The sequence below is a fragment of the Orcinus orca genome, chromosome 14, assembly GCF_937001465.1.
Source record: "Orcinus orca chromosome 14, mOrcOrc1.1, whole genome shotgun sequence".
Lineage (NCBI taxonomy): Eukaryota > Metazoa > Chordata > Mammalia > Artiodactyla > Delphinidae > Orcinus > Orcinus orca.
This window is the reverse complement of record NC_064572.1, coordinates 40,114,174-40,402,531: the sequence shown is the minus strand read 5'-3', so window position 1 is coordinate 40,402,531 and position 288,358 is coordinate 40,114,174. Positions and strand designations below refer to the sequence as shown.

The 288,358-nt window shown below is 39.8% G+C and overlaps 1 protein-coding gene and 1 long non-coding RNA gene across 9 annotated transcripts; one reads left to right on the top strand and one right to left on the bottom strand.

Annotated features, from left to right (window-relative positions):
* Positions 1-93,279: 93,279 nt before the first annotated feature.
* On the bottom strand, positions 93,280-253,817 carry CCSER2 (coiled-coil serine rich protein 2). Of its 8 annotated transcripts, XM_033433946.2 has the most exons (12): positions 253,680-253,817; positions 217,768-219,223; positions 216,430-216,626; positions 185,289-185,379; positions 177,275-177,437; positions 155,722-155,917; positions 134,216-134,299; positions 128,707-128,793; positions 121,333-121,422; positions 110,274-110,358; positions 104,277-104,316; positions 97,890-98,039 (listed from the first exon to the last, which is right to left on the bottom strand). In XM_033433946.2, exons 2-12 carry the CDS (start codon positions 219,182-219,184, stop codon positions 97,976-97,978), a joined length of 2,514 nt encoding a protein of 837 aa, XP_033289837.1. In that variant the 5' UTR covers positions 219,185-219,223; positions 253,680-253,817; the 3' UTR covers positions 97,890-97,975. The 8 variants fall into 8 exon arrangements, 7 of the variants coding, with proteins under 7 accessions (XP_033289836.1, XP_004273060.1, XP_033289840.1 ...); XM_033433945.2 differs by lacking the exons at positions 104,277-104,316; positions 110,274-110,358 and adding an exon at positions 251,754-251,819 and having other exon boundaries at positions 93,280-98,039; positions 253,680-253,815; XM_049697133.1 differs by lacking the exon at positions 104,277-104,316 and having other exon boundaries at positions 110,226-110,358.
* Positions 253,818-270,850: 17,033 nt separating this feature from the next.
* On the top strand, positions 270,851-284,662 carry LOC125961066 (uncharacterized). Its single transcript, XR_007471386.1, has 3 exons — positions 270,851-278,206; positions 278,826-278,893; positions 283,117-284,662. It is a non-coding gene; the product is annotated as an uncharacterized LOC125961066 (long non-coding RNA).
* Positions 284,663-288,358: the final 3,696 nt, after the last annotated feature.

The following is a 288,358-nucleotide window of genomic DNA, read 5'->3' as shown; positions in this document are numbered from 1 at the left end:
TATCAATAACGACCTTAAATGTAAATGGATTCAATGCTCCACCAAAAGACATAGACAGGCTAAATGGATACAAAAACAAAATCCATATATATGCTGTCTACAAGAGACCCACTTCAGACCTAGGGACACGTACAGACTGAAAGTGAGGAGATGGAAAAAGATATTCCATGCAAATGGAAATCAAAAGAACTCTGGAGTAGCAATTCTCATATCAGACAAAATAGACTTTAAAATAAAGACTATTACAAGAGACAAAGAAGGACACTACATAATGATCAAGGGATCAATCCAAGAGGAAGATATAACAATTGTAAATATTTATGCACCCAACATAGGAGTGCCTCAGTACATAAGGGCAAATGCTAACAGCCATAAAAGGGGAAATCGACAGTAACACAATCATAGTAGGGGACTTTAACACCCCACTTTCATCAATGGACAGATCATCCAAACTGAAAATAAATAAGGAAACACAGACTTTAAATGATACATTAAACAAGATGGACTTACTTGATATTTATAGGACAATCCATTCAAAAACAGCAGAATACACATTCTTCTCAAGTGCTCATGGAACATTCTCCAGGATAGATCATATCTTGGGTCACAAATCAAGCCTCAGTAAATCTAAGAAAATTGAAATCGTATAAAGTAACTTTTCCGACCACAACGCTATGAGACTAGATATCAATTACAGGAAAAAATCTGTAAAAAATTTGAACACATGGAGGCTGAACAATACACTACTAAATAACCAAGAGATCACTGAAGAAATCAAAGAGGAAATCAAAAAATACCTAGAAACAAATGACAATGAATACATGACGAACCAAAACCTATGAGATGCAGCAAAAACAGTTCTAAGAGGGAAGTTTATAGCAATACAATCGTACCTTAAGAAACAAGAAACATCTCAAATAAACAACCTAACCTTACACCTAAAGCAATCAGAGAAAGAAGAACAAAAAGACCCCAAAGTGACCAGAAGAAAGAAATCAAAGATCAGATCAGAAATAAATGAAAAAGAAATAAAGGAAATGATAGTAAAGATCAATAAAACTAAAAGCTACTTCTTTGAGAAGATAAACAAATTTGATAAACCATTAGCTAGACACATCAAGAAAAAAAGGGAGAAGACTCAAATCAATAGAATTAGAAATAAAAAAGTAGAACAACTGACACTGCAGAAATACAAAGGATCATGAGAGATTACTACAAGCAACTATATGCCAATAAAATGGACAACCTGGAACAAATGGGCAAATTCTTAGAAAAGCACAACCTTCTGGGCCTGATCCAGAAAGAAAGAGAAAAATATAAGCAGACCAGTCACAAGCACGGAAATTGAAACTGTGATTCAAAATCTTCCAAAAAAGAATAGCCCAGGACCAGATGGCTTCACAGGCAAATTCTATAAAACATTTGGAGAAGAGCTAACACCTATCTTTCTCAAACTCTTCCAAATTATAGCAGAAGGAGGAACACTTCCAAATATCATTCTACTAGGCCACCATCACCCTGATGCCAAAACCAGACAAAGATGTCACAAAGAAAGAAAACTACAGGCCAATATCACTGATGAACATAGATGCAAAAATCCTCAACAAAATACTAGCAAAGCAATCCAACAGCACATTAAAAGGATCATACACCATGATAAAGTAGGGTTTATCCCAGGAATGCAGGGTTCTTCAATATATATAAATCAATCAATGTGATAAACCATATTAACAAATAGAAGGAGAAAAACCATAGATAATCTCAATAGATGCAGAAAAAGCTTTTGACAAAATTCAACACCCATTTATGATAAAAACTCTCCAGAAAGGGCATAGAGGGAACTTACCTCAACATAAAAAAGGCCATATATGACAAACCCACAGCCAACATTGTTCTAACCGGTGAAAAACTGAAACCATTTCCTCTAAGGTCAGGAAAAAGACAAGGTTGTCCACTATCACCACTATTATTCAACATAGTTTTGAAAGTTTTACCCACAGCAATCAGAGAAGAAAAAGAAATAAGGAATCCAAATCGGAAAAGAAGAAGTAAAGCTGTCACTGTTTGCAGATGACATGACACTATACATAAAGAATCGTAAAGATGCTACCAGAAAACTACTAGAGCTAATCAATGAATTTGGTAAAATAGCAGGATACAAAATTAATGCACAGAATCTCTTGCATTCCTATACACTAATGATAAAAAATCTGAAAGAGAAATTAAGGAAACACTCCCATTTACCATTGCAACAAAAAGAATAAAATATCTAGGAATAAAGCTACCTAAGAAGACAAAAGACCTGTATGCAGAACATTAAAAAACACTGATGAAAGAAATTAAAGATGATAGAAATAGATGGAGAGATATACCACGTTCTTGGATTGGAAGAATCAACATTGTGAAAATGACTCTACTACGCAAAACAATCTTCAGATTCAATGCAATCCCTATCAAACTACCAATGGCATTTTTCACATGCCATTGAAATAGAAAAAAAAATTTCACGATTTGTATGGAAACACAAAAGACCCCGAAGAGCCAAAACAATCTTGAGAGAGAAAACTGGAGCTGGAGGAATCAGGCTCTCTGACTTCAAACAATACTACAAAGCTACAGTAATCAAGACAGTCTGGTACTGGCACAAAAACAGAAATATAGATCAATGGAACAGGATAGAAAGCCCAGAGATTTACCCACACTCATAGGGTCACCTTATTTTTGATAAAGGATGCAAGAATATACAATGGAGAAAAGACAGCCTCTTCAATAAGTGATGCTGGGAAAACTGGACAGCTACATGTGAAAGAATGAAATTAGAACACTCCCTAACACCGTACATAAAATTAAACTCAAAATGTATTAAAGACCTAAATGAAAAGCCAGACACTATAAAACTCTTAGAGGAAAACATAGGCCAAACACTCTATGACAAAAATCACAGCAAGATCCTTTTTGACCCACCTCCTAGAGAAATGGAAATAAAAACAAAAATAAACAAATGGGTCTTAATGAAACTTAAAAGCTTTTGCACAGCAAAGGAAACCATAAACAAGCTGAAAAGACAACCCTCAGAATGAGAGAAAATATTTGCAAATGAAGCAACTAACAAAGGATTAATCTCCAAAATTTACAAGCAGCTCATGAAGCTCAATATCAAAAAAACAAACAGCCCAATCTAAAAATGGGCAGAAGACCTAAATAGACATTTCTCCAAAGAAGATATACAGATTGTCAACAAACACGTGAAAGAATGCTCAACCTCACTAATCATCAGAGAAATGCAAATCAAAACTACAATGAGGTATCACCTCACATCAGTCAGAATGGCCATCATCAAAAAATCTACAGACAATAAATGCTGGAGAGGGTGTGGAGAAAAGGGAACCCTCTTGCACTGTTGGTGGGAATGTAAACTGATACAGCCACTATGGAGAACAGTATGGAGGTTCCTTAAAAAACTAAAAATAGAACTCCCATATGACTCAGCAATCCCACTACTGGTCATATACCCTAAGAAAGCCATAATTCAAAAAGAGTCATGGACCACAATGTCCATTGCAGCTCTATTTACAATAGCGAGGACATGGAAGCAACCTAAGTGTCCATCAACAGATGAATGGATAAAGAAGATGTGGCACATATATACAATGGAATATTACTCAGCCATAAAAAGAAACGAAATTGAATTATTTGTAGTGAGGTGGATGGACCTAGAGTCTGTCATACAGAGTGAAGTAAGTCAGAAAGTGAAAAACAAATACCGTATGCTAACACATATATATGGAATCTAAAAAAAAAAAAAGGTTCTTAAAAACCTAGGTGCAGGACAGGAATAAAGACGCAGATGTAGAGAATGGACTTGAGGACACAGGGATGGGGAAGGGTAAGCTGGACGAAGTGAGAGAGTGGCATGGACATATACACACTACCAAATGTAAAATAGATAGCTAGTGGGAAGCAGCCACATAGCACAGGGAGATCAGCTTGGTGCTTTGTGACCACCTAGAGGGGTGGGATAGGGAGCGTGGGAGGGAGATGCAAGAGGGAGGTGATATGGGGATATATGTACATGTATGGCTGATTCATTTTGTTATAAAGCAGAAAACTAACACATCATTGTAAAGCAATCATACTCCAATAAAGATGTTAAAAAAAACCACCATATTTGAATTTAATATTGCCTTAGAGATTGCAGAAGAGAAAACCAATAAAGACAAGAAAAGTCACAAAATCTTTCCCGTAGTGCAGAGAAGAAGAGCAAAGAAATAAAAAGATGAAAAATACAGATGCTATTAGATGAAGAGCCACATTGACATATGCAATACACTGGAAAGGGACCATAAGACATTGAAAATAAGCAATCATCAGAGATATAATAAAAGAAAACTTTTCTGAACAAAAGCAATACCTTCTGAGAACTCAGATTACAGTTTTTCTCCAAGAGCCAAACATAATCAACAAAAAGGAACAACACATACATATGTCCCAGCAACTTTAAAGATGACAAGAATAAAGAATTCTATGAACATGAAGACAGGGATAAACTGATGGCATAAAAAAGGAATAAAATATCAAGCTAGACTCAGACTTTTCCTTTTAATCACTCCAGATGATTCCCACATCCTTGGCAGAAAACTTGTTTTAAATGTATTGGAGCCAATCTCAATAAAAATCACACTAAGTAAAAGAAAGTAAAGAAACTAAAATATAAAATATTGGTAATGAGCAATGAAATCCCATATGTAGACATCTGTCTAAATATTTGTTGTAAATATGGTTAAGAGAATAAAACAAATGCCAAATTTTATTCGAAAAGAGAATCTAAAAGATAACAAAACTAATAATAATTATCTTAAACATTTTTTAAAGGACATGAAACTTAAGTGAAAGTAAACGTGTGTTTTCCTATGCTAAAGTTGACGAAAAGAAGACATATCTGGGACATCCCTGGAGGCACAATGGTTAAGAATCAGCCTGCCAATGCAGGGGACATGGGTTTGAGCCCTGGCCTGGGAAGATCCCACATGCCGAGGAGCAATTAATCCCGTGTGCCACAACTACTGAGCCCACGTGCCACAACTACTGAAGCCCGTGCACCTAGAGCCCGTGCTTCACAACAAGAGAAGCCACCTCAATGAGAAGCCCGTGCACTGTAACGAAGAGTAGCCCCCACTCTCTGCAACTAGAGAACACCCACGCACAGCAACAAAGACCCAAAGCAGCCAAAAATTAAAATAAAATAAAATTTTTAAAAGAAATATCTAATTCTACATTGCCATTCTGATTTTGAAAGAAAAAAAGTTTATATACCAAATAACATAGCATTAAATATAACATGTGGTGAGGAGCAACAAAACAGACTGAGAAGGCAAAGTTTGGACCATCCATCAGCATTCCACATGACGTTGCATTTGCAGAACAGAGCCTTGAGAAGGGTTGAATATACTTCATTGTTTTTTAAAATCTCCATGACACCTATCCAAAAGTTAGGTTATACATTCAGTGTACGTCAATATTTAGTTTTAATGGCTGCTGTAGTCAAAAAGCTACTTACAAAAGCCCACGGAAACATATAAAAGAATCACACCATTGGCTGCACTCTCTCAATCTACTATGCAAAGGGGTTTTTTGCTAAAATTATGTTAGTAAATTTTCATCATTCCAGCTGTCAATCAGTTATTCATGCCAAATAATTGGAAAGCAATTTGATTTTTTTTTACCAAATTAACTCAAAAACAGTAAAATTCTTTGAACAGTTTTTAAAGCAAGTTACCTTTTTTTTTAATTCCAAGGTTTCTGGGTGTGCATATGTGAAAGATATTATAAGTGACACATATTGTTCTCAACAGCAAAATCATGTAAGCGTGAAACATTCCAGACATGTGTTTTCAAAACGCTCTTTCCTTAGCACAAGTTTCTGTCAAAAAGCAGTTTCTCACTTGTTAAAACATCATCTCTACCTTGAAGGGAGGCATGAAATGGGTTGTTTCTTCAAAATGTCCACTTGGTCACCAAAGGGGAAAAAGTCATCAAATTTGGGATGGTTATCTTTCTGCATGAGAAAAATGTGTTTCACTTTATCTTGAAATTTGACCTTTGACCTTTGAAACCTTTTGCCATGAGACAACCAACTCTCCTCTGTGAGGTAGAAGTAATACCCATGACCATAGCCCTTCTCTCCTGAGTGTGTTACAAAGATTCTCCCTCTTTTTTAAAAAATATGTCACTGATACTTCTGGCTTCAGCTAGATACATTCCCTAATCTACGATGGAGGTAACGGATAAATTTCATGTGTGGTGCAATCCATAACTCACCCTAGGACCCATTTTATTCCAGCAGAAGCAGCTGCTCCATCTGTAACTACACTTATTCAGTTTTCCACTCCACCCCCCTCTATAAAACAGCAGGGTTTTAAAAATTATTGTTAAAGAAGTAATGTACTGTTGGAAAATTATCTTCTCCAGTACATTTAGAGGATGTGTTACAGGGGCTCAACACACTCTCTCTCTCTCACACACACATACACACACACACAACATGCTTTGTGCATTTAATTACTGAAAGATCATCTAGTAAACACGCTAAGTTGAAACGCCTTAGAGACGTGTACTTTTATCCAATTATATACAGAAAACCTCCCATATTGAAGAATTTGTTCTAAAACTTGTCTTTTCAAATATATAACAATGCATTTTACCTATCTTCAAATACTTTTTGCTAATAAAGGATTATACTTTTAGATTGTCATGATATGGGTATAATTTCCATGACTTTTATCATGAAAGGAAGAACAGGTGCATCTCCTATGATGTGTGGCTTTTTGTCATTTACTGTACAAAAAGAAATCTCAAAACAAGTTTTATATTTTTTAATACATTTGAGTTGAATATCTTATGACTTAAATATGACTGGAAAAAATGCAGACACTTGTCTTCAGGTTCTCAACACTTAGTTTCAAATGCCTTGCTATTTTGAGGGCTATACTTAAGCACACTTAGGTGAGACTTGAGTACACCATCACTGCTTTCACCTCTTAGTGTGACTGAGCAAGGCTTATACTTGGAGTAAAAGAAGTGTTGCTCTACCATTTGGTTGGGGCGGGCGGGGGGTTCTTGCTATTGTTTGTGTTTTCATTATTAGAATCATCTTCTATCTAGGGTCATTTTTCAGGAATCTTTATAATCCACTATTTCATTTAGGAGGAATTAGTTTTGTTAAAACTAGAAAATTATCTTTAAATCTACCAAGCTGGGAACAGGTAAACTGCAATGCATCACAATACGTTAATGACTAACAAAAGCAGGATTGAGATGCTATCAATCCTCCTGTTTGGAAATTGTCCACCAATCTTTTAGTAAAACTTACATGTGACACATGGCATGTAACTCTCTGGCATCAGTTATCTATGGCCAGAATAAAGCTGTGTAATAAACAGCCACAAAACCTTAATGGTGTATGACAATAAACACCTATTTCACTCAGAAATCTGAGAGGATCAGCTGATTTGCAGCTGAGCTCACTAACAGTTCTGAGGTCAGCTACAGCTTAGCTAGGAGGCTCTGCTGATCTTGGCTGGGCTTGCTCTCATGTCTGAGAGTTGGCTGACTGTCAGCTGGTTTTGCATGGCCTCTGCTGGGATTAGTGGAGCAGCGTGGCTCTTTTCTACCTCTCATCTTCCAGCAGGCAAGCCTAGGTATATTCTCATGGCAATGGTAGAAGGCAAGAATGAGCAAACCCAATCCCGTAAGCACTTTTCAAGCCTTTGTTTGCATCAGGTTTACTCCCATTCCATTGGGCAAAGTAAGTCATATGGCTGAGCTCTGGGTCAGAGTGGGAGAGTACCAAAAGTGTGGAGGCAGGGAAGGGAAAAGAGTTGGGCTATCATTGTAATCAATCTACTGGAATCAGAGTGACCATATCAAGCATATAGTAAATACTAATACAACTTAATTTGTTTTATTAAAATAAAAATGAATGTTTTATTATTTACTTTCTAAAACCTGTATATCCTCTGAAATATATACAAAGTACTTTTGATACTATTGGCTCTCAGGGGTCTAAATAATTTTAATGATTAAGTAGATGCATTGATTTATTTTTTGCCCTACTGACAATACTTGTCATTTTTAAGACCACAAATTAAATTTCAGTAAATGCTAAAAAGCAAAACCATAGAACAGATACCCTTGCCACAAAAGAAGGAAACAAAAAATTAAGAGCATTCCTTTTAAAAACAAAAAGGAAAGACTTGATCACGTAAAAAATAACATTTCAAAATAATTATATGGTGTCAAAAAGAAATCAAAATCCCAATTATAAACTATTTTTAAATACAACATAATAGAAAAAATTACTACATATAAATATATGTGTGATGTAGCCGAATCTATAATTCAAATTAACTGCTTTAGAAAAGAAGGAATAAAACTATATGAACTATTTGAAGAAATCAAGGGAAAAACACATCTTAAAAATGAAAAAAAAATAGTAAAGATACCAACAGAAAATAATGATTTATAGAACAGAAAATAATAGAACTAACAAAATATTTATAGGGTGAATATTAGAAAGAAGTAAAAAATATGCAATAAAAAGAGAAAGAGAGCTCACATGCACAATATTAGAAATAGTGAGAAAAGGATAAAGAAAGAGAGGCAGGGATTTTTTTTTTAAATAGAGAATTACACTCTTAAAAGTCCATTCATATGGATTTAGAAATCTTAAAGGAATGGGAAATTTTAAAAAGCAAATATAAATCATCAAAACTGACCCAAGACTAAAGGAGAAATTTGAAAAATTTCATAGAGAAAAATCTGAAAACACTGTCAAAGAATTAAGCCCAAAAAAGATCATGGTCACAGATAATTTTCCAGGTGAGTCCCTTCAAATCTCTTAAGCATTACTTCAACTACCTTCTAAATGGCTGAAAAAAGAGTACTAAATAAAGGAAAACTATATATCAATTGAAAATATAAATGCAATTATCTGTGAAATTGAATTCACAATATACTCAAATAAAATATACAACATAACTATATAAAAACTTGTCCATGAATTCAAGGGTTGCTTAATACTTGCAAATCTATTAAAACACTGTGGTACATCAATAAGTTAAAAAACTACATTCTACCTGGACAGAAGCAGAAAAAAATGTATGATTAAATCAAGATCTCATTCATAGTGGTGGGAAAATACTAAGAAAAATTAAAAATTAAAGCATATTTCTCTAATGTGACAAAAATATGTATGCCAGGATAAGAAAAGGCATATTTCTTTATGATTCAATTTAGAGGCATTCTTATTCAATTCAGGAGCAGGAAAAGAATGCTAGCCATGACCACCATTATTTTGCTACTGTCTGGGAATTTCTAATCTGTACAATAAGAAAAAGCAAAAAATAAGAAACTAAAATATCATAGATAACTATATACACATAACATATATATTAAACATACATAAGAATATATAAAATTCATTATTTTCAAAGATCAACAAGAACCAATTAGAACCAGTAAGACATCTCATTAAAGTAAATAATTACAAAATAAATATGCATACAACCAGGAGAAGAACTGATCAATTAATGTGGAAAAATTCACTCATAATAGTAACAAACAATGTAAAACATTTAATATTCAATTAATGAAATGGGAAGAAAATTACTGTTTTCCTGTAAAAATAAAAAAAGCTTGAATATATTTTTTTATTTTATAAAGAGTTATATCACAAATGTACATAAAAATTAAACTCAAAATTTTTTCCTTTTAATGGAATTCTAATCAAAATTAAAATAAAGTTTACATGGCACTCACTAAAATAAATATATTTCATCATAAGAACAAAGGAAGGAAATATCTACTTTGTTAAAGAAGTGTACTATATATTTCCAGCCACATAAATGTGGCACTAAATTAAGAATTAAAAGACATTAATGAGGGGAAAAGATTGACAAACTCAGAAAAAGACCCATGTATTTATACGCACTGCTGATATGATGAGAAGCATTTGAAACCAATGCAAAACAGGAGTTTTATTTAATAAATAATATTGAGACCGAAACCATATACAAGGCCCTGTGTCCCTGTTCTTTGAATTAAATCACTTTCGCTTTAGTCTCCCAGCCCTCCCTTGAGTCTCAAAAGGCTGACTCAAGTTAATGATTGGTGTAAATTAGGTGACCATATGTGCATGGGCTTGTCTCTGGGCTTTCTATCCTGTACCATTGATCTATATTTCTGTTTCTGTGCCAGTACCATACTGTCTTGATTACTGTAGCTTTGTAGTATTGTTTGAAGTTGTAGAGCCTGATTCCTCCAGCTCCGTTTTTCTTTCTCAAGATTGCTTTGGCTATTTGGAGTCTTTTGTGTTTCCATATGAATTGTAAAATTTTTTGTTCTAATTCTGTGAAGCATGCCATTGATAGGAATTGCATTGAATCTGTAGATTGCTTTCGGTAGTACAGTCATTTTCACAATATTGATTCTTCCAATCCAAGAACATGGAAGAACATGGTATATTTCTCCATCTGTTTATGTCATCTTTGATTTCTTTCATCAGTCTTTTATAGGTTTCTGAGTACAAGTCTTTCACCTCCTTAGGTAGGTTTATTCTTAGGTATTTTATTCTTTTTGTTGCAATGGTAAATGGGATTGTTTCCTTAATTTCTCTTTCTGATTTTTCATTGTTAGTGTATAGGAATGCCAGAGATTTCTGTGCATGAATTTTGTATCCTGCAACCTTACCATATTCATTGATTAGTTCTAGTAGTTTTCTGGTGGCATCTTTAGGATCTTCTATGTATAGTATCATGTAATCTGAAAAACAGTGACAGTTTTACTTCTTCTTTTCCAATTTGTATTCCTTTTATTTCTTTTTCTCCTCTGATTGCCATGGCTAGGACTTCCAAAACTATGTTGAATAACAGTGACAAGACTGGACATCCTTGTCTTGTTCCTGATCTTAGCGGAAATACTTTCAGTTTTTCTCCAAAATATACAAACAGCTCATGGAGCTCAATATCAAAGAAAACAAACAATTCAATTAAAAACTGGGCAGAAGACCTAAATAGACATTTCACCAAAGAAGACATACAGATGGCCAAGAGGCACATGAAAAGATGCTCAACATCACTAATTATTAGAGAGATGCAAATCAAAACTACAATGAGGTATCACCTCACACCGGTCAGAATGGCCATTATCAAAAAATCTAGAAACAATAAATGCTGGAAAGTGTGTGGTGAAAAAGGAACCCTCCTGCCCTGTTGGTTGGAATGTAAATTGATACAACCACTATGGAGAACAGTATGGAGGTTCCTTACAAAACTAAAATAGAACTACCATATGACCCAGCAATCCCACTACTGGGCATATACCCTGCAAAAACCATAATTCAAAAAGAGACATGTACTACAATGTTCATTGCAGCTCTATTTACAATAGCCAGGACATGGAAGCAACCTAAGTGTCCATCGACAGATGAATGGATAAAGAAGATGTGGCACATATATACAATGGAATATTACTCAGCCATAAAAGGAAACAAAATTGAGTTATTTGTAGTGAGGTGGATGGACCTAGAGTCTGTTATACAAAATGAAGTCAGAAAGAGAAAAACAAATATCGTATGCTAACACATATATATGGAATCTAAGAGAAAAAAAAATGGTACTGATGAACCTAGTGGCAGGGCAGGAATAAAGACATAGACACAGAGAATGGACTTGAGGACATGGGTGGGGAGGGGGAAGCAGGGACGAAGTGAGAGTAGCATTGACATATATACACTACCGAATGGAAAATAGATAGCCAGTGGGAAGCAGCAGCATAGCACAGGGAGATCAGCTCGGTGCTTTGGTATAACCTGGAGGGGTGGGATAGGGAGGGTGGAAGGGAGGCTCAAGAGGGTGGGGATATGGGGATATATGTATACATATAGCTGATTCACTTTGTTGTACAACAGAAACTAATGCAGTATTGTGAAGCAATTATACTCCAATAAAGATCTATTAAAAACAAAAGTTAAAGGTACAAAAGAAAAAAAGGAGTTAATGATTGGGAAATGTGAAGATGGAGAAACAAAGAAAATCTTTTGGGCCTGGAAACTGGTAACAATTTAGACTACAAATCGGACACATAGCAGAATCCCAGTTCCCTGAAAGATATAAATAAAGGCCTGACACATATGCCTAAGTTGTTTTTACAGGAAGCTGACCCCCACCAGATGAAAACTGATGACCACAAGGACACAGACCCTAGACTGGTTGAAACCAGAAGGCTGATGATGCTTGAAACTTCACCTTGATGTCAGCCAATCCAAGAATTGTGCATGAGCTGATCAGCCCCCTCCCTCACACTGCCTTTAAAACCCCTTCCCTGAAAGCCACTGGGGAGTTCAGGTCTTTTGAGCACAAGCTGCCCATTCTCCTTGCTTGGTGCCCTGCAATAAATGCTGACCCTCCCTTCACCACAACCTGATGTCAGTAGCTTGGCTTTACTGCCCGTGGGCGATCAGACCCAAGTTAGGTTCAGTAGCAATTGTTTAAGCATTTAAAAATAATAAAATTAGATCTTTACCTCATACCACACACTAAAATAATTTCTGAACAGTTAACAAGCTAAATCTAAGAAACTAAACCACTGAAGAAAGTAGCAGTGAATAGCTATCTGATCTCAGAGGTAGGAAGATCTTTGTAATCATGAGAGCAAACGAAGAGTCTGATTGATTTTACTACATTTCAGTAAACTAAACAGATTTTCAAACTTCTGAATATCTAAAAAAAAAATAAACAAAATTAAAAGACTACTGACAAGGGCTTCCCTGGTGGTGCAGTGGTTGGGAGTCCACCTGCCAATGCAGGGGACACGGGTTCGTACCCCGGTCCGGGAAGATCCCACATACCACGGAGAGGCTGGGTCGGTGAGCCATGGCTGCTGCGCCTGCGCGTCCGGAGCCTGTGCTCTGCAATGGGAGAGGCCACAACAGTGAGAGGCCCGCGTACCGGAAAAAAAAAAAAAAAAAAGACTACTGATAAAATGGGAAAAATATGGGTAACCTATACACCAGATCAAGGGTTTGTTTGGTTTTTTGGCCAAAAAAGCAAAACATAAAACAGAAGCAATATTGTAACAAATTCAATAAAAACTTTAAAAAAAATGGTCCACATCAAAATAAAACAAAATAAAATCATGGACAGAAGATTATTTAGTGAGATAAGAAATTCTTCATAATATAATGTTAAATAAGCAAAGCCAACCCATGCATGCAGTGTGATCACCTACTGGTTTATGAAAGAGAGAGACTTAGAAAATAGGCCATAATTTTAATTTTGATGGTAGTTCTTTTTTGTGCATTTCTAGTTTTTACAATGAACATATAATACATTTATAAATCAGAAAGAAAATAATGAATCTTCAAATTTTACTCATTCAACATTTTTAAAAGCACAGTGTTCTCCAAGGTTAACTTTTTAGCAACTCTCCTAAATAATCCATTGTCCCTTCAGATAGATTGAAGTCATCTGTCTGCAATTTTGAAAGCTGACAGCAGCCATTTCAGACCTTCCAGCATTCTTTCTCCCAGATGTAATAGAAAGAGATCATCATGTAAAATAATGGCAGAAAGAAAGTATACAATGGGAGTTTTGATTCACATTTTGAAAGAGAGAATGTAACAAATAGAGTCAAGTGGCAGAAAAATACAAAACACACCAATAAGAAATTTCCCAACTCCACACTGCCAATAGGTCCAGCATATTGTCTGTCTTTAATCTGTTTGGCAGAATATAATGCTGCAAAGAGAAACAGGTAAATCAGGACAAACAGCCATCGTTCCCGGATCCCAGAAGGACCGTGTGCTACCCTTCTTCAGTCTGAGAAAGCTTCCAAGAGACAGGGCCATGGGGTGTGGGGAGCTGCTCCATTCACCCAGCTTCCGATTTTAGATTCCATTCTCCAGGCTGGAAGCAATTAGCGCTCAGAGCAGCACAGCCCCAGTTATCAGGAAACTATTTATCCAGAATCCTCAAGGTCTGAACAGCCCTGAGCCCGACACAGAGACTTGGAGGAGGAGGAGGTAAGGCCGGGTGGGTGGAAGGTGAAGAGGTGAGTATAGCAAAGTCCATGACCATTAAAGTGATGCTGAGCAAAGGAGAGAGTAAAAGGGCTGAGGATCATGCCCACCCGGGGTCTCCCACTGTGAGGGGCAGGCACTGTGCTGGCCCAAATTATCTCATTAAAGCCTCTCAAGGGTTCTGAGCAGTCAAGAGATGAGAGGTGAAGGGATTTACTCAAAGTCACATAACAGGGACTGGTGAGCAGGACTTGAATGCAAATCTGCTTGGCTGCAAAGCCCCTGCTTGTTTCACTGCACTCTCGCTGGGCAGTGGTGTACGTGCAGCCCAGCAGTGAGAAGGGGTGCAGACAGCCTCCCTTTTTAGCAATCTCACTTTCCCTCACCTTTTTTATCCTCCTCCATCTTTGCTTTACTGCAAGAGTCTCATTCCTTCCATACCCGTCCCCCCTTGTCTGGATGGCTATTCCTCATCATCTTCTCTCCATCACCCACTCTTTCTCCAGGCTTGCATCCTCCTCCCACACAGTGGAATCTGCTGACGCCCAGGGTCTAGGTCCCTCTTCCTGACCTTTCTCTTCTGCTCTCCACGTACCCCAACAGCATTCTGAACTATAAATGTGTAGAAGCTCTTGTAACGCCAAACGTTTTCAAGAAAAAAACAGAAAGACCTAAACTCACTCCATAGAATGAACTACATATGCATTTTACTAAATGAAGCAGATTGATGCATGGATATAGCTACAGAAGTAGAGACCATCCAAAAAAAGAAGAGGTAGCAAGATCAAATAAATTTAGGAAACAGAACATACTCAGCTCCTCTTCACCATGCATAAGAGCCTTAGGCTTGGAATAGTCCTCCAGTTAAAGGACCATTTTTTAACTCAAATTTCTTTGAACACAGAAGTCTTTTATGTAGGATGCTTCTAAATGTTTCATAGAATACAAGTAATACAGTAATAACCAAAGAACACAGTTTGAGAAAGGCTGATATTTACTTTACAGAATAGTATAAACCATAGTATGCCAGGAGAGGCTGAGCAACGGGCCTGCTCTGGACATGCTCTCAAATTCCTTTTCTTTGGTTGTCTGGTCTGCCTCTCCCCTTCCCCACCCACCTCGGGGCTGCCCCTGGCCCCCCATCCATGAATGGGCAGGGTAGTTCGGACTCTGCAGACATGGATCCAAGTCCTCCCTGACAAGTCCCTGACAAGTGGGCCAACTTCTCTGGGCATGAGATTCCATGCTGTCAAATCAGCAGCATGCTATCTACATACCTGGCGTAGCCCTGCCCACAGGAATATCCCCTCCTAGACACAAACACTCTGTCTCTCTGTCTCTCTCTGTCTTTGGCTCTGTCTCTCTGTCTCTGTCTCTGTCTCTCTCTCTCTCTCACCCCCACCACCCCGAATGATCTATACTGAATTGGTCTCTTCTCTCTATCAGGGTCGATATACTCACTGCAGAGTCTTCATACCCTGTGTCTAAAATTGCTTCAAATTCAGCCTTGCAAGCACTAACTTCAGCAAATGTAAGTCTATTTCTTGAGCTATTTCCATTTTCCATTTGTTAGTGACAGATGCCTGCAATTACTGGAACTTCAGGAACAACACTTCCTTCCAAACCACCCTGCAAATATCGGAGGCAGAACACCTTCTCTTGGCTGCTACACTGGGATGGAGGATTAGGGAGGTTGACAGTCCTACCTCTGATGTTAGAACAGCTTCCAAGCTGAATTTTCCTGAAAATGTCTTCCTCTCGTGGGATTTTTCTGCACTCAATGACTGTGTCCCCTCTCCCACTCTCAAACCCTCCTTCTCCCCGCCAATTTTTTTTAAAGCTGCACCTCCTGCCTTACTGGGTTTGTTGTGTCATCCTTCGAGGCCAGGTGTCCTGGCACACCTGCCCCAGCTCACAACAGGCCTAGGCAGCAGTCAGTTAGCTTGCAAAGTGCACTAACTCATTTGCAACCCAGATCCAAACAGTTGCCCTTTGATCTTGGAAGATATAACACTGTAAGTAATTACCCAGAGAGACTAGCACTTGGAAATACAATCACATTTTCTTGTTACTTATTAGAACAAGTAAGACCGCATCTGGTTCTTCCATGTTCCTCCAGTCCTGGCATTTTCATTCCTGCATAAATAGCATCACTAAGCTCACCAGCACATGCCAGTCTTGCTCTAGAATGGGAAAATACCTTTTCCTGACAAAAGACTGGTGTTTGAATACCCCAATCAGAAGAAAAGCTCAAGGAGGAGTTCTAGGAACCTACCTGAAGGAGCCCCTGGGACTGTGCCCTCCAACCTGGGCCTCCAAGGTTAGCAGTTTATTGCAAAACAGAATTGAAACAACTCCCCCCGAGGGTTTGTCCCAGCCTCCCAGGTTGGCATGATGGAAGAGCATGGGCTTGGGAGACGGAGATGTGGATGAAAATGTCTGCCCCACTATTTGTTGGCTGTGGGATCCTAAACAAGCCTGGCTCCGGGCAGGAATAGATTTAAAAACGTCTGGGCCTCTTTTCTCCTTCTGAAAGCATTCACAGGTTAGCCAACACATTCAGCCACCACCATAGGAAGTGCCTCTGTCATCATTACAAGGGAAGAAGTTCTTGTCAAAGTGTGGATAAACCTCTGGGCGCTCCACCAAGACCCCAGGAGAGGCATGAAACAGCAGAAAGAGTGTCCTCTTATGGGGTGCTGACCCAACCTCCCTCGAGGGCACCTTCCACTCTGCAGACTGCGAGAACCAGGTCTGGATGAGAGCTTGGACCCGCCTCTAGCTGGCCTTTGCATACAGAAATAAGGCTCCCTCTGACAACAAAGTCACCCTTAGGAGCAGCTTGTGAATTAGTTTTTTCAAGCCCCAAACATCATTCCAATCCATTCCCTCCTCCCCACACCTATTGCCCAGTCTGCAGACTCATCAGTTCTCCTCTGAGCCCCTAGGTAGCTCCTTAACTCCAGCATCACTCCCCTCCAGGAACCATCCCTCAGCTGCCAAGGTCAAGTTTCAAAAATAAGAACCTGGTCAAGCTAACACTGAGGTGCGGGCCCCATCATCTTCCACAGAAATGAATGCAAACATCCTCCCCACGACCTACCCACACTGGTCCCCTTATGTCTTCTCTTGCTGTATTCCATAGTCCACACTCCACACGAGCCGAAATGATAAGTTGAAAAACAGAAGTTAGGTCACGTCATTTCCCATCACACTCAGAAAAGAATTCAGATCAGGGGACCATGTATGCCCTTCCAGCCTACTGCTCCTTTGATGCTCATTGCACTCACGCCCTCCACGTGTCATCCTCCGTCTGTGGGACCTACCCAATTCACTCCAACCTCTGCCCTCATCACTTCCTCAGGCTGGAATCCACTTCTCCAGATCTTGTGCAGCTGACTTCCCTTCTCTCCCTTATCACTCCTCCAAAGAACTTCCTTGACCTCACAGGTTGGAACACTCAGGGAATCAATGCATTTATTGTATTTCTCCCTCCACCAGATGTAAGCTGCATAAGAACAGAAACATGCCTTTCTTGTCTTGATCACCCCGCTATTCCCAACTCTGAGACTAGTACTTGGCACTTTCAATAAAGTTTTATTGAGTAAATGGATGGAAGGATGGTGAATTATGTCACTTCCTTGATTCAAACCAGCCAGTGACGCACTAGGATCCATGGCAGGCAAAGCCCCACAACCGCCCTGCCTACGTCACCACCTCATCCTCCACATTTCCCTAGTTCCCACCTTCTGGTACTTAGGAAACGAATGCCAAGCTTAGAAATAAGACAAAAAAGCTTCTTGTGCCTTTCAATGTCACTCTGACGCACTGCTTAACGAGCCCACCTAAGGATCCCCTGATGTTCTAGGGAAAAGTAATTTTGTTTGACTTATTGTGAAGGTAGATGTTAGCTTCAGAATATTGATAAGTTACAAATCATTTAACTTAGTAGAGATCTAAATGAAGTTTGTCCAATAGAAAAGATACCAAATGTTACAGTTGTACCACCATGTGGAATATTAACCAGTTGGTATCTAACCTAACAATCTTATTTCAGCATTCTTTCTTTCATTGACAACATGTTTCAAGCTCTCATATTGTTCTTTAGACCAGTGTTACCATTCTGCTGGTTCCCCCTTTAATGTGTTAAACCAATCTTTGATACGTGATCACTATATATTCTGGGGTATTTGAGGATATCATGCTTTGCCACTAATTACTAACACTCGACTATTCCATGTTCTTACAGCTCTGCTGTATTTGCTCCTTTTGCTGCTACAACATGCCTTTTCTCAGCCCTGCCCTCTATAGCCCCTGCCCCCAACTCCAAACCCACTTTCCTCCAAGTTGTCCCCTACTAATCAGGCCAAACTCAAATGTCAATTCCTTAAGCCTTTCCTGATGCAGCCAACACACACACAAACATACACACCTCCCTGAAATACATAGCTTTTTCTCAGAAAAAAAAGGAAGAACATGGAGTAGGGTAGGCCCCCTAGGCACGTGCCAAGACTTAGACTAGCATCAATGCCTTTCACCTGTGAAGGGAGTAACCCAGATCCTCCTGGGACATTAGGGACCTGGCAGAAACAGAAATACTTCTGGAAAATCTCCACTCCTCAGAATCCAAGTATATACTCCAAACGATGCATCAGGTGGCGAATTTCTTCCACAGAAGTGCTCAGCTCATACTACTCAGTATAGCAAAGTGGTTGAGTGCGCTGCCTCTGGAGCTGGACTCCCCAGGTTCAAATCTTACTAGCTGTGTGACCTGTGTGACTTTAAACAACTTACTTAACCTCTCTAAGCCACAGTTTTCCCCTCTGTGGAATGGAAATAATAATAATAGTATACCTGTGTCCACATAGACTACTATAAGAATCAAACAGAATACTGTAACTAGAGTGCTTGAAAAATGGGAATGATAATAATACTAAACCTATCCTCATTCTGTTTTAAGAATCAAATGGATTAGTATAGCTAGAGTGCTTAGAAGATCAAGTGGCATTTGAGTGACATGTGAGTGCTTCTATGGTACCATGGTTCTTCTTCCAGATAAGCCTCTTAGGCTCGCTTCTTCCCCAAGTCAGCTAGTGCTGCAGTGATGAGACCTGGGGCACCAGGAATATAACTGAGTAAGTAGAGAGGAGCTACCGCAGCAACGGATATAAGACCGTACGTTCCCACTGCAAACATACTGTAAACAACTGGGAATTCTGAGTACCCAACCCAGTACCTGGCACAGAAGGTATCCAGTAAATGCTGTGTCTTCCCTCGGCCATCTCTGTTCTATCTGTTCCCAATCCCAACCTTTATCTTCCGGGCAAGGAAGAGTTTGAATGCTTTCAATGTTGTGTAGAACACTGATTCAGGGGTCAAGGGCTGTTTCTGATCATTATTCATCTTTTCATTACTGTCATGTATTTTATTGATCTTGCATTGAAATTTTTTTCCAACATTTTAAAATGAGACTCTTGCTTCAGCAGATTCCAGATCCTAACATCTGGTGAATTATAAACAATTGTGTGGGTTTCTTTTTCTTCTTAATTTTAATTTTAAAAATCAATAAGTAGTCTGTGGTGCCTTTAAAAGATATTAAATATCACAATCAACTTGGATTTTATTATGAAGATGACATTTTCCACAGTGTCTACAAAATCACAGGATTTGTGAGATCTTGAAGTATTGGGCTTTCTGGAAAACTTCTCATTATGATCTGGAACAGAACTGGAAGGGCCCATCATTCAGGCCAGCAAAAATTTTACATGAGAACAAGTTCAAGGCAAATTAACAGATTTACTGGAAATGACTTTTTTCCCCATTCAAAATTAAAGTAGCTTTTTTTTTTTTTTTTTTTTTTTTGCGGTACGCGGGCCTCTCACTGTTGGGGCCTCTCCCGTTGCGGAGCACAGGCTCTGGACGCGCAGGCTCGGCGGCCATGGCTCATGGGCCCAGCCGCTCCGCGGCATGTGGGATCTTCCCGGACCGGGGCACGAACCCACGTCCCCTGCATCGGCAGGCAGACTCTCAACCACTGCACCACCAGGGAAGCCCTAAAGCAGCTTTTGAAGAAGCTTTGGAATAATCCTAACTTTACCTACAATTTAATGAATAGCAGAACATCAGAACACAATGCTGCTTTGAGACACTGAAATATTTATATCTAGTCCATGTGAGAAGAAACAATGTGAATCACTCACAGGGGAAATAGTAGAGGCCAAAGGCAGAAGCCACGGCCTTGGAGAGCAGGCAGTCCAAGGGGAGGGGGCAGAGGGGAGGGGGAAAGGAAATGAGAAGTTGGAAGCTTGGAGAAGCATGTATCTCACCTGACTTTTTAAGCCATCAGGGGACAGAGACAGGATGGATCCAGCCCTCCTTGTTTGCTGCCCTGCACCCTTCCCATTTTTCCACATTAGAGGTAAAACCTCAGAAGCTCCATCATCCTCTACCAGTACAGATGTTGCTCCAGGTAGCCCCCTTGGGCTGACTGACTTCCACATAGGAGGCAGCATGAGACCACTCACTAGCCTGCCCGTGTCCATGCCTTCCCCGTGACAGAGTTCCACCCTCACCCTGTAGTTCACTTTCCTCCAAATCAAGTCCGCAGCTCAGGAAGAGCGTTTGTCTAACCCTGTCAGTTCCTCTGAGCACCCAGCTCTGCCAGCACCAGAAAGGCGTGAAGTCACGGCCTGGCGATTCCTTGGTAGCTGAGACAACACTGACATCTGGTGGTCTGGAATTCTGCCTGCCCCAAGCATCACAGGACAAAGCCACCCCCAAGCCCACCAGGAGGAGACTTTCCCAGCCCTACAGGTAGGAGTGGATCAGTCCTGTGGGGACCCTGCGTGCAGGGGGCTCAAGGTCCAGCAGGACACCCAAGTAACCAACATACACTGGATGATACAGTCTGTGATCAGACCTGCCATGCACATGGGTTCCGACCCAGTCAGCAAATAATCAGTGTGCAATACTGTGGGCAGCTCCAGAACCAGGTGGTAGTAAAAGGCATGCAGGCAATTACAATCCAGTGAGCAAAGTGCCAATTAAGGTATGTATGATATCTGTGAGAGCTCAGAGGAGGGAGGGGCAAACAGCCTGAGAATGAGGTAAGACTTTAGAAGTAACACTGGGTCAGAATCTCCAAGAATACTTTGGAGCCATCACAGAAGCAGGTGAGGAACGAACAAGTTAGAATTTCTGACCTTGCAGAATAAATTCAACTTAGAGATGGGGTACTAAGCTAGGGAGATGACTTTACAAGTGTGGAGGGGTTAGGCACGTGGTTTGGGGAGAGGCAAGAGTAGGGGGCACAGATAGGGAAAGGATAGAAGACAAGTCTGGATAGAGAAAGTTTCAAATGCCAGAATGAAGAGCTCAAACTGTATTCAATTGCCGGGAATCACATAATAAAGTTGTATTTAAGAAGAAATAACCTGGCATGGAAGGAATAGAAGACAAGTCTGGATACAGAAAACCTCGCATGCCAGAATGAAGAGTTCAAACTGTATTCAGTTGCTGGGAATCACATAACAAGTTGTATTTAAGAAGAAATGATCCTACAAAGATAAAGCATGAACTATATGCATAAAAAAACACCTGGAAAGATATTCACCATAGTGTCAGCAGCAGTTATCTCTAGGGCAGCAGACTACATGTGCTTACTTGTGTCCTTTTTTTCTTTTTTTTTCTGCATATCTAATTTTTCAGTTTTAATGAATTTTTATTACCTTTGTAATGAAAGAAATAACAACGCAAGTTATTATATGAAGTATATGAATGGTGGAATTTGGAAGCTGCCCACTGGCTCATGCTGTGATGGTCAGTTTCATCCATGAGGAAGGGGGTAGGACAGGGGACCATATAAGATTCAGGATCAGAGACCAGCATCTGTCACACTGGAGGAACCTTGGGTACCTACCCAAACTCATACTTCAGACAGGGAAGCAAGGTCTGCTGAAGGGACAGTGGCTCGCACGAGGACACACAGCCCTCCCGGACCTCAGGATTCAAGCTCAGCTCCTGCTTTCCACTCAGTACCCCTACGTCCACCCCTTGTTGCTCACCACCTCTTATAACCTGTGGCCAGAAGCTCACCATGCACAGCAAGGACCCACAGCTCTACAAGGCCTCACTGGTAGCAGGTGGGCCCAGGCAGTGTTGGCAGGTCTGCCTTTCCACAGGCCAAGGTCAAGTTCCCTCTATCACATTAAGACATGCTGTAAAGCTCAACTTGAAACAAGAAACAACAGAATATCAGGACTTTCATATGATTGCGCCCAACAGTTCTAAAAATGGGGTGCTGGGAGCCATGGAAGTCCCTATGGCCCTTTCAGTGGGTCTGTGAAGTCAAAACTATTTTCACAGTAACATTAAAGTACAACTTGGCTTCTGCACTCTTGTTTCTTGCATGAACATACAGAGGACTTTTCCAGAGGTGACCTGATGTGCAATGTCGCAGCAGATTGGATGGAGCTCCTGAAGTCGCTGTTGAATGATGAAAAGGCAAGTGCAAACTTTATTCTACTGAATCTATTCAACTGAATGCAAAGGCAGAGATGAGAACCCAGCTGTCTCCCGTCCAGCTAGACATTAAAGAAAGTTGCGAAAATATAAAACCATGCCACTCTTCTCATTATTTATTCTAATTTTAGAAAATATAGTTACTTTTAAGTGTTAGGTTTACAGTTTGTTGTTTTATTTGAATGAGTTCATAAATACGTAAATTTAAAATTTATCTTTTATAATTTATAATATTGTAAATATTGCCTGATATAACCCACACAAACAAAAAGTCTTTGGAATCTCCATTAATTTTTAAGAGTGTGAAGAGGTCCTAAGACAAAAATTCAGAACCTCTAATTGGACTTTCCAACTTATCATCCTGTGCCCCTCCCTGCACTGACACCAGCAGCTGCCCGTGCCCCCCACCTACAGGGGACAGTCCTTCTCTCTTATCCCTTGTGTTCTCAGATGGACACCTAGCACATTTCCTACCAGATGCATCTCTCTACCAGATGCATATCTCCTCTCTCTCTCTCTCTCTCTCTCTCTCTCTCTCTCTCCCCCTACCTCGCCACTTCACCCCAAGCTGTGCCCTTGGCCTCAGGCAGGGTTGGGCTGACAGTGTTCTGGGCACAGAGTGGCTTTCTTCCCTCTCTCCTGCTTTCCTGCCACCAGTTGCAGCCCTAGAGCCTGCATCCTGTAAGCTACCTGTCTTCCTTCCTTCCAAATGCTTCTAAAACAGCACTTCTCTCCAGAGGTTGGCCCCCAAACCTCTTTAAGGGGATCACAGACCAAGGAACCTGAGAGAATGAAGCTTACACCTGCCTCTTCATCATTCAGCCATCGTTTCAGGAACCCCAGCTCCATGCCAGCTGCTGAGAATTGGAAGACGAGAAAGACATGTCCCTCAGCCTGCTCACAGTTTACAGGGAAATGAAGACGGAGCTAGCAGCTGTGTCTTAGGAAAGCCGAGAAATGTTTCCCAGAAGATATAACATTTGACATGGGTTATACAAAATGAGGAGGTGTGTATCAGTTGAAGAACTGAAGATGTTTTCCTGGTGAGAGAAGAGTCCTTTCACAGTCAAACAAATGTTAAAACGTGCAGCATGTTTAGGGAGCTGAACAGATCGATGTGGGTAGACTACGGTGTGCATGTATGTGTGTGCATGTGAATATGCATGAGTGTTATGTGTGCATATGTTGTGTGCATGTGTGTGCAGCTCTATGTGCATGTGTGCACATGTGCCTGAGGGCATGCATGCGTATGTATGTATGACTGTGGGTATGTGCCTTGTGTGCACGTGTGTGCATGTGTCCACATGTGTGTTTGTGTGTGAACATGGTGATAGCGAGGGAGGTGCATCTCTTGGGAGAGAGAGGAGGAAGTGGGAGGGAAGGGAACTGTGCTAGACACCTTACACATGGTCTCTATTTAGTCCTTGCAGCAGCCTTGCCATATGGCTGTCATGGTACCCATCCTACAGAGAGGATTAGTGAATCGCCCAAGGACAAACGAGTAACAGGTGATGAAGCTATAATTCAGGCCAAACCTCTAACCAGCCCCAACCATAGGGACCTGAGACTCGAGTACTGGAAAGTCTGGAAGCCCAGCTCTTTCACGTGCCCACCTCTCAAGTGGAATCTCACTGAGTCCCTGAATGCCCGACATTCCGCTGAGAAAACCTCACTGGACGGAGCTTATTTCCCAGAGAGTTCCTCCAGCCTCTGCAGGGCAACTCTACACCTCTGCCACTGAGGCAGAAGCTAACGCTTTTTTACAAAGCTTTTCTTGCAATTTAGAGAGCCAACAGGGCAACAAAAACTAGGATTTGAGTCTTTTGGAATGGCCCATTGGGAAATAAAGTAGGAGGTTTGAGGAAGTTGGCAAGGACCATCAAATCCTCTCCGCCGGACTGGGCCTCTGAGTACTCGCCTTAGCTCCGCACAGAAACGTCCTGGCTCTGCCGGGCTCACTGACCTGGGCTCTCCTGTCCTGCCTCCTGGTAAATCTGCTCACTAAACAGTAGTGACTCGAACTCCGTGCATCAGCTAAATGAAAAAGGGGACTCCTCCTTCTATCAGGTACCAGGACACTACATTCTCTCACTTAAGCCATGCCAGTTTGCTATAGGCTACACTATATTTCTATATCATGTTGTAGAGTAAAATTGTACATCACATATTACATATTTTATCATTTATCATATATTTAATATATATTTTATATATGTAATACACAATTATTTAATTATGTATTAAATATATAGTTAATGAAATACATATTAATTTACATATTTAATATAATTAATAAAACTAAACATTTTCTGTGTTTAATACATAAATACATAAATATGAAATGTTATGTATCCCATGTGGCTTATTACATGTTTTATTTTTAGTACAATCATTTGAATCTGTTATTTATCACCCCATTTTCAGACAAGAAAACTGAAGCCCAGCAGGCTTTGATAACTTGCGTAAAGTCCTGCTATTAGGAAGTGACAAACGGAATGCAAACCTACATCTTCCTGAAACTAGAATCGTGCCTTTTTCTCTGCCGCAGCTCTCTGGACGGGTCTCATGCTCAGTCACAACTAGAATGTGACCAGAGGCAGCCTGGACCCCATGGTCTCACCTCCAGCCTCCTCTGCTCCCTGTGCACCAAGGCTGACTCAGCCGGGTCCAGCCACCACCATCCCTTCGCAGCCTGAGGGTGGTGGCAGCCCTATGGACATGCTTGTGTGTGGTGTGTGTGTGTGTGTGCCTCTGTGTGTGTGTGTGTGTGTGTGTGTGTGTGTGTGTGTGTGTGTGTGTGTGAGTGCCTGCTGTCAGGCATTGTGCTGATTGTAGGCAGTGGCTTTCATTTTTTTTTAAATCCGTGTATTTTTATCTGATAATGAGAAATCTTGTGGACATACTTTTAAAGTCCTGGCCTGAAATCATTCAGCAAAGTATGGCTCATCCAGAAATACAATATTACAGAGCCCTTAAAAAGTGTGTTTACAAAGTGTTTTTGTGGCCATGGAAATAAATGCTCACATGTAAAGCTAATAATAAAAACAATAACAGATTCATATTCATAGCATGAGATCAACAACGCAAAAAAAAATTCATAGAGGAAAAGCCAAATAGGAAGGTCACCTAACGCTAACAGCGGTTATTTCTGGATGATGGGCTTACGGGTGCCTGTTTCTTCTTCTTTTGACTTTTCTGTATTTCACAATCTTCCACAACAGACACGCATCGCTTTGCAATGCAGTGTGTGGGATGGGGGCAGGGAGGGTATTTAGAACCTGACTTGCCTTGAAAACTGTGTGACGCCCCTTTCCCGTGCACTTCAAAGCACCCAGGGCTGGAGTGCGGTTCCCCATCTGGAGAGCCTGCCAGAGCCTCTCAGCGGGAGCTCCACGCCCCTGCGTGGGCCTGTGGTTTGATGTCTCTGCCCTCCTGTTCTCCCTTCTCGCTTCACCTGAATTTCCCTGAAGAAGGCACAGGCTGCAGCCTGAATTCAATCTTCCCTCCCCAGCCAGCCCACATCGCTCAGCTCTGCAGCCACCAAACCAGACACCAGGCCTGACTGCTGGGTAAAATGAGCCTGCCCCACAACAGACCTCATCCCTGGGGGCCTCGGAGAACCCCCCTAGCCCTGTATGGGCAAGTGTACAGCCCTCTCAGAGGACAGGGCCCAGAAAGGCACCCAGGAAGCCCTGTGCCCCCTCCCTCTTTGTCCATCGCTGTCCCCCAGGACCACATATGGGACACTAGCAACTCACTTCTTCCTCCCACAAGCATTTAATCTGTGCTTACTACAGGGGAAGCTGAGCAACCCCCTGCTTGGAGGAGGTCAAGTTCCACTGGGGGACAGACACATAACAACACATTGGATGAGTGGAGGGATCTGCACCACGTTCAGTGGGGTGGCAGTGGGTGGAACAGACCCTGTGCCTGGGAAAGGCTGCCCGGGAGCAGTTGTGTCTGAGCCAGATTCCTGAAAGATGAGAAGTGATTGGTTAGAAGAGAGATGGGTCGGAATTTTGTGCAATGCAAACAGTGTGGGCAAAGGAGCAGACACAAAATCAGAGTGTTTGAGATCTCCGGCGGGAAGTAAGATGGTTAAGATGGGAACTGAAATGGTACCAGCCCCGTCTGCAGTGCCAAGGAGATGGGAGTCTCTCCTTTTGGCAAACGGAGCCAGTTGGGTCCGTAAGCGGAGGAGCTATCACGGTGACAGCACAGGAGAAAAAACTGAAGGCAGAACAGCCACGGGAGTTGCAGTGGATTTTTTGTCTGCCCAGCCCCCTAGGACCTTAATGGAAATCTACCATAGAGTAAGAATCACATATTTGTTCTGCCCTGGTCCAGACATGAGCAGTGACAGAAATGGGGTACATTTCAGACCCTTTCACAGTCTCAGCTCTGCTGGGGAAACTGACCTGAGCTGGCCAGGGAGTGCCACGCCTGGGAACTTGGCACTGGGAACCAGAGACGCTTAATCTCATCTCCTTTGGGGGCCCTGGTCTATGACTATGAACCTGAGAGAAGCTGGTGGTGGTCTTATTTGACACCAGATAGAGCATAGCGGGAACTATTCTGCAAAAAATGAAGCAAACAATACAGGAGAAACAGAGGAGAGAGGTCACGATGGAAAGCTGTCTGGGCTCTGCACTGCCCAGTCTCTGGTCCCATTTCTGAGGCCCAACTTCAGCTCTGTCCTTCCTCTGCATTCCATGGAGTTGGAAGGAGAGTCTGATTTTTTTTTTTTTTTTTTTTTTTGGTTAACATTGCAAGTTGAATCTCTGTTACTTGTAACCAAAAAGTCCTAATAATGTTTTATTTAAAATCTTCAGCAGGGTAGTGGAGCTGGAGAGAACAAGGGTTATTTGGGAACTACTTAGATTATGAAGTCAACCAGACAGGCAACTGGCTGATTTGTCAACTAGCCAAGGTCAATTACTTACAGACAGACCCCCTTGCATAGCCTCCAAAAGCATCTATGGGCTTCAAAAAGAGAATGCATCGGCTCTATCTAGAAACCACCCATCTGCAAGCAGATGGCAGGGCAGCTCAGTAAAAACAAGCAGGGCAGGGCTTCCCTGGTGGCGCAGTGGTTGAGAGTCCGCCTGCAGATGCAGGGGACACGGGTTCGTGCCCCGGTCCAGATGGATCCCACATGCCGCGGAGCAGCTGGGCCCGTGAGCCATGGCCGCTGAGCCTGCGCGTCTGGAGCCTGTGCTCCGCAACGGGAGGGGTCACAACAGTGAGAGGCCCGCGTACCGCAAAAACAAACAAAAAAAAAAAACCAAGCAGGGCATCCTCTACATAAAATGACGGAGGGTCCCGGTCATCTACTAAGCACTTTGGTCCCTACAGCCACTTAGAGGATGGTTGAGTAACTAGTACTGTAGAACCTCTCCAGACTGAGGTTTCTGAGGCCTGGAGCTAAATGGCATCACTACCCTTGTGGGGAAGCAAGTTGCCTGTAGCAAGCTAATGAGAATTCAGGCACCACCGCTGCCAGGGACAGAGGAAAGACGGCAGAAGCTCCAGGGCAGGATGGAGTCCCAGGGCTGGTCTGAAGACATCCAGCCTCCTCCCACTCCTCCTATGTTTGTAAATGTCACTCAGAAGACATTGATCCCTTCAGTTAGAAACCTCTGTACTCACACTTCATGTGCCAAGTTCAGTAGCTTCACCTTGCAGCTTGGGAAGTTTTCCATCTTAAAAAAAAGTCTTGCCCAGACTTTTCATCTGATCCAGATTTCAGTGCAGCAGTATACTGGCTGGCCTCATTTAACAGAACAAGAAGAGGGCTCAGCCAGGCTTCAGCTTGGCACAATTTATTATGGGCATCTTCTGGAAACAGGCTCCAAACTAAAGTAAAGGTGTAGCTTTCCCAGGTAGATGGAGTTCAGCCAATTCTGACCCAAATTTGCATCCCAGGTACGCTGGGTGAACAGGGAGGACGTGTGCAGCCTGGAGGGCACTGGGAGAAACCCATTTCTTCTCTGCAAAGCTTGGCCATCGTCCCCAAGTCCCTTCATCCCCTGGGGTTCTGCCCAGGGCGCAGCCAACTTTGTCCATTTCAGCCAAGACGAAGGCCTACCTCCACTCACAGAATCAGATCACAGGGTTGCAGCAGACGTTTCTCCTTTTGATACATCCCAAAGATTCAGGTAATATTTAAGCATTAAATGTCCTTCTTCCCTAAGATGAAAAGTCTTGCTTCCATTGTTGCAGAATGGAAGAGAAAAAACTTCTTATTTTCTCCCCTCTCTGGTTTCAGAAGGATTAAGCTATGAGGCCAATTCTGCTGGTTTGTACACAAATTCCCTCCCTGCCTGGGCCCCCAAACCCTTTTCTAATGACTGCCCTGAAGCCGTTTTACAGACGCAGCCTCAAAGCTCAGAGCAGATGTGAGACACTGGAGGCGGCCACACAGCTGCCAAGTCTGCAGAGCGGGAGGCGGCGCTGTCGACTCCGTGAAGGCTGCCTCTGCGACCCACCAAACTGTCCATCTTAGGTCCCCCGTGCGGGGTGTCAAAGCCCCTCGGGGGGGCTGTCAGCTGCAAACAGGCAGGTTCTTTTCATCTCCTCTGACGAAGCCACTGTCCTCTGTGCCCTCACCGAACGTTTACTGAACACTTAGTATGTACCAGATGCCCTCGTCATTCCAACTTTAATGACATTGTTTCTTTTGCCACTCCAAAGAGGCCAAGAGTTTTCAGGACTCCAGTCTCTCTGCCCTTCTAACACCTCCAGTGAAGAATGCCACACCAGGAACGGGTATACATGGTGAATACCATGTCCAGCTTTGTCCAGAGGCAGCCAAATGGTTGGCTTTGCGGGGTCAGCCACAACCAGCCAAGAAAGAGATGTCGGGGACTGTGGCTGCACCTGGAGATGGACTCAAAGCAAGTTGCCTGCTGGAAGCCCAGCTTCCTCTCCAGCACCAGGGCTGGCTTCTCCTTCTACAAGCTCAGGAGACCCCAAGAAGATGTACTGCAGCTCCTCTAGCTCTCCAGGTGCTACACAGCCTCTCCCTTGCCCACTGCTGGTCCCAGCCCCAGACCTGGGAGACCTACACCTGAAGGGCAGACAGAGCCTGCCAGGGAGAGGGAGGCCAAGACGCTGAGATCGCTCGCCACCTCCACGGGGTCCCCTCTATCTCTCTGCCTTCCTCCAAGGCACCCCGGGGAGGGGCCAGTCCCTCTCCCTGTGATGCTGGAGCAAAGGACCCCATGGAGCAAGGGCACCACTCACCCCAGGAACACGAGGCCTGGAAGGAGCAGCCGGCCACTGAGAGCCAGGCTGAGGGAGACGCTGAGCAGGTGACAATGAGGCCGGCCTCTCCAGGGCCCCGGAGGAGGCAAATTCTAGGTGGGCCAATCCCACAGAGCCTCTTCAAACCAAGTTTTTAAATGTATTCAACACCGTAGAATAAGAAAGCAAAACAGATTTTCTGTTATGTTTCCTTCTGTTCCGAAGAAGAGGTTACTTTTACCTAGAGAACATTACGTAACATTTTAACAAATTCAGAACTGTCTCTCAATTCTCAATTTTTCTGCACCTTTCTCAAAAGGATTAGTTACACTCACAGGAGATGAAGATAACTTACAAGGAAACAGTTATAAAATCTGGTTGAAGATATATTTTTTATATATATATATATATATATATATATATATAGAGAGAGAGAGAGAGAGAGAGAGAGAGAGAGAGGGAGATAAATATATATATTTCTCTGGCATTTACCTCAGCAAAATATTCCGTCATCTGTAGCGCTTGTTCTCTCCTTGGATGTTTATTTGTTTGTGGGGATGTGCAAGTTTCTGCACCAGACACCTTCTTGAATTTAAAAATTAGAGAAACAATAACTGCCTTCTTCCTGGTAGTGATGCATTCTTAGGTCTCAGGATTTCAGCCGACACTGCCTGCCAGCTTCAGGGGGCTACCTGCTCCCTGGTCTCAGGCTGAGAGGTGTGGCCTATGGTTGCGGCATTCAGTTTGCGTGTGTGCATGGCATAGAACTTACACAGGAGACGGGTCAGCGCTGGAAGACCAAGGGGGCAGGAGACAGAGATATTCTGGTGTGTGTGTGTGTGTGTCTGCTGTGTGTAGTGTGTGTGGTATGTGGTGTTTGTGTGTTGTGTGTAGTGTATGTGTATATGGGGGGTATAGTGTGTGGTATGTATGTGGTGTTATAGAGTGTGTTTAGTGTGTATGGTGTGTGTCCATGTAGTATGTGTGTGTGTGTGGTTTGTATGGTGTGTATGTATGTAGCATGTGTGTGTGATATGTGTATAATGTGTATAGTGTGTATGCTGTGTACGGGGTGTGTGTGCGTGTGGTGTGGATGGTGTGTATGCAGTGTGTGTGCATGTGGTGTGTATGGTGTGTGTAGTTTCTCCCCCTGCCCCCCACACCTGTGTGCTCTCTAGTCTGAGAGCAATGGGGCTAACAGCCCATCAGGCTGCATGTGGAGAGATGCTGTGTGGCACACCGTATTCCCATCAGCTCCCCTGAGCAAGCAGCCCCTTGTAGCTGGTGTCCTGGGAGCAGCCTGGCCAGCGCGGGTCTCCCTGTCTGGTGGGCACCACTCCTGGGCAGAGACCTCGACTGAGGCTGGGCTCAGAGGACAGTGGGGCAGCCTGTGGAGCGAGGCACCCAGCAAGCCTTCCTAGAGCTCTGAGGGGTGCATGGTGGTGCCCTAGAGGAAAGGTCCCCATTCTCTTGGATCAAGTTTCCACACAGAAGCCTGTGAGTCTTGGTGCCCACGCTTCCATGGGACCGGGGCGTCTCTCAAGGGTAAAGCCAGTTCCACTCTCCTGGGGACACAGGGGAGGGCTGCAGACTACAGACAGACAGCTGTGTCTCAGCTTCTCAGGCTCCTGTGAAGAGCAGCGTGCACTGCACTTCCTGGTTCTGGTCCACCTACCCTCACGGGGGTCCGCACACTATCTCCACTCAACCCCCCTTCTGGATCCCAATGCCTGCTGGTCTGTTTTCCCCCCACGCACTCCTTTGCGGCAGTGGCTGTGAGAGATGAATCCATCTACAAATAGAGAGAGGCAGCGTTCATCACGGTGGCATGTCCTGCAGTGTTCTCAGCCCCAGAGATTCCCCATACCTCTAGGCAAAAGAATGGCCTGTCAGAATACAGAACTGTCTTCCAAGGCCTCCCCACTGAGCTTCATGGAAGGGTAAGAGGTCCTCAGAGGGAGCCAAGGCTGGGGGCACAGCAGCCTTTCCATGGGATGACCTGCCTTAACCTATCTATAATCTTTCCCTCTCCCAAATTCCGTTCAGCCTGATGGAATGCAACAGAATTCAACGATCAGCCAATCAAGCAGGGACCTCTGGTATATGACCTGAGCCAGGTCTGTGGTAAGATGGAGCTAAAGGCTGAGGACCAGTGCAGGAAGGAAGTCACCATAGGTGTCCTGGCCACGGAGAGTCCAAGAGCAGGACCTGCCCTTGGGCGGGGGCTGGCCAGCCTTCACCTCAGTCTGTCCTGAAAACCAAATAAGCCTTCGCCCAATGCACTGGGGAGAGCGCGCAAATAAAGTAGGAGCCGGCGATCAGGTTCTGGGCAGGAGTGGGGGCCAGTGTGCAATCACACCACCCCTCTCAGACAAGCGTGATGAAACCCCGGGTGGACAGGCCACCCTACCACTGAGACCATCAGGATTGAAAACCCTCCCCACACTGAGGAGCTGATTACAGAGAACTAAGTCTAGAGGCAGAGAAGGCTGGGCTCGGGCTAAAAACATTTGATAAAATGGCAGTGGCAGAATAGAGGTTGTGGGAGTATGGATCTCCACTATGAAGGTATTTCATCATTGCCATATGTTAGAAAATTGTTATAATAAAATGTTGGGAGGGTGGGGGGACATTTTCTCCTGCAGAGGACAAGGGAATAGAGGGTGACAGTAGCTCATATGAACATCCGTGCGTCCTCAGCCCCTGCTCTATGGCTCCCACCACCAACCCACCAGCTCCTGGTCCTCAGAGCCCCTCCCGGCAAGCTTAGCTGTCTAATGGGTGCAGTTTTCTCCCTCCCAGCCCTGTGATTCCACAGCCACCATGGTAACTAGACTCCTGCAAGACTATCATATATTCTGAAATTGTGTCCCTGATTTTGTCATTAAAATGTTATTCTTTATGTTAAGTGATGAAGATAACAGATAGTCTTTTTTTTTTAATGCTTACATTTGGTAAAATAAAAGGTTGGGTTGGTATCTAAAATTCTTTTTAGAAATAGAACTGACCTGTGAAAACCAGATCTGGGGACTGCAAATGCAGGGGAGCGTGTGGACTTGGATTCCTACAGGCATGGCCAGAAGCCCAGGGTCACTGCCCACTGGCTGCTAGCTTATTCACTTCCAGGGAGCAGTGGGGAGGCCTTGGTTTCCACACCCTTCGAAGCATAAAACTTAATTGGATCTTGATTTTTTTAAAAAAAGACATTTGGGGAAAACTGGGGACATTTGAGTATAGACTGGGTTTTAAATTATATTGGGGTATTATTAATTTTCTCAGGTGTAAAAGTAGTATAGTGGCTCCGTGGGAGAAGTTTCTTATTTTTAGGAGATATACGCTGAAGTACTTAGAGGTGAAGATTAATGATGCCTGCAATTTCCTGTGAGATGGTTCAGAGGGGAGAAAAAGAAGCAAATTCGGCAAAACGTTAAAAATTGTTGAACCCAGATGAGAGATACATAGGTCTTCACTATGCTAATGCTCTTAAATTCTCTATCGTTTAAACGTTGGCATAATAAAAAGTTAGCGGGGAAGGCTTTAAAAACACCCCATTTGCTGATTTTGGGGGCAGATTAAGTAAAACGATATACCAGGGAAATTCGTTTGAGAACAAGGAACAGAAGGGCAAACCTGTGACCCAGCCAGTCACCATTCTCAGGACTCAGGAGCTCCGTCCTTCGCCCACCAAAACAAGATGGCAGCAGAAGAAGGCCTTGGTGAAATCCTGCTCAAGAGATTTATCTCCCTTTAGGATACTCTTAATTTTCAACCCCACCGGTAAGCTCACAAGTGTGTTTCTGGGATCCCAAGATATATACATTTTATGTAACTCTGGGGCTGGTTACATGGCCAAGAAGTCCAAGAAATAACAAAGGACTTCTAAACCAATTATGAGAGGGGCAGATAGGCAGAGAAGAAGAAGAGGGAGAAGAGGAAGAGGAGGAGGAAAGGGGGAAGAAGGAGAGAAAAGCCCCTGAGTAGATCCCTGGTCATTGGTCACTGGGAGGTTTTCCAAAGCCTGGATAATCAGACCAGGGGCAGAATAAAAAATGTCTGCTCCCTTAGCTTCACTACCAACTTTGTTTATTGCTAATCCTTCTTGTTAATGCTCTTAAGTCTCAGCATCTGTTTCTACCTTTATGAAAGCCTATACATCCTCTTTCAGAATGATCTATTTGGGGTCCTTGACCATTCATTGAGCTGAGTGCATGCCCAGGTCTGGAATCAACACATCAGATGGATGACAGACTGACCTCCAGATGGCCAGAGGTGGGGGTGACCCTGGGCCTCAGGGAGATCTGAGGGTCCCAAGTGGGGAACCAGGCAGGTGCTGAAGACAGTGCATTTCTTGCCATCTGATGCTCTGGTCCATCCCCAAATAGGAAAGCTCTGATCTTAAACCCAACTTGGCAAAACTGAGGAGAGGATCAAGGGAAAGCAGTCCCAGAGCACTTGTGACACCTGCTGTCCTCAGAGGTCCTTAAAAGGGTCCTTTGTACCCGAGAGGGAAGCTAAGCCCAGTGGTGGGCTCCTGCAGCAGTCTCTAACTAAAGACCAGGAAGTAAGCATGAGGACCAAACTGCCTTGGACAGAGCCTCTGGCAACAGCCCATGACTCCCCTCTAGACTGATATTAAGTTTCTTGTTCTTGGTCTAAGACCAAAGCCAAGAACCACTCCAAAGGGACCTACCAATGGAAGTAAAGAGTAAAAATTCCCACTGAGATGGTGGAAGCATAGTTCCCTGGATCCTGGACTCTTCCATAAACTCTGAGAGGGGTCTGAGAGCCCATCTCATTTCCTTTATATTCTCAGCCAGCATACAGGTAGGGGTCTCTGAGCAAATTAAATCTGATTTAGAGAAATAAAGGAACATGGCATGTCACATATTCTGTTGCTGTGGATTGACTGTCATGACAGGTCAAAACTCCCTGGCTGAATGCTTACAGCTCTCCGTGATCAGATCTCAACCTGCATTTCTAGTCTAACCTACCCCTCCACTGCCTAACATCTATCATATACCATGTTTAAACATACCCTGTGTTTTCTCACGCTTTTGTCTTTACAAATTCATTTCCCCTACAAGGAATGTACTTCATCCCTTTACCATCTGTTGAAATTCTCCCCAGTCTTCAAACTCATAGGGTACCTATTTTAAGACACACAACTGGATCTTATATCCAGACAGAAGTGATCTCTCCCTTGTTTGTATCGTACCCACATCTACGTTTGCTTCTACCCCTGTGACATTTATCATGGTCTGTCTCAGTATAGAGAACTGCCCACTTGTCCCCATTTCCCTACCAGATTGAAAACTTGTTGAGGAAAGTATTAGCATGAATTTTATTCTATATGAACTGTCAGTGCCTAGGGCAGTGTCCTGCACAACACAGATTCATAGTAAATCTTGTCCAATGCATTAATGAATGTATCAGTGAGTGAACAAATAGAAGTTGGGTGGATGCATGGATGGATAGGATGGTCTGACAGTCCTATATATGAGGTAAAAATGGAGCTTAGCTTTACATGGCCCTAACTTAGTGTCCAAAAGACCTCCCTATGCAAGTGTGAAGCCCAGGATTGGGAATACCTTACGTCTGATGATGGGGCCGCAGGGTAGGGGGGTACCGAACAAATATTTCTGCTCTTTGAGTTTGAGAAGACATGGGTTCGACTTCATTTCTCAGTTCCTATGTAGATGGGCCTCTGATTTTTTGCCCAGGAAGGCTGGGTGAAGATAAAACTTCCTTCCTACAAGAGGGACAAATAAGGCATGCAGACCCAGGCAGCCACATTGTCAGTCCTTTAGCCACTGTCCTGCACCCAGAGGAAAGGGAGCCTGGAACACAAGCCACAATTTAAGTGGCTTTCTTGCAGAATGTGGTCTTTCTACACAGCCCGTGATGTGATGCCACCAAATTCATTGAGTCTCTAGCAAGGAAAGGTAGCAGAGAAACTTATCAGATTTCATCTTGGAAATTCCACCAAGCCCCTGGAGCTGGGCATCCCCCGGGTTCGTAGCATTATTGCTTTAATGAAAAACATATCAAGAGCAATATCATTGTGTGTCATATGGTTCTATTCAACTTCAGCAGAGGGAGGGAAGGTAAAGGGGAGGGAGGAAGATAACTGAGCCAGAGAGAGGAGGCTGAGAGAAGAGATGGAAGAGGAGGGAAGGGACAGAAAAGAAGATGGCCTCAAACCAAGGAACAGAGGAGGAAGAATTCACCTCTCAGACCTGCCAGGCATGTTTAGGGATGGAGGGGTAAGATCAATGATTCTTCATCTGACTCTTCCAGAGCAAGGTTAGTATGCTTTGGGTGGGATCACAGGTGGGAACTATTTATTCAATAAATGTATTATTTTTATTCAATAATTCAGGTGGTGATCGAGATGAGGAAGAAACTCACATCTGCTGAGTGTGCAACTGTACTGTTCCACTGACTCACTGAATTCTCAGGACCTTGTGAAGTAGGTACTACATTCCTGTTTATGGATGAGGAAGTGGGACTGATCCAGGGTCCTCCAGCCAGTAAGCAGCAGTGTCAGAATCCATCTTCATTCTATTCCACCCCAAACACCACACTGACAAACCAGTGCCACCTCCACAGCTCATTATGTCCTAACTCACAAAGTAGACTTGATGTGTATTACATAATGCCTTTTAAGACGCAAACTTTGCAGATTTTTATATTAAAAATAAGAATGATATTTTGAAACTATTAAATGATATCACGTTCAGAAAATAGAAGTGCAAGTCTTGCCCAAGTCCAAGGATCCTGATGACCCAGATAATGACAACAGAAAACAGGAACCAAAATCTCACTCTGTTATTGGCAGGGACAGTGCCAAGAATCCACAGGGCAGAGATTTAATAAATTTAGTTCCAACATTTGGCTTAAGATTGAGCCCAAGACAGTCCTTCAATTCTATTCTATGTCACAAAACAAATCTTGTTACCTTATCATTGTCTGGTCACCACGTGGAGCTATGATGAGGATCCTCCAGCAGTAGTTAGTGATTTGAAAGAGGGTTACCTGAAAATACCAAAGGGGATTTTCCCACTCCATGTATAACCCCATGACCATCAATGAATAATGACCCTGCCCCCTAGTAAACCAGGCAAAATCGATGTCTTTCTTCTTCCTCCCTCAAAGAAAACCTAAGAAGGTTGTGAATAGAGAGAAAGCCTTGGCACATGGGGAGGTAACGGCGTGTTTCCGGCCCCACTTTACTATTCAGCTATTTTAATAGCATGAAAAATGGACCCAAAGACACATGGCACATGTATAAATGGGAATGGCCCCCAGAGAGGCAACAAGAGGCAGTTTCGGTAGGAAAAAACTGGCAATGTGAAACAAATAGTGTGTCTGTATAGGGGTAGAAAGGGGTTCATCCTATTTATCCTATCCCTGAGGGAGGCATAAGTTCACCTCCCTTGGGTGAAAACAAGGGGCAAAAGATAGATTGAGGCAGCCAACCTATCATCATCATGAATAACCTATACTCATTAGGGTTACCAGTAGCATGAGCCCTCCAGCTCCCAGGACAGAGCTTCTTTGTGTAGTAGAACTGACAGGTGGGACAATTAGATTCAGAAACACTCAGGGACCTGTGACACACCCAGCAGGAAAAAACAGACAGGAAGTGCCCAAGAGTTTTCAGTATCTCAGGTCCACTGAACTCCTTCTCCTTTATCCTCAAATCAAACTTGTCCACATACATAATGGAGTCATTATACTCTCCACAGTCTCCTCTCAAATTGCAAACCAGTTCCTCTCACTCTTGTGATGGCCAGAAAGTTAAAAACCCAGCCTCTGTTGTGTGCATTGTGGGAAAAAGCAAAAGATGATGTCATTATGATCATACATTTAGAAAGACACTTGCAACAGTAATTGGGAAGCAAGAGAAATCCCAGGTGAAAACCTGGGATTTTCAGCATAAGAGAAAGGAGACACAGATATAAAATTGATATGGTTAAGTAGAAATTCAACAATCCTGAATTAGAACTGGAAGTAGCAATATGAATCCATGATGCATTTTATTTAAAAACAAATACGCATTTCCTAGCTATGTTTACTAAAAAGGTCTAGAAACAATAACCAACCCAATAGCAATGAGCGTTCCTAGCATTCACATGGTGGTCTCCAAATCCCATGAAAGGGAGCCAGAATTCCAAGGGAGAAATGTGGATTCCAGATCATGACATGAACAAGATGAGTCTGTTACATCTTGTTAAATTAGAAAGTAAGAAAGCGATCAGGACTTCCCTGGTGATTCAGTGGTTAGGTCTCCGCGCTTCCAATGCAGGGGGCACAGGTTCCATCCCTGGTTGGGAAGAAACTAAGACCCCACATGCTGCATGGCACGGCAAAAAAAAAAAAAAAAAGCTATCAGTTACGTCCACAGGACTCAGAGCCAGTTTGAACAGACTGATCTTCCAGGAAAAGAAGGAACAATCTGGGCATCAATAAGGATAAAAGCTATGATGGACTGACACATATTAGATACGTTTCAATCCATAAGTTCCATAATGATGCTCAACAGAAGGAAAAAAAACTACATTGGACACCTTTGGAGAATGTTCTGGAATCAGCTCACTGGTTTTTTTCGTTTGTTTTTTTGCGGTACGCGGGCCTCTCACTGTTGTGGCCTCTCCCGCTGCGGAGCACAGGCTCCGGACGCGCAGGCTCAGCGACCATGGCTCACGGGCCCAGCCGCTCCGCGGCGTGTGGGATCCTCCCGGACCGGGGCACAAACCCGTGTCCCCTGCATCGGCAGGCGGACTCTCAACCACTGTGCCACCAGGGAAGCCCCCAGCTCATTGTTTTGAAACCTTATAAGTAAAGGGGAAGAATTAAGCCTATTTCTCTTTCCTATACAACCAGATTTCCAGGTAATCCAATAGTCAATGAAGCGAGGTTTTTCTTTGTAAATGTTTTCCAACTTATAAATGAAGAAAAATGATAAAAATAGAATGACACTGTGGTGCTATTTCTAATGAATTAACAATCCTAAGCTGATCTTCGTGGCTGCTAATCATGAAAATGAACAACCAGACACTCCATGGCTCCTAATGGAAGTCACAACACCACCTAGGAAGTAAGTGGTACCAACAAATGTCCCCTGAATCTGGGCATGCCACTAGATCTATCTGCAGGCAATGCAAGAGACAAGGAACATGTAATCAATCCTGAGGATGCTACCAACCAAACTGACTGTGGGAAACTTTACAGGAGAGACACCAACAACAAAATAGAGAGGCTTAAAAGACACTAATCTCAAAATGTGGACCTTATTTGGATCCTCATTCCAATAACCTATTTAAAAGTTTAATATTTATCAATATTAAACAGGGAAGTTTATACACTGACTGGATATTGATGTTGAAAGAATTATTAAATTCTTAGACGTAATAACTATGTTTGGGTTATTTTGTTAATGTCCACATCACTTGTAAGGGATTTGCTTCAAAAGAATTCTGAAAAAGAAGAAACAAGGTTGGCCATGGCTGGTAATTATAATAGCTAAGTGATGAATCTACAGAGAATATGAGTTTCTCTTCTCTACTTTTGTGTAATTATTAAATTGTTCATAACAACAAGTTTTAAAAAATGAAAAGAGAGTTTCTTCCACTTTTTCATGCCTGTCTTACTTATTGTATCATTGACCTAGGTATATTTTTCTGATTCAGCTGAATTAGTACATTCTAATTCTACGCCTATGAAAAAGGATAATACACAAAATATTTCTAAACACAAATATCTGATAAGATAAATTTCCCAATCATATTACCTAAGCTAAAAATGTCTTACTTAATTTTCTTACTTAAATTTCTTTTTTGATTAGCATCTCTCATCACCTCCTTCCCAACATCTGCTGCAGGTGTCTTTCTAAACATGTGATCTAAACATAAAAGGAACCAACTGCTGAGTAGCTCCCCAACTCATCTCCCGTCAATATCCCCAATACAGAGTCACTACAACTGGAAGTTTATCAGCGCTTCACTAAATAAAAGTGATGGATAATCACCAGTCAGAAATAGGAGGAAGAGGAGCTGGTGGTGGTATATGGCCTTTGCTCTCCAGCTGACCTGTCTCTACACTCTGTTCCTTGGGCGGATTATTTCATCTCAGTGACCCCTTCATAGAGTTTTCATAGAGAATCAGATAATGCATATAAATATTAAAAAGAGGTCCAGGGACTTCACTGGTAGCGCAGTGGTTAAGAATCCACCTGCCAATGCAGGGGACCCAGGTTCGAGCCCCAGTCTGGGAAGATTCCCCATGCCGTGGAGCAGCTAAGCCTGTGCGCCACAACTACTGAGCCTGTGCTCTGGAGCCCGCGTGCCACAACTACTGAGCCTGCACTCTAGAGCCCGCGAGCCACAACTACTGAGCCCACGTGCCATAACTACTGAAGCCCGTGTGCCTAGAGCCCGTGCTCCGCAATGAGAAGCCACCACAATGAGAAGACTGCGCACCACAACGAAGAGTAGCCCCCGCTTGCTGCAACTAGAGAAAGGCCCGTGCGCAGCAACAAAGACCCAACGCAGCCAAAATTCAATCAATCAATCAATAAACTTATTAAGAAAAAATGAAAATAAGAAATAAAAAGAGGTCCAGACATAGAAAAAGTGCCCAAAGTAGGCAAGATTCTTTCCCACTGAAAATGGAGGCCAAAAAAGACAATGGGAACCCAGTGGTGGTTAAAAAGAGGGCCCAGAGGAGTCAAAGGAGCCCAGAGACAGTGTTCAAGGTGCAGGTACAAAGGCCAGGGTGACAGAAGAAGAAAGCTAGTTGGGATACAGTCAAGTATCGACTACAGGAAATCTTAGTGGACCCACAAAGTAGGTCACCACGTCCCAGGAGATGGGGAGGCCACTGTGAGATGGTGTCCACATGGGGAATATAGGGCCACTGCTCATTCCTGATCTGCTGTCTCCACACACCTGCCCCTCACCTTATAACTGCCAGCTGGCACCCACCCCATGCTGCTCAGCTCCCGGCCAGCTCAGCCTCTCCAGTGTGGCCCGTCCTTTGGTCTTCCTGCCTGTGTCACTTGTAGACTCCAACTGGTAGTCTTCCCTGGCACAACTTCTTTGTGCCTAATAATCTTATCCATGGGTCTCAGGCAACAAAAAAAAGGCTTAGATAATATATTCAAATGATCCATGAAATCAGATTTTGAGGATCAAAAGCTACAGGCCTCTGCCATCCACACTGAGTAGGGGTCCTTGCCACACATGCACAAACGGGGATTCCCAGTCCAGACAGCTCCCTCCTCCCTCAGCAGGAGCCCCTCCCCTGCCTTAGGACCTATTTGCATGAATTGGCACCCAAGTTTCCAGGCAAAAGAGGCAAGTAGAGATAAATGAAGGTTTGCTTGATGTCTTTTTCTAACTAACCCTGAAGGGACAAAGTGACCACAAGCAAAAGCTGAGAGTTCCTTCAATGAGCACCCATGAGGTTCCAGACACAGGCTGGGCTGCCTGAGGCCCAGGTGGAAAGGTGGCATAGAATGTAGGCTCCATTTCTTCCCGACACGTGACCCACTTTGATTCAGGAAGGCTGAGGCATATGCAGCACTGTGCAGCCCTATTTGAAGAGCACTCAGAGACAAAGTCCAGGGAGGAGAGGCCGTGGTGAGGGGCTTCACTCAAGCGACAGCAGGAAAGGACCCAGCAAGGAGACCAGAGCAGAAGAAAATGAGAGGACAGGTTGTAATCCCATCTGACATTCCCCCAGGGACCCCAAGATGTCTAAGCGCAATTGGGAGGCTGAGATCCTGCCTTTGCCGTGGAAATAATCAGCCACCAGCATTCAGACTAGTAATACTGCCGCTATCTTTTTGTACTTACATGCTGACGGTCCCAGGGCACTCAAATCACACACACATGTGGCCTGAACACCTGTGCAGGGAGATTCAAAGAAAGGGGGCCTTGTCTCAGGCACTTAGGACACAGCTCCTTGCAGGAAGGACAGGGTTTATATTTGACCAGGAAGACCAGCTCTAACCATACACAATAGCCCACGATCTAAGGTACAGTGAATACCAAAGAAAGCAAGAAATTTGAAATTCAGAAAAGCTGAACGTCAGTGTGTGCTGAGAGCTCTGAGAAGGCATCTCAAAAAAACTATGTTTGTTCTTTCCCTGAATATTTATTTATGGAGCAGCTCCCAGGAGCGAGCCAGGCATTGCTCCCATCTCTGGGAACCAGAGAGAAGTCAGGGTTGCCCTCAAGAGGCTCAGAGCCTTGCAGGGTAGCGGGCTGAGGCGCTGTGACAATCTCTCTGCAGGTCCATAAGGGAGGGAGCTGTGGGAGCACAGAAGGGGACTACTCATGTCACCCAGGCGGGAGGGAGGCACGAAGCCTTCTGGAGGCGACGACTGCTCCAAGCTTAAAGCAAAGGAGCAGCACTAGTCCAGGCAGGGGGACAGAAGCAGCAAAGCCCCTGAGCTGTGATGGTTTGTCCATGGAAGGTCTGTGGGGTAGGAAGTAAAGGAGGGAGCCAGACCCCAAGGGTCTTTGAGCCCTGATAAGGCAGAAAGTATCAGAAATGCCAGTGGGACTCGTGGCTCTGGGGAAAAGAGAGAATGAATGAGGTTCGTCAGTCAGAGGAAGGAACCAAAGCATCAGGAGTGAGAAGGCTCATCCTGGCAGCCTCCGCCCGGCTGTCGCCTTCTCCTGGGCTCCTTCTCCTCCTCTGCTAAGCAGGAGCCACCCTGACCCTCCCCCTCCTCACCCCAGACACAAGGACCCAGTGAACTGCGGTCTGTAGAGTCCTGAGCCTAGTTCCAAGCGCTGTACAAGCACTGGAGCAGCTCTGCTGTGAGCTCCCAGAGCCAACCCGGTACATCCCAGACAGCGGCACACAAACAACGAACCCGCTTAATAACCATGCACTCAGAATTGTATCCAAGGGTGCCCGGCTCCTCTCTTCTAGGTAGAAACCAAGTCTAGCTGATTTATTTTAAGTGAGAGTTACACAAGTCATCACCAAGTATGGATTTAAGCTTTAAGAATTAATGAAAGGGAAAAATTGTGAATGTGCCCAAACCACGATCCAAATGAAGCTTTGTCCTTGAACAAGCATAATTTAGGACTGTCACCTGTGGGCCTGGTAATGAAAAGGAGACTTTATCCAATCCCTTCTCCAAATACTAAAAACTGATTTTTGACCAAGGTCAATCTAGTGTTCTGGATCATTAACTCCAGAGAATAAATCATTTTTCGATGCAGTAAGACTGGTTTCTGGGGGTTTGCTGTTTCAGGCGGCTGGTAATGCAGAACTGAGAGACTCTTTCAGCCTGAAGCAGCTCTGGGGAGGACAAAGGGGCCCCCCTTTTCTGATTCTATGGGCTTCCTTTCAGGCATCTGAATTCCAACTAGACCTGCGTGCTTTCAAAACAATCCCATTTTAGCCTTCTCCTCCGGAGGCCTGAATTCCAGCTTTTCCTTCAGGAATGCCCTCTGCCCATCCGCACTCTGGGTCACATCAGCAGCTGCTGACCCATGGGGCCCTGGTTGGACCAACCTGACTTGGACAGCGGAGCAGGAGAAAGTGGGTGTCCCCCAAGGCCGAGATCCGTGGCGCTCATTCAGAATCCGAATGAGCCATAAGCAAACTTCATTATTATCAGTAAGAAGTAGGAACTGTAAGACATTCAGGAAAAAACACATTCTTCTCCCTCAGGAGTGAGCACACGATGATATTCGCCTGATTCTTATTCTGGGTGACAAAGGTGTCTCTTCCCAGCACGGGGACAGGAAGCTAGCACTTTTCAAAGGATCAGCAAGTGACAGATGTAGTTCCAGGACCAGCAGCACTTCTGGCTTCCCCTCAGCGGCCCGAGCTCCTCCTCTGTTCTCAGCCCACTATCCTGCCCCCTGCCTGTCAGGACAAGGAGTTGGGGTGGGGGTGGGGGGTACTGTGTTCAGGCCTCAGGCAGGACTTTCCCCAAACCCTGCATCCTCACCACCACAGGCAAGCGGAACGCCCTTGCATCTTACCCTCCTCTTCCCACCCAAAGGGCGGAACAACCCACATTTCCTACTCCTTAGACCTCTGAGTCTCCTGGTCCAGCCTTACAGTCAGATTCGACACACAGAGAAAAACTGCTTTATCCTAAGGGAAGTCACCGGAGGAGGCATTTAAAAAACACTACCCTCTTTTCATTTAAATTGTCTTCAGTCATGTTCTTTTACTTGTAATGATCCTTAATGAGTATAGGACTGGACAAGACATTCCTGTTTGGACCTTTCCAAGGACAGCTTTTGGGGCCTCTGCCTTCTGAAAACACAAGGATTATGGGGGTGGGGGAGGATTAAGGGCAGTGGAGGGAGGGGTTCAACCTTTGATTCCATCTGCCCAGTGACCTCCAGGGCAGAGGGGTCCCTAAGCACAGAAAGGAGGGCTTCTGGGCTGGCCTGCTGCTCGACCCCTTCTCAGGTGAGTAGAAAAGTCAGGGGACCTGGCCCTCTGGGGTTGGCTGCACTTTGACACGTGAGCCTCTTTCCACTTCCTGCACCCTGATCCCTGGAGGGCAGGGTCTGTCCTAGATGTCAGGTGCCGGACCGAGACTGACACCTTTCCCACCTGCCCAGTCCTCCCTGTCTAGCTTTCACCCTGTTCCTCATGAGCCAAGCCACTCATTGTCATGGACTCTGCAGAGATCACAGCACTGGGCACCGCGTCCCTCCACGGCTGGGAGGAGAGCACCATCTGGCCAAGCAAGGCCTGAACCCCCCACAGTGAGAAAGATACTGTCATTAGAAAGCTCACCCCTCCCACCACCTGAAGCCCCAGTTCACTGCCCAGGCCTGCTCACTCCACCCCCGGCTCTAGGGCCTCCCATGGCCATGCCATCCCTGGTCACCGAGGCCTCAGCAAGCTCACACTGTCAGGATGCAGTGCTCCTGATTACCCTTAGATCCATGTAAATACCACTCCCCAACAGATCTAAAAGGACACCACCAAAAGCTTCTTGCCTTCATTCTGGCCTCAGCTATTTGTGGCTTGAGAACCCAGGAAGCAGCGTCCTCAGGTCCATCGGCACCACTGCCCACCCCCAGCCGTCAGTCGCCCCCTGCAGGGGCTCTGCGCTTCCTCTTGGTGGAATCACTGTGGCTGGGTAGGTAGAATCCACTTCTGCAAATCCCAGAGGCTTGCGCTGGGGGAGGGGAGAGGAGGGACACTGAATGAGCAGGGGTGCCCATCTAGGACAGCAGGGAGGGAGCTGCCGTTGTGGGAACACTGGGGTCCTGCACATTTGCTCCCTCGAGGCAAGCAAGGTCTGAGGCTGACTTCCCTGCAGACGCATCTCTGCATCTCCATCTGGGATTGGAGTCTTTGATTGAGTTTAATATCTGGATTCAAAAATGCATTACCATTTATAAAGTCATCTTTAATAATTTCATACCACAATCTTCAAAATTTAATAAGCCCTCCAGAGATAATTAATAAAAACGTGACCTAACTTAAAAGTAAAAGGTAGTGGTAGAATATCTTCAGATATTAAAAGGCTGTTCCCAGGCATCCAGTCCTGTGATCCTTTTCCCACCTTTCTGGGAACCTTGGCTTTTTCCCAGCACTGCCCTCAGCGGGAGGAGGAGGGAGAGATTCAGACCAGAACAAAGAGTTAAATTCTCACCTTTGAGCTCAATTCCAAGAGCTGGGTGCTTAAAAGGGAACTGATTCTCCTTTGAATTTCAAAGGATGGATTTGAGCTGGATAATGTGGAACCACAGCTCTGAGAATGCAGCCTGGAGTTAAAGTCCCAGAGTGGAGGAGGTGAATGTGGGGAAGGAAACAGGAAAAGACAAAGAAGCATCTCCCTGCTGAGATGGGGCTGGGGGTCATCAACAGGATTTGGAAGTGGTGACACCAAGAATGGGGCATTGCCTGCGTCCCTTTGAAGGGACTGACAGAGCTGAGTTTTGTGGAGGGGAACCTGAAAGCAGAGGGTGGGAGACTGCCCCGATTCCTGCTGAAATTCTGGAATATTATCACCTAGATGCTTTACAGCAATGTGGGACACCTAGAGAATAGAGCTGGTGGCACAGCATGTTTAGCTAACGTATTTGTCAAGATTCTTGGTTTAAAACAAAGAAATCAATTCTGGCTAAATAATCAGAAAAGACATTTATCAGCCGGGTATCAGAGCGTCCCCAGAATGGACATAAGGGACACGGAACATGCAGCCTTGGTTGGGCAGTGGAGACCTCTGGCCTTTGGCCTCTGCCCTTGCAGATGCCACAGCTGAGTGTCTGAAGCTGGTGCAGCTCATGCTCTCTGCTGGCTGCATGAAGCTGGCCCATGTCCTTCTGTAGGTGATGCCATCATTCTTGCACTGCTGACCCTCTGAGACTCAGCCATGCCCACCCTTGTCCCCAGCCCACTCCTCACTCACTGGGAGGACCATGCCTCACCCCACAGTGACCTCTGGCAGGCACACTGTCTCAGAATCCCTGGGTAATGTCTGCATCCCTCTCCAAGAGGTACAGAAATTGTTGTGGATTTTCTCTAGGCTCTGCGAGAGATGAGACAGGCTGGGGTAGGTGGGCAGAGGCTGACTCAGGCCCTCTCTGGTTCCAGAAAATATTTATCACTTTGGCTTTCCAAAACCCAAACATCTTTCCTATGTGGGGGAATCCCAAGACAGAAAGGAAGCAGCTCTATCTCTGAAGCCATGGAGTGGGAGAACAGGTGGCAGATACTCCCTCTCCCCACCTGCCAGCCCATGGGGTAGACATGTGACCTGAGTATGGCCAATCGGGCGCTACCACCAGGTCTTGGCTCCTGAGTGACGCAAGAGCTCAGGGTCAGGTAGCTGGTTTCCATGGTGGCAGAGATGGGATGAAGTCCAGCAGTCTGGGGGCAGCAATGCCCATGGTCAGGTGAATAGGGCTCAGCTGTCAGCCGTCCATGTCTATGAAGAGACAGCCCCGTGATGGTGTCTTGCTGCACCCTCCTGTACCCTTCTCAGTATTTGCCTGAGCCCTGTCCTGCAGCCTTGCCCCAAAGCCAGGACAACACAGAAACAGACACTAAGAACTTATTTCTCCCCAGAGGTGAGGACAGGAGGAGGGCAAAGGGTCAGTTCTGAATTTGGCTGAGTATTTAACCAAATCTACAATGTCTTAAACCAGAAGAAACTGCATTACTAAGATTAAAGTTAGTTGGTTGGTATGTGGTGAGAGGGGTGGTCCTGCCTTCATTGAAAATGAGGTCTCCTGAGCATGTTCGGTTCAGTGATACAAAAAATGAGATTGTTTTATGTCTGGTGTAGATAGTGAGATTAAGTGTAAAGAGCCTCCAAGCAGTGATCTAGAAAGAAATCACTGCATATCTGATCACAGTGGGTGGCCATGAGTGGGTCCAGGGGGAACAGGAACTCAGCCATGGGAGGGGACTGGCCCACAGGCCTGGAGCCCTGACACAGGAGCAGAAGGCATCACTTGCTGCTGATGGGGCATGGAGCCAGACCAACCCCTCTCTATTTTCTTGAGCTTTCCTGTCTTTTCCAACACCCTTGGAGTTTTCCCTTTTACCCAGAATTGCACTCTCTTCCCTGCCCTTGGATGATGCTGCCTTTGGCACTGTGCCCTTGGACCACTGTCCTTAGTGCCCTGTATCACACCACTGCTGTACCCACCACCAACCCAGGGGCCAGGCATCTGCCCTGAAATGTGGGTCTCGCCTGCCTGAAGACTTGGTCAGACATGGGGACACCATCTCAGGAGTGATAAAGGCAAGGAATGGAGCTGATGAAGGAAAGACCACAAGACAATGGCAGGAGCCCCCATAGAGCCCAACAGGTGTCTCTGACTCAGGAAAGAGTGCGGGAACCTGGAAGTAGAAGAAAAGAGGGCCAAATGGCCTCCATGGACCCCTCACTAGACTCCCCACTCACCAGCAGACAGGAAAAGGGGAGGTGGGGCTGTGAACCAGATACCCTTCTACTTGAGAGATACATTTCCTGATGGTTCAGCAGAAGATGTGGCTCAGAAAGAAAGACAACTGGACCATCTAGCTAGAACTCAGGGGTGGAGATGATTTCAGTAGCTCTTAACTGATGTTCCCGAATCCCCAGGTGAACAGCACATGTCTGAGGACGAGGAGACAGGGCAGGACGACAGTGTTCTCCCCACTCACAACCATACCCGACAGCCTGCTCCTCACTCCTGGGCAGACACCAGCAGCTGAAGGTGACAAGTGCAGTCCCTCTAACCGCCCCATTGGAGCCCACGCCTGCCCTTCCATCATAAAGGAGCAAAACCTACTGTTGAGTGACAGTCTCCCCATTGCCTGAGAATTAGTGGTTAGGGGCCCCACTAAAAACACATCCTAGGGCTTCCCTGGTGGCGCAGTGGTTGAGAATCTGCCTGCCAATGCAGGGGACACGGGTTCGAGCCCTGGTCTGGGAGGATCCCACATGCCGCGGAGCAACTAGGCCCGTGAGCCACAACTACTGAGCCTGCGCGTCTGGAGCCTGTGCTCCACAACAAGAGAGGCCGCGATAGTGAGAGGCCCGTGCACCGCGATGAAGAGTGGCCCCCGCTCACCGCAACTAGAGAAAGCCCTCGCACAGAAACGAAGACCCAACACAGCAATAATTAATTAATTAATTAATAAACTCCTACCCCCAACATATTCTTTAAAAAAAAAACACATCTTAGCTTCCAAGAAGGTGAGACGTAAATCAAGGCTGAGATTGAAGGTGTAAATTTGGATTAAATTTTAATAGCCAAAAGAGACCTGAAAGTTACAGAATCTTACCAAGATACTGTGAAGGATGGGAAAGAGATTCAACAGGGTGTGGATAAAAAAAATGACTGGGGAAAAATAAAACTGCTCATGTTTACACCCCTCTGGGTTGAGCATCCTCAACCAGCCAGTTACAGGGAGACTTCAGCTCAGTCACCCACCCCTTGAAGCTCCAGACAAACTGGTAGAGAGAATTTGCTCCCATGTCATCATTTTCTTAGGGAACTGAAACCATATACACCTGGCCTTTCTTTTCCCATCTTCTGTGAAGGAGCAGGAGATGGAAAGAGGTGAGAAGAGAAAGAGAAGTCACATGATGTTGGGTTTAGTGCTTCCCATACATTATTTTCCTTATCCAGGCAACCCATTCAACAGGTAGCAAAACTGAGCCTCCAGGAAGTGAAGCAACGAGCCCAGGTGATCTTAAATTTACACGCAGTTGTGTCTGATGCAAGTCACACTCCTTCCTCTATGTGACAAATAGTATGAGATGACACCGTCCCTGCCTAAAAACAAACCACTTTCGTCTTTCTCCTATTTTCCCCAATTCATACCACTCTGCACAGGCCTCTTCCCCCTGTTCCCTCCCCCAGGGCCTGGCTTTGTCATCATCAACGATGCATTTCCTGATATTTTCCTGGATATTGGGAATGACGCCAAACATCTGAGCCCCCCGCCCCCCTCCATGAGAAGGTGGCTGTGAAGACATGTTTTTCATGAATCACAATCCTGAACTCACTGGACGTTGCCTTTAGCACTTGAAAATATGCCAACTAAGAAGAAGGTGACGTTTCTTCCCTATAAAATGCCACTCTATTTTTACAGGTTCAGCTCCCCATGCTTGGTCAACCAGCCTGGATACTGTGGGTCCCAGAGGGAATTTCTGCTAGGATTACTAGGTCAGACTAAAAACAGCTCATTTCTCTCCCCAGACTGCCTCCTGCCCAGTCTGCCGGGGCTCAGCTGATGGAGGAGCTGGGTTTTGTTCACTCATTCATCCCCTCAGTCATCCACTGGACCAGTCTTTGCTGAGCACGAGGTGGGGGGTAGGTAGTGAGCCCTGGAGCTCAGGCAGGGGAGATGCTGGCGAGAGTTGGCCAGCAGCCCACGGGGGCCACGGGGAGCTCTGAAGGCACAGCAGGAGGAGGCCAGACTCAAATCCAGGAGGCCAGGAAGGCCCTGAGGAGGTGGCACATCGACCGGGATTGGCTGGACTGATGTTTGCTGGCTAAGAAAGAGTCTGCGTGTGCCTGGCGCTTGAGGGGTGGTGGGAGTGAGACATGCACCGGGGTGGACTGGGTTCAAGGTCAAACGTGGTTTCTCCTGCTTCTGGAAAAGATGCAGTAACAGGGACTGGATTTAGCCTCCTGCCTTGAAACAACAACAAAAACATTAAATGTATGAAATAATGGTTTTCAAGACACTGGATCTCTGGCCATGAAGAACGGTGATCCTTGAGAGATGGGAAACCGACACGGTCAGCTTCCTGCCTTGAGAGAGCGTCAGGGGAGGCAGGGAGGGCCCACACAGGGCCCCGGGCTCCATGAGTTGAGGAGACAGCAGTGAGAGTCCAGTGAGACCAAGGCGGCCAGAGTTCACAGGACACAGTGGGGATGAGGACAGAAAGACACACGGAGGGAAACCCGGAGATGTGCAGCCCATCCCCTCGGGTACTTAGCAGTGTGTGTGTGTGTGTGTGTGTGTGTGTGCGCGCGCGCGTGCATGTAAACCACCTGAACCTTGCGTGGGAGACACCTTCAAGTATTAGAGTGATCAGCACCCAACAGGGCCAGAAATAGCATCCATTCCCACAGGCCAGACTGGAAAACCAAAATCATGAAATGTGGGTCCCACTGACAAGGGTCTCTGACTTCAACCCCAGGTGTGAAATCTTCATAAGCCCATCAGACACGAACCTGCCTCTCAGTGTCCTGTGGTGCTTCTGGGTGGGCGGGCGTCACACTCCTGTCTTCACTGTCCCCACCCAGTGGCACTCCTCCTGGGCGGCCCTGGGCTCATGGCCATGAAGTAGACCTCACCTGTCTTGGCTGAAGCTGCAGCTCCTGTGGCCACCCCACTGCAGACCTGTGATGCTTTCATTTCATTTCTAATCACTGCACTCACTGCAGTGTCCTGACATGTCAGCTTTGGATGTTCTCTTTCCCGGCCAGGGAGGACTAGTGTGTCTTTTCTTACAGCTCTTTCATTTGGCTCAGTTTTAGGTGATTTGACACCTCCTCTCCTTAGCAACTTGGAGGACCTTCTGGGGACTGGCCAGGAAGCAACAGATGTGATACTGATTGAAACACTGTCACTCCACACTGCCCCTGTACAGCGTTCACCCTCTTCCCCACAGTGCACACTGCCCAAAAGGCCATCAGGAGGAGAAAAGGGTGAGAAGAAGGGAGACAAGGACGAGGAGGAGGAGGAGAAGCATCAGATGCTTTGCCAGGCTCTGCCCCCTTCAGAAGGGGACTGCTGCCACACTGCCACCCATGTGGCTGGCCTGGAAGACAGTGGAAAAGGGCAGTCCTTGCAGCTGCCAGAGCTTTAAGAGGTACAACTATTGTGAGTCTGCCTGAAAGGTAACATGAAAATGCACAAAAGTCCAGTTCACAGAGTCTTCAGAAACCACCAGCCATTTCTATTCACACTGCAGCATTGCCCTCGGATTTCCATTAATTTTTTTCCCCAACTGAAGCCAAGGAGAGTGTTCTGGTCATTGTCACTGGAGAACAAGCCCATAGACAATAGCTTAAAGTGTCTTCTGTTGCATGGAACACTTCAAGGACACAAAACATTAACTGTAGGAAATGAAATGAGGAAAGTGTACACAGAGGGAAGGAAGAGAAATAACTAACCGTTACTGAATACCTTCTCCCCAGTCCTTTCATTACCTGACTAGACGCACCGAGTGTACCTTCAACAGTTCCAGCAGATCTCAGTAGTTATTAATAAGACAGTTCTCCAGGTACTGGGTGTGTTTGGCTCTTGTCTCCGGCACCTTGCATTGTCGATCTCCAGGTTAAACACGTATTCCCCTGGTTGCCGTTCTCTGCTCCTTCCAGCTTGCTGACAACTGTAGCCCCAGTACTTTCACTGGATGGGTGCTAAGGGACTCCTCACGCTTCTCTTCCCAAGTATACTTCTCTTTATTCAATGTGCTCTGCCCATCCTCATGGCTCCAACACTTCACTCAAGTGTATTGGTTTATTTTATCTCATCTCTAACATTTCATTTTCATTTCTTCCATAGTTTCTCAGAATTCTTCCTTGTGGGAAAAGGAGTTTTTCACCTCTTGAACTATTTAAGCCCTTGGGTAAGGAAACATTCTCAAAATACATGATATTATTTGATTAAACTCTCAGAAACATAGCATTGATATAAATGCTTATACATCCTCAATTTTTTTTAAGTAGAAGAAATTTATTACTAACTAATAAATTAGTTTCAATTATTTTTGACATACTCAAACACAGGCTACCTCCACCTCATATCTTCAACTGTGTGTGTGTGTACACATATATATGCTATTATGATATATATCAGTTTAATTGAGATATAATTCACATTGCATAAAATTCATCCCTTTAAAGAGTACTATTCAGTGGAGTTTAGTATATTCACAGTTGTGCAGCCCCCTTATCAACAATATCTGCGTTAGAATATTCTCATCACCCCAAAAGAGAAACCCCATTCCCGTTAGCAGTCACTCCCCCTCAACCTCTAGTAAACACTAACCTATGCTCTGTTTCAATGGATTTGCCTGTTCTGAATACGCCATGCAAATGGAATCATATAATATACGGTCTTTTGTGACTGTATTCTGTTGCTTAGAATAATGTTTTCAAGGTTCATCTATGTTGCAGCATGTATCCATACTTCATTCTTTTCTATTGCTGAATAATACTCCATTTTAATAGATATACTACATTTTGTTTACCCATTCATCAACTGATGGACATTGGGTTGTTTCTGCTTTGGGGATGTTATGAATAATGCTGCTACAAACATTCACGTACAAGGTTTTGTGTGGACATGTTTTTATTTCTTTTGAGTATATACAGTTGGCTCTCCATATCCATGGGATCCATACCTGTGGATTCAACCAACCATGGATCAAAAATGTTTTTTTTAATTCCAGAAAGTTCCAAAAAGCAAAACTTGAATTTGCAGCACACCAGGAACTATTTATGTAACACACTGTATTAGGTATTGTAAGTAATCTAGAGATGATTTAAAGTATACAGGAGGATATGCAGATTGTACATAGGAGTGGAACTCATGGGTCATATGGTAGCTCCATGTTTAACTTTTTGAGAAACTTTCAAAGTGTTTTCTAAAGTGGCTGCACCACTTTACACTCTCACGAGCAATATATGAGAGTTCCAATTTTTCCACATCCTCATGAACACTTGTTATTATTGGTCCTTTTGATTATAGCCATCCTAGTGGGTGAGAAGTAGCATTTCATTTCAGTTTTGATTTGCATTTCCTTAACTACTAATGGTATTGAGCATCTCTTCACGTGCTTATTGGCCATCTGCATATCTTCTTTGGAGAAATACCTAGTAAAATATTTTACCCATTTTTTAATTGGGTTATCTTTTAACTATTAAGCTGTAAAAGTCCTTTTTATGTTCTGAATGCAAGTCCCTTATCAGAGATATGATTTGCATGTATTTTCTCCCATGCTGTGGGTTGTCTTTTCACTTTCTGGATAATGTGATTTGAAGCATAAAAGTTTTTAATTTCGATGAACTCTAATTTATCTATTTTCCTTTGTTGCTTGCATACTATATCTAATAAACCATTGCCTGACCCAAGTTCATGAAGATTTACTCCTATGTTTTAATCTAAGAGTTTTGCAATTTCTCTTACATTTAGGTCTATAGTCTAATTTAATATGTATGTGGTGTGAGGTAGGGGGTTCAATTTTCATTTTTTGCATGTGGATATCCAGTTCTCTCAGAAATATTTGTTGAAAAGACTTTCCCCCATTGAATTGTTTTTTGTTTTGTTTTGGTTTTGTTTTTAGAAAATATCTTTTTTTTTTTTTTTTTTGGCTGCATTGGGTCTTCGTTGTTGCATGACTTTCTCTAGTTGCAGTGAGCAGGGGTACTACTCTTCATTGCAGTGCATGGGCTTCTCATTGAGGTGGCTTCCCTTGTTGCAGAGCACGGGACCTAGGCATGCAGGCTTCAGTAGTTGTGGCACGCAGGCTCAGTAGTTGTGGCTCGCGGGCTCTAGAGCACAGGCTCCGTAGTTGTGGCGCACGGGCTTAGTTGCTCTGCAGCATGTGGGATCTTCCCGGACCAGGGCTCGAACCCATGTCCCCTGCAATGGCAGGTGGATTCTCAACCACTGAGCCACCAGGGAAGCCCTCCCTCATTGAATTGTTAAAAACACCTCCCTTGTAGAGTTCTTAGTTGGAATCACTGAGCTAATTTGTTTTGTCTGGTAAAAAGTAGGCACTTGAAAAATATTAGCTGATATTATTAATTGCCAGGCTCATACCTCTGCATAGAGCTCTAGAAAATACATAAATAAACAAGATGGCCTGCTTTCAAAGAGCTCTCCCTCTACTAGAAAAGACAGAAATGGACACAGATAAATTGCAAAAAATAATATGATCCATGACACAGAGGTTTACAGGTGAAAGCTGCTGTAGGAACACAGAGACTAGATCTTGGGAAAGTCAGGGAAGATTTCACAGAAAGAAAGAGGTAGGACATTCCAGCTGGAGAGGACACCCTATGCAAAGTCAAAGAGGCATGGAATAGCAGCAGTGTTTTAGGAAAAGGAAAAACGTACAGTGTGGCTCCAGTTTTAGATCTAAAGAGAAGGATGGTGAGAGATGAGGATGAAGGGGGAAGTAAAGGTCAGTAGATGGAGGGTCTTGTGAAAAGTTAGAAAATAATTCTGTTTGCAGTGAATAGCGCTCAAGGGACAATCATGATCAGTGTTGTGCTTGAGGAAGATAGCTTGGAACTCTGGCAGCCCTGTGAAAGGTCTATGGGGGAGAAGTTAGTAGAAGGAAGGGGAAGAACAGAAGGGAATTGTTTCCATGTTAGGGTGGGTCCTCTACCAAGGTGGAAGAGAAATTCTGGGAAGTAGCACTTAAGGCCCCAAGCCCTCTTCTTCCAGAATCCTCAGCCACAAGGGCCCCAAATGGGATGCTACTCTTCTGCATAGATCCCTGACAGCCTTGGAGAGAAAGGCAAAAGAGAATAATCATTTATTAAGCACCTTCTGTATCCTAGGTACTCACTCTTGGAGGCATCATTTGCTTGTAAGGAAAAGAATCCAGTTGAGCTAACCCTAGCAAAATGGAGAATCTATTCGAAAATTCAGGTGAAGCTCACAGAATTAAAAGGGAGAAGATGCACCTTGGACAGCGTACCAATATTATAAACCTTGACAATTAAATTAATAAAAGGATAGAAAATCACCACTAGAACACCACAGTAATAAATGCTTACAAGCAAGACCCAATGATGCATGCTAAAAATTAGTGGGCAAATTTTCAGGAGAAACAAGGATATTTGCATAGCCTCAAAGTATCTCCACCAAACCATTGCTATGGTGGTTTTAACATATGTCCAGAAATTCTTTGGTACTCCTCCCTCTTGAATGTGGGCTGGACTTAGTGACTCAATTCCAAAGAGCAGAATATGAAAAGGCAGAAATAGCGACTTTACACTGGAGAAAACTGACAGACATCAACCTAACTGAGCAGTCAAGGTTAAATCACCAGTAATAAGTCATTTTGATGTTATGTACCCACCCCGATATGATATGACAGGAAGGGCACTGCTTCCTTCACTCTCTTGTATTCGTAACCCCAGACTATTCATGAGAAAATATCGGACAAACCAAAATTCAGGGACATTCTACAAAATACTTGACCAGTAAGAAGTGTCAAGGTCACGTAAATCAAGGAAAACACAAAAATAGTCACTAATCAGAGGAGACTAAGGAGATATGAGAACTAAATGCAAAGTGAGCTCTCGTATTGGATCCTGGAACAGGAAAAGGATGTTAGTGGGAAAACTGCGGAAATGCAAATGAAGTCTGTACTTTAGGTGACAGGGTGACCAACCATCCCAGTTTGCCAGGACTGAAGGGGCCCCTTGGGCATGGGACTTTCAATTTAAAAAATCAGAATAGCCCTGGTTTGTCTGGGACTGGGGCCTTCCTCGCACAGGAGGCTTTCAGTGCTAAAACCAGGGAAGTCTCAGAAAAACCTGGATGAGTTGGTTACCAAGTTCATTTCTTAATTTTGACGAGTGTCTCCTGGTTATGTAAATGGTAACATCAGGGGTAGCTGGTGGAGGGTATACAAGAACACTCTGTACCACCCTTCCAACTCTTCGGTAAACCTAAAATTATTTCAAAATAAAAAGGTTAAAATAAAACAATAGAACTAATAAAATAGTGGGGAGGAGGCAAGAGGTAAAAGGAAGTATAATTATCCTAATAGCCTCTCTTTTCATGGCAAAAAGTTGATAGATACAGTCAAGGATCAGGAGGGAATCAGAAATGGAAAAGTCTAGAACTAGACTCCCCTGCGTATCCAGGCTACAGCGGCAGGTCTCATTCCTCTCTCAGCCCTTCATCTCCCAGCAGCCCTACTGCAGCCTTCTTTCTCCCCAGCCTTCTCCCTCTGCACACATGGGCGCCCCAGCTCTTCATGACACCTCCTCCCAGCACTCAGGACTGCAGAGGCAGAGTCTCTGAGTCCTATGCAAATTCCATGTTGAACAAATCTGGGTCTTGCGCCCACCACTGATTCAATCAGTTATAGGCAGGGGTGTAGGGGACATAGCCCACCACCCCTCTATCAGCAGAGAAGGTGAGTGATAGGCAAGCAAAGGGGTCACCAGATCACTAATGCTTATGGTGGGGTGAAGCGAAAAAATCCAGATAATACTGAAGAATACATAATGTCACTGAGCACCTTGGTGTTGCCTCCAGACAAACAAACAAAACTGTTTGGGTTTGGTTTTATTTTTTTTTAAAGGTGCATATTCATTCCTGCTCAAAGCAAAGACCAAAGGCTGCCATGGCCTCCTGCCTGCATCACATACACACAGACCCTCATGAAAGACCCCGTTGGTCTCCTCCTCTCCAGCCTCAGCCACCTTCTCTTTGCTCCCTGTCGGCATGAGAGGGGTGGCCTCCTCCTTCATTTTCTCTCCAGTCTTACCATTGTGATATACATTCTGTACTTGCCTCACTTGGGCTTGCCCTTTTGAATCTTAAGAGCCTGTTTTTGGGAAACAAATAGTTGAAATTTGCCTATTCCTTGCACTTTTTATTCCTATTCATCTTACTCATCCTGAAGACCACGTGAGGGTCTTGCCTGACCAGAGGTGAGAATCAGGAAATGTATCCAAAGAAATGGCAGGAAGAAGCAGTAAGCATATGTTATTACTGTGCACACCAAATGTGTACCGGAAAAAATAAAAAGTGTAATGTGAGAAAAACCTGCAACAGACCTATATATTTTAAGTGTGTTTAGAGGTGGTTCCATCTTGGAGAGGGTAAATAAATATATCATGTAACCCCCAGTTATTCGTCCTAAAAGACATAAAAGATCTTTGCCTCTTTTCCTTAATTTTGTTCTTTTCTTTCACAACCAAATTCACAGTCAGCTGGTTCAAGTCCAGTGAGTATCTGATTCAGGTAAGAGATTTATTACTTTTGGCACGCCTAACGATTTCCACCTTTGATTCTATTGGTTTAAATTTATGAAACCTACACCTCTTATCTGCACTTTCATTTTTTCCCATCTTCCCCTCATTTTTATAAAAGAGGGACAAAATGCTGAAGTAGCTGCATAAAGGCACACTGCTGTGTAGACAAAGAAGGTGTGCTGTGGCCAAAACTGGACTGTTGGCCAGTGGGCAGTGCCACCAGCACCAGCTGAAAGGGTGATTTACCGGCTGATGGGCAAACGTGTAAGTTCAAAAATGCAAGGTTTTATCCCTTTCTTAAATGCTCTATTAGAAATGTTTAAATGTTTACTTTAAAAGTTGTATGTGCTCATTGTAAAAAGATGGACAATCGAGTTGTATGAAGAAAAATGTAACTCTCTCACTCTCCCACATGCCCTTTCACCCCCAGTGCCATTGCTGGAGATAATCAATGTTAATTGCTTGGTGTGTTTCTTTCCACATCTTTCTCTATACAAACAGAAATGTATACAAACATATGCAGGCAAACGTTATTTTATGCTTCGTTGTATTATTTTGCATCTCAATGGATTCATATTATGGACATTATCTTGCAAGCTATTTAGTCAACAGTATACAATGGACCACCTTCTAGACCTCTGCATAGAGCTCTAGTTAGTATTACCTTATGCATAATGTTTCATATCATGAATTTATCAAAATTTATTTAACCATTCCCCAAGATGAAACTTCAGATTAGTTCCAGTTTTTTGACACCAAATTTTCTCATATGTTTAGAGAAAAAAAAATAGCCCTGTTACTTCTGTAAGAGAAAGATAGCTAAAATTGGATTTATTTACTAAGTCAAAGGATTTGTATGTTATTTATATTATTAATCACCATATTACTTTCCCCAAAGTTACAGAAATTCACACTCCAACCAGCAATGTTTAAAAGTGTTTACTTCCCACTGTTAGGGTGTGTTATCAAGTACTTTAACATTTGCCAATTTGATGAGTGAAGAATGGTATCTTGTTTTCATTTGCATTTACCTGCTTCATTAGTAAGATTAAGCATCTCTCCAAATGTTAATTGGCTAATTCTGTGAATTACCTGTTCATATCCTTTGCCTGTTTTTCTGTTGAGTTATTTGTCTTTTTCTCACTGTATTAGTTTTCTATTGCTGCCATAACAAATTACCACAAACTTGGTAGCTTAAATAACGCAAACTTATTTTACAGTTATGAGGTAGAAGTGAGAAATGGTTCTCACTGGGCTAAAATTAAGGCGTTGGCCAGATTATGTTCCTATCCGGAGGTTCTAGGAGAGAATCTGTTTCTCTCTCCGGCTTCTAGAGGCAACTCACATTTCTTGGCTTATGGCCCCTTCCTCCATCTTCAAAATCAACAATAACCATCCAAGTCCTTCTCACGCTGCCATCTCTCTGGTTCTCTGCAACCAGGAAAGGTTCTTTTGCTTTTAAGGATGCATTAGATCAAGCCCACCTGGATGATCCAGGCATAGCTTTCCATCTCAAGGTTCATTAATCACATCTGCAAAGCCCTTTTGTCACCTAAAGCAACCTATTCATCGGTTCAGGGGATTAGGGTGGGGGTATCTTTGTGGTCCATGAGTCTGCCTACTACCCTTAACAATGTATGGAAGTAATTTTTTAAAGAGGGTATTTGCCCATTGTCAGCACAAATGTTGCACACATTCTTTAACCCTACCATTTGTTTTTTTATATTGTTTATGTCTCTGCTCTCTTCAGACTTGGAAATAACTTTCTGATTCACCCACCTTAATGTTGTATAATTATTGTGAGGTAAGCAATAGTCTTCTGCAGTTTCCTGAGTCAAGCAGAAGCAGCCTGAAGAACCAGAATGATACCCTCACCAGATCTCTCATGGTAAAGTTAGAGTAATAATTGGAATGGACCCTTAGAATGGGGTCATTTGAGTAGATCTGGATGAAACCGAACACCTCAAATTGCCAAATCCTTCTAAGTCATCCTTTGCCAAGAGAAGTCTCCCCTCGCTCCTCAGGGATGAGTGCATAGTTCTGCCTTGCTTAAAGAGCTTTGCCCTTACCTGGGGTCAAGAGGATTAACTGCAAGAGGAGTCTCATTCTCCTTAAGATCCACACCTCCACTACCACCACTCCCTCTTGCCTGAAGACCCATTACCAGGATCAGATCCCAGCATAACTCAGGGGCATGAGTCTAAATATGGCACAAAGTGGAGCTCTGCTGGTTTCAAGCTCGTAATTACTAAAGGAGAAATTATTCCACCGGAGACACTGGGAGTTAAGATTCCCACAGCTCCTCATGCTATTAAACCAGCAAGCAACAAAGGGGACTAACTATACAGACTGGGTTACCTGATCCTGATTATCAAGGAGAAATAGGATTGCTGCTTCCCAATGGAAACAAGGAGGAGAATTCTGAAATAGTGGAATGATATATGCAAAGTACTAACTGACAGCTAAGAATGTTATACCAGCATAAAAATCCTTTATGTCCTTCACAGTAAAGACAAAATACAGACATTTTTTCAGATAATCAAAAACTAAACAGATCTACATCAGATGAAACACTAAAGAAAGTTCTTCAAGCAGAAGAAAAATAATTCTAAATGGAAGCACGGATTTCCAGAAAAAAAAAAAAAAACAAAGAGAATTAGAAAGGATATACAGTGTACATACATATAGACAGACAGATCTAAATGAATACTGACTGTATGAAACAACAATAATAATGACATCATGTGAGGCTTAAGAATATACATGCAATTAAGATACATGAGGAAAACAGTAAAAAAGGCAAGAAAAACATTAAGCTAAAGTATCCTAAAGCCCTTGAATTACTGAGAAATGAAAGATAATTTATTAGAGTTTAAAAAATTAAGGATGCCTACTGTAATGTCTAAGATAACCATTTAAAAAACAGTAAAAGAATATAAAAGCCATCAAACTAATAAAGAAGGGAACAAATTTAAACCACTTGATGAATCTATAAGAAAGCAAGAAAACATAGGGAAAGGAACATAGAACTGCTGAAACCAATAGAAAAAAGCCATTAGGATGACAGATTTAAACCCATATCAACAATTATATTAAAAATAAATAAGTTAAATATTCTTTAACTTATTAAAAGGTAAAGGTTATCATGGGGTAAAGGTTCTCATGGGGATTCAAAGGTAAAGGTTATCATGGGGATTAAAAATCAATTACCAGGGGGCTTCCCTGCGGTGCAGTGGTTGAGAGTCCGCCTGCCGATGCAGGGGACGCGGGTTCGTGCCCCGGTCCAGGAAGATCCCACATGCTGCGGAGTGGCTGGGCCCGTGAGCCATGGCCGCTGAGCCTGCGTGTCCGGAGCCTGTGCTCTACAACGGGAGAGGCCACAACGGTGAGAGGCCCGTGTACAGCAAAAAAAAAAATCAGTTCACTATATGCTTCTTGTAAGAGGCATACCCCCAATATATGGATATAGAAAGGATGAAAGTAAAAGATAGAAAAGAAAATGCACCATACAAACACTATCAGAAAGCTGATAGCTATAGTAATACCAGACAAAATAAACTTTAGGGACAACACATTATAAGTGGTAATGTGGGATATTTAATAACGATAAAAGAGTGAACAATCAGTAAAACTGGAAAAAGTCTAAAATTGTATGCACCTAATGGCATAGATTCAAAATACATAATTCAGGAATTGACAAACCTAAAAGGAAAAAAATTAAATGAATCCACAATTATAGTGGGAAAGGTTTTAATATACATCTCTTTATAACTGAAAGAGTAAGTAGACAAAAATCCAGAAAAAGAGAGTATTTAAACTTATGTAGCACAATTTAGCTAACTGACATATATAAAACACTATATCCCAAACTACATACACCATTATTTTCAAGGGCACATAGAAAATTTGCCAACATCAACCATATACTACTGTTCATAAAGCAAATATCAACAAATTTTAAGAGATTAAAATTTCACGGAGTATAACCTTTGACTATAATGGAAGTAAACTAGAAATGAGTAACAAAAATAACTAGAAATCTCTCAAATGTTTAGAAATTAAGCAGGGCACTTCTAAACAGTACCTAGTGAAAGAAAAAGTTACAATGGAAATTAGAAAATATTTGGAGCTGAATGGCAGTGAAACATGGCATGTCAAAATGTATGAAATTCAGTTAAAACTGTAAATAGAAGAAAATGTTTACTATTAAATGTACTCATGAGAAAGGATGAAATGCCAAAGACAAGGATCTAAACATCCATCTTAAGTTAGGAAAAGAATAGTAAATCAAGCTCAAAGTGAAAGAAAATAATAAAGAACAGAAATTAATAAAATAGAAAACAAATGTAGAACAGAGAAAATTCAAGAGAACCAAAGTTCAAAAACAAAGCTTGCTTCTTGAAAGCTTTAATGAAATTTATAAATCCCTAAGAAAACTAATCATGGGGGGCAAAGGGAAGGTACAAGAAATCAGTATCAAGAATGAAAAAGGGAAATGACTACATATCTGCCAGGCGTTAAAAAGAAAATAAGTAGAAATAATGAACAACCTTTGGACAATAAATTTAAATATTTAGGTGAAAAGGATAAATATCTAAGAAAACACCCCCAAAATAGGAAATATGAATTGTACTATGCATTTTAAAGAAATTAAATCCATAACTAAAAATATTCCCTCAAAGAAAACTTCAGGCCCAGACAGCTGCACTGGTGACCTCTTCCAAATATTTAAAGAGAAATAATGCCAGTCACACCCAAACTCTTCCAGAAAACAGCAAATAGGAAACACTTCCCTACATGTTGCTCTATGTAGCAAGTACAACCTTTGATTACAAAATCTGACAGTCTTTATAAGAAAGGAAATCACAAGTTAATCTCTCTTATAAACACAGAATCAAAATTCATACAAATCGCAGAGCGGCTGGGCCCGTGAGCCATGGCTGCTGAGCCTGCACATCCGGAGCCTGTGTTCCGCAATGGGAGAGGCCACAACAGTGAGAGGCCCGCGTACTGCAAAAATAAATAAATAAATACATACATTTAGCAAAGTCACTGGATACATGATCAACCCACAAAAAGTAGTTGTAGTTTTACATTCCAATGAGCAAGTAGATAAGGAAATTTTAAAATACTCCAATTATAGTATGGTAAAAAATAAACCTGAAAATAAATTTAACAAAGAAGGTACAAGAACTCTAGTTTTCGCAGAAAACTACAAAATACTGGGAGAAATTGAAGATCACCTAAATAAATGGAGGGATATACCATATTCATGGACTCTACCAAAATTTCAGCAGGATTTTCTAATTCAGCTTGGAAGTTGGCAAGACAATTTTAAAATTTATATAGAAATGCAAAGGGCCAAGAAAAGTGAAGAATCTCTTGAAGAAGAACCAGATGGAATAATAAGAGCTACTCAGTGTAAAGACGTAGAAAGCCAAAATAATTAAGGCAGTAATTAAATTAATGGAACAGAATATGGAGTCCAGAAACAGGCAATCCAATATGACTCCTTGGTTTCTAACACAGGTAACTTTGTATAGCACAGGGAAAAATAATGTTCTTTTAATCAACCTGGTGTTGGGTCAATTCGATAAACATTTGGAAAAGTTGAATCTTGACCTCTATACCATCAACAAAAATTAAACATATGTGGATTGTACACTTAAATAAAAACAATAAAACTTCTAGAAGATAATATGGGGAAACTTCTTCATTATCTTGGTGTAAAGAATCATTTCTTAAACAGGACCCAAAAGGCACTAACTTTAAAGGAAACAACTGCTAAGTTGAACCTGATTAAAATTGAGAACTCTTGTTCTCCAAAAGATACTATTAAGAGAATCAAAAACAGGTCAGAGGATGAGAGAAGAACTTCTGCAATATACATATGTGAGTAACAACAGACTTGAATCTAGAATATATAAAGATCTACTACAAGCAAATAAAAATAATACACCACAATAGAAAAATGGGAAAGACTCCTGAATGGGCACACAAAAGTATGGAAAAATGCCCAATAGACATATGGAAATGTATTCAATTTCATTAGTCATCAAGCAATTGTATATTAAAACCACAATGAAATATGATTTCACACCCACCAGAATAGCTAAACTTAAAGAGATGAGTAATACCAAGAACTGTCAAATATAGCAATTGGAACTCTCATATTTGTTTAAATAAATTATGATTCAACAGATCGACACAATGGAATACCACTCAGTTTTTTTAAAAGAACGTGGTATTTATATGTGCTTACATAGAAAGAACTCCAATGCATGTTTTTAAATGAAGAGTAAAAGGAAGAACAGTATATTACATCATATGTATTTTTAAAAGAAAGGATACAAACATGTATATATATTTACATGTATTAATATAATTACATAAACATTTTTGAGTTAAGAACATATATCTGGGACCAGAGAGAGCTAGATGTGAAGACAACTTCTGACTCTTGTTAGCTCTGTGACCTTGTGCAAACTTCTTAATATCTCTGAGCCTCGGTTCTTTGTTAAATGGAAATAAAAATGGCAACTCCTTTATGGAGTTGCTCACATGATTAATGCACACAAGTGCTTAGCATAGTTCTAGGACACAGTAAATGCTCAATATATTCAGCTAAAATTATTTCATTTTACCATTATGGGCACATAATAGATTTTTTTTTTTTCTTACTCAATAAATGAGCCTACATTCAGGGAACCTGGGGTTCCTAGCATAGCCTGTTGTGCTGGGGCTGTCCCCAGGCCTCTGCCAATTCTGTTTTGCTCCTCATAGAAGGTCTGGGGCTGTAGAGGGTCCCTCCCCACAGTCCTGCCTACTGCCTTGGGCCCAGGTCAATTCTGAGCTTCTGCCTGTCCCATTCTTAGCAGTGGCTGGGTCTGGCAACCTTCTAAGCATGCCCCCAGAACAGAGGACCACTACTGGCTTAATCACCAATCCTACCACCACCCAGAGGCACAGCCTCTTTGACCCTGATCCCCAGCCCCAGGTTCCCCGGCCCCAGCCCTAGCTGAGATGCAGAGGCAGACCAGAGGCCACCATCAGTCCCTTGTTTTCTATGGATGGATGGATGGCCTCTCCCAATTAGCCACATTCTCACTTCAGTCTCAGGCTAAGGTCATATTGGGGAAGAAAATAGACTGATTCACTGAAAATCAGTTTGCCAAAGCCAATCTGTAAATGACTGAGTAATAAATTTTTGAGAATTAATTTTTGTTTTAGTTTCATCATAGCTTTCTTGCAGCCATTTAACCACAGAGCAACCTGCCCAGGTCAACTGCATATGGAATCCTTGTATGTTTCACTGTTCAAAAGCTGTTATTTAACTGCAAACGGATAGACTTTCCCTTCATCTCATGGTTCCTAGCTTCTTTATTTTTAAGGATCTTTGCCTAACCCTTGCCTTTGCTTATGCGTCTTCTCTACATGTGCTTCTTGCTCCGACAGCAAAACATCTACAGCCACCACTCCTAAACGAGGTTGAGGGTTTGACAGTTTTCAGTAAACTGGTCATTCAGTGATTTAATGATTCAGCAAATTTATTTTCAGCAAATTAACTTTTGGTGAATTGGCTTTTGGCAAATTAGCCATTCAATAAGTTAGTTTTCATCAAATTGACCTAGTTCCATCAGCAATCTAAGTTCCCAAGTGATATTTTACAGTAAAATGCCAACTGGTAGCGAAGAAAGAGTCACATTTTTCTTACACTGTAAGAGAACTAGGACTCACTAACTGTTAATCAGACTGCATGCCAATATGCGAGTATAAACACACAAACACACACACACAAATATGTTCTTAACAAAGCATGACAGATAGCCTCATCCAGCAGAGGGCAGACAGCAGAAGCAAGAAGAACTACAATTCTGCAGCCTGTGGAACAAAAACCGCATTCACAGAAAGATAAACAAAATGAAAGGCAGAGGACTTTGTACCAGATGAAGGAAAAAGATAAAACCCCAGAAAAGCAACTAAATGACGTGGAGATAGGCAACCTTCCAGAAAAACAATTCAGAATAATGATAGTGAAGATGATCCAGGACCTCGGAAAAAGAATGGAGGCAAAGATCGAGAAGATGCAAGAAATGTTTAACAAAGATCTAGAAAAATTAAAGAACAAACAAGCAGAGATGAACAATAAATTAACTGAAATGAAAAATACACTAGAAGGAATCAACAGCAGAATAACTGAGGCAGAAGAACGGATAAGTGACCTGGAAGACAGAATGGTGGAATTCACTGCCATGGAACAGAATAAAGAAAAAAGAATGAAAAGAAATGAAGACAGCCTAAGAGACCTCTGGGACAACATTAAACGCAATAACATTTGCATTATAGGGGTCCCAGAAGGAGAAGAGAGAGAGAAAGGACCTGTGAAAATATTTGAAGACATTATAGTTGAAAACTTCCCTAACATGGGAAAGGAAATAGCCACCCAGGTCCAGGAAGCACAGAGAGTCCCATACAGGATAAACCCAAGGAGAAACACGCCGAGACACACAGTAATCAAATTGGCAAAAATTAAAGACAAAGAAAAATTACTGAAAGCAGCAAGGGAAAAACGACAAATAACACACAAGGGAACTCCCATAAGGTTAAGAGCTGATTTCTCAGCAGAAACTCTACAAGTCAGAAGGGAGTGGCATGACATATTTAAAGTGATGAAAGGGAAGAACCTACAGCCAAGATTACTCTACCCGGCAAGGATCTCATTCACATTTGATGGAGAAATCAAAAGCTTTACAGACAAGCAAAAGCTAAGAGAATTCAGCACCACCAAACCAGCTCTACAACAAATGCTAAAGGAACTTCTCTAAGTGGGAAACACAAGAGAAGAAAAGGACCTACAAAAACAAACCCATAACAATTAAGAAAATGGTAACAGGAATATACATATTGATAATTACCTTAAACATGAATGGATTAAATGCTCCAACCAAAAGACACAGGCTTGTGTAATGGATACAAAAACAAGACCCATATATATGCTGTCTACAAAAGACCCACTTCAGACCCAGGGACACATACCGACTGCAAGTGAGCATATGGAAAAAGATATTCCATGCAAATGGAAATCAAAAGAAAGTGGAGTAGCAATACCCATATCAGATAAAATAGACTTTAAAGTAAAGAATGTTACAAGAGACAAGGAAGGACACTACATAATGATCAAGGGATCAATCCAAGAAAAAGATATAACAATTATAAATATATATGCACCTAACATAGGAGCACCTCAATACATAAGGCAACTGCTAACAGCTATAAAAGAGGAAATTGACAGTAACACAATAATAGTGGGGGACTTTAACACCTCACTTACACCAATGGACAGATCATCCAAACAGAAAATTAATAAGGAAACAAGCTTTAAATGACACAATAGACCAGTTAGATTTAATTGATATTTACAGGACAGCAGATTAAACTTTCTTATCAAGTGCCCGTGGACATTCTCCATGATAGATCACATCTTGGGTCACAAATCAAGCCTCAGTAAGTTTAAGAAAATTGAAATCATATCAAGCATATTTTCTGACCACAACGCTATGAGATTAGAAATCAATTACAGGGAAAAAAATGTAAAAAACACTAACACATAGAGGCTAAACAGTATGTTACTAAATAACCAAGAGATCACTGAAGAAATCAAAGAGGAAACCAAAAAATACCTAGAGACAGTGACAATGAAAACACAATGATCCAAAACCTATGGGATGCAGCAAAAGCAGTTCTAAGAGGGAAGTTTATAGCAATACAAGCCTTCCTCAAGAAACAACAAAAATCTCAAATAAACAATCTAACCTTACACCTAAAAGAACCAGAGAAAGAAGAAAAAACAAAACCCAAAGTTAGTAGAAGGAAACAAATCATAAAGATCAAGCAGAAATAAATGAAAGAGAAACAAAGAAAACAATAGCAAAGATCAATAAAACTAAAAGCTGGTTCTTTGAGAAGATAAACGAAATTGATAAACCTTTAGCCAGATTCATCAAGAAAAAGAGGGAGAGGACTCAAATCAATAAAGTTAGAAACGAAAAAGGAAAAGTTACAACAGACATTGCAGAAATACAAAGCATCCTAAGAGACTACTACAAGGAACACTATGCCAATAAAATGGACAACCTGGAAGAAATGGACAAATTCTCAGAAAGGTATAACCTTCCAAGACTGAACCAGGAAGAAATAGAAAATATGAACAGACCAATTACAAGTAATGAAATTGAAACTGTGATTAAAAATCTTCCAACAAACGAAAGTCCAGGACCAGATGGCTCCACAGGTGAATTCTATGAAATTCTATCACCTATTATTCTATCACCTATTTAGAGAAGAGCTAACACCCATCCTTCTCAAACTCTTCCAAAAAAATTGCAGAAGAAGGAACATTCCCAAACTCATTATATGAGGCCACCATAACCCTGATACCAAAACCAGACAAAGATACTGCAAAAAACGAAAATTACAGACCAATTATCACTGATGAATAGAGATGCAAAAATCCTCAACAAAATACTAGCAAACAGAAGCCAACAACACATTAAAATGATCATACACCACAATCAAGTGGGATTTACCCCAGGGATTCAAGGATTCTTCAATATACATAAATCAATCAATGTGATATACCATATTAACAAATTGAAGGATAAAAACCATATGATCATCTCAATAGATGCAGAAAAAGCTTTGGACAAAATTCAACACCCATTTATGATAAAAACTCTCCAGAAAGTGGGCATGGAGGGAACCTACCTCAACATAATAAAGGCCATATATGACAAACCCACAGCAAACATCATTCTCAATGGTGAAAAACTGAAAGCATTTCCTCTAAGATCAGAAACAAGACAAGATGTCCACTCTCACTACTATTATTCAACATAGTTTTGGAAGTCCTAGCCATGGCAATCACAGAAGAAAAAGAAATAAAAGGAATACAAATTGGAAAAGAAGAAGAAAAACTGTCACTGTTTGCAGATGCCATGATACTATACACAGAGAATCCTAAAGATGCCACCAGAAAACTACTAAAGCTAATCAATGAATCTGGTAAAGTTGCAGGATACAAAATTAATGCACACAAAGCTCTTGCATTCCTATACACTAACAATGAAAGATCGGAAAGAGAAATTAAGGAAACAATCCCATTCACTATTGCAACAAAAAGAATAAAATACCTAGGAATAAACCTACCTATGGAGGTAAAAGACCTGTACTCAGAAAAGTATAAGACACTGATGAAAGAAATCAAAGATGATGCAGACAGATGGAGAGATATACCATGTTCTTGGATTGGAAGAATCAATATTGTGAAAATGACTATACTACCCAAAGCAATCTACAGATTCAATGCAATCTCTATCAAATTACCAGTGGCATTTTTTACAGAAATAGAACAAAAAAAAAAATCTTAAAATTTGTAAGGAGACACAAAAGACCCAGAATAGCTAAAGCAGTCTTGAGAGAAAGAAACAGAGCTGGAGGAATCAGACACCCTGACTTCAGACTATACTACAAAGCTACAGTAATCAAGACAACATGGTACTGGCCCAGAAACAGAAATACAGATCAATGGAACAGGATAGAAAGCCCAGAGATAAACCCTCGCACCTATGGTCAACTAACCTGTAACAAAGGAGGCAAGGATATACAATGGAGAAAAGACAGCCTCTTCAATAAGTGGTGCTGGGAAAACTGGACAGCTACATGTAAAAGAATGAAATTAGAACACTCCCTAACACCATACACAAAAATAAACTCAAAATGGATTAGAGACCTAAATGTAAGACTGGACACTATAAAACTCTTAGAGGAAAACATAGGAAGAACACTCTTTGATATAAATCACAGCAAGATCTGTTTTGATCCACCTCCTAGAGTAATGGAAATAAAAACAAAAATAAACAAATAGGACCTAATGAAACTTAAAAGCTTTTGCAAAGCAAAGGAAACTACAAACAAGATGAAAAGACAACCCTCAGAATGGGAGAAAATATTTGCAAACGAATCAACAGACAAAGGATTAATCTCCAAAATATATAAACACCTCATGCAGCTCAATATTAAAAAAACAAACAACCCAATCCAAAAATGGACAGAAGACCTAAATAGACATTTCTCCAAAGAAGACATACAGATGGCCAAGAAGCACATGAAAAGCTGCTCAACACCACTAATTATTAGAGAAATGCAAATCAAAACTACAATGAGGTATCACCTCACACCAGTTAGAATGGGCATCATCAGAAAACCTACAAACCACAAATGCTGGAGAGGGTGTGGAGAAAAGGGAACCCTCTTGCACTGTTGGTGGGAATGTAAATTGATACAGCCACTATGGAGAACAGTATAGAGGTTCCTTAAAAAACTAAAAATAGAATTACCATATGACCCAGCAATCCCACTACTGGGCATATACCCAGAGAAAACCATAATTCAAAGAGACACATGCACCCCAATGTTCACTGTGGCACTATTTACAATAGCCAGGTCATGGAAGCAACCTAAATGCCCATCGACAGAAGAATGGATAAAGAAGATGTGGTACATATATACAATGGAATATTAGTCAGCCATAAAAAGGACGAAATTGGGTCATTTGTAGAGACGTGGATGGATCTAGAGATTGTCATACAGAGTAAAGTCAGTCAGAAAGAGGAAACAAATATTGTATATTAACGCATATATGTGGAACCTAGAAAAATGGTGCGTTGAACCAGTTTGCAGGGCAGAAATCGCGACACAGATGTAGAGAACAAACATGGACACCAAGGGGGGAAAGTGGCAGGGGGTGGTGGTGATGGTGGGATGAATTGGGAGATTTTGATTGACATATATACACTAATATATGTATAAAATAGATAACTAAGAAGAACCTGATGTATAAGAAATAAATTAAATTAAATTAAAAAAAAAAACATATGCCATGCAGTTGCCACGTACAGCAGCCAGAGTCTATTTGAACTGATCCAGCAGCCCTCAAGAGAAAGGAGGTTAAGAAGATGGAATGAGGCCACTTGGCATGCTGCCATCTGGAAACAAGGGACTGTGGAAGCCTGAATACACTCAAGAGTTGGTTACTGAATAAGAGCAAGTTCAATGGCTTCACCCTAGACGAATGGGTCTGATGATTACAACAGGCAATGTATTATACATTGGGCCCTTAAAAGCACAGGCATCATCCTAAGTCATTCCATTAACTCTAGAAGGTAATTATTGTCAATTATCCCCACAACACAGATGAGAAAACCAAACAACAGAGAAGTGAAGTAACTGGTTCAATGTCACACAGCTCATGAGTGGCAGAACCAGGGTTTAAATCCCGAGCCCAAGCCCCTCTGCTTCTCTGGTAGTTGTCAAAGCTGGGTCTCAGCTAAGATGGAGCATTAGGAAAGACCGTATCCGGGCCACAATGCAACAGAGTGGAACAAAACCATAGCCCAGGAGTAGGAATAGGGGAGCACAAGGAAAAGAGAGGAGAGAGAAAAAGAGGAACTAAAACATGCTGAGCGCCTCCTCTGTGCTAAGAATTTGGCCAGCACTTTTCTCCCAATGGTCTTGACACTGAGGCAATGTCCCTGTTGCACCGAGAAGGAAAATGAGGTCCAGAGAAAACAGCCGAACTGCTCAGGGCTCACAGCTTTGAAGTGGTGGAGCCAGGCTTAGCATTCAAATAGGTCTGACTGTAAAGCCCACAGAAATTGGACTCAAAATTGGGGCTGAGTGGGCTGAGAAGGAAAGACAGAAAATGGGAAGATGGCTGCATGTGAGGCAGGCAAAGCCTGGTTCCAGCAGGAGAACCATCTCTTTTCCCAGAGGCAATATTTGAAGAAAACTCAAGGCCAGAAAGCAATCACTTGGCTCTCAGAAGTGTTTCTGAATGAGAGGAAGGGTGTTCTGGATACAGCCCCTGCCGCCGGAGGCCACCAGGCACTCACAGCCCTTTTATAAGCCCCCTCCCGGCCGTCAAGCACAGAGTTCACCGTCCACGGAGCCATTTAATTTGGCAGGGCAAACACTGGTGATCAGTCAGAACGCTTATCAAATGTCAATTAGAGCTCTGCCGTAATTGATGTCTACTTAACAGCCTGTTGTCCGATGCCAATTAAATGCCTAAACAATCCATCCCATTTTATTGTACCAGCAAGACAGTGATTGTACATTTCTCAGTCAGTAACTTTGGAGTTAATTTTATCATGAGCCTTTCGGAATATGGAAACCCAGAGAGGACTCTTAGGCAGATATTTAATTGATACGCTGCTTTGATACTGCTAAAGTCTTTCTGATGTTCACTACCTTCCCCGGGAAATCAAATTATTCCTTTCTGTAAAGGTCAGACTCCACTCTTGGTATTGGTGCCATGCTTGGGTAAACACGTGTGACAGCAAGGAGCTGGGCAGGTGAGGAGGGAAGGGAGGCAAGCACAGAGGGACTTGGCTTCCCTCCCTCCCTGCCCAGCCTGGATCTCTCTGGGAAGGGACTTGGGAACTGCCCGGGACTCAGCAGAATATGGGCTCTGGAGCAGCCAGGAGTGGGGGGGTGTGCAAGGCTGAGTCTCGGGCCCTGCACGTAGAGGACATACTATGCACGTTTCTCAGTTTGGTTTGGAGAGGGACCTTACCACTCGGCTATCTGCATCCCATGGAACAGTACAATGGCTACGTGGGAATCTGAGGCCAGATTCTTTATCTGTGGAGCAGCCAGAAGGCTGAGCAGAGCCCACCTGGCCTGTGAGAGGAAGTGGGTAAGGTGCACGTCCAGAGGTATGAGAGACAAGGCCTCAATCTGGGCCATGGGAAGATGTGCCAGTTATTCCAGTGCCTTTCAGCTCTACAGGCAAAGGACGAGCTCTTTCAGACACCATGGAAGGAGTGGGAGGTGAGCAGACATGACCACTGCAGGTAACCCCAGTTCTGGTCAGTGTGACTGTCAGTCAAGGAAAACTCTTGGCAAAGCCTGAGTGACATGGAGAAGGAAACAGGAGGGAGTGGAAGGCCGTATGGGATGGCTTCCTGTCTGACGTGATGCAAGGACACAGGAGATCATGCAAGCAGTACAATGCCTGGCATGTGCAGTGTGTAAGCAGCCAGTAACTGGACACTCTCACTCCCTGTCTTCGTGGGCACTGTGGCCCTCCCGGTAGATGCCTCACCAGCTCCCCCTCCCCAGGCCCCATGGCGGGGTTCTCAGTCTTGGCTGCATGTCACACTCATCTGAGAGGTGAAGAACTACCTGTGCCCTGATATAGAATTAGAATTTCGGGGAATGGGGTCCAGGTTTTAATATGTGCTGGAAGCTATCACCACTCTCACCTCCACCTAAATAGTCTAATAGGCAGCTAGGTCTGAGGACCACTGACCTATGTCTGTGGTTTCCAGTGCAGCCTAAAACATTAGAATCACCTGGGGAGCTTTAAAAAAAAAAAAAAGAATCCCAGCTTCTGGGCCCTACTCACAGGGTCTGCTCATACACAGCTCCTCTGACAAGGGCGGGGTACCCCACCAGTCACCACCACTGAAGTCGCTGATGGGGACCTGTTATATAAATGAGCCAAAGATGGCCTCTGTGTGCTGGCCTCCACATTGTTTTATTTCTTCATTGCAAGCTAAGACCCCTTAGCTCAAAAGCCTGCCAATGCTAAATTCAAATTTTTACACATCCAATTATTGTTAATATAGTCCAAACAAGCACCTTTTAGCCATTTAGAGAATGACTGCTTTGCAGACCACTTCACCCAGCAGCTGTTACCTACTGACAGGATGGGGCTTTGCAGTCACAAGGCCCCAAGCTGCTAAGAGACCTCACCAGATACATAAGCCCCCTCTCACTTCCCTTCTCTCCTGGGGAGTTCCCTTGCCCTCCTCCCCTTGAGTAGCAACCCTGAGCTGCCATGCCTTCTGGCCAGGCTCCTGCTACAATGGACTCCTTTCCCCCACACGCAACCCTGTCCGAGCATCACCCAACAAAGCTTACTGTGTGTTACTGCCTCTTGTGGTCGTATCTTTTTCTTTAATCAGCCCCCCCAAACCCTCACACCCATACAGGACTGCAACCTCCTGAGAAGAAAGGGCAAGTGTGGACCCAGCGACCCACACCCATCAGGAGCAGTGGCCTTTCACGACAGGCCACGGAAGTGGGGATGGGCCCAAGACCCCTCTATTGAGAGGCGCTAGAGGTAAGGAACAATGCAGGCTGGTCCAGTGGGAACTGGAAATGCACTCTAGAAAACTCCCCTGGAACCTGGAGCTTATTTTTGTGCGTGGAGTGAAGCCAAGGTTTAACTGCTCTGGTTTTCCAAATATTCTGGCAGAGGTTGCAACACCATCAACTAGATAATCATTGTTCCGCTATTTTGATATGCCCTTTTTATTATGACCAAAATTCTAATATTACTTGAATATATTTCTGCATTTTAATATCATCCATTAATATATCCATTTCTGGACCAGTACCATATTCTTTCAATTACTGTCCCTTTATGATAGGTTTTATTATATGAAGGAAGTTTAATTCGTGGAAATTTTTCATCTCAGGATTTTCTTGGCTGTTCTATGTTCATGATTTTAGATGAACTTTAAGAATAATTTGATTAAGTGTTTAAAAAATAAAATAAGACCCTGATGATATTTTAACTGAACTGCAATTCTATATAGACAAACTCGGGGAGAACTGCCATCTCTGGAGTGTTGGGTGTTCTGGTCTTTTCATTCATTTACTGAATAAATTATTAGTGAGCTCTCCTATGTGCCAGGTGTACTGAAGGTGCTGGGACACTGTCAGCTATGATCCCTGCCCTCTCAAAGCTTATTCTGAACTTTATTTACTTAAAGAATCATTCACACATAGATGAGAGTTGAACTGTGGCTGCAAGTGTGTCTTCGCTAATAAAGACATGATTAGGACTCAGGACTCCAGTCCCCACTTCTCCCAGGGTGAGTGCTGGAACACAGGGCCAGCCCTCACTATCTCCGTGGAACACCCAGGCGCTGCCCTCCCTCAAGTGTGTGTCCAAATGTAGAGAGCCTGGGAGCCTGCTGAATGACTCAGCACAGGAGCAAGATGGGAAAAAATTGGAAATAAAATGTCTAGATGTGAGTCTTGAGGATCGTTGCTAATGGGTTCACCTTGGGAAGAGGATTGAGAGCCTAGCTCATTTCTTACTGCCCCGAAGGACCTTAGGGAGGTCTTGGGAGGAACTGTTGTCAACTGTTGTCAGGAAGACCCAGAGACTCTTTGCTTTGTGGAGGGTGGAGTTGAGAAGGGTCACTGGACTGGGCAGCCTCCCTGACCCCTTCTTCTGGCCTCTGGGAGGCTGTGATGTCCTCAGTCCTCACCGGGTGGGTCAGCTGCTCCTGCTAAGTCCCTTCCCCAGCTTCTCCTCCCCACCCCACTCCCCAAGAGGCTTTCTTTAAAGCACAGCCTTGGACCCTTGGCTCAAATCCCTTCTCAGGGTCTCAACTTCCACCCTCCTGCCCTAACTGGCCATCGCTAACTTTCTGTTCACTCAGATTCTAGCCCAGGGAGACCCATCTCCTCCATCCCAGTCGTACAGTTGGGCTGGCTTCTCTGCTTCCCCTGGTTCACCTCCTCACTCTCCGGCAAACATTCGCCAGAGGCAGCCTGGGTCTGGCCCTGAGGGAGATGCAGGGATGCAGGGACACACTGATGGATAAGACATGGTGTGTACAGCAGACGAAGGAGTCAGCTCCAGGACACAGAGCGACAAACAAGCCACTAGGAAAACCGACAGCTCACAGAAGGGAAAATTTGAATGACCAACAAACATATGAAAAGAGGTTGAGGGCTTCCTTGGTGGCACAATGGTTATGAATCCACCTGGCCAACGCAGGAGACACGGGTTCTAGCCCTGGTCTGGGAAGATCCCACATGCCATGGAGCAACTAAGCCTACACGCCACAACTACTGAGCCTGTGCTCTAGAGCTCTCGAGCCACAACTACTGAGCCCACACGCCTAGAGCCCATGCTCCACAACAAGAGAAGCCACCACCATGAGAAGCCCATGCACCACAGTGAAGAGTAGCCCCGGTTCACCGCAACTAGAGAAAGCCTGCGCACAACAACAAAGACCCAGCACAGCCAAAAATAATAAATAAATAAATTTTTTTAAAAAAGAGAGAGAGAAAAGACAAAAGGTTGAGCCTCAACAGTCATGGGGCAAGGAGAATGAAACAAAACTTCCTTCTCTTCTACGCAGAGTAACAAACATTGAAAAGTCTCCTAACAGTCAGTGTTGGTGAGGTTTGAGGGTTTCTCAGAACTGAAATCCCTTGGGGGCATGTGAGCAGGTACAACACCCTGGTGAGAACTCAGTCAAGTTTATTAAAGGTGAGGATGCATGGACTCTACATACTTATGAGCCAACAATTCTACCACTGGGTTATCTGCTGATACCTTCCTGCCTGTGATCTCAGGAGACACATGCAAGAACATTCCCTGTAGCACATTTATAACATTGAAAAATCAAAAACAGAGCCATTCATTGGGAGGAGAAAAAGGATAAGTAAACTACAGTTTATTCTTAAAATCAAAAGCCCTCCATTATGGTACAAATGAGCAAAACATATTTACATAAATCAACATGGATAATTCTCAAGAGCATAATGTTGAACAGAGATTCCATCCAACTGCAGGAGCCTGGGAGCGGAAGGAAAGGGAACGGGGGAATCGGGGCTTTGGTGGTATTTTTTAATATCTATTTCTTCAAAGAGAAAGCTAAAACAAATGTGGCAAGCTGTTGTTATCTATCAAATCTGGGTTTTGAATACATATTTGTAATTTTCTGTAGTTTTCTAATGTTCCGTAATAAAAAATTTAAAAGAATATTTTATAACACAGTCCTTAAGGAACTTCCAGGCTCCTGGGGACATGAGACAAGAAGGCAGCTGTTAAAACCGATAAAGAAAGAGCCAGCACAGAGAGCCTGAGCACAGACAAATGCCTGGGAAAACCTGGGGGACGCATCACAGAACAGGTGACACTATCTGGGTCCTGAGGGATACACAGGAGTTTTTCTAGCTGGACGGCAGGGGTGGCTGGGCACCTCAGGCACATGCACATGCAAAGCATAAGCATGGGACAATCACGATGTTTGGAGGACCTGGACTGGTCTGAGGAGGCTGTAGAGGGGGGCAGAGGCCTATCCAGGAAAGGTTCTGTCATCACACTCAGTACTCTGGCCTCATCCTGCGGGAGTGAGAACCACTGGGGTAGTGAAAGAGGAGTGGCATGCTGAGGTTTTGTGTTCCACAAAAATGTCTCAGACAGTAATGATTCCGGATGGAGGAAAGAAAAATGGGGGCTCAAAATAAGGCATCAGCAATGCAGGCAGAAAAGGGGATGGACCTAAGAGCTATATGGGTGGGAATCCCATATTTGCGGGACCCATGCTGATTTGCCTTCCTAAAACATCCCAGTGGGCTCTGGGCTGGACCCTGCTTCATCCCGCCTGCCTCCCCGTCATCAAGCATTGTCAGTGAGAATGAATCACCAGACTCAGGCAAGGATGCAGGACCATCATTTGGGGACCATGTGATTCAGGTGGAGTCCACGGCCCAGGGCTGGCCAACCGGAGCACTGCATTTCGACTGGCACGCTGGTTGTTTTAGGGATGGGCACACGGGCCAGAGTCAAAGGTAGGCAATGACACGTTCCTGGATGCCCTAGAAAGGGACTGTCCCTCTTTCCCCAGAGCCTGCCAGGATGTGGCTGCACTGCCAGGGGCAAGGGTCTAACCACGACGGGGAGCCTGAAACAAGACCCAACATGGGAGAGAATGGAGTGCAAAGCAGGAAAAACAAGAAATGGCACTCTTATGGCGTCCTTTAAGCCCAAATCAAGCCACATCGAATCCCTTCTGCTTAAGCCAGTTTGGATCTAGTTTTCTGTCATCTACTTGAGTCAATCCCATGGCTTCACCCCTGGCCCAGCATGGAGTCAGCTGCCCTGTCTTCAATGTCAGGTCCCTTCCTTGGCCCCTTAGACTGTGGTCTGTCTCCTCCCAGGCCTGCTGGGGCCCAGGCCGACCACCTGAGGTTTGCATCCCATAAGATCCCTGGGGTCATCCCCAGGAACACCTGCACTAGGCCTAAAGGAGCAAATGCCTGATGTAAGAACAGAGCAATTGCTGGAAGGACTCTGGGGAGGGGGCTCAGAGGGCCACAAACACCCTCTTCTCCAGGAAACACAAAAGTCATACACTGCTCGTTCATCCTCCTTATTGAAATGGGGCCTTCCACCTTGGCTACATTGCAACAGGCATATTTAACATCACCCCTTTCAATCTGTGACAGCCATTTCTGCATTCTCGCCATCGCCATTAACATAGAAAGAGCTCTATAATGACTCCAAGCCTTACCGAGCATCCTTTCCATTTATCTCATTATAAATAAAACTATCTTGTTATTTGGGTAAACTAGAAAAAGAAACGTTCTGTGTCAGATGTCACGGGGCAACTGCTTCTTGTTATTTCATCATATCGAAAGGAGTTGGAGCGGCTGCTGAAAATCTGCTCCCATTTTTGAGTTTCAGAGAAGAAGCTTGGACATCAAACCCAGTGGATCCTATGGGGCCCCTGCGTTTTCTGACAACTCTCTGGTATTTTCTGTCTTTGCACAAAGCAATGCCCAGGAAGACATGGGGCATCCTTCCTTTGGGGGGAAGGATGATGATCACCCTTGGGCTCTTCTACTTCTCCCCCCACTTTCTACTCATTCTCCAATTTTCTCTCTTCTACACCATCCTGTTCGACTGCTGAGTCAGGTAGGCGGGGACTGTGGCCAAGAGGGCAGCATGCCTGTGGGGCTCCCTCTGGGCTTGGGCTCGGCCTCCTTGGAACACTGGCAGTTTCTTGCCGGACTTGCCTCTGCCCTACCATCCTCCATGGAGCCCTGTGGGGTCACGTGGAAAACCTGGGCTTGGAGTCAGGAGGGTCTGGGTTTGACCATACCCGCTCACCCTGCCTGGCAGCTGACACGGGCAACAACACTCATAGTCGCTGAGCTGCTGAGGATTAGGGGCGATGGTGCATGTGGATGGGGTACCGGGGAGGCATAATGTCATGTTGGGTGAGAGATGATGTCTAGCAGTTCGGGTTTTTACTAGTTGAAACGTCAAACAGTGGAGAAGACCTTTGTTTTTTTTGTTGTTGGGTTTTTTTTGCGGTACGCGGGCCTCTCACTGTTGTGGCCTCTCCCGCTGCGGAGCACAGGCTCCGGACGCGCAAGCTCAGCGGCCATGCCTCACGGGCCCAGCCGCTCCGCGGCATGTGGGATCTTCCCGGACCGGGGCACGAACCCATATCCCCTGCATCGGCAGGCGGACTCTCAACCACTGCGCCACCAGAGAAGCCCCGAGAAGGCCTTTGTTTAAGACCCAGCCCAACTAACGCCTCAGGACACACCCCTCCGGAGCACCTGTGTACCCCTCCTCAGGACCCAGGCAGTGGAAGAGGCCTGGTGGTTGGGATGAAGGGGAGGAGAAGCTGAGATGGTGGTGGGGCCGGTGAGAGCGGTGGGCACAGGGCCGCCTGATCCTGGCTGGGCCTGGGACCCCTCAGGTGAGGCCGAGGAGGACAGAAGGTGCCCTGAGGCCGGACGCCACTCTCCTCCAGCTTCCCCCAGCAAAGTCACGCGCGACCCGCGGCGAGGGAAGGGGGGAGGGGAAGAGCTTCCCCAGGCACCCCACGGAAGCATTCACCCAAAGCGAACTGCATTTTAGTGAAAAGTCACAGACTTACCTCAGGTTGTCACAGTGTCGCTCTCTAGTGGAAACGGGGGCTGTGAGCCATGCAGAATTGTGTCGTAGAGAAATAACACGACTATTTTGATACACCCAAGTCCGTGACGGTCAAATTCACGTCTGCCACGTGCTGGGAAGGAACTCAAGCAGCAGAGTCGACGGGTGTGCCCGGGCTGACCACTGACTGCACAGAGGGTGGTCGGGGCACCGCTCGGAAGGGCACTACAGGCAAAGACCGGAACGTCCAGGGCTCCTCCGGCCCATGTGCGCAGGCGCTGCGGGGTCGGAAAATGAGAGCTGAACGGTCTGCAAGGGAAAGACCCACAGCACCAGAATAGCGAAAAGTGGGAATAAGCTCATCAGTGGAGCCTGGGCATTGGAGCTGCTCCATCACGGACCGGCGCGTGTGCCGCAGGGACCTACTGAGCCAGGCGGGAAGGGAAAAGGCCTATGGGTACGTGGGTGGCGGACTTCCGGCGCGGAGGAGGGGCTTGGGGAGGGAGACACGCGGTGACCACTGCCCCGCCCACTCCTCCCATCCTCCCTGCCGCCCAGATGCGCAGCCTCCCAGGTGCTGACAGCGTTTGGGGCCTCAGGGGCCTGTGAGAGGGAGGCCCAGCCCCTCCACCTGAGGGGGAGTCGAGCATAGAGTTTGTGAGCTCTGCCGGCCAATCCTGGGAACGGCACGGCTCAGCCTAGAATGGACGTTGGAGGCGGGCGACATATAGAGGCCCAGACAGGAACTGACACCTGGAAAGCCAGACCTGGAAGCCAAGGGCACAGAACAGAGGGCCCAACCTCCTTTGCCCTAGGAGATCGATCAGGAGCCCACGGGCTCTCCACGTGGCTCCCCACAGAACAGGCCTGGAGTACAGAGGGAGCAGCACTTTGGAGTCATTTGGACCTGAGTTCGAATCTCAGCTCACCGCTTCCAGCCATGTGATGTGGATTAAGTATTTTTTCCTCCCTGAGCCTTAGTTTCCTCCTCTGTAAAATGGGGATAATAACACCAGTCTATAGATATGGTCTCTGCCATACAAGTCACTCTGTGACAGCCCCTTGCACCCCTTCTCCCAGAAGCAGCCCTCTTCTGGCTAGTCACAGTCAGCAGTTCCCGGATGGCCCAATCAGAGCCCTCCCTTGGGATTCCCACACTGAGGCTGGAAAGCCACAATGCCCAAGGGCCAGGGAAGAAGCCCAGAAGTAGCTGTGTGAAATTGAGATGCCCCAGGGCCAAGTGCACAGCCCTGCAGGAACGTAGCATCAATCTGCAGGTCGTCAGAGGTCATCTGCAGATTGGCTATAGGCTACAGATGCGGAGGCAGGCAGAGACCTAGGGAGGGTGTCTGGTCCCCCAACGGATGACCAGCCTTCCAGGTTTTCCCAGGACTTAAGGGACCTCTCAGGTGGTGAGACTTTCAGTCCTAGAGCCAGGCCAAATCAGGACAAGATTTTCAACTTCTGGCAGTCAGCAGAGGACTCTGCCAGGACCTGGGCTCTGGAATCTAATCACACAGAGATAGGCACTTGTGCACATACGGCTGGGGCATCTGCCTGCCAAGCAGACAATGAGAACCATGTTGGCTGGGAGACCTGACTTCCAGGGCCACCGTGGGCTGACCCCTCGCAGACCCATCCACAGGAGACCTTATGAGTTCCCGAAGCAGGACGCTGGGGACACACATGCGTCGGGAGCCTTGCAGCTGCCTCCTCAGCACATTAACTGGCAGAATTTCTAATGATTTTAAATAAAACACTTTATGAAGGTCAAATTCCACATTTTTGCCCGCTGCTATCTAAAGTTTTAAATTCCACGTTATCATACAGTCAAATATATTACAACTGTAACCAGCTACTCGTCTAGAGGACGTTCACCTTTTTGTCGATTTTCTTGTTTCCATGTCCCTGGCCTTGTATTTACAGGAAATGCTGTCTCTGGAGCCTTTGAAAATATGACCCATCATTTTTCTACAGATGCCAATGCTGAGGACTCTGGGGGGCCCAAAATATGCACCCCATCTGCACCAGGGCTTGAAAACTTGCTTCTCCAGCCCCTGCAGCCTCGGGTCAGAGGGTGGGGTCACTTGGTTAACTGCACGTCCCTCAGGGATTAAGTGAAAAGGCATCTTCTCAGTGAGGCCTGCTCTAGCCTCCCAATCAAAAACAGAATCACACACACACCCTCACACAAGCTCCTCCTCTCCTGTCCTTTTTTTCTCTAGCACACATCACCATTTAAAGGTCCATGTATCTTCTTTTCTGTCTTTCCCACCAGAATGTAAGTTTCATGAAGGTAGGGATTTGTGTCTTTTTTCTCCATACTGGTACATCCCTAACACCTTGAACTGGGGCAGACATAGAGCAAACACCTTAAAAATATTTGTTGAATAAAGAACTCCAGACTTTCACATAAAACATGGAAGAATCCCCCGGGAGTTATAAGACACCCCCCCTGGACCTTCACAAGTGGAATTCTGCACCATGGGTCAGCCGTTACTCTGGGCGTAGACCTGCCCTAGGTGTCTTACAAGAAACCATTTCACCCCAGCAGTGGTGGAAGGTGTAGGTGGTGTTAGACAAGGATGCTGAGCTCAGATAGCAAACCTGAGAAGCTGCCAGCTACTAGGAGAGCAGGGATTCAACCCTTGGGTGAGTCTAGGTCCTGGAACCTGCAGTGGTTAAGGTCAGACCCCACAGCTCTGTAACCCCTACAGTTGGATAGCTGTGGGCAAGTTCCTTAAGCTGACCATGCTTCCTTTTTCTCACCTGTAAAACCAGGACCATGAGCACCTATGTCCCTGAGCGAGGGTGGGATTAAATGAGGTACCACGTGAGGCTTGGAGTGCTGGGCCTGTAGTGAGTGCCGGGCGCTGGAGCCGCTACTGCGCAGGCCCCAGCCCCTCTGTCACCGGGTCTGTACCTGGGCAGGGCCCCGTCATCCCAAGCTCTCCTTTGAGAGGCTGGAGGCTGATTCCCTCTATCACTCAGGACAGGACTGAAGGTCAGGAACCCCTGCTTCAGCTGTCAACTTTATGGCCAGCCCAATTCTCTCATCGTGCAGGCTCCCCAGCTGGGGGCAAAGCCTGGGGCCCTGTGAAACACAGACAGAGAAACAGACCCATGCCCGGAGGCGGTGAGGAGGAGAGAAGCGGGGACCGCAGAGGGTTCCTGATGGAGACCCCAGCCTGCCTGTTGTTCCTAGGCCTCCGCGGCGCCCTGTCTCCGGCTCTGCTGCCCACTCTACCGCCAGGACGAACCCCCAGCACAGACCCCCGTCAATCTCCCCTGCACTTGAGAAGTACTAATTGAGCCCTGTTAACATTTTCCATCTCTCAACAACCCTGCAGGGAAAAGCTACTGTTACCGTTCCCGGACGATGGGCGGGAACCCAGGCTGCACCAGCGGTCCCCGCCCGGGCGTCCTTGGAAACGAAGTCGGAGAAGACCTCCAGGCGCAGCGGCGTCCCCCTTAGATACTCAAGGGATATCCCGCCCTGAAACAGACGTACAAGGAGGGGGCCCAGGGGCCCTGCGACCCTAACAGGAGTCGTCCTCGGTCCCCGGCCTGGCTGCCTTTCTCCGTACTCTCCCGACCCAGACCCAGCCGCTGCTCCGGAACGGGAGCCGCGCGCCCCCGTGTGGCCATTTCTGGGAACGCAGGTCATGGAACCTGGCCACCCCAGGTCAGAACCGGCTGGGAAAATGCCCTGGGGAGGAAGCACCACCCGGGGGGGGCGGGGGGGGGGGGGGCAGGAGGAGAAAGAGGGGAGGAGGTCCCTGCAGCACTTCCACAGGCCTTACTCAAATCGGAAGACACTTGATAGAACAGGACCTCCTAAGATAGCCACCCCCTGAGGAGCATCCTCTTCTCTTCCTCTTGGGGGCTTAAGAAGCACCTACTGGCCCAGGGTCTTGGCCCTCCCATGAGAACTTTAGCCTGAGCTGGGTGCAAGGCCCCTCCAGGGCTGCCCTAAAGATGTGGGACAGAACAAAAGAAGTGGCCCAGAGTAACAGGCAGCAAGACTAGCACTGCTCACTCAGCTTCATCCCTGCAGTCATTCAGCAGGACTGATGGAGTGCCCTCCAAGAGCCAGCCACCTTCCTGGCACCAAAGCTGTGTCCTCTACAGGCTACTAGAGTCTTTAGATCTATCCCCCAAATTCAGACTTACCAGAGAGCCAAGGCCCCACAGTGAATCCTGTGCACCTCAGCAAGAGGCTTCTCATCATTCCCCACCCTCCTTCCAGCCCCAGGTGGAGACCTCCTGCACATCTGGCTCCCCTAATGTGGAAACTCATACTTAAGGAGGAGTTACTGTGTGGGAGGCACACACACCCCTCCGATAACTCCGGTGGGCACTGGTCCTACCTAACCTTATCTAAGATGGAGTATGCCCTTAAATGCATTAGGAGTAGACCGGAAAGTTTGAAGAAGGCCATCCAGGCAAGTTGCCATCACATTTTGGCCAGTCTGCCCAGGGTACATGGAAGAGGTTGATGCCATCTTTTGGATTTTGCCAGAGATTCCTGTTGTCCTCCAACAGCACTCTAAGGAAATTTTGCTTCATTTAGTCATTATGCAGAGCATGGCACACTGGGATCTGTTGACATTCACTTGACGTGACTGTGAGGGTTTGTTACTGATTGGGTAGTCAGAGAAAAGCCACTGAAACTTCTGGGAAATTGACTCAATATTGTAACACATTATGTTGAAAAAAATGGAATCACAATAATGATGAGCTCAGTTATGTGATTGGAGACTTGTGGTACCTTCATTGTTGAAAGTGTGTGTACTTGTATGCACTTGGGATTTTTTATAGTTTACAAAAACGTTATGCTCTCATCTCCCTGACTCTAGCCTTTTCAAAACCCAGAGGAAATCTGCAGAGATTGGCCTCTTAAAGCCATAACCAATGCAAAAGCAAATCAGAGTGTGCCTTAGAGGGTGGAGTCTAAACCCTGGCCCCTGGACCTAGACCCTGAAGATGATTCACCAATATACACCTGGAAACTGAAGAATATTTTACAAAGGAGAGACCTACTTCAGGTACATGGGGTTGTTCATTTTGGACTTCAGAAAAATAGACCTGCTTTCTGCTTCTTCCTCTCCCGCTGTTGGCAAAACACCCCCCCCCCCATCCCAGGACTATTTACACACATATAGAGAACCAGATGTCCCAACTGACAGAGCAAAGTTGTTTGAGACTACTGAATATTTTAGTCAAATTCTCCAACTCGAACCCAGCTTTGGCATGGTTCGTATCAGGGTCTTGCAAATCCCCTCTGGAGCCAGCCTGTATTTGGAAGACAAAGACAAGTATTCTTCTCTTGATAGCACAGAAGATTCTTAAGAGTCCTGGGCATCACAGGGCAACCACACTGCCAAGTCCACCTGCTCTCTGGTAGGAGCCAGGAAGAGGAGGGTAAATGGTCTGGACCAGCACTAACAGAAATGCAATGCTAGCCACATATGTGATTTTAAATTTATTTAAGGACACATTTAAAAATTGTAAAAGAAATAAATGAAATTAATTTTAATGACATATTTTATTAAACCCAATATGAAAAAATTTATTCCAGATGTAATGAGTATAAAAATTATTAGTGAGATATTCTATATGATATCCGGATTTTATACTTACAGGACATCTCAATTCAGACTAGCCACATTTCAAGAGCTCAGTAGCAATGTGTGGCTCACAGCCACTTTACTGGACTGTTCAGGTCTAAAGTTCATTTCTGCGAGTTCACGACACAACTGAGCACCATCATTGTCATTCTCCAAAGTCCAAACCAGGATGTCAGGTCCTCAGTGCTGCTTCTGAAATATAACTGGGCCAAAAGTACCAAACCTGTGGGCATGGGGGCCTGTAAGATCTAGTGCATAGGAGATTGGTTCAAGATGGCAGAGTAGAAGGATGTGCTCTCACTCCCTCTTGTGGAAGCACCAGAATCACAACTAACTGCTGAACAATCATCAACAGGAAGACACTGGAACTCACCAAAAAAGATACCCCACATCCAAAGACAAAGGAGAAGCCACAATGAGATGGTAGGAGGGGCACAATCACAATAAAATTAAACCCCATAACTGCTGGGTGGGTGACTCACAAACTGGAGAACAATTATACCACAGAAGTCCACGCACTGGAGTGAAGGTTATGAGCCCCACATCAGGCTTCCGAACCTGGGGGTCCAGAAATGGGAGGAGGAATTCCTAGAGAATCAGACTTTGAAGGCTAGTGGGATTTGATTGCAGGACTTCGACAGGACTGGAGGAAACAGAGACTCGACTCTTGGAGGGCACACACAAAGTAGTGTGCACATTGGGACCCAGGGGAAGGAGCAGTGACCCCATAGGAGACCAAACCAGACCTACCTGCTAGTGTTGGAGGGTTTCCTGCAGAGGCAGAGGGTGGCTCTGTCTCACTGTGAGGGCAAGGTCACTGGCAGCAGAAGTTCTGGGAGGTACTCCTTTGCATGAGCCCTCCTAGAGTCTGCCATTAGCCCCACCAAAGAGCCCCAGAAGGCTCCAGGGTTGGGTCGCCTCAGGCCAAACAACCAACAAGGAGGGAACCCAGCCCCCATCAGCAGACAAGTGGATTAAAGTTTTACTGAGCTCTGCCAACCAGAGCAATACCCAGCTCTACCCACCACCAGTCCCTCCCATCAGGAAAATTGCACAAGCCTCTTAGATAGCCTCATCCACCAGAAGGCAGACAGCAGAAGCAAGAACTACAATCCTGCAGCCTGTGGAACAAAAACCACATTCACAGAAAGATAGACAACATGAACAGGCAGAGGACTATGTACCAGATGAAGGAACAAGATAAAACCCCAGAAAAACAACTAAATGAAGTGGAGAGAGGCACCCTTCCAGAAAAAGAATTCAGAATAACGACAATGAAGATGATCCAGGACCTCAGAAAAAGAATGGAGGCAAAGATCAAGAAGATGCAAGAAATGTTTAACAAAGACCTAGAAAAATTAAAGAACAAACAAACAGAGATGAACAATACAATAACTGAAATGAAAAATACTAGAAGGAATCAATAGCAGAATAACTGAGGCAGAAGAACGGGTAAGTAACCTTGAAGACAGAATGATGGAATTCACTGCTGCAGAACAGAATAAAGAAAAAAGAATGAAAAGAAATGAAGACAGCCTAAGAGACTTCTAGAAAAACATTAAACGCAACAACACTCGCATTATAGGGGTCCCAGAAGGAGAAGAGAGAAAGGACCCATGAAAATATTTGAAGACATTATAGTTGAAAACTTCCCTAACATGGGAAAGAAAATAGCCACCCAAGTCCAGGAAGCGCAGAGAGTCCCATACAGGATAAACTCAAGGTGAAACACACTGAGACACATACTAATCAAATTGGCAAAAATTAAAGACAAAGAAAAATTTTTGAAAGCAGCAAGGGAAAAATGACAAATAACATACAAGGGAACATCCATAAGGATAACAGGTGATTTCTCAGCAGAAACTCTACAAGCCAGAAGGGAGTGGCATTACATATTTAAAGTGATGAAAGGGAAGAACCTACAACCAAGATTACTCTACCCGGCAAGGATCTCATTCACATTTGATGGAGAAATCAAAAGCTTTACAGACAAGCAAAAGCTAAGAGAATTCAGCACCACCAAACCAGCTCTACAACAAATGCTAAAGCAACTTCTCTAAGGGGAAAACACAAGAGAAGAAAAGGACCTACAAAAACAAACCCAAAAAAATCAAGAAAATGGTCATAGGAACACACATATCGATAATTACCTTAAACATGAATGGATTAAATGCTTCAACCGAAACACACAGGCTCGCTGAATGGATACAAAAACATGACCCATATATATGCTGTCTAAAAGAGACCCACTTCAAACCTAGGGACACATACAGACTGAAAGTGAGAGGATGGAAAAAGATATTCCATGCAAATGGAAATCGAAATAAAGCTGGAGTAGCAATACTCATATCAGATAAAATAGACTTTAAAATAAAGAATGTTACAAGAGACAAGGAAGGACACTACATAATGATGAAGGGATCAATTCAAGAAAAATATATAACAATTATAAATATATATGCACCAAACATAGCAGCACCTCAATACATAAGGCAACTGCTAACAGCTATAAAAGAGGAAATTTACAGTAACACAATAATAGTGGGGGGCTATAACACCTCACTTACACCAATGGACAGATCATCCAAACAGAAAATTAAAATGGAAACACAAGCTTTAAATGACACAATAGACCAGATAGATTTAATTGATATTTATAGGACATTCCATCCAAAAACAGCAGATTACACTTTCTTCTCAAGTGCCCATGGAACATTCTCCAGGATAGATCACATCTGGGGTCACAAATCAAGCCTCGGAAATTTAAGAAAATTAAAATCATATCAAGCATATTTTCTGACCACAATGCTATGAGATTAGAAATCAATTACAAGGAAAAAAACATAAAAAACACAAATACATGGAGGCTAAACAATACGTTACTAAATAAGCAATGGATCACTGAAGAAATCAAAGAGGAAATCAAAGAATACCTAGAGACAAATGACAATGAAAACACGATGATCCAAAACCTATGGGATGCAGCAAAAGCAGTTCTAAGAGGGAAGTTTATAGCAATACAAGCCTACCTCAAGAAACAACAAAAATCTCAAATAAACAATCTAACCTTACACCTAAAAGAACCAGAGAAAGAAGAACAAACAAAACCCAAAGTTAGCAGAAGGAAACAAATCATAAAGATCAGAGCAGAAATAAATGAAATATAAACAAATCAATAGCCAAGATCAATAAAACTAAAAGCTGGTTCTTTGAGAAAATAAACAAAATTGATAAACCGTTAGCCAGACTCAACAAGAAAAAGAGAGAGAGGACTCAAATCAATAAAATTAGAAATGAAAAAGAAGAAGTTACAACGAACACTGCAGAAATACAAAGCATCCTAAGAGACTACTACAAGCAACTCTATGCCAATAAAATAGACAACCTGGAAGAAATGGACAAATTCTTAGAAAGGTATAACCTTCCAAGACTGAACCAGGAAGAAATAGAAAATATGAACAGACCAATCACAAGTAATGAAATTGAAACTGTGATTAAAAATCTTCCACAAATAAAAGTCCAGGATTAGATGGTCTCACAGGTGAATTCTATCAAACTTTTAGAGAAGAGCTAATACCCATCCTTCTCAAACTCTTCCAAAAAATTGCAGAGGAAGGAACACTCCCAAACTCATTCCATGGGGCCACCATCATGCTGACACCAAAACCAGACAAAGATACTACAAAAAAAGAAAATTAGAGGCCAATTATCACTGATGAATATAGATGCAAAAATCCTCAACAAAATACTAGCAAACAGAAGCCAACAACACATTAAAAGGATCATACACCATGATCAAGTGGGATTTATCCCAGGGAGCAAGGATTCTTCAATATATGCAAATCAATCAATGTGATACACCATATGAACAAATTGAAGAATAAAAACTATATGATCATCTCAATAGATGCAGAAAAAGCTTTGGACAAAATTCGACACCAATTTATGATAAAAACTCTGCAGAAAGTGGGCATAGAGGGAACCTACCTCAACATAATAAAGGCCATATATGACAAAGCCACAGCAAACATCATTCTCAATGGTGAAAAGCTGAAAGCATTTCCTCTAAGATCAGGAAGAAGACAAGGATGTCCACTCTCGCCACTATTATTCAACATAGTTTTGGAAGTCCTAGCCATGGCAATCAGAGAAGAAAAAGAAATAAAAGGAATACAAATTGGAAAAGGAGAAGTAAAACTGTCACTGTTTGCAGATGACATGATACTATACACAGAGAATCCTAAAGATGCCACTGGAAAACTACTAGAGCTAATCAATGAATTCAGTAGAGTTTCAGGATACAAAATTAATGCACAGAAATCTCTTGCATTCCTATACACTAACGATGAAAAATCTGAAAGAGAAATTAAGGAAACACTCCCATTTACCACTGTAACAAAAAGAATAAAATACCTATGATTAAACCTACCTAGGGAGACAAAGGACTTGTATGCAGAAAACTGTAAGACACTGATGAAAAAATTAAAGATGACACAAATAGATGGAGAGATATACCATGTTCTTGGATTGGAAGAATCAATATTGTGAAAATGACTATACTACCCAAAGCAATCTACAGGTTCAATGCAATCCCTGTCAAATTACCAATGGCATTTTTTACAGAACTAGAACAAAAAATCTTAAAATTTGTATGGAGACACTAAAGATCCCGAATAGCCAAAGCAGTCTTGAGAGAAAGAAACGGAGCTGGAGGAATCAAACTCCCTGACTTCAGACTATACTACAAAGCTACAGTAATCAAGACAATATTTTACTGGCACAAAAACAGAAATATAGATCAAGGGAACAGGATAGAAAGCCCAGAGATAAGCCCACACACCTATGGTCAACTAATCTCTGACAAAGTAGGCAAGGATATACAATGGAGAAAAGACAGCCTCTTCAATAAGTGGTGCTGGGAAAACTGGACAGCTACATGTAAAAGAATGAAATTAGAACACTCCCTAACACCATACACAAAAATAAACTCAAAATGGATTAGAGACCTAAATGTAAGACTGGACACTGTAAAACTCTTAGAGTAAAACATAGGCAGAACACTCTTTGATATAAATCACAGCAAGATCTGTTTTGATCCACCTCCTAGAGTAATGGAAATAAAAACAAAAATAAACAAATGGGACCTAATGAAACTTAAAAGCTTTTGCAAAGCAAAGGAAACTACAAACAAGACGAAAAGACAACCCTCAGAATGGGAGAAAATATTTGCAAATGAATCAATGGACAAAGGATTAATCTCCAAAATATATAAACACCTCATGCAGCTCAATATTAAAAAAACAAAAAACCAATCCAAAAATGGGCAGAAGGCCTAAATAGACATTTCTCCAAAGAAGACATACAGATGGCCAAGAAGCACATGAAAAGCTACTCAACATCACTAATTATTAGAGAAATGCAAATCAAAACTACAATGAGATATCACCTCACACCAGTTAGAATGGGCATCATCAGAAAATCTACAAACCACAAATGCTGGAGAGGGTATGGAGAAAAGGGAACCCTCTTGCACTGTTGGTGGGAACGTAAATTGATACAGCCACTATGGAGAACAGTATGGAGGTCCCTTAAAAAACTAAAGATAGAATTACCATATGACCCAGCAATCCCACTACTGGGCATATACCCAGAGAAAACTATAATTCAAAAAGACACATGCACCCCAGTGTTCATTGCAGCACTATTTACAATAGCCAGGTCATGGAAGCAACCTAAATGCCCATCGACAGACGAATGGATAAGATGATGTGGTACATACATACAATGGAATATTACTCAGCCATAAAAAGGAACGAAATTGGGTCATTTGTAGAGATGTGGATGAATCTAGAGACTGTCATACAGAGTGAAGTAAGTCAGAAAGAGAAAAACAAATATCGTATATTAACGCATATATGTGTAACCTAAAAAAATGGTACAGATGAACCAGTTTGCAGGGCAGAAATTGAGACACAGACGTAGAGAACAAATGTATGTACACCAAGGGGGGAAAGCGGCGGGGGTGGGGGTGGGGGGGTGTGATGAATTGGGAGATTGGGATCGACAAGTATACACTGATGTGTATAAAATTGATGACTAATAAGAACCTGCTGTATAAAAAAATAAATAAAATTAAATTTTAAAAAAAAGATCTAGTGGATAGTTTGCTAAAGCCTTCACAGGGCATTCCCATCCCAGGAGTGACTGCCTGCGGAGAGTAGGAGGTTGAGTCAGGGCTCCTATATAAACAGGCACACCTGTTCTATTGAGACTCTATGCTGGCTTTTCCAGGTAAATGAATGTCCACACTGAGGGAACCTCCAGCATTTTTAGTGCTGTTGTTGTTGAATTGCTAATGAAGTCCAAGACCAGTAAATCTCTTGTGATGTACTGATCTACTTTTTTTCTGGCAGTGATAAAAATGGAACACATATAAGTTCCCCTCTTTGCCTTGGCTGCCAGGAAACTCAGAACCAAGTCTGCTCTCAGTTAAAAGATATTGCCTCCACCATTACCATGTAGTTGTTGTCCCTTCACTCTTATTTTAATGCTTTGGGGATTTTGCAGGGTTTCTGTCTTCTGAAATATTAAGCAGCTTTGAAGTCTTTTGGAAACGGGTAAGGCAATGTACGTGTAAGGATGTTTCCAAATTTTACCACTAGATGGCAGCATAATTCAATAAAAATGTATTGGCTTCAGTCCCACACACCCGCCCCCCCGAACCAATTCTGCTAGTTAAATAAGTGTGTGACTTTGGGCAAGTGACTTTTAACACCCTGTGTCTCAGTTTTATCACATGAGAAAGGAAGGGCTGTTGTGAAAATGAACTGAGATGAAATATACCTTGGGAAGCGGTAATGGCCTTGTGATTAAATTGCATGGACCCTGAACCAGATGGCCTCGTTTCCAATTCTATTGTGACACTTAATAGCTGTGAAATTTTAGGCAGCTTATTTAACTTCTCTGAGCCTTACCTTCCTCTCTGTAAAACGGAGATACTGCTGCCTGCTTCATAGGATTGTTGCTAGAATTAAAAGAGTAGCACAGGGCTTCCCTGGTGGCGCAGTGGTTGAGAGTCCGCCTGCCGATGCAGGGCACGCGGGTTCGTGCCCCGGTCCGGTAGGATTCCACGTGCCGCGGAGCGGCTGGGGCCCGTTAGCCATGGCCGCTGAGCCTGCGCGTCCGGAGCCTGTACTCCGCAGCGGGAGAGGACAACAGTGAGAGGCCCGCGTTCCGCAGAAAGAAAAAAAAAAAAGGGTAGCACAGAGTGCTTAGAATGATGACTGGCACGCATAGGACACCAAGGGTTATTAGCTATCATGACTGTAATGGACACATACAATACGTACCAGAGTACTTGTCACAGCGCTTTTTTATAAACTAAGGTTTGTGTTACTATGCCTGTTAGTATCTAAGATGTTTGAAATGGGACCTCCATTTGGCCCACAGCCTCTTCTGTGTGTGAGGCTGTAAGATTGACTGCTGGCCCTGCTTCTGTAACACGACACTGCTATAACCCTATTAACAGGACACTGTGAATTAAAACTGCTACCTCAGTGGCTGGGCCCCTGGAAGCAAGACATCTATGGGCTGAAGTCAGCAAGGGAAGGCGGCTTAAGATAGCTGAGAAACCTCAAAACTAAATCTTGACCAAATCACCTATGGAAGAGAATGCAGAATACTTAAGACTATCCAGTACAGCTAAGAAAGGCGTTCTTGAATAAAATCAGATTATAAAAGGCCAGGTTTTCAAAGGGAAATAAAGAACTGTAACCAAGAAAGGTAACACAGAAGCAAAGATGAGAATAGTGCAAGGGAATTAAAGCCCAGAATGAAATGAAAGGAGTGGAGTTTTACTGTTATCCCAACAAGATGATGAACTGGATGAGAGGGTATTAAAAACCACCTGTGGGTTCTTCAGCTCCAGGAGGCAGAGACCACGCAACCTTCCTCTCTGCCCACCCAGCAGCCAGTACAGTGATGGCATACGTAAGATACCCAGCAAAATTACTTAAACCCGATCATCACAAGAAGTTAGAACTTCTACTTGTTTTCTCTGTTGGGGAAGAAAAAGATTTTCAGAATGGAAAATGTGGGGAAAAAACATAATGGGAAACAAATGACTGCACTTGATGAAAGACTAAAAAGGAAAAATTTTGAGTTAATTTAAGAGAATACTTGCTAACAACTCAGAGGGCCTTAAAACTGATATAGGTGTCTTAAGACATGGTAAATGCCATTATCACATTTATTACTAATAAAATTTCATTCACTCTTTTCCTGGCATTTATGGAACCATTTTCGGTAATAATGTGATATATCACTGAAGCAACTTCAAATATCCTATTATATAAAGTCTATCACATATAGCTAAACTGGAAAATAAAATAAATTATAAATTCCCTATTCCTTTTACTCAGTCAGGGCTGGAAGTGTGGTGTGTATGCTGAAGGGAGTGTGTGAAATGATACAGAGTTTGAAAAAAAATCAACGAAATGAATATTTTAGATCTTTGTGGAAAAAAAGTTATGAGAGAAAGTACACTGTGGACGTCAGTGTTGAGAAGGACAAGGAAACTTTTATAATTATGAACTTTATTTTTATTTACTATGCCAACATTTTCAGGAAAGAGACTTTACATCCAGTTTTTATAATTCATTTTACAAGCAAATTCTAATATACAGTATTTACTCTGAACTGTTTTTTTAAATCGGTGGGAAAAACAATACTGCAGACATTAAAGATCGTGGTGTTTCTGATTTTAGTCAGCAGTGACTTAAGAGATTTTAAATTCTTAGGGTCAGTATTATTTTGTTACGGCAATGCTTTACCAAGGAGAAAGTGGGTAGCTTTCCCCCAACAAAGTTAAAACATATGATGTATCTTTAACAGCATAGTTGTAGATTGGTGCTCACCATCATAATCATTTACCCAAACATACTCTTTCAAATTGCTGCAGCAGAAAAATTGAAGGGAGGTGTGGAAAGAAAATTTTAAAATATAATTCAGGCATCAGAATTAAGAAAACAGCAAGGCCATCATCCCCAAGGAAAAACATCAGGTATCTGTATTACAGCTATAATTAATGTTCAAATGTGTGCATAAGCATGCAAACATAACCACCCCAACTAATTCATAAACACGAAAACTATTATGTAAGATTGAGAGTAAACTGAAACTATGCTGCAGTCTTACTGCTCTTCACTGCAAGCCTATTTGATGATTCCAAATTGCATCCTCAGTGCCCTAGAGGCCAGGAAACCATCATGACAACTCTGCTCAGAAATGAAGAGTGCATCTCTGTGTCTGTTACACCATCCATGCTACAGGAAGATTTAGAAGTGACAGCTCTAGGGGGACCATGTTCTCTCTGATGCATCTGAGTAAAATACTTAAGGGGACAATGAAACATTCAAAGAACTTAGTGCTTTAATGGAAAAAGTGACATGCTTAGAATACAACTGTGAAAGGCTGTACTTCGAACAGCAACAATTATAGAGAAATTCATTTCAACAAAGAAAGCCACACCCAATAGGAGGCATTTCGATATTTCAGGCACAACTCCAAGCAATTAAGCTCATTTAAAGTGCAAATCTGATATTTTCTTTCATATTCAGATTTTTACTTGTTAAAATACTTAGTAAAGTTCCCTAACATCTATATAAATACGATGAACAGTAGTCTATAGGCCTGAAAATATTGCACAAATTAAAATGAGACTCCAAAAGAAAAATGCTAGAGGGTCTCAGTTATTAGAAACATTCTAAATGATATTACTATACAATCCTTTAATGCCTTAAAATCATCTGCACCTGTACTGATTAACTCCTTAGCCAAGCTGTCTTTAAGGAATTTTATATGCACCCCATTAACAGCCAAATGTATAATTCTACATACTCTATTTCCTCTTTCACCAATGTGAAACTTAACCAATGCCCATAAGACTTCTTCCTTGGGATTTAGAATTCATACACTGCCACCATCTTCACCAAAATCACAAGAACCAAGGAAAAGAGTGATCTGAGTTCCTGTGCAGGGGGATTTGGCACAGAGTTGACTTACAGAAGCACTAAAGAGAGATCGAGCCAAATGTGAGTGAGCTCTGATTATTCTGACTTAACATTTCTGACTTAACATTTACTAAGGAGCAGACTAGCATAATATTCTTGCAGTTTTTAACGAAAACTGCAGGCAAATACTTTGTTGTTTCATGCAAGCATTCTAGATTTTTTCTCTTAAATGTAATAGTATGCTTCATAATTATATTAATGAGCCTTCTGCCAAGACTCAGGCTCAACAAAGGTACAGAGAAATTGAACTGATGGATTAATATTTCTGCAAATTCATCAGGGATAAAAAACAGAGCAGGAAAAGGATTAGAATAAACATACTGCAGGAGTCAACATTTTTAATAAAGACATTTCCCTCAGACTAGGGGGTTAAAAATAAAGTAAAAATTTAAAAATTTTCCCCTAAAGATAAAGGCCTACTTGTTAATAATGTTTCACAAGAGTTTATATAATTTCTAAATAAACCAAGACCTACTAATCAGTATGTTTTACTTTAGGGAAACACCCCATTTGCAATATCTGAGATCAGTTTTCTTTCTCCTTCAAAATAAAAACCACATGTACCCACTTACAGCTTCAGCTATTACTGCTTGTCCCTATGAAGAAAAAAGAGGCTTCCTGATATGTCTGATCGCTTAGCATAGTAACAGTATCTAGACTATGTGAAAAACTTTCTCAACTTTAGTGCTTCTCTGGCAGAAGTGCTGTCAGATGAGAGTATGATACTAGATTTGTGTTGCTCACCTCTTACCAAATCCAAGAATCGCTGATATCTGGTGAATGGCAAATTCATTCGAATGGTTCCTTATAGGTAAGGGAAGACTGCATCAAATGGTAGTAAACACCTCTTTTCAAATTTCCGCTAGAGTACTTGCTGTGTTGTTCCTCTAAAATGGGGCGATGTACATTTTTTTAAAGGGATTCCTAGGAATCTGAGTGACTGATTTTTTGGCCATAAACCCTTTTGATAAATTTTTGGTCAGCTGATCACAACAAAGATTGACGTTGTAAATACTATCTGTGTGAAAGACATTAATTCTAACAAAAGCAGCAACAGTTGAACAGCCTAGAGATGCCATGATTTGGGAGAACAGGAGGGCAAATTTACTGAACCACCTGACAAGCGGCCTGCAGCATAATTAGGTTAATGCATATGGTCCCTTGGCAGTTCCACAGCTACCTTCTTAGCACATTAAAATAAATAAACATATTGCCATTGAAATATCTTTTAATACCTTTTAATAAAACATAATTTCCCCTTTCTAATTTTATTTTTCTTCCCAAATCTACTTTCAAGAAATTGTCATTCAAACATACACCAACATAAAAGGGAAACCTGGAAAACTCAAAAAAACACAGCTATTATGAATTCCGGTTTTCTCAAGATAGTCTTACTTAAATTTATAATTATACTCAAAATACTTTAACTTGCTTTGCTATAGAAAATAGTTTTAAATCCCTATATACGGGATATTTATATCCCATCAAAGTTCTGTGCAAACATTTCAAGTCCATTATTCCAGTCTTCGGATATTAGCAGAAAGTCAATAAATATAAACATTGCAATAAAGACTTAATTTAAAATATATACTGTGGAACCTCAAAACAGCTATCATGGATCCATAAGTCGATAGGGTTCAAAATGGAATTACCAGCAAAACTCTAGCACCAACATATGTTACAAATGAATACATCTTTACGTCAGGTTTCAAGATGTATCCTCACTCGAGCTTTCCAAAATTTATTCAGTAATAAAAACAAACACAAATGGTGTGTGTGTGTGTGTGTAAAACAAGATGTTAAAGCAACATATAATTGGTTTATATACATAATATGAAACATTTTTAGCCAGGGGAATTTGTCTGGTAAATAAATACTGAGACTATAGCAAAGAAAAATAAAACTTACATAAACTTCCCAATAAAAGCCTGATCTCCTGTATTCATCACAGAGCTTTTGCATAGACCTTTTAAATATACAAATCACTGGCCAGAACTCTACGTACAGACTACCATCTTCCATTATCACCAAATCTTTAGTTATAATAGTAACCATATTCACAGGAGGGATGAGTGAAAAAGGGTGAGGCTGTGACAACCACAATTAATACAGACCTTAAAAGGACTAAATCAGCAAAGCACATTTGTTGCTTGCTAAGTGGAATATTATGAATTTTCTGATGTGCAGAGGGATGGATAACATGATTAGAGCCTTCTGTAGACCTCTGAATGGGTAAGCAAACTTTTGTGTTTACCTGAGACAAATATGCTCAAATACTATGTACTTCAACCAGGATATAAAATGGAAGAGCCAAACTAGTAGAAGCTTCCACATTTTAATTTTTAGATTTGCAAGCTTTCAATGGAACCTCCATCACAGTAGCAAACTGCACATAAAGCTATTACAGACTGTTTTTTAAAAAAACAAATTGGCAGGTGATGGCTATGCTTAATGTATCTTTGGTTTAGGAAGACGAGAATATTGATTAGAGGCCAAACAATCCCCAGAATTCAAATTGTCATTAGGATTCTGCATGATTTCTTTTCTTCTTGTTAGTGGCCTTGGGATGCTTGTCTTGGCCTGGAAGTTTTGAGGCTCTAGTCGGGGGCTGCTTATTTGTTTTTGTTTGAAAGAGCCAGCAGGGGGGCGGAGCTTAGATGCTTTTGGATTTGGATTATTTGCAAGATTTGTTTGACTAGATGTTGGCTGGAGTTTTGCAGAATTACATGGTGTGATTATTGGTGACTTCTTACAAGTGGGATTCCCACTTGGACACGTTTCAGGAACTGGAGGAGGTACCACAGAATTCAAGATGGATGGCTTAAAAAGCTTCGAGGACTTGGGCTGAGATGTGTAGCCCTCTGGTGAAGACTGATTTCTTCCAGCTCTCTTAACCTGGTCTACTATACTTGACTGGGGAAGTGTCTGAAGAGAAGTGGTTACAAATTGCATGTCACTAATTTGATTATTTGCCAAATGATAAGGCTCTTGAGCATTTATGGTCATGTTCAAGTCTGCTTCAGAAGGTGTACTCTTCACCACATCCTTAGTGAATTGTGGGCTTGATGAAAAAGGCCGGTCTCCCAGACCACTGCTGCTTTCTTGTTGCAAGCCGTGTGTAAAGCTTTCATCCAGAGGTGCAACACCCTGATGTATGCCCTGGATTATGCACTCACTGTGGGCCTCGGTATGTTGTGGCTTTGCTAGTTTTCCCTGGGCGTGGTCTGTGGGTCTGGGAAGGCTGCTGGAAGGCTGTAGTACTTGAGGCTATTAGAATTAAAAACAACATTAGCAACAATTCATTTTAGAAATAACACCCAGAATTAATATAAGTTCCAATTAGGCTGTGTTGGTACTTATTATGTTTTAATATGAGAAGCATGTGGGGGTTTTTCAATTAAAACATAAATTGCAATATTCAAGTAATTCATGAGACACATACAAGAGTGATGATGCAAACAAAAAATGGTACAGGCAGTAAACACTAAACAAGATCCAAAATCAAACAGGAGAAAAGAAAAATATTAAAGTACTGATTTACTGTAAAAAATGATTCCTACCTTAATTGATTCATTAATTATTTAAAACTTTATCTATAAGACAGCTTGACAGAATGATAGCAACTATGACCTTCAGATCTTATTACCCATTTTAAAGGCTTATTTTTTAAGGGAAGATCTATACCACTTCAATACACTTCATCAGAGGAAGCATTAACTTCAAAGTGTCAGGTGCTGTACCTCTATCGAGAATTAAAATTACCAGCAGATAAACAATTTAGAATGAAGATTATGTTCTCAGTTGATGTGAAATTCTAATTACTTAAAAAAAAATAGGTCAACATCTTTAGCTAATGTTAACCTACCTTTAATATTCTTACTGAAAAGTTTCAGAATAAAATGTTTTCACAGCTTATTTGTTCTGTCTCACTGCCATTTGAGGGATCAACCAAGGTTCTCTTATGGCTGATATATGAAAAACAGATTTACCTTCCCCAAGAGCAAATGTCCATTAATAAAACTAAAAATAACCAGCCTTTTGAATGATGTCTGAGATTAAAACGGATTTCAAGTTGCCTGTAACTTGAACTAAAGCTCAGAAGCCTACAAAAGTAAAGTTCTTACGGCTCACATGCCTTGCACACACTTCTCTGGAGCTTACTGTGTGATTATATTCTATACAAATCAGAGGAAACATACAACTTCCATTACTTTGGGGCATTCAGTAAAGAAATATGAATCTTAAAGTTATCTTTCAATGGCCCAAACAGTTAAAAGTTTATGGGGCAGAGCCTATTGGTCATATCATGATACAGGAATAGTTGCTCTAAATGTTTAAACACACACACACACACACACACACACACACACTCATATATACGTTCTATTAAATAATGTGGGCTGAAAATGCCAAAAAATTTGGCAAAGGGCTTTGAAACATGAATGTTTTTAAAAGACCATATTTTACTAATAATTTTTTTACTATGCTAATCCACAAACAAATCTACACAGTATCTCTAATTTCCCCAAAAGAAAGGGTGAATCTATTTATGTTGCATCACTTGTATTTTGCTCCTTTTTTCACCTCCTTGACCAGCACTGGACGATGGCTACCAGAGTCAGAAATCAGGGATTAGATTATGGAGGGGTTACAAGTTACTGAGCACAAAGGTCACCAATTCATGGAGGGATGGTTGGTCGTGATGGCATGGGGTCGACTTGCTACTTATAATAATAATAAACATCAGGAAAATGACTACTCAAAGTTAATCCATGCAGAATATGTTACATTAAACTTTTATCTTAGAATATTTAAAATAAATAAGTCATCTCAGTTTTTGCTTCAAGATAAATGTCCTAGTTAAAGTCACTGGGCATTTTCACAATATATCACCATAGAGATGATTTAGAGGTACTAAAATCATCAAGGAATTTATTCAAGACTCTCCTTGGGATTCCCTAGAAAAAACTGGCCATGCCAAAGTGATATATTCTTTAGAAAGATCAGTAAAAATATAAAGCAGGGCCCTATTAAGCAAACCAAAATCTACCTAAGGGAAAAAAAAAAAGCAACCAAGGAGGAGAAAAGTGCAACATTAAACGGTTAATTGAATGGGGATCTGTTTTCCCTTTTTACCTCTTTTCACCTTTAAAAACAATAAGATAGTCTACTCTCGAATTAAAAATCTTAAAACAATTTAAGACCTTTGAAAATATCAGTGACAATCTAAATAAATGATTTTATTGTAATATGTCTATTGCCCATAAGGAAAAAAATGGTATAAATATGCACTACCAGCTCAAAGCATACAGGTATAATTTTCTAAGTAAGATTAAACTGATTATTAAGACAATCAAGCCTCCAGAAAAGGGGCACTATGAACTGTAGATAAATTATCCATGCGCATTGTTCTGATTACTTATATTACCCAAATGACCACTGCTTACCAGAGAACTAAATGGAAATACAGCAGAGTGTCATGTCAGAAAGATGTTCTGCTTGTATTAAAGGCAATAAAGCTCAATAACAAATACTAAAGAACTAGAAAATAATCAGGTTTTTAAAAAATAATAAAATTTTGAGTCTTTTAACTGAGAGGAGTTAGACTAACCAATTATACAAAAAGTGTCCATACTATCATTTAATTACATTAAATAAATCAGTGGTTTCTAAATGCTGAATAATATAGATTTTATATTTTTATTAAAAGTTTATTTTAAATAAAAATTTAATTTCCCTATCCCAAAATAAACGTCTTATTTTAGTACTTATTTGAAAACTAGTTTGTAAATCAATTCTGCTACTTGATCTTCTGTCTCTAGAAGAAGATCAAGAAATGACTATAGTGAGGACCAAGGAAAGGCTTACTCCTGATTTGTGGAAGACTGTAAAACTGGTTACCCACTAAAGACTGGGTTGTCATTAATTACCTGTTGACAAGTAGAACAACAAGTTGCCTCTTAACATCTAGCAAGCAAAAGCAAAGATGTGTTTGGACAGCTTGCTGCTTGCGGTACAATCCCCCAAATTCTAAACTCTCAGCTGTATATTAACAATTCATCTTGCCCACGTTTACTACTGCACTACCACAGGTGTTTTCAGAATGCATTTTAAATATAAAAAGAAAAATCCCATGTAATCAGGGATAATAAGATCAATAGGAAGGAATATCAAAACCATTCATTCATTTAAAAAGTGTCTGATATATCATGCACTGTAGTAGGTGTAGGAAAATATGAACCTGAACACAATGCTGTTCCTGTGGTTGAGAGGCCTCATAAGAAAGAGTCAGGTAGACAAATGATGAGACCATGTCTCAAGCATAACAAAATGTAGAAGCAAGAAGAAAATATATGCCTGATTAGAGAGGTCACAGAAGGCATCCAAGAATTGCAAACATCTGAACAGAGTTTTAAGATGAGTAGGAGTTTGCCAAGAAGACAAGAAGGGAAGAACATTCAGGGTAAAGGGCCAGTACATGCAAAACACAAAGGCAAAAAAAAAGAACATGATTATGTTCTAGTAACTTCAAATTGTTTGAATTGGCAAGCACAATGTTGGTAGGAAAGTGTAGGCAAGGGCCAACTCATAAAGGAACTCGCTTCAGGCCAAATAGTTCTGACTCTGTACAGTAGATGATGGGAGACATTGATGAATTTTAAGCAGAGGAATTGTAAGACCCAATGTGTATTTTAGAATGTCACTCTGGTGGGATCGGTGAGGAATGTAACAGTAGGGGATGAGACTGTTAAGCATAACACCCAGGTAGTACGCCATTGCTAACAGCCCAAGTGATAAATTATAAGGGTTTAAAATTAGGATATAGGAAAAGAAACTGGAAATGATTGAAAGAGTTTTGAAGGAGATAGAGAAATTTAAGATGAGTTCAGGTTTCCAGCTTCGAAGATGAAAGACGAGGTATTGCCCTGTATCAAAAAAAGACCTCTGGGGAAGTTGCCCACCAGCCCATTCATTACATAGCTTCAGCCGCCCACAAGACTCAGAGGGCAAAACGAATTCCCCCACTACTGCAGGGACCTCTGGAAACTCTCTGTAGTCACACATTCGTAGAGCTTTAGTACTCCATCCTTGCAACTTGTAGAAAGCTTGGTTACTAAAGCTTAAAAATGTGGATCCATTCCTAGACTGAAAGAACTCAGGGCTTCTAACTGGACTCAGCAACTTCAAGTCTTACTTTAGTAGTTAAATACATACACTTCAGCACACTATTCTGAGACTTCTCAGATGCAATGGCTACAGATGTTAAGGTCAAGAGTGCCAGCAATAGGCACTACTGGGTAATTATGCAAGGACTTGATAGGCATCTTCAATGATAACCTTAAATGTCTTTCTGTGCTGCTTACAAAGATAAGCAGAGACTATGCGCTTCTTAAGGCACGTACCACGCTTTATTCATTTTTTGTTGTTGTAGTTGGTATCCTCAGTATTTGGCACACAGCAGGGATTAAATATGTATTTACTAGATAATAAATAAATAAATGAGTATTGGTAAGTGGTATATTCCAGCACGGCTTCTTTGGTAACAGACTAGCAAAATGATACTCCCCTATTAGGTCAATGATGCAGCACTAATTTAAACGAGTCTTAATAACTGATGGAAAAGAAATCTTATAATTAAAAAAATGTTTTCTCTAAATAAGTTTGGGGTCAGCTTAATGATTCATGTTTAGAAGCATAGCATGAAGGATTCATTACATGTTAGCTTGAACACAGCACCTCCCATTATGACCTGCACCTCCCATAATGATCCACCAGCTACGCCAGAGATGTTTTTTAGTTGGGAGACTCGACATTTCTGGATGAAATATGTTAGGGAAACTGTCTTAACAAGCATTCAACTATTTTCCATTTCTAATTCTAATAATTAAAAATGATTATAACTGTAAAACACTTAGGATAGAACCTCCCAGAGCACATCAAAATTGCTCAGTAAATGTCACTCACGACTATGAAAAGGTGTGAAAATGATTAATTCAAGCCATTGTCCTTTTGTAACTACATCTTGGGGGGGCGGGGAAGCAACTTCTATAATAGTATTATAATAAACTAGTTGCTACAGATTGCAAGGTTTCTAGGCTCCAAATACATATCTCAATAATGTCAGTCATATCTAAATGTTTTAAATCCACAGGAGGCATATCTGATATGACACAGAAGTCAAGATTCCTCAAGTGTCCTCCTGGAGATAAACTAGAGCTAGGACATGCAAGGCACTTTAACGTTTAGAGAAAATTTACATGTGGCTACATGAAGGAGCTAGTACAACACAGTATTGAATCACTGAGCTTTGGAAGTCAGACTGATCTGGGTTTGAGTTCTGGCTCTATCTCTATCAGTGAGATATTGGGTAAATTATCTTACTACTCTGAGATGGAATTTTGTAACTTGTAAAATGAGGATAATAGTGCCTACACCTCATTGAATTGTTGTAAATCACAAATGATAACATGCATATAAAGTGCTTAGTATTATGCCTGACACATTACATATACTTGAGAAATATTATACTCTAGACTGTAAAAGAAGGGTTTCCCTTCTTTCCAATGGTAGACAACCAAACTCTATGCTCACATGCATAATCTCTAATTATCACAAGACCTTAGGTGGAAGGTACTATCTTCTTTTTGTAAACGAGTAAACTGAGGTTAAATGAAATTAAGTAGAATCTCCAAATTCACAGACTTTAGTAAATGGCAAAGCCAGAATTTGAACTGACAGAGAATTTAAAATGCAGCACTAAAATTTTATTATTCTTTGATATTTGGGTTAAGTCCAATGAGTTCACAGACTTTCAGAATATGCAATATAGCCAGATGATTGTTTTAAAAACTCAAAAAGACAGATTCAATACCAACATTCAGGTATTAACTTTCCTAGATAATGTCCTATTTCCTTCTTAGCTGATCTGTCCTACAGAGGATAACTCTCAGACACCAAATTCAAGCCACATGGTGAAGCAGTATTTCCAGGGAAAAATGGTTCCAAGAGACCCACTGGAGGAAATATACTGAACACAAGGAAATGCAAATTAGCACTCATCACAAAAACTCTTCACCTTCACCATTTCATAGCACTTCAAAGATTTCTAGCATTAACATAAGAAAAAATAGTCATATCTGTAAACATACAAAGGAAGTTTCTGTAAACATTCTTGTTCTAAAGTCACCAATAGTAAGACAGCAGCTAGAAATATCAAGTCCTGATGGAGTAAAAATATGTCAAAGTGTGTAAGGTAGAAAACAGAAAATGTTCATAAAAACGCTATTGCATAACAGACACAGGAATGACCTAATATTATTTTCTTGATATATACAAGTTTATTATCGTTATTAAATACATTTCAAAGGTTAAAAGGAAGATGGTAATGGAGCCATTTATAACATGCCTGTAACTTCATGCAGGCTCTGACATGCATCATGCAAACTGGGGGGGAAAAGTTACAATGAAGAAGGTGGTAGGAAAAAATCTGAAATTGTACTGTACCACGCTTTGTCAGAGAAGTAATGGACTAACTTCTCAACTCCTTGCCAATGGCATAATGGGAGAGCAGAGACAAGAAAAAGACAGGACAGTGGTGTCAGAGACCACATACAACACCAAGGAATTGCCATGACTGGGTAGCAGCCAACAGTATTTGCTTTTCTTTTGTTGTATTTTTCTAGGACTTATTATTTTAATATATTTCTATAAAATGAAAACATATTCTTAATAGATTTATACTTTCTTGCTGAAGTGGTTTGCAAGTTAATACAAATATTCATATCCACAGAACAGTGTATATAATCTTCTTACCCTTAAAAGGAATCACTTGAAGAATCTTACCAAATAAAATACTGAAAAGAATTTTGACACAATTAATATTCATACTCCAAAGATCTAAAAAGGTTTGGCTGCATGTAATCCCTTATAAAGGAAGTAGAAATTATTTTTAATAATTTCAGTCTTGCATATTATAAATACAACTGAATGTTTACTTTTAACTGCTGCTGCATTAAAGACCAATAAAAGAATAATCTGATTTTCATGTATGTCTTAAATATAATGTTCTACATTATAAGCAAGGCTCCCCACATCACTATAGAGATGGAAGACAGGACTGGATCCCTAGTATAACTAGATTCAAAGAATTCTGGTCTATAATTCACATGACCCCAATCAAAGCTTCCAAGGATTCCTGAGGACCAGGAATGCTCTCATTCCCTAGATCTCAGAATAGTGCCTCTAGATCTCAGAGAACTTAGGGAAGATATATGACTGATAAATATAAATTATAAATAAGCAATTTCTGAAATAAGTTCAATGACTTTTCTAAGTTGATCAGTTAACTGCTTTTAAAAACTATCAACACAACACTGTAAAGCAACTATACTCCAATACAAATTAATTAAAAATATAAAAACTATGGACGTGAATAATAGTGACTTAAGTAAGTATTTACTGCACAGGCATAATTAGTGTGAGATGCTTAATTTTCATGAGTCTGTATCTCTAAGACAAAGAATCCATCAGCATCTACCCCTGGGATGGAGAACAGTTCAGGGAAAAAGAAAAAACTAAACTAAATAACATCATAATAGTACAATTCCACTGCTGTGACCAATACGCATGGTATATTTATCCAGAGTAGGATACTGCAGGCACTATGATATGGCAACAAATACAGCTAATAAGACAATCCCACAATCTGCAGAGCAGGCTATAAAAGGCTTATACAGATAACAGCAATTGCTTTGTTTCTCATAATTGCAAGGTGTTGAGAAAGAAACTAACCCATGCCTACGTTTATGGGACGGCCTCCTGGACCATGAGTTTGATGCACATTTCTAGTCAATTAACCAATGACTAATCTGCACTTGAATTAACTGCAAATATGGACACAGTGCCATATTCTATATCAACCACACTTTTAAAAAAATAGCTTACTGTAAAATCAAATTGTTCAGTTTTTACGGAGTTACTCTTTTCGACTTCATCAAAAATATTTTATTTTTATGAAAAGTCACTCTCAGAGCTAAATTCTGATTAAAGCACTGACTGATGCTATCTTTACATGTACAATTGATTACAGTCACATGGTGAAGCCAATCGGATTGAGCCACGTTAATGTATACCTTATGAACATGTTTGACAGTTCAACAATACACATCAAGCATCTCTAAAAAGCACACATCCTTTAAGAACCATCCTTCTAGTGCTGACACTGATCTAAACACAAGAATAAACTGCACTATAATAGTATCTCTGTTTAATAGGGGAAAATGGAAACAACATCAATGTCAAACAACAGGAAAACATTAAATAAATGATATCATAGTCACATGATAATGTATTATCATGTAGCCATTAAAATGTTTTCAAGAAATATTTACTATATAAAAAATGCTCATATAATACTATCTGAAAAAAAGCAAAACAAAAAATTGGGAAAAAAATATGAGAGTATCATATGTCCTAACAGAAAGTACTGTTTCATGAATCTTTAATCTGAATATTAAATATACACACGTGTGTCTTGGGTTGTAAATATATAGTTTCATTCAGTAAATATATACTGGGTTATGATGTAAAATGAATTTGTCAAAAAAGGTTTGTGAAACAACCCCTGAAGGTTGTAAGAGGAGGAGGAAAATATAAGGCAATATAATTGCCATTCTTAATATAATTCTGGTGAATACAATTAGTGATTATTGTAATATAAATTTAGAAATCAGGCAGCACTGCATCAAGAAACTGCTGGGCTGGATTGGGAGTTTGGGATTACCAATGCAAACTATTATATATAGGATGGATAAACAACAAGGTCCTACTGTATAGCACTGGGAACTATATTCAATATCCTGTGATAAACCATAATAAAAGAGAATATGAAAAAGAATATATGTATGTATAACTGAGTCACTTTGCTGTACAGCAGAAACTAAATACAACATTGTAAATCAACTATACTTCAATAAAATTTTTTAAAAAAGAAACTGCTGGGCTTAATATGGCTATTAAGACATAAACATGTATTTGTTACTTTTGTTGCTTAAAAACAACTTTTTTCTTCCAATTTAAGTTACTGTATGTGGAAGCTAAAGGAAGTTAAGATTTCTAAATTCTTTCAAGAAAGGTGTTAAACAGCGAATTTTAAGTCTCTTTAGGCATGATAAGAAATAGGTATTATTCCAAGATATACTTTTTGAAAAGTCAGGTATTCCTGAAAGCACATGCTCTGGCAAGAAATGTTATTTGAGATTACCATTAAGGCTGTTACTTGCCAAAAGTAATTATTTTTATTAAATTTTCATACTGTGAGGTAGGTTATATATATATCATTCCTAATTTTACACAGTTGGAAATTAGAAAGACTAAACCAATGCCAGTTAAGTCAGTTGGACAAAAGCTGAAGTGCCTACTGACAGCAGGAAGACCTTTGAATGTTTAAATGTAGATATTTTCTGCTAACCTAGGGAAAATTTAATTTGAAACTGGGAGATAAGCATCATCAAGCTGAGACTAGTAATACACCTGAGAAAAGGAATGTAAGTCAAAATTTCCTGAGAAAGTAAAAAAAAAAAGAAAAAAGACCAGGATTTTCCTTTTATCTCCATTTTTTTAGAGTTATTCTTAAATTCACCAAGAACATCCTTGGCCACTGCAGCTTTCTGGAGTTACCAGAGCTAAATAGTCCCTGTAAACATTAGTTATTTCACTCTCTGCAATATCTACAACAGGCTATCTCTTTATGCCTGTTTTATTAGGTCCACTACTCTTACACATTTTAAAAAACAAAAACAGACTACCTTACTGAAGACTAATAGCCAAGCTTACCTGGCTTCTGCATTTACAAAAAAAGGCAGTTCGCTTAAGTTGATGTTCAAGAGGGCATCAGAAAGAACTTATTATTGAAACACGATAATGTAGGAGAACTCTCTCAACTATATACCATCACTTACAGAATTAACCTCTCAAAAATTAAAATCAGCACTAGAAATCACAAACTGACTAAATGTGGAGACAAATATTGTTTCACTGAATACATAGCAGTTTAGTGCAGGAAATGGGGACACCTATTCCAAAACTCTCTGGAAAACTACTGGATTTACTCCCATAATGTCATATCCTTCTCCTTCTCTATATTTTATCATTATAAAATAATAATCATTATTATTTTACACTCTTTTATATTATTTTTTTATACTCCTTCAGGCGTTCTCAGGGTAAATTTAAAAGTGTAGTAGTTTAAACATATTTCCTTTAAAGGAACCTTCAAAGCTCAATAAGAGCTGTCAAAAAGCTGTGAACAGGGCTTCCCTGGTGGCGCAGTGGTTGAGAGTCAGCCTGCCAATGCAGGGGATGAGGGTTCGTGCCCCGGTCTGGGAAGACCCCACATGCCGCGGAGCGGCTAGGCCTGTGAGCCATGCTGCTGAGCCTGCACGTCCGGAGCCTGTGCTCTGCAACGGGAGAGGCCACAACAGTGAGAGGCCCACGTACCGCAAAAAAAAAAAAAAAAAAAAAAAAAAAAGCTGTGAATAAGTCCTCTAGTTAGCACTTTGCACAAACAGAGTTCTACAAGTCTCAATGATCAAGTCTCAGGGCCAGTTCTCTTAGCTGCATAAGCCATGAGAACTTACCCAGGAAAAGACTCCAATGTATATACCTTCTCCTAGGTGGCCAATACATCCAAACTCTGGAGAACCAAACTTTCTTTTTGCTAACTTGGAGATGCAGAGAAAGCAGGTTTGACCTAGAAAAGCTAGAAAGACAGTTCTTGATAGTAGTGCTGAAGGACAGACGGTGCTGCTTCGTAGTTGGAAATGAAAAAAATACCTCTGAACCCAAAGGAGAAAGAAGCATTTGGAAATGGAGAGCCAACGATTCAGGTGAGGGATAAGTAATTTCTAAAGCTATACTAATGAGAAACTAGTGAAATGGGTGCTTCTGGGAAACATGTTTTAAAAATAAATCTAAACTATTTGTAATACTGAATAATTAACCTTAAACTCCAATTCCATATTACATGTAGCTGAGAAGGAGAATAGGGGAGAAGAACAGTGGAGAAAAAGAACAGGGACTATAAGGGGGCTTCAGAAAAGTTAAGGTAGGTGCGTAATTTACCTCAATCTGAGGTAAATCTGTCAACCATGCAGTATACTGGCTACAGTTTAAGAATACATTATCATTTGTTGTAATTGCCCTTTGAAATTCAGATTAGTTCACTAGCAATTTAGTATAATTCTTTATGTGCTAGCCATCTTCAAATAGAGAAGAAAGCAACCTAATTGAAGCAAAGGAAGTAAAAAGGAGGATTTACAAAGGTGGTAGGAGATGGGAAAGGAGGAAAAGGGAGGAACGCTTTCACCCAACAAATTAACTTGCTAGTAAATAATCTTGATATAAAAGCCTATGCAAACTCTATTCCATTGTTCTTTAAAAAGTGCAAAAGGGAAGGAAAGGCATAATGGTCAAAAAATAAACTTCAAACCTTGTCTCAAATTCATGTTGATACTTTATAATTGACTAATTCAAGAAATAAAGTTTTATTTGAATAAATCACATTTTAAAATTTTAACTGCTTAAAATTTCCCCCTTTTGGACCTTTGATACTTCACATGACTTTGATAAGAATAATTTATGAAAAAATTGATATGAATCACAAATCAGGGCAAATCTATGGAGAAGGCATAAAAAGTGACTCTGACAACATTTATATCTTTTTCATTAACATTAGATTTTTTGGGGTGACTTTTCAAAAAAGATAAAATATAACCAACTTACCAGTTATATACTTAAGTACATAATACAAAATAATAAACGCTGTTTTGGAAAGCAGATTTAATGTAAACAAAGATTTTTTTTGAAGTCAAACAATTACTAAATCATTAGAAATGTTAGTAAACCATGCATATTCAAAAGCCATTTCTTCTGTACTGTAAAGCAGCTGATAAATTACAAAGACATATTAGTTATTAAAAAACACTCTTAAAAATGATTTAAAAGATTTTTGTATTAGATGACAGTGAAACACAATCAACACCTTTTGATTAGAAAATATTTAAAGAAATGTGCAATGGTCTAGTAAGCCTGCTCCCTAAACAATATGCATCTGTCCATTATACTACTGCAGATAGTGTATACATTTTTAACATGACTAGATTTAAAAAATTTTTATTCATATATCTCAAGGTCATGAAAATAGAAAATATATTAAAGACAGATGCATGTCAGTAGGTATAGGGTCACTGGCAATAGGTTTAAACGGCATTAGAATGACATTAACTTCAGACAGCTTTCCTAAGGCTCTAAGGAGAAAAGTCTATTTACATGCAGTCAAAGGAAGTATTAATTAAGAGAAGAGAGCCCAGGGAGTGCTGGTTTAGCGTGTGCCTGCAGGTCACTCTGGAGGGAGAGGAGGTGCTGGGGAGGGATAGTCATGCAGAAGGGGAATACCATGAATGGGAAGCCAGAGCAGGATAGGAGTGAGAGACACAGACTCACTCTGTCTGCGGTGCGGTGGAACAGTCCGTGGGATGCCTTGGAAGGAGCCCTGCCAAGGAGAGAAGGAGGGGGCAGAATACCCACCCTGTGCAGAGAGAGATGGGGGTAGGGAGGTATAATAAAAAAGGGAACCAAAAAATAGAGAAACCACAGTCATACTTTAAAAAAAAATAACAGTGTTAATGAGAAGACAGATTTCATTTTTTTAAATACAGGCAGCCCAAATTACTAAAAATACATCATAATCCAAAACTAGTTATTTTTCATATGTTAAGAAAAAAATTATTTTCCTCTAATATTTGTAGTTAATGCATATGAAATAATATATTTTTTCTGGCATACAATTACATTTATCATCATGTATCTCTTTTTAAAGTAGCAGATTCCAGTTTTTTTGCAAAAAATGAAAGCATTTAAAAGGGGAGATAGACTTTAAGAGTTAAACACACAGAAACTGCATCAATAATAAATTAGGCATTAAAAAATTATCATACAAAATTTTTTTCTTTTTTAACTCATAGGTTTTCAAAGGATTAGCAGCTAAAATAAAGAACATTAGCTGAAGATAGCAGAACCAACACAGCATTCAAAAGACTTAGGATGTTGTAAGAGTGAGTACTATATCAAGAATGTGACATACAGGCCACAGGTTACACATGCAAACTTTTTAATTTTATTAACTTGTGGCTTCTTAGCTTTACTTATTTTGATCAGATTATCAGAACTGGAAAACAACAGAAATGTCATTTACTTCTATTTCCTCACATTCCAGGTAAAACTGGGTCTTCAAGAGAGAATTTGTTCACACAAATAGAACCAGATTGGGTCTCATGTCTCTCTGTTCCTAGCCTCCTCACTGATGAGACATATCCACACATAAAACTATAGAAACACTCATGATAGCATCAAGAAAAATGAGCTTGTAAATCATCATCACACGCAGCTCAATTTGCAAAATAAAGTATGCATAATTTTTCACAGCAATTAATCTGATATAGAAATGATGTACTAGAAGATTACTAATGTATTTTACTGATGTTTAGATATTTAGGGAACACTGATCCAAATAAAAAACTTATGTCCACTCCTGTATCAACATTCCTTGTCTCAGGTTCAGTATAATCAGACACATTTAAATTTAAGAATAATCCTACATTGCTCACTACAAAACAAAAACCAAAGAAAGATCCATTTTCTATGTTGATTAAGGAAACAAATAGCTACAAGAAATTAAATAAAATTAATGATCTTCAGAGTATCCTAGTAAATAAAGATCTTGTCTTTTGAAATTATTGTAACTTCTCCACTAATTTAGCCATGGGTGTTTGTGAAAACAGATTACGAAATATTTAATAGGGTGATGACCCCAGGTGCTCTCCATAGATATTACCTGATACAACTCGATTTTGCTGTTTCAGAGATGTTTTGCTCCAAAACCTTTACACAAAGCAAGTCCTCAGCCAAGAAGGGGCATGTACTTTTCTCCCTATGGGTTTCACCAGGCAGGACCAGCTTCTACTCACTGCACTGGGTAAAGAAACTTTCAGATAGGGATTTTGTAAATAAACTAAACCAGCAGTCAGAGATTCCTTCTCAAAGAAATAACGTCTCCCTGAGGGTTTATGGAAATAGTACCCACTGGGGATCAGGGAACTGTGTTTTTCCTTGGATCTTCTAAGAGCCTATAACCTTGAGAAAGCCACTGATCTTCTCTGAGTCTCAGTCTCTTCATTTGTAAGATGCAGGATTGGAATGTGCTACAGACTAAGTCATTTGTGCTCCCGCCCCCAAGTTTCATATGTTGAAACCTACTGCCCCAGTGTGATGGTTTGGAGGTGGGCCTTTGGGTAGTGATTAGCTCATGAGGGTGGAGCCCTCACGAATAGGATTAGTGCCTTGTGAAAGAAATCCCAGAAAGCCCCCTCACCCCTTCCACCATGTTGAGGACACAGGGAAAAGACGGCTGTTTATAAACCAGGAAGCAGGCTAGTGCCTTGATCTTGGAATTTGCAGCCTCCAGAACTGTAAGAAATAAATTTCTGTTGTTTATAAGCCAGTCTGTGGTATTGTTATAGGTGCCTGAACGAACTAAGATAGAATGGTTCATCTCTAAGAAACGTCTCACTTTTAGTTGTAATTCAGTTGGCTCACACACCCCCAACTCCAGAGTCACTGTTATCCTTTAATTTTATAACTCTATTTATACGGCACTTAAAACAATCAACTGTATTAAATTGTCTCTCATGATAAATCATTAGTTCTTTAAAATAATTTAAGTGAAAGTATCTGTAAAAATACCTAGAACCTGTCAGGAGTTTAAAACATGTTAAATGTCCCACATTCCCTGCCTAACCGTCCCCAGCAAACGGGAGACTCTGTTTACTGATTCAAACTGAATTAAATTAAGTTATTGTGTTTACCTAGAGATGAAGATATAACATTTGACAGGCCTGGACACACACTGCAAGCACCTAAAAATCTTAAAAAACAAATACAATGATACCCATTCTTTACTCCCCCAAGACAAACAAATCAATGAGATATCAACTACACACCTACCAGAATGGCTAAAATTTAAAAAATAATAATGACAACACTAAGCGCTAGTGAGGATGCAGAGAAACTGCATCACTCATACAATGCTGATGAGAATCTAAAATAGCACAGCCACTCTGACAGTTTGCCAGTTTCTCTGAAAACTAAACGTACAGTTACAATATTACCCAGAAATCGCACTACTGGGCATTTATCCTAGAGAAATGAACATTTACATCTACACAAATATTTATAACAGCTTTATCTTTAATAGCCAAAAACTGGAAACTACCAACATGTCTATCTATTATAGACACAAGTGGTTAAAAAAACCGTGGAACATCCAATATTATGGTCTACTACTCGGCAGTAAAGAGGAACAAATTACTGATAGACACAACTACTTGGATGGATCTCCAGGGTATTATGCTGGGTGAAAAAAAGCCAATCTCAAAAGCTCACACACTGTATAACACCACTTATATAAAATTCTTGAAATGACAATATTTAGATATGGAAGACATTAGTGGTTGTCAGGGGTTAGGAATGGTAAGGGAAGAAGTGGTTGTGACTATTAAAAGGCAGCGCAGAAGAGAGAACTTTGTAGTGGTGCAATAATTCTGTGTTTTAAATATGGTAGTTGTTGCAGGAATCTACACAAGTGATAAAATGGCACAGAACTATGCATTCTCTAAAGTCAATTTCGGTTTTGACACTGTTCTACAGCTATATAAAATGTAACTGTTGTGGGATATTGGGTGAAATAAGGGATCTATTTTTGCAACTTCCTATGAATCTACAAGAATTTAAAATAAAAAGTAACAACACAAACAGAGGAGTAAAAACAATGCACATTAGAGTGATACTGAGGAAAATTATTTGAAACGCTAATTATATTGGTAGGATCATATTTTCTTGGGGAGAGAAGGAAAACATGTTTAACGACCTTCTCATCTCTATAAACTAAAGGTAATTTCCCTGATAATAAAAAGATGATTATATATTCCTTTCAATAGTAAAAAAAAAACTGAAACAACTATAAAACATGAGTAACTAAACCTTGAGACCAGGCAAGTTCAGAGACAGCAGACATGTGAGCAACACCAAGCAGCAGCGCTAAGAAACAGCATGTGCTGGCTCCCCATGATTCCATGTCTACTGGAAGTGTTTCTACAAAGAAGGGAACTTGTACGGAAGACCCTAACTTCGAAACTTAGAAGATGTATGATTTATAAGATGTAAGGAAAGGATGGGAAACATGATTTTGAGCAAAAAGACAGTATTAACGAAGAAAGAAAAATTTCCCAGACGGATAGATCTCTTCCAGCAGTGAGTGCTGGAATACACTACACTCCTGAACTGAAGATTGCTGGAAGTCACGGCCATGTGAAGATAGATTTGAGAGCCAGAAGGTCTAGTCCCCGTAACTGGAAGACATGTCCACCATCCTCTGGTCCAGAAACAAGGCCTCACTGTCCTATCATCCGATTTACACTTTGCTGTCTGTCCATGAGTACCATAAACTAAGAATCAAGCAATGTCTTTTATTTAGTATCCAAAGCCCTTAGTACTGGGATTGAAATACAGAAAAAACTAGTCAAAGTTCAATGAATGAATGAATAAATGGACCCATGGTTTAAAACCTGAAGGAATTTTCTATTTTGTGTTATTTTTTGGTTAATTCCTGCTACATAGTTCAGGTTTAAAGCCAAACCCAGTGACCTCCATTCCGAGCTGCACTATCCAATATGGTTGCTAGCAGCTACATGGGGTTAAGCAGATATTCTCAATCGAAATGTGGTATAAATGTAAAATACACACAAGATGTCAAAGACTTCATACGAAAACAAAAACTAGAATGTAACGTATCTCAATATCTTCTTTATATTGATTACATGTTCAAATGGTACTACTGGGTTAAATAGAGTATTTTATTAAAATTAATTTTGCATGTTTCTTCTTGCTTTAATTTGGATACTAAAGCATTTATATTATATATGTAGCTCACATTACATTTCTATTGGAGCACTAATTAGAGGGCAGGAAAGTGCATAATTCTTTCCTAGTTGATGCTGTGAAGATCCCTAAGCTCTGCCCAGGAAAGGGCCTTTTGCTCAACTGAGTCTACTTTAAATCTTCTGCTGACTTTTAAGATGAAGATATGAGACGCTTTCTGCTGGAGAAATCACAATGGTTGTATATAAAAACAAAAAGCAGTAGGAATGCATATGAATATATCACATCCAAGGGGAAAAAAAATCTACTTGTAGGAAAACATAGGATATCTGACATATAGTTTAACCATATGCATAACATTCTAGTTACACTTTAAATCGGTGGGACAAAATACATACATATGCACACAAACAAGAACAAAATAAAAGAATACGAAAACATTAAAAAACAAGAGTATCTGGATTCAGGGTTTTAGAGGAAATTTCATTTCTCTCAAGATAAAGCCTAGGGAGACCAAGTAAAAACATCTTTCTGTGAACTCAAACCTTGTGGGATAAGATAAAGAACAGTGAACCGAGTTCTTCAGAACACATGCAGCTCTTCCCTCAGCAGCTGCTTTTTCTTAAAGCAAGGGATGAGAACAGATGAGAGTTACCACCTGAGCTTAGAGGATGGAGAATTTTTAATCTTAGCACTGAAGAGATAAAACTTTTCCTGATTCAGGAAGATTAGTTTGCTTGTGTCTCCCTCTTCTGGGAGAGCTTAGGAAGCCTCCTGGAATGGTCTTATTTGCTCCGAAAGGGGTCTGTGGCAGTTGGCACTGTAGCACTGAGCTTCCTTAGTGGATGAAACTCTTTACTAGAGATTTCTGTCTTCCATAAACTCATTCCCACCTCCCACCGCCCCACTTTGAATCTACATCTATATCTAACTTCTCTGGCACTTTTCAAGTTCCAATCCTACATATTCAAACTCCTCTACCCTTCTGTCCTGCCAGAATCTCAATCTCAAGTGATTAAAATATATATCTAAAACCTTTAGCAGTTTTCTTACCAAATAAAATCCCTTCTCTTGGTTCTCCTGTTTTCTTAACTGACATGTCATCTTCCCAGTCATCCACATTTGATAACTTACATCCATCTTCTTCCCATTCATCACACCTTTTCATCTAATCACTTTTCAAGACAACAGATTCTGCCTCAGGGATTTTCTCTCCATCTCCATGAGAGATCAAAAATCATAGGTTAGCCTCATCTCCTGGGCTATTATAATAATCTTCTAAGTAGTTTTCCCTGCCTTCACTGTGTTCTCACTGGAACTGATTCAATCCTACTGGGCCCTGTGCTAAGCCAGTAAGCACAGATGAAGGAATGAGACACAACCCCTGCATCATGACAATCACAGTTTCTCCTTTCACATTACTCTCCCTGTAACAAAATACAGTTAAGTCTGGCCCCTGCTAGAACCTTCTGGCTACAGAATTAAGTTGAAAGTTCTCAGTCTAACATCTAAGTCTCTCCATAATGTGATCGAACTCTAACTCTCCAAACTTCTCTTTCCTCATAATCATTCTTATGTAATCATTACTACTACCACCACCAATAACTACACTAAAACATGGCAAAGTATAGTAAATGATTTAAAAAAACAGAGAGGTAACAATCCAAATGTTACAGTTACAATCGTAAAAGAAATTTCATCTGGTTGGTAAATTTTTATTTAATCCATGCCCAGGTATTCCTTCTGTGAAAGATGACAAGCAGCCCCTAGTGCCCAGTGATCTCATAAACAATCTCACAGAATACCATGGTTACTCTGAGACCATGGTAACATGAAACAAAATAAGGTCACTCCATAATTTTGCCTAAGTACAGATAAAGGCAAGGTCACACTGTGCCATCCAGAAAGTACTCCAGACTTTTCTATCTTCTGATAGTATCCAATCTGAGCAAACCCGATTCCTTAGACCCTCCCTCAAATCATCCAAGAAAAGCTCAAATCCTATAAAAGGTTCTTTCTGATACAATCTTGATATCATTTTTCACGATGTGTGTTCTCCCTGGCTGCAACAAGTAATCCACCCAACTTGTTTTACAGATATATTCCTGGTGGGCTTTGGCTGAAGGTACATTGACACTTCACTGCTCTGAATGATCAGGATAGCTATATTTGCTTAGAAATTTTAGGACTAGGTAAGAGAAATGGTATTATTTTCTGCTATATCAGGAATATCAATGTAACTTTTTGAAAGAACCCTCTGAGCATAATACTAAAGAGACATTCTCTAGGAAAAAATTTTAGTTACATCTGACATTTAAAAAATAGTAATTTTCTAAAACATCTGTAAAAATGTTTTTGTAATTACCTAAGAACAAGAGAAGTTAGAATGCTCCAACAAATAAAGGCCTGATAAGTTAGCACTCTGCTAGCATAAACTAAAAGAGGAGCAACTTTTATTACCTCTTATGGAAGCTGATTAATTTCTTCTAAAAGACTAATTTGATCATGCTGCTTCTTGGAAACCTAACAGGATCATCCATTTCTCACTGATTGCTATCTAACATTAAATTCTAAGAGTAAAATCTCTCTATGTCCTGCCTACACCCTCATTGTGTTAAGTCAGTAAGTTAAACCCTACATTACACACATGAAATGGATACCAGCAGTGGAAAACTTTGGTGCTGTCCTTTGTTTTCTAACTACTGTGCACACAAACTTTGTTTCTTTCAGTGGACATTTTATTTATTTTATTATTTTTAAAAAACTTATTTATTATTTATTTATTTTTGGCTGCGTTGGGTCTTTGTTGCTGCATGAGGGCTTTCTCTAGTTGCGGCGAGCGGGGGCTACTCTTCATTGCGGTGCATGGGCTTCTCATTGCGGTGGCTTCTCTTGTTGCAGAGCCCGGGCTCTAGGCGCGCAGGCTTCAGTAGTTGTGGCATGCAGGCTCAGTAGTTGTGGCACACGGGCTTAGTTGCTCCGCGGCATGTGGGATCTTCCCTGACCAGGGCTCGAACCCATGTCCCCTGCATTGGCAGCCGGATTCTTAACCACGGTGCCACCAGGGAAGTCCCTTTCAGTGGATATTTTAAACAAAGTTCCAAAAATGCCTACTTCAGTTCTGGTATTTGGTATTAGAGGATACGAATTTACATACCCTTAAATTTATGACCAGATAAATCACTCAGCTGCTCTAATATCTATATTTCATTTGTCCCTAGCCTTGTAAAACAATTCCATTTTTCAGTTATTGGTTTCAGGTGCTATTGCTCATAAACTACAGTGTAAAAGACACATATAATAGAATTCTTGGTGTGTTGTCATACTCACATGCCTACTAAAATGTGATGTCTCAGTACAAAGATGGTTCCTATCAGCATTTAGCTCACTGAAACATAGGTCATATTTAACGTTCAATGTCTAATATTGATTAAACATTATTGCATGACCATTAAATATTACATGTTTATACACCAAAGGATATAGATATTTCACTTAAAATACTTCTAGTGGCATATTTTAAATATAAGTAATAGTGAATATAAATAAAAAGCTTAGCAAAGAAATAAATCCCTTAATTCCCTTTGGAAATATATATAAATAGTAATGTAACGACTCTCTAATTGGGAGAAAATGGCACATCTAAGTTTAAAATCAGGTTATTAATCTTACATAAAAATTAACCAATAATACTGCCCACTTCCAAATCAGAAAGGCATGTGGTCTAAAAGAAAAAGGACTTAGGAAAGAGTACTTGAGACAAATCTTTGGGTTATATTGTTCCTTATATTTAACATTTCATCTTATCTCCCAGGCAAGGGGAAAAAAAGGAGCAAAGTTCTTTGCTAGCACATATATCATGACTGGTAGGACTAAGTAAATTCCTTCTCATTTGGGAATTATAAACAATTGATTTTTTTGTGTGTGATATGTCTGTGATATATTTTTCTGATTCAATATTTTCTATTTTATAAATAGTTACAATAGGAACATAGTTGACTGTAACATTTTGCAATATATGTATGATCCAATAAATCTGAGTCATGCGAACCTAATTCTAAGCACAAAGGATTACAAATAATGCTGATGATATTCCAATTCTTGAATTTATATAAATTTTATTCATATCTATTAAATATGCTATAAAGTGGATTAATCTGTGATTCAGTACTAGAAACTAATTCCAACAGAGCATTTAAATTTTACATAAAAGCATCTTTCTTAACTCCTTTGCTATATATAATAAGAGTTAGTTCTTAAAATATGAGAGGAAACTAGTATCAGGTCAAATTGTGCACAATCTGGGTTTTAACTGATTGGCAGCTTTCCCAATGATACCAATAAAACTGTTTATTCCTACACTCAATTTTCAGAGTAATCCAGGTTGGGTCATTATGTGAATCCTTTGGGTCCATCTTGCAATCCCTTCTTTGAGATTCAAGGGCATAAATAATAAGCTTTGATGGTGTGAGTCTAGAAATGTATTCTGGTATTTTGTCTTCTCTAGTTAATTTAAGATGTTCAAACAAATGTTCTATAAAAGTACCTATCATGAAAATTTACAATTTACTTAATGTGCAAAATAACTATTCAAATCTTCAAATACTGATGTTAAATCCTTTAAAAATGATATTGGAAATACATTTTAAAAACTTAAAATTCAGTCCAAGATAGTATTATTTATAAGAACATGCTTGTACATGGATCAACAATGTCATACTATGTTTAAAATATAGTCTTATAAGTTTATATATTTAAAGTGAATCCTTATTTCTCACATAATCACCATTTTCCTGCATATGCCTAGTCTCTTCAAGTATTCTTGTATGAATGATTAGGCACCTTCCATGTTTTTATTCTTCTTTCCATGTTATCCATTTCACTATTTTATCTGGGCATTCTGTCCCTCAGATGAGAACATTTGGTCAGAATTTGACTTATCCATTCTTCTTCTGAAGGTACCATCTTCTCCTACAACTCATTTTTACCTTCTTTCTCTCTTTTTTTCCACTACCTAAATATGAACTCTGTCTTTTTTATTTTCCTTCATTTCTTCCAAAAATTGCCTTCACTGACTTCCCTTTATTGTTCCAGGTGGCTTTCCTATAATCCATCTAAGTCTACTTCATCATTAACTCTAGAGATGCTTTGTCCAATATGGTATCACCTAGCCATATGTGGCTATTTACATTTAATTACAATTAAATATTATTTACAGTTATCTTCTGCAGTCACACTAGCCACATTTTCAAGTATTCAACAGTCACATGTAGCTAGTGGCTACTGCACTGGACCTCAAGGAAACTCTATGGAAGAGTGCTGATGTAGAATAGTCTCTCATTCTCAATTCTGGAACTCGTCTCTATCTACTGACATCTTTTGCTTTCTATGATTCAACCACTACCTTCACCCTTTTCACCAAGCTTGATTCCTCCACCTAGACTTTCCCAATCCTTTGAACCTTACAGCACTTTCTACACTTTAACTATATCACACCGTCAGTTCCTTTAATAAGCACTTGTTAATGGAAGAATCCTTATTTGTCTGTATATTTTCTTTCCCAATTCCCCACTTCTACTTCAAGAGGCTAATAACTGAGATGGGAGGGGCTCACCAAACTTTTGTTGAACAAATTAATTATTAGCTTTGTACTTTATACAGAGCATACAAAAAATAACTACTTATTAGATGAAAAGAAATAAGTATCGTATAAACTTTAAAGGCCTATAGCTAAGTTTAAAAAAAGCAGATTGTTGATTACACTAACCATTATAATTCCCTGTTCATTTGTGTTAACGAGGATTCCACTGCTTAAAATAAGGCAAAAGAAGAGCAAGGCTGGCTTATCAGGCATTCTTTTACCATGAAATACCTATTACTTGGCACCATACAATAGGATAACAATGACTGATAGCCATGATGACTCTGGCTCAGGCATATCCTGAGCGAGTTCAGAAAGTGTATTTTTAACACTAAACATGTTTTGAGATGTAGTATTTTTGAAAAACAATGAAGAAGCACAGAATGCATGGTTATTTTCTACTGTTTAGAAGAAGCCATTCCCTACCCTAACTATGCCCAAAACATAACCTTTACTGTCTGTATCTTAATGCATTTATACTTCCTAATAGCCTCAATATTTGTTTGAGTAATTATAATAACAATATATTTGAAAAGTCTCAACAAATAAAAAGAACAGGCTACGTAATATATTTTCAGAGTCATATGCTGCTAAAGAGGGAAGACTGCATTTTGGACTTCTTTTTCTTGTAGGGCATGGGGAACTACTACTCTCATAAATACATGCAATAAGAGAGAGACTAGACACTCAAATAAAATGACCTACAGTGTGCAGAATGGAAAAGCTATTAAATGCACATTCATTCATATAAGACACAGAAGAGAAGCTTTAGAAAGCACAGAAACACCTAAGAACAAGAAAAATCCACTTACCTTAAAAAAAAACTGACAGCCACAGCAGATTCAAAATTATTAGAGTAAAAGGAGTAGAACAAAACATTGAAATAGTAAATGACAAGAAAAGAGGATAAGAGTATGTGTTACTTACAGGAATTCTTCTCCAGGGTGTTTGGGTATATTTATCAGCATATGTGCGTTTTTCCTCTTTAGATTTTTGATGGCAGTTACACCGAGTTGCCTGAACAAAAACATAAATTTTTACATTGGTATAATTCTATATATACACATATACATACAAACAAAGTAATTAGGGTCTTTCTTAGGGGGTTAAAATAAAAATGCAAACATCAAAATCTATTCAGTAGTCTCCCATCTTTTTCACAGACTGGATTTTAGATTCACCCAGCAAGGCAAAATTTTGAGTAGTCAAAATTACCGTTGGCAATCTCTTATACTGCCTATACAACACACTACCTATGATTTTATGTATATAAATATATGTGTATATAGATGTAGAACATATACAGCAATATACAGTATATAAAGAATATAATAGCAAAACTTTAAATACGTCCCTAAAGTATTATGGTACTACAATCACTGCAGCACAGTTTCTTTCTTAAATTCATTTTTGATGGGACTCGGCTATTAAATACCACCAGTCCACAATTAAGGTTGTCTCTTCACCCGTGCAATGCATTTAAAAGCCCTTTTAATGATGTGTTGACTTTACTGGACTGGAATATTTTAAAGGATCTCTGCCCTTTGACAAGATCCATCCGACCATCTCAGTTCATAAATAAATTCTCTTCACATGACTTCACTCAGATCATACTCATTCAGTAATTTATACAACACAAAATAACGTGCCTATTGTGTAAACTACGGTCTCTCAAATAAATATCAAATTTTTAAAAAAGGAAAAGATTGATAATGATAATTTCTCCTTGGTGTGAGGTTGGAATATAGCCATATTATTTATTAAACAACCCCCCTGGAGGTAAATATGCTTTCTTGTAGGAAAACCTACATAACAAATTCTAGATTATTGCATCAAGCTAAAATGGTAAGTTTTTACTTTTAAAATATTTACCAATATTCAAATTTTTTCTTAATTGCAATCGGATCATCCCAATTTCCATAATCAAAATAAAATCTAATCAAAACAAAAATCTCTGTAATACAGACGTGTTTCCCATTCTTTGTATTCTTAGTATAGACATATTTCCCATTCTGAAACATGGGACAGTCATTGAAACAAAATTCAATATATATGCAGGTCAATCAAGACCTCCTGGAATTCAATATAATAGGAATTTGTAAAGAAGAAAACAGATAATATAAGACATTTATCTTTTTTTTTAAACATCTTTATTGGATATAATTGCTTTACATTGTTGTGTTAGTTTCTGCTATATAACAAAGTGAATCAGCTATATGTATACATATATCCCCATATCCCCTCCCTCTTGCAACTCCCTCCCACCTGCCCTACCCCACCCCTCTAGGTGGTCACAAAGCACCAAGCTGGTCTTCCTGTGCTATGTGGCTGCTTCCCACTAGCTATCTATTTTACATTTGGTAGTGTATATATGTCAATGCCACTCTCTCACTTCATCCCAGCTTACCCTTCCCCATCCCTGTGTCCTAAAGTCCATTCTCTATGTCTGTGTCTTTATTCCTGTGTGCCCCTAGGTTCTTCAGAACCCTTTTTTTTCTTTTCACATTCCATATATACGTGTTAGCATACGGTATTTCTTCTTCTCTTTCTGACTTACTTCATTCTGTATGACAGACTCTAGGTCCATCCACCTCACTACAAATAACACAATTTCGTTTCTTTTTATCGCTGAGTAATATTCCATTGTATATATGTGCCACATCTTCTTTATCCATTCCTCTGCCGATGGACACTTAGGTTGCTTCCATGTCCTGGTTATTGTAAATAGTGCTGCAGTGAACATAGTGGTACATGACTCATTTTGAATTATGGTTTTCTCAGAGTATATGCCCAGTAATGGGATTGCTGGGTCATATGGCAGTTCCATTTTTAGTTTTTTAAGGAACCTCCATACTGTTCTCCATAGTGGCTGTTCAATTTACATTCCCACCAATAGTGCAAGAGGGTTCCCTTTTCTCCACACCCTCTCCAGCATTTATTGTCTGTAGATTTTTTGATGATGGCCATTCTGACTGGTGTGAGGTGATACCTCATTGTAGTTTTGATTTGCGTTTCTCTAATGATCAGTGATGTTGAGCATCCTTTCATGTGTTTGTTGGCAATCTGTATATCTTCTTTGGAGAAATGTCTGTTTAGGTCTTCTGCCCCTTTTTGAATTCGGTTGTTTGCTTTTTTGATATTGGGCTGCATGAGCTACTTGTATATTTTGGAGAGTAATCCTTTGTCAGTTGCTTCGTTTGCAAATATTTTCTCCTATTCTGAGGGTTGTCTTTTCATCTTGTTTATGGTTGCCTTTGCTGTGCAAAAGCTTTTAAGTTTCATTAGGTCCCATTTGTTTATTTTTGCTTTTATTTCCATTTCTCTAGGAGGTGGGTCAAAAGGATCCTGCTGTGATTTATGTCAGAGTGTTCTGCCTATATCTTCCTCTAAGAGTTTTATACTGTCTGGCCTTACATTTAGGTCTTTAATACATTTTGACTTTATTTTTGTGTATGGTGTTACGGAGTGTTCTAATTTCATTCTCTACATGTAGCTGTCCAGTTTTCCCATCACCATTTATTGAAAAGGCTGTCTTTTCTCCATTTCTCTTGCCTCCTTTAACAAAGATAAGGTGACCATATCTGCGTGGGTTTATCTCTGGGCTTTCTATCCTGTTCCACTAATCTATATTTCTGGTTTTGTGCCATTACCATACTGTCCTGTTTACTGTAGCTTTGCAGTATAATCTGAAGTCTGGGAGCCTGATTCCTCTAGCTCCATTTTTCTTTCTCAAGACTGATTTGGCTATTCGGGGTCTTTTGTGTTTCCATGCAAATTATGAAATTTTTTGTTCTAGTTCTGTGAAAAATACCATTGGTAGTTTGATAGGGATTGGACTGAATCTGTAGATTGCTTGGGTAGTATAGTCATTTTCACAACGTCGATTCTTCCAATCCAAGAACATGGTATATCTCTCCATCTGTTTGTATCATCTTTAATTTCTTTTATAAGATAGACATTAATGTCTTTTGTAAGACATTTATCTTAATGCAAGCACATTACTTGTTCTATCCTGACTGCTGCAATTCCAGAAATAATGTCCTGTCTGTGGCCTATGTGGTAACATATGAAGAACAATAACCGGCAAATATTTGAATTTTCCACAATTTGGAAAACCTAGTTTTTAGTGATTTCAATAGATAGAAAACAGCTACTCAAATCACTCCCTCTCCATCTGCATTCTTTATTGCTGACAGATTCTGTTCAGATGCTCACCTTCTATGCAGTCCCATATTCAGGGATTCAGTATCCTCTCTTGACCCAGTGATAGAGTTTGATTAGTATGAACCAGTCTGATTAATCCCATTCCTCAGTGCTTAAGGGACAAAGAACCTAAATCTAGCCAATAAAACATGAGGCAAGCCTGGGTTATTTCTAAGAAAGTGCTCTTAATTTTTAAAATTGGTATGCTACAGAAAATAAGTGCTTTTCCTATCTTTGGGGACTACTGAGTATATGACACATACAGCTATGGCAGACATCCTGTGACCATGAAGGGGTAGCCAAGAGGATTCCAAAAAAGCTACCCTAGAACTTTGCCATTACCCAAATGACCAATTAGGAAACCATGGAAGCAGATGGGACCAATATACTTTCTTGTTATTTAAGTTTATAAATGTTCTTATTTTCAAGTCACTTTTAGTTAGACTTTTACTTAAAACTTAAAACATCATTAGATATGCACTGATTTACTAGCTGGGTGATTTGGGACAAATCATCAAATAAGAGTTATTATTTATCATGCACCCATGGGCCAACTGTAGCATTAGAGAGTTTACATATGTAGTTCAATTAGCTATCACAACCCTATATGGTCAGTATTATTTTTATTATCCTCACATATAGAAGAGGCTTAAGAGAAATTAAGTAACTTCCCTAAGAGAAGACAGCTACTAAGTTTCAGAGCCAGGATTTGAACCCAGGTCTATGCAGCTTCAGGCTGGTCATGGCTTCTCAAATATATTACAGTGCTAACGTACTTAAGCTGAATTTCACTTTCTAATGTCTCCACAAAGAAAATTCTACACAATAATTTCATAAGATTATTCTGAGGATTCAATAAACAAATGCATGTAAATTAACTATCATTTAACTAGTACACTAAGATGAAAATAAATGGGCATTCTCAGCACTTTGGAATAAGGTTCAAATAGTCATGCCTCTATACCTTTCAGTTTCATTTCTGGAGCACTGCAATCTGATTTTATATCTGTATATTTCACACAAAATATGAATTTAACACATCATATTGTCGCTATATTTTTCTTGAAGTTTGCATGTAAACATAGGTTAGAGCTGAGTGCCCATTTTTGAAAAAAGATAAAAAGTATAGAAAGCTAGAAATGGAAAAAGACTTTGAAATCATCTAGAAAAAACTTCACATTTTTGATAAAGAAAGCACTAGAGACTGATGGAAACTGCCAATGTCATTCAGCTAATTAACACTGAAGACAAGAGATTCAGCTAATTAATACTGAAGAAAAGTTATCTAATTCCTATTCCATGGCTCCTCTGATGCCATTTTGCTATTTTTAAGAAGAGCAAATTAGGGATACAAGGAAAGAAAAAAACTGTAAAGAGAAAGGCAATTTTAATTTTGGTAATCTGAAAAATGCTCTTACCTATCTCTACTTTCAGTGGTTTATATCTCTTTAAATTCTCTTGATTTGAACAAGTGACTTCCCAGTTCCACAACTAAACTAAAGGTAGGTGATGGGATCTTCCAAGATAAATACGATTTCTAAGTTTAATGTATCATTAATTTCGAAGCACATATCGCTAAAGAGTAATGTTTTCACTTTTCTTTGCTTTTCTTCCTTTCTTTAGGATTCTCTTAGATATTTCTAAAACCTTTCTACAAGTTATTTGTAAGGTGAGATATTGTTAAGGATAACTGGCCCAGTCTCTTCAGTAAGTCAGTACAATGAAAAAAAGAATAATTCTAAAGTAAAAGAGACTTAAGGAATAACTAGATGTAATGTACAAATGTACAGGATATTTTTAGAACTGCAGAAATCTGAATATGGACTGGATATTAGAAAATATTTTAAAAATTACTATTAACTGGTTAAAGATAATATTTCAGCTAGGAAGAGAACATTTCTTATTTTTTAAGAGGCACACTGAAGTTAAAAAGAACACTATTAAAAGTTCTCAGCATAAAAAGCTATATCTTTCATTATTTATTAATCATATATCAATATAAAGTGACCTCTTTTCATAATTTTTTTCAGTCTTAGATTTCTTCTTCTAATTTTAATACTGCAACTTCAGTTTTTTAGATGAGAATAACTTTGTCTCACCCAACCTTTTATATTCAGCATTATTGTGCTGTTTTACTTTATCTAAATTTCCTTTATACAAAGCAATTAATGGATTTTGCTTTAAATCCTCAACAAAGCTCTCTCCATGAGATAAGGCCGTTTGCATTTACTATTATATTTATTACATTCGGTCTAATTTCTGTCACTTTACTTCTGCTGTTTTTAGACATCCTTGGTATTTCTCTACTTTAGATGTCTTTTTACTTTCATCTTTTGCAAGATACATTATTCTAATCTACTATTAGTTATCTTAAAGCATTTCACAAACATTTATCTAAGTATATAAAAAGAATAATTTTAGATACCCATTTGTAGATACACAATTCAGTGCTACTGACTTCTTCAGCATATCCCTTAACTCTTTTCTCAAACCTATTTTATTTAATCTAAATATTTACAAAAATTAATAGCAATTTAAAATTTTAATTAAAATTTTTTAATTTCAAAACATGTTTTAATTAATAAATTAAAATTTTTTAACATTAAATTATATATAATTACATAAGATTAAATAATGAGCATTAAGTTTTCTCCCGTTAGTAGTTGGGAAGTTTATCCCACCTAATCTCTCTAAAGATGGTTTTCATTTCACCACTCATTCATTTTAATCTTTACTTCCTTATTCTTGAGTTTTGTTTTTGTTTTTTTTTTTTGCGGTACACGGGCCTCTCACTGCCGTGGCCTCTCCCGCTGCAGAGCACAGGCTCTGGACGCGCAGGCTCAGCAGCCATGGCTCACAGGCCTAGCCGCTCCGCGGCATGCGGGATCCTCCCAGACCGGGGCACGAACCCGCATCCCCTGCATCGGCAGGCGGACTCCCAACCACTGCGTCACCAGGGAAGCCCTTGAGTTATTTTTAAATTTCTCTCTCAAGCATTTAGGATGCATTATTAAATAATTTTACAAAGATAACTGGGTGGCATATTTTTCAATATGCTAAAGGTCTGAGAATGTATCTTTGTATATAAATAAAAATGCATTTAGTTATAAAATGTGAGGGTCATAACCTTTTTTTCTAAAGTGCACTAGATACAACTTCTTGTGCTCTGTAACAGATTTTTGCAAAATTTGAAGCTTAATTTCCTAAAAGTACCTTTTCTTCTCCCTAAAAATTGGTTGGGCTGGGTTTTGTCTTTAGTTCTTAAATATGAACACTGGTCTTACTCTTTTCCTTTTTAATCTTATATTTGGTAGGCCCTCAATTTGCAATATTCAGTTATTCTTTTTGCAGATTCATAAGTTTTCTGATACCCTTAATCATAACATCTGATCCATCTGTTCTTACTATTTATTCATAAGGTGGATTCTGATCTGACCCCAATGGCTCAGAGCTCAATATATTATATCCTTTATATTCTTAGTGAGATTACTCCTTCATATTGCTGCATTGCTTTGCTATGTCAAAATAAGTTTTGACTTCCAACAAAGATTTTCTTTGGCCTCTTGTGATTGTTATGTCATTATATTCTTGTTATCCTGGCCTTTTATTATTACAAACCAAATTATAATTAAATTCAAGATACAGCACATATAGTTTTCATATGGAACTAACATTTGATATCATAACAATTATAAAATTATAAAGATTTAGACATATCTCTGAGAGATCACTCAGTATCATCCATGGGCAAGAAACATTTTTTTTTAGAACAGCCATTTTAACAGACAGCCATTCAGATTCCTAAGACTAAATACCAGTTTCGTTCCCCAACAACATGAATGTAAATTGGTGAATTTCAAATACCCAAAACAGAGGCAACTGAAAATGGATTGAGTTTTTCACCTTGAAAATTTATTATTTAGACTGAAAGTTAAACCACATACTTTAAGAGAGCATGTAACTTAAAAATAATACAATATTGCAATCTTAAAAGCTAAAAATAAAATCCAGTTTCAATTCTGGCTAGTTTTATAAAAAAATATACATATTGCCCAGTTTGAAAAGCCTGCACTTTACATACTACACTATAATACTTACAAGCTGATGTTCTAATAGTTGGATTTTTTCATCTTTTTTCTTTATTTCATCTTTAAGTTGTTTTATTTCATTTAATAAATCTTCATTCTGAAATATTTTAAAAAATTTAACATGAAGTATTTAATTGTATTTAAAAACACTAATGAGAAGCATTAAATCAATGATGAAGACTGAGTAATGAATTGGTTGTTTATTTAAGGGGGAAATCCTTCTTAAATATGTCAGCTATTAATCCATTAAAAAAAACCCATTTTGGTCTTCTAAGAATTCATAGTCTAAGGAGTCTGACACGTAAACGATGAACAATAATAGCAGCAACAGCTAACATTCATTGAGTATTAATCAGGTGCCAAGAACTAAGTACCTTTTAGGTATCTAAGTAGTTGATTCCGACTGCAACTCTGAGGTAGGTACTATTATCCCCATTTTACAGACAAGAAAATTGGGAACTAGGCCACGTAGTAAAATAAATTACACACAAAACAGTAACTTCAGCTAGATTTCAAGGAATGTATAAGAGTTGCCTGTCAGAGGAAATGAAGGCCACAAGTAGAGAAAACTGTGTAATTAAAGGCACAGAGTCATTTCATGGCTGGTTCAGAAATCAGCAGAAAGATAAATGTGCCTGAAGGATAACAAGGAAGATTCTTTTTCCATGAGCTACTTTCATGAGAACTGCCTAAATCAAAGAGTAAATACCCTGTTAACTTAGTCTAAGTTCCTAATAGTATTAAGAGAAACCTATTGTCAAGGTTAGCAGGAATCCAGTTACATTTCCAAGTATAAGGTATCATTACCCTATAGTTAGCCCATTTTGTTTACTGCTATTCAATTATCCAGAAATATATACTGAAATATATACTGATGAAGTAATATATATATACTGATGAAGTAATGCAAGCAAGGAAATCACAGTTGACTCTTGAACAACACAGGGGTTAGGGGCACCAAAGCAGGGGTTAGGGGCACCGAACCTCTGCAAAGTCAAAAATCTGGGTATAACTTTTAGTCGGCTCTTGACATCCACAGTTCCTCTATAACCACAAGGCTCACATCCTTGGATTCAACCAACTGCAGATCGGTGTAGTACCACAGTATATATTATTGAAAAAAATCCGCATGTAACTGGACTCATGCAGTTCAAAACTGTGTTGTTCAGGGATAAACTGTAGAATATATATGTGAATGATACATCTTTCCAGAGAGAAAAGTAAGTGAGCATGTAATTATAATGTGTTGGTCATGAGCAAAGTATACACTCTTCTTCAGATATATTGGGAACAAAAAATAATATTGCAGTCTCATTAACAAGAGATTGGAAACAGACATTTTATGAAGGCTTTCACATATCAAATAAGCATCGCAATGGGGAAGAAACAACAGGGAAGAAAATATTTTTTAAAATGCTGTTATGTATACCACAATTGGGAAAGACTAATTATTATATATAAAAAATGACTTCCAGTTGAATTTAAAGAGTTTAGGGACTTTAAAAAATAATAAATCAAGACTAAAAAAAAAAGATGGACTGCAAATCATGAAAGACATATTTTTAAACTAAGTGGCAAACTAAGCTATTAAGAAATGATAAATATATTTGATTATATAAAAATTTAAAGCATCTATACAATTAACATTAAAGTTAAAAGCTGGTGAAAACCTATGCTAATATGACAAAGAATTTATAACTCAAGTGTATTAGGAGACTGTTCAAACATATAAGATCATTTCTAGGCCCCAATAGACAAATAGTCAGTTCTCACAAATATACATATAACTGGAAAAATGTTCTATTTGACTTATTGAAGAAATACAAATTAAAGTATTAAAGGTATTGTTTTACAGGTATTAAATTGGGGGAGAAATACTCAATGTGATTAACAAGACTGCAGAAAAAATGGTACATTATCAGACATAACAACTGACGTTTCTGGACAAACGTATGCCTGTATATACAAAAGTCATAAAAATTACTTGCACTCTCTGATTCAGTTATCCAACTCCTATGCCAAAGAAATGATCCTAAGTACGAGAAAATCTATAATAAGATATTCTCTTAAAGTTACAAATTTAGAATTGCCCTGTAAGAGGACAACTGAAATACAATACAGTAAGCGACTTGATGGAATACTACACAGCCATCATTCAGTCATGGCTAGGTTCTGCTGGTGCTGAAGGAAATGGACTCAAAGCTGAAATCAAAACACAATATGGTAATAACATTTATAGCCGACATGCATATAGCACTTACTTTAGAATAGGCACTGCTCTAAGGATTTTACACATAAAGACAGGCAAAGGAGAACACATCAGGAAATGGGTAATTCCAGTGTAGTCTTAACGGATAAGTAAAAAGTTCTAAGGACACAAAGTGTGTCAGGCTTTGTATTTTAGGGTAAGGGATTCTATAAGACAATACAGAGATGGGGACAAGCATAGCATATTTGGAGAATTACAGGCAGTGATGCTGTCACATGAAGGCTGTGGTATACAGTGGGGAGCAATGTGGTTAGTAAATTAGGCAAGGGCCAGATCATAGAGGGCCTGAACATCAAGCATGGCTTTAGTCAGGGAGTAACAGATAGATCTGCATTTGAGATGGCTTTGACAGCTGTTTGGAGGATATACTTGACAAGGACAAAACCAAAACTAGGCTAGGAAACTGGTTATCAAGATGTTGTAATATGCCAGGTAAGAGCAGGGGCCTGACCCAAGAGAGTGATAATAGGGAGGAGAAGAAACAGGAGAAAAGGAGATGTTGGCAATTCACTGCATGAGAGAGAAGAGCACAGAGAAGTAGTCAAGAGTGACATCTCCATTTCTAGCTTAGATGATATAGTAAATAGAAACAGAGAATGAAGGAGGAGAAATATGTCCAAAGAGAAATACATATATGTATATTGGCAGTGTCGTGCAGCTCATGGGATCCCTGACTAGGGATCGAACCTGGGCTCCTGGCAGTGAAAGTGCTGAGTCCTAACCACTGGTCCGCCAGGGAATTCCCCAATGAGGAATATTTTTGAGTTTTAAATACATTGCTAGAGGTACACACACCTCTTGAGAGGTGTGTTAGAGGTATTCCATCTGTGAGTGGGACACACAGTGGAAATGTCCAATGGGACAACTGGATTACCAAGTATGAGAGAGACTGATTTTATGTGTTATCAATATATATGTTATATGTGAAATCATGACAGTAGAAAGTTTGATGAGGACTGGACTAAAGATATAAATCTACATTCTAAAGAAGAAAAGGAACCTACAAAGAAAATGGAGGGGGGCGATGTTAAGGGGTATATAGGGAATTCAGACAGAAGTGACACAAAAACCAAGGGATAAAGCTTGTAGGACGACAAAGGCCATGCCAAATGTCTATTTTCCCAGGTTTCCATATTAACTGGAAAGGTAGTTTAAGGAGAGTCAAGAAAAGGTTTATTCGATTTACTGAATTTAGGATAGGTAAGATACAGAAATTTATAAGGTGAGGATGAAGGGGAAGTTGAGAAAGCACACTGAAGAGAGATGAGAGAGGAGGTCTTTAACTGCAGCAGAAGATAAGAGTCCAGAACACGAGAAGAAAGGTTGGTTTTCCACAGCACAGCGGTCACTTTTCCCTACAACTGGAATAAAGTGATTGAGAGTGACACAGACACAGACTAAGTCAGAAGGCAGGCAGCAGAAGATCTTGCTTGAAAAACACAAGGCTACCTGCAGAAGTTGAGAAGAGTAGCTGAGAAAGAGGCTGAGGAGAGTGGCCAATGTCTGGAACAGCTCATCAAGGGAATGGGAGAGACAGCTGTCCTGAGATGAAGGAAAGACTGTAGACATGGCAGGTCCAGTGTAGATTTTAGACCCTAAAATTGTAATGGTATAAGTCACCATATTTGTATCATTTGAAACTGAACTGCGAAACCATCTTGGATAAGAAGATGACATACTTGGGGATTTGCTGATGAAAGTGAAGGACAGTCTAGTGTACTGGGCTGAGACAGTGTGAGCTATTGCATCTCACCTTGGAAAGAAGGAAGAAAGACTAGGAATGATCTGCCTGAAAGGAAGGCATTGGGGACAAGAAATAAATACATGATATGTCTATCATGTAGTATTAAATTAACAGACAAACTGTAAAGGAAGATGGACAAAATGAAGACATTAATTCTATAAAAAAGTTGGAATTAAACTTTTTTTCTTTAAAAAGAATTTCTTTACATGTAAAAAACTTTTCATAAAAAAGAATTCAGGAAAAAAGTCAACTTTACTCTTAAAATATCAGTCACAAAACTTAAAAAAACTGAGATAATCAGAAATCATCTAAATCAATGGTTCTCAATTGAGTATGCAAGTAAAAGTTTTTTAAAAAGAGATGTCCTACTGCAAACCTATTATTATACTCACAATAGGATGGAAGCCCAGAGACGGGAAGAAATTTATATGACAACAGGTAGGTAATATGTTGAAAAGCCAAGATTAGATAACCAGATGTGACTACTATCCTATATTCTTTTGATTTTGTGTTTTATACATAAATTTGTTCCCAATAGCTCACTCCACATCCTATGAGAAAATTACGCTTCTCTGACCCCTAATACCAAGCGTGGCCACTTGACCTGTTTTGGAAACGACATATGTTACATCCAAGAAGAATCCACATGTTATTATGCCAATGCTACTTTCCCTCAGGTACAAAAAACATGTCCCAGGATAAGTGCTGATCCTTCAGCCTGGATCTCAGAATGAAGAGGACACGTGAAGTCCCATTGATCTACAACCAAAATGCAACATATCGAGAAATAACAAGAAATAAACTTTTGTTATTGTAAGCCACCAATATTTGGAGGTTGTTACTACAGATAAGTAGCACACACTGACTATTATACCTTGAAAACAGAATGTGAAAGGAAACAATAATTTTACTTGGAAACATGAAAGACATCAAGAATACCTGTATGTGCTTAAGAAGTAAATATGTGATTCAGGTAGATGCAAAAAACAAAAAGAGCTTTCTTCAACTAAAAATAGACCTCAAGATGAGAACTATAAAGAAATACACCTTCAAACACTAACCTGCATCTGCATTCTATAATTTTATCATTAAACATGAAAAAAATAAATTAATGTCATTTTCATTAATATTTCTTCAATGTTGTGATTATATATGAGAAGTACCTACTAACTGTTTTAATTTTTGTTGGTAGTCTTATTTTAAAAACTGTTATTCATAATTATAAAAAAGAATTTAATGATTTTTATTTTTTTAAAAAGAATCCTGTACCAATATTAATACAGGGACAGATGATTATCCAACTGATAAAACAAACTCAAATTAAAGCACCACAGTGATATCATTTTAACTTAATAAGGTAGTAAAAGAAATCTGATTATAACCCAAGACAGCAAAGCTGCAGGTTTTAATATATTTATTATTAAATGTTTTAATTATTATTGCTTTATAATTTTAGTAATAAAAAATTTTTTTGAAAAATTCAGCATGACTACCTAGTCATCATACCTTGTATATTTGATCACCATCTTCTGGTTCTGGACTAGATGACAAGGAGAGTTGAACATCATGCAATGAACCACTTTCATCATGCTGTCAGAAAGAAGAAAAAGAAAACGTAAGATTAATACAATTAACTGCAGACACTGAATTCACCCCAGGCCAAATATAAGCATGGCAAACAGGAAATAAGATTTTAGAAATCTCCTTTTCATCTCTATGCACTGGTAGAAAGAAATGTGGAACAGGAAACAACAGAGCTCAGGAAAGAATATTTTGTGGGAATAAATAACATACACTATACAAGTCGATGATGCAGAAAGCCACTGAAAGTTTTAAAGTGGGAAAAGGAATATGGGAAATTTCCTTAAAAATTTTAAGACTACCTCACCTATGAAAAATGTAAAATAAAAGTCAAATTAAATCTGATTTGAATCAGCTGTGGTGTTCTGAGTATAAAGGAGTCAGAAACAATAATATTAAATGGCTCAAAAAGGTTTGACCATGGGCTTCCCTGGTGGCGCAGTGGTTGAGAGTCCGCCTGCCGATGCAGGGAACGTGGGTTCGTGCCCCGGTCCGGGAAGATCCCACATGCCGCGGAGCGGCTGGGCCTGTGAGTCATGGCCGCTGGGCCTGCGCGTCCGGAGCCTGTGCTCCGCAACGGGAGAGGCCACAACAGTGAGAGGCCCGCGTACCACAAAAAAAAAAAAAGGTTTGACCACAAAAATCATTTGATTAAAAATACTAGATACATATTGCATGACTCTATTTATATGAAGTTTGAGAAAAGGCAAAACTAATTTATGGTGCTACAAATCAGAAGAACAGTGGCTGACTCAGGGGAAAGGGGTTATTGACAGTAAAGTGCATTATACTCCATAAGGATGCTGGAAATGTTCTATGTCTTGTCTGTATGCGTACATACAAATGAAAAGTACAAGCTTTACACTTAAGACGGGTACACCTTAAGCACTTTACTGAATGTATGCTATACCTCAATTTAAAAAATTGAAAAAATTAAATTTTTGTCCTTAAACTCAATTTTTAAAAAATGACAGAATAGTATTATGTCCTACCCCTTGCTGAAGTGGTTTAGGAATAACCAGCTGAAAAATGGCATGTTCAATGGTTCACGGACAACCTTAAGAAAGATGAACCAGAAAAGAATATGCCTGGGATGATGGTGAGGGACTGAGTCCCTGACCAAGGCAGTACAACTGCGGCTCAATACTTTATTTGTTCAGATGGTACCTAGCTGCCTTGGGACACCCACTGAGTCAACAACCTTCAAGGAGTACTGCCATAGCAACCTTCCTCAGACTTATCTGTCCTGAAGGAAATCTCCCAGACCATGGAAATGTCCTGTATGGAAACAGGAGTGCTAAAATAGGAGACATAAGTATGTAGATCATTTTCTTCTTTACTTATTGTACTGTATACCTATTGAATCAGAATCTCTAGTGATGGGGCCTAGGAATGAGTATTTAGAAAAATTGAACAGGTTAACAGTGATTGACAGTGAAGTATTAGCAGTTGCCAAATTTCCAGCAGAGATAAATTACATTTTTATTGGTGATACCATACAGACATTAAGAATCTGACCTGAGAGAGAATGTAACATCCTAATGAAGAACAAATGTTCTCAGAAAACATTAAAAAATGTTTAAAAAAAAGAAAAAGAAATTTTACAAGATTCATCTCAGTAAAAAGTTTATCTCTGCCTTGACATATAAAAACAGGGCCAGTCCTACAAACAAGTATATATTTGAGAAAAAAGGGACTGTAAAATTTGACTTATTTCCCAACATCCACAATAACTTCCTGCCCAGTGCAGAGCAGGAACCTCAAAGAAGAGGAGGACAACATAAACTCAACTGCCTTGGACATGGGGGTAGTCGTGGGAAGAAGCAGAACAGGAAAAATAATACATCAGTTTTCACTGTACAGGAATAAAAAGGTGAGCCCAGGGAAATAGAAAATAAGGAAAATAAGGAAGTCATAAAGAAAATGACTCCAGGAAGTTGTATGTAAATTACTAGATTCACCATTCCTGAGTACCACAGTTGCTCGTAACTGATCCTAAATAGCATTTCAAAGACTTTGAGAAATAAACTAAAACTATGCCCAGGTCCCAAGCTAGCCTTTGGAAGGTGTACACTCAAAACAGATGTGGCAAGCATGGCCGAGGCTTTGGAAACAACTGATATTACAACCACAATCCAAAGGTGGCTAATTAGAACTTGCAGTCTGACCCTAATCAGATCATTTGTCTGCTTTAAAAAAAAACAAAAAACAGGGCTTCCCTGGTGGCGCAGTGGTTGAGAGTCCACCTGCCGATGCAGGGGACACGGGTTCGCGCCCTGGTTCAGGAAGATCCCACATGCCGCAGAGCGGCTGGGCCCGTGAGCCATGGCCACTGAGCCTGCGCGTCTGGAGCCTGTGCTCCGCAACGGGAGAGGCCACAACAGTGAGAGGCCCGTGTACCACAAAAAGAAAAACAAAAAAAAAACCAAAAAACAATATTCTCCATAAGATTTAAACAAGATCCAGAGTCTCACAACACAACATTTGAACATCTAAAATGTAATCCAAAATTACTCAATGTAAAAACAACAAAGAAAATCTCAACTCACACAGAAAAAGATAATCAACAAACATCAATGACAAAATAAAAGAGAAGTTGAAATTAATTAGAAGATTTTAACAGAGCTAGTATAAAAATTCTCCAAAAGTAAGGATGAAATCTTAAACGGAATGGAAAGAGAAAGTCTCAGCAAAGACAGAATATACAAAGTGGAAACAAATGAAAATTTTAGAACTGCAAAGATTCAATAATCAAAAATTTTAAATGCACTGGATGGACTAAATTCCAGCATTTGAGGTAACAGAGTGAACTTGAAGATATATCAACATAAATCATCCACTCTGAACAATGAAGAGAAAAAAAACAGAGCCTGCTGCAGGAGCTGTGGGGCAATAACAAAAGATCTAATATTCATATCATTGAAGTCACAGAAGGAAGGGTGTGAGGCAGAAAAATATTTGAAGAAATAATGGATAAATACACCTCATATCTGGTGAAAGACATGAACCTACATATTTGAGAAGCTCAATTTAAAAGTAGAGAAAATAGAATGTGCTCTCTGAACATAAGGGAATTTAACTGGAAATTAATAACAGAAAAATTATCTTCAAACACTTAGAAAGTAAATAACAAATTTCTTTGATCTGTGGGTCAAAAGAAGAAGTCCCAAAGTAAATGAGAAAATATTTTGAATGGAAGGAAAATGAAGTCACCACATATCAAAATTTGTGGAATGCAACTAAAGCAGTGCTTAGAAGGAAAAATTATTGTATGAGATACTTATATTAAAGCAAAGGTGTCAAATCCATAACTGGAGCAAATTAAAGCCAAAACAAACAGACAAAAATAATAGAGAACAGAAATTAATGAAACTGAAAATCAAGAAACGGAAATCAATAAAACCAAAAGCAGGTTTTTTGACAACTGCAAAATCATTAGCAAAACTGCAAAAAAGGCAAAAGGCATTTATAAAGTGGCTATTTTTTAACAATAGCAACAACAAAAATAATGATAATGTGAAAGTCTGGGGTTTTTTTGGTGTGTGTGTGTGGTAAGCGGGCCTCTCACTGTTGTGGCCTCTCCCGTTGTGGAGCACAGGCTCCGGACACGCAGGCTCAGCGGCCATGGCTCACGGGCCCAGTCGCTCCGCGGCATGTGGGATCTTCCCGGACCAGTGCACGAACCTGTGTCCCCTGCATCGGCAGGCAGACTCGCAACCACTGCGCCACCAGGGAAGCCCAAGTCTAGGGTTTTTAACTGACTCCATTAACTCACAATTGTAAATACTTTCCCAAAAAGCGCATTCCATTTTTTCAATATTCATTTGTCTCATAATTTATATACCTGATAAAGGACTTATATATAAAGAACTATCAAAAATCAACAATAAAACAGACAAAATTTTTGTTAATAGGCAAAAGAATAGACACTTCACCAAAGATACACAATTGGAAAATAAGCGTACAAAAGATGCTCAATATCATTAGTTATTATGCAAATGCAAATTAAACAGTGAGATACCAACGTATACCTATGGGAACGGCTTTTGAAAAATATTGACAATACCAAGTGTGGACAAGGATGTAAAACAATTGGAACTTTCATTAATTGCTGGTGGGAATACAAAATCATATAACCACTTTGGAAAACAGTTCGGCAATTTCTTAAAAAGTTAAATATATACTTACCATACAACCTAGCAATCCCCACCCCCAGGCGAGAAATGAAAACAACCTCACATGAAAATTTGTGCATGAATGTTTACAGTGGCTTTATTCATAATTGCCAAAACCTGGAAAGAGACACAAATATCCTTCAACTGGTAAACAGATAAACAGACTATGATATATGCATACAGTGTAATACTACTCAGTAATAAATAGGAAGAAACTACTGGTACATGTTACAGCATGACTGAATTTGAAATGCATTACAGTAAGTGAAAAAGCCAGACTCCAAAGACTAAAAAATATACAAGTCCACGTATGTGACAGTCTTGAAAAGGCAAAACTGCAGAGACATAAAACAGATCAGTGGTTGCCAGGAGCTAGCAGTGGATATAGGGATTGACTTAAAAGGAAAAAAGAAAAGAAATTTTAAAGTGTGATTATAATAGCTGCACAACTGCATGCATTTGTCAAAGCTCACAGAACTGTACAATAAAAAAGACTGAATTTTACTGCATGTATATTATACCTCAATGGAACTGTAACAGGTTGAATAGTGTCCCCCTAGAAATTCATCTAACCCAGAACTTGTGACTATGACTTCATCTGGAAATAGGATCTTTGCAGATATATTCAAGTTGAGGTCATAATGGGTTAGGGTGGGGCCTAAATCTAATATGACTGGTGTCCCTGTAAGAACACAGAAATTTGGAAGCATGGGTCATGTGAAGATGGAAGCAGACTGGAGTGATGCATCTACAAGCCAAGGAATGGCCAGGATTGCCAGCAACCTCCAGAAGCTAGAAAGGCAGGAAGGTTCCTCTCCTAGAGCCTCAAAGAACACATGGCCCTGATGACATCTTGATTTCAGATGTCTAGCCTCTAGAACTTTGAGAGAATAAATTTCTGTCGTTTATGCTGCCCAGCTTGTGGTACTTTGTTATGGCAGCCCTAGAAAACTAATGTAAGGCCTAATAAAACAAAAGAAAACAAAAAGAGAGAAACACCAGATAAATCTCAACAATCCCAAGGAAACTAAAGCTGACACAGCAATATTATTATAACACATGGGTTATAATTAAGGTATAATTAAAGATGAAAAGTATTAATGAGGAAAAAGAAAGGCTTTAATTAATGACCACAGGAACAATCCACCAAGAAGATGTGCCAACCATAAAGATTTATATACCTAATAAAATATCCTAAAGATACTAAAAGATTAATATAATAGATATACCACTACATAAAACATAGAGAATATATATCCTATTCAAACAAACGTAGAACAGTCACAAAAACTGACCAGGCTCCAAGCCAGGGGTTAGTTAACAAACTATTGTCCACAGGAGAACTCCAGTCAACTGCCATTTTTATTACAGTCCATGAGCTAAAAATGGTTTCTACATTTTTAAATGGTTACATTTTAAATGATTTTATTAATATCTACGTAACATCAATTTTGCCTCTCAGCTGAAAAGGCTAAAATATTTACTATTTGGCCAAGGAAAAGTTTTCCAACACAAAGGAAATATCAACACATTCCAAAGAATTTATATCATATAGATATTATTCTTTACTATTAATGTACTAAAATTAGAAATTAATTAAAAAGCAAATCTCATATTTCAAACCAATGTTTTTGAATACTGAAAAAATTCTTCTAAATAAAATAAATTTATAGTACAGCCCAAGACAATTGGGAGTCATTAATGTTTAAGTTATTTCTATGTCTCAAAAGAAAAAAAAATCCTTCCAATTTTTTTTAACAGACTAGTAGTCTAGATTCAACAGATCAAAGAAGGAAAAAGCTATTATTTCTATCAAAGCACAAGAGCTTAAAGATCATGAATATAATCTCCAATCAATAATAAAACCACCTACCCTCCAAATAACTTTGACCCTAAATAATGGTAGTACTCGCTATAAAACCTTGACTAGGATGAGAAGTGTTCAGGTCAAACATTTTGAGACATTAGGAAACATTTTGAGACAAGTTTTTTTAAGCATTAGACGGGGGAAAAGCATAAAATGTACAGAAAACATTCTCTTTTTAAAAACACTGAATAACAACCATGCATGCAATTTTCATGCTTCATACTACACACACTAAGGAGCTAACAGTTATTGACCAGTGCTGGGAACTGTTCTAAGCATTTTGCATAAACATATTTAATAAATACATAGATACAAAAATAATACATAAAAACTATAAAACACCACTGCACAAAAGTAAGCAATTCATAGTTAACTGATTATCGAAGTATTCTGGCTGCTTTACTAAGTGAAGTGTCTTAGTGGGTTCTAGTTAGGATTTTTGAATTCTGAATGCAATTAACCTTAAGTTGATTAACTCTTATGTCATTAGCATTTTACTAAAGATTCCAAAAGATAGGTAAACCTTCCTCTGTCCTAAGAGGAAGATGTCCATGATCTTCCACTTTTCTTTTTGACAAAGCAGAAAGGTAAACTTTTGTTCTAATATTAAACTCTTCACATATTAACTTGTTGGAAAACCGTATAACAAACTCCATCTTACCCAAGTGGTTCTTCCATGAGTTTGCAAAAACTGGGATCTTCCTATGAGTTCCAGAGCAGCTGCAATGGACATGGACACTTGAAATGACTAACCAAAAGGTTTGGCAGCACTGACCAATCTCTGCTGACAAGCAGCATCAGTGATGTCAACAAAACTGCCTTGTGTTTCAGATATGCTACAACACAATCACAAGAGGCATCCTAGGAAAGGGAGTAGAGGAAGAGGAGAGATTTTTTTCATTTTCTTTTCAAAAGTCACTTTTTAAAAAAACAAAAGTATATATGGATGAACATCACATCACAGAATGTGTGCACTGAGAATAGTTTTTTGAGTAATACTGTAATTCACCTATGGGACTTAAAATCTAATGATTCAAACTACATTTGGAAAGATTTTAAAGATATGGAGTCACAAAGCCTGATTTTCAATAAGTGTTTCAAAGATGAGTTGATCCTCACAGATGGTTTGGGGCAAAGACATTTTCAAAACAGAAAACTCTCCCCGGCATTCAAATTGACTAGAACATTGTTATATATGGGTTAAGTCTGTAATATTCTAAGCAAACCTTACTTACAAATATCTTCTGTTTAAACTTTTTTTTATTAAACCTAATTGTTTAATTTGTACATATCTGACTCAGGATATCCTTTTCTATAGGTTTCTTTTGTCACTTAAAAATATTAGTTGTAGATTTCTTCTAATTTTTCTACATTAAAAAAAAAAAATTTAGGGCTTCCCTGGTGGCGCAGTGGTTGAGAGTCCACCTGCCGATGCAGGGGACACAGGTTCGTGCCCCGGTCCAGGAAGATCCCACATGCCGTGGAGCGGCTGGGCCCGTGAGCCATGGCCGCTGAGCCTGTGCGTCCGGAGCCTGCCACAACGGGAGAGGCCACAACAATGAGAGGCCCGCGTACCGCAAAAAAAAAAAAAAAAAAAAAAAAAATTTAACTCTTCAAACCACCTGAGTTTACTATAATATAAAACAAGAAATTAAATAATTCCTTCTATACTACTGAGTTTTTCTCAACATTTATTTCAAAACCCTTCTGTGTCCAACTGATTTTAGTACATACTTCAGCACATATTTCTGGGTTTTCTATTCTCTTCCACTGCTCTATGTTTCTATTTGTGTCAATATTATAACCTGCTCTAAAGGGTTTTTCCCTCCTTCTCTTTTTGTCTTTCTTAATGTACACAAATCTTACACTTTGGTGTTAACAATTTTGGAGTCATTCTGATTAATCCCCAGAATAAAACTGTTGTGATTTTAGCTGAAATTGTATTACATCTACCAATAGTACCAGGAAGAACTACGGGCTCCAATCACACACTCAGATTGTATCTTATCTTTGCTCTTTCAAACACATCGTTCTTCCCAGCCACCCAACACCCACTCCTCACACCCCCACCGTGGGAGATAGAGGTCTCCCATGTGCCTCTCATGGACTAGACTCCCTGGCAATGCCTCGGAGAGAAAGGCTAAGGAGTTCCCATGAAATCCGGCTTCAGGGGAATTAGCAACTCTGTTTAGGAGCTGGATGGACCCTAACAGTACAGTGTGTCCCCCAGAAGTTCTTGCATATGGCCCAGTCTATTCCTACATGGGTTGGACCTGGAGACTGATCCCAGGGAACCTGGATGTCAAGTCAGTGTGACACGCCAACACATCATTCTTACAGTTATTTAATACTCGTATGTTCTCCTAGACTATAATGTAGTCTTGATTACTACATTAATATCCATGGATTAAGATAATTTTTGTAATATTTAGCCTCCCTATAGAATATAAGTGTCGGTATTTTATCTAAATCTTTTATACAAAGTTTTGCAGGGTTCTTTATAAAACATCACAAACATCTCTCAGATTTATTGATGATTTAATGTTTTATTGATGCAGTGGTTATTTCATTATTTCCAATTTAAATCTTTGATTTATTATCCTTGAAGTCTTGAGTATAGTACTGTTTACCTGTTGGAGCAGGTTTTTTTTTTTGGACCATGTCCCACAATAAGGAATACATTTTATATCATAACTATGTACATATATACTTGAATATGTGTGCATGCATGTGTGTGTATGTTTGCACGCATATGTCTAAAAAAGATGGTGGATGGATAGATGGATGGTAGACAGAGAGATACAAATATCACACTAAAAACAAGTTTCACAAAACAATATCTGTCCTTATCATGCGTACGTGATGCCCCCTAATAGTTTCTATACCATTCTACTTTATTAGGCAAAAAGTCTAGTTATGATGGACAAAATTTATTTCAAAACCCACTAACCATTTGTAATGTGTAGTTTTAAGAACAATGCACTAGATATAGGAAAGGATTATGTCTTCTTTCTTTTTATCTTCATTACTACCACAATCCTTGATACTCAACAAGTGCTTAATAAAGTATACTGAATGATGAAATAACAATACATGGATACTAAAGTAAATGGAATTAGCTTTTTGGGCAGCTACATAAAACTGTAAGCAATGCAAGCAATTAAAAAACTTTCACATTTTTACCTTTGTTGATGTTTCTATTGTCAGTAAAATAACAGCTAACACTTACTTATTAACTGCTTTCTATGCATCAGACACCATGCTTAGCACTTTATCTGAATTTCCTCATGCTTTCTTTATAACAGTCCTGAGATAGGAGCTATTATAATCTCTATTTCTTTTATGAGGAAGTCTAGGCATAGGAAATTTAAGTAATTTAATTTATCCAAGATAATTTATCCACAACAAACAAGTGGGGAAAATGGCCTAAATTCAAATTCTAATTTTTTGAATACATCTATTATTATTAACTTTCATCATTATTCTAGAGATTCGACATTACCCCAATTAACCCACAACTAAAAACAACTCAAACGTCTATCAATGGGTAAATGGATAAAAATAAAATTGTGGTGCATACATGTATAATGGAATGCTATTCAACAATAAAAAGGAATGTACTGAAACTCACAAAACACAGATGAGTATCAAAGCCATTATGGTGAGTAAAAAAATCCAGCAACAAAAAAAAGCACACATTGGATGGTCTAGAAGAAGACAAAGCTTTCAGATGAAATTCTAGAAAGGACAAAGCTTTAGTAACAGAAAGCAGAGCAATGGCTATCTGGGCCAGGTTTGAGAGAAGAGTGACTCCAAAGGGACATGACAGAACATCAGCAGCAACAGCAGTGTTCTATACCTTGATGGTGGGGCTGGGGGTTTCACAACTGTGTCTATTCATCAAAACTCCAGCTGCATACTTAAAATGGGTACACTTTACTTGAATGCAAATTCTACCTTGATAAAGTCAATAAATTTTTAAAAATTTGCTTCCTCTTCCTCCTCACTTTCCTTTATCTTCCTGAATAAGCCATCAGGTGAGACAACAAAAGATAAGTCTCCACCCAAAACGACAGCCCAGCATAGGGTTTCAGAGTCTAAGTGGGTTGAGAAACATGTCCCTGCAGGGGGTCAGCTTACCAAGGCAAGTCAGAGCTCAAAGGAGTAAAAAGGGCATCCACAGAAAGGATGGGGGAAGAAAGATTCCAGTGTCAAACCTGAATAGAACGAGGAGGGTGCATGCACACAGGGGCAGCCTGGTCTGGGCTGTCAGAGTCTAAGCTGAGTGGGGTGGGTGTACTCCCACAGGAGGGCCCGGAGAGGGCTACCAGAACTCAAGCAGCATGAATAGGGCACTTATGCAGCAAAAGGCCCAGTGCCAGGTGTCAGACCCAAGGAGGGCTAAGAGGACATCCACGTGCAGGCATCAACTGACACGTGGCATCAAGCCCAAGCAGAGTGAAGAGGCATCCACAGGAGGAGGAGACTGGTGTGGGGTGTCAGAACCCATGGGGCTGACAAGGAGTCAGAGCCCAAGTAGGGTGAGGAAGGTGTACACAGGTGAGCAGCCAGGCATGGGGATTCAGAATCTTAGAGGGATGAGGAGGGCAACTGCACAGGACAGGTGGTGAGAAGCTGGTTATAATCAAGAGAATTGGTCAAAAGAGTAAGTATATTAAGGTCATCAAAGTCAAGAGAAAACTGAGGAAGTACTACAGTTCGAAGACATCTACAGAAACATGACAGCTAAAAGCAATGTGCGATTCTAAACTGGATCTTTCTGCTTTTGCTATAAAGGACACTACCAGGACAAATGGTGAACAGGCTCTAAGGATTAAATGGTAGTAATGTGTCAATGTTGATTTCCTGATTTTGAAATGCAGAATAAAGCCACAACTAAATATCACTAGATTCCCATCACATGACAAAAATTAAGAAGTGTGATAATACGAAGTGTTGCTCAGATGTAGAACAATGGAAGAAAAAGCATCTATTACTTGAAGGGAGTGAAACAGATTGAACAATTTTGGAAAATAGTTTGGTATTTGTAGGGTGGAATATTTCTATGCCCCATGATTCAGAAATTCCACTCCTAGTTAGTTACTCCAGAAGAATTTTCACACAAGTATACCAGGAAAAGTTCAAATCAACATTATTTGTCATGGCAAAAAAAAAAACAAAACTGGAAAGAAACAAAATGGACATCAGGAATAAAATGGAGAAAGAAATTGTTCACAGAATTGGACAGTGCAAAAATGAAAATTAATGAAGCAGAACTAAACGTAAATATGAAAGAACCTTAAAGAAAATGCTGAATGGAAGAAGCAATTCACAGAGAAATACTTACAGTATAATTTCATTTATATAAAGTTCTAAAAGAGGCAAAAATAATATTCATGAGGACACAAACAGAGACAGTTAAAAATTAACAGAAAAAGCAAGGGAAATACTAGATTCTGGAAAGGGAAGGCACTACAATCAGGAAGGATCACATAGGGAGCTTCCTAATGTCTCGTTCCTTAACCTGGGTGGTGAGTATAAACCTGTTTCACATTATTCATTAAGGTGTACCCTTATGTTGTATATGCTCTTTTTATGTATATTTCATAAACTTATTTCTCCTGGAATGAAGAGAAAAGTCTGGGGATAGAGAAGCATAAGTTCCCTGACTTTTCTATAGTTCTCTGCCACCAAGTGGCAATCATTCAGCAGCTCCTCAACTCTTAGTGCACCCTCCCAGGATGCTGCTGCTGTAAATATTTCATCCACCTGCGACTGCACCCATGCATCCACTCCCCCCCATATAGAGACAGAGAGATAGAGACACAGGAACAGAGAGAAAGAGTCAGAGGCAGAGACAGGCAGACAGACAAGAGAATTATGTGAGGGACAAGTTACTGGTCTTATTCTCAACACTGGAGCTGAGAGGAAATAATAAAACAAAACATTTGTATATCATACTTGACACTTCATAAAACACTACTATATACCTCTTTATTTTTATCCCCCAAAAAGGTAGACAGGGTATGAATCATCAGGATCAAATATTTTGCAATCCCAAAGAAAAATGTCAGAAAAAGATACCATCATATTCTTCCCATTACTCCACCTTAGATATTTCATTTCTCACTCCAAGGTCAGAAGAGATGCTCAATGTGATAATACGATAAAAGCATACAGGAAAAATAATGAAGTGAGAGTGAAGAAAATGGATGAGTATAACCACTCTGGAAAACCGTTTTACAGTATCTACTAAAGCTGATTCCACTCACAGGTATATACCAAACAAAAATGCACACGTATGTTCACCAAAAGACATATACCAGAATAATGTAGCAGCTCTATTCATAATAGCCAAAAACTGCCTAAATGCCTATCAACTGTAGAACAAATGAAATAAATTGTGGTATATTCACATCATGTAATACTCTATAGCAATAAGAACAAATGAAAAAATGAAATAATTCACAAGTATAATATTGAGCAAAAGGAGCCACACACAAAAAGGAAATATAATACATTCCCTTCATTTATGTAAAGTTCAAACACAGGCAAACTCATCTATGTTTTCAGAAATCAGATAGTCACCACTAGAAATGCAGGTTAATGACTGAAAGAGGCTTCTCTTCTGGGGTCCTGGTAATGTTCTTTTTCTTGCTGGGTGCTGAGTCCATGGGTATTTTCAGTTTGTGAAAACTGACTGAGATAGACATTTATGAATTGTACCCTTCTCTATGTGCATATTATGCTTCAAGTGGTTGAAACAGGAAGTACACAATTAAAGTAAGGAAATAAGACACCACTAAAAATTTTTTTATTCTGTATGTGCCCTTGTCTTCAGATCAGGATCAAAAATTCTTATTTAAAGTTCTCTAAATTAGGTAATACAATATGAGAAGTATTATGCTAAAATATTTCAAAAGCCTTGGGTTTAAAATACATTCTGCATTAGTATGCAACCTGGTGACCTTGAGAAACACAATAAATCTGGGAGTCTCAGTTTTCTGACCATTAAAATAGGATCACTGCCATCCTCCCTATCCCACAGTTACTGAGAAAGAAAATAAAGTTCACAAAGGCGCTGTTTAAATTGTGAAGTACCCTTGAGTTGCATTAACAAAAACAAAAAATAGATCAAGACTAAACACAATTGTTTACAATTTTTAAATTTTGTGTGCACTGAGAACTTTGTTCAAGTGAACTCTTAAATACAGAGGCCTATTTAATAAACCATTGTTCTGGGTTTGGCTGAAAGGATGCAGGGCGATGGTGAGGAGAGTGCTAGAGGCTGCCTTCACACTCTCCTCTTCCTGTTGTACCCCAGGGTATCTCCTAGAATGCCACTGTGTGCAGCAGGCCTTGGAGTCCATATAGACTGGGGTAAAAACTCCGGTTTTATCAATAATTAGCTCTCTGAGTCTCAACTTTTTCAACTGTGAGATGAAACCAATATCACCCACTTTTCAAGAACTAGAGATAATATACATTACAGAACCTAGAAGAATGCCCAGTATGAAATGTATGACCACTATATAAAATTTTTACATACAACTCTGTAAGACATACAGGAAAGAGAAGACTTTTTAAAAACTTTAAGCTAAAACCTGGATGTCCTCAACAGCTGCCTAAATATTATGAGTTAAGTCACTCTCTCTGCTATTCATTTTCCACAGATCCCTTCAAGTAATATTTTTAAAATACCAATTAGGCCATGTCACTAATCCCAGCTTATTACTGCCTACAGAATAATGCCCAAGCTCCTTCTGTGGTACACAGACCCTTTACAATCTGCCCTAAGCCTATTTATCATTCCTGCCTCTTCCCTAATACTCTACATTTTAACCATATCCAATTTATAACTAATCTTTAAGTAGGACACATACTTTTTCAATAGCCTTTTATTTTTTCCAAAACAGTAAATATATATTGCAGAAAATCAGGAATTAGAAAATGTAAATTAAAAAAAAGAGATCACATTCTCACCACCCAGGTATCATCACTTACTGCCTTAGTGCATATCCTTCTGGAGATATAAGTATACAGATATACAGAGATAAAGATATATGATCATAATGCACATACTGTTTTATAACCTGCTTTTCTTCAGTCAACAATCTTTCCATTTCAGTAAAATTCCACCTCATCTAATACATAGGCCATAGTCAAATTTCTCCAACTGACCCAAAATGTCCTCTATAGTTATCTGTCCAACAAGTATCCAATTCATAATTTCACATTGCATCTAGCTGTCTCTTAAATTCCTTTTAAGGTAGCACTGTCACCTCCCTGTACTAAATTTTTAGGACACTAATAAGCTGAAGTGACGTCACTAGCTTTCCTACAGAATTTCCAACCATTTGAATTTCTTTGGTTCCTTCCTTCTTTAATCTTCTATCATTTGTTTCTCCTATAAAAAGGAAGCTGTAAATAATGACTTGAGGAATTAAAATTAAATATTTTTGCCTAGAATATATTAAACATAATGCTGTGTATCACATGAGAAGATACACACTATCTGGTTAACGCAACTCAGTAGTGATGGGAAAACTAATCACTGGATTGGGGTGATGGCAATTTGATCTCTCCAATGAACACTTATGTGTTTTTCTCTTGCAACCATAAAGTAAGTTATACAACGTTACTTTGGCACTATATGAATTGTCTGGGAAAGCATCACTCTTTCACCTAATGCTTGTAACAATAATAATCTCCGCATAAATTTCATTTATGGAATTTCATTAGGGTTTGTAAAATGATGTTTCTCTAATTGTATCACACGTTCTACATTCATTTGCTGGCACTCTTCAGCAGAGATGAATTATCTTTCATGAAGGATCTCTTTAGTTACTGAAATATATATCCTACTATAAATGTAGCGTAAGTGCTTAATGATTTCCCATTAATAAACTTTTTTAGAGTAAGAAGTTGTATTAATAGTCACCTCAAAGTGTACCAAGTGAGCCCTGATTTTTCTGGTTTTCTCCTTGTTGAGTATCTTAGTACTTGTGGGTTTTCCCTCAGTCAATGCAGCTCCTAAGAACTTATGCCTTTGCACGTGCCAACTCCACTGATCTCCCCAGAATTCTTCACCTGATACACTCAATTTTCAGGAAGCAAAATATCAATGTCTCTAAAATGGCATACGGTGAATCTCTTCATCTCCATTCCCAGGGCATTTTCTCTATTGCATACTACATAAATATACCTCTGATACAACATTTGGTTGCACATCTTTTTCATTCCCTTCATGTCTCTTTTACAGGCAAGGACAGTATCTTACACCAGTGTTATTCACAGTTTGATTTGCAGAACAGTTCTGGTCCACAAACTGTTTCCTGTCTATGACACAGTAAAAAGCTTGGACCAGAATATAAATCAAGTAGTCAGTAAACATACTGTTTAATTTGGCTCAATTTTTTTCCCTGGTAGCAAGAATTTGTGGAAGAAGGATGAAATGTCTATTCTGGCAAGAGCTACTTTAACTCTAGTGGACCAGGAACAGAAACTTCATGTACAAGTTACTTTGAATAGCACTGCTAATCATCAATTTACCGTTACTACCAGAAACACAAAAGGAATATAAACAACTGCTGGTAGAGAAAGAAGGCAGTGTAGCAGGAGTGGGGACCATGGGCATGTCAAGATATCCCTTCTAAGGTAAAGTATAAGCTGTTGAATCTGGATCTTCTTACAACCAAAAAAAAGATGTACAATGTCTAGTGGACCTCTTTGGATTTTGAATACAATATATTCTTCATTTGGATGTGTTATTTCAGCTCATTTACCAACTGACTGGAATAGCTGCTAGTTTTGAGTAGGGCCCAGAAGACTCTGCAACAGGTCCAGGCTGCTGTGCAAGCTGCTCTGCCACTTGGGTCACATGATCCAGCCGATCCCCCGGTATTGAAGTGACAGTGGCAGATATGGATGCTGTTTGGAGACTTTAGCAGGCCTCCACTGGTGACTCTCACTGTAGGCCCTTAGGATTGTGGAGCAAAATCCATCCATCCTCTGCAAATAACTACTCTCCTTTTGAGAAACAGCTCTTGTTCTGCTACTGGATCTCAACAGTGACTAAATGTTTAACCTTGAGCCACCAAGTTACCATGCTACCTGAGCTGCCCATCATGAACTAGTATCATCTGACACACAAAGCCATGAAGTTGCGTGTGTACAGCAATATTCCATCATCAAATGGAAGTGGTATATATGTGATCAGTCCCAAGCAGACCCGGATGATACAAGTAAGTTACATGAAAAAGTGGCCCAAACGCCCATGATCCCTACTCCTGCTACAGCCTTTCTCTCTCAGCCTGTACTATGGCCTCATGGGGAATTCCCTATAACCAGTTGAAAGAGGAAGAGAAGACTCAGGTCTGGTTTACAGACAGTTCTGTACAACATGCAGACAACAGCTGAAAGTGGACAGCTACAACACTACAGTCCCTTTCTGGGACATCCCAGAAAGACAGTGGTAAAGGAAAATCCTCCTAGATGGCAACTTCAAGCAATAAATCTAGTTGTTCACTTTGCTTAGAAGGAAAAATGGTACAGTTATATACCAATTCATGGGCTGCAACCAATGGTTTGACAGGTCAGGAGTTGGAAGGAATATGAGTGAAAAATTGGTGACAAGGAAATCTGGGGAAGATATATATGTGGATAGACATCTCCGAATAGGCAAAAAATATGAAGGTATTTGTGTCTCATGTAAATGCTCACCAAAGGGTGACCTCAGTAGAGGAGGATTTTAATAATCAAGTGGATAGGATGACCCATTCTGTGGATACCAGTCAGCCTCTTTCCCAGCCACCCCTATTATCATCCAACAGGCTCATGAACGAAACAGCCACAGTGACAGGGATGGAGATTATGCATGGACTCAGCAACATGGCCCACCTGGCTACAGTCACTGCTTAGTGCCTTACCTGCCAGCAGCAGAGATCAGCACTGAGCCCCTGATTTGGCACCATCCCCTGGATGATCGGCCAGCTATCTGGTAGCAGGTTGATTACACTGGACCACTTCCATTACGGAAGCAGTGTTTTGTCCTTATTGTCCTTACTCCGGATATGATTCACTTCCCACACTCGCAATGCTTCTGCTAAAACTACCATCAATGTGGACTTAAAGAGTGCCTCCCGAATGTGGGTGGGCCTTATCCAATCTGCTGAGGGACTGAGTAGAAGAAAAGGTGGAGTGAGGGAGAATTCACATTCTCTCCATCTGACTGTCTTTGAGCTGGGACACTGGCTTTTGAATTCTGAACTTACACCATTGACTCTCCTGGTTCTTAGGTCTTCAGAATCAGTCTAGAACTTTATCATCAGTCTCCTGGGTTTCCAGCCTAACAACTACAGATCTTGGGATTTCTCAACCTCTATAATTATGTGGGCCAAATCCTTATAATAAACCTCTTCATATATTACATGTGTGTGTGCATGTAGATAGATAAATACACACACACACACACACACACACACACACACACACACACACACACACACAATTGGTTCTTTTTTCTCTGGAGAACCCAGACTAACACAAAAGCAATTCCTTCAGACTGGTAATAGATACTAAAGGGAACTCTACAAAATGCAAAGGTGACTTCTACCTCTACTCCAAGCAAAAAAAAAAAATCAGAGGTTTCTTCTCTGTAGAAACTGTAGCAAAACCTAAGAAGGAAAAATCCTCCACTTAGGAAGTACTGAGGGTCCACTGACATCCATCCATCACTGTAAAATGAAGCCAGCCAGTTGACAAGCCCAGCCCATGTATAAAGAGTCCTGAACCAACTTTTTCCCCCTCACTCTTAAATATTAATAAACAACAAAGAATCATTAGACATCTAAAGAAATATTCCAAAAGAGAAACTAAAATAAACACAAAGAACAAAATGACCATTTAGAAAGAGATAATAATGTAGGGAACCTGAGAAATCTTAACAAAAAAGAACAGAAACAAACTACTTAATATAGTTTACTGACAAAATAAGAACTGAGATATGAATAAGGAAAGATATACAATAAAGAGTTCTTGGAAACTGGAAATACAATTGTCAAGATAATTCAACAGAAACAGGGAGCTGGAATATGAAGTTGAGGAAATATACCAGAAACATAATCAAACTCAAAGAAAAGGAAAATATGCAAGAAAAAAGACTGAAAATTCGTAAGTTCTAGTTTTGACTACCAAGAATTCCAGAAAGAAACAGAAAACAGGGTAAAGAAAATAATCATAGAAATGACTTAAGAAAATTTCACACTACATGAATCTTCAAAAGCTCACTAATTACCCATACATTAAGTAGAAAACAAACAAAAAAATCCCAGGATATCACTGTGAAACTGCAGAATGCCATAAATAAAAGACTAAAAATCTCCCAGAAAGATTAAAAACAGACAAAACAAAATGTAAAATGGATTAGAATGTAGTAGACTTTTCTCAGTGGCTAAACTGGATCTTAGAAAAGCAATGCCTTCAAATTTCTAAGGAAAAACTCACTTCTATCCCAGCCAAACTACTCCATCCCTGCCAAACTATCAGTATCAATTAAATGTGAGAGTAGATAAAAAGAGATTTTCAGTGACACATTAATTTAAAAAAATTTCCCACCCATTTGCCCTCTCTTAGGAAGTAAATTAAGGATATACTCTAGCTAAATAAGGGAGTAAACTAAGAAAAAAGAAGATATGTTATCCAGGAAATAACGGTTGAAATCCCAGAATATGACAAAAGAAGTCCCTGTATGATAGTTCTAAAGAAGCTTCAGATAGTAACCTGTTCAGATTAGAAAAGGCTGACTGAAGTGGGGAGAGGGACAGAAATACTGTTTTTTCATTAAGCCTCTCTATACTATGTGATTTTTTTAAGCCATGTATATGTATTACACTGAAGTTTTTAAAATTTAGTAACATTAAATTTTAATGTTACTAAATTAAAATTTAGTAACATTAAGAGGCAATTGGACTTTCCTGGTGGCGCAGTGGTTGAGAATCCGCCTGCCAATGCAGGGGACACGGGTTCAAGTCCTGGCCCAGGAAGATCCCACATGCCGCGGAGCAACTAAGCCCATGTGCCACAGCTACTGAGCCTGCGCTATGGAGCCCGTGAGCCACAACTACTGAAGCCCATGCGCCTAGAGCCTGTGCCCCACACCAAAGAGAAGCCACCGCAATGAGAAGCCCACACACCGCCATGAGGAGTAGCCCCCGCTCGCCACAACTAGAGGAAGCCCATGCACAGCAACAAAGACCCAATGCAGCCAAAAAATAAAAGAGGCAATTATACAAAATATTGGACTAATTCAGCTTTTAACTTCTATTAGCATTTTGGGAAACTTTAAAGATGTCTTAAAAAGACAATTTTCTTCTCATAATTTGTTTTCACTGCGTGAACAAAGGATAAAGTCAATCTGATCAATGTGTACTATCTAAAATTTCAGAGGCCATAATGACAGAAAAGAGCCATTAAGATATTCACAGTTTTTCATAAAGTGTCTCAAAGAACAGTCTTCTATTTTTATGGTACCTTTGGTTGGTTACCAATTCACCTATTCTTTCCTGAATTATGCTACTTTACTCATTATTAGAGGTGGCCTGGTCTTAATTAGATGATATTCAATCATGCTTCATGTTTCAGGGCAATACACCCAGACACAAAAGAGGCTATGTGGTAAAGCTAGTACAATGACTAACTCCAAGTAGATATTTAACATATTTTAGCTATTTACCACCTTTTCTACCTTCTTTTTCCTTTGTCTCTGAAGCTCCTGACAGAAAATCTTCTCCCAGAACCAGCAAGAAGAGAAATACCACGAAGAGAATCTATATCCTAGTTACAGTTAAACTAAGTTGTAAGCTTTATGTCTGGATGTTTCAATCACTGAATCTCTTTCTGCCTCGACAGGAGTACAAGAACCTCAGATCCGAAAAGGATCCTCCACTTTCTTGCTCCCGGCCTTAGCACAGAAAAGTGTCTTTTCAAAAGGTAGTTAAATATCTACCGTTTTGAATGGAGAAGAATAGGGACTTCCCTGGTGGCACAGTGGTTAAAAATCCGCCTGTTGGCGCAGGGGACACGGTTTGATCCCTGATCCAGGAGGATCCCACATACTGTGGAGCAAGCAAGCCCATGCACCACAACTACTGAGCCTGCACTCTAGAGCCTGTAAGCCACAACTGCTGAAGCCCGCACGCCTATAGTCCATGCTGCGCAACGAGAAGCCACCGCATGAGGCCCACACACCGCAACGAAGAGTAACCCCCGCTCACTGCAACTAAAGAAAGCCCGCACGCAGCAACAAAGACCCAACACAGCCAAAAATATAAATAAATAACTTTTTTTAAAAAAAAGAATGGAGCAAAAAATAAAGAAAGAAATAAAGAATGGAGAATAGTCCAGAGAATCCACAATCGAGTAATATAAAACAATTTACATGACTAACAGGATATTCACACTAATTGTAGTTACTAACAGAGGAGCCACAGTTCACTTCAAATAGCCGTTACTGAGTATCTATCTTGATGGCTGCTAGATGGTTTTGATGGCCGCCAGATGGTTTTGACGGCCACCGGAAATTCTAAGACTTGGTCCCTGATCATAAGAAGTTAGAATATACAATCCTGAGGAAGGTAACTCAGAATGTAAACTGAGAAGAAAATCCAGACTGTTCTTTCTCAACGATAATTTTAAGTTAAACCTGCCCAGTCTACAAAATACAAATATAGATTTAAAACTAAACAAAATATATTCCCAATTTAAAATTAGTATTTTATTCCTTAGCTTTCTGCTTTGCATTGGACTTTGTCTGTATGTGCTCTGTTCAAATAAAGTAAGTGCTATTGAATCAGAAGTCAGGTTCTACCATCAGCTCACCATGTGTCTTTGGACAACCATATCATCTAGCTTTTCTCCAAAAAAAAATGAAAAGACTGGGGATGATTAAACTTGAAGGTTTCAAATAAAAGTGAAATTATATGATTATGTAAATTGCTATTCCTTATTTCTCACTTAGCTGAAATTATAGTAGCAGCCACTGAGGACTGAACACCTACTATGTTTCAGGTATTAAATCACTCAATTTACAACTACTAACTCTAACTCTCTCAACAAACTTACAATGTAGGTACTATAAAAACGAGGAAACAAGCAGAGAGTTTACCAAATATCACATAGCTCATAAATGCTGGGGACTGTATTGAGACCACCATGCAAAATCACACATTTTTTTCCTCTCAGAGAAGTTCCTATTATGTACTATTTAAACCATTATTTCTCCACAAATCTAAGTAGACATTAGAAATTCAAATATACTTTAAAAAAAAAGTAAAGTCAATCCATTTTGCAATTCAAAATATCAGAGCTGAAAATGTTCACTACATACTAACCTGATGCAGCAGCCATTTCAGTTTGAGTAACTGAGTTTTAACAGCGGTGCAATCCTGAACCATGTGCCGGAGGGTCATCTCATCCAGTATCACTGTATTTTCTGGTACATCTACAAACATCTTCTGAGCCTGGAAAAAGGGGGTCCCTCCATAGCTTTCAAAATGGCCCAAAGGAGATTCTCTATAGGGAGAGCCTCTGGAAGGGCAGGGGAAGAAGTTGGAGGGAAAAGATATACAATATAATTTCAGAAAGAAATAAAGGTTATAAAATTATTACAGTGATTATTATAAATCATTTATCATTATCACAAAACCTTTGACTTTTACTCACTTCAGATACTGAATTTGTTTCCACTGAAAAGTTCAATCAATCCTAGTTGTCATTAACACAATTATCATCTGCACTCCCTCCTCTTGTGTATTTTACACATTGGTTAAGTAAATCTTATTCCTTAGGAACTAGAGTAGAAACAAAAACCTCTGAGGAAAGGCCTTGCCTGGAAAAAATTATACTTATTTTACTTTTCTGCACTGGTAGTCTGATCTTTAGCTTCTAATTTTAATTACCCTCTTAAACTTCACATCTTTTTTAGCTGCATCACTATTCTACCCTCATTAATTCCCAGTTTGGACACACCCCTGGACTCCTATGTCCTCAAAGTGCCAGCAGACAGTTAAGACAGATACACTGTTATTCTTTTGTTTTTACATTGTTGATAAACCATCTTTTCCAATAAAGATTAAACAAGGTTTTACAAAAGTCTTATACATACCACATATTTCCTAATCTTAAACTGCCTTAAAAAAAATTCTACTCTAAAAAAATTTAAGCTTCCCTTTAGTTTCATGCAATAACATACATGCTGAATAAGAGGGAAAAAAAACAACACAACTAGGGATAATGTGTTTCACGGACGTGAAAAACACAATGTTTTAACCGGAAGTCATAGCTATAGCAATTTAAAAATTACTGCATTCACATTACACATAATTCCAGGTGGTTTTTAAGACAATAACTTGTTATATGTGTGAAATCTCAACATTTAAAGTAATACATTGAAAAAGTATTCTCTCCAATATAACGGCTACATTAACATATTAGGATTAAAGTTAAATTCATGGATGCATTAAATTTCAAAAGTAGAAATACAGTTTCTATTAACTTTTCTAGCTTTTAACAAATATTCCCAAATCTCTAAATTCTCAAATATTCAATATGAGCTTGGTTTTCATAAGATTATTTTTCTCTGAAGCTACTTCTCATACTTGATTTCAGGCCTGATTTTTCTTTTAACCAAAGAAGAGATTTTTAAGAACCTTTAAATTGCTGATCCATAGATAAGAATTTCTTTACTTTAATTGTTTTATTTTTACAGATTCAAAATATAGTTGAATTATTGAATTTCAAGTACTGATCAATTATTAGTAAGAATTTATCATCTATAACTGAATAGAGAAGCTATACACAAAGTGATGAAAAAAATTTTAAATAGTAAGACAAAAAGATAGAACCACCTGACAAATGAATAGTAGAGACAAGAGTTATGGTTTTGGAGAAAAAGCTGACATACTTTGGGAAATTTTCTTGGGTAGGAAAGAAGCTGGGATGAACTATAAAGGTGAGGTTTGAGTTGGACTGAAATGAAAGGTAAAGTTTTCTAGAAAAAGAAAATGAAAATAAATGGCACAAAAGTGCATGTTTTTCAGGGACAAGGAGACTCTTATACATGGCTTATGAGACTACAGACAGCCTGAATACAATTTATTCTTCAACTTCATCCCTCAATATACCTGCCTCCCTCAGACTGACTTCTTAATCCATAGCCAGTTTCCTGAGACTGCCAAAGCACACGACAATCGCCCTCATCTCCAAACCCATGTCCTCAACCTCTCTGTACTCTTGGCCAATCTACCCATTCTGCCTTCCACTGCACACTTGATCTGGAGAATGAAAACTCCTCTTCAATTTAAATTAGTTAGCTCTTCCTCAGGGAAAGCTTCCTTAATCCCCTGAAACAGCACTTGGTACTTCCACAGGTGTCCTTATAGAGCCCTCTGCTGGACTCCATCACAGTACTTGCCACAATACATTGCATTCATTTGCAATCCATGCCGAATGACAAACTCCATGAAGACACAGACTGTGTCTTCTTTTTTCTGTCAGAAACGACTTTTTGTTTGTTTATTTTTGTTGTTGTTTTTATTGAATGAGTAACAAGTATGAATTTTAACCACTAGGTCGGTTTTTCTTTTTAAGCTTCCGTCTCTGAGATTCTAAAATTCTTTAGCTGTGACATGAAAAAGCACTACTTTAAAATTATAATCTGTAAGCAGTCATGTTAAAAAAGTTCCAGATAATAATCAAATTAAAATTACTTTTTATTTTACCAGGTAAGTAAGAGAAAAAGCAGAGAGGAAAGAGACTGAAGAAAACTGGTCTGTAGTCTACAGCATGAGAATCAGGAATACAATAATGGCTTATATTAGGTTTAGGCATAAATATGAACCACATGCAAGGGACTATCGAATTAAAAACATTTCAAAGGAAGTGTCAACAGGCCTTGGTCACTAACTGAATATGGGGACAAAGAACTGGCATCTAGAAAAGCCACAACAGTATAAAAGAGCTCTGGCCTAGGATTGAAGTTTAAATCTTGGCTGACAGTAGCTATTAAAAATACTTAATATCGGGCTTCCCTGGTGGCGCAGTGGTTGAGAGTCCGCCTGCCGATGCAGGGGACGCGGGTTCCTGCCCTGGTCCGGGAGGATCCCACATGCCGCGGAGAGGCTGGGCCCATGAGACATGGCCGCTGAGCCTGCGCGTCTGGAGCCTGTGCTCCGCAACGGGAGAGGCCGCAGCGGTGAGAGGCCCGCGTACCGCAAAAACAAAAACAAAAACAACAACAACAAAAAAAACTTAATATCTTCGGGCCATAGGTTCTTTAGTTCTCAGTGTTGTCCAGTGCCTACCAAATAAAGTTCATATGCCTTAGGCTGCATTTCAAATACCTCCACCATGATACCCAAAACTAAACTTACATCTTCTCCTAGTCCTGATGCCCCTTAACTAGATAAAACTGTTTTATGACGCTTAACTTCTTTCACAGCATAAGTGAAAGAAATCTGCATAAATATCACCTCTAACTTGATGATAACTTGAAAACAGGGACTTATTCATTTTTATATTATTCAATTAATGCACAGATTATCTGAGCTCAAATCTCAGCTCTGTCACTCACTAGCTATATAACACACAGGGCAAGTCACTTTATCTATGCTTCATTTTCCTGAGCTGTAAAATGGGGATAACAGTATTTATCTCATTAGGTTGGTATAAGGATTAAATGAGGTAATAATATATGTTAGAATGCTTGGAATGGTGCTTGACTTACAAATAATTGTTAAATAAAAACCAATTACTATGTATTATTATTATCAATAATTTCTAACTTCTCTATATTGAAATTTTTTTCTAACATAAATGTCAAAAGAATACTATAATGCCATATACCCCTCGCCTAGATTCAACAATTGATAAATATTGACACAATGCTTTATATCTATGTGTATATTTGTTGCTAAACCATATGACAATAAGCTGGAAATAACATAATATCTCAATGAGGGCCATTTTAAGGTTGCTGGAAAAAATGAATATAATTGAGAAGGCTCAGAGGCAGAAGAAGACAAAAATGAAACAGAAAGCAAATACATAACAGAAGTTATTTTCAGAAAGTAAAAGGACACTGTTAAAACAGGAGAAGAAACAAAATAAGATAATGAAAGATAATGAAGATTTTGAAATTTCACATTCTGAGATGATGCAGTTCACATAGGAAAACCTGAACCTGTGAAACAGAATGAGAGGTAAAAACATGAGACAAAAGAGGAATTACTGGATGGAGGTTCCTTAAAAAACTAAAAATAGAACTACCATATGACCCAGAAATCCCACTACTGGGCATATACCCTGAGAAAACCATAATTCAAAAAGAGTCATGTACCACAATGTTCACTGCAGCACTATTTACAATAGCCAGGACAGGGAAGCAACCTAAGTGTCCATCGACAGATGAATAGATAAAGATGTGGCACATATATACAATGGAATATTACTCAGCCATAAAAAGAAATGAAATTTGAGTTATTTGTAGTGAGGTGGATGGACCTAGAGTCTGTCATACAGAGTGAAGTAAGTCAGAAAGAGAAAAACAAATAGCGTATGCTAACACATATATATGAAATCTTAAAAAAAAAAAAAAGGTTCTGAAGAACCTGGGGGCAGGACAGGAATAAAGATGCAGCCATAGAGAATGGACTTGAGGACACGGGGAGGGGGAAGGGTAAGCTGGGACAAAGTGAGAGAGTGGCATGGACTTACATATTCTACCAAATATAAAACAGATAGCTAGTGGGAAGCAGCCGCATAGCACAGGGAGATCAGCTCAGTGCTTTGTGACCACCTAGAGGAGTGGGATAGGGAGGGTGGGAGGGAGACACAAGAGGGAGGGGATATGGGGATATATGTATATGTATAGCTGATTCACTCTGTTATAAAGCAGAAACAAACACACCACTGTAAAGCAATTATACTCCAATAAAGATGTTAAAAAAAAAAGGAATTACTGGAAAAATACCTCATGTTAGGTTAACAGTCATAAATTTATACTTTTGTACAAATTTTAACAATCATGGACTTCTAGTAGGGAAATTAGATCATGAAAGCAACAAAAGACTCCAAGCTGCTTTGGGCAAAACACTGGAAGGCTGGCAGTATGTTTGCAAAGGCAGAACCTATGTGGCCAATCATAGGCCAAGATGGCTAGTGGATATGAAGAATTGAACCAATACAGGTATGGATGAAGGCAAAAATTATTTCAGTGGTTACAGAGCATAAAAATGAAATGCCCACTATCATTAACATTATTTAACATTGTTCTATTAAGTACAGCCAATAAAATCAACAAGAAAAACAACACGATCAGAATAACTACAAAAAGGAATTTTTAAGAAATAACCTTTTTTAAAACCAATTCAAACTTAATCCATATACAGTAGCAGCACCTGATATTCAACCCACACACCTAATAATCACATTGCTACATAATCACTTATTGCAGTTTTAAAGTAATCTCCCCAAATTATATGGCTCTATCCATATATTTATATTCTTCACCACTACTATCAGAGCTTCTTGATTACTAAGATGTGTGATTTTTGTGCAAATCTTAAGATTTGTGATTCATAGGTTAGACTGGTGAATGGAGATTGTGTGTGTGTGTGTGTGTGTGTGTGTGTGGGTGGGTGTGTAATGAGAGAGAGAGAGACAGAGAGAGATTGAGATTTTTCTTCCTTATTTATTTCCTAATCTGAGTCACAGTTTGACTTCACAAAACCTTTGTTTCTTTTCTCACCATTAATAAAAATTGTATATTAAAAGTTAAACATATGTATTTTTACCTTCTTGGTTACATTTTTTTAATTCTAGATTCAACATAATCTCAATTAAAATCCCAGCAAGTTATTTTGTGGGTAGCAACAAAATGATTCGAAAGTTTATATGAAAAGGCAAAAGACCCAGAATAACCAATACAACACTGAAGAAGAAAGTCAGAATACTGACACTATCTGAATTACAGATTTACTCTATCAAGTGACAGTAATCAAGACTGTGGTACAAAAAAACAGATCAGTGGAACAGAATAGAGGGTCCAAAATACACCCATACATATGTATGGTAAAGGAGCAATGGCAATTCAAAGGAGAGAGGACAGACTTTTCCATAAATAGTACTAAAACAATTAGACATTCACACCTGCCACAAAAATTAACTAAACATGGATCAAAGACCTAAATGTAAAACGTAAAACTACAAAATAACAACAAATAAAATCCAGGTGACCTTGGCAATAAGTTTTTAGATATGACACAAAAAGTACAATACATGAAAGTAAAGACTGACTAGCTGTACTGCATAAAATTAAAAACGTCTGCTCTGTGAAAAACATCATTAGGAGAATGAAAAGGCAAACCACAGGCTGGAGAAAATATTTGTAAAATATGTATCTGATAAAGGACTGGTATCTAAAATATATAAAGAACTCTTAAAATTCAATAAGAAAACAGATAACCCAATTTAAAAATAAGCAAAAGATCTAAACAGACATGTCACTTAGAAGATACACAGATGGCAAATAAGTATAAGAAAAAATGCTCAACATCACATGATTAGAGAATTGCAAATTAAAACAACAATGAGATGTCACTACACACCTATTAGAACAGTTAAAATCCACAACACAACACCAAATACTGACAAGGATGTGTATCAACAGGAGCTCTCACTCATTGCTGGAGGAAATGCAAAATGTACAGCCACGGCAGTTTCTTACCAAACTAAACATACCCTTACTATATGACCCTGCAATCGTGCTTCTTGGTATTTACCAAAATGAGTTGAAAACTTACCCACATAAATGTTTAGAGAAGTTTTATCCATAATTGCTATATCTGGAAGTAATCAAGAAGTCCTTCAGTAGGTGAATGGATAAACAAACTGTAGTTCATCCATACAATGGACTTTTATTTAGTAAAAAGAAATCACTGTTCTTTAGTGATATAAAGCCACGGGAAGACACAGAGGAACCTTAAACACGTATTGCTAAAAACAGCCAATCTGAAAAGGCTACATTCTGTTTCCAACTATATGGCATTCTGTTTAAAAGGCAAAGCTATGGAGACAGTAAAAAGATCAGTGTTTGTCAGGAGTGTTGCCAGGGGGTAGGGATAGGGAGGAGAAGAAAGGGATGAATAGATGGAGGATGTGGGGTTTCAAGGGCAGTAGAATTATTCTGTATGATACAGTAATGGTAGATATACATCATTATGCATTTGTCAAAGTCCATAGAATGTACACACAACTTATTGGTTCAAGGCATTTAAAATGAAACCTAATATAAACTATGAATTTTAGTTAATAATAATGTATCAACATTGACTCGTTAACTGTAACAAATATTCCACACTAATGCAAGATGTTAGTAATAGAGAAACTGTGCATAAGTGGTGAAGGAATATATGAGAACTCCCTGTACTTTCTGCTCAAAATTTCTGTAAACCTAAAACTGCTCTAAAAAATAAGGCAATTTAAAAAAAATCCATGACAAAAGGAAAAGAAGGAAGTACTTACAGAATGGCAGAATAAAAGATCTCAAAAATCCACTCCTCCATAAAAGCTCTGAGAATACTGGCAAATTTGTCAAAACTTTTTCAGAGCTCTGGAATCGCTTGCAACAACTGAAGAGCACTTACTGAAAAAAACCACCTGAATCTCATGAGAAGAACAAACTCTGTGACATTTTAATTTATTCTATTTCCCTGCCTATCTTCCTAGCTCTGTGTTGGCTTGAAAAACAAAAGCTTTACAAGTACAATAGCTGTGAAATTCAGCAATCTCTAGGGGCTGGGATGGGAGGTAAACTGGGATTGGAACTCTCCAAAAAGCACCATTTCTAGAGAATTGTTACTATTTGACCTAAATGGCACCTCCCTAGAAAAGGCCCATTCTCAGCAGTTGTTTTATTTGGCCTCATTCAGAGCTCCCTCAGGGGGAACAGCCTTATCTCTAGTACATTTGTTTTAAAAAAACAAACAAAAAAAAATCAGTGGCAATTGTTTAAAACTTCAGTTGCCTAAGATGGCAATACCACTTGGAACAAACAAGAAGGTGACCAAAAAACTTAAAAGGAAAACCTGAGGAATGAGAGGTACACAGGAGTCTTTGGAAAGCTCCAACATATTCCTGGGCATAGAGAAGGCCATACACATGTGAAAGCCAAGGAAATACCTGAGAAGGTCTTAATCCTTCACCTTTTGCTAACCTTGAGCCTCTGAGCAAGCAGGAAATGAAGGCTAAGAAAGTGCTGCAATCTGCTTATCAGGTTGCTGAAGGCACCCCTGAACACACACACACACAGAGCCCCTTGGCAAAAGGCTGCGAAACTTACTAGTGTAAGGCATTTAAGGAAATCGCTTTCTAATCATTAGCTCAACAAACTCCAAAATATGACATATCATAACCAAAAGAGAGACACATCATAGTTAAACTGTCAAAAGCCAAAGAAAAATTGAATCCTGACACAGCAAGAAAAAAGTGATTTATGGGATTCCCTGGTGGCGCAGTGGTTGAGAATCTGCCTGCCAATGCAGGGGACACGGGTTCAAGCCCTGGTCTGGGGGGATCCCACATACCCCGGAGTAACTGGCCCCGTGAGCCACAATTGCTGAGCCTGCGCATCTGGAGCCTGTGCTCCGCAACAAGAGAGGCCGTGATAGTGAGAGGCCCGCGCACCGTGATGAGGAGTGGCCCCTACTTGCTGCAACTAGAAAAAGCCCTCGCACAGAAACGAAGAGCCAACACAGACATAAATAAATAAATAAATATTTTTTTAAAAAAAGGCAAAATTCCTTAAAAAAAAAAAAAAAGATTTATTATGTAGAAGACATGCTCAATAAGATTACAAGCTGATTTTTCATCAGAAAGCATAGGGATCAAAAACGTTAAAAGAGGAGGGAATCGGGAAGATGGCGGAAGAGTAAGACGCGGGAGATCACCTTCCCCCCACAGATACACCAGAAATACATCTACACGTGGAACAATTCCTACAGAACACCTACTGAACGCTGGCAGAAGACCACAAACCTCCCAAAAGGCAAGAAACTCCCCACGTAACTAGGTAGGGCAAAAGAAAAAAGAATAAACAGAGACAAAAGAATAGGGACGGGAACTGCACCAGTGGGAGGGAGCTGTGAAGGAGAAAAAGTTTCCACACACTAGGAAGCCCCTTCGCGGGCGGAGACTGCGCGTGGCGGAGGGGGGAAGCTTCGGAGCCGGAGCTGCGGAGGAAAGCACAACAACAAGCGTGCGGAGGGCAAAGCGGAGAGATTCCGGCACAGAGGATCGGTGCCGACCCGCACTCACCAGCCCGGGCGGGCGGGGCTGGGAGCTGAGGCTCGGGCTTCGGTCGGAGCGCAGGGAGAGGACTGGGGTTGGCGGCGTGAACACAGCCTGCAGGGGGTTAGTGCACCACGTCTAGCCAGGCGGGAGTCCCGGGAAAAGTCTGGACCTGCCGAAGAGGCAAGAGACTTTTTCTTCCTTCTTTGTTCCCTGGTGCACGAGGACAGGGAATTAAGAGCGCTGCTTAAAGGAGCTCCAGAGACACGCGCGAGCCGCGGCTAACAGCGCGGACCCCAGGGACGGGCATGAGACGCTAAGGCTGCTGCTGCCACCACCAAGAATCCTGTGTGCGAGCACAGGTCACTATCCACACTGCCCCTTCCGGGAGTCTGTGCACCCCGCCACTGCCAGGGTCCCGGGATCCAGGGACAACTTCCCCGGGAGAACGTACGGCGCGCCTCAGGCTGGTGAAATGTCCCGTCGGCCTCTGCCGCCGCAGGCTAGCCCCATACTCCGTGCTCCACCCTCCCCACGGCCTGAGTGAGCCAGAGTCCCAGAAGCAGCTGCTCCTTTAACCCCGTCCTGTCTGAGCGAAGAACAGACGCCCTCAGATGACCTACACGCAGAGGCAGGACCAAATCCAAAGCTGAGCCCCGGGAGCTGTGCAAAGAAGAGAAAGGGAAATCTCTCCCAGCAGCCTCAGAAGCAGCGGATTAAAGCTCCACAATCAACTTGATGTACCCTGCATCTGTGGAAGACATGAATAGACAACGAATCATCCCAAACTGAGGAGGTGGACTTTGAGAGCAAGATTAATTATTTTTTCCCCTTTTCCTCTTTTTGTGAGTGTGTATGTGTATGCTTCTGTGTGAGATTTTGTCTGTAAAGATTTGCTTTCACCACTTGTCCTAGGGTTCTATCCGTCCGTTTTTTGTTTTAATTTTTTCTTAATAATTATTTTTTATTTTAATAACTTTATTTTATTTTATCTTACTTTTATCCTCTTTCTTTTCTTCCTCCCTCCCTCCCTCCGTCTCTCTCTCCCTCCCTCCCTCTCTCTCTCTCTCTCTTTCTTTCTTTCTTTCTACTTTTTCTCCCTTTATTCTGAGCCATGTGGATGAAAGGCCCTTGGTGCTGCAGCCAGGAGTCAGTGCTGTGCCTCTGAGGTGGGAGAGCCAACTTCAGGACACTGGTCCACAAGAGACCTCCCAGCTCCACATAATATCAAATAGTGAAAATCTCCCAGAGACCTCCATCTCAACACCAGCACCCAGCTTCACTCAACGACCAGCAAGCTACAGTGCTGGATACCCTATGCCAAACAACTAGCAAGACAGGAACACAACCCCACCCATTAGCAGAGAGGCTGCCTAAATCATAATAAGTCCACAGACACCCCAAAGCACACCACCAGACGTGGACCTGCCCACCAGAAAAACAAGATCCAGCCACATCCACCAGAACACAGGCACTAGTCCCCTCCACCAGGAAGCCTACACAACCCACTGAACCAACTTTAGCCACTGGGGACAGACACCAAACACAATGGGAACTACGAACCTGCAGCCTGCAAAAATGAGACCCCAAACACAGTAAGATAAGCAAAATGAGAAGACAGAAAAACACACAGCAGATGAAGGAGCAACATAAAAACCCACCAGACCTAACAAATGATGAGGAAATAGGCAGTCTACCTGAAAAACAATTCAGAATAATGATAGTAAAGATGATCCAAAATCTTGGAAATAGAATAGACAAAATGCAAGAAACATTTAACAAGGACCTAGAAGAACTAAAGATGAAACAAGCAACGATGAACAACACAATAAGTGAAATTAGAAATACTCTAGATGGCATCAATAGCAGAATAACTGAGGCAAAAGAATGGATAAGTGACCTGGAAGATAAAATAGTGGAAATAACTACTGCAGAGCAGAATAAAGAAAAAAGAATGAAAAGAACTGAGGACAGTCGCAGAGACCTCCGGGACAACATTAAACGCATCAACATTTGAATTATAGGAGTTCCAGAAGAAGAAGAGAAAAAAAAAGGGACTCAGAAAATATTTGAAGAGATTATAGTTGAAAACTTCCCTAATATGGGAAAGGAAATACTTAGTCAAGTCCAGGAGGCACAGAGAGTCCCATACAGGATAAATCCAAGGAGAAATACGCCAAGACACATATTAATCAAACTGTCAAAAATTAAATACAAAGAAAACATATTAAAAGCAGCAAGGGAAAAACAACAAATAACACACAAGGGAATCCCCATAAGGTTAACAGCTGATTTTTCAGCAGAAACTCTGCAAGCCAGAAGGAAGTGGCAGGACATATTTAAAATGATGAAGGAGAAAAACCTTCAACAAAGATTACTCAACCCAGCAAGGATTTCATTGAGACTTGATGGAGAAATTAAAACCTTTACAGACAAGCAAAAGCTGAGAGTTCAGCACCACCAAACCAGCTTTACAACAAATGCTAAAGGAACTTCTCTAGGCAAGAGAAGGAAAAGACCTATAATAATGAACCCAAAACAATTAAGAAAATGGGAATAGGAACATACATATCGATAATTACCTTAAATGTAAATGGATTAAATGCTCCAACCAAAAGACACAGACTGGCTGAATGGATACAAAAACAAGACCCATATATTTGCTGTCTACAAGAGACCCACTTCAGACCTAGAGACACATACAGACTGAAAGTAAGGGGATGGAAAAAGATATTCCATGCAAATGGAAACCAAAAGAACTCTGGAGTAGCAATTCTCATATCAGACAAAATACACTTTAAAATAAAGACTATTAGAAGAGACAAAGAAGGACACTACATAATGATCAAGGGATCAATCCAAGAAGAAGACATAACAATTGTAAATATTTACACACCCAACATAGGAGCACCTCAATACATAAGGCAAATACTAACAGCCATAAAAGGGGAAATCAACAGTAAAACGTTCATAGTAGGGGACTTTAACACGCCACTTTCACCAACAGACAGACCATCCAAAATGAAAATAAATAAGGAGGGCTTCCCTGGTGGCGCAGTGGTTGAGAGTCCGCCTGCCGATGCAGGGGACACGGGTTAGTGCCCCGGTCCAGGAAGTTCCCACATGTCATGGAGCGGCTGGGCCTGTGAGCCATGGCCACTGAGCCTGCGTGTCAAGAGCCTGTGCTCCACAACGGGAGAGGCCACAACAGTGAGAGGCCCGCGTACCGCAAAAAAAAAAAAAAAAAAAAAAGACAAGAAATAAGGAAACACAAGCTTTAAATGATACATTAAACAAGATGGACTTAATTGACATTTATAGGACATTCAATCCAAAAACAACAGAATACACATTTTTCTCAAGTGCTCATGGAACATTCTCCAGGATAGACCATATCTTGGGTCACAAATCAAGCCTTGGTAAATTTAAGAAAATTGAAATTGTATCAAGTATCTTTTCGGACCACAAGGCTATGAGACTAGATATCAATTACAGGAAAAGATCTGTAAAAAATAAAAGCACATGGAGGCTAAACAATACACTACTTAATAACGAACTGATCACTGAGGAAATCAAAGAGGAAATCAAAAAATACCTAGAAACAAATGACAATGGAGACACGACGACCCAAAACCTATGGGATGCAGCAAAAGCAGATCTAAGAGGGAAGTTTATAGCAATACAATCCTACCTTAAGAAACACGAAACATCTTGAATAAACAACCTAACCTTGCACCTAAAGCAATTAGAGAAAGAAGAACAAAAAACCCCAAAGTTAGGAGAAGGAAAGAAATCATAAACAAATGTAAAAGAAATGAAGGAAACAATAGCAAAGATCAATAAAACTAAAAGCTGGTTCTTTTAGAAGATAAACAAAATTGATAAACCATTAGCCGGACTCATCAAGAAAAAAAGGGAGAAGACTCAAATCAATAGAATTAGAAATGAAAAAGGAGAAGTAACAACTGACACTGCAGAAAAACAAAGGATCATGAGAGAATACTACAAGCAACTCTGCCAATAAAATGGACAACCTGGAAGAAATGGACAAATTCTTAGAAAAGCACAACCTGCCGAGACTGAATCAGGAAGAAACAGAAAATATGAACAGACCAATCACAAGCACTGAAACTGAAACTGTGATTTAAAATCCTTCAACAAACAAAAGCTCAGGACCAGATGGCTTCACAGGCGAATTCTATCAAACATTTAGAGAAGAGCTAACACCTGTCCTTCTCAAATTCTTCCAAAATATAGCAGAGGGAGGAACACTCCCAAACTCATTCTACGAGGGCAACATCACCCTGATACCAAAAGCAGACAGAGATGTCACAAAGAAAGAAAACTACAGGCCAATATCACTGATGAACATAGATGCAAAAATCCTCAACAAAATACTAACAAACAGAATCCAACAGCACATTAAAAGGATGATACACCATGATCAAGTGGGGTTTATCCCAGGAATGCAAGGATTCTTCAATATACGCAAATCAATCAACGTGATACACCATATAAACAAATTGAAGGAGAAAAACCATACGATCATCTCAATAGATGCAGAGAAAGCTTTCAACAAAATTCAACACCCATTTATGATAAAAACCCTGCATAAAGTAGGCATAGAGGGAACTTTCCTCAACATAATAAAGGCCATATATGACAAACCCACAGCCAATATCGTCCTCAATGGTGAAAAACTGAAAGCATTTCCACTAAGATCAGGAACAAGACAAGGTTGCCCACTCTCACCACTCTTATTCAACATAGTTTTGGAAGTTTTATCCACAGCAATCAGAGAAGAAAAGGAAATAAAAGGAATCCAAATCAGAGAAGAAGAAGTAAAGCTGTCACTCTTTGCAGATGACATGATACTATACATAGAGAATCCTAAAGATGCTACCAGAAAACTACTAGAACTAATCAATGAATTTGGTAAAGTAGCAGGATAAAATATTAATGCACAGAAATCTCTTGCATTCCTATACACTAATGATGAAAAATCTGAAAGTGAAATCAAGAAAACACTTCCATTTACCATTGCAACAAAAAGAATAAAATATCTAGGAATAAACCTACCTAAGGAGACAAAAGACCTGTATGCAGAAAAATATAAGACACTGATGAAAGAAATTAAAGATGATACAAATAGATGGAGAGATATACCATGTTCTTGGATTGGAAGAATCAACATTGTGAAAATGACTCTACTACCCAAAGCAATCTACAGATTCAATGCAATCCCTATCAAACTACCACTGGCATTTTTCACAGAACTAGAACAAAAAATTTCACAATTTGTATGGAAACACAAAAGACCCTGAATAGCCAAAGCAATCTTGAGAACGAAAATGGAGCTGGAGGAATGAGGCTCCCTGACTTCAGACTATACTACAAAGCTACAGTAATCAAGACAGTATGGTACTGGCACAAAAACAGAAAGATAGATCAATGGAACAGGATAGAAAGCCCAGAGATAAACCCACACACATATGGTCACCTTATCTTTGATAAAGGAGGCAGGAATGTACAGTGGAGAAAGGACAGCCTCTTCAATAAGTGGTGCTGGGAAAACTGGACAGGTACATGTAAAAGTATGAGATTAGATCACTCCCTAACACCGTACACAGAAATAAGCTCAATATGGATTAAAGACCTAAATGGAAGGTCAGAAACTATCAAACTCTTAGAGGAAAACATAGGCAGAACACTCTATGACATAAATCACAGCAAGATACTTTTTGAGCCACCTCTAGAGAAATGGAAATAAAAACAAAAATAAACAAATGGGACCTAATGAAACTTAAAAGCTTTTGCACAGCAAAGGAAACCATAAACAAGACCAAAAGACAACCCTCAGAATGGGAGAAAATATTTGCAAATGAAGCAACTGACAAAGGATTAATCTCCAAAATTTACAAGCAACTCATGCAGCTCAATACCAAAAAAACAAACAACCCAATCCAAAAATGGGCAGAAGACCTAAATAGACAATTCTCCAAAGAAGATATACAGACTGCCAACAAACACATGAAAGAATGCTCAACATCATTAATCATTAAAGAAATGCAAATCAAAACTACAATGAGATATCATCTCACACCAGTCAGAATGGCCATCATCAAAAAATCTACAAACAATAAATGCTGGAGAGGGTGTGGAGAAAAGGGAACACTCTTGCACTGCTGGTGGGAACGAGAATTGGTTCAGCCACTATGGAGAACAGTATGGAGGTTCCTTAAAAAACTACAAATAGAACTACCATATGACCCAGCAATCCCACTACTGGGCATATACCCTGAGAAAGCCAAAATTCAAAAAGAGTCATGTACCAAAATGTTCATTGAAGCTCTATTTACAATAGCCCGGATGTGGAAACAACCTAAGTGCCCATCATCAGATGAATGGATAAAGAAGATGTGGCACATATATACAATGGAATATTACTCAGCCATAAAAAGAAATGAAATTTAGCTATTTGTAATGAGGTAGAGAGACCTAGAGTTTGTCATACAGAGTGAAGTAAGTCAGAATGAGAAAGACAAATACCGTATGCTAACACGTATATATGGAATTTAAGAAAAGAAAATGTCATGAAGAACCTAGGGGTAAGACACAGACCTACTGGAGAACGGACTTGAGGATATGGGGAGGGGGAAGGGTGAGCTGTGACAGAGCGAGAGAGAGAGAGAGAGGCATGGACATATATACACTAACAAACGTAAGGTAGATAGCTAGTGGGAAGCAGCCGCATAGCACAGGGATATCAGCTTGGTGCTTTGTGACCGCCTGGAGGGGTTGGGATAGGGAGGGTGGGAGGGAGGGAGGCGCAAGAGGGAAGAGATATGGGAACATATGTATATGTATAACTGATTCACTTTGTTATAAAGCAGAAACTAACACTAAACTAGCAAAGCAATTATACTCCAATAAAGATGTAAAAAAATAATAATAATAAAATAAAATAATAAATAAAATGAGCAAAGGATATGAATAGATATTTCTCCAAAGAAGATATATAAATGAGCAATAAGCATATAAAAAATGTTCAACATCATTAACCATCATGGAAGTGTGCATCAAAATCACAAGATTCCACTTCACATCCTCTAGGATGCCTAGAATCAATAAGTCAAATAACAAGTGTTGTCGAGGATGTGGAGAGATTGGGACCCTAATAAACTGTAAATGTGAATGTAAAATGGTTCTGTCTCTTTAGGAAACTGTCTAGAAGTTTCTCAAAAGTTTAAACAAAGAGTTTCCATATGACCCAGCAATTCTACTTTTAGGTGGCATACCCAAGAGAAATGAAAACATACATCCGCACAAAAACTTGTACACGAATGTTCATAGCAGCATTATTCATAATAGACCAAAACTAAAAAAGAATGAAATGACCATCAGCTGGTGAATGAATAAATAAAATGTGGCATATCCATACAATGGATTAGTATTTGTTGATAAACAGAAGTGAAGCAATGATACATGCTACAACATGGATGGACCTTGAAAAATCATGTTAAGTGCAAGAAGCCAGACACAAAGGACAACATATTGTATCATTCAATTTATATGAAATATCCTAATAGGCAAATCTATAGAGACAGAAAGCAGATTAGTGGTTGCCTAAGGCTGGAAGGTATGGGCGAATAGGGTAGGGGGGTGACTAAGGAATGTAGGGTTTCCTTTCAGGGGTGATGAAAATGTTGTAAAATTGATTGTGGTGATTATTGCACAATTCAATAGATATTGAATATAAAAAGCCATTGAACTGTACACTTTGAATGGGTGAACTGTATTAGATGTGAATTGTGTACCAATAAAGCTGTTAAAATTTTAAAAAAAATAAAATAAAAAGGACAGAAAAAAAAAAAAGTTAAAAGAAAGCCTATCAACCAAGAATCCTATATCCAGCAAAACTATCCTTTAAAATTAAAGAGAAACTAAAACATTCCCAGATAAACACAAACTGCGTGAATTTGTTGCTATCAAACCTTCCCTACAAGATATACTTAAGTTGGAGACTTTAATACCTCCTTCTCATCAATGGATAAAACAACTAGGAAGAAGGTCAGCAAGGAAACAGAAGACTTGAGCAACACTACAAACTAAGGAAACCAAACAGACATGCACAGAATATATGAGATTAAATTAGTAATCAAAAAGCTCACTGCAGGGCTTCCCTGGTGGTGCAGTGGTTGAAAGTCCGCCTGCCGATGCAGGGGACACGGGTTCGTGCCCCGGTCCAGGAAGATCCCACATGCCGCGGAGCGGCTGGGCCTGTGAGCCATGGCCGCTGAGCCTGCGCGTCCGGAGCCTGTGCTCCGCAACGGGAGAGGCCACAACAGTGAGAGGCCCGCGTACCGCAAAAAAAAAACCCAAAAACAAACAAACAAAAAACTCACTGCAAAGAAAAGCCAAAACCCAAATAACCTCAATGGTGAATTCTATAAAACATTTAATGAAGAATTAACAAAATTCCTTCACGAACTCTCTCAAAAATAGAAATGAAACACTTCCCAATTCAATTTATGTGATAATATCAAAACGACAAAGACATCTCAAGAAAACTACAGACCAGTATTTGTTATGAATGTATACAGAAAAATCTTCAACAAAATACTAGCAATTTGAATCTAGCAACATCTAAAAGGATACCATGACCAAGAGGGATTTATTCGAGAAATGCAGGGTTGATTCAACATCTGAAAATCAAAGTCATACACCACATGAACAGAATGAAAGGAAAAATGATTATCTCAATAGACACAGCAATAGCATTTGAAAAAATCTAATACCTGTTCGTGATTAAAAAAAAAACACTCAACAAAATAGGAATAGAAGGGAACTTCCTCAACCTGATAAAGAAACCCACAGTTAACGTCATACTTAACAGTGAAAGACCAAATGCTTTGCTCCTACTATCAGAAAGAAGACAAAGATGTCTGCTCTCATCACTCCTTAACTTGTACTGGAGATTCTAGCCAATTATGCAGGGGGGGAAAAAAGGGAAAGCATCCAGATTGAATAGAAAAAGGTAAAACTATCTCTATTCTCAGATGACAGATCTTATATATAAGAGACTCCTGAGGAACTAGGTAGTCGGAAGGGTAAATGAATCATGCACATGAACATTGGAGGCTACACTCAGAGTTGTAGCAAAGCTTACAATGAAGAGGGAAAGTGAGCCAAGGGCCAAGATTTTTGTGAGCTAGGGATTGGGACCATTAAGGAGGAGTTGATAAAGCCAAATGCCCTAAGTGTCAAATGAAAGAGGCTTAAGAACACTTCATTTAGAAGTAACAATGAGGAGCGCAGACAAAGACCTCACCCCTAAACAGCACAGTACTAGAGTGCCTGGAAAATAAGAATCTTTCATATAAGAATGCTACTGAGGAATTAGTACATTTAGGAAAAAGTTACAATCAGGAGAATGTAGGTGAAGAAGTCAAGGATATGGGTTTGTTAAGATGTGAGAGAATTCCATATGGTTAATGGAGGGTGTAGGGAAAAGGGGAGGTCTGGGGAGAAAAGAGGAATAAAAGGATAGGCCAGGTGAAAAGAGAAACAGTACTGACAAAAATACAGAGAAAGTACATCAGTGGTTCTGAACCACCAGTCCCCTGAATTACAGATTAAGACATAATCCTGTAATTAATTATGACAACGATGGGAACTGAAGGACAGACAGGAAAGGGAACCAGCAACATTCAAGAAGTCATAGAATGGGAAGAGGAATTTTTACACATGTAATCTTAAAAGGCCCTGGGGTTAGTACATCCAAATCTTTTAAAATCAAGGTATAGAAAGAAAATAATAGTTTTAAGGTTTGCTGGAGTAAGGCTTATCTTGGATGAGATTTCTCTCTCTACCACCCATCCCCATAACTGGCTCTGAGAAATCTAGAAGTCCCAAACCTCGCACAGCTACCCAAAAGCCTGAAGGGATCCATAAACTGGTTAACCTATAACCAGTCATAACAAACCAGTATGTGTCAGTTCACTTGTTGGGAAGTTCTGCGCTGAGTCAGATTAGCAACCGCCAAGAGTTCTGTGCATTTCTCTCTCCTCATCGAGACTCACAAGTGTGGATGATCCACAAACCACTAGTCCCTCAAAATACACTGTGTAGAAGGGATTTGTCCTCATGTTTTGGAAAATGGCTACATATTTTCCTGTACCACCTTTTGCAACATCACAGTACTATAATTATATATTAAAAGCACTGCAGAGTCTACTATTTAAAAAAAAATTAACTTCGATTAACTTGTTCTTCCTATACTCATCTGATCAGTCTCCCTTTTCTACACCTATTGAAATCCAGGAATACAGTTTTTGAAAAATGTTGCTTAACTTTTCTGACAGATAAATAATCAGTCTCATTGATCTCTTGATCAATGAGATCTCATTGATCTCTTGATCATTCCCAGGGACAGAGACTGCTATCTCCAGGTAATTCATTCCATTTTCGATATTCTGATTAATAGTCTCACAAAGCTGAAATCTGCCACCCTTTATCTTAAAATGCATAGATAATTTTGCTGTCTACAGTTAGAGATCACATTTATTCATTCCTCCAAGTGAACTACCAATTCAGCTAGGAACCTAAGAGCAGTTCTCTGAAAATGTCACTGTTTCATACATGGTTTTGCACATGCTATTTTTTCCATCTGAATACTCACCCTTCTACAGAAACTGATCCTCTGCAATTGCTACAGTCATGGTTATCAGTTCAACAGGAACTTTCTTTATGCATCACTATCCTAGACAAAAACCTGTATGCTCCTGGAGTCCTGTATACAACACTTTGAGGCACCTCTCATCATTACACTGTACTAATACTGCATTATAACTATCTACATACCTGTCTCTCCCATACACTAAACACCCTGGCAGCAGGAAGTATTTACTACTCATATTTGTATGGGATGGAAAAGGCACAAGAGTCTGCTACCTACCTGATAATTGCAATGATTCCAACTGACCTCACACACTGCATAATTCTTTTTAACCTCCTCAAAACAATGCTCCGAGAAGCCACTACCAATCTACAGCTTTCACCTCTCACACCATCTCCAAATTCATTCCAGCTTGAGAATTCAGCACAGAGCTCAACATACAGGTTCTCAAAAAATACTTCTCAAATGGTTGAATAAATCTTGTCTTATAAGCAAAGGTTCATATTTTAGGTAGGCTTCTGAATTTTCATAAGTTGGCCTTAAATTTACCTTCTTATAAACCAACCATCAAAGATGAAGGAAGCATCATCTTCATTATTAGCAATGAAGACTATCTTTACATCAGATTCCTGCCTGATAATACCAACTCTCTGATGTCCATTCCTTATCAAAAGCCCAGATAACAGAAACAGAACAGCCAAAATAATGCCTGGAAGGGTATGTACTCCATACATTCTTCCAGATCTTCTAAATTTTATCCTGACATCAAATTTTACCAACAGAAGGATCTTTAGTTGGACCTCACTGTTTCATGATCCACTGTACAACTGCCTTTTGTCACTTAAGAGTTTTTTGTAGCATGGATTGAAGAACATAAAGAAAATACAGACTTAAGGAATTTATCATTATTTCTACTTTGGGAAGCTGTCTGAGACCTGTCCACTATATCACAAGGTAGTCTCCTTATAAGAAATCATGCAAAGCAACTGCTTTCAGGTTTCTATCTCATAAAAGCAAATTAATTGAGAAACATACCCTTTACCTTATGTATATTATAAATCTTGTAATGGATCAAGTTTTGTTCTTTGCTTTTGCTGCAAGGAATCTTAATTTTTTTTCTTACTTCAAGAACTATACAGTGCCTTAAGTTTCCCCCCTTCCATTGTGTCTTTATCCCAATTTTATTATTTGTATTGTAAATGTGCTCCAAAAGGACCTCAAATCCCTAGGAGAATGAGATGACAGAGTAAAAAGGGAAAAAATTAATAACTGCCATCGGGTGCCTATAGTAAGTCAGACACTGTTCCAGGCACTTTTATCCCTGATCCTTGAACACTGAGAGAAAGGTATTATTAAGTATGTTTTACAGATGGTAAACTGAAGTAGAGGGGGTTAAAAAATTATCTAAGCTCACAAAACTAAGTTGTACCAGGCCAGGGTTTGATCCCAGGTTTGAATGACTATACAGCCACACTATACATAAGGTCTGACCAAATTAAAGAGTATGGTACACTTCAAAAAGAAAAAGAATTCTAGTACAGTACTTGAGGAATTTTAAAATTTCAATTTATTATATAAGCAAAAGAAGACAAATCACTTGAAACTAATTTTACACATTAATATCTTAAACATAATAAACTTCAACAAAGTCAACATCTCTGATCATTCCCAAATAAGAACCAGAAAATCACACAAAAATTTAAAGTTCAAACAGCAGACATAAATATTTATATTCACGACAAAGCTAATGAAAAAAGATTTGAGCCAAAAGAAAAGAATTAGATTATTCCAATTAGTATCACATATAACTTGAAATGTTTTTTGGTGCCTCTAAAAACAAAGACGAAAAACAGTTTTAAGGGGTGGGCGGAAATATGATTCTAAACTAATAAGATGGAAAATATAATTGAAATTAGACTCACCTGCTCAAGTCACTTTTTCCATAGTGATGATAGTGGTCAGGATGGCTAAGGTGGTAATGCTCCTGTCCACTCCACCTCTGGGGTGGCCTTTTCCAAAATCCTTCTTGAGACTGCCGAACATTTCTGTCTGATCGGTCAAAGCGGTTCATATTGTCACACTCCACTAGACAAATTCAAAAGCGAAACACTAGAAACATGTACACAAACTCTATAAAAGCTAACTACTTACAGCTCAATAATTAAATGCTGCTGAAAATATACAAGTAATGTTCTAAAACTACCTGCCATTTATGTTAGCTAACCACAAAATCAAGATTTTCAGAAGAAAAATGACTAGTTCTTTCAGTGAAAACCAAACTTTATATTATTCAAACTGAAGTAAATTATAGAACTTTCATTATCACAGTCACTTAAGTAACAACAGTCCCACTGTTTTAAAACAAGCAAATTATCCTTGAAATCAACATTATACATTTTAAACACCAGTAGTCAGTTTTAAGTGGTTTTCATCATTATCAGTAGTTGGTTCTGACTTCAGAATGAAAATGACAAGAAAAAGTAGATTTTAAGTCTGGTAGAGAACTCATTCCTAAAAATGAATGCCACAATTAATTTTTATTGATTTCAAGAAGCACAAATTAACTCTTCATCATAAACAAATCATATTTTTTAACTTAAGCTCACAGTTTTAGAAAGTAAAATGCTCCAATCTGCCGACAGTGGAGCTTGTTCAAAAATGCCACTGAAAACAAAGCCAGTACTTTGCAGCAACAAACAGTACACTCCCTGAAATCCAAATGCCACAAAAACATGAAAAGAATTTCTTTGAAACACCCCAAGCTTCTCCTTCACTTACCCAAACACTTTTTCCTCACATATCTGAGCACTCACTAAGAGAGTTACTTTGTACGAGGGAGACATTGTGTCGCTTGCTGCCTACTCAGACATAGTTGCATACAAGGCACTGACAAACAGGCCTTCCTTCCTGCTCAACTCCCAGCCCTCCCTGTGGGAAGCAAGCCCAGTTTACCCTGTGACTCCATCTTCACTCAGTGCTTACATAGCCTCTGAGTTAAGACTGTTACTAAAAATACAACTAAACACTAACCCAAGGCAGGAACAGGAAAGGTTTCTCTAGTCTGAGAATTATTACATGAGAAAGTTCAAATCCTGCATGTTCAGAATCCCTTGTGATAAGAAAGCTTTAGAAATCAACGTAATCCTCCCCGATTAAAATTAAAAAAAAAAACTCATTATTTAAATGATTTTTTTAACTTAACCTAAAGCTGAATTTGATACATGGCAAGTGTTTAATTACAGTATACCAGATAAAAACAAACTTCCCCACTCCAAAAAAAAGGTTGATATAATTAAAGTGTATATGTTCAATTCTCATATACACTGAACTCACTGTGAACACATTACTTGTATATGAGTAACAATTTAAATAAGGTTCTAAAAGACATTGAAATTTTGTTTATTAGAAAATTTCCATTAGAGAAATCAATTTGGGGAAAAAAAACGATAGGTTTTATAGTTTAAAAAAATTTTTTTTAAGAAAAATTTTTTAAAGAAGACTTACATTTGAAATTATTTCTAACAATTTCTCATCATCTTATTGGGATAAATTAAGATATACATATTTTTAAAAGTTCAATAAAGAAAACAGGACTGTTATGTAAATAAAGGCATGGTGATCATTATGCCGCAAAAGTAAGGAGGAGAATATAAGACGGCAAAAGAAAAATAAATTGAAAAATAATCCTAAGAAGGCTTAAAAATGCTTTTAGTTGACATTCACATTATACTCATAGACTCAGTTAACTTCTTTAAGTATTTCTAAATGGCATTAAAATGTTACTTTAGGTTAAGAAATTCTGTATAGCTGAGGGATAATCTATATCTACTTTTAAATCTGAATTCATATTTCCTCTTAATTCACACAGGTAAAATTCCACTCACTCCCCAAAAAAGAAATTCTGCAATAAGAATCTGATATATAATTAGTATATCATCCACACAGTGCACTCAGAGTAATAAGAAGCACACTAATCAGGAAAACAAGTCAGGAGATGGGGTTAAATGCTGTGGGAAATTATAATGCAGAAAATGATGTGCTGCTTTTGTATTTACTAAAGATGTTGGTACTACACACAGGCTCCAAATAAAGCACTTTCATTGAAACATGAACTCAACCATCACCATAACGACAAATAGGCACCGGAAACAAATATTTTCCGTGACTACAAAACACTATTGTTAGAATTGGGACAGAGGGGGGCTTAAACTCTCAGAAAAATGTCTCCTCCAAGACTCTGAAGGAAGGAAGGGTCCCGCTTATACTACTACCTGCAGTACCCATCAATCATGTTTTGATACACTTTAAAATGTTACTAAGAAGAGAATGCGAAATAACATTAGTGGTGGTTTCTTAGAAAAGACTAAGGGCAGAGAGAAAGAAATAACATAGAAAATAAAATGGAAAGCCAATAAAATTACAAGATGGAGTTAATTTAAAGCCAGTTTCCAGCGCCAATGAAGGAACAGGACAAACAAGACTAAGAAAGGAAATAAATCCTTCTGAATGTGTAATATCATAGGGAAGGATGAGGCAAACCTAAAGGCTTTCCAAAAAAAATTTTAACCAATATGCTGATCAAAACTATCTACACACCAGATTTGACCCTAATTATGAGTTTAGGAATAGAGAATAAATAAATGCCTTCTAAAGGGGCTTTCTAGCTCCCAAAGTAAAAGGCAGATTTTAGTAGGTTTTTTACTATGAGTAGGAGACAGAATTTTCAGTACTTCTACCCTGTGATGAGGGAAAGAGAATCTAACATAGCTAACTGAAAGGTATGGGATATGGAGATGCCTGTGTCTAACACTCATCATACCCATTTCTTCTGATTTGATAAAGAACGAAATATGATGCCAAAAGTACCCTAGATTCTTTCTAATAACTTAAAGTCCTAAGAAGATAATGGCTGACACAGGTAGTATTCCTATCTATGACTAACAACTGGCTATGAAGATAGCAGGAAGAAATTACATATCAGAAAGTCTGGAAAGGATGTGTCATGCAGGAGGTTTTACAATATGAACAAGAAAGTTTTTTAAATGAAATTTGGTTTGAAAGGAGAAAAGCTCATGATAAAAAAAAAATCATGAAGTTGATATTACTAAATGCCATTAGTACTGAAAAAGAAAGATAAATTTCCAGAAGAAAATACAGTAATTGGAAAGTGGTAAAGGACAATACTATTGACCTCATATGACTATATCTCAATAAAATGTTTAGCAAAAAAGTGGCCTTAGGAAATATATTAATAGCATGAAGTAAGTGCAATTTAATAGGCACCATAATTTGATGGGATAGGATTCAGGAAGTAATTAGAAAGATATCTTTTTCAACAGAGAAAAGTTTAAAACAGAACGAGTGGAAGAAAGATCACACCTAAGAAAATGTATACTATGGAAATTTCATAAACCTAAGGATGATGCTATGAATGTGCCAAATGCTAGGCTTTAATCTGTAGGCAATGAGTGGCCATTAGAAGTTTCTGAGCAAGAGAATAAAACAATACAACTATGCCTTTGGTATAACCAAACTGTTTATATGAGAGACACTTTAGAACAAAAAGCAAGCAAAGCTCAAATACCCACTGGTCCGCTAAAAGAAATTCAGATTCCAAAATTTCCTTACGAGATTCCCTCACCAAGGTAAAAGAAAAATATAAAAGAAAATGGTCTCTCTTTTTAGATCCTCCCAAATTGCTACTCAAATCTAAAGTCCTTTTTCCGTTTATTCCTCTTCCCTCATTCTATATTCAATTTCCCTCCACCCCATCTCTCCCTTTAACCTCTTTCCCTACCCCTCAAGCTGACCAGAAACCTAAAAAACTCTATACCTCTTAACCCTCCTTCAGAAGACGGAAAATTCCCTTAAGGTTGACTTGGATCTGGTCTCATCCTGAGCTGAGAGCCATAGCTACAGACTTTCTAAGGTCTAAACAAGACTGGGAGAAATTTCCAGAAGAATTTAGAATACTTTTAGCAATTGATAATCCAGGGCCTCCGGATTTATACCAATTAGTTCATACATTAGAAGGAAATCTAGGTGCATAAAAACAGAATAGAAAAAGCACAGTTTGAAAAACCTAAAGTTGACTGAAGAACCCACGATTGTGTAGTAGAGGAGGAAAGATTTTCTGAACTCTCTTAGGGCCTGAAAATAAAACTGATAAGATAGATTAATAGGAGAAAAGCATACAAATTTATTTAATATGTGACATGGGAGCCTTCATGAGAAAATGAAGACCCAAAGAAACAGTTAGACCTGTATATTTTTATGCTAGGCTTGATGAAGAGTAGACAGGCAAGGAGGAATGTGACAGGTTAAGGAGTCTAAGTGTGGTAAACTGGGGGAAACTTTAGCAAGGCCTGTTTGTTAGGATCTTCTTGGTCTAACTTTGTCTTCAGAGATAAGGATGCTCCTTTCCTCTAGGTATGGGGAAGGCGCCCCTCACATGATGGTTTTATGACCTGTTTCAGGGAAGATGGGCAAGAGGGGGAGGAAATCAGAGTGATTTTTCTGCTTCTGCCATTTTCTCAAACTCCTTCAGCTTAAAATATTCAATATGCCAAGGTGCCATATTTTGGGGTCGTGTGTCCTGAACTCCATCAATTGCAGAGGAAATCAGAAGTTAGAAAAGGACTTTCAGAGGCTGTCAACAAAGTATTTCCTGTGAACGTAGACTGGGCTCTGATTCAGTTCTGTAAGCAAAGGAAGAATAAATCCACTAGAGATTTCACAGATAGACTAACACCATCAGATAGCATTCAGGAATAGATTCTGAAAGAGATGTGACCTCGTCTCCCTCCTCCCTTGCCAGACTTCAGTGCTTGGAAAGAGACTTAGAAAAAAGCAGAATAAGACTCAGAATAAAATGATGTCCTTCACATATAACGAGATGCCTCCACCCAAGTAAATTAAACACTGGAGAAAGGAGTCTCTTGATACACTTATAGATAAATAGCAGGGCACTGAAAAACTGTCTTGCATTGCCTAAGAAATAAAAGAGAAAAAATAAGTGGGCGATTAGTCAAAGTGTTCTGAAGGAAAAATCAAGCACCCAATTTCAGGTTTTACCCTTAAACACAAAGATAAAATTTTCTAAACAGTAAAGGACAACCCTGAAAATATATTATTGATATAGGCACTATAATATCAACTTTAAACCCTGTGACTATTATATAACCTCCCCCTCAGTGTCACTAAACCACCCAGTGTAGCTATCTCCAATAACTCAGACAGTTCCCAAGTCCTAGCCCATAACTGTCCAAGAAACATTTGACCAACAAACATTCTTTCCTTGTCTGTGCTACCACATATGCTACCTTAATAGGTTCACAAATGCAATTGCCAGATAAATATTCTCTTCATGGCCTCTTCCTTGAAATCCCAGATGACTTCCCTACTCATAATAAAGTCACACCAAACTTGTGTCCAAATCAAACCCAAATTAAAGATCTCAACAAGGTGCCAGTCTTCTTGTTGACAAAAATTCCACTGATACTGGCAGAATTAGTGGGGCTGAACCCATAAAATCCAGAGTGATCCATCCAAAACTCTACCCAAATTTGCACAGTAGCTTCAAAAACCAGAAGCTAAAGGGAACTAAAACCAATAGTCTAAGTATATTAGAAGACCCCTTAAACCTTGTACCAATCCTTGTAACATTCCTATCCTGCCAATAAAAAAACTCAGCAGCAGTGGGTATAGTCATTCAGGACCTCAGACCTATAAAGAGAATAGTCATTCCCTCCTTCCCAGTAGTACCAAACCTAAATACTGTTTTATCTTTGGTGCCTCTGAAGGCTACATATTTTAGATCCAGGTTCTGCTTTCTTCCGTGTTCAATTAGCTCAAAATAATCAATACTTGTTTGCCTTCTCCTAGGAAAATCTATAATATATGTGAGATGTTATACCTCAGGAGTTCCCTCCTACTTTTCACAAGTCCCCAGCCAAGACCTCAGAAACTTTAAATTGCCTTGTGATTCTACTTTTACCTAATATATGGATAACTTTTTGTTGTGCTCTAAAGATGAGGCAGGCTCTAAGACCAATGCCATCTCTCTACTTCCTGGTTTAGCTAAGGTTTCCAAAGAGAAGTTGTTATAGTTCTGTCAAAGTAAAATGCATTAGATAATTTATTCCATGGAGGTAAATCCTTCATTCCTCACTACCAGCCCTTAAAACTTCACATTAAATCTCCTGGATCATAAAGTCTCATTATTTTTTCCCTTATAATCATTAATGGTTTATGTTTTTCTTCTGTGTTCTAAAATACTTTTCCACTTGATCTTCCAGGCCACTAATTCAGATTTCAACTATGCTTTCTGTCATCGATTGAACTGTTTTGTTGGGAAATCTTCTTTTATAATAAGCTCCAGAAAGTATTGTGCTGCAATTGAATCTAAGTGCTCTCATTATCATCTCTTTCGGCCACTCTAATCCCGGAAGTTCTGCTGTTTTCCCTGTTCCTCTTCCTGGGTACTGGCTGTGGTTTTTCTTTCTCAGTTGACTAGAACTCAGCACTGATTGCTAGAGTATCCCAAGTGACAGCAGAACCACAAGAAGATGCAACAGTCTCTACCCCTGTGGTAGAGTAGATACTGTTCTCAGCTCTACACTCTGTCCTTCAATAGACTTATACATCCAATGTCCTCTGCTGCAGAGATTCGCACTGTGAATAGAGTATACTTCCAAGTCGCACTGCTCTTAGGGTTGGCCATGTAACTTGCTTTGGCCAACAGAATGTGGGTAGAATACCAGTGTGCTGGTTCTAAGTGAAGACTTTAAGAGATACTAAATGCATGCTTCTCCGCACCCTATTGTCCTTCTGCCATCTGCCATGAGCACAACCTGCTCCAAGGAGTCCTGGTTTCAAAATGAAGAAGCAAGGAGTAGACCTGAACTCAGTCCCACAGTCTGAGCTATCCCAGCTAATACAAAGATCCATGAATGAGAAAAATAAATGTTTATTTTGAAAGCCACTGAGATTCTAAGAGTGATTATTATACAGCATCCTGGCAGCAGGGGAAAAGAAAAAACAAGCAAAAAAACCCTGACCATAAGACAAAAGTGAACAGCAAGCAGGCTCCTTGTACCTCGATGAAGCACTAGAACAACGAACCACCCTCTCTGAAATATCCTTGCATTTTCCTAGCAACATGTATAAAAAGGACTTCACTACCCTTTTTAGTTCATCCCTGGCCCCTGGAAGGCCTAAGAAACCTGGCAAATGTTGACTAACAGGGAATCCACAGCTCTCTGAGATTCTTCTTCCAGGAGGATCCTCATTTCAACCCTTGCCCCAGAGGATTCCTAGGCTGGTCTCTGGTTCCTGACAAGTCTTTAAGACAGAAAATCCTTCAAATGCTATGGCAATGGGGGCAAGAGCACCCAGGCCCCTCTTGCACATGGATTATCTAAAGCCCCACTCCAGCAGTTACTGGGATCCAGAGACGAAGACAGACCAGATTTGAGAGTAAAAAGGATAGAATGATTCATTCAGGTCACCATTTTCCCAGAATTGATTTTTTTAAAGTATTTATTAACTTAATGGTTTTTGCTGCTGTTTTACAAGTCAAATGATATCTCTTTTTCTCTAAATTTATGTTTTCTTAAAATCAAAATGAGATAAAGGAATAAAAAATTGGATAAGACAAAGGGAAAAAAGGACAAATCCTATCTACCAGATACTTTAGGATATAGGTATACAATCTTATTGGATCATACAGAGTTATACGTAAGACCTACAAAGTCAGGTTTTAAACATTTAAATAATTTTGCAAAAGAACCTGTTTAACATCACTTATGATAAATTCTCAGCCTGAAAAGGCTACCACCATAGAGATAAGGAAGTCTGTAAATAACAAATACCAAATTGGATGTAGTCAAGTAGCTCAACTATATACTTCTGAAGGTTCAATATTGTCCCCCCTACCATTCTCAAGAGGTGCATCCTCAGGCAGATCCACATCAAGCATAAGGTCATCATCCTCAAGGTCACATGATTCAAGATTATTCAGAATATCCTGTAAACAAAAGCAGAAAAAATGCTATAACCTAGCTCAGTGTAATCATTATTTTCAAACATCACTATATGAGAATCTTATTTTACTCAATGTTTGTGTGGTTAAGAATAGATTTTAAAGATAAAATTTAAAAAAAAAATAGATTCAACTGGTTTACTTGGTTAAGCTATTTGTAACATCCTTTTCCTAGTCTTCTTCCCCACCAGTAATTTTTATTTGTATTTTTAAAAACTTACACAGTGCTCACTATCTGCAAGATATTGTTCTAAGCACTTCACAGATATTGATTTCTTCAGTCTTCACTATGATTTAGTGACTAGTATAATCTCCATATTATACATGATGAAACTAATGCACAGAAAATCTAAATCCCTGGCCAAAACAGAATGTGAACAACAGGAGGTCAATCTCCCGAGTCCACGCTTTTAACAACTTCCCTAATAACATGAATAATCAAAAATGGTAAACAATCTCACAGGATGTATTCATATTTGGTGTGGGAGGTGGTATTTTATTATCTCTAGGGATCTGACTACTTACGTAAATTAATGAAGTGAGTCTTTAATGATGTCATTATTACATTTCCTTTCCTGAGCCAAACACCGATGCTACTACTACTTTCAGCACCACTACTACTTCCTTGGTTTATCTTAATTTGTTCTTTCTCTACAGTAGGACTGGACTACTCAAATTGGTTATAAGCAGTCCCTCTTGGGTTCTATTTGCAATCTTGTTAGAAAAGTACTGTTAGAAACAGTCCTTAGAAAAGTACTGTTTTGCTTTAGAAGACTCTTATTCTGAAGTCTAAATAACTAAATAAACAAAAACTAAGTTTAAGGTAATGAACTCAGTTTGACCTATAGCCCACTAGTGAATCCCTCCAGTCCAAAAACTGATCTAATACTGCAAGATCTTGCCTTAGTATATACAAGTAAAAAGATCACAAATTCACAAATCTTTAAATGGGACTGAGAGATTATGACCTTGAAAAACACTCACAGAAGGGGAATATCTACTTTATTATAGATAATATGAATAAAATTAGAAGTGTTTCCTGTATTGGATATTCCACACAAATCTTTTCAATTTTGTGTTGGGCCTTCCTTCCAGGATCCACTGAGAACTAAGAGTAATTGGAATAATTGTTATTATTTAAAATGAACAAAAAAGCTGCATAATTATTTAACCTTGGCATAAGAAAAAGTTATTTCACAGAACCTCTTTCCATTATGAAATATTTGCTGTTCTTAAAACAGTCTTCCTAAAAAAATCAAGGAAAAAAATGAATATGGAAAAAAAAAACTGCCAAAGGCCATAATGGACAATTCACAAAATAAATAGAAAATAAACGGCCAATAAATACAATGTAGGAAAGAATGCTACCACACCAATGTGGATTTATCATGATTTAGAGGAATCTAGTATCCATACAAACCATCTGGAGGCCAATTTGTTAAAATTTAGCTAAAACCTTTTTGAAAAAGGCAAAGTCTTCCCTCCTAATAATTTATCCCTTAGAAACAGACAAATGCAGAAAATATATGTATAAGTGTGGCTATTGTAGCATTGGACAGAATGGCAAAAAAAGTAGGAATGAGCTAAATGTCCAACAACAGAAAAATGGTTAAACAGGAAGTACGATATAGTCATACAACAGAATATGATGTTGTTCTTAAAAAAAGGTAATAAAAATATATTTACAGACATAGAAAGATGTTAATTGGGGAAAAATACGGACTAGTTTGTTTCCAATCTTTTGCTCTTACAAATAATGTTTCAACAAATCCCTATATGTCAACATTAAATTGAAATAAATGAATCTGTATATCAGGTTGATGGTATAACACTCAGAGAGAAACTATTTCAAGTGGGGGAAAAAAATCCTCAAACTATTTTCAGTAATCACATTACAGATGGTAATAATGGTGTTGTTATTCTGAGACTTGTGTATATTGGTATTTGCTGAAAAATGGATTCTCATCTCAGGAAAAAGAAAATAAAGATGTAAAAAACAATGAAATTAAGTAAAAATTCTATGCTATGTTCCTGAGTATAAGTGGGAAGTATCAGTATGAACACAAGATGTTTTTCATCTTAAAATAAAAGATACATTTCTTCCACTGAAAAGGCCTACATGTTAACTGGAAAAAAAAAAATCACGTCTCTAAAACAGCATATACAGAATTATCCATTTTATTAAAAAAAATTGTATAATATGCATTGGAAAAAACTTAGAAGAAAACCAAAACACAGGTTAACTATTTTAGGATTCTGAGATTTTTCTTTTTCTTTTTTTTTTTTTTTTTTTGATTAGAGTACCTGTATTTTCTCATTTTCTGCAGTAATTATTATAACTTATATAATTTTACTCCTAAAATCATATCTTCAATTAAAAACGTTTGGCTATTTGTATGAATATGTGTGAAACAAGATGATGTTGGGCACCCCAGGCCAAATCTGACAACTAAAGACACAGCAAAGAATCAAAGGCAATAGAACCTCATTTTCTAAGTCCAAAGTAGGGCTTGCTGAGAAGCACCAGTCAGCAAAAGGAGCACTGTCACCACTGCCAAAAAGGTGTTCAACTTTTAATAACTAATTAAACTCTACATATGTTTTGTAGGGTTTTCTGTAGGTTTCATTTTATAACAAAGATTTAAAAACATAGTCTTAGGGAATGGGAATGAGCCTGTTCTAATGAATTCAAAAGTGGTCAAAAAATTGTATCACTTTGAGAAGTTACTAAGGCTCAATGGAAAAGTAAGGGGGACACAGTTAGCAATAGTTACAGAAAGGGAAAACCATCCACATTTATGCTTCAAGTTAACACTCATCAATGAATCATTATATATGATATTTCAGAAATTTATCTAGACACATGGAAAGATGCTCTGTAAAATGGTGGGTGGGGAAGCAATTATATATGTACAATATGACTTCATCTTTAATGCTGTAAAATACATTTAAATGTCTGAATGGTGATAAACCAAAGAATTGTTATTATTTTCCACTATGTGAGACAACATGCGCTTATGTTCTTTGTATTCCTTTTGATTTTGACTTGCTACACTTTTTTTGATTTTGTAATAAGAACATACTGCTTTTATAATAAGCAAAACTTCACACTTAAAACAGTGAACCTCCCTTAGCAACAGCAGGGAAGTTCAAACCACACAAGTCTAGCCTGCATGTGGGAATCCTCAACCCAGCCCATCCCCTAACCACAATAATAACCAGAGCCACCTGCCTCTCCCCTCTTCACTCGAGCCATTCTGGACTAGTTTGGGTGTCTGTCCTGGTGTTCGCAGAAAGTCTCACTATGTGAATAATAAATGTTTTCACATTCTCTTGCTACATGTGTGGCACCATCTTTCTCGACACTGAACAAATCTGGGGGGAGGGCAGTTGATCCTGCCTCCATGTGGCAACCACAAGACACACCATCAAAAATTCAACACATATGAAAACCAATATATGCAAGGCATAATTCTGGGTACATGATATATTCATGTAAAAAGACAATCCCTATCTTGAGAGTTTGCTAAACTACTCAATGATATTGCTGCCCTGGCATCCATTTTGTGTGACCAAGAAGTCTGCAGGGGCCTGCCCTAGATAACAGTTCCAGAGTCATAAGCAAATGTAAATTCCTAACAAGACTTCTCCAGCAGCCCTTGTGAGCAACAGTCTCCCCTGCCCCCCAGGGACTGCCCCTTGTGAAACCTTAGATAAGACCGCTGCTGAGCTTACCAAAACCCTGCACTTCTTGGTTTGAACTGCCCAATCAAGCCTTAGCCCAAGAACCTAAAAGCACTCCAGCCATGGACCCTAATAATAAAAGCATGTGCCCCAGGTTCCTGCCACTCTGTTTGCCCTTGTATGGCTCCTCGAGGCATGCCACGTTTTCCCATATGGCCCCTGCAGGCATGCCATGTACTTCTTCCAGGACCTGAGAGTAATAAACTTCTCTATTTCTATTTCCCTTGTGGTCTTTTGTTGAATTGGGGCTCACCAAACAACACTTTGGGGCTCTACTTAACAAATGTTAATTTAACAAAGTCACAACAACCCTCCAAATTTACTTGTCTCCCCTCAAACAGAAAATTCCTTCACAGTATGGTATTCCCAGGTGCCATGAGGGTATATCACATGGATATATATCTTGGCAAATCAGAGCCAATCTAAAACAAATTCAATTGCAACAAAAAGAATAAAATACCTAAGAATAAACCTACCTAAAGGGACAAAAGACCTGTATGCAAAAAACTGTAAGATACTGATAAAAGAAATTAAAGATGATACAAATAGAGAGATATACCGTGTTCTTGAATTGGAAGAATCAACATTGTGAAAATGACTATACTACCCAAAGCAATCTACAGATTCAGTGCAATCCCTATCACACTACCAATGGCATTTTTCATAGAACTAGAACAAAAAATTTCACAATTTGTATGGAAACACAAAAGACCCCAACTACCCAAAGCAATCTGGAGAAAGAAAAACGGAGCTGGAGGAATCAGGCTCCCAGTCTTCAGACTATATTACAAAGCTAAAGTAAGCAAGACACTATGGTACTGGCACAAAAACAGAAATATAGATCAATGGAACAGGACAGAAAGACCAGAGATAAACCCACACACATATGGTCACCTTATTTTTGACAAAGGAGGCAAGAATATACAATGGAGAAAAGACAGCCTCTTCAATAAGTGGTGCTGGGAAAACCGGACAGCTACATGTAAAAGAATGAAATTAGAACACTCCCTAACACCATACACAAAAATAAATTCAAAATGGATTAAAGACCTAAATGTAATGCCAGACACTATAAAACTCTTAGAGGAAAACATTGGCAGAACACTCCATGACATAAATCACAACAAGATCCTTTTTAACCCACCTCCTAGAGAAATGGAAATAAAAACAAAAATAAACAAATGGGACCTAATGAAACTTAAAAGCTTTTGCACAGCAAAGGAAAACATAAACAAGACCAAAAGACAACCCTCAGAATGGGAAAAAATATTTGCAAATGAAGCAACTGACAAAGGATTAATCTCCAAAATTTACAAGCAGCTCATGCGGCTCAATACCAAAAAAACAAACAACCCAATCCAAAAATGGGCAGAAGACCTAAATAAACATTTCTCCAAAGAAGATATACAGATTGCCAACAAACACATGAAAGGATGCTCAACATCACTGATCATTAGAGAAATGCAAATCAAAACTACAATGAGGTATCACCTCACACCAGTCAGAATGGCCATCATCAAAAAATCTGCAAACAATAAATGCTAGAGAGGGTGTAGAGAAAAGGGAACCCTCTTGCACTATTGGTGGGAATGTAAATTGATACAGCCACTATGGAGAACAGTATGGAGGTTCCTTAAAAAACTACAAATAGAAGTACCATATGACCCAGCAATCCCACTACTGGGCATATACCCTGAGAAAACCATAATTCAAAAAGAGTCATGCACCACAATGTTCACTGCAGCACTATTTACAATAGCCAGGACATGGAAGCAACCTAAGTGTCCATCGACAGATGAATGGATAAAGGTGTGGCACATATATACAATAGAATATTACTCAGCCATAAAAAGAAATTAAATTGAGTTATTTGTAGTGAGGTGGATGGACCTAGAGTCTGTCATAGAGAGGGAAGTCAGAGAAAAACAAATACCGTATGCTAACAGATATATATGGAATCTAAAAAAAAAAAAAAAAAAAAGGTTCTGATGAACCTAGGGACATGACAGGAATAAAGACACAGATGCAGAGAATGGACTTGAGGACATGGGGAGGGGGAAGGGTAAGCTGGGACGAAGTGAGAGAGTGGCATGGACATATATACACTATCAAATGTAAAATAGATAGCTAGTGGGAAGCAGCCACATTGCACAGGGAGATAAGCTCCTTGCTTTGTGACCACCTAGAGGGGTGGGATAGGGAGGGTGGGAGGGAGACGCAAGAGGGAGGAGATATGGGGATATATGTATAGGTATAGCTGATTCACTTTGTTATAAAGCAGAAACCAACACACCATTGTAAAGCAATTATACTCCAATAAAGATGTTCAAAAAATTTAACAATTTAAAAATTTTTTAAATAAAATAAAATAAAATTGTTTTAAATAAAACAAAGTCAAGTCAAGACAACCTAAGAAACAACAAATTCAGCCTCTAGAACGTGGAAGAGGAGACTATATTCTGCATAAACAGTATGGTAAGGGCAAGGAAGCAAAAAGCATAATCTATTCCAAACGTTGGCAGAAACTTTTTTAAAAGGTGAAAAGTATTTTAGATTTTGCAAGTCTACAGAGAAAATCAAGTATATTATGTAGGTACTTATATAACCATTTAAAGTGTAACCTCTGGAAGTGTAAAAAACATTCTTAGTTTTCAGGCTGTGAAAAAAACAGGTGGTTGGTCAAATTTCGCTTACAGGACATAGTATGCTGATCTGCTCTATTCAAATAACTTCAAGTAGCTCATTAACACTTGTTATGGACTGAATGTTTGTGTGTGCATCCCCCCAAAATTCGTATGTTGAAGCTCTAACCCTCAATATGAGGATATTTGGAAATATGGCCTTTGGGAGATAATTAGGTTTAGACAAGGTCATGATGGTGGGGACCCGATCATGGGATTAGTGTCCTTAGAGGAAGCAAAAGAGACCAGAGCACACAATCTCTCTCCCCACCATGTGAGGATTCTGTTAAAAGGTGAAGAGGGCCTTCACTAGGAACTGAATCTGCCAACACCTTGATCTAGGACTTCCAGACTCCAAAACCGTAAAAAATAAATGTCTCTGTTCAAGCCACACAGCCTACAGTATTTTGTTACAGTAGCTAGAACTAAGACAACACTCAAACAGAGTGTAAGGGGAAGGGACAGAAATATATCTACATCATGAAAAACTATTTCAGCCATGTTAAGGAGTTTGGACTGTATCTCAATGACAGGGATATGACTGTTGAGTTTTAAGAAGTGACAAATTGAGATCTACATTAAAGAAACATTATTCTGGTTACAGTGTAGACAATGGATTTAAATGGGGGAAAAAAAGCAGTTTTGTAGCTACTGCAGAATCCATGTGGCATATGACAGCAGCCTGATATTAATTAGTGTCAGTGACAATGAAAGAATAGCAATTATAAGACACACTGAGGAGTTAGGATCTAAAGAACCAAAGTTAACTAAGAAGTAAAGAAAGAGCCATGAATGACTCCTTGGTTCCTGGATTTAGAAACAGGTGGGTGATTCCCATTCACTGAAATAAAGTACTAAAAAAGGATGACCAGATGTGATAGGAGATTAAAAAATTAATAAATAATATTAGAACCTGACAGTTTTGACATGCCTGCTGCATCTTCAAGAAGACATGTCCACCAGACAATTAAATATACAGGGGAGTGGAGTTGAGGTGTGGGAGTCACTACCACATAGATGACAACTGAAAGTTGTTGAATAATGAGTTTGACAAGAGACACAATGCTGACTGAGAAGACTGGATTCTAATACCTGTCTTAGACAGTTTTTCCCACATTCCCATAGAAGGTCTCTGTTTCTCCAATATCAGATTTTGAGAAGAGTAGTATCAGAGATATTATTAGACCTTTCAGAAAGGATTCAGGCAAAGAGATAAGAAAAAAATTATTATAATTTTTCTTCACTAGTGTAGAAATCTGTCATTTGTACAGTCTAGGAAATGCATTATTATAGGAAGAAAGGAAGCCATATAAGCATGGAGACTGCTTAACATGGCAAAGTGTTTCTCTTCCATGTTTGTGATGGTGGCAGGCTCTTCCTCTCACTGGCAAGCCTGCATTTGTTGGGAGCCAACATCCACATATACCTGGGAGACGATCTAGCACAGCCATTAGCTGGGAGTATGACAATGAAAACATAAATCTGTATACTGTCTGGCTTCCAGAGGCTTCCCACAAATCTCATTGGAATTAAAACCCTGACTAAACACATATGAGCAGAAGTGCCACAGAACTTCCTTGGTCTCTGAGAATGCTTTTCCATTCAAAAAGAGTGAACTATGAGATGGTGGGCCAGTGCTTCCTTAACGAGTTTCTCCTTCAATAATACACTGAAGAAAGCCTAAATGTTTCTGGCAAATAAAGGACTTCATCACAAGTTTGTATTCATCACCATGCAGTAAAATTAATTTTTTCTTTTGGCATACAGTTTATGAATTTTAAAACACATATAAGTTTGTGTAATCACCAATATAATCAGGACACATAATTTCTTCACCCAAAGAAACTTCCTTGTACTATCCAGTTTTAATTACACCCTCTCCCACCCATCACCCCTAGCAGACAATGATCTGTTCTCCATCACTACAGCTGTGTTTTTTAAGAATGTCATAACTGCAATCATACACTACGTAACCTTTTGGGACTGGCTTATTTCACTCGGCAGAATGCCTTTATGATTAATCTAAATCATTGAATATATCAGTAACTCATTACTTTTTACTAGTGAATAGCATTCCACTAAATGGATGTAACAGTTTGTGCGTCCATTTACTCACTGAAGTAAACTGGTTTTTCCAGTTTTTAGTTATTATAAATAAAGCTACTACGAACATTCATGTACAGGTTTTTGTGTGAATATAGGATTTCATTTCTCTAGAGTAAATACCCAAGTGAGTAGGACTGTTCGGTGATATAGTGAGTTTATGTTTAACTTCATAAGAAACTGCTAAACCATTTCCCAGAATTGCTGTAACAATTTGCATTCCAATTATCATTGAGACCAGCCCTTCCCATATGCCCCTCCCCAGCTTGACTGCAGACTTTAAAGTAGACCTTGTTCCCAGCGTGGGACTCTGCTACCTGGTTCCAAAGGGCACAGTGGCAAACTTATTCATGAAATACCGTGTTTGTCCGCTCTAACCTGTCTGGGGTTACATGAATAACTAACACAAAGTGCTTTTCTTTGTTTTGCCCAACTTGGAATTCACTCAGGCAGAAAAGCTGTGGGCACTGCTCAAAAACTACTGTAAGTCAAACAATCCACAATCACCCTGGGGCAAAAGATTATAGTTGATATAATAGAATACTAAAAGACTGAGAAAAAAGGCTGGGGAGAGAATTTCTTTGGGAAATTAGGTAATTCAAAAGTGCCATGTATGTTGGAAATTTAGAAAGCCACAAAAATGCCCAGGGCAGAATGTATTCTCAGTAAAGACCTAACAAAGCCCAAAGCTTTCACCTCTGGCTGATCTCTAGGCCCAGAAAAAGGAGCAAGTGAAGGCTAAGGTAGAACTGTAAATGGTCAGGCTAAAGATTGAAGGAGTGGCCCAACACAGAGCCAATATGCAGACAGAGACACTGAATGGGTTTTTTTTTTAATTTTGACTGTAAGATCTTTTAATTCTCCTTCCTTTTAATTCTTTGTTCTTTCTCTGCCTCCTTCTCTTCTTCTTTCCCTTATTCCCTTCCTCTTCCTCTCTCCCTCTTTTTTGCTTTTCTTTCTTTCTTTCTTTCTTTTTTTTTTTTGCTGTATGCAGGCCTCTCACTGTTGTGACCTCTCCCGTTGCGGAGCACAGGTTCTGGACGCGCAAGCTCAGCGGCCATGGCTCACAGGCCCAGCTGCTCCGCGGCATGTGGGATCTTCCCTGACCAGGGCACGAACCTGCATCGGCAGGCGGACTCTCAACCACTGCGCCACCAGGGAAGCCCTCTTTTCTTTCTTTTTATTTGCCATATGGCACTCAAGGAAATCTCTGCATAAAACACTAAATAAACACAAGCTAAAATAACACACACTTCATAGACCACACATGAAAAGAGAGGCTTTGGAAAAATAGTTTAGAAATTTCACTAAAAAAAAAAAAAAGGGGGCACTTCCCTGGTAGTCCAGTGGGTAAGACTCCATGCTCCCAACGCAGGGGGCCTGCATTCAATCCCTGGTTGGAGAACTAAATCCCATATGCATGCTGCAACTAAGAGTTCACATTCCGCAACTAAGAAGCCCACATGCCGCAACTAAGAGTCCGCATACCACAACAAAGATCCTGCATGCTGCAACTAAGACCCAGCACAACTAAAAATAAATAAATAAATAAATAATAATTTTTTTTTAAAAAAACAGCTATAGCCTAAAAAAGTAACAAAAACAAACCCTAAGAAAGATGAAGGATATGATTTCCAGTGTTGCTATATTAAAATATTTAAAATGACTGGTTTTCAACAAAACCTTAGGGACCTGCAAAGAAAGTATCATCCAGTCACAGAAAAAAAAACAAAAATTAACAGAAATGATCCCTGAGGAAGCCCAAGCACTGAACTTAATAGACAAAGGCTTTAAATCAACTATCTTAAATATGCTCAAACCTCAGGCAAAGTATATTTAACCAAGTACAGAATATCAGTGAAGATATAAAACATAAAGGAATGAAAAGTAAAAATTCTGGAGGTGAAAGTATAACAATTTAAGAGAAAAACTCCTAAATACATAAAACAAGTATTAACAAACACAAAAGGAGAAATTGACAGTAACACAATAATAGGAGAAGACTTTAAAACCCCACTTGCATCAACAGACAGATCATCCAGACAGAAAATCAATAAGGAAACACTGGCCTTAAAGAACGTGTTAGACTCATTAAACTTAATAGCTATCTACTGGACATTCCATCCAAAAGAGCAAAATACACATTTTTTTCAAGTGCACATAACACATTCTCCAGGATAGATCACATACTAGGCCACAAAACTAGTCTCAAATTTAAGAAAACTGAAATCACATCAAGCATTTTTCCCACCACAACACTATGACAACTAAAAATCAACTACAAGAAAAAAAACTGAAAAAGACACAAACACGTGGAAGCTAAAGAATATGCTACTAAACAAACACTGGATCACAGAAGAAATCAAAGAAGAAAGAAAGAAAAAAAAAAACTGGAGACAAATGAAAATGGAAACACAATGCTCCAAAATCTATGGAATGCAGCAAAAGCAGTTCTAGGAAGGAAATTTATAGCAATACAAGAAAACATCCTCAACAAAATACTAGCAAACCAAATTCAACAATACATTACAGGGATCATACACCTTGATCAAGTGGGATTTATCCCAGGGATGCAAAGATGGTTCAATATCTGCAAATCAATCAGTGCGATACAACACATTAACAAACTGAAGAATAAAAACCATATGGTCATCTCAATAGATACAGCAAAAGCTTTTGAGAAAATTCAACATCCATTTATGATAAAAACTCTCCAGAAAGTGGGTATAGAAAGAATATAATAAAGGCCATATAGGATAAGCCTAAAGCTTATATCATACTCAGTAGTGAAAAGTTGATAGCATTTCTTCTAAGATCAGGAACAAGACAAAGATGCCCACTCTTGCCACTTTTATTCAACATAATATTAGAAGTCCTAGACACAGCAATCAGACAAGAAAAAGAAATAATAAATGGAAAGTAAGAACTAAAACTGTCACTGTTTGGAGATGACATGATACTATATATAGAAAATTCTAAGGACACCACCAAAAAACAGAATAAGTGAATTCACTGAAGTGTCAGGAAATAAAATTAATATACAGAAATCTGCTGCATTTCTATACACTAACAACAAACTATCAGAAAGAGAAATTAAGAAAATCCCATTTACAACTGCATCAAAAAGAATAAAATACATAGGAATAAGACTTTTACTCTGAAAACCGTAAGACAATGATGAAAGAAATTGAAGATGACACAAACGAATGGAAAGATATATGTCCTCACGGACTGGAAGAATATTGTTAAAAAAAATCATACTACCCAAGGCAATCTACAGATTGAATGCAACTTCTATCAAAATACCAATGGCGTTTTTCATAGAACTAGAAGAAATAATTCTACTAATCTTTTGTGGAAACACAAAAGACCCTGAATCTTCATGACTTTGCATTTGGCAATAAATTCTTTGGTATGACATCAAAAGCAGAAGTAATAAAAGAAAAAATTAAATTGGATTCATCAAAATTAAAAACTTTTGTGCATCAAAGGACATTATCAACAAAGTGAAAAGACAACCTACAGAATGAAAGAAAATATTTGCAAATCATATCTAATAAGACTCTAGTATCCAAGATACATAAAACCACAAAAAATCCAATTTTTTAAGTGGGCAAAGGACTTACATAGACTTTATCTGAAGAAGATATACAAATATCCAACAAGCACATGAAAAGATGCTCAACATTATTATTCATTTGGGAAATGTAAATCAAAACCACAATGGAATATCACTTAATATCCAGTAGGTTGACTATTAAAAAAAAAAAAGACAGTAAATAAGTGTCATCAAGTATGTAGAAAAACTGGAAGACTTATACATTGCTGTATAAGACTTACACATTTTACATTGGGAATGTAAAATGATTCAGCTGCAATTAAAAACAAAACAAAAACGGTTCAGCAGCTCTTCAAAAAGTTAAACACAGAATTACTACATAATCCAGCAATTTCACTCCAAGGTATATACACCTCAAAAATTTAAAGCAGGTACTCAAACAAACACATGTACATGCATGTTCATAGCAGCACTATCCACAACAGCAAAAAGGTAGAAACTGCCCATATGTCCTATGTCCATTAATGGATGAATGGAATGTACATATGATGGACTATTATTCAGCTTTAAAAAGGAATGGACTCCTGATACATGCTACAAAAATGTGGAAGAACCACAAAAACACTATGCTAAGTAAAAGATCTGGGCACAAAAGGTCACATGTTGTATAATTCCACATATGAAATATCCAAAATAGGTAAATTCATACAGACAGAGAGCAGATTGATGGTTTCCAGAGGCTGGGGAGGGGTGAATGGGGAGTAACTACTTAAGTGAGTACAATCTTTACTTATGGGTGATGAAATGTTTTGGAACTAGACAGAGGTAGTGGTTGCACAGTATTGCAAATATACAAAATGCCACTGAAATGTTCGCTTTAAAATGGTTAATTTTATGTTGAATGAAATTTCACTCAAGAATAAAAAAGAGCTTTTGAAAATTAAAAAATATTGCTCAAATTTCTAAGAAAATTACTTGTACATTTAACCTTTGATCCAATATCACCATTCTATATATCTATCCCCAAAATGCAAAAAGACAAGGCTATTTATTAAAGAACTAGTTGTAATAGCAAAAGCATAATATATATGTTTAGAAGCTGAGGGGTGGTAAATATATTCATATTTGCTTACTTTTTCTAAAAAAAATGAAGTAATAAAAAATTAATTTAAAACTTTTAAACAAATATCTGTATTTTCATACTCCTTCTCCTACCTTAGCCTCTATAATATGCTATTCTTACGTAATATGAATGTTATTTGGGTGTTTGTGTTGTTTCCAATATTCTACTATTGCAAATAATGCTTAAACGAATCCCTAAAAATCAAAAGTAAAATAATATACACAAACCTGTGTATCAAGTTCATGGAATAACCATTCAGAGAGAAACTATTACAAATAGAAAAAAAGAAAGAAAGAAAGAAAAAAAATCCTCAAGCTGTTTTCAATAATTATATTGTTGGTGGTGGAATTATTGGGTTGGCCAAAAAGTTTGTTCGGGTTTTTCCATAACATCTTACAGAAAATTACAATATTATTCTCAGACCTTCATAGGACAATAATCCCATCAACTTTGCATTCCTAACAGTAGCCTCTATTAAAATTTCACCAAACAGTTTTGCTTCACAATACTAGATAGGGCATAATATCCTTTTCCGTAAAACATTCAGCTAAGAAGACCAACTACTTCACATAAAGCCTGTTTAAACTTTCACTTGAACTTTCATCTTAATCCCATCAACCAATGCATTACTATTTTATCTCAGTCTAAAGTGGCCCCAGTTAAGACATGTTCGTCAACATGTTTTGATACCAAAGTACATGGGGGTCTGTGTCAAGGAGTCCCAGAAAGGTCTCTTCTACACCTGGTGACCATTTTACCCACTCACATACATAAGGCCTTAGGTCCCCAGAGGGGAAGAATTAAGAGCCAAGGGACCCTATCCCTTCTGTCAATCTTCACTTTCACTAATCTACCAGAACATTGTCCCAGGTGATTCCAAGTCAGGTTTCTCAATTTTACCTTTGCCTTTAAGCTTTTAAAATTCCTCCAAACTGGGATAAATACAGTGGTATTGTTCAGGCCCCTTTAAAGCTGTAGAACCAGCATTAGCTCCCATTGGTACACTCAATCTTCAACACTGCTGCATTAACACCTTTGTCTTAACCTCATCAATGTCCAATATATTCACTATATTTCTCATAAACATCGACCCCTGATGGGACGAATCCCTTAGCTCTCCCCTTCTGTTTTCCTCCCTTTTCTTGTTAATGACTTTTTTTTTCATCTTTAACATCGATAAGGGAAACTGAGACAACAAATCTAATAACGTTTCTCAGCTGCTTGGTTTTACAACAGTATTGTTTCATGAGGTGCCCATGTAAATGGGGCCCTCTTAATCACAAGAGTTACCATGACCTGGTTATAGGGCATATTCAGTAGATAAATAACCATATGAAAAGCATCAAGTCAATCCAGCATGGCTTGCTATGAAGTGCACAGACTCTTCATCTGTGGTGTTCCACTTGGCATTTATAGAAGAAATACAGTCTCTCTTCTCAGATAAACAGACTTTACAGCAAGTTTTATCCAGTCCACCAGGCTACCCACTCCCTCAGGTAACCTACTATGGACAGCCATCTGTGATTTTTCTACAGTGAGCTGTGGGTCCTATGTCAACCCAACATTCTCTTCCACTCTGTAGCATTCAAAACCAAAGATACTACCCCTAAATTAGTCACTCTCGCAATCCATTTTACTAAAAGTTCTTCAGGAAGTTGACACAGATCCACAAAATAAGACTACTCCTTGGCACTATAACCCTTGGTTTCAGTAGTTTCTTGGGTTTTCCTTCTCCCTAACTGGACCACCTTCCTGGTAACCAGAGTTCATAACAGTACTGCCTTTTGTCCTAAAATAATCTCTCTCATTAGGGGTGGCTTTAAAGTTATTGGTGGTAGATCAGACTGACTGAAATCTAAGCTTGGCCCAGCATCAGGATCAGCCCCAGCACTCTATATTACTTTCACTTTAGCTATTATAAGTAACAATAGCCAACACATTATATATTTAGTTTGCTTATTATTCTGCATTTCCTTCTGTAACCAGTGAGCCACCTCATTGGGGATTGTGTCTCCCACCGTTTCTAAATTCTATTCCACAACTTTTGCCTTTAGTAATGGATCATAGCACAGCTGCAGTTTCATATCATGAGTAACTAGATAGCCATCCAAGAATCAAAATTTCTTCATCCCCAGTCCTTTCATCCTTTCTCTTCCCACAAGCTACAGTGAGGCAGGGTTATCTAGCATATTCCACTTTTTCTGACACCAACTACAAGGACTTTTGACACTAATGATCCAGAGTTAGGACAAACTTCACAGGTTAAGGGCACAGTCTTCCACAAGACTGACATTAATTCAGACATCACTGGCCAAAAAAGCTCAGGGGTTCCCAGGCCCTGTATGTCCTACTAACTGCCTACAAATGCAGAGGTTCCCGTGACTCCCTCAGGTTATTCACTAGAACAACTCACAGAACTCAGGAAAGCAATATACTTTATGATAAGTTGTATTATAGCCAAAATGGTATAAATCAGGACAAACCAAAAGAAGAGACACACAGGGCAAAGCTTAGGATGGTCACAAACGCAAAGCTTCTGTGTTCTCTCCCCATGGAGTCAGAACAGGTCACCTCCTTGGCACACGGATCAGCAACGTATGCAGAGAGTATGGTTAATTAGGGATGTTCACCTGAGATTCAGTGTCCAGAGTTTTTATTGTAGTTTCATTACAAAAGCATGCATGGTTGAATCATTGGCCACATGACTGAACTCAATGTCCAGCCCACTCCCCCTGCTCCCCAGAGATCAGACTAATAGCAGAGGGCTCAACACCCCAACCCTCTAATCACATGTTTGGTTTTTCTTGCATGGCCTACCCTGACCTTGAGCCGCCCTGTTAGCATAAATTATTAGGGCCCACAGTGAACAAAAACACTTCTATCACTTGGGAAATTCCAAAGATGTAGAGGCTCCCACGCAGAAACTAGGAACAAAAGCCAGCTGAATTCTTCATTATACAACACAAGACTTACTATAAGACATAACAAGACAGTAATCAAGACAGAATGTGACTGGCAAAAGAACAGACATGTAGATCAACAAAAAAGAACAGAGAGCTCAAAAGTAGACCCACACAAATACACTCAACTCATTCTGACAAAAGAGCAACAGCAATTTAATGCAGAAAGGATAGTCTTCTCAACAAATAGTGCTGGAATTCTTAGACAAAAGTTTATGCAAAAAAATTAACTCAAACATAGGTGTTACACAAAAATTAACTCAATATGGATCACAGACCAAAATGTAAAATACAATACTATAAAACTTCTTGAAGTAGAAAAACAAAGTAGAAAAACTACATGACCTTGATCTGTGAAAGAAAAAATTAAGTTGGAATTTATTAAAATGTTTGGTCTGTAAAGGATACTTTTTTTTTTAACATGTTTATCGGAGTATAATTGCTTTACAATGGTGTGTTAGTTTCTGCTTTAAAACAAAGTGAATCAGCTATACATATACATATATCCCCATATCTCTTCCCTCTTTCGTCTCCCTCCCACCCTCCCTATCCCACCCCTCTAGGTGGACACAAAGCACCAAGCTGATCTCCCTATGCTATGCGGCTGCTTCCCACCAGCTATCTGTTTTACATTTGATAGTGTATATATGTGAAGGACACTTTTAAGAGAATGAAAAGACAAGGCACAGGCTGGGAAACACATGCAAAACACATATCTGATAAAAGACATATCCAAAATATACAAAGAACTGTTAAAACTCAACAGTAAGAAATGAATTTTAAAATGGGCAAAAGATCCAAACTGACACTTAAAGATATACAGATGACAAGCATATGAAAAGATGCTCAACATCATTTGTCATTAGGGAATTGCAAATTTAAAACAATAACAGGATACCACTATACACCTATTAGAATGCCTAAAACACAAAGCACTGACAATACCAATTGCTGGTGAGGACACAGAGGACCTAGAACTCTCACTCACTGCCAGTGGAAATGCAAGATGGTACAGCTACTTTGCAAAACAGTTTGGCAGTTTCTTATAAGGCTAAACAGTCTCACCACGTGATTGAGCATTTGCACTCTTTGGTATTTTCCCAAATGAGTTGAAAACACCTGTCCACATAAATACCTGCATGTGAATATTTATAGCAGCTTTATTCATAATGGCCAAAAATGAAGCAACCAACATGTCCTTTGATAGCTGAATGGATAAACGAACTGTGGTACAATGCAATATTATTCATCAATAAAAAGAAATGAGGTAGCAAGCCACAGAAAGACCCGGAAGTATCTTAAATTCATATTGCTAAATGAAAGAAACCAATATGAAAAAGCTATGTGCTGTATGATTTCAATTATATGACATTCTTAAAAAGACAAAATTATAGAGATGGTCTATACATTAGTGTTTGCAAGGGGTTCACTGCAGGGAGGGATAAACACATAAAATATAGGGGACATTTTTTGGATGGTGAAACTATTCTTTATACAAGACATTAAGCATTTGTCAAAATTCAATGATCTTTATAGCACAAAGAGTAAATCTTAATGCATGCATATTTTTTTTTAAGTTTATGAAACAACCTCACTGAAGGAGGTGAAGGGAATAAAGCACTGTCCAAAGTAACTGTGGAAATGAATGGAGTCTGCAAGACTAAAGGTAAAGGAATTCTATATAAACACCTTACTTTAATTGATAAAGGTGTTTCCTATGGGGGTACAAATTAACAGTTCTTAAGTGACTAATCATTTAGGTTAGAACAGCAACTTCAACAACTCCTAAAATTCATAAAAGGCATTTAACTCCTCAGCCTCAGTGTCCTCACTAACCATAACTAGTTTATAACATCTATCTGATTCAACTCACAGAATTCAGTATTTTCTTCATAAATATTACTAACTATGCATCTACTCTATGCCAGGTCCTATGCTAGGTAAAAGGGACCTGGTAGTGAACTAATTACTCTTTTTTTTTTCTTTAACAAACTACTTTTATTTTTTTAATTCATTTTTATCCGAGTATAGTTGATTTATAATGTTGTGTTAGTTTCTGCTGTACAGCAAAGTGAACCAGTTATACATATACATATATCCACTCTTTTTTAGATTCGTTTCCCATATAGGTTATTACAGAGTACTGAGTAGAGTTCCCTGTGCTATACAGTAGGTTTTTATTAGTTATTTTACATATAGTAGTGTACATATGTCAATCCCAATCTCCCAATTTACCCCTCCCCTGCCTTTTCTCCCTTGGTAACCATAAGACAAACTACTTTTAAATTCACTAACTTTTTCTCTGAAACACAGGCTTTGACCCAGAAGGAGTTTAGACAGTCCAATAATTCCATTTTTATGAAAAAAGAAAAAATGCTCAGAAAAAAATAGTCATGGTCCCAGTACATAGACAGGAAGTGTGTATAAAGATCTGAAATAGAGATATTGATGTAATATTTAAATTATATCTGTCTTATTCTAAAATCTGATTTGTAAACATCACTTGTCTTTCTGATTTGAGATACAAGATTTTTCTTCCTTTCCACTTTATTAATTCCACAGCTTCATCTCTAATTTCTCTCTACTTCACACTTTATACTATTAGTGTGCAGATATTCCTCTCATACATCACGATTTTGTGATCCCTCCAGGTCACTGTACATGCTATTCTTTATGCCTAAAATGCTCACCCTCCCTTTTCCTTGACCAGTTGGTCAACTTTGTATCCATTTTTCAAAACTCAACTCAGATGTCACTTCCTCTTAGTATATCATGCACATGCTAACACAGCATGCATGATATCATTTAAAAATTATACTATTTTGAATTCATAAAGGACAAAGACAGCCTTACACATATTCAGTAATTTCAGCACTTAACAGTGTGCCTGAGACATAGCAGAAGCTCAATAAATAATTACTGAATTGAACTTCATATTAAACAGATTTAATCTACAAGAAACAATATAGAGTGAAGAAAAACATTATGTTTAAAGGGTCACAACAACCATGTGTGATAAATTTAAACTTTGTTTTTAAACCTAAAAGTTACATTAACAGGCCAAAAAAGAAGCTATGCTAGTAATTAAATGGACATGGGAAATTCACTAGTCTAGCTAAAAAAAAAGGAAATTAAGAAAAATTTAGTTTTCCCATCTCATTCCATCCCCTTATCTGTAAAATAGTTAAATGAGTTGGATTACATCCCTTCTATGCATTCAAGTTCTGTATTCTGTATCAGAGCATACTGTAAATATTAATGTCAGTTTGAGATTTTCATTTACCTATATCAGGACGGTCTCAACTTTCTGTAAGCTGTCCTTCCACTATTACACCTATGCTAATGTCACATTTTTAGTTACTTGCAACTTGCCATTATGACACGTGGTACCTTAGAAACTTACTTTGTAAATAGATTATGTCACAATGTGTATGGAAAAATACTGAATAATATTAAGCATTATATTTAGTTTAAGGGTTTCCATTTATTTTGAATTAAATGGCATGTCATCATGGCACCCATTTCAAAAAGTATGTATTGAGTCTTTATTTAGTGCCAGAAACCTAAAAGAATGATGAGAGAGAGAAATATCAACTATATTCAAGACATGTAGTAGGAACTGGAGATTAAAAGCAACTAGACAGACCTATATAAAGTGAGCACAGACCATGGAGAGCCAGTCAAGGAGTTTACATTTGACATTATAAGGAATGGGAAAATCATCAGGAAAATAAGAAGTCAAACTGATAATTTAGGATGATTCTGGCAAAATGAATGAGAGCAACAGTACTAATCATAACTTCTAAACGGGAGGAGGTGACACTTTTCTCCCCTACCGTCAATGAGTAACTGAATTTCATCAGCTGTACCCTCTAAACCCGTTTTCAAAATTGCTGACCCCACTACATCTTCACTCTGCCGTCACTTTAGCCCAAGCCACTACCACCCCTCACTTGAATGACAGCTTCCAGCATACTTTCTCTCTCTCTTCTAACTCTATCTTTTTTTTTTTTTTAATTTATTTATTTACATTTTTGGCTGTGCGCAGGCTCTCTCTAGTTGTGGCTACTCTTGTTGCGGTGCACGGGCCTCCCATTGCAGTGGTCTCTCCTGTTGTGGGGCACGGGCTCCAGGCACACAGGCCTCAGCAGTTGTGACCTGCGGACTCCAGAGCATAGGCCCAGCAGCTGTGGTGCACGGGCCCAGGTGCTCCACGGCATGTGGGACCTTCCCGGACCAGGGCTTGAACCCGTGTCCCCTGCATTGGCAGACAGATTCTTAACCACTGCGCCACCAGGGAAGCCCCCTAATTCAATCTTTATACAGAGCGTTTTTAAAATGTGAATCAAATTATGTTCCTTTCCAGCTTAAAATCCTCCAACAACTCCCCTTCAGTTTTTAGGATAAAGATTCAAACCCTTTGTGCTCCATAAAAGCTCTATACTAATAGCCTCCTCTCTCCTGCCACTCCTCCCTTCTGTGTCAGTGCTCAGGCCATACTGGCCTTCTCATATTTCCCCAAACACTCCATGATCCCTTCCTACTTCAAGGCATTTCCACATGCCGTTTACTAAAACACCTGACATTCTTCCAATTACATATACCCTTTTTACCTACTGTATCCCTGGGCCAACTAAGCCTGAACATCATTTCCTGAAACAGCCTTACCTTACACTCACACCAGACCAGGTTTTCCAATAATACACTTTCACACTTTGTAATTCTCCTTTGTAGCACCTTCTCCACATATCGATTGAAGATAATGAGTTAGCTAAATATTTCAACTACATGTGCCTTAATAGAATATAAGCACGAAAACAGATCCTACAGCTGTCTTGATCACCGTATCCTCAGTGCTCTGCACATGATGGTCACTCATATATGTTAAATGAATTGATGGATACCTTCCACTGGGGGTCAGAGGAAGAACGGCGTAGCAATGACAACAAAGAGAAATAAATGCCTAAAAATATTCCATAGACTTTTCATTGGTTTAAAAAGTTAACTCCTGAATCTTTAAAATTATCTGCAGTGTTCTAATGTAGGGGTCAGCAAACGTCTTCTCAAAGCCCAGATAGTAAATATTTAGGTTTGTGTACAATAGTCTCTGTTGTAACTACTTAATAGTGCCACAGTAGCATGAAAGCAGCCACAGACTACATGTAAATTAAACTTTACATATACGTAAATTTACTTACAAAAATGGGTGGGGCTTCCCTGGTGGCACAGTGGTTGAAAGTCCGCCTGCCGATGCTGGGGACACGGGTTCATGCCCCTGTCCGGGAGGATCCCACATGCCACGGAGCGGCTAGGCCCGTGAGCCATGGCCGCTGAGCCTGAGCCTGCGTGTCCGGAGCCTGTGCTCCGCAACGGGAGAGGCCACAACAGTAAGAGGCCCGTGTACCACAAAAAAAAAAAAAAGTGTGGGCAGCCTCAAGGCTGTAGCTTGCTGGTCCCTGTTAATATACCCCAAAGAAACAGGAAACAGAAATTAAAGCCAATAAAACTAAATACGAAAAATAAAAACCAAATTTGATATTCTAGTATTCCTCTGCTACATTTCTAGACCACAGGAAATTCCAAAATTCAGTGCAAAAAAACCTATGGGAGTCCTATCCCCACATAAATTACTGCTAAGAATATTATGATATTCGGCATACATTTAAGTCTCAATAAAGTCTAGCAACATCAGCCACGAAGGTAGAAACCCAAATCTAGCCAGCTCTTCCCTTAGTAAAACACAGGAAAAAAATGTGTAATAAAACGTGTTAGCATCATGAGGCATAACTACTTACTGATGTGTCAAAAGCATTCAAGCAAGAATTTGAATCTACATTTCAAAGTAAAAAAGGTTCTATTTAAATGATAAGGTTAAACCTGCCTACTATGTGAACATAAGTCAAGGCTGATAAAATAGAAAAATAAAGCTAGACACTTTCAGGGAAAATCTGGTTCAACCACTTCTTTAGCCTTCCATAAAAATCCTTCCAAAAATAAAAGCACTCCATGTGATGATTTAAAATTATCAATCCCTAAATATATCAGTGTTAGGAAATCAGTCATTGTGACATTGTAATTCAATTCCTCTGCAATGAAAGCTCTTATATTGGTCACAGCACCACAGCAAAGAGGGTTGTGATTCGCTGTACAACAGTGAAAATGTTTTTGCCTCTAATTGTTCACATACACTATGATTCGGACAATATTTACTAACAAAAAAAATGCTGTATTTCATGTTCAAAAAAGTTAAATGTCGACTAAAAGTTTCCTGAGTTTTAAAATGCTCAGTTATCCTGAGTAGATAGAAGGCTGAAAAACAAGAATACTGGACCGAGAGTACAACAGTCAGCAAGCTAGTTCCCAACCTATCAATATCAGTTTACTCAACGCATCTAAACTCATCCAAATCTGAAGCAAGAGTTAGTAACTGGTCAATAGCTACTTCAAAGGATTATTATAAAAATACAAAAGATGATAAATTAAAAATATACTTACTGCAGCAAACAAAGATAACTTCAAATCAGTACCTATGTCCGAGTCCTCAAGACCACCCCCAGGTTAGATGGTTCACAAGAAGGACTCACAGGACTCAGCAGTCATAGATATTCACAGCTAAGATTTGTTCCAGCACAAGGACACGAAACAAAATAAAAAAAGGAAAAGGTTGGGGCTTCCCTGGTGGCGCAGTGGTTGAGAGTCTGCCTGCTGATGCTGGGAACACGGGTTCATGCCCGTGGAAGGGTCTGGGAAGATCCCACGTGCCACGGAGCGGCTGGGACCGTGAGCTATGGCTGCTGAGCCTGCGCGTCCAGAGCCTGTGCTCCACAACAGGAGAGGCCACAACAGTGAGAGGCCCACGTACCGCAAAAAAAAAAAAAAAAAAAGGAAAAGGCACATGGGACGAAGTTGAAGAAACAATGTATAAGCTTCCAAGAGTCCTCTCCCAGTGGAATCGCAGCGTGTGCTTAATTCCTCAAGCAACAAGTTGTAACAACACATGAAAAGTGTTGTCTATTACAGATGTTCCTAAGAAATTCGGTTGTTTTTATTGAGGGCTGGTGACATGGGCACCCTCTGCCTAGGACATACCAAAACTCCAGAACCCCAGAAGGAAAGCAGGTACACAGCATAAACCACATGCACAGTTGAGGCACAGTGAACCACTCTTTATCACTTAGGGAAAGTTTTGTATCACAGTAAGGGAACTGTTTACCAGCAAAGGGCCAGCTAAGGAATAGGCAATCTCAGGCCTGCTGTGTTAAGTCTTTTTTGCACAGCAAGTATATTATGAAAGAATATTACTGAGGGTAAATTATTATGCCTCATACCAACTTCAGATGGATTAAAGTCTTAAATGTAAAAAAATGAAGACAACAGGAAAATAATAAATGGCTAACATTTGTTGAGCTCTTGCTATTTCCCTGGCATTAAGTATTTTATATGTATGACCTTGCTTAAGGTTCACAGCAATTCCAGGGGGTGGTCCGAGATGACACTCAAAATACTCAACAACCATTATCACATAGCTGTTAAAACATTCACGCATGTACTTCCTAATATCAGCCCTGTAGATATATATTGTTATTATCTCCATTTTATTAAAAAAAAAAAAAAAGGAACAGAGAATCCAAAGATATACAACTAGTACATGACAGTGACGGGATTTTTAATCTAACCTGTCTCAGAGCCCTGGCTCTTGTCTTTATTACACACACACACACACACACACACACACACACACACACACACACACACACACACACACACACACACACACACACACACACACACACACAGTAAAAACCATAAAGAAAAACATCACTAAATTTAATTACATGAAAATTTAAAACTATACATGGTAAAGGCAACAAAAAAAGTCAGAAGCCAATGGCTGAGAGAAGATATTTGTGACACATTTAACAAGAATTAAATTCAGACCACACAAGAAACTTTTTCTTATCAATAAGAAAAAGACAAACAACTCAGTAGAAAAATCAGTAAATAAGTAATACACAGAAAAGGAAACCAACCAGTAAATATATGAAAAAATTATAAAATTAATAGTGATATAGATGCAAATTAAAATGAGTATCATTTCACACTCAACAGACTGGCTAAAATTTTAAAGTTAGATAATAGCAAGTGGGCTAAGATGAGGAGCAAGAGAAATTTTCATTCACTGCTGCAAAGTATAAATTAGTAGAACCATTTTAGGAAGATATTTGGCAGCATCTGGTAAAGCTGAATATCCACAGACCCTCTGATCCAGTGATGCTATCCCTAGGTTTATATCCTAGAGAAATTCTGACGTATAAGATCAAAGAAACATGAGTAAGAATGTTCACTGCTGCACTATCTTGATATTATCAGTGAGGAATAACTTGAATGTCCATTAGCAGAGGAACGGAGAGCAAAAGAATGGTATATTTAAATGATATTATACAGTAGTAAAAATAAATAAAATAGACCTATAATATAAATACACATGTACCGCAAAGACATAAAACTGAGTAAAAAAAAAAATCACAGAACATCATGTATCACTTATATAAGTTGTAAAACAGACATACAAAACAATATCATGTATTATCCACAGATACATAAATGCATTAAAGGTTAAAAAAAAAGATGGCCTATATAACATGGTTTAGAATTCATTGTTTTAAAGTAAGACACATTAGAAGAAACTCATTTTTATATTTGCTACTAGGGTGCTAATGAATGAATTAGCAGGAATCAGTAATCAGGAAAGAAAAAGTGAACATCACTACAAGACCATAAGGATGTTTTAAAAAAAATAAGATAATCCTGAACAACCTTCACCAACAAATGACATCTTAGATGAAATGGACAAGTTCTCAAAACCAACACAAGAAGAAATATATATATAAACCTTAATGGGCCAACATCTATTTTAAAAATTAAATCTGTTCTTAAAATTCTTTTCCCAAAGAAAACTCCAGGTCCAAAAGGTTTCATTGGTGAATTCTTTTAAACATTTAAGGAAGAAGCCACCTGAATTGTACATAAACTCTTCAAAGGAAAAAAAAAAAAAAGTAACACTTTTCAACCCATTTATAAAGCCAACATAACCCTTATACCAGAACACCACAAGAATACCCCTCCCCCGCAAAAAAAGAGGAAAATTACAAAGCAATCCTGCTCATGAACATAAATGCAAAAAAAAGAACATAAATATATATTCAATATTAGGAAATCAAGTTTATAATAAATGTTAAACAACATTTATTATTATAAGAGGATAGTACATCACACTCAAGTGCCAAGTAAATCTATTTCAGGGATGGAAAGGTGGTTTAATATTTGCAAATCAATAAATACAATCTAGGGAATTCCCTGGCAGTACAGTGGTTAAGACTCCACACTTCCACTGCAGGGGGCATGGGTTCAGTCCCTGGTCGGGGAACTAAGATCCTGCAAGCGGCACAGCACGGCCCAAAAAAAAAAAAAAGAAATGCAATCTACCACACTAACAGAAATAATAATAATAATTTAATCATTTCAATAAATGTAGAGAAAGTGTTTGATAACAAAATTAACATTCACTCACAACAAAAATTCAGCAAATAAAGTAAAAGGGAACTTCTTTAATCTGATGAAAAATATCTACAACCCCCCCACACACACAAATATCCACACACACAAATATTAATGGTGAGCTATTAAAATTTTCCTAAAATTCTATCACCATTTCAATTCAACATTATGTTGGAGGTTCTAACCAGTGCAATAAAGGGTGGGGTGGGAGGGGGGGTTAGGAGGGATGTTGAGCCTTTGCAAATGGTATCACTGTATAGTATATGTAGAAATTCCAAAAACATTCACAGGCAAATTATCAAAACTAGTAAGTGGATTTACCAAGGTCACTGAAAAAACAGGTCAAAATATAAAAATCAGGAAATAAAATTTTTAAAGTGGTACCATTTATAGCAACCAAATCAAATACCTAAAAATAATGCAAATATGTATAAAATTTTACAGAAAAGTACAAAATGTTAGCAATAAATATTTCTTAAAGTCCCAAATAAATGGAGGAGCAGACCATACCCATAAAGTAGAAGACTCACTATAGTAAATATGTCATTTCTCCCCAAATTGGTCTATAAATTCAATGCAATCCCATTCAAAATTCCTATAGGTTCTTTGTAGAAACTGACAAACTCATTCTAACATTTAAATAGATTACAAAAAGCCAACTAGGGAAACCTTGGAAAAGAACAAAACTAGAAGACTTACACTACCAGATGTCAATACTTATTTTAAAGCTACAACAATTAAAGCAGTGTAGCACTGACACAAGGATAAACAAAGAAACCAATGAACTAAAAGAGAGGCAAGAAATACATAGATACAATTACTAACTTAGGACAAAGAAAACCCTGCAGTAGAGTAGGAAAAATATGACTTTTCCAAAAAAAAGAAAAAAAAATTAATCTTGACCTCTACCTCATATCATGCACATAAATAATTCCCAGATGGCTTGTAGACCTTACTATGAAAGGTTAAAAAACAAAGCTTTTAAAAATAAACATTGGGGGCTTCCCTGGTGGCGCAGTGGTTGAGAGTCCACCTGCCGATGCAGGGGACACGGGTTCATGCCCCGGTCCAGGAAGATCCCACATGCCGCGGAGCGGCTGGTCCCGTGAGCCATGGCCGCTGAGCCTGCGCGTCTGGAGCCTGTGCTCCACAGCGGGAGAGGCCTCCATACCGCAAAAAAAAAAAACAAAACATTGGAATATACCTTCATAACTTTAGAGTAGACAAAAAATTCTCACAGTGCAAAAAGTGCTAATAATAAAAGAAAAATGTTAAATTGTTAAATTCTACTCATCAAAAGACACTATTAAAAGGTTTTAAAAGCAATCCATATATATAAAAATGTATACACATATGTGTATATGTGTGTATATATATAAAATTTATATCCAGGGCTTCCCTGGTGGCGCAGTGGTTGAGGGTCCGCCTGCCGATGCAGGGGACACGGGTTCGTGCCCTGGTCCGGGAGGATCCCGCGTGCCGCGGAGCGGCTGGGCCCGTGAGCCATGGCCGCTGAGCCCGCGCGTCCGGAGCCTGTGCTCCACAATGGGTGAGGCCACACAGTGAGAGGCCCGCGTACCGTAAAAAAAAAAAAAAAAAATTTATATCCAAAATATATAAAGGATTTTTACAAAACAATTAAGAAAAAATACATAAAGCCCAACAGAAGGCACTTCACAGAAGAGTATATACTAATGGCAAACAAGTAGTTACCACAAACCACAGGACAAAAATCTCAATGCAATACCACTATACCCCCACCAGAATAGCAAAAATGCAAAAAAAAAACAGACAACATAAAGTATAAACTAGAAAGTGGAATTTCGGGAATGCTTATTTACTGCTAGTGAGAGTTTAAACGGATACAACCACTTTGGAAAACTGAAAGCATCTAAAGCTATAGACATAAGTATACACTATAATCCAGCAATTCCTCTCCTACATATTTTGTGAACAGAAATGCATAAATGTTCACCAAAAAACATGTTGCAAAATCTTCACAGCAGAAGCAGTAGCCCAAAACCAGATACAATCTAAATGTCCATCAATAGCAGAATAAAATAACTTATAATATATTCACACAATGGATTGTTATGTAACAAGAAGAATGAGCAAACAACTAACAAATATGCATATAACATTTACTGGAAGAAGCCAGATATAAATAACACATGTCTATAATTCTACTCATATTGAATTCAGGAATAGGCAAAACTAAGCTACAGCAATAGAAATCAGAACAGTGGTTGCTCCTGGGGTGGGGTAACAGAATGACTGAAGAGCACAAGAAATATTCTGGTGTGCTGGAAATATTCTATATCATAAATGTGGATGATTGTTAAACAAGTATACACATTTTCAAAATTCCCTATGCTATATGCAAAAGACTTGTACATTTTATTGTATTTAAATTATACCTCAACAAACCACTGTCAATATTTAAGCAAAAAAAAAAAAGCCTAGATTCTAGACAAGTGCTATGCAAAGTAGTCCGTCTACAAACTGTGAGGACCTATGACAAGATAAGGAGCTTGCACCAGACTGCATCAACACACTGCTTTCTTCAAAGAGAAAGTCAGCTGAACTAAACAATGGATTTCAACTAAACTGTTAGTTGTGGACACAGCTGACTCACATTCTAGTGAAGGCTCCTAACCTCAACCTGGACCGGAATGAGCACTGTTGTAAAGAACAACCATAGTGGTGCTTGTGGAGAAGATTAGGAAATGTCTTTGTTGAGACAAAGGAGGCAATGGAGAGACAAAGGAAAATGAGAACAGGCTAAAGTTCTTTTGGGGTAAGTTAGATATACTATTTTAGAAAAAGGAGAAAGAAGAAACAGAAAAAGTGAGATAATTTAAATAAAAATATAAGATAACAGAGTTAATTCCAAGTATATCAATAAATGCAAACATAAAGGACCAAACTCACCAGTTAAAAACAAAAGACAGACTGTATTATTTATTTATTTATTTATTTTAAATTTTTTTGTGGTACGCGGGCCTCTCACTGCTGTGGCCTCTCCCGTTGCAGAGTACAGGCTCCGGACGCGCAGGCTCAGTGGCCACGGCTCACGGGCTCAGCCGCTCCGCGGCACATGGGATCTTCCCGGACCGGGGCACGAACCCGTCTCCCCTGCATTGGCAGGCGGATTCTCAACCACTGCGCCACCAGGGAAGCCCAGATAGTATTTTTTTAAAAATAATAACCTATTATATATCAAAAGAGCTGATAGTGAAAGGATAGAAAATATATAAATAAAACTGGTAAAGTATACTAATTCTGAAAAAAAAGAGGCCTTAAGACAAAAAGCATAATGAGGCTTAGAGAGGTTCACTAAACAATGACTGAAAGTCCAATTCACCAAGGAAACAATTCTAAACAGGTACACATGTAACAAAATTAATTTAAAATAGAAAAAAGCAAACAGTTGATAGAATTTTAGAGCATAAATGGTAAATCTACTATCACAGTAGATCTTAACACACTCTTTTCAACTTTTACCATCAATTCGCCATCCTTTCTCAGACTATCTTCTTAGATCCGAAGAGAATGACACACAGACACCATTCCGTTCCAAAGCACAGAATGAACACTTTTGTAGTCTCCCATCCCATATACACAAGCCAAATAATCAAGGAGGAAATTCATGGATCTTAAAGACTAATGGTCAATTCAGATGTGTACTGAAGTCTTCCAGAGGCTATTTCATCATTTATGTTACAAGAACAGTGAACTGTCTGAAAAATGTCAGGTACTAGGCAGCTGACTGCTGCCATCTACTGGACACAATGGTCATTTCAACTTCAATCATATTCGCTTAAAAAGTTCTAGTAAGAGAGCACATAAGGCCCTAAACCGTAATCTTTTCTGAACTTCCTTTATCTAACGAAATAAGAGATGCTGCCTCTAAATTAAGTACGTGTCCTCTCCATGTCTGTGCAATTTAACAAGCCTCTGGTAACATTTATTTTTTTCCAAGTCACAGGTTTATATGAATAAACCTGTGAAAATTACATCACCTGAAGTCTACCTGGAATTTAATATACCACAAAGACTACCAATTTTCCCATACAACTACTGGAAAATTGATTTTATATACTCAGTAACTACAGGGAATAACTTTAATCACACCAACTATACTTTACTCACATGGCATATAATCCACATTACTTGCAATTTTTCTTAAAATATGCATGTATAAATATATGGTAGGTCCTCTAGTGCTCATTCATATCTGGTGCCCTCGCCTACCAGGCACACAGGAAAATTACACTTCCTGCCCACTCAGTACATAAGATTAGTTCCAGTCAGTATGTTGTGAGTAAAAGTGCCATATGCCACCTGCAGGCCACAGCAGTAACTGCATGTGTGAGACCCTCTGCCAGTAACTGCATGTGTGAGAACCTCGTTACCAGAGTGACAAAGGGTCTCAAAAGAGCCCCAAGATCAAAGCAGCTTGGAACACTGAAGACAGTTGCCCTAGAGAGTTGTCCAGACCTACAATAGACATTTTAAGGGTAAAAAATAAACTTTTATTGTGTTAAGTCACTGAGAGTTGGCACTGAGAATGTTACCTCAGCACAGCCTAGCCCAGGATTTCTCATCAGCAGCACTATTTACATCTTGGGCTGGATAAATCTTTGTTGTGGGTGCTATCCTGTGCATTACAGGATGTTAAGCAGTATCCCAGTGTGTACCCATTAGTTGCCAGCAGCATCCCTCAATGTGACAACCAAAAATGTCTCCAGACATTGCCTTCCCCTACTGAGAACCACTAACCTAGCTTAACCTGAACAGTACAGGGTGTCCATATGAATATGTGTGTGTATTTATTTACATACAGCTGACCTTTGAAAAACATGAGGTTAGAGGTGCTGACCCTCTGCACTGTTGAAAATCCACATTTAACTTACAATCGGCCCTCTATATATACACTGTTCCTCCATACCCGCATTTCCGCATCCGCAAATTCAACCAACCACAGACTGTGTAGTACTGTAGTATTTTTACTATTGAAAAAGATTCATATATAAGTGGACGCTCGTAGTTCGAACCCATGTTATTCAAGGGTCAACTATATTATGAATGTGTATGAGAACATATTTAACTCGTGCTATATTATACAAATATATGCTTTATTATGTATTAAGACCAGATGTTTTGTAGGCCTTTAAGAGATATGAATTCCCATTTCTCAAACTAGGAAAGCTAGTTCATAAACTTAAAAAATCCAATCAATATCCCAAGTCTCTCTATAGCAAAGTAAACAAAATGTTCCAAAATGGTATATAAATCCATACATACTATGCTGTTCATCTCAGAGGACTCATAGCTCCCAACTGGGTGGACATTTCCAATGGGCTCCAAGCCCTCTTCATCCCACATGTACGTTCCATCAGAGCTATCAGATGGAGAGAGTTCAAATGAAGAACCAGCTCTGTAATCTGTATCTGGTGAAATCAAGTTGTTTCCAGAAGCATGTTTTGAACATTCACTCCTGTCTTCAGTTGATTTTTTAAAAGAGAGGAAAAATAAGTTATTAATTCATAAAAATATAATTATTTCTCAGGTTCAAAAAATATAAGATTTAATAATTTGATATATTATAGCAAAAAAGTTGGCAAAAAAGTATTCATAACTAGAATCTTCTAAATCTAAACAATAAAAAAATCAAGATGCAAAATCTTAAAAATAAACTACTGAAATATTTCCCAATAAAGAAAATTCATTGAGCCATCTTTCACTTCTGCAACATTTCTAGAAATGTACATAAAGCCTCATATTCTTTGAATATTTCCTAAGATATTTATTTTTAAGCACTGCCCAGGAAAGTCTTTACTCTGTGTATATCATTTAACCTTGCAGTTGACTCCTTATAAGGAAATAACTTGCTCCAGCAGTCACTCCTAACTAGAAGACCCTCAGGCAGTCAAGGGTGTATGCATATCTCCAGGGATGGCCTAGTCCTTCAACCAGATTACATGCCTATACCCAAACCGTCAGTTTGTTCCTTTTTCAGGCCAGATGGGCACAGAGATAAATTTTCTCCAGTATTTAGCACCAGGATTACCAAGTATAAGAAGAAATGTTTAACAGGTGCTATCTCACTCTCAATTAAAAAAATTAAGCTCCTCTGAAAGTTTAACTATTAAGTCTACTAAGCAAGAAATCTAACTCTTCCTTTAAAAAAATGAAAATTGCCTAGGATAAAAAAATTCATTAGATTGGACATAACCTATATTAGTCCATTTACCCTTTGGTACAGCTTTACTCTTAACAAATAGTAGTGATCTACTACCCTAAAGGAAGAGATGGTTTAAAACAGGCTGCCACTGATTGGAGGAAGCAGGGAAAAAAAATAATTTTGAAGCAAGCAGGAATAAGCCTGAGTGTGACAAAGAAGAGCAAAGGTAAAATACCATAAGGGAATGAATATTTTTATGGATGTTGTTTTAGCATGAAAAATAGAACAAGGGACAAAAGTCACAAGGAAGGTAAATGTTGCCCCATTCCAATTTTGTCTAGATCCATCCTTCCATGAAATTGTTAGTATCCTGGTATTAATCAGAAGATAATCCTAAGTGGAAATTCAGTTCTATTATCTAGGAGAAAGCAAAAAAAATTAAGGACATTAATATTTACCAGAGACACTTATATCTATCCACTCATCAGTTTTACTGAAGGATTTTTCATTTTCCTTGGGGGAAGCAAATATATCCTTTGGTGGTTCATTTTCACACTTTTCTTCTTTGAGAGAAATTTCCTCTGGAGTTACTCTAGTTCTGTTGGAATCTTCTATATCTATAAAATCATCACTGAAGTCTTCACTTAAATCATTCTTATCAGAAGATGACAGAGAAGACAATGAAATGTCATCCACATCATCACCCAGGTATCTAATTTTAGTATCATGTTTCATGGTCTGGTCATTTTCTGTTATATAACTATCATTTTCAATTAGTTCTTGGTCCTTATCCTTAGCTCTGTCCTTAGCCACAAGTGCAGCATCTTCCTCTATACATGTGTCAGCCGGTGAATTTTTATTACCATCAACTGTGATAGTCCCAGAAAATGGAGATCGGCCAGATTTCAGTAGAGAGGGATGAACCATCCTATAACCCAAAGTGGAAGTTACACCCGGGCCATTTGGTAAAGCCAACTTCTTTCCACCAGCAGCATAAGGCCTATTAAATCCATACCTTAAATGTTCATTCCCATTGAGTACTTCCGACTGCCGAGAATTTCTTGCTAGCATACTTGACCTCAGAGGCACTCTAATGGGTAGCTGTTGATTCTGATAAGGCTTTGTAAGATCTGCAGCTCTATTGAAGGAATGTGATCTGGTTATAGATGAAGGTGGAAGGAATGAATTCTGAATGGAATGTGAAAAACTCTGTGACCTAACCATTTTTTCACAAGCAAGAGATTTAATATTATCTAGGGATTGTGCTAAGCTTTCTCCAGAACTGCTTCTGGTGGCACAGGAGTTTGCTCTAGGCCTTTGGATGCTACCAGCTGATCGGTTTCCATAAAATCCATTCAACTGCGACTTTGGAGCACTGACTGAAGCATATGAAGTCCTTCCTAATAATGTGCCTTTGGTGAATTTACCCAAATTAGACGGTCCAGACAAAGACTTTTGGTTTAACTCTTCTGCAGATGACACAAACATAGTAGATGTCTTTGCTAACTTTGATGTGAGTAAAGAAATACTTTTCAAACCTCCCTTCATCCCATTTTTATCAAACATTCCTTGAGCAGGTGCATGTTTTTCAGGATCAATTTCTTTATCATGTGAACTCTGAGTACCGTTAGGCTCTTCAGGACTTTGTGCACTAAACTGGTATTTATTTGCCGTTCTCCAGTTAAATGAATGGGACAATGAACAATCAGAGCCATTATTTTTGATGTAACTTTTGGCATTGCTACTCTTGGAAGTTCCCAATAAATTAACAGGTTTTCCATTTGGCATTGGCTGCAGTGTACTTCTTACAGGTTTTGTTCCATACTTTGGCAACTTGGAACCCAAAAAAGTCTTGATTTGTGTTTTTTCTTCCATGAGCTATATGGTGCATTTGTTCTTAAAATTTGACAAAATCTGAGGAGACAAAAAAGCAGATTAAACATTTCTAAATAAGGATAATTACATGGATTATTACATAATATGAACGCATATTCTTAAATAAATGCAGCAAAAACCAAGTTACTCATAATTCCTACAGAACTCTTAATAAATACTGATTACACTAATTAATAACTTCATGTTAGAAGAAAATAAACATTTTTGTAAACCCTTTTATTAACTTGGGCTATGGATGATGATAGCAAAATCCAGAAATAATAAAATTAGACTATCAAATTTGTATTAAAAAATAACACTTCTACAGCACATCTTCCAATTTCCAATCCAAATTATTTTTTCCATTTTGGGTAATATTATTTCCTTCAAAAATAAAAACGTGACTTTGTTTTTTTTTTGGGGGGGGTTCGCGGGCCTCTCACTGTTGTGGCCTCTCCCGTTGTGGAGCACAGGCTCCAGACGCGCAGGCTCAGCGGCCATGGCTCACGGGCTTAGCCGCTCCGCGGCATGTGGGATCTTCCCGGACCGCGGCACGAACCCGTGTCTCCTGCATCGGCAGGCGGACTCTCAACCACTGCGCCACCAGGGAAGCCCTGGTTTTTTTTTTTAAGTGCACTTGATCTTATAAAAACTGGAATGCAATTTAAAACTTTCATTATTAAAGTTACGAGAAGGATGTAGATAAAGAATCCAACAGCACCAAAAAAATTCTCCTGGCATCAAGGGCTGAAATGTCAGCTGTCATGTTAAGCAAATATCTCAAAAGAATTTCTATCCAGTAATATAAACATACATTACAGTTAGTGTCAGGGTGAGAAGTATAATGAGTTAATAACATTGATTAGTCCATTAATCTCAACCTCTCAAATTTTTTTTCTTTAATATTTATTTATTTGGTTGCACCAGGTCTTAAGTTGCAGCAGGCAGGCTCCTTAGTTGTGGCATGCGAACTCTTAGCTGCAGCATGCATGCGGGATCTAGTTCCCTGACCAGGGATCGAACCCAGGACCCCTGCATAGGGAGCGTGAAGTCTTATCCATTGCACCACCAGGGAAGTCCCTCAAATTATTTTAAAGGTAATAAACAACAACAAAAAGGTTCAATGAACACAAAAGAGCATAAAAATAAAGTGTCCTCTATGTGAGTAACTTTAATAAATTATGTCATCTGATGAGATTACAAAAATGAGATAAAAATATTAAAATGCCCTAACATTAATAAAAATATAATATGGTCACTATATGTTCACTGTGGTTACATAAAAATGTTGTAACACGGGCTTCCCTGGTGGTGCAGTGGTTGAGAGTCCACCTGCCGATGCAGGGGACATGGGTTCGTGCCCCGGTCCGGGAAGATCCCACATGCCACGGAGCGGCTGGGCCCGTGAGCCATGGCTGCTGAGCCTGCGCGTCCAGAGCCTGTGCTCCGCAATGGGAGAGGCCACAACAGTGAGAGGCCCACGTATCGCACACACACAAAAAAAGAGACAGACTAGGGCTACCCTGGTGGCACAGTGGTTGGGAATCTGCCTGCCAACGCAGGGAACAAGGGTTCAAGCCTTGGTCCGGGAAGTTCCCACGAGCCACGGAGCGGTGAAGCCCATGCACCACAACTGCTGAGCCTGCGCTCTAGAGCCCGCGAGCCACAACTACAGAAGCCCCGTGCCTAGAGCCCCGTGCTCCTCAACAAGAGAAGCCACCACAATGAGAAGCCCGCGCACCGAAACAAAGAGTAGCCCCCGCTCGCCACAACTAGTGAAAGGCCGCGTGCAGACCCCAAAGCAGCCAAAAATAAATAAATAAAATTAATTAATTTTTAAAAAAGACACAGACTATACATACGTGTGTATTTCATTTTTCAGCCAAAAATCCACCAGCTACAGTCGAACAAGAAAATGCTTAAACTAAACATCTCTAAACTTTAAAAAGTAGTGGCCAGAAAAAGATTCTGCACAGTGTGATCTGGCTCCTAGCCTGATTACACTGCCTAGAAGCAATAATGAGAAAAATTGGTGAGTTCATAAAACTTGAAAATTTTAATATATAAATATTTTAATAAATATCCTCCGGTTTGGATATAAAGACCTGCTTTGGCATGCCCTAGAAAAGTCCAGGAGAACATCTTCAGCACAGAAGCTTTAAAACCTAAGCTGAGACAGGCAGAGTGGCCACCAGAACCTGTTGACTTCCAAGGCATTCTTCTGAGTTAAAGAAAGGGTCTGAAGCCCCTAGAAATGTACTACACCCTCGGCAGGATGGAATAAGGCAGTACAGGACACTTAACAAAATCTAAGGAGACAGGAGAGCCTGGAGCCCCAGAAGAACTCTCCCCCCACCACCACTTTATATCCTTCAACTACAGAGAAGCAGACAGAGAATAAAACACACTGCTCAAAAGATGTATTGAGGGGGTACAGTAAAAGGAGGAGACAAAGTCACAGCTAAGATGAGGATGGCATCAAGGAGAACTCACCCATGTTATATCAGGGCAGATACAAAGTCTTGACTTCACTATCCAAGTATTTACCTAGCAAGATATAAAGAAAAGGCCATGCAACTGTATAAACAAGAGGGTGGAAAGAAGAGGAAAGAAAAAAAGACCCTAGTCTGAAAGCAAACATAACACAGGAAAATAAGGAAATCCCCAATGAGTTCTTTGTAACAGAAAACAACCTAATAAGCACATACATTTAATAAATCAAAAGCTCAAAGATGAAAAGACAAAACAAGTAAGTTGAAAAGAAAAGCTATGTAGCTAAGAAAATCAATTAAGAAAAATGAATTTGAAAAAAAAGCAAGAAAAAGAACCAAACACTGAAAATCAAACTAATGGCAAGAAGAAAAATCATAAGAAAAATCTCCTAAGTACTGAGGAGAAAAACAGACAGAGATACCAAGGCAATCAGATAGAATAAGTAGGACAGAGACTAAACAGAAAGATACTTAGTATCCCTGAAGTAGAATAACTAAACAAATAGAAGAGAAAAAGCAGGTAGACATGATAGAAAATAGTCCTAAAATAAAGGTAAAGAAAATCTACAAAAGGAAAGGAAAAATACAATAAACCACAGATCCAAATACATATCTAAATTAAATTAATAAAACGTCAAGGATAAAGAAATAATTCTCTGGGAATGCAGATCGAAAAAAATCATTTTGTAAAGAAAATTTTAAGACTTTTGAATAAGCAAAAAAGATCCTTCTGATGAAATGCTGCAGCTTCTAGGGATAATTTAATCCTACAGGAATTGTCATTGGACTATTTTACCACTCTGTAAAGATAGAGGTTAACATATAGAAAACTAATGGTAAAGCACACAATTCTTGTCTACAGACATGCAAATAAATTCTGCCCATTTCAGTTGACTTCTCTCCACCATGATGGAAGAAGCCAGCTTTGCAAATTCACTTCAATATTCCTGATCTATAAATGTACGTGTCCTTTGCATTCTCCCTTGGGCCAGCTATAACATATCTCTGACTCCCTCATTAATGATTAGATAAATAAAACCTTTAACATGTCCATTTGATATCTGAATAAGAGTCATGATTTAATTCTTTTCTAAAATTTATCCTTAGTAGTTTTGGAAATTCCACCAAGATACCCAGTGGATTCACCTGACAGAGCTAGGTAACTTCTTTGCCAAAATAGTACATACACCTCACAGGCAGCTCAAGCCCAGACATTTCTTGTCTCCCAGAGGTGAACTAAGAACAGCAATAGAACTTTGTTAACTGTGCTTTCTATTTTAACTTTCCTCTCTTCTAATTTTGTTTTTGGTTTATTTATGGTCAATAAGTTATTCTCTGTTGGTGATAACAATGATTCAGAATTTGATTTTATGGACTGTCCTTCAGTGATCTCTGTAAACAAATTAATGGTTTATACAGATCTGTGTTGGGTGAGAGAAAAAGAAGAATCTGATTCATTAGTCACCTGTTCACTTATCTCTTTTGTTTACCTATCTTTTTTTTTTTTTGCGGTACGCGGGCCTCTCACTGTTGTGGCCTCTCCCATTACGGAGGGATGTGCAGGCTCAGCGGCCATGGCTCACGGGCCCAGCCACTCCGCGGCATGTGGGATCTTCCCGGACCGGGGCACGAACCCGTGTCCCCTGCATCGGCAGGCGGACTCTCAACCACTGCGCCACCAGGGGGGAAGCCCTATAAAGTCTCTTAAAGCAGCTCTGTTCCGACTGGCTTATAGAGATAAATATGCACTATTTTTATAAATTGAATTATTACCAAAATTCCCAGAAAATAAGCAAATTGATCTTCTAATATTTTAAATGTGTTATATATTTTTAAATTATTCTTACAGAAATTAATTCAGAAAGGTTTTAAGAACCAAGTTCATATAATTAAGGTAAATGGCAAATAAAAATAGTTTAATAAAATAGGTTTATCTTCTGCTTTTTAAAATCAATGTTAAGTATAATACAAGCATACATCTTTATTCCATTAGAGTAACTTTCTAAAACATATATAGGCTTACGGATCAAATAAGCCAGTATTACTCACACACAGTGTTTAAGACTATGAAAATGTAAAACTGTATTTAAATTGAATGACTATTCTGACAAACTTTTCATTTCAACAGTAATTATGTTTTATAGTATGTCAGCTTACAAATAATTTCCAAGAACTTTAAGGTAACAAAAGCTTAGACTAATATTAAACTGAATTAATTAGTGGATAATCACTGGCTTGCTAGATCATTTCTAAGTAAGAATATTAAAACTTTGGTTACTAAGCATAATTTCAAGTTTATATGCTTTTGCTTCTTGTTATTGTGTGCTACAGAAAGACCCTCTTTGGGACATGTAAAACGAACATGTTCGTTTTTGCTACTTTGAGAAATTGTACACTAGATCCCATTTTTATAAAAGTAACATGCCAGATAGATAGATAAATAGACAGACAGAGGATATAACATAGAGATGTGCGTGCACCTATATATTTAAACACACAAACTGTTAATAGTGATTACCATTAGGGAAGTGAGAATTAGGTGAAAAGAAGTCTTCTTTTCACCTTTACATCGTTATTGCTTAAATACTTTAAATATGCCCATATTTTTACCATTTAAAACATGTTAACTAAAAAACTGCATTTAAAAAATTAAAACTATTTATTCAGTATCAAACAAGACTCTTAAACAGTTTAATCTTACCAAAAAAATTATTTAAAATTAAGTTTAATATTACAGAAAATATACTTAAAAGACATAAAAATAGAAGTTTGGATAAAACACAAAAGAGGATTTTTTTAGTCAACAGACATTATTTTTTCATAAATTACTATTTCAATTTCTCCAGACTTCAACCTCAATTTATTGTTTCACTTATCAATTTTATCTTTAACATTTTATTCTAAATTCACCATATCCATTCCACAATTCTAGTTCTTACCCTCATCTCTTTCTGCATTACTAAAAAGCCTTCCTATTCCTACGTTATCAAGATTCCGACTCCATTTCTATTCAAACTGTCAAAACAGTTATTCTCTCAAAGCACAGATCTGCTCATGTCATTCTATAGATTAAAAACCACGTGTGGCCCAGGAACAACAAAATAAAATCCAAAACCCACTGTACAGAGATCAAGCTTCTCTATTTGCTTCTACCCTATCACTGCAGTACTATACATTCTAGCCAAGATACATTGTCTATCATTCTCCCAAATCCATCCTATATTTTGTACCTTCTATGCCTTTGCTAAAGTTGTAAAGACCACCTTGAAGATCCTACCCTCCAAGTCCAAAATCATTACACTCACAAACCTTTCCAGTTAAAATTAATTTTGCATCCTTCTCTATTCCCTTCACACCAATAATAGAGCTGAGTCTGTCTTATAATTGTGTGCATGTTTATTTGACCCATAAGAAAGTATGAGAACATAAACTGTGCCTGCCATAGGATCACAAATATGACAGATCGTCAACTTTTAAGTAAACTCATAATCTTAGTGCAAATTAATTTAATAAATAGTAATCCAAGACTGAAAAGTAATTTCATTTTGTGGGCCTGTGACTGATTGGTAGTAGTGGCCTTGAGCAATACGTTGAGGACTCTGAGGTGAAATCTAGACTCTGCAGTAAAGAATCTTGATCAAACAGCAATATCTGCCATGAGCAGGAAAAGGGACAGCATATCCATGCTGGATGACTGCCATCCTCATTTTCTGATAATGACCTTTACCACAAAACATACTCCACACCTACAAATACTTTCAGGGTGACCATAAGAAAACTAGTAATGATATTAGATATAAGGGTCATTCTGCAAATCATTAAATAACACACATTAAAGATTCTGTCCTCTGGTGAGTCATCTGTGAGTCAGAAAGGCCTTAACATTTCCCTGCCAGTCACAAGTAGACTGAGAACAGAACACTCTATTCTTTCACTTCTCTATGCTTCTACTTGACTGTCTGAAATGAGGGTAATATATGTTATCCCCCAAGAACATCTTAAGTATTAATAACTTAGAGGCACAAGATAAGCCCACAAGAAAGACACACTGTTACTACAAAATGTTTAGGGTACTATCACGTGGCAAGGGAGAAAAAAGATTAGAACCTGAATGTACTATTTCCTATCAAGATTATTTACTGATTTCTAAATGCACAAATAACTGCAACATAATTGTTATCAATCATCTTGGACTGTGGTCTTAAAACTAAGCTAATCTGAGAGCTCAACTCTATAAAGTTTCCATATTTGCTTATGTTATGAATATTGTCACTTCATTTGTTGATGAGCTACCTTCTGTCTTTAAATATTCATGAAACTTTCTCCTATACTTACTTGTAACTCTGAAGTGAAATAAAACAGACATTGTGAATCTGCTTCATTTTAGTAGTTGTGCTGTCTTTGCTACACTTTACCTGATATGCAGTCGGTTAAGCAATTAAAAAATGCAGTCATGGGCTTCCCTGGTGGCGCAGTGGTTCAGAGTCTGCCTGCCGACGCAGGGGACACGGGTTCGTGCCCTGGTCGGGGAGGATCCCACATGCCGCGGAGCGGCTGGGCCCGTGAGCCATGGCCGCTGAGCCTGCGCGTCCGGAGCCTGTGCTCCACAACGGGAGAGGCCACAACAGTGAGAAGCCCGCGTACCGCAAAAAGAAAAAAAAAAAAAAATGCAGTCATAAGTCTGAAAAAGTACATGTTGACTACATCATCTAATGATATAATCTTCTCTGAAATACTTTAACATTGTCTGTGAGCTTTAGTTTAATGCTGAACTAAGAATAATACCTGGTACAGGGCCTGGAAATATCTGAGATTTTGAGTTACTTCCTGTAAGAATAATTTTTTTAAGTATAGCACATTTAAAGTATGGTAGTTCACATATGAAAGAATTTTCAGAACTACTTATAAATTTTTTTTTAATTACAAATCAAAGTTTTTTGCTTTTAAAAGGAATCCACAATTGGATAAGAAGGGAAAAGAAGGAGCAAATATTACTGAGTACTTATATAACAGGTAACATCCTTACCACATTGTCCCTGTTAATTGTTTAATCTTCCTAATATTATAAGGTGGTAGATTTCATTCTATTTTAAACAGATAAACCAAGATTCAGAAAGGCTAAAACACTTGCCCAAAGTCACAAGTTCATAAATTACTTAAGAGAATTCAGGTTCAACTCTACCTGATTCCAGGATCCAGGCAGACTGCCTTCCTGACAAAGGAATGAAATATTCTGAGAAGTTTACTGATAGCTAAGGACAACAGTGAAGGAAGGAACTGGATAGCTAAGGTTAGAGGAGAAGCATGAAGACTGCAAAGAACCTAGGTATTGATTAAAGAAGTTTTTGCAAAAGAACAAGTAAGAGCTTTCTCTTTTTCAAATTTCCTTCATATCAATTACCTTATCATCTGAGGAACCACCCACTCATATTCTTTTTTTTTAGTTTTTCAAATAGCTTTTTAGAAGGTATGAAATGCATACATTTTAGGGATTTTACATAGGCATAAATTCACTACTGAGTCCAAGAGCAGTTAACTGAACAACAATGCTGATGACTACATGCCCCTACCAGTCACTTCTTGAAACTTGCTTTCTCATTCAGATAACTACAGTTAATTTAAAAAAAAAAAATTTTTTTTTTTTACCTTGTGTTACCCAACCATTTCCCTCATATCTTCTTCTCCCATGTTTTTTCTGGCTGTCATCTATGTCAAGTTGATTCAAAGCCTTGATTATAGCAATTAAATAAGTAAAAATAACACCTTCAAAAGTAAAGGTTTAAAACAATACAACTTCATTCCAGATTCTTCACGGAAGAGTGCACACCGAGCTCAACCCAAAACCCCATTTTTTTTTTTTTTTTTTTTAAATCAAGCTGACCTTTTTGTCCTCTAGCTACAATTTTTTACTCAGGCAGATGGGGATCAAAGCAACTTGTGGAAGTCTCAAAATGAATTTGTGGTTTGGGAACATTAAATGATATTATTAAATGCAGATTCAAAGTATATTACTTCCTGAAACTTTAATTTAAGGAACAAAGAGAATACTAGCAGCTAAAGAAGAACTGGAAGCTCCCCTGGCCAACCACAAAAGCTCTCTCTCCAAATTTATTTAGTTCAGGTAAAACTCAATAACTGCGTAGGACATTCAAATGAATGTGTACTCCTATTTCTTGTCAACAAGCCAAGAAGGGTTCCTCAGACCACTCCAGGTTTATGTTCCCTTCACTGGAAACCAAGTTCTTTGAGAATACAAACTATGCCTTTCACTCTTCTGTTTCCTCACTGTGGCCCTAGGACATAGGCTCGCACATAATTGGCATTTTATAAATGCAGGTTGAAAGCAAGAAAAGCATATCCCTTAACAGTGATTTTCTGAGAATTTTGTTAGTTTTACCTCTAATCAACAATATAAGCATTTAGGGCTTCCCCGATGGCGCAGTGGTTGAGAATCCGCCTGCCAATGCAGGGGACACAGGTTCGAGCCCTGGTCCGGGAAGATCCCACATGCCACAGAGCAACTAGGCCCATACCCCACAACTACTGAGCCTGCACTCTAGAGCCCGTGAGCTACAACTACTGAGCCCGCGTGCCTAGAGCCCGTGCTCTGCAACAAGAGAAGCCACCGCAATGAGAAGCCCACGCACCACAATGAAGAGTAGCCCCCGCTCGAAGAGAAAACCCACGTGCAGCAACGAAGACCCAATGCAGCCAAAAATAAATAAATAAATTTTTTTAAAAAGCAATAAAAGCATTTATATGTATAAAGCATAACACAGCCTGACACAAGTACAAGCTTCTGTTTATAAACTCCTATTTTCCTAGGTAAAACAGGTACCCAAATTCATGATACTGATTTTTTTCCCACCCCTCCACAAACCACACTGGGTTATTAAACCCAATGAAAAAGCCAGTCTCCTCCCTGGTAGCTTTCTTGCTTAAGAATTTATTCTAATTTGGAATCTCATTCCCTATTCATACCCATGGCACCTAACTCTTTAAGTTTTTTCCAAAAAACCTACAAGATTTGGCATAAAACATTATTTTAAAAAAATAAATTACAGGGGCTTCCCTGGTGGCGCAGTGGTTGAGAATCTTCCTGCTAATGCAGGGGACACGGGTTCGAGCCCTGGTCTGGGAAGATCCCACATGCCGCAGAGCAACTGGGCCCGTGAGCCACAACTACTGAGCCTGCGCGTCTGGAGCCTATGCTCCGCAACAGGAGAGGCCGCGACAGTGAGAGGCCTGCGCATCGTGATGAAGAGTGGCCCCCGCTTGCCACAATTAGAGAAAGCCCTCCCACAGAAACGAAGACCCAACACAGCAAAAATAAGTTAATTAATTAATTTTTTAAAAAGTCTCCATTCTTAAAAAAGAAAATTACAAAAGAAATGGGACATGACACAATCTCAGTCTGATTGTGCTCTTTATATGTTCTTTGTGTGATTTAATTACAAAGTATTTTAGATAATTACTCTGCAACTTTTAATTGAACTAGGATACTCATATTTTAACATTTTTAAAAAGTAAACATCCTTAAACTAGTTAACAGCATTTAATCAGTCCCCAGAGGTATTGGCACTGAGAATCTTATTGATTTTGTAAAAATCAGAGTGATTAAAGTTAGGTACAATATTTGCATCTATAAGTTGATCATGATGTAAGGCATAAGGACCACTGAATATAGGAGCAATCTTATTGTGCTTAGGCCTATCACAATTCAACTTCTTCCTCTGCAGGGAAGCCCCACTTAATTCACTGCATACCTCCACCTCAGATTACTATAACACTTTTTTATTAAGCATCTATGAGACAAGATCCTAAAAAATAAACAAGGTAGGATATAATGCCTGCCAGGAGAAGCTTATGATCTGGCAAAGGAAGGAATGTTTTCATCATGGTCATGACTTAGAATACATTAATTCAGTCATCAAACATGTATTGAAAGCCTTTTTGAAGACATTTATTAAAAGATTTATTACAAATCAGGCTCTATGCTAGAGGATGTGGATACAACAGACACTCCAATACAGAGAAAAAGACATATAGACAAGAAAAGGGCAATGAAGTGCTATAATTGCTATAGGAGAGTATATGGGATAGTACATGAGGGTACAAAAAAGAAAGTACTTAATGGGAGAAGGGGATTTCATAAATGGCTTCATAGAGGAAGCCAATGCTTGAGTTGGGTCCAAATGATAAATAGTAAATAATAATATAATAATAAAGAATATGTGAGAAGCAATACAGCCTAAGTAAAGAGTATAAACAAAAGCACAGAACAAGCATGGCACATTCAGGAAACTGTTATTAATTAAATAAGGGTAGTGAACAGGGTTCAAAGAAATGCTGCAGGAAACGAGAAAAGTTCAATGGAAAAAATACAGCCTGCGAAAGGCCTTAAATGCCATACTAAGAAATTTGAACTTTACTACAGGCAGTAAGGAAGCCAAAGGGTTTTAAGTCAGAAAACAATGATCTGACCTGAATTTTGAAAACTGGCTCTGATTTCAGTATGAAGGATGGACCAAAGGAAGAAAGGTAGATAGGTTAAGAGGTTTTAACATGAAAATGATGGCAAGGGTTGTAGCAAAAAGGTTAGAGAAAAGATACAAATACAAAAGATATTAGCAATACTGAATCTTGAGAATTTGATCATAACAGTGGACACAAAATGAGAGCACAATATTTAATGAATAAATGGATGAATAATTGACTGACTGATTAGGTGTAGGAGATGGAAATGGATAACTGATTGACTAATTTGATGTAGAGAGGAGAAAGGGTTCATGATTCCAGGCCTGACTGGACAGAGGGTGGTGCCTTTAATTGAGGGCAAACATTATGTCTAGGGAAAGAGATCGTAAACTTAGCATGTCAAGCTGACTTTGAGGTAACTTTGAGGTACCTACAGAGGGTGCAGGTGGGGATGTTTACAAGCCATGTAAAGAAGTCTGAAATGCAAGGGCAAGATCTGAATGGGAGATGATTTGGGAACTGTCAATACAAAGAAAACAGTCAAATGTTCCACCAGAAACAGGTGAGGTCATCTGGGGAAGATGTAGAAATAGGAAAGAAAGGCTAAGGAGATCCAGGGGATCACGAACATTTAAGGAATGGACAGAAGGGGAAAAAAGCAACAAAGGCGGCTGAGAATGCACAATCCAAAAGGAAAGAAAAGAACTGGAAGAGAATTTGAAAATAATAGGCAGTAGTGTCAAATTCCACAGATAAGCAAAGAAAAACTAAAGACTGAAAGGAATGATCACCCTTGGTAGTTTGCAAATTTGGTCACCTTTGCCAGAGGAGTTTCAGGAGACAAGATGAGGCACAGAAAACTACAGAGTTCAAGAGTAAAAATAAGGTAAAGAAATAGAGTCAGGAAACGTTAATCCATTCTTTCAAAGACTAGAAAGAAAAAGGCAGTAACCTGAGAGGAAATAAAGGCAGTAGTTTTGGTTTTTTCTAATTTTGTGCTCTCTTTTCTAAGATGCAGAGAAAGAGCTAAAACAGCAGATTAAAAATAAGAAAATGGTGGGAAGAATAGCTACAGCAAGATACCACAGGATATAAGATGAGGATGGGCTTCCAGTCCCATGATGAGGCCTGGAATGCTAGACAGGAAAACAAGGCAGACATTCTGATTTACAGCTGAGTCACGAAGAAGGTGGTAGCTTGAGGCACATTGCTCAGGGCTCTAGCCCTGGGAACACTGGACACTACTGCAGGCTCCACTCACCCACCTTAGTCGGGACTGGCTAAACCTGCAGGATGTGGGAATTGTGCTTGCAGCTGAACGGGGCTGTAGAAAGCAGGGACTAGGTCTTATTAGATGTTATGAGCAAACTCAACCAGCAAGATTATTGAGACAGTGGGCAATACAAATAATTTCAAAAATATAAATGTAATGAAAATGTCTGTAATATTTACTCAATAGCTTAATTTAAAAACTCATTTTTAAAATTCTCATCATCTAGCACAGAGCCTGGCACATAACAGACATCAGCGCACACAAGTGAATGATGTTGTGGGACCGACTCAGGGCAATATCCCAAGAGACAGAACACCTGTGGAAGGCAGGCTCTGCAGTGTTTCCAATGACCTGGATAGAAAAATCTCCTTCCTATGGGACCAGGAGGGTGGAAAAACCTAATTGTCCCTACTGAAAACAAAAGAGGACAACATGACTGTGAGGGGTCTTAATGATAACATTTTAAAAAAAACATTAATTTTTATTAAAAACATTAAAAAAACATTAATTTTTATCAAGAACAGTATATGTATGGCACTGTGCTGATCAGTTTATAAGAATTACCATATCTTAACCTCATTACAACACACAACAGGTACATTTATTCCCATTTCAGAGATGAAGAAACTCAGTTTTCTTCAGAGGTTAAGTAACTTGTCCCAGTTCACATAGATAATAAAGAACCAAGACTACTGAACCCAAGTCAGTAGCACTCAATATGATGAGTAGTGATAGTAGTGGTAGTAGTAGTAACAGCAGGAACAATAGCAGCTAACAAACACTCTTATAGCTCTTACTATGTGATAGGCAATGTTCTAAGGGTTTCATATTTATTAACCTTCACAACTACTTTATGAAGTAAATGTAATCATTTTACAAAGCAAGAAAGTAAACACAGAGGGGTTAGGTAGTTTTCCCAAGACCACACAGCTACTAAGTGGTGGGGCCAGGATTCAAATTTAACCATTACCCTATACAGCCTCTCTCCTATTCATTTTCTCTAAGCTAAGATGCAATATACTGTGTTTTTCAAACTGTTGTTCATGACATCAATGTATTGGTTTATGACAAGCAAGTTTTGTTGTAAATGAAAAGACTAGAATAGAATGGACTACTCCACTCTTTTCCCAATACCTTCTCTAGTGCTGGACGAGATGGCCAACATCCTGGGTGAACTACAAGAAAAGCATATGTAACGGATGTGTTTGTTTAGTTTTGTAATGGATGGGGAAGGAATCAATCAAATTTAACAGTGAAAAATATTCAAAAACTTATTCATGGAGCACAAATCAGAAAATCTGTTTCTTCTTCTTTAAATGTAAAAGTTGTATAGAATAGATAAGAGAAAATGTTTAAGAATTATTCAAAGTAACAGTAAAGTCAATTTCAATGGAAAAAAACCCAAAGAATAATCTATTTTTTTGAAGAAATCAACACTTCAGGGAAACAAGAATATGATGAAAAGGGTCAGGGATTGAAAATAGAAAGCTGAAAAAGATGCTCAATTTAACTCCAATAAGAGAAAAAAATGTAGCCACAAGGGGGAGACAACAGTTACTAGAGCCTTCTGAAGAACTGAAAATAAATAATATACAAATTGCAGTTTTTTTCAAGAATATCACAGTAAGAGGGCTTCCCTGGTGGCACAGTGGTTGAGAGTCCGCCTGCCGATGCAGGGGACACGGGTTCGTGCCCCGGTCCGGGAAGATCCCACATGCCGCGGAGCGGCTGGGCCCGTGAGTCATGGCCACTGAGCCTGCATGTCCGGAGCCTGTGCTCCCCAACGGGAGAGGCCACAACAGTGAGAGGCCCGCGTACCGCAAAAAAAAAAAAAAAAAAAAAAGAATATCACAGTAAGAAAAAAATTCACTTTTTAACAATGAATTATAACGTGGGTAGGAACTGTATCTTAAAATAATTCTTTATGCAAACATAGCTAAAGCCAAGAAAATGGAACAAGGAATGCAAATCAGACAACTATTGCAACCAAAAAAACGGAAGTCTCTTGTACGCTGAGTCAAAGATACTTCTTACCACCTAAAGGAATTAGAGGTAGCTAAGAAATCAACAAAAGGAAAATGAAAAGCAATTCTCTAAACAGGAAGATGACATAAGAACACTGGAAGTAGAACTGTCTGATTCAGATGATGCAGAGAGAAGTTCTAAAAGCAGTTTGGGAAAGAAATCCTAAGTAAAAGGAGAGATACTGTCAGCTTCATCATTAAAAGTAAGTTATGGAACAAATAAGGAAAAACGAAGCTATAAAATGACAACTGGGAAATATTTAGTGAGACAAGACGACAGACGAAGGAAGACATTTTTGCAAAGACGTAGCAGGTGAAGTTCAGGGAAATCTAAAACTTATTAGAGAACAAATAGAAGGCAAAGAGATGTTGGAAGAGTACACAAATAAATGTAGGCATTGATTGTTTGAAGAAGAAAAACAGCAAGGAGGGCTTCCCTGGTGGCGCAGTGGTTGAGAGTCCGCCTGCCGATGCAGGGGACATGGGTTCGTGCCCCGGTCCGGGAAGATCCCACATGCCGCGGAGCGGCTAGGCCCGTGAGCCACGGCCGCTGAGCCTGCGCGTCCGGAGCCTGTGCTCCGCAACGGGAGAGGCCAGGACAGTGAGAGGCCCGCGTACCGCAAAAAAAAAAAAAACACATCAAGGAGAAATTCTGATTGATGTAATTGAAAAATCAAAATCAAAACTGTCTGAAGGTGAAAAATAATTATATTATTTGGGGTGAATTACAAAATAATACTGGAATGGACCACTGTGAGGGAAAATGCCAGCAAAGGAGGACAGAAGTTGCAGATAACCTCAAAAGGCTTTATCGGAATTCTATTATCAAACCACCGATGAAAGATTAAGGTAGATTAAAGACAGTAAAATGTTGACAGACTCAGTCTTTTCATGTGAAGTAAGTGATTCCATTTGTGTGTAGTAATGGTCTTACTTGTCAGACCAAAGAAACGAGGCATGTCACATTCAGTGGACTTAGAGTAATAAACTTGCCTGCAATGTTTTTTCAAACCTGAAACAGTACTATAAAATGTAATTATTTTATGTAAACATTTTTGCCTTTGTGTTTCATATAAGGAAAACCAGTGTAGAACCTAAGACAGTTACAGCTTCAGCAGTTGTTATAATGTTCAGTTGGATTTTTAAAATTAATTTTGCAACATTTCACTGAGTCATTTTTATATATTTTGGAAACTAGATTTATTTTTAAAAAAGCAGTTTACTTATTTAAAAAAGCAGTTTTTCCCTACTTAATAATGAATCAATACCTTTGCTACATATACAGCAATAAGAATAGAACAGAAAATATCAGAAGGCATCATGCATAGTGAAAGTACTTCATGACACTTTAGTTTCAGTTATGTGTATATATGTGCGTGCAGCATGTAAAATGTTCTGATTATAAGTTTTAAAATACACAAGGATAAAACATTTTATTGCAACATCTAAGAAACTTGTAAAATGTAAAGACCCTACTGACAAACTTTTCCATATATTAAAAAAAAACCTTGCACACTGGCTGCCACTCATCCATAGGACTGCTCCCCTCATTCTTCCCCTTTCCCCAGACCTGAGTAGACACTGTCACCTGATGGCCAGTGTAAACAATTGTATGTCTTTGGGGCCCTGTTCACACATCTCCTCTCCCTCACCCCACCTTCAAGATTTAGTCTCTTTAGCCTTAAAAGGAATGTGTGCACACAAGTCACCATTTTGTCTGTCTCCACTCTCATGAGTAATCCCATTCCATACAATCTCTTATTCTAGCACTATCCATAAAATTTTCTACAATAACGGAAATGTTCTATATCTGCCCTGTCCTATACAGTAGTCACTAACCACAAGTGGCTCTTGAGCCTTAGAATATGACTACAGTAGCTAAGGAAATAAATTTTTATTTTTATTTACTTTTAACTCATTTAAATTTAAAAGCTACGCGTGGCTAGAGGCTACCATAATGGACAGCACAGTCTTATACACAAACTTAAAAACCAAATATTTATCCATCTCTCCTTCTGTCTTTTCAAATTCTTGCCCAGTTACTACTTCAGAGAAAAAAAAACAAAAAATCCTCTTGTTGGGACTTCCCTGGTGGCGCAGTGGTTAAGAATCCACCTGCCAATGCAGGGGACATGGGTTCGAGCCCTGGTCCAGGAAGATCCCACATGCCGCGGAGCAACTAAGCCTGTGCGCCACAACTACTGAGCCTGTTCTCTAGAGCCCACGAGCCACAAGTACTGAAGCCCGCACCGCCTAGAGCCCGTGCTCCGCAACGAGAAGCCACCGCAGTGAGAAGCCTGTGCACCGCAATGAAGAGTAGCCCCCACTTGACACAACTAGAGAAAGCCCGCGTGCAGCAACGAAGACCCAACACAACCAAAAATAAATTAAAAAAAAAAAATCCTGTTTATTTTCACTCCACTTATAAATCACAAAACGTGCCTGAGGAAGACAGATAAACCTTGAAAATTAGATAAACAGTTAAAAATGGCTTATCATGAAAAATATTTTAAAGTAAAATTAGATATAATAAATAAAAGTGCTATAAACAATCTCTATATCCTTAAAAATGCCACTCTGTCATACAGTGTACTTTAAATTTAATAAACCAGAACTTTGGAATTGGGAAATTACAGATCATATAAGAAATTGAGTCCAGAGAAGTTAAAAGAATTTCCATTCAGATTCTGTTGACCACAGAGCCAGCTTTTCTAACACAGAAAAGAAACCTAGAAATTCTAGAAATTTCTAGAAATTCTTACCTAGAAATTCTTTCAGAATTCACTCAACAACAATTTACAACAAATTACTAGATACAAACAACAGAAACACAGAAATCCTGCTCTCAAGCCCCTCATTCTTTTTAAATGTCCACCTATCTCCTTAATACTCATCTAATAAAACTTGATTTTCTTCACATATCAATTAAAAAGCATAATTTCAATCAATTTTATTTTCTGGATTTAATTACTAACATCCAATGGTGTTACTGTCTATTATTTTGGGTTGACAAACATAAAATAATGGTTTTATGAGAAAATAGCTTTCCAAGTATTAAATAAAACATCTTTAAGTTTGGAAATTACTATAATTCAATTCTAAAGACATTTCTCTGTAAAAACAAAGTATGGAGTTATTTTTAAGTTTGCTTTTAAATATGCTAGTTATAGTATATAAGTAAGCTTCTCAGAAAAAACTTTCTAAACTTTAGTTATAATTACCACTTAATTATTAGTTTTAATTGAAAATATTAAAATAGTAACCTATTTCAGGATAGTAGGAATTGTAGTCTTGGTAGAAAACATTCAAATAATATACCAGCAGTCTAAGGTTTTGGTACCTTCAAGAAATAATTTAGACAGGAAAGAATACCCTAAACAATCCCTCAAGTCATTCAGTCTATTTCAGGTCTCTAAGCCAATCTGATACATTACTGCAGAAAAATTAAAATGTTTTTAAATCTCAAGAAAATAAATTTGGGGCCTTAGTTTAACTTTAGCAATTTTAGTTGATGAGCTCAAAAGGGTTAACAGTGTGATAAGGCCACACACAGGCAATCTTAGACTACACTAAAAGAAATGCACCATGGGGTTTCCCTGGTGGTGCAGTGGTTGAGAGTCCGCCTGCCGATGCAGGGGACGCGGGTTCGTGCCCCGGTCCAGGAAGATCCCACATGCTGCGGAGCGGCTGGGCCCGTGAGCCGTGGCCGCTGAGCCTGCGCGTCCGGAGCCTGTGCTCTGCAACGGGTGAGGCCACGACAGTGAGAGGCCTGCGTACCAAAAAAAAAAAAACAAGGACCACAACATATTTGGGTTTTTTTAATTCTTAAAGATGTAGGAAAAAACACTCAGTAAAAGCTGAGGGAAGAAATAAAAGTTACTAAAGAACCTAAATATGTTATGACTACAATTCTAGTAAAAAGGTGTTTTGGTTTTTTTCTTTACCTTGGACATAGCAGTATGTAGAAAGAGTCTTCCTCTAATTACATAGCAAATGAGACACAGCAACTAGGGGTTGCTGATAAAGAACTGAAATATTAAAAACACTATGCACAATCCCCAAATCGTGTTTACTTCAGTAACACAAATAATAATTTCATAACTACTTCAGTAACAAATAATTTCATAAACTATGACTGAAAAAAAGTTAAAGGCTGAGGCCTGAGTATCAACCACACCTTAAAATCAAAGTACATTTATATTTAACCTATGCTGGCAACTGGTCAATACAACGCAAGGAACGCTTCAGTGACAAGAAAATACATATGATAATATTCTAGACACAACTTTGTTCTCTATTATGAAAGTAACTTTAAGTAAAATTATGTTAGGTAAGAATAAGCAACTTAGTAAACAAATTAAAAACTAATCATTTTACTGTGAAAGGTAGTTTTCAAATACTACAATTAAACTTGCCAGTCACAATATGATTAAACGAGAATACACATAAAGTACTTCAAAAACAAAACTATAAAGCAGAAATACATCTTTACCCAAAATGACTATATGGTAATACTGCAAAATGTCTCACTATCAAACGTTGAAATACCAAATGCTTGAAGGATACTTCTGGGCTTATAAAATTAACAAAACTTAGGTTAGTCCTTAGTGGGGCTTGATCCTCTTTTAGTACTTAGAAAATCCAAATATATCACAACACTGTCAGTTTGTCCTTCCAACCCCTTAGGAACTAGCTCTTTCTCTATTTCATGCCTGGTACTGCTTAAGGTCTACTTGTGGTCTACGTCACTTCTCTCCTCCACTCATGAAAGCTTCCTGACACTTGGCATATAATCCCCATGTGCTGCCCAAAGTTACTGCTCTGGACTCATCCAGAGTTGCCCAAACCCTCCAGCCCCATCTGGGGAACAGTAGGCAACCCAGCTCAGTCATTAGTTCCTTGGCAATGGCAAGTACTTGCTTCTAACCATCCTCTTCTGCACTCTCTTATTATGAGTAGGAGAATACAATGTTTCCTACTCATCTAGGTACTCTGTCTATATGATGGCTGTCTATTCTCCTAGTTTCCTTTAGATCTCTCCAACTCGTGGAATACAATGCACATGTCAATTTGTAATAATTCTCAACTCTGTCCTGTGTTCTCCAACACTACCTCATTTCTTAATCTAGAATCTTATCATCTAGAGCCAGTATTCTAGCATAAATTTCCTTAATTCCCTACCTTCAGTTTCTTCCCCTTCAATTCATCCCTATAGTTTTCCCAGAGTTGATATTTAAAATCATAAATCTGGGGCTTCCCTGGTGGCGCAGTGGTTGAGAGTCTGCCTGCTGATGCGGGGGACGCGGGTTCATGCCCCGGTCCGGGGGGATCCCACGTGCCACGGAGCGGCTGGGCCCGTGAGCCATGGACGCTGGGCCTGTGCGTCAGGAGCCTGTGTTCCGCGGTGGGAGAGGCCGCGGCGGTGAGAGGCCGGTGTACCGCAGAAAAAGAAAAAGAAAAATCATATATCTGATGTCACTCTTCAATTTAAAATCCTTCAGTGGTCCTCCAAAGAACAAACACCTTAAAACAGTACTAACAACAGCAGGTGACAGCTGCTGAGAAGTTGTATGCCAGGTACCTGCATTACCTCATTTAAATCTCACAACAATCCTACAGTGTAGATATATTCATTATTCTTATTTTCCAGATTTAAGCAAAACGAAACTTGGAAAAATCACATGATCTGTCCATAGCCACACAGTAAGAAAATGCAGCTAAGATTACAAAAGCCTTCAAAATCTGGCTTTTACTCCTTTGCAGCAGCTCTCTCCCACAACTACCCAATAAACCCTGCCTTCCACTTATATTAAACCACCCAAAGATATGTGACCATACTATGATCTTTCAGGACTCCTTACCAGTCTTGGTACCATACTACCCCCCTTGGCTCAAAATGCCCACTCACCCACCTTGGTCCACCTTGGGAACTCTCTCTGAAGACTTTTTCCTTTCTTTCTTACCTCCTCCACAAGGGAGGTTCCTAGGCAGAACAATATAAGCCAAAATGATACACACACCCCACTCTAAACTTCAAAATGCTACAATACAGAATGCTCAAATAGATTTTCCAAGGTAATTCCCAGGTGAGAATATAGTGCCAGCCTCATAAACTCTACATTTATCAGAAAAGTAAATAAAGATCAACAATGTAGCAAGAGCAAAGGCTAATAAAAATACATTTAATACTTTTGCAAAACATTCACAACATGTAAAATTCAATTATTTTGAAATATGTGGTAAATCATCCCGAATATAAAGGATCAAATTTAAAAATACTTTCTTCTGCAAGTTTGGACTTCTTTAAATGTAACAAGCAAGATAAATTCTACAAAATTTTACAAAATCTGTTAGCAAACCAAGACAAAATTCAAGAAACTAAAGAGCTCTTCTATGACTATATCTGGGATCAGAAAATGACGATTCAATACTAAACAACTTGTGCTTATGAATCATATTAGATGATGTAGAGGTACAGGGATTATGTTACCACATCTGCAGCATCAGCATATTAGGCCTGCATCTTCCAGGAACATGCAACAATAATATCAGGAGTCTCTTTTGGGTATTAACTGAGTTTAAACAGCATTTCTTCAAGGTACTACTCAAATATATTAGCTTACAATTCCCCACGCTAAAGCTCCTATTTTCATCTATTCACAGCCTCAAGATCTTCCTGCTTAAGGGTTAAGCTAAGAAAGGAAGAAGTCTTCAGAGTTTCCATGGTGGACCAAGGTGGGTGAGTGGGTATTTTGAGCCAAGGAGGTAGTATGGTACCAAGACTGGTAAGGAGTCCTGAAAGATAGTAGTATGGTCACAGATCCTTGGGTGGTTTGGTATAAGTGGAAAGCAGGGTTTATACTTAATTGCTCTTTAACTGGCATTTGGACACAAAGCACCAAGTGTTACTTTCAAAGTTTTAATCTCTTTTCTAGCTCATTAAGAAAATGTCCTATAAGAGCACTTCTAGAACTTATCCATATATCTTTTCTTGCTTTTCCCCACTAATCCTTACAAATCATATTCTTAACTCTTAAGCAAATTTCTTGTAAAAAGCATAAACTACTTCTTAACAATATCACCTAACAGAGATATTTAGGAAATTGACCTTTAATGGTTCAAGCACTATTCTAGGGTGGCATATCCAAAATTATTTTGCCTTTGACATTCCTACTGGATACAACCAACATGCATTTCCTGTAGAATATCCAGGACCAAGCAGAAGAATTACTTTCAAAGGGTTTTTTTTACAATGGTCTACTCAGGATATTAGAGCCTGGCCGAAGGAAACAGTAAGGAGAATGGAGAAGGAAAAGCTCCATCAGCAGAACTTGACAGGCAAAGGAAAATGAACAGAAGTCAAGATGATTCTCAGGTTTATAATTTGGGTAACTGAGTGACTGGCAGCATCACTAACCATGGCAGGAAATGAAGTGAATACATAAGTCTGGAGAAGACCACGTACTAATTTTTGATGTTTTAAATTTCAGGTTTTCTGCTGAACTATCAGGTAGGCATTCTAAATAGCAAACTTAAGGACTGTAATGCTCAAGAGAGAAACTAGGGTGGATAAAAGAACACAGATATGAGATAACAAAAAATAATATGTTCAAGAAAGCATAACAATGAAGAAAAAAAAAGTCAGGCTGAAACCTTGGAAAACATGAACATTAAGGGACAGGAGTTAGTAATGATAGCTGAGAAAGAAGAGGTAAGAAAGAGAAACAGGAGAGAGTGATATCATGGAAGCCAAGAAAAAGAGGGTGTCAAGAACATGGGCACGATCAGCTAAATGGTTCACTCAGGATTTAACAATTAGGAACTATGTCCAAGGTTAATACAATTTCAACAAGTAGAGGAAGCAAAAGTAATAAAAACACTGTTGGGAGAAGGAAACAAAAAAGGAAGAGTGCAAAGTGTATTTGGCAAAGTGTATTTGGAACAGAATGTAGAAGAGTTTTGCTGGAATGGAAAGTTCATGTAGCAGAAGACAAGACAGGAAGTCTGGGCCAAAGACTTTGCATTCAAGATTTTATTCTATTTTAGATTTTATTCTGTGAGGAAGAAGAAAGACAAGTAGCTTTTCTTTTTTCTTTTTGAAACAACTACCCTGGTGACAACATTCATGATGAACTGGAATGACGAGAGTTACAAGCTATTAAGCAGTCTTAAAATTATCTAAACATAGTAATGAGGGCCTGAAAGAGGTTGGCAGTAGACAAAGTAAGAATTAAGAGATACATGAAGGAGAGATATTCTCTAAGCCCAGTGTGCCCTAGATATTCCACTATTACTATATTATTATACTCATCACATTGCACCATAATCATCTGTGGACTGGAGTATAATAATAATCATAGGGCTTCCCTGGTGGCAGAGTGGTTGGGAGTCCATCTGCCAATGCAGGGGACACGGGTTCAAGCCCTGGTCCGGGAAGATCCCACATGCTGCAGAGCAGCTGAGCCTGTGCGCCACAGCTACTGAGGCTGCACTCTAGAGCCCGCGAGCCACAACTACTGAGCCCGCTGGCCGCAACTACTGAAGCCCGCACGCCTAGAGCCCGTGCTCTGCAATAAGAGAAGCCACCACAATGAGAAGCCCGTGCACTGCAACGAAGAGTAGCCCCCGCTCGCCGCAACTAGAGAAGGCCCGCACACAGCAACGAAGACCCAACGCAGCCAGAAACAAAATAAATAAAATAAATTTTTAAAAATAATCATATTATTATACTCATCACATTGCATCATAATCATTCGTGGACTGGGACCCTCTCTTATTCGGCCTCTCATTACTAGAACTAACAAAACAGGACACAGGAAGAGGCCAAAAAATTTTTGTTGAATTACAACAGAACTCAGTAATGATAAAATATAGAAGTGGGACTTAAAGTTACTGCAGAGAAACCTAAGTGACTACAAGACGGTAATATAGAAAACACTAATGGAGAAGTTAAGATCAAGTTTAGGGAATGAGTTTAAAATACGTTTAGGATGAGACGTGTCTAAGGACAACATTCAAATAGAAATATCAAACAGCAAAAAATGAAACCACAGAAGGAAAAAAAAACCCATAGGGATTAGGGGTGCCAACCCTCCATTCAGCCAAAAATCCAAGTACAACTTACAGTAAGCCCTCCCTATACTTGGTCCCTCTGCATCACAGATTTCACCAGCTAAGATCCTGTAGTACTATAGTATCAACTCTTGAAAAAATTCCACACATAAGTGGACCCATGCAGTTCAAACTTGTGTTGTTCAAGGGTAAACTGCATTCAGATATTCAAACAAAAAAGAGAATTTTGAGATACATCATGAAATCATCAACAAATCTTATTATTTGCTCATAAGAACAAATATTTAACAAAATACCAATTTCCTAAGACACTTTGGGGGTATGACTCTATCTTTAAGAATGCTATCTGAATTGCTTACTTGCATATTCTGTAAAAATTAAATTGATGTAAAAGCCCAACCAAATAGGTCAATCAAAACTGGGTCAATAGGGCTTCCCTGGTGGCAGAGTGGTTAAAAATCCGCCTGCCAATGCAGGGGACATGGGTTCGAGCCCTGGTCCGGGAAGATTCCACATGCCGCAGAGCAACTAAGCCCATGCGCCACAACTACTGAGCCCGTGCTCTAGAGCCCGAGAGCCACAACTACTGAGCCCACAAACCTAGAGCCCATGCTTCGTAACAAGAGAAGCCACTGCAATAAGAAGCCCACGCACCGCAACGAAGAGTAGCCCCCACTCGCCGCAACTACAGAAAGCCCACACGCAGCATAGAGAAAGCCCGCCTGCAGCAACGAAGACCCAACACAGCCAAAAATAAATAAATAAAATAAATTTGTTTAAAAAAACTGGGTCAATACTAAATAATTACTTGCTTTATTTATTCATTCATTCAAAAATATTTATTGAGTGACTATCAGTTTGCATTGGGACAAGGGGAACCAGATACAAAGCAAATAAAGTAACATATAGCAAATACTACAACAAAGTCACTGCAAAATGTAAAGAAACACAGGTAACACAGAACAAAGAATATAATGGAGGATGGGTAGAGAAGGCATGATGAAAATAGACCTAGAAGCTGTCCTGGAAGAGGAGACACCTATGTTGGGCTTTTTAAAAGATGAAGTGATTTAACAAGATAGCTAAGAAGCTGAATGGTATTCTGGAACAAAAGGAATAGTATGTGCAAAAGCATGGAGATGTCAAAAAGAGTTTCTCATCTTCATGGAAACATGACAGATATGTCATGGCACAGCTCATGGAAGACTTTCTGTACACTGATAAGGAATCTGACCCTTATCCTATAGTCCTGTGGTAAGAAACATCAGATGTGCATTAGAATGCCCTAAGGAGTACTCCAAATCCCCTAAAGCAGAGTGCAAGTGCAGGCAGGAGATGGAGAAGCAAAAAACAGGGCAGAGCCACAGAAGATTTTTAAGCAATAACAAAACTTGTTTCAGAAATCCAAAAGTCAGTAGCAGTGGCTAAGGGAAGAAAACCTCGAGGAAAACTGAAGAAGATTAAGAAGCGATTGCAATAATGCTCCACCACTAAATACTGACAACTACCTACTCAAACATAAATGAACCACAAAAAGAGGCACATAAATGCTGTAACTGTAATATGCGCTTTGAACCATGAGTTTCAGAATTCATCTCTGATAACAACTCAATAATCAGAAGCAATTACAGTAAAAGTACAATCAGGGACATTAAAAAAAAAGGGAAAAAGAGTGGCCACCAAATTTTCCCCTTAAACGTACTTCATCTATACTTTAATTTAAAAGGTTTTTTTTATTAAAAAAAATTTTTTTTCTTTTTAAAAAAGATACTTCATAATAAAACTACCATAGCAGGCAGAGATTACTAAATCCAAATTTAGAACCTACCAAATGGCTACTAGCACTGTGCAAAACTACTGAGAATGATAATCAGTAAAAAGTTACCAGAGGGCTTCCCTGGTGGCGCAGTGGTTGAGAGTCCGCCTGCCGATGCAGGGGACACGGGTTCGTGCCCCGGTCTGGGAAGATTCCACATGCCGCGGAGCAGCTAGGCCCGTGAGCCATGGCCGCTGAGCCTGCGCTCCACAATGGGAGAGGCCACAACAGTGAGAGGCCCGCGTACCGCAAAAAAAAAAAAAGTTACCAGAGAAAAACTGGTCAATAACAACAACAACAAAGATTATTTAACGGATTCCTAATAATTCATTAAAAATTTTGTTACCCACATATAAAAACAACAGTTTTGAACTGATGAAAATTCACCAAACTGGGGGGAAGGGATGTTCTTTAATACCTATCTCCACTAGCCACTGTCTTCATTTGAAAAAATATAGGTCAGTACATAAGGACACATATATGATAATGAGAGACCTTAGGGTCACAGATAAGGATAAAATTAATTTCATTTATTTTTCAAAGAAATAGTTCCTGTAATTTTTTTTCTCTCTACTGGGTCATTCCATCAGCTACAAATATACTACAAAAGCACCCATCTTTTAAAAAAATTAAAATTCCTTGACTCCACATCCCCTCCAGCCAGCACCCTGTTTTTCCTCAGTTTCAGTTGAGACTCCTTGAAAACACTGGCTGTCTCCAATTTCTCTCCTACAGGTCCCTCTTAAACCCTCTCCAATCAAGTTTTCATCTCCATTAATCCACCATGAACAACTTAAGGTCACCAATGATTTTCCTTTTTTGTTTGTTTGGGTTTTTTTGTACCACGAGGAATGAGGAATCCTCATTCCCTGACCAGGGATCAAACCCATGCCCCCTGCAATGAGTAGAAGTGCGGAGTCCTAACCACTGGACCTCCAAGGAATTCCCACCAATGATTTTCATATTGTTAAATCTAAGTCACATCTTAGTCCCCGATCTAACTGCAGCCAACAAAACTGATCACTCACTTCCCCCTTCTTAAATCATTTCACTTGGCTTCAGAGATAACCACTCACTCTTCATTTGCCTTCTTTGGAGGGTGCTTCTTACTCTCATTTTTTAGCTCTAGCACTAACTCTCCAGGTCCCTCTCTCTCATTAGAGGACCCCAAGGCAAAGTCTCTGACTTCTCCAGTCACACTCACTTCCTAGATTATCTTAATCAGTTCTAATGGTATTAAATACTATCTCTATGCCAATGACTGGAAATTTATATCCCCAGCCCCTCCTCTGAACTGAAATGCAGACTCATGTATACCCAGCTGTCTAGACAGTATCTCCACTTGGACTGCTAACATATCCAAAACTGAACGCATTACTCCCCCTAAAACCTGCTTCTCCTGCAGTCTTCCCCATCTCGGTAAACTCCATTCTTTCAGTGGTTCAGGTCAAAACCTACAACCCACATCTAATCCACCATCAAATTCTGTTGGCTCTGCCTTCAAAATATACTGTGAGCACTTCTCCTAACCCTGCCTAAAATCACCATCATCTCCCACATGGCATTATTGCTGAAGCCTGCTGAATTATCTCATTATGCCCGCCTATGACATTCTCTACACACCAGTGGAAAGGTCTATTTAAAACAAGTCAAAATCAATGGATGGCTTCCCACTTTCAGGGTAAAAGCCAAAAAGTTCTATTGGCCTGTAAGGCCATATATGATCTATTTTGCACTCCCACTACCATCCCTTTGGCCCCTTCACCCACCTCTCTGGCCTCATCTTCCACCAATCATTCCTCACAAGGCATCCAATGATCTGTTTATCACTCCTCAAACAGGACAAGCATGCTTCAGACAAAAGACATCTGCACTCTTATTCCATCTTCCTCAAATGCTCTCCCCTAATATCTGTACAAATTAGATCACAACCTCACTTCTTCCACATCTCTGCTCACCACTGATCACTGCAGCATCCCCTGTGTTCTTTTCACCTTATTCTGCTTTGTTTTTTTCCACAGCAGTATAATAGCTGACATATTGCATACATACTTGTTTATTTTCTGTATCTTATTATTAGAATATAAGTTCCACAAGGTCAGAAAATGTGTTTTCTTCACTGCACCATTACTAGCAAGTGCCCAGCTGGTATTTGTTGAATGGAAAGATGGCATGAATGAGGAAAATCCAGATTCAGGATCTGGTCTCAAAGTCTGGGTTGAGGAAACTTACAGTGTAGAAATCCTCAAGTAGTGAAAAAAACATCAACTGCAAAAGTGGCCACAACAATGGCCAAGTCTACATGTCTAGCTGATGCCAATAATAAATAAGGGCTGACAAGTCCAGACTATCTTAAAATAAAGAAAATAAGCTTGAGATAAAATGTTTAAATAAAAATAAAAGAAAGAAGAAGAAATGGCCATCCCTGCCTCGCTATTCCCTGTAAAGAAATACCACCTGGATATGTTTCCTGTAAGCTGGCCTACCAAGTTAGACCAAAATATTACCAGACCCATTCTACACACTTAAATAGCTGTTAGGAATAGTCCCTGCTTTTCTAAGGTATGGGCTTCTGAGAAAATTGTAACTCCCAACCCTAACGCTGGCTGCCAAGACATAATGGTCAGAGAAAGCTCTCAAATTTCCCCAAAGCACTCAGGCTGCAACCAAATATCATTAATGTAATGACAACAACAATTCAAAGTACCTTCTGGTGTCTGCCTATCTTCATTTTCTCTAGTGTATGCACTAGGGTATCTGTCATCAAGAGACTGTGGTATCTTGATATGGGGGGAGGGAGGTGTGTGGAGCGGGGAGAAGGGGAGAGAGAGAAAGAGAGGGAGGGAAAGAGAGAGAGAGCAAATTCAAAGAAACAGGACCTGGATTTATTTTTTTCCATTTTAAAGAGAGGTAGATTGCCAGGGAATAGAAAGCATCTGTTAAGATACAAGATGTCACCTGGGCTCTTCAATATGACACCAAAACAGAGATCCCAGAGGAACCAAAACCCTGAGAAATCCAGCATTCCTCAGCTAAAGAGCTGTCTTGCATCTCCCATTACCATACATAGAATTGAAGAGATGGCGCAGGAGACCATGCCAAAATGGACAGCTGAGAGCAGTAATGGGGGAGGGAAGAGTGGTAACAACCATGGAAAAGCAGGGGAGAGGAATAATTACCCATGTTTTTTCTCTTTTCCCCCTTCCTATTCTACTTACCAAGTATAGAAGAAACTGGGCAGATGAATACAAGGAAGGACAACACAGACAGTGAAGGATAACGATGCTCTGAAGCAAAAGGTAGCAGAAGAAATCATGCACAAATTCCTTTTCTAAGTCACTCTTCGAAAAACAAACATGAAGTTATGAACTGACCGAGGAAATTTAAAATTTAAAACAAATTCCCACACTTTAGATAATAACAGAACTATACAAAGAGAAGAGAGATTCTTAATTATTTGGAATGATGGTCCTGGGGCATTTTTAAGATCAACAATCCTCAAAGATGATCTAAATATTTTCGAACTAACTTACTGATCAACATGGGAAAGGTGAAAATCTTTCACTTTCATGGACGCAGGCTTTAAGAATTCTCTGGCTTCCCAATGGCTCCAAATCTCAAAATAACCCATTTGAAGTCAGAGAGGTAACTCTGGGGGCATTCAAAGGCAATCAACTCAGCAGAGAAGAGCTAAAAACTCAGAGATTACACCTATCATACTCTTGATTGGTCAATTCACTTAAAAAGAAAGGAGCGTTCTGATTGGTTGCTCTCTATAGGCTGAGTCACGCCCCAGCATCAGCACCTGTAGCAAGATGGTAGAAGCTAAAAGAGGGCACAGGATACTCTGAGAAAGGGGGAGGGGCGGGGGGCCGGGAGGTCAGTAACAAAGGAAAGACGATTTAATGCCATGCAGCCACTGGCCATCAGCAAATCACAGTAGTGCACGCGAACCAAAACTGTTTGTAGCGTGAGGTGGCATTCCGTGTTTACTTCTGTGCGAATACTTCCCTCTCCTTAAGGCTCCTCTTCTAATCCTGCACTGATGGCTCTTCCCCCTCCTCCCTGACAACTGTCATTCTCTAGAGCTTCTCTTCCTCCAGCCACTTTTTGATTTTGGTGATTTGGTGTTTCCTACCCCCAGTTCAGTCTCTTGCCATCTTCCTGAATTAGCTCATCCTGTATTAGCTCATGCTTTCTACTCAGTCCCTGTCCTTGACAAGTACATAACCCAGTGGGGGAGTTAGCTGTGTCACTAAGTTAGGTACAATAAATCCCAGTCAATGCTATGAAAGAAATATAACAAAGCGCTGTGAGCGCATATTCATCTGTCATTACCCCACTTGATAACGTCCAAATCAACACTCCAGCTTCCCACTCTCTTATCAGTTACTAAGCCCCACAGCTTTCCATAATACCCCTGATCTCCACTTCCAACTTGCAGTTTAGGCTTCATTTCTCATTAGACCTATTTCAACCACTTCCTATCAGAAACACAATTCAATATATTTCCACTTTGCCACATCAGCCATCTCCCTAAAAGATATAACATACTATATCATCCCTTTGCTTTGAAACATCTAATATTTTTCCAGTACCTAAGAGATAAAGTTCAAATCCTTAGCAGAGAAAATAAAGTAATATAATATACTTTTCAAATAGAGCCCTTTAAAAGCAGGCTGTTTGAGTTCTGGTTCCGATGCTTCCTAGCTGTGTTACCTTTGGCGGGTCACCTTACCTCTCTTTCTCATGTGCAAAATGAGGATATGAAAAGAACCTACATCTTAGGGTCGTTATGAGGATTAAGTAAGAAATTCTATCCAAGTACCAGCAAAGTAACCAGCACTCAATCAATGTTAATTACTACACCAGGGTTGTCTCATCTATCTAGAATGTCTTACTCCCAAAGGAAGAAGATAACCAAGGTTTTATTTTTGTACATTTTAGAATGATTAATAAAAGTTAAATCAGAAATGATCTTCTAGTTAATCCGGAAACAACAAAAACTTCAATTAACCAAAAACTGCTTTCATGAAATTTTTGCCTAAGTTTACTATAACTTATTAAAAAACAAATACCCATTTATTAAAAAAACTAGGTTAGTTTCATTTTGTTTTGTTTCCTATTCAAGTTCAAGAAGAAAAAAGGCAGCAGTTTACCAATGGAAACTCACTTAGATATTTATAAGAATGTGATTCTCTATAGTATAAAATCCACAAAAATTAAATGCAATCTCAATTGCATATATTATTGTTAAAGATATATACATATAACAAAAAGAACCATAGAAGCTTAAGAAAATAAAAATATGCATCAGATGGTAGAGTGACATTTGTTCGTAGAGCTCACAATCAAAAGATGAAATCACACACAAAAATTGTCAATGATTTTTTTTTGGTTTTTGTTGTTGTGGTCAATGACTTTAATAATTTTAAAACTGCAAAGTCTACAACAATAAAAATAACAAAAATAAAACAGATCACAAACATATTTCAAGAGAATAATATATTTATGATGCTAGGTACTAATGAAAATTGGTAAGAAGAGTCCAGTAAATTTATGGGCAAAGGACAAACAATTCATACAAAGGAGGAAATAAAATGAGAGAAATACTGCACTTCCTTTTCTATTGTGAATAGTGATCTTAGACAGCAGGTACCCTTATACCCATTTGAAAAAAACAAAAGTTAAAAACAAAAGCCTGTAAAAGATAAAACTGGTCAACCAAACTGCTGGAAGCAGTAAAAAAAAAAATACTACCTTTCAGAAACAAACCTAGCAATATTTTTCAAAAGTGACAAAACCCTTCATACCTTTTGACCTTATAATCCCCCGCCTGGGGCTTTAGTCTAAAGGAAAGAAGCAAAACAAAGGACATCTCTATGTTAACTGCATCCCGTGAAAAACGGGAAGCAGCTGAGATGTCCAATAATTATAAATAAGTAAATAAATCAACTCACTGTAACACTGTATGATAATTTAAATATATAAAAACTATAGCAGTAAGAAAACATAAATATGAAGGCAAAAATTGAACTGTAATGCTGTGATTACAGTACAAAATCATGTATATATGATGAGAAATGAATAAGAGAATATTTTAAGTTTATTTTTTTTCCTTATTTCTTTGACCATTAAGTTGTCTGTTAGAATTGATCAGGCCTCCCATAGGAAGTACACATTTCAAAACTAACTTTTCAAAGGCATAAAACCACAATTTTTCTTTTCCAAAAAACCTATCACATAGGAGTAATCAGATAGGCTCTTTTCACGTACAGACTAGCGATACATGTAATTTTAGCCATGCTATTAGCCAGCTGTAACCTTATTTTATTAAATCTCATTTTACCATCAAAATGTAACTGTATGTGGGGGTCTCCATATGGTGAGCAGAAGCCACTTATTAAGGAGCACTCTATCCAGCAATGAGGTCAAAAACCCCAGACGAATGGAATAGTGGAGGTTAGGTTTCTCCTATATCCTAAAATGAATCATCATGTTTCTTAGCCTCAAGGGCTCTAAGACCCTAGAAGCAGCAGGCAATTAAGCAGCCAAAGAGATTGAAAGTGGAAGCTGATTTGCTCTCCCTCTGAAAATTGACAACTTCCTCATTTTCCCCCAAAGCACCATGGAATAATGAAAAATACACAAGTGTGACATCAGGAGATGTGGGATACAAGTGACTCTTAGTAACTTCAAGTAAGTTTCTTGCCCTTTGGGGTGTCAGTCGTTTAACGGGTAAAATTTTTAAAGTTGAAACAAATAATCTATGAATTCTTTCAAGTTCAATATCCTACTAATAGACCCCTTTAACCAATATACGTCCAACTCTCTCAAAATCTCCCACTCTGATTATAAAACAAGACTTAGAAGTAGGCAACTGGGGGCAAGGACACAGATGGTCAAAAGACCTGGATTGTATCCCATCTCTGTCCCCTTCTACCTGCATGACCTTGGGCAAATTTCTTTGTCTTAAAGTCCTAAATTAAAGAAACAGCAAGGGCTTCCCTGATGGTGCAGTGGTTGAGGGTCCGCCTGCCGATGCAGGGGACATGGGTTCGTGCCCCGGTCCGGGAAGATCCCGCATGCGGCGGAGCGGCTGGGCCCGTGGGCCATGGCTGCTGAGCCTGCGCGTCCAGAGCCTGTGCTCCTTAACGGGAGAGGCCACAACAGTGAGAGGCCCATGTACCGCAAAAAAAAAAAAAAAAAAAATTAAAGAAACAGCAATACTTACTGGCCATATTCTTTTTATTCTTGTGTCATAAAACATATTGGTTTTTTTCTGTCTTAAGTGGGGTTTCATTCCTAACCAGCAACAACAATTTTGACTTTATTCCTGGAAATTTTAAAGTACCTTGTGCAGTCACCGCTTCTAAGTTTTCTAACACAGAAAGAGGTAGTTAATATACTTTACCTATAAACTATATTCAAGATTAGGAGCATTCCTCAAAAGTTCATTCAGTAAACAGTTTGTGAGCACCTGTGCCATAAAACAGCATGTGTTAGAGTTGCAAAGGTCCCTTCCCTTAAGAAGCCCAAAAGTCTGGTGAACACAGCCATATTAACAAATCATTAACTACCAACTGACAAGTCCTAACTGCAGAATGTACAATGTACTAGTGGATCAGTGAAGACAAGTGAGATAAGATGTCTGGACAAGATTCAGAGGTGATAATTTGGTCAGGTCTTGAAGGGTAAGTTGTTTACTAGATGGAGAAGAATTCTCAATAGAGGCAACAGTGTAAAACCACAAAGGAAGATGACATCTTCAGAGAACTCTAAGTAGTCTTTATTCAGAGGGCAGGCAAAATGGTAGAAGATGAAATGAGAAACAAAGACAAGTACGAGAAATCGTGAAGGGCTCTGACTTTTATCAAATACAGATTATGAAGAGTCACTGCCAGACTTTTAAACATGAAATCAAAGTCCCCTCTTCTTCCCCAATCAAAGTTGAGTCAAGACAACAAACAGAAAATGAAGGTCTGGATGTGAAAAGGTACAATAAATTGCCTTGTTGTGTTTTTTTAAATGGAGAGTTCCTGCTGTTCAGGATGGCTTCTAGCAGTTTCTTACTATGGCGTATTAATACAACACTGAAGTAAAACAGTATGAATTACAGCTAAAGGTTCAAGAAAGTGTGTGTTTACCCAAAGATTATTTGACATCAGTGTTGTTGAGAACACTAAAGAAAACAAGCAAATAAGAAAATACTAAAGATACTAAGTAATAAATTAAGAGAGGCAAACAGTAATAACATCTAAGACTGACTTCAGGCAAAACATTCAGGAATGTTTAAATCCTTATAATACATATATTGATTACAGATAAGACATGTTTTTTGTGACTATCTTTTGCAGAAGGCAAGTATCTTAAATGCCTTTTGGTTAAAGAAGAGGTGCCACAACCAAACTCTCTTTAAAACTACTCTAGAAGATGATGCTTAAGAAGAAGAAAAAGAAAAAACTGGCAAAATTAATAGGTTCCATTAATATTTTAATGCTCAGGAAAAAAAGGGAGAAAAGAAATGCCTTTCAAAAGGTTATTTTGGAAAGCCTAAGCTCCATTTATCTCACCAATGGGAGTGAAACACAGACATTCCAATCTGGGACTACGAAGAGTCCCTGCATCAGTAATTTCCCACTGTTCAGGCCTAGTCTAGGAACAGCAAGCCTAACTGGTTGGGTAGCCCACAAAGATGAATTTGCAATTACTGAAATTCAAACTCAAGCTTAGCCGTCAAATGCTCCCTCAAAGGAGTCATTCTCCCTTTGCCTGACAAAAAAGAGTAGGTGCATTAAAAAATATATATATGTATAAAAACAGCAGATGTCTAAAAAGGAGAGAGAAGCAGCATCTGAACCTATGGCAACGATGTGGTCCACCAAAGTTTTGTCTCAGGATGTGTTTAGGGTGTGTCTTTGTTTGGGCCCAGTAATTAAAAACAAAAAAAACCACAGTCATTCGGGGCACCCCGGTACTTCGTACTTTCCCTATCATCCCTCACTAGCATCCTGGCTCTGAAATCACTGGGTATCTCAGCCTCGCCCTGATTTCTCCTTGAGAGAGGGCCGCAGCCGCAGCGGCCCACGGGCCCTGATATGCCTGTCACAGCCCCAGGGGCGAGGGGCGTCCAACCTCCCCGCTCCACGCCTGCCTGCCCTCAGGCGGCTCGCGGAGACTCCAGAGGGTCGCTCCGGAGGGCAGGAGGCCGGAGGACGCCACGGCCCTATCCCGGGCGCCCGGACCTGGGCCCCGGACCGCGCCCCCTGCCCAGGGCTGCCGCGGGCGCTCGCCCCGCCCCGACTCCGGCCCCTGCTCCCGCCCCGACCCCGACTCTCACCGTGCGGAGGTCGCGCTGCCTCCTCAGCCGCGGCCCGGCTGCGGGTCGCCCAGCGACCTACAAGCCAAAGGACGGCAGGTGAGGCGAGGGGCCGCCCGTCACATCCCCGCTGGCCCAGCCGCCCGACCCACAGCAGCCAGCATCACGTCCACGGCCTGAGGGAGCGCTGGACTCCAGAGCCACCGCGCCCCCTCCCTCGGCCGGCGCCCGCCTGGACTCCGCCCTCCGGTGCCCCCGAACCGCGCGCGCGCAGCCCCGCCCCCGGGACGCCCTGCGCAGGCGCGAGCCTCACGAGGTTAGGCCCCGCCTTTGGGCCCGCCCCTGCCGCCTGACTCCGGCTTCTGCCCATTTCTGGCACCGCCCCCGCCCTCTCACCAGCCTTTCCCAGGCTACGCCCCCACTTCAGGACCCGCCCCCTTCCACTGACCTTGCCTCTCTGCCCCCTGACTCAGGCCTTTCCTGCGCCCAAGTTGTGACGCCAGCCTGGTGGCTGACGCACCTATAGCCGGCCTCCTGGAGCAACATTTGCCTCTTTACCTCGGTCAAACCTGTCAACTAAACCTCCTGACCCCGAAAAGTTAGGAGTAGTCTGAGCTTTGGGACTGACATGGGCTCCTCTCCCACATTTCGGTGAAGTGGACAGATCTAACATTTTGTGTTTTCAGGTCCATCCCTGTTTTCTGCCCTCCGGTGCTTGCTCTGGATAATGCCGGATCTTACTGAGAACCAACACTCTGCCGGATCTTACTGAGATTGAGTGGAAGAAATAGGCACACCGGAGTGCTGAGAGTGGAAACAGCTTCATGACATAATCAATCTGGGTTTCTTTTGCCGGAAGCCAGGTCCTCCTGCCCTCTGGGACTTCCATCGCCTTCTCTTCCCCTCCTTTCTTCCTTGATGGCTTGGCTTGTTGAGTGCCCTTGCCCCTGGAAGCCTCCCTGGTCTAGCTGGATGTAAAAGCCCTGGAGGTTCCCCTGTCTGGCAATAGACTTACCTGAAATCCCTGTAGGCCATGCTTATCAGCAGCTCCACTGCAGTAAATAACTTTGAGGATTTCTTGAGAAATACGGATTTCTTGAGAAATATTGATTTCTTTCATGCCTCCAGATCAGTGATACTCCAAGGGGAAAGGGAGTGGAAATTACCAGACTGATATGAGGGGGCATGCCTGATTTGTAGAACCAGACTTCTCTTAATAATATACTATTATATTTGGAAAATAGTGTCATGTTTAAAATCAACCCATAAAGTTAAAGATTGAATTTCTTGGAAGATAAGATGTATGCTTAAAATGTAGAGAAAGACTAGAACTAAACACTCTACGATTTATCTCTGGATTAAGTAGACTAGAACTAAACACTCTACGATTTATCTTTGGATTAAGTCAGGTCATTAGGCAAACACCAGACTGAACACTTGAACGCACCCCTCAAGAACATCCCTCAAGAAATGCAGTTACTGGGCTTCCCTGGTGGCGCAGCGGTTGGGAGTCCGCCTGCCGATGCAGGGGGCACGGGTTCGTGCCCCGGTCCGGGAGGATCCCGCGTGCCGCGGAGCGGTTGGACCTGTGAGCCGTGGCCGCTGGGCCTGTGAATCCAGGGCCTGTGCTCCACGGTGGGAGAGGCCGCAACGGTGAGAGGCCCGCGTACCAAAAAAAAAAAAAAAAAAAAAAAGAAATGCAGTTACCAGCATGTGCTTTGGGGTTTATGCCATTAGCTAAATTGAGAGGTGGTACAAGAAATGTCTCCTCGAGCTTCCCTGGGTGCAGTGGTTAAGAATCTGCCTGCCAATGCAGGGGACACGGGTTCAAGCCCTGGTCCAGGAAGATCCCACATGCTGCAGAGCAACTAAGCCCGTGCGCCACAACGACTGAGCCTGTGGTGTAGAGCCCGCGAGCCACAACTACTGAGCCTGCCTGCTGCAACTACTGAAGCCGGCGCACCTAGAGCCCATGCTCTGCAACAAGAGAAGCCACCGCAATGAGAAGCCCGTGCACCGCAACAAAGAGTAGCCCCCACTCGACGCAACCAGAGAAAACCCACACGCAGTAGCGAAGACCCAATGCAGCCAAAAATAAAAATAAATAAATTATTTAATTAATTTAAAAAAAGAAAGAAATGTCTCCTAACAGCTTGTATGCGGGAATTGGAGAAGATGCTACATACTAGACAGTCTGCATATGAGGATCTAGGAAAGGAACATCTCTGTTCCAAAAACCAGAAAGAGCTATGCTATAGCTCTTATATAGATTGCTATCTTGTGATTCTCTAAAGACTTGAAGTGATTATGTTTTCTCTTTTCTTTAGCAGCTCTTAAATACTGTCACCTTTCCCTTCTTCCTCTACAAAGGTTACTGGGGGCTTGCTGTGTATGAATATTTCCCAACTTCATCTAATTTTCCTTATTGCTGTTTAGTCTTTATCCCAATTTCCTCATTTACTTGGTTGTTATCATGTCACATTAGTTCTGTCAGGCACATCAAGCTATATATAGAAAAGCTTTTAATATTAAATATAAATATATTGTATATACATATTATATATATCCTTAGAAGTCTGACCTCTGAGAGTCTGAAGCCTGCTTATGACTGAGGTTAAATGTGAGAGGGCAGATCAAGATAAGCAGTGGTTCACAAATTTTAGTTAGAATTACCTGGGGAGCTTAGCAAACTGTAGCTTGCTGGGCACCACCCCCAGAGTTTCTGATTCAGAAGGCCTGGGTGGTACCCAAAAATCTGTAGTTCTAATAAGTTCCTGGGAGGAATAATGCCCAGGGACCACACCGTAAGAACCATTGCACTAAACTACCTCTTCAACAATCTATTCTACAATCATCCTAATCAGGTAGGAGATGACCATCTCCCAGAAACCCATGAATGACTGATGGGAGACAAAGGTTTAAGTGTCATGTGTTATGTGGATAAGTAACCCAACTGTGGCAGCCTTCAACACAGGCTAGGCAGCAGAGAAGGCCTGAGAAGGCCAGGGTATAACCCCAGCCCCACGATCAGGGGAAGTAGAACAGAAGATGAAGAGTCAGGGACAGATGTATAAAATGCTGTGGTGGGAACGTTGGTAGTTTGACAAACCTTCCCAGTGTTTTTTGGGATGGGCCCAGTGGTGTCAGGGAAAACAGGGAATCAGATGATCTTTTGGATCACAGTCTGGACTTGCTTATTAAAAAAAACGGTATGATAGCACAGAATGTTTGGAGGAAGGGGTGTCTGCCTTACAGATGTCTGTATGGGAATGAGTCTAGAGAAGAGTCAGCAAGCATATTTATACATTTTTACTATGCATGTTTATTAGATTTAAAAAGTATCTACAATAGGATCATAATAGGTAAAACAAGGAAAAGACTTCTCACAATTCTCAAACACACTTAATACAATCATAATAATATTTCAGTGTATTTTCTTAAGTTTATAGACATCTTAACATGTTTTACTAGTTTGGAGTTAATATTCCTAGGGACTTCTGTATTTATTTATTTATAGCTTAAATACTGTAATACACATTTATTATCTTTAAAAAGATGCTCAACATCACTAATCATCAGTGAAATGCACATCAAAACCAAAATGAGATATCACTTCACACTTGTTAGAATGGTTATCATCGAAAAGACTAGAAATACATGTTGGTGAGGATGTGGTGAAAAGGGAACCCTTGTGCACTGTTGGTGGGAATGTAAATTGATGCAGTCACTATGAAAACAGTATGAAGTTTCCTCAAAAAATTAAAAATAGAACTACCAAATGATCCCACGATTCTACTTCTGGATTTTCATCTGAAGAAAATCAAGACACTAACTTGCAAAGATACATGAACTCCTGTGTTCAGTGCAGCATTATTTACAATACCCAAGATATGGAAACAGCTGTGTTGTTGACAGATGAATGGATAAACAAGATTTGGTATATATACAATGGAATATTATTCAGAGAAGAAAAAAAAAGAGATCTTGCCATTTGTGACAATGTGGATGGACCTCGAAGACATTACATGAAGCGAAATAAGTAAGACAGAGAAAGACAAATACTGTATTATTTCTCTTATACACGGAATATAAAAAAACAAACAAACAAAAAAAAACAAGCTCAAGCTCACAGATACAGAGAACAGACAGATTAGTGGGTGACAGAGGTGGGGGTGTGAAAGGGTGGGAGAAATGGGTGAACTGTTTTTGGTTTTTTGGTTAAATAAATTTCTTTTTTTTAAATGTTAAAAAAAAAGGGAGAGAGAGAGATCACCTCATACCTCTTAGAATGGCTATAATTAAAAAAAGAACAAAAAAACAAGAGATAAAAAAATGCTGGCAAGGATGTGGAGAAAAGAGGACACTTGTGCAGTATTGTTGGGAGTGTAAATTGGTACAGCCAGTATGGAAAACACTACAGAGGTTCCTCAAAAAATTAAAAATAGCACTACCATATGACACAGCAATCCCACTTCTGGGTATATATTTGAAGGAAAGTAAAGCACTATCTTGAAGCTATATCTCTTTCTCAATGTTAATCACAGCATAATTCACAAGAGCCAAGACATGGATGAATAGACAAGGAAATTCTTAATTGAGAATGGTCTGTGGTCTCCTTTTATTGGGATAAAAATCTTTGGGACTTCCCTGGCGGTCCAGTGGTTAAGATTCTGTGCTTCCAGTACGGGGTGGGGTGGGAGGGTCGGGCACAGGTTCGATCCCTGGTCAGGGAACTAAGATCCACATGCCACATGGCACGGCCAAAATAAAATGAAAAAAAAAATTTACAAATGGAATAAAAATCTTTGGAATTTATCCTAAATGAGTTGAAATGTATTGGAATAAAAACCTGATAATCTTCATCAGGTTTAGAGATTAATATTATATATAGTTTAAGTAACAATGAAATTATCTGACCTTTAAAGATTATGTGGAATTTCGTTTGGCTTGGTGATTCTTTGTGTATTATTTTGTGCAATAACTCTTTAGCCTTTTCATTTCTTTTATAGCAATTAGTTTGTTTAGACTTTCTGTCTTTGTTAGGATCAATTTTGGCAACTTCTGTTTGCCTGAAAACATGCCCATTTCTTCTAAGTTCTCATGTTTATTTGCAGAGTTGCACAAAGTACTTTATTCTTAAAAATTGTTTTCTCTGTTTTTATGCTATTTCCCTTTTATTTTTGTGATTTCTTTCTTTTTAAAGCATAAGTTAGCTAGTGGTTTACCCCCTTTTATGCGATTTCCCTCTTACATTTGTGATTTCTCCCTTTTTAAAGCTTAAGTTAGCTAATTGTTTGTGTATTTTGTTGTGTTTTTCAAATAACCAACTTTTGGATTTATTAGTTCTACTCTTTTCTGTTTTCCAAGTCATTATTTATAATTTGATCTTTATTAGTTTCCTTCTCCTTTCTTTTAGTTACTTTTTTCCTAGCTTTCCATTTTGGTTGCTAAATTCATTTATATTGATGTTTTTATTTCTATTGCACCAGGTGTTCAAAGCTATAAGTTTTCCTGTGATAACAGCCTTAGTGGTATCACAGAGATTCTATGTCATGTTTTCATTATTATTATTTTCAAGAAATTCTGAAATCTTGTTTTTTTATTTTCCTTTTAATCCAGTAGGTGTTTAATAGTTTTTTTAAATTACCAGGAAAAAGGAAATTTTACATTTTTAAGAAATTCTGTCACTAATTTCTAAAAGTTTTATTGCATTATGATCAGAGAATGTTATTTGTATGTTTCTATTCTTTGGGATTTCTTGAGATTTTCTTGGCAACCTAATATTTGGTTAATTTTCATGAATTTTCCACATGCACTTCAAAAAATGGTATATTTTCTTTTTTATAGGTACAGAATCCAATATAGTTTTATAGGATTCCTTAGTTCCCCCTTCCTGCTTAACAATGAACAAGAAACCAAAATTGCAGCACACTAGAAGACAACCTCTAACACAGAAGACAGAGACCCAAACAAATAGACCTGAAAGGAACCAGAAACTCTGCAGGAAGAAGAAAACTACCCCCCATTCACTTGCCTCACAAAAAAAGTATAAATAATGTGTTTAAGGAAATATGAAAGAAATAAGAAATATCCTTGCATCCATGAAACAAGAATAGATGTCATAAAAAAAGAAATGTTCTGAAAACACTGTTCAAGAGCCTTTGGAAATGAAAAAGATGAAGCAGCAATGAAAAAACTCAATAGAAGGGATAGAAAATAAAGTTGAGGAACTCTCCCAGAAATTGATGAAAACAGAAAAAGAGATTGAGAACAGGAGATTAAATAATTTAATAAGATCTCCTGAAGGTGTGCCAAGTTCCTGGGGTAAAAAGAGGAAGCTCCTCACTAGCAGATGATTCACTAGGGGACATGGATTTCATAGGCTTTCCCAGGAGGCTGGGCAGGCAGCATCTATGGCAAGTGCCCACTCCCACAGTGCAGCCTCTCCCCACTGTGCAGCCTGCCCTGGCTGGTTGCCTCTGGTGTAGGACAGCCCTTCTCTAGTCTGACGTCCACCCTGGCCACTCCAACAGAACTCCCTATAGTCCTCTGCCCCCACTGGCATTAGACCTGACCCTTTCCCAACTATATACCACAGATGGGACCACACAAGTATGGGCCAGTTACTGGACCCCAGGACCTTTCAAAGGACTTCTTCCTGTCCCCTGCTCCCAGGCATTTCTTAGGGTGCTAGCTCCAAATCCATCTAGTACCTCTCCTACAAACTCTCATTTTACTTCTTTTCTGTCATAATATGACTTAAATTCCTTTCAGGCAAATCTTCTCAAAAAGGAGCTCTACTAAATGAAGGAGGGCCCACCAATCCTAAGAAACACAATGGCCACTCTGCTCTTTGGGGATGAGAGGAAATGCCTTAATTCTTTCTGGATGAGTCACTGTTCCTGAGGATGGTCAGAAGGCTACTTGCTAAAGCAGCAAAGGCATCAATGCAGGTTTAATTTTCATACCCTGGAATAAAACTATAATTCCATGTGACTCTTTAAACAAACATGTACTGACATGGAAAACTGCCAGGAAGTATTATATTTCAGTGAAAAACCAAGCTTCCCTGTGCTGGTGGAGCATGTAGCTCTGGTGTCTGTCTAGCTCTGAATCCTGGCTCTGCCACTTGCCACTGATGCTTTGTGAGGCTTTAGAAGTTACTTTCTCTGTCCCTCAGTGTTCATATCTGTAAATGGAGAATAAATGAGGTTCTTATAAGAATAAGATGAATTAATATATGTAAGCCCTTAGAGTAATGCCTGGCACAGAGGAGGTGCTAAATAATTAGATATTAGTACAACACACTTCAATTCATGTAAAAATTAAAGTAGTAACAGGGATGTAAATTTATTTACACTATTATTCAGATATGCAGATATATTAGTTTGCTAGGGCTGCCATAACAAAGTACCAAAGACTGCGTGGCTTAAACAACAGAAATTTTTTTCTCAACTTCTGGAGGCTGGAAGTCCAAGATCAAGGTGTCGGCAGTGTTGGTTTCTTCTGAAGCCTCTCAACTTGGCCTGTAGATGGCCATCTGATCCCTGTGTCCCTCTGTGTCTATGCCCTAATCTCTTCTTACAAGGATACCAGCATGTCGAATTAGGGCCCACACTAATGACTTCATTTTACCTTAATTACCACTTTAAAGACTCTATCTCCAAATACACTCAGTACAGGGGGTTAGGACTTCAGCATATGAATTTTAGGGGGACACAATTTAGCCCATAACAGCAAAGAAATTTAAATTCCTTTATTTGACTATAACTAATCTGACTTTTCCCCTGACTCCTTATCTGCTGGGTTTTGGAAAAAAATATATCAATCTGCTTAAAACTTGGACACAGCTGATCTTTTAAACAATACCTTTTAAGAAGTCTTTGAGTATTTCCTGGTAAAAAGACCCGATATCTCTATGGCTTCATCTGTTCCCTGCTTCTCTCTCTAAGAAGATGTCTGAATTTATGGGGGATGGGAAGGGCTATAGCTTTTAAGACCTTATGGTGCTGGGGAAGAGTTGGGGTCCTCAAAGATGCTGTCTCCTGCCTTCTGTCGTCACTGGAGCAATGTCCCTTGTTTAACCTTCCAAGTGGAAGACTCCAAGTAAGGTAGCGGGAGATATAGTCCTCTTGACTTGTTCAGGGCTAACTCTCTCTGGATGACTTGGCCTCACCTTGGCCCCTGCAAACACCACAGCGCCTCTGAAATCTCTCTGTGATCCCGGGCAATTGGCTCAACAATGGGCCAGGAAGGAAAGGGATGATGGGTGATCCCAAGGCTCAGGTCACTGAGGACATTGTAGAGAGGACTTCCAATATAGGGGGCGGGGATTCCAAATCAGCATGCAGGGTACATAGCAAATATGAGTTACATTATGAGCTAGTATCCATCCCAGTCTGGCGTAGTGATGGAGCCCAGAATCAACTTCTCCAAGCAATATGGACACTGTTGGCAGCACCTGAGCACTTCCAACTGACGCATCTCGTTCAGAGCTGGGCAGAGTGCAGGGGCCAGGCACCAGCAACCTAGAGAGGCTTCTGTCAGAAACTACACAGATTACCCTGGACCTTTAAGCTGGGTAAATGTGCCCATGCACCATCGGCCAGTAGTGGTGCCAGTGATAGGAAACCATCTGCTTAATGACCCATGGGCTGCCTTTTTCACTTCTTCCCAACTGGCTCCTATGCCAATTCTGCCGTCAGTTTCCCTGGTACTTGGGACTAATCATGGACAAGATTCCCATCGTAGGCCACCGACCAGTAGCCAGCTCTTCTAACAGACATAAAAGAGGATGTGCACCCTTGAGGAGTGAATGACCTGCTCATGATGGAGAAGCAAGACATTAAGGGTCAGGCGGATGTTGGGCTGATCACACAGGTGTGTAGAGTACCATCTGGGTAGCCTGGGCATATTGGAATCCAACCTCCTGAAAGAACAATTCCAAACTCCTCTATACCCCCTGCCCTGCTCCACATGCATACTCCATACCCCCTCCTCAGGCTCACGCACTGAGCAGGACTGAGGTTTCAAGCTGAAAAATTAACTGTGTAGGTTGGAAAGGCAGGGGGCTGAGAATGGCTGATAGCTTTTAAATCAACAATTATAAATTAACCCTTGCCATTACTAATAGCAGAGATTTTAAAATAAACATGAAAATATATTTCTTCAGAATTCTGAGTGGATGGTAGTTTATGACTTAGGTAGGGATGGGGAAAAAATTCAGCAAAATTCAACCTGACAGAGGTTACAACCACACCAGAATTTCTTTTTTCCTTCAAGGAAAAGTCAAGAGGTACATGTCCAGTATCGTTATGGGGCTTGGCGCCATCAGTTTCTCTTGAAGTTCCTCTACCATCCCTAGGATGTGGCTCTCGCCTTCAAGGTCTAAGTCAACAACTGTGTTCTAAGCACTAGGCTGGAGAAAGGAATGAAGAAAGGGCAAAAGGCATGCTCCAGCAGTCTCTTAAGGTAGGTTCCCGAAAGTGGCCACAGGACGCTTCCTCTTATATTTCCTCAGCCAAACTTTAGTTCATGGCCACACCTAGTTGTAGGGAGGCTGGCAAATGTGTTCTTTCCTCTCTACAGTTCTGTGCCCAGATATAAAATCTACGCCTATGAAGAAAAGGAGAATGTGTATTAGAGGCAGTTTCTACCACGGACGACTTCAGTGCAGTATCTGATTCCTTCTCCCTTCCATTCCCTCCTTTGCATTATCCTGAGCACCAGGGCATTAAGCCATGGAAGCCAGGAGACTCTGCTTGACACACCTGATCTGTGGACATGTCTGGAGAAAGGAATAGGAACCAAAAGCAAGCAGGAAATTGAGGAAAGGTTTTTATCCTTCCCGTGAAATTACAATGAACATATCAATATTATACAAGAAACAGCCATCAGGTTTTAGAGCATGTGAGAGGGAAGATTGGAGAATTAAAATAACAAAACAAACCAAAAAAAACAACTGGACTGAGAATAGGGACCTTCGAGTACGGTTATATTCTTGGTACCTAGAATACAACCTGTAACGTAGTGAGTATTCAAAAATATTTGTTGAATTGGGGAGAAAAAGGCTAACTTTTTAAGAAGTGATAATACAATAACCTGCATGATCAAGGAGTAAAGAAATTGAGATATCCTGCCGCCCTGGGCCCTGAGAAGGATGCTGACTGTTCCTCGTGGAAAGTGACCCCTTGTTTATTTTACAGGATAAACATGCAGATAAAGAAGAAAGGATTGCTGATTTGATATTGCTGAGCCTTGCCCTCCTGTATGAATGCCATTTGCCCACTATGCCTGGGGAGGTTTTGTGACTCTGCGCTCCTCGCCAGGCGTCAGCATGTCATTGTTGAAGGTCCACAGACTCCCTTCCAGAAAGCGCCATTTCCCTTTTCAGCTCAGCTGTTCTGTGGGAGAAATAAAGTGCTGTGGCTAGAACTGGCTCGTTCCTCTCCATAATTGGCAGGAAAGCCTGGGAGAGTGGCAGGGATGGTGCCAGTCCCTGAGGGTGGGGTGGACTGAACGGAGTACCTCTTACTGGAAGCTGCAGTGTGGGGAGTAGAAGGCAGCTTTGAGGGTTCTCAGAATGACCCAAGACATTTTTCCAAAAGTCAAGGCCCAAGAAATATAATGACATTAACAACAATGCACAGGTCTCCACGTGCTGGAATGGAGCTCCCTTTAAGTCACGATGTCAAGGGGAAAATGCCAGGTGTGAAGTATATGTATAACGTGCCACAACTTGTTTAGGGAAAAGGAAATAGGTGTATATACACAAATATTTGTAGTTTCAAAGGACATCTCTCAGAAGATACTCAAGAAACTTCTAACAGTGGTTGCTATCACAAAGGGGGATTCTGTTACTAAGAGATGTGGAATGAAAGGAGACTTTATTCCCACTGTATACTCGTGTAGCTTTTCAATGCTGTACCATATGAAGAAAATACCTATGCAGTATAGGAATAAATTCAAATAATAACAATAATAATAATTTTAAAACGCAACCAAAAAGGAGAGTACCAGAATCATTGGTTGGAGTAAGAAGGCTTGAGGGAGGAAATGGCAGACAGGATTAGGAGCCAAGGGTGCGAAATGCAGAAAAGCCCGGTGCCAGGACCACAGGATGATGTGAACTGGAAGGAGGGCAGTGGGTGAGTGAACATCAGGGGCAGGGAGCCATTCTCTGGCGCTGGGTGTTCATGGCCTAGGGGGTAAGAACAGACTCAAGTATATTTCATGTGTTGACTTAAAGAAAAACACAACATAAGAGTTGTGAGTTTAAGTTTTATTCAGGGTCTTACTGAGGACTATAGCCCTGGAGAGAGCCACTCATTCAGCTATGAGGTAGGAGAGGAACCAGTTTGTATATGATTTTTTTTTGGCTAGGAAATACATATAGTCAAGGATACATCATGGTAAAAGATTACTGCTAATCACAAAGAACAGACATCTCAAGTTAATGATTTTAGTGTTTTTTTTTAATATATGTGGGAAGATGCAAGAATCTAGGGTCATTGAAATTCTTCCTGAGATAGACTTCTCACTCTCTAGGAATATAGGGGCCCATTTATTCAAAGCACAGAGTGCCTCATCCTGTTTTTCATCCTGAATCCCTCTCAGGGTGTCCTGTTAGTGGGCAACCACATGGGTTTCAATTTAACCCTTGTATAACTGGGTGATGAGCGACACACTCTGTTCTTTGTTCACACATCCCATAGTAAAACCCCACCATAATCCACTTAGAAGAGTCCAAAAAATTCAATTTTGTAAAATGTACAGGTTTATGTTACTGCAAGTTTAATGAGATGAAAAGGTGGGGGTCACGTCTTTGTAGCTGGGATTTCCCCAAATCCATCCAGGATCTGGCTGCATTTGGTGTTGCCTGCTAGCTGATGGCTGTCCCAACATAAATATTCACAGGAGTGCATTTGAGTTCTGTGGCTGATTACATCCAGGACATGAGCAACAGTCCCAGGATCTCTTACCTGGTGTTTTCCAACTGACCTGGGGCCAATGGGCCAGGGGAATCCCAGGAAATTGGAGGCCATATTCTCTTCACTCCATTGCCCAATCTCACATCTTCTAAGATCCCCCTTCCTGTGAGGAAGATAAGAATTTTATCTGACCCCATTTGAAAAGGAAGAAGAGGACTTCCCTGGTGGCGCAGTGATTAAGAATCCGGCTGCCAAAGCAGGGGACACGGGTTCGATCCCTGGCCTGGGAAGATCCCACATGCTGCGGAGCAATTAAGCCTGTGTGCCACAACTACTGAGCCTGCTCCCCTAGAGCCTGTGCTCCACAACAAGAGAAGCCACCATAGTGAGAAGCCCGCTCACCGCAACGAAGAGTAGCCCCTGCTCGCTGCAACTAGAGAAAGCCCACGCGCAGCAACAAAGACCCAACGCAGACAAAAATAAATAAATTTTAAAAAAAGAAAAGGAAGAAGAAGGCTCAGAGGAGGGGAGGAACAAAGCACTGATCTCAGTAAATTTAGATCTAGTATGTCTAAATTCACATTATCTATGAGGCAACCTATAGCAGGATTTTAATGTCTATAGAAATTTAAAGACAGTGAGAATCCTATATGTCGAACTAATAGGATACAGCCAAAGCATTTAAAGAAATAAATTTCTAGCCTCAAATGTTCTATTATATAAGAAGAAAAAAGCAAGGGGCAGTGCTGATGCAAAGGGATGATGTAACTGAGGGTGGCAGAGAAGGTATCCACATGTGACATGATCCCATTTATGTAAAATTACCTATTTACAGTATGTGATTGTGAAATATATTGATATTTTTAAAGTTCAAGATGATGAAAATTAATAAACTAAGCTTTCTGTTCAAGATGTTAGAAAAAATCTAAAACTGAAGAATGTCATAAAGGTAACAATATTATTGAATGTGAAAATAGGAAAAAAGTAGAATTAATAAATCAAACCAAATAAAAAAGCATAAACAAATAGACAAATGTCTGGCAAATGTAACAAAGAAAAAAGATAACACAATTACTGAATGTATCAGAGACAATCTTTTGAAAACATTAAGCCATGTATTTTTTTTTTTTTTTGCGGTACGCGGGCCTCTCACTGTTGTGGCCTCTCCCGTTGCAGAGCACAGGCTCCAGACGCGCAGGCTCAGCAGCCATGGCTCATGGACCCAGCCGCTCCGCGGCATGTGGGATCTTCCTGGACCGGGGCACGAACCCGTGTCCCCTGCATCAGCAGGCGGACTCTCAACCACTGCACCACCAGGGAAGCCCAGCCATGTATTTTTTAATGTTCTCTCAATCATGTTCCCCAGAAGCCACTCTGCCATTATGGCCCCAGGGAAGGCGGCCAAATGTCCACCACAGGAAGAAGGAGGCATTAACAATGGAAAAGTGATTTTCAGACAAAGCGAGCAATGAAAGAAAGCCTTTTTGGTTCTGGGAGGAAAGGAGAGGAGAGAAAGAGATACAAATGATGTCAGGTGCCAGTGTCCTCGTGTTTACCCTTCCCCACATTTCGTCCTAGTTGTTTTTTTTTTTTTTTTAAGATGTTGAGGGTAGGAGTTTATTAATTAATTTATTTATTTTTGCTGTGTTGGGTCTTCGTTTCTGCGCGAGAGCTTTCTCTAGTTGTGGCAAGCGGGGGCCACTCTTCATCGTGGTGCGCGGGCCTCTCACTATCGCGGCCTCTCTTGTTGCGGAGCACAGGCTCCAGACGCGCAGGCTCAGTAGTTGTGGCTCATGGGCCTAGTTGCTCCGCGGCATGTGGGATCCTCCCAGACCAGGGCTCAAACCCGTGTCCCCTGCATTAGCAGGCAGATTCTCAACCACTGCGCCACCAGGAAAGCCCCGGTCCTAGTTTTAAAACGGAAGAACAGCCTCTTCAGATCGAAGCCTAAAGCAAAGGGAGCTTGTGTTTCTCTTCCCATTTGGTACTTTGGAAAGATGCCTCTCACAGGGAACTCCCACCTCATTTTAGGGGAGAGGAGGCAGCATGGAATATTCATCCAAGGGAGAGCTAGAGGAAGCACTTCCGCAGCACCCACCCCTGTTTCTTTTGTGGAATACAAGAATCCAGAAATTCTCCTAAGTTCCTAGTAACATGTGGGGTAGGCAGCTTAGTTGAGAACCAATGAGCCAGCCATAGGACCACCTTGGTGAGAGCAAAGTGACCCCAAAACAGAGGCTGTGGTGGAGACGTGGACCAGGGCTGCACAAAGTATGGTCTTTGGACCTGCCTTACCTGGGAGCTCGGTAGAAATACAAACTCTCACAGCCCTATCTCAGACCTGTAATCAGAATCTCTGGGTGTGGTGCCCAGGAATCTCTTTTGACAGGCTCTCCAGGTGATTGCTTTGTGTGCCAAAGATTGAAAAGCACTGGTGAAGACAGACTGGCCAGGGGACTGATGGAGAAAGTGTCTAGACTCAGAGGGCTTGCAGGAGTCAGGGGTCAAGAGCTCAGGTGGTAGAAAGGAGTCCCCAGAGACTTCATGCTAGACCCCATGACCAGAGTACACAGCTCCAAGCTCTGCCCTAGGACCTGCCCCCTCATTCCTACACACACTGTGCTCCCGTCAACCCAGATACCAATTTCAGAAGAAGGAGACTAAATATTGACAGGCAATTTATCTCTAATAAGAGAAGAGATAGCAAACTTTTAAATGGCAAGTCTAAATTTCTGTCATTACACCACCTGATAGAGAATACCTTGTGATAATTACGGAGAAAATTTAAAGCTGTACGCTTTTGCACCAGAGGAGACTGTGCATAACTTTTTACCTCACCACATACGTACAATTTGAATAATAAAATGCTGTTTGTAATTGGCAATGGGTGCTAATAAAGAATGATACAAACATGCAAAGGAATACTAGGCAGCCACTAAAAATTATGTTATTGCCTTTTTTTCCTGACAAGTGTACATGATTATTCTTAACTGGTAGAAAGAAAATTATAAAACAGTATACAAGATTCGTTTTGTAAAGTGTGTGCGTGTATGTGTGTGTATGTGTACATACACACATATAGGAAATAAAAACTTGAAATATATACACCAAATATATTGTGGTTGTCTTTGAGGAGTAATATACTGCAAGCAGCTTTTCTTTTCTTTCTTTCTTTTTTCTTTTCTCATCTGCATTGTCTATTTTTTCTATAATAAATATAAATTATTTGTATTATTGTTTCACAAAAATAATTGTACAAGGATGTTTATCAAAGTGAGCTTTAGGAAAAAGAAACCTTAAATTTAAAAATGAGGATAGCTAAATTTAAAAAAAAGTAATAGCTACAATTTATTGAGTGCTTACTATGTAACAGACGCTGTTTTAAGCACTTTGCATGTATCCACTTATTTAAATCTCACAACTGCTCTCGGGAAGTAGGTCATTTTACAGAGGTAGAAACTGAAGCTGTGTCAGGTGGCAGAGTCAGGGTTCCAGCCCAGAGGATGGGACTGGTACACCTGCATTCTTAACCAGCAGTGTTGTTTTTGGCTTTGCCACTAACATGGGATTGTCACGACATGAGACTAGATATCATTTTGACCAAATTTCCAAAGGATGTATGTATTGCACACACACACACAAAATGCCCATAAGTGTAAAAAGCAAGACACAGAGATATGTGAAACATCAGTGTCAACCTCGACTTCCCCATTCAAAGCCAGCTTCCTCTTACTTGCACAAGTAGAGAGAAGGTCTAACGTGTGTCTCTCAGGAGGGGTCCTTGCAGGGCGTCCTCAGCATTGGAGCTGCTCCCCGGACTCCACCTGTTAAATGGCTGGCTGCTGTTCGTCCTCCAACACAGCACAGACATGGGGGAGCAGGGGTCATGCGGGAGGCCCCTCTCCTCCACCACTCTCCTGTAGTCCCCAAGACCCCCTTTCCGTATACCAGCCATGTAAACAGGCATACTTCCATTTCCCAAATAATTTCATAGATTTAATTTTTTGGGTAAAAGTTATACACAAACATGGCTAAGACAACTAAGAGGAAGAGTAGAGGAGGATGATAAAGCAATACCTTGCACCACCTCTGACCACACCCCAGCTCCCCGGATGAGCACTTTGAATCATAATTTATTAATTTTAGACATTCTCTCTTTACTTCCTTTAGATCATGATTTAGCTTTCTTACATCATCTTCTTCTTCCATTCTCCCAATATAGCTCCATTACTGTTTTGGTTAAATCAATAAACAAAGGCTACCTTATTATGTCCACGTTGACAATGCTCTCTGTGGATCTGGGGAGAGTATTACATTTCCTTTCTTTGTGTCTTTCTTTCCCCCGAAGTCCTCACATTCTTTCTTTTCTTCCGTTAAACAATAACCACAAAAACAAGGCTTCCTTGGAGATATGGAGTTATCTCCTTTGTCTCCAGAAGACAGAGCCCCTCCCAGTGGCATCTATCTGTCTACTTTGACCTGGGCCTGCTGCCCTGATGTCATTCAGGGGCTTTGATTAGGGTAGTGGAGGAAAAGGATTTGTCACATTGAAGGTGATAATTAGCATTTCTCCCCAGAACCCAAAGAAACAGTAGGAAAGAGATGAGCTCCTCGTGGAGGAGACCCTCAGGGTATGACCCAGGTCCTAATTTGGCACTAGGCCCCTGCTCACACCTGCCCCACTGTGGTGATGCCTCTTTCTTTAAACCTCCACCCAACTTTTGAGCAACACAGACCTCATCCCCACGCCCACCGCTTTATAAGGCGCCAGTGCCTTTCCCCAAGCCTGAGTCTGTGATCCACTGGGCTTTGGAAGGATGATGGGGAACTCCCACCCAATAATCTAGTCTCCTGCACATCCTGGGCCCGGGAGGGGCTTTGGCCCTCAGATATCAATGGTCGAGGTGGATGCTGGCATCAGATCGGCTTTCCTTTGCCACATTTCTCCCAGGGAATGCACCTGTTACATCCAGCTTCTTCAAATGATGCACCTGCTAAAGCCAGCATCAACACCCATGTGTCCCAAGGACAAACAGCAATGCTAGTGGTCAGAGTCAGTGTCCAAACCTGCAATGAGAAGGGAGTTCTTCCCTGAGCAGCTCCATAATTTGAGTGCACCTCCCTATTTCTTGGGAGTCATCATGCTGCATTGTTAAGCTATGTCGTGTTTGGTTTATTTCCTGCCTCTCCTTAAGGCTGGCCTGAAAAACAAAGGAGTCACATTATGCCTCAAAGAGGCTCCCTTGGTTACCCTGAGAGATGATGCTTCTAACAATGCCTTCACTTCATTCTCAGCCAAGGGCCTTTGATCTCCCAAGTCCTTCTGGAGGAAACGGAGATAATGGCCAATTCTTCCCATTACCGGGATGTGTGGTATGTTTCCAATTTCACATATATTGGGGAAAAAAACTGGAAGGAAATATACCAATATATTAACAATTGTTATCAATGGATCTGGATGTAAAAATGGTTACTTTTCTTTTTTAAACTTTTCTGCGTTTTCCTATTTTAAAGAAATATCTACCACTAAGTGCTATTTAACAAATGTTTAAAAATATTTTTAAAAAATATACGTTAACATAGCAGGGGTAAGAGAGCCCATCATGAGTCTGAACTGGAAGCAGGCCTATTTGGACACATCTGACCACTGGGACACATCTGACCACTCGTGTGATGGGAGCAGAGGTCCCTTTGCAAGAAGGGGCTCTTCAGGATGGCGGAGGCTGTGTGGGCACTGCTGAATCCCCAGCGCCCAGAGCAGTGCCTGGTGCGCAGGCACTCAAAGTACATTTCTAAAATGCACTCGTGAGTGAATGAGAGGGGAGGAATTCCCTCAGGTTGAGCCTGATCCAATCAGGAGCTTGGTTATCAGGAAGGAGCCAGACCTGGCATCTCTCAGCTTTGTCTCTCAGCCCAGCCGTTAATGTCCAAGTTCTGGCAGAACGGGATGTAGTAAGTAAATTCAAGGGAGCTGTCCTTTTAAAGGCAAGCACCTTACTTTATAATCACACCAAGAAAATCCATCACAGAAAGTAGGAAAACTCTATTCACTCCCTTGCTTGTTTGAAGACCACCCACGGTCTTGGACCAGAGGGACTCCCTGTGAAAGGAGGCCCAGCCAGTCCTAGTGGAGCCGAGGTGCTTGGTGAAGCAGTGGCATCAGCTGGCAGCGGGAACTCGGTTCTGAGCAGCTTAGCTCTCACTCCGTGGAGGACAGTTATGAAGATTCAGCAAAGCAGTAAGATGCTCTGTGACAAGTTCCTATTTGGGGAGAGGATGGTGGCCATTTCTATCTGTGTGGTTTTTCCTGCCTTGCCAAATCTAAAAGCTCATTTTCTAAAAATTAATTAATTAATGTATTTATTTTGGCTGTGTTGGGTCTTCGTTTCTGTGCGAGGGCTTTCTCTAGTTGCGGCAAGCGGGGGTCACTCTTCATCACGGTGCGTGGGCCTCTCCCTATCGCGGCCTCTCTTGTTGCGGAGCACAGGCTCCAGACGTGCGGGCTCAGTAGTTGTGGCTCACGGCCCCAGCTGCTCCGCGGCATGTGGGATCCTCCCAGACCAGGGCTCGAACCCGTGTCCCCTGCATCGGCAGGCAGACTCTCAACCACTGCGCCACCAGGGAAGCCCCTAGAAGCTCATTTTTGGGAGTCCGAAGACAACAGCATATATGGGAAGTGAGATTTTCCACTTCAATCATCTCTGATTATTAGGTTTGTGGCTTGATCCTTCCTTGCTCTTACCTCCAAATAACATTCTGGGGCCTATATCAGTGCTTTTAGCATTTTTGCCAAGCCTCAGCGTCTCCGGGACTGAGAGCCTACTTTCAGGTTCAGGCGACTGTTTTTTCCCTCTCCTTGGCAATGCATCTTGTATGAAGTGCCTCAAAATACCCTTGCTCAACAGCCAGAGTCTGAAGGAGGCAGATGTTCCCAGAACAGTGGGTTTCTGGATAAAGAATGTCCACTTGAGGTAAAGGCACAAATATTTTCTACCTCATTTTAATCTCTAGGCTATTAAGAGGAGCATTGTACAGGGGAGGGGTCTTCTGTATCATCTTCTCTGAAAATAGGATCAGGAGGCTGGTGAGTGCCCCTCAGAAGTCAAAGGGGACTGGACATGCCCAGCTGGCCTTCCACATACTTTCTTTGAACCTGGTGATGGTTAATTTTATGTCAGGGTGGTTCAAGTATGGTGCCAGTCTTCTGGTCAAATGCTAGTCTAGATGTTGCTGTGACGGACGGTATTTTGTAGATGTGATTAACATTTACAGTCGGTTGACTTTTAAAAAAGCAGAGTACCCTCCATAATGTGGGTGGTTCTCATTCTATCCATTAAAAGGCTTAAGAGCAAAAAAGAGAAAACTGAGGTTTCCCAGAAAAGACATTCTGCCTCAAGACTGTATCATAGAAATTCAGCCTGGGTTTCCTGCCGGCTGGCCTACTTTATGGATTTCAAACTGGCCAGCCTCCATCATTACATGAGTCAACTCCTTAAAATAAATCTCTTTCTCTCTCCTTTCTTCCTTCCTTCCCTCCCTCCCTCCCTCCCACCCCCCCCACCCCTTCTCCATATCCATATATCCTGATGGTTCTGATTCTGATACTGACAAAGGATTCTGACTGATACTGACAAAGACTCCCCCCTTGATCCGCTTGACTAGGTCTCATCCTTGACCTGCTGAGCCTAATTTTACCAAATAATCCTGCTAAGCCAGTTTATGAAGAATCTCTCCCAACCACCCTTTGATTTCCAATCAAACTCTTCTTCCTCCACCTTTTATCAAGGGCTAATGCAGTTCTTCTTCCTCCCAACTCTTGATACCTAACCAAGTTCCTCCTATCCTCTCCTTCTCTGTGTGTATTCAGAGTTGAGTTTGGTCTCTCTTCTGTTGCAATAGTCTTGAATAAACTCTGTCTTGCCATTTTTAACAAGCATCCACTGAATCATCTCTTTTTAACAATACGGACCCTAAGCCTAAAACCAGTTATTATAAGAATTTTATAATATTACAGGGTCAAACTCAGTTTCTCATGTGGCTGCTATTTCCCCTGTTCCTATAGCAAGCGGAAATACTGAAATCAAGAACAACCCATGGGCTTCCCTGGGTTACAGCAAGCAGGTGGAGGGGAGAGACTGTGTTTTAGTGCATCCACTAAGGGGTGTGGCTCAGAATGGAAGGTGGTAGCTTTAATGGATGGGAAAACTTCTGAATCACTTTGCCTAAGTGGGTAAACCAGACAGCTGGCTGCCATCTGTTGTGAAGTAGGGCCCAGGAACCGAAGAGCAAGACTGTTTAATTATAAGCAGCTTGTCTTGTGTATAGGATGTCCTTTGTGAGTTTATCTGCAACATCCACAGGGACCTCAGCGATATGATATTTTGGGGAAGATTGGGAAGCCGGTTAGGTCATCATAGGATGGGAGAACCTCTCTACAAAGCAGCTGGTGATCCACAGGTGCATGGCATGTGCTCATCTGGGTGATGGGGTCACAGTGACAGCTGCCACATTAAACACAGTGCCATTATTCTTCTGACAGGCGGCACTCACAGAGGACTGAGCTCAGCTGTCGTCTTAGGGCGTGGGAGCCTCTTCCCCCCAACCTCTGGGCAGGGGACCACAAGATCCATGTGGACATACAGCCCCAGACCAGTGTCCAGCAGAGAAAACCAGTCAGAAGTCAGGTCAGATGGACAAGGACAGGAGAAGGGGTGGCCTGGGATTCAGTGGGCACCTGACAAGAGGCTCAACTGTGGTGCAGCTGGTGGGTTGAGGCCATGACGTCCTCCTGTCCTGGTTGGGAATGATTCAGGAGATGGGTGGGGCTGCTTCTGTAGAGGAATGTGTGCAGAGGAATGACAGTCCAACAGGGAGGGCCTGGGAGGGAAGTGAGGCCAAGCCCATCTTGTATTTCCTGCTCTGCTTCAAGGAATATGGAGACACGCTAAGGACCTTCTTCCTTTTATTGTTGAAACTCTGCCTTTTCCTTCAGTGACCTGCATCACTGCAGAGTAATGATGTTAATAAAAATAGGTAAAGTTGATTGAATACTTTCCAGAGGTCAAGCGTATGACATACATAATTGCATAAAATTAACTCTATTATCCCCATTTAACAGATGGGAAAACTGAGGCTTATGGGGTTAAATAAATGCACCCCAAATTACACAGCTAGTGGAAACAATGTGAATGCAGACAGCCTGAGGTGACATTAACCACCATGCTATTACCTTACCATAAAAGGTTTACCCCATAGTGTGGTGTTTGTTGAACTGACCACATCTCAGGCATGGCTTCAAGATGGGGTCCTGGTCTTAGTGTGTGAAGCCTCTTCTGTTCCCTGGGACCTAACCACACACCAGCAAATCCCTTGGTTGCTGTCAAGCATTGGCCTTCTATGGCTTAAGTCACTGTCCCAGGGCATTGCCAGCCCATGTTTTCAGGAATGACCTCACTTTCTCCCATTGAGTAGGAGTGAAGCTATTTGCAGAATCTTTCCAGCACCTAGAGGAGCTCCCCTGAAAGCTGAAGAAGGGGTGTAGAGGGATCAGTATCCCCTGACTTCAAGCAGAGCACTTCGATAATAAATAATCCATATTATTTATTACCTAATACAAATGCTATTTAGTTCTTCTTAGGTCAAGAGTCCACTGTGTTGTTGACTTTTTGGAAATAGCAGTATCCAGAGTGTAAGGAGCTGGAGCTTTGGATGGAGAGAGACCTGGAATGAAATTCTTTCCCCACTGCTGATTAGCTAGGTGACCTTCTGCCAGTTACTCCAGTTCTCAGTGTCCTGGGTCGTTCATCATTAGGGAAACGCCGACACATTTGCTGACATATAGTGTTGTGAGAACCAAATAAAATAATTTTTATAAAGTACCTAGGCCAGTGATAAACACAGAGTACACATTCTACCAGTATCCACTCTTTTCTTCCTCCCCTTTAAAAAGGTTATGTGGGTCCAAAGGCAGCTCACATCAGGCCAGAAGGCCTCAGCTGATTCACGTTTTGTTTCATTTTCTTTTAAGAGACTTTTTATTCCTAGGGGTCCTCAGCTCTGCTAGCCTGTGTTCCCTGCCATTTCCACAATATCCTGTTGTTCACACATCAGCCCTATTCACTGTAGGAGACAACTACAAAAGGGCATGAAGGCCAGGAGGTGAGCATCATTTGAGGATCTCAAAGCTGCCTCCCAACATTTGCATAGAGAAACTGTAATTTGTTCATCTGTCAGGGCTGATAGCAAATCATTGCTTCCTAAATCCCATGGCCACCTGCCTGATATCTGTAGCAGACAGTTTTTTTCTAAGTAATAAAGAAGGCGGGTGGGAGGTGGCTATTGGGTGAGCAAACAAATAACAGTGTCTGCCACAACATTATACACTGGTCAGACAAGAAACCCTTCTTGTGCCCACCGTACAATTGGCCTCTACATGTTTTCTCGCAGCTTATTAACCAGAATAAATTGCTCTTGTGTCTTTCAGGCCTGGTTTGCACAAGCCAACTTTGTGTCTCTCTGATTGAATAGACAGCCTTTTCATGGGGTGGGGCTGGATTTCTGGGCAGAGAGTAAGGGGAAAAAAATGAGGCTGATGTGCAATGCAGAGTTTTTTCATCCCTGAGGAGACAGGGGTAAATAATGTTCTTACCACATTTGGCCTGATCACAGGTGCATAATCCCGAAGCTGTTGCTTGCTGGGTTAATAAGCAGGTTGAACAAGAATGTTCCGTGACTACTCCCAAGGCAGTTATCTTTGGAAGAATTTGAAATATTTTCATAGCAGTGTGCAATAAAGCCAAGAGGGGTGAAAGTAGTTTCTATAACAAAGTATTTATGATTATTAACATTTGATTCCTTGATAATATAAAGGGCACACATGAATTCTGAGGTAGGAAGATGCTGTCATCACAGACTGCTTTTACTGAGAACTTTAAAATGAAGAGTTCCAAACAACAAATAGTTAATAAATCTTCACCTTGTACAAAGATGTGAATGAAGTAGATGCCACAGATTGCCTTCTTTATTCTCCCCAACCTCCAAATGGAAGACTTAAATCCAAGGATTCTCAAATAGAAAGTGTATTTTCCTTCTAATGGAGATTACTGGGTCTGGGACAAAATGCTTTGAATGTAGCTTTCTTTATTAATCAGATCATTTGTCCTGTTCACCTACAATGAGGGTACTGTGTAGAAAATCACACCACGCACGAGGCTTGCCAGACTGAATAGAACCATTTGTGGTGGGATCAGTAGACAGGCAGATTAAAGAACTGCTTTAGACAGTAGTATCTGGACTTCAGCAAGACACAGGATGAATGAATACCTTCTAAGTACCATGAAGACAGTAGTGAGGGATGGGGGCTGGATGGCAATATCATAGAGAGAGTAATAATTGGTTGTTTTAAAAGGGTCCCAAATAACAATCTCTATTGAACTGAAGTGAGGTTTCCTTTCTTCCTCATAGAAACTATTAAATGTGTTCTTGTCAAAGTACCTCTTAGAGGCATTTTGACAAGAGGGTCTTTTGCACAGCTAAAGTTTTTAATTTTTTAAATTAATTTTTATTGGAGTACAGTTGCTTTCAAAAGTTTTTAATTTTGATGAAGTCTAATTTACCAGATTTACCTGTTATGAATCGTCCTTTTGGTGTCAGGTCTAAAAACACTTTGGCTGGCTCTATACCCTGTGAAGTTTTTCCCTAAATTATTTTCCTAAATGTTTTATAGTTTTGCATTTTATATTTATGCCCCTGATCCATGTTGAGTTAGTTTTTGCCTAAAGTGTGAGACTTAGGTCAAGTTAATTTTTGTTCATTTATTTGTTTGTTTGTTTGTTTATGCCTATGGACTTGCATTGCACAATTTGTTGAAAAGCTTACCCTTCCTCCATTGAGTTGCTTCTGCACCTTCCTCAAAAATTAGTTGGGCCTATTAGGGTGGGTCTTTTTCTGGGTTATCCACTCTCTCCCACTGATCTATGTGACTATATTCCTGCCAATATACTACATAGTCTTGGTTATGTAGCTTCATAATAAGTATTGGAATCGAGTAGATGGATTCCTCCCAGTTTATTCTTCCTTTTCATAAATTTCAGGATATTTAAGTTTCTTTGCCTTTCTATACAAAATTTTTTAAAATTTATATCTACAAAAATTGTTGCTAGGATTTTAATAGGAGTTGCGTTATACTTTTACATCAATTTGGAGAGAATTACCATCTTTGCTGTGTTGAGTCTTCCAATTCACAAACACGATGTGTCTCTCCATTTATTTAGGCCTTTGATTTCTTTCATCAGCATTGCATAGTTTTCAGCGCACAAGTTCTATATATGTCTTCCTAGATTTACACCTAAGTATTTCATTGTCTTTGAGCAATTGTGAATGGTATTGTATTTTTTTTTTCTTTCTTTCTTTTTTTTTTTTTTGTGGTATGCGGGCCTCTCACTGTTGTGGCCTCTCCCGTTGCGGAGCACAGGCTCCGGATGCGCAGGCTCAGCGGCCATGGCTCACGGACCCAGCTGCTCCGCAGCATGTGGGATCTTCGAGGACCGGGGCATGAACCCGTGTCCCCTGCATCGGCAGGCGGACTCTCAACCACTGCGCCACCAGGGAAGCCCGATGGTATTGTATTTTATTTTCAGTTTCCACATGTTAGTTGTTAGCATATAGAACTACAGTTGATTTTTTATGTTTTTCTTTTATTCTGTGACCTTTCTGAACTCACTTATTAGTTCTAGGAGTTTATTTGTATATTTGCTGGGATTTTCTACATAGACAATCTTGTCATCTGCAAATAGAGGCAGTTTTATTTCTTCCTTTCCAAACTCTATGCTGTTTATTTCCTTTTCTTGCCTTGATTATATTGGCTAGAACTTCTAGGACTATATTGAATAGGATGTATGAAAGTGGACGTCCTTGTTTTGCTCCTGATCTTAGGGAGAAACATTCAGTTTTTCACCTTTAAATATAATGTTAGCTGTAAGTTTTTGTAGATGCTCTTTATCAAGTTAAGGAACAGTGTTTGTCTTTCTTTGTCTGACTTAAATAACTTTATCCTATTTTTTTGAGAATTTTTATTATGAATAATATGGTGTTGAACTTTATCAAATGTTTTTTCTACATCTATTTGTATGATCATGTGATTTTTATTCTTTAGTCTTTATTCTTTAGTTAATATGGTGGATTATATCGAGTGAAGAAAAATGCAAAACCTAAAAATTCTGAGTTCTGTTTTATTCAGGGACCTTCCTGTGGACCACAGCCTGAGAGACAGCCTCTCAGATAGCTCTCAAGAACTGCTCCAAAGAGGTAAGGGAGGAGCAAGGATATAGAGGAGTTTTTGATGAAAAACAAAACAACAACAGCATGTAGTTGAACATCTAAAGACTGCTAATCACAAAAACCAGACAACCCAAGTTAATGATTTTAGTGCTTTTCTACGTATGGGAATATGCAAGAATCTGGGCATACTGAAATTATTCCTTAGATATGCATCTTAACTATTTAGGGCCAGTATCCTGTTTTTCTCTATCTTGAATTCCCCTCAGGGTGCACCGTGGGCAGGTGGCAGCTGCAGTGGCTGACGGCTTGATGGCAGGCAACATTTGTGGTTTATTGGAAGAACAGGCAACATTCTTTGTTTGTCCACAATTACATTGATAGATTTTCCCATATTGAACCAGCCTTGTATCCCTGGGAATAGATTCTCCTGATCTTGTTTTTACATATAATTGTTTGTAAGTATTTTTGATTTCTATGTGCTGATATTCTGTTAAGGGCTTTTGCGTCTATATTCATGAGGTATATTGGTCTGTAGTTTTCTTGTCTTTGTCTGGTTTTGGTATCAGGGTAATGATAGCTTCATAAAATAAATTGAGAAGCCTTTCCTCCTCTTCTACTGTATGGAAGGGATTGCATAGAATTTGTGTTAGTTCTTCTTTAAACATTTGGTAGAATTCTCTGGATCTGGAGATTTTTCTGGGAATTTTTAAACTATAAATTCAATTTCCCTCATAGGGCTATTCAAAAGATCTGTTTCATATTGGATGTGTTGTGGTAGTTTGTGCTTTTAAGGAATCGGTAAAATTTAAGTTGTTAAATTTACGCGTTGAAATAACATTTTCCTGTGGTATTTAATTAAATTGGGGTGGTTATTGCCTAAATGTTTTCTGTCTTGCCAGGCTGCACCTTTCCTGTTGACTTGGCTAGAGAGAGCAGGTTTTTATTGGGGTTCTATTTTTTTCTCCACTGATTGTCGTGACTGGAGGCTGGCTTCCTCAGCTTCAAATCTGTGGTATTGGATGCAAAAAGAAAACCCAGGGAGCAAACCTCTGTGTCATTTCTCCGTCCTGAGGTCTCTAGGCAGGCTTCCTTCTTTCCATCTCTCAGCCATTTTCTTATGTTTGCTTTATATATCATGTCTAGGGTTTTTAGTTACACTTGGCAAGAAGAATAAGGAATCGCAAGTCTATTCCAATTTCCTGAAAACAGGAGTTCTCTCCTGGTTTTAATTTGCATTTCCCTAATGCCTATAATGATGTTGAACATCTTTTCATGTGTTTATTTGTAATCCTTTTCAGTGAAATTCAATTTTTATTTTAAACCTTCTTCATTCTTATCATTCTTCCCAATCTTCTGACCTGCTCACTTTTTCCCTTGCTAATAGCGGACTTCCTCTTTCACAAAGAAAATTGAGGTCATCAAATGGGAATTTCCTTAAAATTCTGCCAGTATACCCACAAACATCCCAATCTCCCTCCCTCCGCCCCTTCTCTTCTCTTGTGTTAGGTCCTATCTACTTCCTCTTCTCAGAACCCTACACTATGTGGATGTAGAGAAAGATAACATTTATACAGAAAAGAAAATGTGAAATGCTCCTCCAAATTAGGAAGTTGTGATAGCTTCATTTTCAACATGAAGACACTGTATACCTAAAAGTTGAGAAAAACATGTTTAGAAGTGAAGATGCTTAAAATCACATCTCATATGTTGCCATAAAAAAGAATGATATTTTTATGGACTTAATAAAATCTCATGGGGCTTCCCTGGTGGCGCAGTGGTTGCGAGTCTGCCTGCCGATGCAGGGGACACGGGTTCGTGCCCCGATCCGGGAAGATCCCACATGCCGCGGAGCGGCTGGGCCCGTAAGTCATGGCCGCTGAGCCTGCGCGTCCGGAGCCTGTGCTCCGCAACGGGAGAGGCCACAACAGTGAGAGGCCTGTGTACCACAAAAAAAAAAAAAAGAAAAAAATCTCATGGACTTAATAAAACCTCAGCTTTCAAAAGACTTGTAAAATTTATTCTTTTTTTTTTTTTTGTAAAATTTATTCTTAAGCAGGTTCTGTCCTGCAGTTAAATCAAGTATTTAAAAGGATTTTGATAACTTTTCCCTTTGGCTCACACTGTAATCAGCTCAACTAAATCATGGTCTTTGTGCCATAGAAAAATGAGAAACTTTGATTCTGTACATACCAGAACAAACATAAATAATTAAAGTGATAGGCTCTTTTTTAAAAAAATTAAAAATAAAAAGAACCTTACACTACGAATTACTGCTTCTCTCTCCCATATGTACAGTTGTTCCTTCTCAATAGAGCTTTCCCATTAACATTTAAGCTTACTCACATCTCATCCTTCTTAGAGTTCACAGAGTTCCCTTTCTCCCCCACATTACCTTATTTCTATTTTTCACCCCACAGTTAAAATTCTTGGAATAACCTCCTGTTTCTCCACTCTGGCTTCCATTCTCTTCCCTTCACTGAGACAGTTCTTACTCAGGTCAATAATGGCCACCAAGTTACCAAATCCAATGCACATTTTCCCATTCTTACTTGACCTTGCTTTCCTTCTCGACACACTCACTTCCCTCTACTTCTGGACACCCCCCACTCCAGGTTTTTTTCCCCCCATTACTCTGGATATTCATTCTCCATCTCCTTTCAAGACTTTTCCTCCTGCATCAGGCCATTAAATATCTTGGGGTTCCTCAAGGCTCGGTAGAGGCTCTTTTTCCCTCTCCATGTATAATCTTTCCCTGGGCAATCTCATCTCGGACCACAGCTTCAGTTATCAACTCTGTAGCAAAGACTCGCACATCTACATCCCCATTCAGACTTCTCTTATATGCAATCACCCTCTCTTCATCTCCACTTGGCATCACACAGGTATTCCAACCACAACAATCCCAGGCTGAACTCATAATCTTCCCTGTAAACCCAGCCACCTTCCAGTCCTTTCCTCCACTTCCACTGCCATCATCACAGTCCAAGTTACCACCATATTTTCCCTGGATGTCCATAAATAGACTTTAACTGGTCCCCTGCCTCCACTCTTTCTAACAAAGACCCTTCTTTGTGCCAGAATGTCAAAATATAAATTGGATTATATTGACCTATGCTTAACCCCCTTCTGTGCCTTCCAATTACACTTAGTGTAAAGTCTAAAATCTTTAAACCGACCTGTGTGGTCTGGCCAGTGTCTCCTGCCCCAGCTTATATCATTCCTTTCTTTACATTTATTATTTCAACTCCAATGGCCTTAGAGCAACATCTCCTTTCTCATCTCATCAAAAGCACCACAACTAAAAGGGTATGACTTTCTCAAACCTCAGTGATGTTAAGGTCCATAAAGTGGTGGCGTGGGGGAGTGGAGAGCAGGCAATTCCTGTGCTAAAGATGAACGCTCCTTCCTCCAGGACCTAGAGTTAGGACTCCGTTCCTCCCAGCCCATCTCCAAATCTATCCTCCATCAACGGTGCCCCTTGGATGCTTCCACCACTGTTTGTTGTCTGTCCCCTTTCTGATCAATACACAACCTAATGGATCCTGGCATTGGGCCGTGGTTTCCTTATCAGCATTGCTTTTATGGCATGCAACCGTGGTGCAAGCATAGTGCGTGGCAAAACCATGCTACAAGTCACTAGATAATGCCCCTTACACCTGGACATTCAGCCCCTAGCATGCCCCTTCCCTTCCATTCCCATGGGCTGTCTCTTTCCCACCTTGCTCCAGCCTTAAACATGTGGAAGATGTGAAAATTCTCATGCAAGATGTCTATTAGACATTGATTTTAAAATGACTATGAAAAAATATATTCAGATGTAGAAGAAACTTCCACTGAAGAAAGGATGGACAAATAGAGCTAGGAAGATTTTGTCAATGTAATGTAAAGCCTGTATAGAGGAAAGGAAGGCACTAGGAAGAAACATCAGCGTGTGAAGTGGGACCTTAGTGCTGTGGTGAGACATTGCTTTGGAAGGTGATTGTAAGCCAACTATATTTCAGAGACTTGAGAGCTAGGAAGAGAAGAACTTATATCACCTCCTCAGGGAAGCCTTCTTGGATGCCCCTGTAGCTTTTAACTTTCCTCTGAGCTCCTGTAGCACTTTCAATTTACACACCCTAAAACTGAGCTATATGGTTGAGATATATATTGTTCCATCATTCCTGCTGACACCCCATGGTATTTTGAATCAACTTTTCTATTATAGCACTTGTAACAAATAATAATGTATGACTTTATTTTCCTGCTAGGCTGTGAACTCCTAGAGTGAAAGGATTATGTCTTATTCACCGCCTATCTTCACCTCCAGAGCCAAGTGAGGTGCTTGGTAAATAGCGGGCTGCTATTGAAGGAATGAGTGACTGAACTCCGAAGAAGTAACCACCGAGGACAAGTTATTGTGCTATCTTTCAATGCTCTGGCTTTATTTCTAAATCCTAGAGAATCTTAGAAAAACTATTCTTCCATTGGTATCTACATAATTGTGAGGGTTTCTATCCCCGTTGTGTCACTTATTAATAGTGTCCTAAGGCAGTTTTTATAATCATTTAGAGCCTCAGTTTTCACATATATGCAATGTGGGAAATAGTACTTAGTATCATAATACTGTGATCCTAGTATGGTTCAGAGGATTAGGTGGGTTGACACAAAGCAATGTGTCAGGCATTGTTGCTCATAATTACGAGTGTTTATTCTTCCTGCCTTTCCTAGCTCCAGGGAGCCCTTTAATCACTTCCTGTTTAAATTAAGCAAGGGTTTGGCAAATGCACCTGCCAACAGCAACAGATGGATAATAGTGTCTTTAGCTCTCTGATGCCTGAGCTTCCACAAAGGTCTTCTTTGAAACCCAGGCAGGCAGAACAACCAAGATGCTCCATCCATGGGGCTCGTGCCCTGACAGAGCTATGAACAGAGGGCACCTGCTGCCTTGTGGGGCTGCCAGGTGTGAAGACAGGGACTCTGAGACAGCTTTCCTGGGGCACTGGAGGCTTTAAAGCTGGGGGCAGGTAGGAAACCCCAGGACTTACCTAGAAAAGCAAGCAACCCACAGACTCCTAGAAAGCAAAGCAGAGAGGTCATCAGACCTTCCAGGATGATGGTTCTTGGAGAAGAGGACTGGGGACAAGTTATGCTGGGACCCCTCTAATTCATTTACATCCTGGTGTGGCTTTTCTGAAACAAACAAACAAAAACTTCCATTTTTTTTAAACTTTGAAAACAACTGATATAATCCAAACCCCTTATTAGATGAAAATACAGACCAGAAAATTTTAGTGACCCACCCAAAGTCAGACAGGAAGGGAGCAGCAAAGCTGGAACTCCAAGGTGGTTGTTGTTTTGACTGGGAGCCCAGGGTTTCTTTTCACCTTACCTGCTGCCACCCTGTTAAGTCACCTCCCAAAGCACCTGAAAAAACATTCGAGCACGTGCTGTCTTGAATCATGTACGTATTTTCCAAGAATAGTTTATCTGGCCATAGGTATTTCGATCTGCAGGGTTTGGAGGCTTAATTTAGAATCAAGGGGAAGGGGTTCAAATGCAGGCTCTGGTGTCATCAGTTAACCTGTGTGAATCTCAGTTTTTCATCAAAAAATGAGACTCCAAATCCCCTTCCTGCTTTCCTCTTTCGTTTGTTCTAAGGATCACAGAAATAAAAGACTTGAAAAATGTTTTTAATTCTAGTTTTTCCCAATCCACATGTTCACTAAGGTCCTCCATTTATTCCCGTAGTAGCAGAATACTGATGCTCATGGCTTTATTTATTTCGGAGAATCACAGGCCCTAAACTTCTCAACAGAATCCTAGAGCACTCCTTTCCTCATGCCAATTCCTGGGCTGTCAAGAGAGACTGTGCTAAGGCTGGGAGTTTGTGACTCTGTCCCACACCTAGAGGATGCCATGTGATGTTGCCCCGCCCAGGGCAACTCCCTTTAGCTCCTGCTCATGTTTCCAAGTGCTCACTGGGCACCACCTCAGAGCTGTCTTCCCTGACCACCACTCCCAGTCACTTCCCATCTTAGCCCTTATTTATCTCCTTGCACAGCACAGTTCATAATGATCTATTTTATACACTTATTTATTGTCTTAGACTGTAAACTGCAAGTGAGGACCTTGACTGTCTTGTTTAAACGGTGTCCTGATAAAATTAGGCTAAATAAATATTTGTTTCACGAACATCCAAGAGCAGCTGAGCAATATGAAATCCTGTAGGGAGGTGTTCCCGGAGCGCCACCCAGTGGTAGAATGAGTCATGGCATGGAGGTCAGCCGATCCCCACAACCTGATGACACACCTTGAAACTTTGGTCTGAAACATCTGGCAGGTGAGGGAGACTGAACGAACACCCCGGTCAGCTGCTGGGAAGGGAGAGCCGGGCAACGGGGACCAGGGATCATAGTGTGATGCCCTGACCAAACACACTACAGCTTCGGCCGCCTTGGCTTCACTTGGGAGTTGTTAGAAATGCAGAATCTCAGCCCCACCTGAGACTTACTGAATCAGAACGTGCACTTAACAATGATTCGTGTGCACTTGATGGCTTGAGAAGCCCGGCTCTCTACCTCCTGCATCTGAATGGCCAGCACCGATACCCAAAAATCTGGGCTGAGAGTCAGGAGTCATGTTTCCCCACGTACTGTATGGCCTTAAGGAGTATGTTTAACCTCTTTATGCCTTTGTCTCTCCATCAGTTACAAGACCTGACCCTGTTCTCTTGTAAATGATATCATGGTGATAAAACAAAAAGCCTTAGGCTGAAACTCTACTGCTGGGTCTGTGATCTTTGGGATTTGGGGAATTAGTAAGAGAAAGATGAGAGCAAGCCATAGGACTAGATGGGGGTGAGTAACTAAGAAATAGACTTCTAGGGCTTCCCTAGTGGTGCAGTGGTTAAGAATCCTCCTGCCGATGCAGGGAACACGGGTTCGAGCCCTGGTCTGGGAAGATCCCACATGCCGCGGAGCAACTAAGCCTGTGAGCCACAACTACTGAGCCCGCATGCCACAACTACTGAAGCCCACACACGTAGAGCCCATGCTCCACAACAAGAGAAGCCACTGCATTGAGAAGCCCATGCACACTGCAATAAAGAATAGCCCCCGCTCGCCCCAACTAGAGAAAGCCTGTGCATAGCAATGAAGACTCAATGCAGCCAAAAATAAATAAATAAATAAAATTAAAAAAAAAAAAAGAAATAGACTTCTAGAGAGAAATGTGTATGCATATGTGTGTGTGGATATAGATATATAATATATTCATATAAAACAGCAAATAATAGCCTCAGAGATGACTCAGAATAAATCTCAGCTAAATCACTCTTCACAGAATGAGCATCTATAACCCCCACCCCTAGTCAATGGTTCTTAATCCTGGCTGCACAATAGAATCATCTGGGAGCTTTTAAAAGCCTCAAGCCCCGCCAGCCCTTCAGACCAATTACATCAGAGTCTCTGTGGGAGGGACCCAGACTTTACAGTCTGTAAATCTCTGCTGTGCTTTTCAAGCTTTAAGATGCATACAGATGACCTGGGGGTCATTTAAAAAGCACATTTGGATTCGGGAGGTCTGGGGTTGGGGCCTGGGAATCTACCTATCTAACAAGCACTCAGATGCTTCTGGTCCAGGGACCACTTTGAATGGCCAGGCCCCAAGATGCTTCAAAGGTGCAGACAAGTTTGAGAATATGTTTTTGAGGATGTTGTGGGGAATTAAACGAGGTTGTAGATGTGACACATGTTGCATATAATTGTCACTCAATCATCATAATTTTCCTGTACACCCCTTTCTTGAGTGAGTAATAGTAAAAATCAGGGGATAGCAAGGAATAGTCGATAAGGTGGGACTCTAATATTTATTGAACACCCACTACGCACTATGTGCTTTAAAATATGCCACCCCAATGAGGCCATTTTGGTGGGAGCAGAACAAAATCAGAGATAAGAAACTTGCTCAAACTTGGTCACACATTGAATAAAAGGCCAATCCTGGATTCATGCCAGGTCTTTCCAATAACCACACCTAAGTGCTTTCCAAGCTGTCACCTAGACAGCAAAGGACTTGCATGTGTTTTGACAGCTGCGAAAGGAAGGGCAGCTGGGCAGAGCAGGCCTTGCAGGGAGACAGTGGAGGCCATTGTAGCAGCAGCTGCAGGGATGTGTGGAGTCAGGGCCAGGGAGCAGCTTAAGAGTGGAGAAGCAAGTTACCGCAACCAAGAGGACAGGAAGATTTAGGGATTGTGATTTTGGCCTTCACCCAGGGCTTTTCCAGGACTTGTTACCTTAGAAATGTTACCATAACCAAAAGCCATTTACTGCACCTCTGCTGAGGCTCGGGCTGCTTCTCTGGGTACGGTCCTTGCAATGCCCTTATGTCCCACATCCCATAGTTTACTGTGTGTTCCCACATGTAATATCAGCATAAGGTGCTCTCACCTCCACTTTCCAGATGAATAATCCAAGTCAGAAAAATTCAGGGACTGCCCCAACTTCTCATGATTAGACAGAGGCAGAAGCCAGCCCAGACGTCCTAACCAGATCCTATGCATGGGAAGACTTTGGAGGTTTACATCTGGCAGAACTTTCAATGACTGTTCTGTAGGCAGAGAAAAAGGGAGCTGTATAGGGCCCTCTGGGAGTCCTCCGGACAGTGGGTGTGCAATTCTGTGCCCTTCAAGGAGAGATGTGGAATCACATCATTATTTGGAGTGGAAAACAACTAGACATCAGGTTTCTGTAGCAAGAGCAGAAAAGAATGCTTGTCCGGGATCCTGCAGGAATCTATAATTCACCCCAGTAGCCTTGTGAGGAACCTCCAGGCTCTTCAAAAGACACCTCCGGGACTGGAGAGCCAGGTTGAATTAATTTATCATTGAGTTAGCACTGCCACCCTGTGGTAGAAACTAGGCACTGCGTCATCCTTATCTTCCGGGTAAGGACTTCGGCCTAGCACGCTGTTGCTTTTCCCCCCTTTCTTCTCTCTTCATTTAGCTTATATGACAGGACAAATAGTAATGATATTACTGAGATGGGAAAAATAATCCAGGAGACAGTTTTGTTGGAGGGAGAATGAGCCTGTATTTCAACAAATTGAATTAAGTGTGTCTCTAACAGGGAAAACAGCAGAATTCCTTTCAATTTCATGGCAAGGGGAAAGATATAAATAAATTAGGTCTACTACTTTGCTATTGAATGTAGAAAATTTGTAAAATCCTTTTACTTTTAATAGAAAATATAGACGTAGTTTAGGCCATAATTAATTTATGTTTCCTTTTTTTCTAATCAATCAGGCACACAGTCCCTCCTCTTCCCAGGAAAATTGTCCCAGTGGGGATCTTGGGGAGGAGACCAGGGATTGTACATTCCTTTACCTCAGAGACAACTTGCTACTTTATTTGTAACCTTAATTCAAGTCCATTTGTCAATAGGCAGAGTCATCCTTCCCAGCAAGAAGATTGGGGGGGGGGGATGGGGGATAGTATTCTACTGTACTTATATT

What these genes read in the sequence shown, in the direction of transcription:
- CCSER2 (XM_004273012.3), bottom strand. Translation starts at nt 219,184, where the DNA reads ATGGAAGAAAAAACACAAATCAAGACTTTTTTGGGTTCCAAGTTGCCA. An exon ending in ATGGTGATCAAATATACAAG is followed by an intron (nt 128,794 to 134,215) that starts GTATGATGACTA and finishes AAAATATTTCAG; the next exon opens with AATGAAGATTTATTAAATGA. An exon ending in AACTATTAGAACATCAGCTT is followed by an intron (nt 121,423 to 128,706) that starts GTAAGTATTATA and finishes GTTTTTGTTCAG; the next exon opens with GCAACTCGGTGTAACTGCCA.